This window comes from Polyodon spathula, chromosome 11 (genome assembly GCF_017654505.1).
Source record: "Polyodon spathula isolate WHYD16114869_AA chromosome 11, ASM1765450v1, whole genome shotgun sequence".
NCBI lineage: Eukaryota > Metazoa > Chordata > Actinopteri > Acipenseriformes > Polyodontidae > Polyodon > Polyodon spathula.
Genome location: NC_054544.1, coordinates 3,483,396 through 3,738,778, shown reverse-complemented (window position 1 = coordinate 3,738,778; position 255,383 = coordinate 3,483,396). Strand labels below are relative to the sequence as shown.

The 255,383-nt window shown below is 38.9% G+C and overlaps 6 protein-coding genes and 1 long non-coding RNA gene across 40 annotated transcripts; 3 read left to right on the top strand and 4 right to left on the bottom strand.

Moving 5' to 3' along the window:
- Positions 1-2,644: 2,644 nt before the first annotated feature.
- LOC121322717 (leucine-rich repeat flightless-interacting protein 2-like) lies at positions 2,645-66,505 on the bottom strand. 27 transcript variants are annotated; one of them, XM_041262960.1, is made up of 28 exons: positions 65,505-66,325; positions 33,685-33,771; positions 32,388-32,405; positions 31,754-31,801; positions 31,051-31,095; positions 30,573-30,623; positions 29,560-29,592; positions 28,311-28,355; positions 27,710-27,766; positions 27,437-27,496; positions 25,633-25,719; positions 24,801-24,845; positions 22,972-23,037; positions 21,783-21,860; positions 20,208-20,318; positions 17,579-17,614; positions 17,027-17,152; positions 15,980-16,051; positions 14,308-14,478; positions 13,866-13,958; positions 13,616-13,708; positions 13,310-13,402; positions 12,638-12,785; positions 4,237-4,286; positions 3,770-3,887; positions 3,356-3,435; positions 3,153-3,257; positions 2,645-2,867 (listed from the first exon to the last, which is right to left on the bottom strand). In XM_041262960.1, the coding sequence occupies exons 1-28, from the start codon at positions 65,592-65,594 to the stop codon at positions 2,757-2,759; spliced, it is 2,217 nt and encodes a 738-aa protein (XP_041118894.1). In that variant the 5' UTR covers positions 65,595-66,325; the 3' UTR covers positions 2,645-2,756. The 27 variants fall into 27 exon arrangements, with proteins under 27 accessions (XP_041118894.1, XP_041118865.1, XP_041118870.1 ...); XM_041262931.1 differs by lacking the exons at positions 2,645-2,867; positions 3,153-3,257; positions 3,356-3,435; positions 3,770-3,887; positions 4,237-4,286 and adding an exon at positions 4,979-11,759 and having other exon boundaries at positions 65,505-66,504; XM_041262936.1 differs by lacking the exons at positions 2,645-2,867; positions 3,153-3,257; positions 3,356-3,435; ... (1 more) ...; positions 4,237-4,286; positions 15,980-16,051 and adding an exon at positions 4,979-11,759 and having other exon boundaries at positions 65,505-66,504.
- Positions 66,506-67,820: 1,315 nt separating this feature from the next.
- Positions 67,821-71,519, top strand: LOC121322984 (ras-related protein Rab-17-like). Its single transcript, XM_041263662.1, has 4 exons — positions 67,821-67,914; positions 68,597-69,002; positions 69,630-69,781; positions 71,340-71,519. Exons 2-4 carry the CDS (start codon positions 68,828-68,830, stop codon positions 71,517-71,519), a joined length of 507 nt encoding a protein of 168 aa, XP_041119596.1. The 5' UTR covers positions 67,821-67,914; positions 68,597-68,827.
- A 13,339-nt stretch (positions 71,520-84,858) lies between these two features.
- LOC121322757 (rab effector MyRIP-like) lies at positions 84,859-123,877 on the bottom strand. Of its 3 annotated transcripts, XM_041263033.1 has the most exons (16): positions 123,723-123,877; positions 115,826-115,992; positions 104,410-104,546; positions 103,880-103,903; positions 102,386-102,427; positions 101,390-101,457; positions 98,225-98,414; positions 97,746-97,972; positions 96,717-96,800; positions 94,301-94,480; positions 89,400-89,567; positions 88,817-88,978; positions 88,384-88,473; positions 87,998-88,055; positions 86,786-86,880; positions 84,859-85,124 (listed from the first exon to the last, which is right to left on the bottom strand). In XM_041263033.1, exons 2-16 carry the CDS (start codon positions 115,948-115,950, stop codon positions 85,098-85,100), a joined length of 1,677 nt encoding a protein of 558 aa, XP_041118967.1. In that variant the 5' UTR covers positions 115,951-115,992; positions 123,723-123,877; the 3' UTR covers positions 84,859-85,097. The 3 variants fall into 3 exon arrangements, with proteins under 3 accessions (XP_041118967.1, XP_041118969.1, XP_041118968.1); XM_041263035.1 differs by lacking the exon at positions 96,717-96,800; XM_041263034.1 differs by lacking the exon at positions 103,880-103,903.
- An 11,115-nt stretch (positions 123,878-134,992) lies between these two features.
- LOC121323144 (collagen alpha-3(VI) chain-like) lies at positions 134,993-207,452 on the top strand. 6 transcript variants are annotated; one of them, XM_041263960.1, is made up of 52 exons: positions 134,993-135,222; positions 149,948-150,061; positions 152,832-153,452; positions 156,300-156,902; positions 159,230-159,829; positions 161,958-162,572; positions 162,872-163,456; positions 163,693-164,298; positions 170,835-171,434; positions 172,325-172,924; positions 173,815-174,414; positions 175,358-175,957; positions 176,848-177,447; positions 178,387-178,986; positions 179,877-180,476; positions 181,429-182,028; positions 182,564-183,172; positions 183,340-183,939; positions 184,690-185,298; positions 186,141-186,490; positions 186,880-186,958; positions 187,596-187,741; positions 188,466-188,558; positions 188,895-188,948; positions 189,243-189,314; positions 189,773-189,799; positions 189,914-189,958; positions 190,770-190,823; positions 191,153-191,215; positions 191,456-191,521; positions 191,659-191,712; positions 192,932-192,967; positions 194,637-194,699; positions 195,321-195,383; positions 195,661-195,723; positions 196,197-196,259; positions 196,465-196,515; positions 196,895-196,930; positions 197,064-197,126; positions 197,386-197,448; positions 197,811-197,843; positions 198,326-198,362; positions 199,144-199,155; positions 199,468-199,961; positions 200,464-200,563; positions 200,706-201,401; positions 201,591-201,693; positions 202,093-202,136; positions 202,252-202,515; positions 202,719-202,790; positions 205,498-205,668; positions 206,643-207,452. In XM_041263960.1, the coding sequence occupies exons 2-52, from the start codon at positions 149,977-149,979 to the stop codon at positions 206,681-206,683; spliced, it is 14,004 nt and encodes a 4,667-aa protein (XP_041119894.1). In that variant the 5' UTR covers positions 134,993-135,222; positions 149,948-149,976; the 3' UTR covers positions 206,684-207,452. The 6 variants fall into 6 exon arrangements, with proteins under 6 accessions (XP_041119894.1, XP_041119896.1, XP_041119895.1 ...); XM_041263962.1 differs by lacking the exon at positions 163,693-164,298; XM_041263961.1 differs by lacking the exon at positions 176,848-177,447.
- A 34,750-nt stretch (positions 207,453-242,202) lies between these two features.
- LOC121323139 (COP9 signalosome complex subunit 8-like) lies at positions 242,203-252,784 on the bottom strand. Its single transcript, XM_041263951.1, has 7 exons — positions 252,681-252,784; positions 251,133-251,203; positions 250,133-250,181; positions 249,720-249,852; positions 244,266-244,373; positions 243,907-243,969; positions 242,203-243,279 (listed from the first exon to the last, which is right to left on the bottom strand). Exons 1-7 carry the CDS (start codon positions 252,750-252,752, stop codon positions 243,200-243,202), a joined length of 576 nt encoding a protein of 191 aa, XP_041119885.1. The 5' UTR covers positions 252,753-252,784; the 3' UTR covers positions 242,203-243,199.
- LOC121323138 (E3 ubiquitin-protein ligase TRIM63-like) lies at positions 246,101-247,848 on the bottom strand. Its single transcript, XM_041263950.1, has one exon. The coding sequence runs from the start codon at positions 247,663-247,665 to the stop codon at positions 246,634-246,636; it is 1,032 nt and encodes a 343-aa protein (XP_041119884.1). The 5' UTR covers positions 247,666-247,848; the 3' UTR covers positions 246,101-246,633.
- Positions 248,019-249,620, top strand: LOC121323140. Its single transcript, XR_005951119.1, has 3 exons — positions 248,019-248,174; positions 248,634-248,762; positions 248,972-249,620. It is a non-coding gene; the product is annotated as an uncharacterized LOC121323140 (long non-coding RNA).
- Positions 252,785-255,383: the final 2,599 nt, after the last annotated feature.

Here is a 255,383-nt window from a genome sequence, read left to right as displayed (position 1 = left end):
GTAGCACAGATAAGTAGCCCAGAGTGTGTCGTTTTATGCTCACTTCTTTGTATATCTTATTTGGGAAATGCAGTTTTAACTACTGTATAATGGGCCCTATTCAGAAAGTGTCAACGTCTCTATTATTGTATATAACAGTTTGACATTTATACAGCTGGTATTACATTATGCATTAACACAACATATAAAAATAAACCTACAAATTGTGAATTGGTTTGGGCCTTCCATGCCATGACTTTGGACAGTTCAAGGATGCGACACAAAACAATTGTGTATCATATATTATTATTATGTGTGTGTGTGTGTTTATTGTCCCATGGTGTGCTGTCTTACTAGTCATTTCCGTTTCGGCTCTCATGGATATTAGGCATGTTTAAAACTCACCAGCGTATTTTACCTTTGGGCAAGGTGGAATTTATTGTTGAGTCCACTACCAAACTGGGTTGTGCTCCTATAGTCATGCACCAGTAACAGCGCAATGATTCACAACAGAACATCTCTGAGAAACTTCTAAATTGTCAGTGAAGACCCCTAGTGGTAATTTTTTATACATTCCAGACATGGTTGGGACGTCGGCAGCTCCAACCCAGTGGGTCATTACTCCTTTCCATCTTCGAAAGTATGTTTTCCAGCTTTACACACACACACACCTCGGCTCACTGTACAGTCAGCTTTGCATAGATAGTATTTACCTCCATGTCTGATTCCTGGCAGTGAAGTATGGTGAGTTACTGTTTCAGTGTGCTTCTACGTTGGGGTTCTTTCCCTATTATTTCTTTATCTGTGGATTCGATCACAGTGTAGGAGTGGTTTACGACCATCATCATTTCCAAACTTCTCAACAAGCCCTTGATTACTATATTAAGAAAAATGCATACTGATAGCAGCAATAGAAACTTCAGTATCACGATTCTTTGATGAGCGTGTACAGCCTTTACAGCTGTTTCTGTATGTCTACTTCAAAGAGTTATTACTGATTTTTAATACAATGTTACCCATCTGGGACTGATTTATGATCAATGATTCAAACAAATCACTGTTCTAAACAGGGTCAAGTCTCAATTGAGAACAATCACTGTTATTGAAAAGGGCCCTTGTGCTGCCTGAGTCTCACAGCTTTGGTTAGCAGTCCAGGAAATGAGATGAGTAAATAGCTGGTTCCTGTAACCCAGAGGAGCATGTTGCTTGGTGCTCACACTGGCAGCTGGCTCTGTATCTCGCGGATGAAGGCAGTGCTCCCGTTCATAGCCAGCTCATTAATGTTGTTAACACGCCAATATAAAGTGGGTGGTCAAAACACAATCCTCGGTTGAAAGTTTGAAACCTTTAATAGACACTTTAAATATTGCACAATCAATATACATTTTGAAGATGTTTAAAGCTTTGTAAACACTATTTCAATGCGTCTTCCAGAGCTGAAGATAACATACCCCTGGAGTTGGGAGGAAGTCAGACAGTATTCCTGCATGTCACGCTGTATATATTGAGAATATACATGGTTGTTTATGTATTCCAGGCGTATGAAATATTCAAAATGCTTTACACTCTGTGGCATAAAATGACTTTCGATGTTTGCTGTCCAATATTTCTACAATTATCTAATTATGCTCACTTATGCTTTATTTCTAGTACAAATACAACAAAAAAATAATACATACAAGAGTCATATTATTGCAGTTAACGTGATTTTTTTTTTAAACAAAATTCAAGGAAAAAAGAGAACATGCTTTCTTTACTTTTGTTAAAGAAAGCTGTGACAATAAAAGCTGGTGAATCACACTTATGATATTTTCCATGGTGATGGTTGTCGTTTACAGTATGTTCTGTAAAAAATAAACAATAACAATATTGCTTGTAAATTAGGTCATGCTACGCCAAGGCCATACGCAGGTTCCATGGTTCATCTACATTATGGGACACCATTGGTTACAGGAGCTAGAACCGGCATTAACACAAGCACCAAGGTCTACAAAGTAACTCCAGAGGGGGGGGGGGGGGGGGGGGGGGGGGGAAGTAACGCTGATTTTGGCTTGAAAACACCTTACATTCAAATGGGAGAAAAAAAAAAAAAAACAGGATGCAGGTTAATGCTGCATTTACTGCCCTAGTCTCCAAACACTGGCACAATCGTCTGCTTAAAACAGATGCTCCCTGCACCAAGCTTTATATGTGTGAATGACACATATGTATTAGTTACAGTGGTGTTTCAAACAAGCAGCGTGCAAATGGATCACTCCAGAACCAGTGTGGAAATGCAGACAGGAGGTTCCAGAGAACGGGTTCAAGACTTCTAGAATGTTGCAGAATGTTCCATAAGCGTTGAGACAGTGCTTTTCCTTTCCGAATAATGGATCTTTATATCGTGTGCTGTCCAGTGACAGTTACAACATTGAACAGGGGCTCAAGACGCTTCCAAATCCCCAGTCTCTCAGATTGGGACAGCTGCTGCAAAGGTCAGTCAAGACCCATCTATTATCATAAAGGGATAAATGAAGCTAGGCACAAAGTTTATCTGCCACCCTGGATACCTCGTGGTAGTGTTGGGGGAGTTGCTTGGTAGCCGTGTCCCAGAAGACCAAGATATGAAGTGGCACATTGGGCATGTATCATATCTGTGCAATTGGATTATATATTTATTTTTTTGCCTTTTTTTTTTTTTTTTATAGTGCATGGTACAGTGAAGCAAAAATGAATGTCCTGTATGATATTCAATCAGTCGTCGGCCTGTGATTTTTTTTTGTGTGCATCTTGTATGATTATTGCTGGGACATCAGGGCGCTTCTGTTTGCCTTCATCTTCTCCAGGCGCTTCACGAGGTGGCTGTTTCCTACTTCCAGCTCGTCGATTTTATCCAGTGCAGTACGAAGCTGAGAAGAGAGGAGAACAGTGAATTAGCTGCTCATTTCACACCTACATATGCTACGTATCTGACAGCCTGTTTCAAAGTGAACATTAAGCAATGCGACTAGAGGGGCAATGCAATTACACTAAATGAATTGGGTATGGCAGGATGTCTTCCTCTTATCTAAAATCTGCACAAACTAAAGAAACCATTGCATCCATTCCAACTTATTTGGTTTAAAATTGTGTTACCTGCGGTGAAGCTTTTCTATGGCTAGTAAGTTAGCAGCACATCAAATAGTTCAAGTTACCTCTCTTTGCAGCTTGCGCTTCTCAGCTTTGAGATCATCTTCCACCTTCTCAGCGTTTTCTGAAGCACTTTTGTAGCGAGTAACCTGACCTTCCAATCGTATTACCTGAATTAAACAAGAAAAGACTTAAACACTTTGCAAAGCAAACAAATAAGTCTGCACACTTGCACACTTCCTCTATTCACAAACACTGAGATACTTACGTTTTGTTCCAAAGTTGTTACTTCTTGTTCTGATTTAACTAGTTTAAATTTGAGGTCACTAATTTGCCTGTTAGAATCTCCTGGGGAATAGTAGAAGACAGTTTAATATTAAACACTGTTCTCTCTCATATTCACAGTTCATATACCGTTTGTTGATTTCCATATGTTCTGTGTTTTATTGCATGCTTGACTATTATTTGTAGGTAACTGAAATACAATGCAATAGATTAAAGGTTGCTACAGCTTCCTCGACCTTCAGGACAGGAAGTTATTAAAAGAAGAGTGTTTATAGTGTACTTGAGAAACTTAAGTTACAGTAAAAAAAACACAACTATGAAAACTGATGTTATAGTCCTGCCTAACACTCCTTTAATGAACAGTAATGTCCAGTATCTCAGAATGTGCACGTCTTACTCTGTAGATCCATCACGTGCACGTCAGTGCCGTTCTCCAGCACCTCCTCTTCAGAGACCATGCTTTCCACATTGACATTTTTCCTCTTGTCGTCCAACTGGATTTTCAATTTCCTGATCTGAAAAGCAAGAAATATGACATGCAGAGGATGGCACATAGCCAAGGGGCAAGCATGGTGTGGAGAGGACGGCACATAGCCAAGGAGCAAGCATGGTGTGGAGAGGACGGCACATAGCCAAGGGGCAAACATGGTGTGGAGAGGACGGCACACAGTTAAGGAGCAAGCATGGTGTGGTTTGATTTGTCTTTATTCAGAACCATGCATGTTGTGTATTTACTACAGTGTCTACTGCTCTACAAATGGGGCAAGGGTTCATGAAGACTGTCCCAGGTGATAGGTGTAACATTACACTAAGATCACAAGATATGGTAAAGTAACCAAATGCATGACAAATATCAAAATGTACCTGCTCCAGCAAGCTCTCTTTTTCATCAACCAATTTTCTGAGTCGAATTTCTGAGAGAAAACAAGACAGGTATAATTGTATTAATGGCGATGAAGTATCATAGAGACGTCAAGTAAAAAACTGTTAAGCATTTGTTAGAGGGAGGTATTTCTAGTTGTTAGAGGAGTGTTGGGTGGTATTGTAGCTGTGTAATCCCACACGTAACCCTGCTGAAGACACTTGAACCCTTTCTGTGTGCTCCACACACTTCTTTGTCTCCACAACAATACATATTTGTATTTACATATTTCCTCATAGAAACTGAGTTTCAGTTGCCCCTGGATCGCTGTATCTCTATGTGTAATCTTCTACTCTACATCCTTGGAAAGGAAGCACATGGGCACAATAGGGGCTTGACTGAAGACAAAAAATAATGAAATACATAAATTAACAGCAGTTTTATAACCACAACCCATATCATCGTTTTCAAAAGGCTCGGCTTTGCTACCGTAGATAAGGATACAGCCGACAGTTTCATTGGCCCTTTTGTTGAACTGGTCCTAAAATATGGAAAACAACAAGTAAAAGGATGTGACATCTTGTTGGTTACTTAGGGCCTGTCCCCAGCCCTGCTGCACTCAGGAGAGAAAGTTCAGGTTAGTAAATGAGGTTTAATGGCACATACCATAGGGAGAGAAAGAGGAGGAGGAGGATGCATGGAGGGAATTTAGTTCATCGTCTGCCTGCTGCATGCAAATGACCTTTAATATCTTCTACTTGGTTAGCATGCAAATACACTACGATGGGAGACAAAGCTGGAACACAAAATCTTATTTGCATGTTAATAACACTGTCGCTCAATCATTGCAATTACAAAACACCTTGTGCACAAGTTAACCACACTTATTTATAAAGCATTAGTATGCTAGTTACCTGCATGGAGCTGTGCAGAATTTACCGGAGAGCTAATGCTTTTCACCGTCTAGCACTAAATACCAATTTGCTGTCTTTTTGTGTTTTTACATTGAAGATGCATTCCTTTCACAGCTTTGTGTGTTCTGGATTTACGAAACAACATTTTTTAGTTTCACTGGCTAGCATAATTTTATTGACATACATTTGCAATCCAGCCTGACGTGGTATTGCATACTGCAGGACTGGACACATTTTTTTTATTGATTTACTGTGTTTAAAAGTCTAGCAACAAATCCATTTATTTATTTTCTTCTCTGTTGCTCTTGCTTTTTCTTTTGCTTCCTGGACTTGGGAAATCATGTGAAAATGTGACCCTTAACTCTGTCGACTCCACTTGCTGTATGGTAAAGTAACAGAGCTCTGCAGATCCTTTCAGAATTATTGAGAACTATTTAAATGGCATTTTGACCTATTTGTACTTTAAAAAGTACACATGCTATAATAAAAACAACAATAAAAAACTGTCAATTAAAATAAAATAAAAAGAGAAAAACACTGGGCAATGGAAAGAATGTGTCGGGTGTCAAAGTGAATATGAGAATGGCAGTCACTGGTGAAGCCAATTTGCTTGAAATAATTAAAAGCATAAAGGCAATACTGTGCCATTTCTTTGTGAACGTGCGAAGTGAAAAACGGCAATTCAAAAACCGACAAAATCCCCCAAGGTAGCAATCTGCCAAATTTTGGCTGGTATAAAATTTTCAGTTATACCAAAAGTGTGCCATAATTAAACCTCAAACCCTTGTCAAGAAAGCCTCCCGGTAGCTCATTGTTACGGGAAGTGCTTCTCTGTTAAAACTTTAAAACACTCAATCAAAATTAAAAGGGCAAAAACTTCACCAGCCGAGCAAACTTGCTTGTTACTTTAAATGTTTGTTTTCCTACAGTGATAAAGTGATCTAAAATGTAGAACGAGTAAAAAACCATGATAAAAACAAATTCCTCCCAGCACTACTACGTCTGTGTGTGTGGCAAGAGCAACAGCTGACAGCAGTTCTTATAAAATGTTTGGCTCAGTTATGTGTACAATGAATCATGTAAAATACACACTTATCAAGACACACTGAAAAATGCAAAGCATCTTCATTCATTTTGGGAAACAAAAACTGTCAAATGTTACAAAACAAGCAATATGTAGCACAGAATTAAGTTGCACGAAGCCCACAGAATATACCCTAATGTATCTGCCTGTAAATTCTTGCCAATGACTTCAACGGAGGTGTGATACGGGTACAGAAAGTGACAAATAAAATGCAAATATTTTATTTTAGGATTCTATAAAAAAAATCAAAATCAAAAGTGAACCGTAAATGACACTAGATTTTGCCAATGTCCGACTTAATGTCCGTTTTTATCGATATTTTGTTACCTATAAGCAAGGTTTGTTTTTTTAATCAGCGTCTCACTTTAATACACACCCTAAAAACACCATAAAAACATACATGGAAGTATTTATGCACAACAAAAATACCTCAGTCAAATGTAACTTCAATAACACTGAAGAACAAACAGACCTGTATTGACTGCAAAATAACCTCTTTACAGCACTGCAGTTTACAGTGTCAAAATACCAACATTGCAGTTATTACTTTCAATATCCAATCCAAAACTCACTTAATACATGACAAAGTGCTATTAGAAAACAGTTAAGATACACTGTTAATGTATCTAGTCAATAACCACAAAGAAAAGAAAATTAAATAAATCACAGTCTTCCTTTTTTGGAATTGCAATTTATTTTCTTATGTATAACTATACTCTAAACAGAATACATCTTCTCTGAAAATAAATAGTTGATATACAGTAGAATAAGCACAAATACCAAGGACATTTCTTTTTATACAGGAAGCTTTTACATAGTAACTGGTAATCTCTGAAACAGTCTGAGCAGCCCTTTACTTAAATTAAAAACTCTCTGCATCCTGACTAATGCACTACCCTCTTCATTATAACACTGAATCCCACAGTTTACAGATTCCACAGTAAGGATCTTCACCAAGTACAGCATATTAACAAACCAGATTAGTAATTATGTAATTGGGTGAATGTACAGTAATCAAACTTCTTGCTAAACTGTGAACTTTTTCAAAAGCCGCAAGTTTAGTAAACTATTTCCTCGTGAGAACTCTGAAGAGGGGCAAGTTGGAACCAAGATCACATACTGTAATAAAACAGTGATTAACACAAAGTGTCCTGTTCTCGCACAATCTTGTGTGTACCACTGTATAAGCATCTGTAATTCAAATGTAATGAACTCTGAACTAATACACAGCTTTCTACTTGATAGAGATTTAAGTTCACATTGAAATACAGTAAACATCAAAATAAAAGTAAACCTTAAATTGTATCATCAGCAGGTACTTTTTCTGATTTGTAAGGTTCTTTATAGTAGACCAAATTACATTTTAGTATTGAAATAACTGGATGTTCTCATGCCATAATGAAGTTAAACATTGTCGGTTTTACATCAAACATTAGCCGAGAATTGGGTTATACTGGCACAAGATTATCCAATTAATTTGTCCCACTTGTCCCACTTTGGAGTAGTCTGCATTAAAACACTTTTCATGATATCTGACACTCATCCTTATTTTTCCCCTTTCCTTTCTTACTCCCCTTGGCTGCATCTTGCTTTCCAAGATCCTCAGTACTTCCTGAATTGCTATCCTCCTTACCCTGTGCGCTGTCTGGCTTCTGCCCCACGGATTCCCCTACACTGTCTTCAAACATACTTCGCCTTTTTATACTCTCTCCCAGCTCCTTCTCGAGCCCCCTCCCTATGTTTCCTTGCTCTGTCCCGTCCTCACCCTGCTGCCCTCTCTCTCCCGACTCCTTCACACTTTCCTGACTACCAGAAGAACAAACCTCCTCCAATTCCTTTTGGTTTTGCTCTCCCCCTGTCTTTTCACTTTCTGAATCGTTAGTTTTAAGCTGATCTGCATCTCCCTTCTCACTTCTTTGTTCTTTATCTTGACTACCAGTCTTGGTCACAGGACTACTATCGTTTGTTTCAGCACCCTGTTGCTGTGTCTGTTTCTGCTTAAGTGGATCTTCTAGGCAAACTTTCTGATCCGACTCTTCCAAATCCTGTCCCACTTCATCATCAAAGTCGAATGACTCTCCTTCCTCATCTTCCTCATTGTCCTTTTCTTCCTCCTTCTCTGTCTCACCTTTCTCCTCTTGAACTTCCTTTTGTGTGAGCTGTGTCTCATCCTGCTTTTCCTCTTTAGCAGGTACTTGCTCTTGTTCTTGGATGTCGTCAGGAATGTTCTCTACTTTTTCCACACTCTTTTCTTCTACCGCTTCCTCTTGCTTCACTTCCTGGGCCTCGTCTTGGTGTTCATGTTGAGGCTGCTGGTCTTTACTCTCTCTTTCTTTCTCCAAATGAAATGCATCGACTTTCTTCTCAGCAATATCCATTTCCTCCGATATAGCACATCCGCTTAAATCAGCTGTAGTTTGCTGAATGACTGTTTCAGCTGTCTCTTTGCTAACATCAGTTTTCTCCTGCTCACTGCCATTAGGGAACATGCATTCTGATTTGATATTATCTGCCACTGTGACTGCTGGCTCAAGACCTTGATTGATTTTCTCATCTTTAAGGGTCTCTACTTGTACGGTACTTTGTGAAGCCACTTTGTCTGCTGGTAACAGTTCAGAGTTTTCACTGGGTTTACTATCTTCTGTGACAGTGCCAACTGTTTCAAGGTTCTTAGGGTGTATTTTTTCATCTAAATTGTCTTGGTGGTCAAGTTCAGCACCTACTTTCTCCACACAGATTTCAAACTGAGCTACTGTTTCTCTCTTAGACCCAACAACATCTTTAACAACCGCTAGCCCTACGTTTCGACTCTCTGTTCCCTTCAATTCCTTGTTTACAGTTCTCGTTTCTTCTTCAATCATCTCAATGTAGTCTTCTGAAATTACTTTTTGACCCTCTCCACCAAACAAAGGTTCCTCTTTTACATCATCTCCAGTCCCTTGATCTATGACCCTATCCATGATATTTTCCTGTACAGTTTCAACATTTGCTATTCCTTCAACACTCTGCTCTGCTGCAGTGTGACTTTCTAAATTGGTTTCATTTTCAAGTTTATCTTCTTCGTTTTGGTCTTCAGTTGTTTTCTGACTCTGCACTTTCTTTTCAGAATCTTCCTTCTTCAAGTCGTCTTGTTTAAGTCCTTCTCCTTCATCTTTTTGGCTGCTGTTGCCTATCTCATTCTTGACTTCCTCAATATCTCCACCCTTATCTTCCAGAGGTATTGAGACTTCTCCTTGGTCATCTTCTTGTACAACACATGAAGCTGTCATATCTCCATAGTTTTCTTTACTGTCATTCTCATCAGTCACTCTTTCTACATTGTTGTTGGTTGTGCCACTTTCACAACTAACTTCTGGTTCATCCTCAGATCTGTGTTGTAAGGCTTCCTCACTTACACCTTTGTCCTCTGAATCCGGCTCATGATGGACAACGGTTGGGGTCATTGTATCTCTTGGTAGGACCTCTTCTTCCTGCTTTGTTTCAGGCTCTAAAGAAACTAATTCTTTTTTCTCATTGCCAGCCTGGACATTTGATCCCACAGTCACCTCCTCCATGACTGTGCTGTCATTGCATGAAGTCTCTGGTTCATCAATTGCAATACTTTGTAGGGCCTTTTCACTATCCTCAATCTCCCCGGATTCATGCTCATGTTCTTCTATTTGCTCTGCTTTAGTTTCCATGGTAACCCCTTCCTGTTCCTCGTGCTCCGTCTGAGCCTCACATGAACTCGCATCTTTGCTCTTCACTACATCACTATCCAACTCCTCTTGGCACTCACCTGTAATGCCTGTCTTTTCTAACTGAACCAAACTTTCATCCCCTACTTTTTCTGTTACCTGTCTTACATCACCTTCTGTCACTGTCATTTCCATAATATCTGTGCTGTCTATGTTTTCATCTTGTGCTCCTTTTGTATGGATAGCCTCAGCACTCCTAACTATATCCTCACCAGCATGATTTACTTTTTCTTCAACTTTTTCTGTAGGACCCTGAGCAATTTCATGTTCAACCTTTTCCTCAGATCCTGTACTTGCCCCTGGCTCCTTGTTCTCCATTAATTTATCTATTTCTCCTTGCTCAGGAATCACCTTCTCTTCATCCAAAACTTTGTCCACTGCCAAACCTTCAGCCTCTACTTTTTCTGTTACTTGTTTCACATTTGTGCGGTCTATGGTTTCCTTTTGTGTTTCATTGCCTTCGATATTGGTATCCTCGGCAGTCTGCACTCTTTCCTCACCAGTACAATTAGCCTCAACAACTTTTTCTGTAGGTCCAGGAGCAATTTCATGTTCAGCCTTTTCCTCATTTGCTGTACTTGCACCTGGCTCCTTTTCCTTCACCAATTCATCTATTGCTCCCTGCTCATAAATCGCATCCCTCTCACCCAAAACTTCACCTTTTACCAACCCTTTAACCTCTACTGTTTCTGCTGCTTGTTTTACTTCACCCTCTGTTGCTGTACTTCCCTCAAGATTTGTTCTGCTTCCCTCTTGTGTTTCTTTGCCTTCTATATTGGTATCCTCGGCAGTCTGAACTCCTTCCTCACCAGTACAATTATTCTCATCACTTTTTTCTGGAGGACTCTGAGCAATTTTATGTTCAGCCTTTTGCGCATTCTTGTCACCAAAAACATCATCTTTTACCAAGCCTTTGATTTCTGCTTCTTCTATTACTTGCTTTACATTACCCTCCTCTTGTATTTCTTTGCCTTCAATATGGGTATCGTCGGCTTTCTGAACTCTTTCCTCACCAATACAATTAGCCTCAACAGCCTTTTCTATAGGATCCTGAGCAAGTTCATTCTCTTCATCTGAAACTTTTTCAGTGACAGCACTCCCTGTTGCACACTCTTCCTTGTTACTGTCTAAGCTTTCTTCTTGGGTTTTAGTCTCACCACCCTCTATTCTCATCTCCTCTGCACTCTGAACACTTTGTTGACCATCACTATTACCCTTTTCAGTAGTTTCAGCTTCTTTATCGGAAAGGGCTTGCTCAGTCTCATCTTCCACCTCATCATCGGGTCCTGTTATTACCTGCACCACTTCCTTGCCTCCTTCACCCCCCCTGTTAATCGCTTCCGTTTCCCTCTCTCTCATGATCTCTCCTTCTGCTATCAGACTGTCGGCCTCTAAACTTCCATCGTCTACACTGTATGTCAGCTCAAGAACTGGACTGTGCTCGTCAATGTCATTTTCATTTATGTCATCTCCATCATCAACTGAGCTCCAAGCAAGTGTATTACTGCCTAAGGTACTGTCAGGCTCTACGGTCTGACTGGAAATGTCACTCTGCTCCCGTTGCTGAACATCCCCTGGGTCATTTAGTGTGTCGTCATCAGGCATTGATGCTGACTGTTCATTTTCAGCCAAATTCTCTTGTGCTTTTTCACCGACATGCCCTTCCTGTGTCTCAGCATCGTCATCCCAGCTCTCCTGCTTTTCAGCCTTGTCCCCGGCACTCTGCAAGATCTCTTTATTTCCAACATCCGCCAAAAGCGAAATTTTCATCTCCACCGCCGTGGCTTTGCCTAAAAGACCATTGGAAGACAGTTCAAGGGCCCACGCGAAAGGTGGTCAACCACAAACACTTTTAGCCACGGCTGTGAGCACAGAAAAAATGTTGGAATCACAACAGAACAAAAATCAGCAGATTGAAAGAGACAGAGAGGGAGAGCTGATCCGTAAATGAATCAATTTGTGATAAATAGCGGAAAACACAGCAGTAGCTTCTTGGCACAGGTGCACATTAGAGAAGTGAAATCAAGGCTAACAAGGATAAGAAGTTCAACTTCTGCTGACAATCTAAAGCAGGTAACTTTCTAAACAGCACTGCACAATTAAAGTTAGTGAATACGGGGTATTTCCTATACATAAAGTCCATGTCTGCACATATTTTAACACAGTTTACCGAAAACTACACTTGAGTTTCTATATGAGAGTAATCAGTGAAAAGTTTTTATTACTCAGTAGTAACCTTCTGACACCAATATAATCCATACCAGGTAAAATGCAGTCCAGTTTAGTACAAGAGAAGCCGGGTCGATTACCCCAGTATTTTAATTATGTTTAAACCATATGGATCACAAAGCACTTATCACAAATGCTAAGTTTCTATGGTTTTTATTTTGCATTTGTCACAGAACTATAGAAAAAACGAAGGTGCGAGTCACTCTGTTGTAAACTTAGCGCTTTTGAACATGACCCAGTATTTCTAAAGCTTGGGTTTAAGTAATCAATGACAATACAGAGGCAAAAGAAACCCCAGGAAAGGCAAGTGACTAGTTTCAGATTTAAGCATGCTGCGTGCAAGCACAGGGTTAGTGAATGACAGTTAATTGATTATGAAAATGTATTGGTTGTAAAGCTCAAGGGTTGGATTGTGAATTGTTTCACAAAATGGCCTCACCAATCAGCCCATCCCTAGGAGTCTGCAGAACCGGAGTGGAGTCTGACGCTGATCGTTTCACAGAGTCAGTGTGGACTGTGCTGTCAAGAACTGCGTCGCCCACTTCTCCATTGCTTGTCAGCTCTGCGCCTAGAACTATCCCATGTTTCTAGACAGAATAATGAAAGAGGGGTAGACTCAGAACATATCGGTCATCATAAAGTACAAATATTTGCCTAGGTAGCTGGCTAAACGGCCTTTCTTTGTTACAAACTATTTCAGGCATGGTAACCTCATATGGGGACATTTATTGTGCCCATTTTTTTAAGCTATTTTCAATATTTCTTGCGTGAAAAAGTTAATGTGCTATGGATAGTTTAAAAAACTGTTTTGAACTTTTTTTTTTTTTTTTTTTTTTTTAAGACCCTTTCACTTACTTTCCAAGTTGCAAAAAACTAAAAACATGTGTTCTTTAAAAAAATAAAAGGGATAGAGTAAGTTAAACTGCGAGTCACTCTAGGTTGAAGCTAAATTAATTGAGTCTGAAACACAAGGACTTATTTCCTTCCCTGAAACACAATCAAAATAGAACATAACGCTTAGGGGAGTAGTGAGATGCTACTAAAGCTTTTGAACTGCAGTGGGAGCCCCGTAAAGGGCGTGTAGGATCGAGCTCTCTTGTTGCACATGTACCTTTATTACATCCTTGAGCAGGACAATCTCATCTCTGAGCTCATCACGCTCAGTCCGGATTACATCAAAATATTCCTTCTGCCTCTCTAACGCCTGAGCGACCCCACGAGGCGGGGTGAGAGGAGAGGAGAGGAGAGGAGAGGAGAGAAGAAGAGAGGAGAGGAGCAGCAAAGATTCAGCAATCAAGAACAGCAAGTCGAATACAGTTGTATTGATGAGGAGATATATATCAGTTTAAATAATTAGTCTGTTATTATTATTCATTTATGCAAGTCAAGTTAAACGAGTGTACACAGTGTGATTTACCCCTATCTTTTTATCCTTCCATTCGATGGTTTCCTGCAAGTCTGAAACCTCTCTAACAGAGCTCTCCTGCTTCAGTTTCAGCTGCCGAATTTCCTGACACACAGAAAGATGCCAGGAAGAGAAAGAAGAGAGAGAAGAGGGTAAGGTTATAATGAAAGAGAAATTAATGTAAAAGAAAAGAAAAAAGAGATACCAGGTTCTTATTAGAAGAGTAACGCGTGATAATGCAACGGAATATTCAGTTACTCACAGCTAACAATTCTTCACTTTGTCTAAGGTTTTCTTTCATCTCGTTAAACTGGAATTTCAACACAGAGTGGGCGTGTCGTTCTCTTTCATGTTCCTGTTGAAAAAGGAAAGCGTACTAATTTACTATCACACATAGTTTCCCAGCCACTCCACTTCATATTAGGCTCATGAGTTAGCAGCAGTATGCATACCTTCACCACTGCAATGCTTTGACCTTGCAGTATGTACTGTGTGTGCACTGTGTCTGCAAGCTACCCATGGGCAGGAAGCCACTGTAACCAAGCTGCAGTACAAATTCAATGACAAACGTTTTCACTAAACATTTTCTTTTTTATAGTATTTCTAAATTTAGCATGACAGAAATTTGTATAGTTCTGTGTGAATGGAGCTGCCGATGAGCCTGCTCAGTGCTCACTCGCCCCCTCACCCCCTCACACCCTCACCTTGACCTTCTCGTCTAACTCTCTCCTCGTCTCGGCCAGCTGCTCCTCCAGCTCCATCAGAGAGTCCTTCATGGTGTCCACCTGGAACATGAAGTTGGACTTCTCGTTGTCCAGCTGGGCGTTGGACACCATGGCCTTCCTGTACTTCTCCTCGACCTCGGCCAGGGAGTCCTGAGGGAAACAGAGACTCCCAGTCAGCAGAATCCCTACCCAGTCCACAAAAACTTTCAACCTTGGAAGAGCGCAAAACTTCAGACCGCTCTGTTTCTCTAGAAACAGATGCGTGGCTGGTATTGATCAGAATTATTATACGCTTATTTTTAAGTCGTTAAAGACGTTATCAGAAGTTGGCACTACATGCACTCAAACGATTAGTTCACTCAACAGTATTTACATATTAACCAAAGCACTTTTTATTTTTGTATTTATTTATTTTTTTATTTAGAGTGTCCAATTATGTTTTTCCTCCGCACTGCAGCGAGTCCCCACACAGCACAGCGTCTTCCGATCTCACAAGCCTAAAGCCAAAATCGCATTTACACCGAGCAACAGAGCAGAGGTGGGCGGGCTACCGATCCCGGAGAACAGAGATCAGCCCTGCTGTTTATCCACTCTGAATGTGCTTGGTGTCTGGCCAGAAGGGTTCGCTGTTGCGCGATAAGGAGGAGAGGCAATGCCTGCCAGTTTCCCATCCCCCACCACGGGAGCGTCAGAGCCAATGCGACGCCCCCTGGTGTTGTCCAAGCTGTGTGACTCACCCTGCACTCCCTGCGGCAGCACTTTAACTGGATGAGCTACTCGGGGACCCCGATCCAAAGCACTTTTAATAATTGCACATGAAGGATGACTCTGAAATTGTTTTAAATGGACATGTCCCTACATAGGTAAAGCTTGCTGCACAACAGGTCAGTTTGAGTTGAACGGTTAATACAACCTGTTTAAAATGCTTCAAAATATGACACATGTTTGATTTGCATGTTAATTTGCAGTATGTTACCTGCAGTGCATGCTCCTTTCCTATAGCACACACTGAAAACAGAGATGTAATTAACTGCACTTGGTGAGCTGACAACCTAGGATTCACATTAACCCTTTATATCCTGGATTCACCACCAGGTGAAGCTGGAGGAAGGAGTTTATTTTGTATGGGACACTGCACTGTTAATTGTTACTACAGTACACGCTCGCTATAACGAACTTGTTGGGTCCAAGCCTTTTGTTCGTTATATCGAGGGGTTCGTTATAGCTAAAGGACATTCAAAATGAAGGATAAACTGTTGGAGTAATTTAATGAGATGAGATTGTGAATAAAAGCAGAATTACATGTACCTGTTTGTGTCATGTATTCAGTATTCTGCCTTTGCTTTATCTAAATCGTTAAAGAATTTAATGCCATTTCATTTTTTTATTACAATTGTATGTATGATATAATCTACTGTATGTATTTATTATGTACAAAAAGATAGATAAAAAGCACACACACAAGCTGTTTTTCAAAGCTTCACGGAAAAGAGTTTCTGGTTTCAGTGAAACATGCATGGTTTCATACCTGTAAACAGTTTAAAGCTATTTAAACAAAAAAAACACCCAACACTTCAAATGGAGAGAAAAACATGCATGTTAATTGTGGGAAACAAATGGGTTAGGTTTCCACTTCACACTCGCCAAGTACCTTCATTTCTTTGAGCCCCTGCATGTATCTGCTCTCCACATCCTGAATCTGGTCCTTTAGCTCATGAATATCCTGAGATGAGAAGCAAGGGGGGTTGAGAACGGGTGTGAACGAAAGCACTGGAGTGGGATGAGGAAGCATCGTCACTCAGGCATACTGGTGGACCCCAGCGTCCCACAAGCATCAGACTCCCACTATGTGTGCTAATGTATTTCAAGCCTTTGAATTCACTAAACTGAATCGAGTTTTACCCTATTATTTCCATAGCTGTTTTTCTTATTTGCTGATCAAGTGACAGACAGCACTGACAGCCTAAAATGAAAGAAAATGATCCAAACCAGACTGAATTCCCAACAAAAAGAAAAATCTCTGTTACCCGCACTACCGTTTCCCATGGCAGAGCTAATCCTGTTCTAACTGCCCTGGAACCCCTCAGAATCGAGACAGATGTTTTCAGACTCCACATCTGTGGTCCCCCAGTCTTTCAAAAGACCAGGTTTTCATACTCTCATTACACTCTCTCAGCACAGTTTCCAGATGCATCTGTTGTTTTCATTTATGCTTGTTGCCAAAACAAACCAGTACCCTAGCTTGGACAGGTGCTAGGTACTAGTGCAAGTCAGACATGTCCACAAGGTCATCTGATCCTGGAACAATTTAGTTGCTTGAATCCTCAACTGGAAGACAGTGGCTCAACAGACCATGTTAAAACCTGTAGAGTTTAATACATAACTTTCACTTTGTAGATTTCAGGGGTTAATCAGCTAATCTTCCAACTTTAGTCGGTTTACCGCAAACAAGCAGTTATTTTTATTTACTTTAAATATGATATATTGTATCTATCTATCTATCTTTTTTTTTTTTTTTTTTTTTTTTTTAAGGGTGGTCTCAGGGAGTTGTTAAAAGCATCTACAGTAATATAAATTGATTCCAATGGAATACAAACATCCAAAACAATGTGCGGTGGTGTTTAAATGAGGGACAGATTTCACTGTCCTTTTGTTCTTTTTGAAGGGGGACGAGGGTCCAACATGCAGACTGGCTCACCTTAATCTCTCGGATTGAGGCTTCTGTATCGGCTGAGATCGAGGTGTCTCCACTTCCTCTCCGGGAGGAAGACCCGCCCAAAGAGGCAAGAGTAGCAGCTGACAGGGTGGAAGCGCTGCGGGATCCCTGCAAAGCAACAGTGGGCATCAATTAGACAAGGATTACTGATACAGCATGCCTGCACCGCGGTATAGTGAAGACTTCAATATGAAACAACCACACAAATCTAAAATTCAAAAACCTACAAACACACTTTCAGAAACCTCTTAATTATCTTCTGAACCAACATCCAATCAGACAGAACATAGCTTTGTATGGGCGCGAATATATTTAGAGTTGTTTTAATCAATATCTTTTTCATCTTGTCTATATATTCTCTTCGTCTCATTTTCTGTTTCAGCCATCTCATCAACTTTAAAAAAAAAAAAAAAACCTCAGACACCACTGTAGCTTCAGTATAGCGAATTATTTAATAATGCACTTGACATGATAATTCTGATACTTCAAACCCACATAAACTTATTTTAAATGATGAATAACTGTGAAACCAACCTTTTCAGCAAAGTCCCTCTCCGGTCTTTCTTCAACCTGCGTACAGATACAGAATGGCATCTTGTTAGAATAGTGCACACACACACACACACACACACACACACACACACAAGGAAGAACAGAAATGATAAGCCTCCGTGATATTAGAGACTATTGCATTTCTTATCTTCCCATTTCCATATTTGAAATACAAAAAAAAAAAAAAAAGGATTAAATTAAAATACTAAAATGCAAGTCCCATCCTTCCTCAGCGGCCACTTTTATAAAGACTAGACTGACACCACTGCACCCCTGAGAACACTGCTTCCCACATAAACAGCATGCCCAACACACACGGTGCAATAAGGGTTAGGGGTACAGAGGTTTCTACACGTATCTGCTCTCCTATACGATAGTCCAGTAGACAGCTTTGATCCACATCAAATTCCAAGCAAAAGTAATTCCCTTTACCACTCATCTTTGTAATGCAATCTTTCTTTACCAGTTTATTATTAAATGTGTAGGACTAAAAGCCCTTGCAGATCAGACACATTGCAGGCTTGTGCTATAAGCCTCCTGCAAAAAGACACCAAAGGTCCTTAAAACTGACCTATATCCAGGTCCCAGTTCTTTCTATTGAATTACAACTTTGCTGAATGCTTTGCTTCAACATTAAATAAAATAACACACTCTTCATTGCTTACAGTACAAGAGCAATTAAACCTCAGCAATTGCAATACCAGCTTTGGTCCAGCAGTGTGTGCTGTTTTCCAGGTTTTGGAAATCCGTGCACGGTTTATCATTAGGACTTTGAGACGCAGCAGAATGAACAAATCAATTGGATTAATTACTCAACAACGACAAAAACAAAGTGATGCTATTGTTTAAAAATACTGATCTGAAAAGTGTTCCACTCCGAATCCCCAGAAATTTAAACATCTCATCTCACATAGCAATGTGTTTGTTATCAGATAACAGCGAGTCTGGCATATTTACCATGTCACTTCAGAAATAGCTGTGTGTTTATTGCAAAGTTATCTTACTGTCTAGGAATTGAGGGAATGGTTTAAAATAGTTATTGTGACTTGATAAGAGAGTCTTTATTGAGGGAACAGTTTAAAATAGGCATTGTGACTTCATAAGAGAGTCTTTATCTGTGCTAATGTATTTCAAGCCTTTGAATTCAGTAAACTGAATAGAGTGTTTACTCTATTATTTCCATAGCTGTTGCTGTTCTTATTATTTACTGAGCAAGTGAAGGACAGCACTGACAGCCCAAAAAGGAAAAAAAAAGATCCAAACAGATTGAAATCCCAACATAAAGAAAAATCTCAGGGATCTCAGCAGCATATGTATTCCCTTCTGGTAAATACATGTACAAATGTATAAAATACATAAGGTGTCATGGTGTCAATACAAGACATCAAGTTGCGATTGTGTGCATGCATGTTATGCCTTTCCTTTCAACAAGAAGGTACCCCCTCCGTGCCCCTTTCTGGGGTGGGGCAGCAAAGCAAGAAAGCAGAAGTCTTTCCTCTGTCCACGGAGGTCACGGGAGGACTCGGTCACTTCACAATAACCCCTTTGATCCAGAGGTCAGCACGGCCGAACCCTACAGAAAACTGCAATTCCCACGTGTGTCATTTCCTCTTCACTGAAAGCCCTTTGTTGTTTCTGTGTTTACACTACTGCTGCCACCAGTTTCCCTCCCGACTTTGATGTAAATACAAACTCTTGCTTTCCTGAATGCATTGCATACAACTCAGTTATATTATACTGCTTTCCACCAGCAGGGGGAGGTAACGACAATGCACTGAAAAAAAAGGAAATACTGGTGGGACTCAATCTTATTAGACTTTTTAACGTATAGCAATCCTAACTCAAATGGCAATGCAGTCTACACGTCGCTTGACTCTTCCATTGCAAATAACAGCCAACAGAAACCTTAATCCACTTACTGTATACGGGTTGCATTGTTCAGCGTAAGACTACACTATGAAATAAACAAGCACTGGGTTAAAGAATCAAGGTGCTACTGTAAATTATTTAACAGCTGATGTTTATGTTCTGCAGCCCTCAGGGCTTTCTGGTATTTTTACTATCCCTCCATACTTCAGCTGTGCAAGTTCAACATGTGGTGTTTGACTAAAGTGCTTCAAACTGACTGTTTTCATTCCATATAGTTGGGCTCTACTAACACTATTTCTAAAACTGGCAGATAGTCATAACTGGCAAATAACAAGCAATTCAAGCAGTGCCAAGCATGGCGCCACAGACAAGACAGCAGCACTGTCTTCAACTGCCCTGTTTAGATTTTACTTGTTTATTTACTTTTAAGTCATTTATTTTTAAAACAGCAATTTATTTTTATTTAATTTTAAAAGACTGTTACAAAACAGATTAGAAGCTAAAAGCTTGTTTCAAAATTTAAAAATCAACAAGCAAGCAAACCAAAAATGAAAAAAGTCAGAGAACAGAAGTCTTACTCTTCTGTACGTCTGTAGCTGAGGTGTCAAACGCAGTCAACGAGTCAAGTAGGGTTTAATTCATAACTCACAGCAAACTGCACAGGTTTATTCTGTCAGGTCACCACCACACAGACACACCATGCTGCCCCCTGGACCACACTCCCCAACACCCCACCGCTCACGTCTGGGAAGTCAGGAATGGTGACGTCATCCAGGTCACTCCGCACACTGCTGCTGCTGCTGTGAGCCGAGCTGCGCAGGAATCCTGCTATGGAGCTGGAGTCCTCCAGCAGCTGGGAAGGGGAACGCAGCACAGCTCAACCCGAGGAACGGCTGGCCGCAAGACAAACTTGCTGTGGCCAAACACACTTTCCCTTTAAGTTTAACTTTGCGTACCAATAGACAGTAATTTCCCAAATAATGTGCCCATAATGAGAAATTTTAAAATAAAGTTTATGTAATTAATAACAGTGATTTTTATGTACTATACTGCATGTTTGCTGCATATAAACTTGTGTCTACCAAGTTTCATAAACTGTTTAATTATCAGCAATAGGACCCAACGTGGCTCATTACTTAAATGGCAACAGAATTGCGATCTGCCACCACCTACATCAATTAAATAGATCCACTTGTATAAACCTGTGTTCTGGTGCAAATTTCAAATATAGTTTTATCTTAATAAATATCAAGATTAAAAAGCAAGTAGGTAGTTATATTTACTTCTAGTTTTAAAACATGAACATGCATTTCGAATTTGAGGTATAAATATTCACTCATATCGAACAACTAGAGTATTAAAACTGCCCCATTGATCTCCCATAGACAGATAGATGCACATGTGGAACAGCCTTGGTTTTGCTCTTATGAGCACTCCCATTCCTTCAGCTTCTGTATCCCCTGCCCCTCCAGATTCACAGTACATCTTGGAGTATGGTATTATACAAGTTGATGCCTGATAACTGCACCTCTATTGCCTCCCAGGTCTACCTTTCACAATTAAACACACTACAGTGAGTATCCTTCAATGCACTATGTTCAGAATGCAGCCTTACCTTAAACCCCGGAGAACAAGACGGATTTGCCTCACAAATTAGGTTGCATCCCTGTCTCTGGGCAGCAGGTATTATTATCACTGTACTGGCGATGCAGTAACCCTAGGCAGGGGACCTGTCTCATCACACACAGCTAGTGTTGCACTGTTATCTTCCCATTCAAACTACCACAGGTGATTCTCCCTCCCACACACCAAACAAAACCTTATCCCAAACAGCCATTGTGTAAACAGGCTTTTGTTCCAGTCTGGTCCTAAAAACAGCATGCATTTCAAATGTGCAATTGCAAAAGAAAAAAAAAAACACAAAACATGGTAGCAGTCAGTGTTCAGGCTGTATAGCCCAGTAAAGAAAGCCTGGTGAATGGACCACCAAACAATGCTTACTTTCAAATTGTGTTGAAAAACCTACTGTATAGATTCACAATGCCACAGGGATGTAAATGAGACTCCTATTGCATAGCTGTTTCACCCATTCCAGGTTTTACAACACGCTTGATTAGCGTGTATCAGTATAGGTAACAAGCTCAGTTGTGTCTTACTAAACACAGTAAAACCAGGAATGGATGAAACTGCTGTGCAATCCGATCCCTGTGCTATGTGCTGTACTGTCATTTTCCCTTTTGGACAGGACACAGGGAAGCCAGGCCTACAGTACTGCCTATTGCCCAGGCTCTGGTCTGGACTGCCTGCGAGTGCTCACCACAGGGCTGGCACGGGCCGAGCTTGCCCGGGAGGAAGCACGGGAGCTGGAGCCCGGGAAACCACTGTATTCCGAGGGCTGGATGGAGAGAGAGGGAGCGAGAGAGAGAGAGAGAGAGAGAAGAAGAAATACAGATATTAGCAAGGACAGGCAAGGAGACAGGAGCAAGTAATGTACATAAATGCCTATTAGCTTACAGAGATAGGGAGAAAAAGGGTCCAGTCTCAAATGTTACCTTTACTCTTCTTGTGGGAAACATGTAAATCTCTTTCTTACTATAAGGAGTTAACTTGTTTGTTTTGCTTTGGTCAGGATGGTATTACTGTACCAGCTTTTGGAGACATCAATTGATACAGGTTACCGTGGAGTAAGAACTGAATTTCAGACTGTGAGAACTCTTAAATTAGTGTCTAGTGAATCACCCAGCAGCTCAAAGTGTTAGTCAATCAGCACTTTAAACAACATACTTAAAATCAATGCCAAATGAAGAGCACCAAATGCAAAAACAGAGAAAGTAACAAACACACCAATCACTTGTTACCATGTCAGAATTAAAACTGAGCTCTGACACATGCATGATAGTGTGAAAAGGCATACTGTGGAGAAGTAGTAAACATGAACTCTTAATTTCTTTAAAAACCTGTATTAGAAACCAGGATCTAAACCTCATACACAATAGAACCCTCAAATGTTTCAAAAATTATTAATTTCAATGGCTGTGGTAAATAATAGCTTTAACCTGAATTTTTTTATTATATTATATATATATATATATATATATATATATATATATATATATATATATATATATATATACACACACACACACACACACACATATATATATATATATATATATATATATATATATATATATATATATATATATATATATATATATATATATATATATATATAGACACACACACTGTATATCACTTTCCTGTCACTATATATCTAATATTGTAGCTGTTTAAACTGGTAAAACATCCACTTTTTGTTCATCACATAATTTACAGCAGCCACGACCCCTGCAGGGATCATCACAATGAAGTTCTGCTGTACATGTCACCGAGATGGGTTTACATGCGAGTTCTTCAAAAATCATATTCCACTGGCAAAAGAAAAGGTTCACACAGGACAAGCCAAAGGCAGGCAGCTGGAAACACATGAAAGAAAAAATTCTTACAGCTCGAGAGCTAGAGGCACTAAAGCGGCGCGTCCCGCTGTGCACACTCTCCTCGTACAGGGAGCCCTACAGACAAGAGAAACCAGAGCGCATCAGTGTGAGCAACAGGACCACGTGGAACAGGGGGCAGGCAGGGTCCGCACACAGGACCACGTGGAACAGGGGGCAGGCAGGGTCCGCACACGGGACCACGTGGAACAGGGGGCAGGCAGGGTCCGCACACGGGACCACGTGGAACAGGGGGCAGGCAGGGTCCGCACACAGGACCACGGGGAACAGGGGGCAGGCATGCACCGCACACAGGACCACGTGGAACAGGGGCCAGGCAGGGTCCGCACACGGGACCACGTGGAACAGGGGCCAGGCAGGGTCCGCACACGGGACCACGTGGAACAGGGGGCAGGCAGGGTCCGCACACGGGACCACGTGAAACAGGGGGCAGGCAGGGTCCGCACACGGGACCACGTGAAACAGGGGGCAGGCAGGGTTCACAGTGTAGGGGTCCGGACCAAGGGCAACAGACGTCACCTGTCAGGAAGCATGCAAAAGGAGTAACGGCAAGAGGGAAGAGCGGAGAGGTCTTGCGATTAAAAGGGGTTCCCAATTTAGTTTGGATATGATCCAAGGGGGTTTTACAGTATGTTTCAAAACTGACTGTTAGGTCCGATTTATACATTTATGAATTTAAACATAAATTAATATGTAATGGCCCCAATTGTTGCTAGATCACGTTTTACTTTAATGACGAGCTTATTCACGCAATACTGCAAATAGAAAAACCAGATCCCCAACAGGCTCATTTAGGCTAGCCTGACGGTATTCTTTACATTTAGAACTGGATTCAATGTAGAAGAGCCATACTCTAGTATATTGGACCCATGCCAGTCTTTTCCTTGGTAAACACAGATCTGCAAGGACTAGTAATACCAACATTAGCCTAGTCATTATGCTTATTGTAAAATAGACACCCGTTTTATCCCAAACCTTCTTTCCTCCTATACAAGGTCAAAGAGAGACACAGACACAAAGAGTGAAACATGGAAACTGCAGAACAGCATTGCAAAACCCAGACAGAAAAGAGATGGTAACACATCCATGCAGCAATACCACCATCACACAACATCCACCTGTAGACACGTCATACCAGACAACCCACGAGTACCAATGAAATACAGGTAACAAATTCCACGAATAACATAACATGACCTGCTTTTCTAGTAACCCAACCCACCTGCTCTTCATCATTAACTTTATCCAAACACAAGTGATACATTTTTTTTGATGCTCAAATATAAGTGATATGTTTCTTTTGATGCTCAGTATATATCAATTCCCCCCTGCTGGCCATTTAACATATTACAGCTCATGCTGTGCAATGAATCCCAGGATCTGAACAAATCTCTCTGGAGCAAGGGGAACCACGGATAGCCAGTGTTCTGAACTACCCATTTACTGATGGACCGCGAGTGACTTTAGCATATATGTAGTGTCCTGTGTACACTTTGGGTATATTTCAATGATCTTAATATGGGCAGATCTAAAAAATGTCAGTAAAAAGGATTAACATCACATTACAACATTAACATTACTGATGTTAATAAGGAGGTCCATAAGTCCCCATTGGACAAAAAACAGTTGGAAAAAGTGGGTTAAAGAGAGGCAGCATTTAGACACTCTGCTGTCTAGTTAATTCAAATAGACCCCATTAAGTGAAACCTATAAAAGGGCCAAAGCAAACAGAGGAATCCAGAGAAGGAACAGTGACGTTGGCATTCAGTGTGCTCATGTGAGGCGCTTGTTTGTTATGGCTATTAATCTGAAACACAAACCCTGAGGCTCCGAGGCAGAAGGGCGTCACTACAAAGCATGGAAGGCTATGGAAAAACAACAACAACAAAAACACACAAAAAACAGGAATCAACAAGCCATCAACAGCTGTGAATCTGCAGCTGTAGAACAATATACCTTGGGCTAACTGACCTGCCCTCCACATGCACTGTTCATTTTACACAGTACAGTTAACTCAAACACCATACCAGATGTGTGTCCCCAACTCTAACAGTGGATGCAGCAAGAATGGGTATTGGTTACAAACCATCTTATAACGGGCAACACAAAATAAATACAAAATATAGTAGACAGCATGCATCCGCACACATACACACACACACACGCACTCACACACACGTAGATATTGTATAAAAAGACGGTTTCCTGTTTTAGGATTTTGCAGCTCAAAGAAATCATTCCTAAGGAGCCCTTTAAGCGATATATTTCATCTTTGCAGTTTTGTTTTTGGTGAATACTGCATTTTTACGATTCAGCCTGGCAGCAACAGGCAGGGCTGATTCTGAATTAGTGTGCTTCAGACAATCTGAGTATCCTGAAAAAATCTCAAGTAATTCAGAGCCTGCCCTGGCTATTCTTACACAGTCAGAAGATATGATATCCACAAAAATGCAGTTAAAAAAGATGCAAAAATAGGCAACACAAAAGAAAACAATAAGTTATAAGTATATTACCAAAACAAAAATACAAACAAATATGTTCCATTACAATAAAGCAAAACCCTAATTACTAGCAGGCAAGACAGAGAGAGAGAGACAGTGAGAGAGAAACAGTGAGAAAGAGAGCGAGCGAGCGAAAGAGAGACAGACAGACCCGCGTTCCATTTTGAGCTGAAGACTGGGCCCTGGAGGAGGAGGAGAGGCCGCTGTTACTGTACAGGTCCGAGGAGTAGTGATTCCCCTGCGGAGGTGAGGAAGAGTCAGAAAGAAGAGAAGATGAGACAGAGGAGCTGCACGACTAAGCACCCAGTTCAACAGCACTAGAAAACACTGAGGGAAATTAGAAGTAGAGAATACATACTAATCTGGGTTTATTTATTCATCAAACCAATGACATGACACAGTATCCTAACAATGCCAGATCTCACAGGCGTTTCTGTGGTTATCCCGGTCACCACTTCTGGGAAACATTAAACCAAAGTCAGAAGAAACCAAGTTTAAACAAAATGTCTTTTGAAGTTTACAAAGCATCCAGATGCCTGCGTAATTTTTTTTTTTTTTGTCGCTTCCCAAGCTTCACATAAAAGACTGTCTTCAGAACCATAATTATAACCATATGCAAGGGCCGGGAAACAGGCACCCTGTGCCTGTGAGTTATAAATAGCTGACTCTCCGGCAATGTGCTGTTGAAATACAATACACAGAGCGGGGCCTTCATTACCAGAGGTTTCAGTCCAAGACAAGTTCCTCCTGAAACAAAGCAGCTATTCCCTTTAAATAACCTCTTTTCTCATTATACACTAGAAATGCATGTACTTGGGACTGATAGTGATGCAAGATTCAGGCACCAATTCGAAATCTTCAATCCCTAAACCTACAACTATTTTTCACACATACTGCAATCAGAACCAATTCATAACGTTGCCATCAATCTGAAGTCTTCTACATCTATCATCAAATCTAGTACAGGCTAAGGAAGGTCTGCCTTGGTTAATAGTTGTTTAAAAGATCTGCATAGCACCAGAAGCACTTGGTACAGCATGTCATGCAGGAACACACACTATGTGACGTGTTTATTGTTTTCACAGCACACTGTGTGAAGTCACCTCCAACTAACCCACATACAGAACGCTGTGCATGGTAGTACAGTGTTAGTGCAGATTTGTTTTTTAACAACTTCCTCTGTACAACAGAAGAACCGCTTTACCAGATGTGTTCACCAGATGGCTTCAAAAAACAAAGTTACAAACTTTACTTGATTGTTTGATGTCATTGTTTACAGACACCAATAACTGCCACCTTTCTAAAACAGTTATGATACAGAAACAATTCTAACGCATCTTGCAAAACTCTGCACCAGAGGGGAAACTGTCTATGAAAAAGTTACCCTTTGAAATGCTACTAGAAAAAACTACGTAGCTTCCTGGGTATGGAATAAAATAAGCTACTGTGAAGACAATGCTGTTGGATCTGCTGTAACAGCTTGTAATGCAGCATGCAGACTATATTAAAAACCCCTTGTCAGGAAGGATCCTTTCACTCCACGGCACGGCTCCCATTCAGGAACACATGTAAATACACTACGTGCACGAACTGTACTTTCTACACGTATGCAGTGTGTCTATCTGTACCATGGAACAAGCCTATAAAACACAACCTCATCTCTTTCCAACATCAAACTGAATCTGCCTGCCGCCAATTCTAGCTGCAGTCTATAATCCAACCTGCATCCGGATGTTACAAATAGATTGATTATATTTAAAAATGAGTTCCCGGACTTGAATATTTCCTTGACAGCAGAATCAAGTTTAGTGAATGTCTAAACGTTTAGTACAAGTAAAATGACACTGAAACATCTACTATACATGTTTTAAACATGACAGCCGGCAATGAAGAGTTAGTGGAGGTTAGATGCCAAACTCACACCCCCAGCTCTGAGAAAACAAGAAGAAACAAACCAGCAGGTGCTCCTGTCTGGATGACTGTGATCTCCTACTCTCATCGCTGTGCCTTGAGCTCTAGATATTAGATAAAACAACATATTTAATGAAAAGAGATCCTGAGTTCACCATTGCTCTTTATCAAATGACAGCAAAGGCTGAAAAGTGCACGTCCAGTGTATGAGCAGAGTATCTGCCAGTTTGTTGCAAAGTGGTGTTTTTGTACTGTACTGTACTGGTGGAAGTGCAAAATGCTGTTTTGAGAAAGGGACTGATGAGCTTGGTACTAACCCTACTAGACTTTCTACTCTGAGTAGATCCATGGTACCCTTCATCAAAACCATTGGTCTGTCAGGAAAGAAAATAAACAGCAGCAAATAAGGTGTCAATCAAAAACAGATCTTAACAGCCATGCCAAAACATTGCATGCTTCTGATCTCTGGATTATACACAATTACTAATAATGATGATGAGAATTTTATGTTCAAGGTGCTTAGATCCAAGTTCAGAAACTGCCCTTCGGTTCTAGCTGTCAGCCACAGACGTATGCATCAGAGCTGAAGTGCCGTTATGTTAGTAAGTAGCAGTGCCATCTAGTGGACACCTCCTTTGAACCAGGTTTCCATTTGTATAGTAGCAACAAGAGTGGGTGTTCTGTAGATGGCGCTGGCGCTTACTAACAAACATACTTTGACTGATCTAGCTTATGCTACTTATGTGTATAGCTGGCAACTGTATGGAGCAGTTGGTCCGGAGTTGGACCAAAGAGATCCACTTGTACAACAAACACTGACCATAGCATTCTTTACTTCACAGGAATAAATACTTCATATTGTAAATCCTAGACCCCATTTGAAAATGAAGACCCAATCAATACTGAGCCACTACATACGGCTTTAGAACTCTTCTTCTTGGGCTTGTCCTTGGGTGAGCCAGCCTGTGGTGAAATGGAGTAAGAGGGGCTTGAGGTGGCGAACCATGGCAACAACAACAGCATGCAGAACGGAAGAACACAAGAGGCATGCAGAAGGGGTCGCACAATTCAATTATACGGGAATCCTTTTAGGGTTTGCATAACTGTTCATAAAATAGTCTTGATGATATGCAATGCACACTTTATTTTTGCTCAATTTGTATAATTTTAGGTTGATAAAAGCAGGGTACTGAAGGCAAAGGCAAGTTTTCTTCAAGGAATACAATAATTTCAATGACAAACTTGGGAGGAACTATGATGCAGCTATCACCCCAGGTTCACAGTGGTCTTTAGGAGACAGCTAGAGCAGGCACTACATCTACTGTTTTACTGTGCTTTCTTGACTCCTTATAAAAAGATAAAAAATGCCTGTTATTTTCTATTTAAAAAAATAAAAAGCTTACTGGAAGTTTGACCTAACTCTGTGCAAACTCAGTTACAGACCTTACTGTACCTACACTCTGTGTAAACTCACTCAGTCACAGACCTTACTGCACCTACACTCTGTGTAAACTCACTCAGTCACAGACCTTACTGCATCTACACTCTGTGTAAACTCACTCAGTCACAGACCTTACTGTACCTACACTCTGTGTAAACTCACTCAGTCACAGACCTTACTGCACCTACACTCTGTGTAAACTCACTCAGTCACAGACCTTACTGCATCTACACTCTGTGTAAACTCACTCAGTCACAGACCTTACTGTACCTACACTCTGTGTAAACTCACTCAGTTACAGACCTTACTGCACCTACACTCTGTGTAAACTCACTCAGTCACAGACCTTACTGCACCTACACTCTGTGTAAACTCAGTCACAGACCTTACTGCATCTACACTCTGTGTAAACTCACTCACAGACCTTACTGCATCTACACTATGTATATTTGTTAAAGAAACTGTGCTACAAAGCTTTTTTCATGCATTTAACAATGTATCAATAAGTGTCATAATGTACATTCAACAAGTACCTATGTTCATTTGTCTTGCTTAAAACAAAGCACCCACATGTGCACACCCGTCTGGGATCCCCCTACCATTGTTAGTAAGAGCACCTCCCACCACACACTGTGAAACACACCCCCATGATCCAACACCCTCAATAAGACCTTGGGTTGTGCATTAAAAACAGCACACAGTGCAAGCTACCAGGCTCAGCCTCACCCCTCCATAGACAGCAGTGCTGTCGAAGTCTGACTGTTCAGGGAGCAAACACACAAGAGCAATGTCAAGCAAGCTCTCCAGACCAGAGGAGTCACAGTAGCACTGAAACAAGTTACTGGCAGCATTCAATTGTGTTTGCACTGCAGAGGAAGATCATTTAGCACTGAAGAGAGTCCATGAATTATTAGGAAGATTGGATTGAATTGTGTAGATGAAAAGGTACAAGCAGCAAACATTTGGTGAGGCAATTAAATTACTGCTTAACTGGATCATTTTCATTTAACGGTAAACTGGGATCACGATGGAAATATGTGCCTATATATAAAAAAAAAATTAAAAAAATTAAAATAATAATTCGCAAAAACTGTCCACTAAGAAAGCAACATCCAATACACAGTTTCACTGCAAGCCAAACTTATGCCTCACAGCTAAGTTTTTCTATGTCAACACAATAAACACTGGCAGCGTTCTGTATTGGAGCGGGGCCTTGGCTACTCCTACAGAGCTGCAGGCAGGAGACTGCAAATGTGGAAGGCTCCTTTATCCTTCCTACAACATACTGTACAGTATTAACATCATCAGCAGCCACACAGATCAACATGTCCCCAAACTGACTTTTCCAACTGCCTCAGGATGGGACATCATCTTTGACAACAGCGTAGCAACAGTCACTAAGGAAACCCCTTGCAAAAGACTGGGCTGGATGTGTGTCACAAGATAGGGAGTTCCAGTTAACGGTTTTCATTTTGATTGCTTATTTTAACATTGCACATATTGTACTGGTTAGTGCCCATGCTGCTTCATTTGACGTCAGTGTTGAGAAAACTGTTAAAGGCTTTTTTCTTGCTTTTTTTTCGGGTTCAATTAATGGTGCTGTTTGTCATGAAATACCTTGAGACATTACACTGAAATCTAAATGTATTACTAGTTAAAGCCTGGCACTACAGTTCCCAGCCCACAGTACAGTAACTATAGCAGGACCCCCGACCCCAATCACAAACAGAACTACTGACCCTCAGGCTGCCACGGCTGCCCACGGACATTCGCTCATCATCATCGGACATCTAGGAGGAGAGGAAAGGGGATGCATGAGAGAGAGAGAGAGAGAGAGAGAGAGAGAGAGAGAGAGAGAGAGAGAGTGAATGACTATGTAGGAACTACAAGACATTAAACCTTAAATCAACAAATAGCCCTTTAACTTCCGCACTCCCATGGCTGTTTAATAGAGACAGCTTAGCCTAGCGCTTAAGGAGCAGGAGCTCGGAGATCTGAGATTCCAGTCCTCGCTCAAGAGCTGCATAACTGAGTTACTTGACCAGCTATGGCAGATGAGGCAGAAAGCTGGGTGGTTTCTGGGTGAAGAGGCCAGAGTTCAAGATCAGATAGCTCACTAAATAAATTGATCCTCAGCTTAAGATTTGTGGGTTGGAAAATGACCCAAGTGCAAACAGTCAGAAAAGAAACACAAAGAAAGAAAGAAGAAATACAAACCGAGGTGTTTCTCCGTGCTCGGCGGGAGTACCTCTCACTGTCTTCCTGGAGAATCACAGAGAAAGAGAGAGAGAGAGAACAGGACAGATCAGGGAGAAAGAGACAGTTTGAGCAACTGTCCAAAACAGGCAGTATTTTAAATCCAGCTAAATAAGTTCTAACCTAGTTATACTAAAGTAAATGCGCAGTGAAAAGTAATGAAAGAACAGTAAAGCAAGCCTGGTAAAATGTTCATAAACTGTGCAGTAAACTAAAATATTGCCCACAAACAACGTATTGGAAGCACTGTACATACCTATCATGTGAGGTATAAAAAATAAATAAAACAACAACTCTACTGCAGTTTGCTCCAGAACATATGATGGCTTACTACCACCCAAAACAGAGTACAAAATCCTCAAAATATCTTGCTAGTGTAGTTTAAAGTCCAACCCAATCCTATTGGCTTCACCACTCCTCCAGGAGAGCTGCACAATGATTGTGTGCTCCTGCCCATCACAAACACACTCACACACAGACAACTGCACAATGATTGTGTGTTCCTGCCCATCACAGACACACCCACACATAGAGAGCTGCACAATGATTGTGTGCTCCTGCCCATCACAAACACACTCACACACAGACAACTGCACAATGATTGTGTGTTCCTGCCCATCACAGACACACCCACACATAGAGCACACCACCACTGAACTCCTACCATCCACTGCTCGATATCGCCCCATTTGTTGTCCAGACCGTAATATTTCTGAGGACACAAAGTAATAAAAAGAAAGAGAAAGAGAGAGAGAGAGAGAGACTAGGAATAGGAGGTGCAGCAAGTCAGAAAAACAATAATGTTCAGTCATTAATATACACTCCATGCCTAAGTTAGGGGATCTGCTTAATTAAGTAACTAAAAGCAGCAGTGTCTTTTATGCATAATAAATAGGGCAAACAAAAAGAGTATAGCAAACCCTTAGTAAATCTGACCCTTTTTAACCCATTTATTAAAGTACAGCTGGAGATCCCACGAAGAAATGCACAAAGCAATCAAATATATGATGCTCCTTCAGCTCACCTTAGTGTCCCAGCTCAGATTTCTTATATTCTTTGTCACCATGGAGATGTGGTTTTCTTTCATAGCCACTATGTGATCTTGGTACTAATGGATCTAATGGTAAGACTTCAGCCAAGATGGCCCTATTACAGAACCCTATCACAGTCTAAACAAGTTCTAAAGTATTCATTGGATTGGGCAGAAAGCTTTCCAGAAGGTATTTTGAGAGTGTGAATAATACATTGTAAAGAAGACACTGTGGAGCGTAGAACAGAAAACAAATGACAGAGCCTACCTTCTGAACCTGATAGATCTACAGAGGAGCAGCAGGGGAGGAGAGAAAAAAGAAATAAAGAAAGAGGGAGGGAGAGGGAGAGAGACACAGGAAAAATGTTGATTAGAGCAGCTGCAGAGATAACAACCATTTAAGAAAGACACTGAAATAGATGACCGAAAAAGTGGTTTTCTAGTGAACTCCTTTATGAAATGTAGATGAAGTATGCATTCATTCCTGACATATTGTCCACTTAGTCATATCAATCCTTTACACCAACATGAATCATTTTATTAAATATGAAACTCTTCTTGATAGATTTTGAGTGTGATTCTTTCCAAGCCCACAGCAGTCACTACTTTGAACAGTTCACTGACTCCAGCAGGGGGTACAACCTCCTTGTTCAGGTTAGGGAAGGACCTTTTCCATCTCTCTCTATTCTGTACCAAGCCTACAGGAAATGTTTAATGAAATTCAGACTCCAGCGTGCACGTGTCTGCCCAGGCTGAATCTGCCCCAGTTTACAGATGCTGTCTAGGACTGCTGTTTCTGTGATGTCTCAAATCAAGTTCCCTGTGAACACACACACACACTCACACACTCAGTCCCACTCTCCTTGCATAGAATAAAAGGGACACGATCCCTGTATGGAAAGGGTCACTCTCATTAAGCAGTATCTCATTGGAATTCATTATGAATTTGTTTATATTTTCTCAAAAGAATGAAAACCACACACACACACACACACACACACACACACACAGACACAGACACAGACACTCTTTGGATAGAATAAAAGGGACACAAGCCCTGTATGGAAAGGGGTCATTCTCATTACGCAGTATCTCATTGAGAATTCATTATGAATTTGTTTATATTTTCCCAAAAGAATGAAAACCACACACACACACACACACACACACACACGGGGGAGGGGGTTACACTACACATTTCACATAGAATGATATTTTATTTCATTTAGCCTGTCTTTGTAAATATCCCTTACAAAATAAGCCACAGTGAGAAATACTACATGTTCTCCAGGGTTTGTTGCAGTATTAATGACATTCCCCTAAGCCAGTGTTCAGGAAGATACCAAGTCTACACTCATGGCACGGAGATTGACTAAATTAAGTTAAAAGGTCCATCACCTTTAGGGAGCAGTATTCCCAATGCAATATCATGCCAGGAAGTGCATACTTTACAAGCGTGCTGATGCTTGAGGAGCAAAGGCTTTTTTTCCCCCGCCTTTGAAACGACCCCTTACTGAACCTCTACTGTAAAAGCCTAATGCATCAATAAAAGGAGTACCCCTTACCTCTTTCTGCTGTCTCTCCAGCTCCTTCATTCTGATCTCCCGTGCCTCCGCCCGTGCAGCTCGCTTCGCAGCCAAACGGGACTCCGCCTGAAACACAGAGGAAATCATCGTTAACAAGCATGCAATCACACAGGTCAAACAAAACGTACTGTCCAAAAAAAGAATTGTGTGTACGATACACTGCCGTTACAGATTCTGTCCTGTCCCGTCGGCAAGATGAGAGGAGATGAGGTTAAAAAGCTCTAAAAACACGGCATCTTTTGTACTAGGGTTAAGCTGCTTGCTTGTGGTGCAATGAGGCCTCCACCCGGTTACCTATACAGTACAGTAGTTTGATTCTGTCAATTCAATTTGATTTTATTATATTTCCTGTACAGTAATTAACGCACCACGGATCTTGACTATGCTTTTCTGAACACAGCTTTCCATTTATAATAACTAAACATTACGGGTAAAACACAGAATTACAGATGTAAATCTAGAACTGCAGAAAAAGCCAAATGGCATGAACAGTGTAGCACAGTAGAGCAGAGTAAGCCCAGGACAGTTGGCAGGTGCCCAGGATGAGATTAGGGCACCAGTGAATAGAAGTCACATTCGACACCCAGAAGCTTGTGGAATAAAGCACAATAATCCAAGTGAACAATGGGATTAAACAGCACCTGCGGTTCATATTGTTCCAACAAGTGTACCAAACTGCAAGTTCTGTAATGCTACTGAAGGAAGAGAGCTCCCAGTGAGTACACATGGGGGATAGGGCACGACATTAGACTCTGCTTACAAGAACACATTTTCTCCCAAGGCTAAGCTTTAAAATTAGTACAAGTACCTTTCTTAGTCAGTGCATACTGGATGTCTCCAATGAACAACAGCTGCTGAGGGCATAATAGTCCCATTGTGTAGCAGTTTAATTCATTCCTATTTTTCAGGAGGAGTTTAAAAGGACACATCTGAGCTTGTTGCCTGTTTGCTGTGGCAAGCAAGTAGTACAATCTGGAATGGGGGCAACTGCTACAGTATGGAATAAGAGTATTATTTCCATCCCTGTTTGTTCATGGGTTATTCTCCATGATATAAAATAGGGTAATGTTACGCAACTGCCATAGTACAGCACGTCTGACAAAATGTATAAGCTCTTAGAATAAGATACCATTTAGGCCTATTTAAAGTTAGTGTTACATGGACCGTTTGTATTTTATTTAGTAAGCGTTGCACTGAACACACATGCTTTGTGGATATGGTATACACTGCACAGTAACTCCGGGAAACAAGTCTGAAGTGATGAGCCAATATAGCGCAGGATATACAGCAATGATCCCAATGAGAACCTGGTTCCCATAGAAGAAACCACTCCAGTCACAACAACAGCTGGGGCTCAGCTGAAGATCCCTATAAAATGAATGGCCCATGTTTACAGAACTACATCATGGGACTTAATTAGTGTCTTACCCAGAAGAATTTCAATGCCTCGCTCCCCCATATCAAGGACAGCACAGCTACAAAACTACGCAGTTGAACTCGAGGGCTATTGAAGCCGAGGGGTGTCAAACATTCTCAAGCTGAGAAATTCCTTGACAGCAGCAATGAATTATGAAGTATCACACAAACAGTGGTGTGTCAGTTATGTATTCATTGCATACTGCACATGCTGGATGTAGAGACAAACGGCCTCCATATTATACCACTTTTTTAAACTTCTGTGAAGGAATGCCCTTCAAGTATCATTGAAATGAATCACAGCAAGCGGTTCTCTGTAGGATCTGTATGTAAAACACTAGAGCCATCACTGTGCTATTTGCATCCCTGGTTTGCCCAGTCCAATTCCTTCTTTCTTTGATTCACAGTATATCGTCTACTTCATAGTAAACTACTGCAGGGCATTTCTCTCAAGATTCATTGCTATCCAAGAGGCAGGCAATACTAAAAGGAGAATGGCAATACATCCCATATCGATTTTATGTTTCTCAAATTGCATCTTGCTTTGTTTTTAATGTATTTAATATTTTTTTTCTATCCAGACAGAAGAGTCAAAAGGGTTCTATCTTCAAACCCGCTGCTCTAATGAGTTCCTTCAGGGGTCAGGATCAAATAGTGGAAGATATTCAAATTGACAAGACAATTAGATCCTTGCCACTGAAACCTCTCTGTCTATACTGGGTCAACTTTCCTGAAGCTTCACACCGACATCACTCACTACTTTGAAAAGTACTGTATTTTAAACTTGATTGGCTATCTCAGTCCAACTGTAGGCTTAAAAAAAAAAAAAAAATGAAATCACATAAAGATTTACTACATGTACAGCTTTATGTTTGTAAATCAAATTGTGCTTTATGTTTCTAGCTCTCTTCATCTCATAGTGAAATTCAACGCATTGGCACTGCCTTCCATGATTTCCCCAAGGACACAGAGAGAGCACCTTCATCTGAATAGATTGATCTCCCCAAGGACACAGAGAGAGCACCTTCATCTGAATAGATTGATCTCCCCAAGGACACAGAGAGAGCACCTTCATCTGAATGGATTGATCTCCCCAAGGACACAGATAGAGCACCTTCATCTGAATAGACTGATCTCCCCAAGGACACAGATAGAGCACCTTCATCTGAATAGATTGATCTCCCCAAGGACACAGAGAGAGCACCTTCATCTGAATGGATTGATTTCCCCAAGGACACAGAGAGAGCACCTTCATCTGAATGGATTGATCTCCCCAAGGACACAGAGAGATCACCTTCATCTGAATGGACTGATTTCCCCAAGGACACAGAGAGAGCACCTTCATCTGAATGGACTGATCTCTCCAAGGACACAGAGAGAGAGCACCTTCATCTGAATGGACTGATCTCCCCAAGGACACAGAGAGAGCACCTTCATCTGAATGGACTGATCTCCCCAAGGACACAGAGAGAGCACCTTCATCTGAATGGACTGATCTCCCCAAGGACACAGAGAGAGCACCTTCATCTGAATGGACTGATCTCCCCAAGGACACATAGAGAGCACCTTCATCTGAATGGATTGATCTCCCCAAGGACACAGAGAGAGCACCTTCATCTGAATGGATTGATCTCTCCAAGGACACAGAGAGAGCACCTTCATCTGAATGGATTGATCTCTCCAAGGACACAGAGAAAGCACCTTCATCTGAATGGACTGATCTCCCCAAGGACACAGAGAGAGCACCTTCATCTGAATGGATTGATCTCTCCAAGGACACAGAGAGAGCATCTTCATCTGAATGGATTGATCTCTCCAAGGACACAGAGAGAGCACCTTCATCTGAATGGATTGATCTCCCCAAGGACACAGAGAGCTCACCTTCATCTGAATGGATTGGATTCAGCTCACCTTCATCTGAATGGATTGGTCCCAGTAACATATTCCAGATAAATAAATGTCTCTCTTAGCATAACTATGGTTCAGCACAGTCACGCTGAAGTGAAAATACAGCATGGGACTCAATAACAATTCACTGCCCCCTCCTGGTCAGAAATCATTCCACACCACTGCATGAGGGTGAGATAATAAACGTGTCCTTCCATCACCTCCCGTCTCAAGTTAATCCATGTTCCCAGACTGCCATTTATTTGTGAAGTACAACAATTATAGAAGTCATCCCCATGCACACTTGAACACAAAATGCAGAATAAAAACTGCAACAGCCTTCTCCATTGAAAGTTAGGAAACAGCAGGGATGGAAAGATCCCCATGAGTAGCAATGCAAGCCATTCCAGGTTTTAGTATGAGCATAAAAACCTGATCCTCAGGTGTCACTAGTTAAATTTTACACAACCTGGAATGGCACTGCATTTGACAGTAAAAAATAAGGAAAACACAATAAGATAAAGTGTTCATTATCAAGGTTATGGCAGATATTACATAATATGCGTTTTGCTTTTTTAAAATGTCTTTTGCAGTGCTCTTGCTCTGGCTCCGACTGATGGCACAGCATAGGTCACAAATCTCTATCAGAGTCCTGAATGACTGACTGCAGCATTTTTGGTTAATTTCCAGTTACAGAACAATGCACTCACAAGGTCAAATACAAGAAGAATCGCAGAATACAAACTCGGCTCAATCGAATCCAAGCAGGCAACTGAGATTCTTGCAGTCTCCCAGTGCTGCTACTGCACAGTGTATAGAAACGGTAAAGCAGCACTGTGTTGTAAACAAAATCACTGCACAGCAGACTCTGGCTAAGAGAACACCCCCGGGAAGCAAGCAGTGTTCTTACATTGTTTTCTAAGAGTGAGTCATCAGACACAAAATAAATCAACAAATGAATAAATACTTGTGTCTCACTCAGGTTTTTTTCAAGAGATGAACAATTTCCAACTATGTGTAGCAAGAGAAAAAATGGCACATTTTACTGTTTGTTTACTGTCTGTTTGTTGCCATTTTGTAGCAATGAGGTGCACTTGTGGAAATCAGACTACAAAACAATTACATGATATGACGTCAGTTCTGGAAAGATTTAATAAACCCAATCTGTGTTGCTCAGGACGCTCTCACGATGACAAGTTGTTTTTTTACACAACAGTGCTGTATCAAATCCATATGTGCTCTTTAATAAACGTTACCTGTATACTGTACCATCGACCCTGCTCTAGCTCTACTGTAGGAGAAGCAGAGATGCTAAGAATCTTTCTATAACCCTAAAGACCTGTCCTTGTGATGTGAGAGAATGAATTACTGTAACATTGTTAATTGCATATTCTACTCTCTGTGGGTCTGGGTGTGTCACCTCAGCTGCTTGCTGAGAGAGCTAGATTAGACCCAGCATGGTTTGGTGTGTCTCCAAGGGTTCTCAAAATAACATTTCCCAAGCCTCTGTGTACATACCCGCCCTGCAGTCATGGCACACCAGCACAAGAGAATTCACAGGATACGCAAATGCCAAAGTCTGATTTGGAGGCCAGGAAGAAACTACCCAGTTTAAAGACTGTAATGATGGTGACTGTTGTGGTGGTTGTTGTTGTGGCTGTTGTTGTTTTTGTGGTGGTTGTTCTTGCGGCGGTTGTTGGGGTTGTTGTTGTGGTGGTTGTTGTGGTGGTTGTTGGGGTTGTTGTTGGGGTTGTTGTTGAGGTTGTGGTGGTTGTTGAGGTTGTTATTGTGGTGGTTGTTGGGGTTGTTATTGTGGCGGTTGTTGGGGTTGTTATTGTGGCGGTTGTTGGGGTTGTTGTTGTGGTGGTTGTTGAGGTTGTTGTTGTGGTGGTTGTTGTTGTTGTTGTTGTTGTGGTTGTTGTTGTGGTGGTTGTTGTGGTTGTTGGTTGTGGTTGGGGTTGTTATTGTGGTGGTTGTTGGGGTTGTTATTTGTGGGTTGAGGGTTGTTTGTTGGTTGTTGTTGTGGTGGTTGTTGTGGTTGTTGTTGTGGCGGTTGTTGGGGTTGTTGTTGTGGTGGTTGTTGAGGTTGTTGTTGTGGCGGTTGTTGAGGTTGTTGGTGGTTGTGGGGGTTGTTTGTGGTTGTTGTTGTGGTGGTTGTTGAGGTTGTTATTGTGGCGGTTGTTGGGGTTGTTGTTGTGGCGGTTGTTGGGGTTGTTGTTGTGGTGGTTGTTGGGGTTGTTGTTGGCGGTTGTTGGGGTTGTTGTTGTGGCGGTTGTTGGGGTTGTTGTTGTGGTGGTTGTTGGGGTTGTTGTTGTGGTGGTTGTTGGGGTTGTTGTTGTGGTGGTTGTTGGGGTTGTTGTTGTGGTGGTTGTTGGGGTTGTTGTTGTGGCGGTTGTTGAGGTTGTTGTTGTGGTTGTTGTTGTGGTTGTTGTTGTGGTTGTTGTTTGGTTGTTGTTGGGGTTGTTGTTGGGGTTGTTGTGTGGTTGTTGTTGTGGTTGTTGTTGTGGTGGTTGTTGGGGTTGTTGTTGTGGTGGTTGTTGGGGTTGTTGTTGTGGTGGTTGTTGGGGTTGTTGTTGTGGTTGTTGTTGTGGTTGTTGTTGTGGTGGTTGTTGTTGTTGTTGTGGTGGTTGTTGGTTGTTGTTGTTGTTGGGGTTGTTGTTGTGGTGGTTGTTGGGGTTGTTGTTGGTTGTTGGTTGTTGTTGTTGTTGTTGGGGTTGTTATTGTGGTGGTTGTTGGGGTTGTTGTTTGGCGGTTGTTGGTGGTTGTTGTTGTGGTTGTTGTTGAGGTTGTTGTTGTGGTGGTTGTTGAGGTTGTTATTGGTTGTTGGTTGTTGGTGGTTGTTGTGGGGTTGTTGTTGTGGTGGTTGTTGTGGTTGTGTGGTGGTTGTTGTGGTTGTTGTTGTGGTGGTTGTTGGGGTTGTTGTTGTGGCGGTTGTTGGGGTTGTTGTTGTGGTGGTGGTTGTTGGGGTTGTTGTTGTGGCGGTTGTTGTGGTTGTTGTTGTTGTGGTTGTTGTTGTTGTTGTTGTGTGGTGGTTGTGGGGTTGTTGTGTGGTGGTTGTTGTTGTGGTTGTTGTTGGGGTTGTTGTTGTGGTGGTTGTTGGGGTTGTTGTTGTGGTGGTTGTTGGGGTTGTTGTTGTGGTGGTTGTTGTGGTTGTTGTTGTGGTTGTTGTTGTGGTGGTTGTTGAGGTTGTTATTGTGGCGGTTGTTGAGGTTGTTATTGTGGCGGTTGTTGGGGTTGTTGTTGTGGCGGTTGTTGGGGTTGTTGTTGTGGTGGTTGTTGGGGTTGTTGTTGTGGTGGTTGTTGGGGTTGTTGTTTGTGGTTGAGGGTTGTTGGGGTTGTTATTGGTTTTTGGTTGTTGGTTGTTGTTGTGGTTGTTGTTGGGGTTGTTGTTGTGTTGTGGTTGTTGTTGTGGCGGTTGTTGGGGTTGTTGTTGTGGCGGTTGTTGGGGTTGTTGTTGTGGCGGTTGTTGGGGTTGTTGTTGTGGTGGTTGTTGGGGTTGTTGTTGTGGTTGTTGGGTTGTTGTTGTTGTGGTTGTTGGTTGTTGGGGTGGTTGTTGTTGTGGTGGTTGTTGAGGTTGTTATTGTGGTGGCGGTTGTTGGGGTTGTTGTTGTTGTGGTTGTTGTTGTTGTGGTGGTTGTTGGGGTTGTTGTTGTTGTTTGTTGTTGTTGTTGTTGTTGTTGTTGGTTGTGTTGTTGTTGTTGGTGGTTGTTGGGGTTGTTGTGGCGGTTGTTGAGGTTGTTGTTGTGGCGGTTGTTGAGGTTGTTGTTGTGGCGGTTGTTGGGGTTGTTGTTGTGGTGGTTGTTGGGTTGGTTGGTTGTTGGGGTTGTTGTTGTGGTGGTTGTTGGGGTTGTTGTGGTTGTTGGGGTTGTTGTTGTGGCGGTTGTTGGGGTTGTTATTGTGGTGGTTGTTGAGGTTGTTGTTGTTGAGGTTGTTATTGTGGCGGTTGTTGAGGTTGTTATTGTGGCGGTTGTTGAGGTTGTTGTTGTGGCGGTTGTTAGGTTGTTATTGTGGCGGTTGTTGAGGTTGTTATTGTGGCGGTTGTTGAGGTTGTGTTGTTGTTGTTGTGGTTGTTGTTGTGGTTGTTGTTGAGGTTGTGGTTGTTGTTGTTGTTGTTGTTGTTGTTGTTGTTGTGGTGGTTGTGGTTGTTGTTGTGTGGTTGTTGTTGTTGTTGTTTGTGGTTGTTGTTGTAGGTTGTTGTTGTGGTGGTTGTTGGGGTTGTTGTTGTGGCGGTTGTTGGGGTTGTTGTTGTGGCGGTTGTTGGGGTTGTTGTTGTGGTTGTTGTTGGGGTTGTTGTTGTGGTTGTTGTTGTGGTGGTTGTTGTGGGGGTTTGTTGTTGTGGCGGTTGTTGGGGTTGTTGTTGTGGTGGTTGTTGAGGTTGTTATTGTGGCGGTTGTTGGGGTTGTTGTTGTGGCGGTTGTTGGGGTTGTTATTGTGGCGGTTGTTGGGGTTGTTATTGTGGTTGTTGTTGTGGTGGTTGTTGTGGTGGTTGTTGTGGTGGTTGTTGGGGGTTGGTTGTTGTTGTTGGTTGTTGTTGTGGTGGTTGTTGGGGTTGTTGTTGTGGTGGTTGTTTGTTGTTGTGGTGGTTGTTGGGGTTGTTGTTGTGGTGGTTGTTGGGGTTGTTATTGTGGTTGTTGTTGGGGTTGTTGTTGTGGTGGTTGTTGGGGTTGTTGTTGTGGTGGTTGTTGTGGTTGTTGTTGTGGTGGTTGTTGGGGTTGTTGTTGTGGTGGTTGTTGGGGTTGTTGTTGTGGTGGTTGTTGGGGTTGTTGTTGTGGTTGTTGTGGTTGTTATTGTGGTGGTTGTTGGGGTTGTTGTTGTGGTGGTTGTTGGGGTTGTTGTTGTGGTGGTTGTTGGGGGTTGTTTGGTGTTGGTGGTTGTTGTTGTTGTTGTTGTGGTGGTTGTTGTGGTGGTGGTTGTTGTGGTGGTGGTTATTGTGGTTGTGGTTGTGGTGGTGGTGGTTATTGTTGTGGTGGTTATTGTGGTGTTATTGTGGTGGTTGTTGTTGTTGTTGTTGTGGTGGTTGTTGGGGTTGTTATTGTGGTGGTTGTTGTGTTGGTTGTTGTGGGTTGTTGTGGTTGTTATTGTGGTGGTGGTTGTTGTTGTGGTGGTTGTTGTGGTTGTTGTGGTGGTTGGTTGTGGTGGTTGTTGGGGTTGTGGTGGTTGTTGTTGTTGTTGCAACACCACCCCAACCACACCACCCCCACACACCACCAACACACAACACCACCACAACCAACAATACCAACAACAACACCACCACATAACACCACCCCCACAACAACACAACACCACCCACAATTGTTGTGGTGGTTATTGTGGTGTGGTGGTGGTGGTGGTTAATAACCACCAACAACACCACCACCATTGGTTGTGGTTTGTTTGTGGTGGTTGTTGTGGTGTTGTTGTTTGTTGTTGTTGTGGTTGTTGTGGTGGTGGTTGTTGTTGTTGTGGTTGTGTGGTGGTGGTTGTTGTTGTTGTGTTGTTGTGGTGGTGGTTGTTGTGGTGGTGGTTGTTGTGGTTGGTTATTGTGGTGGTGGTTATTGTGGTGGTGGTTGTTGTTGTTGTGGTTATTGTGGTGGTGGTTATTGTGGTGGTGGTTATATGTTGTTGTTGTTGTGGTGGTTATTATTGTGGTGGTGGTGGTTGTTGTTGTTGTTGTTGTTGTTGTTGTTGTGTTGTTGTACCACCAACAACACACACCACCACCAACACCACCACCACACACCACCACCACACAACCACAAACAACCCACCACCACAACCACCACCACCACAACACCAACAACACCACCACAACACCACCACCAACACCAACACCACCACCAAACACACAACACAACCACCCACCCCACCACCAACAACACCACCACCACCACCACCACCAACAACACAACACTAAACAACACCAAACAAAAACAACCACAACAACACAACCAAGGTTACAACACACAACACCACCACCACCCACAACAAACCCCACAACACCACCCCACCCCAATACACCACCACCAACACCTACACCAACAAAAACCACAGCCCCAATAATAACACACCACACCACCAACAACGGTGGTGGTTGTTGTGGTGGTGGTTTTGTTGGTGGTGGTTGTTGTGGTGGTGGTGGTTCTTGTGGTGGTGGTGGTTGTTGTGGTTGGTGTGGTTGCTATTTTGGTGTTGGTTGTTGTGGTGGTGTGGTGTTTGTGTTGTTTGGTGGTGGTGTTGTTGTTGTGGTGTTGGCACCACCACAACAACACCACACCACTGTTGTTGTTGTTGTTGTGGTTGAGGTTGTGGTGGTGGTGGTTATTGTGGTTGTTATTGTGGTGGTGGTTGTTGTGTTGGTTGGTTGTTGTGGTGTTGGTGGTGGTTATTGTGGTGGTGGTTATTGTGGTGGTGGTTATTGTTGTGGTGGTGGTTATTGTGGTGGTGGTTGTTGTTGTTGTGGTTATTGTGGTGGTGGTTGTTGTTGTTGTGGTTGTTGTGGTGGTGGTTGTTGTTGTTGTTGTTGTTGTGGTGGTTGTTGTTGTGGTGGTGGTTGGTTGTTGTGGTGGTTGTTATTGTTGTGGTGGTGGTTGTTGTTGTGGTGGTTGTTGTTGTGGTTGTTGTGTTGGTGGTTGTTGTGGTTGATATTATTGTGGTGGTGGTTATTGTGGTGGTGGTTATATGTTGTTGTTGTTGTGGTGGTTATTGTTGTGGTGGTGGTTATTGTGGTGGTTGTTGTTGTGGTGGTGGTTATTATTGTGGTGATGGTGGTTGTTGTTGTTGTTGTGGTTGTTGTGGTGGTATTCAAATAGGAAACTATTCAAAATTCCCACCACTAATCCTAATTATAAACACTATTAAAACAATATTCATAATACAAAATAATAGCAATCTTATATAGAGCGTTGTCACTTTTGTAGCCTCAACCAAGTCAGTGCTAATCTTGATGAGTGATACCAGCGAGTCTGTGAAAGTTTGTGAATGGCATTTTTGACCTGAACGCATCAGATCCCAAATTAAAGTTTGTTAATTTGACCGTGTATCTGGGTATTCATTGGGACATCTTACTACGAAACTGGATATGATGTAAACGAAATGTTGCATTCACAACAAATAAAGCTGCTGTTTGATCTGCAAGTCTGGGAAACTAACACCAAACAAGGCAAAACGTTATTTTTTTTTTTTTTTCTCTGTCATAATGAAGCCTAAACTGTAAATGTTCGTCTTCATTTTTTTCATAATTGCATTCTTTATGATTTATTGATTTCAGCACTTTCCTTTGGTTTACTGGTTGCTTAGTTGTACAAAACCCGATTTGTAAAAGATTTGCCGCGGGAACGAGTACCAACACAGCACTTTGGTACGCAGTCTCAGATTCTGACTGTACAAAAAATATGATGAGCGGCGGGAAAGTTAGGATTAGTTCGTAGTTATGTTTTTTAAAAAATGGTTTGTAAATTAATTTTCAGCTTTTTGACACACTGGCCCATTTTCCTGGATTCATAAAATGGAAGCCATATGCACTATATATATATATATATATACTATATATATATATATATATATATATATATATATATATATATATATATATATATATATATATACACACACAGCTCTGGAAAAAATTAAGAGACCACTGCAAAATTATCAGTTTCTCTGGTTTTACTATTTATAGGTATGTGTTTGGGTAAAATGAACATTTTTGTTTTATTCTATAAACCACTGACAACATTTCTCCCAAATTCCAAATAAAAATATTGTCATTTAGAGCATTTATTTGCAAAAAATGACAACTGGTCAAAATAACAAAACAGATGCAGTGTTGTCAGACCTCGAATAATGCAAAGAAAATAAGTTCATATTCATTTTTAAACAACACAATACTAATGTTTTAACTTAGGAAGAGTTCAGAAATCAATATTTGGTGGAATAACCCTGATTTTCAAGCACAGTTTTCATGCATCTTGGCATGCTCGCCACCATTCTTTCACATTGATGTTGGGTGACTTTATGCCACTCCTGGCGCAAAAATTCAAGCAGCTTGGCTTTGTTTGATGGCTTGTGACCATCCATCTTCCTCTTGATCACATTCCAGAGGTTTTCAATGGTTCAGGTCTGGAGATTGGGCTGGCCATGACAGGGTCTTGATCTGGTGGTCCTCCATCCACACCTTGATTGACCTGGCTGTGTGGCATGGAGCATTGTCCTGCTGGAAAAACCAATCCTCAGAGTTGGGGAACATTGTCAGAGCAGAAGGAAGCAAGTTTTCTTCCAGGACAACCTTGTACTTGGCTTGATTCATGCGCCCTTCACAAAGACAAATCTGCCCGATTCCAGCCTTGCTGAAGCACCCCCAGATCATCACCGATCCTCCACCACATTTCACAGTGGGTGCGAGACCAGGTCTCCGTCTAACCATTAGATGACCAGGTGTTGGGAAAAGCTGAAAATTGGACTCATCAGAGAAGATGACCTTACTCCAGTCCTCTATGGTCCAATCCTTATGGTCTTTTGCAAACCTCAGCCTGGCTCTTCTTTGCTTCTCATTGATGAAGGGCTTTTTTCTAGCTTTGCATAACTTCAGCCCTGCCCCTAGGAGCCTGTTTCGAACCGTCCTCGCCGTGCACTTCACCCCAGCTGCTGTTTGCCATTCTTTTTGTAGGTCACTTGATGTCATCCTACAGTTGCTGAGTGACATTCGAATGAGTTGGCGGTCATCCCGGTCAGTGGAGAGTCGTTTTCGCCCTCTGCCGGTCTGTAGCTTTGTTGTCCCCAATGTGTGCTGCTTGACCTTGTTCTTATGAACCGCAGTCTTTGAAATTTTAAGGATGGAAGCAACCCAACGCTCACTGTATCCCTCTGCCAGTAAAGCCAGAATTGAACCCTTCTTTTCCTCACTCAAAACTTTCCTTTTCAACTCTTTGGGCATGGTCAATAGTTATTTTTTGATTCCAGTTACTTTTGAGGTACTACTAGCACTGCCAGCTGGTCCTACTGCAAGAGGATAGTGATGACCACAGGAGTGGTTTTTATACTTTTCCTCGTTAAATAAGATTTGGTTCAGGTGATCCCCTAATCAGTACCTCATTCAGTAGAATGAGGTGTGCCTGTGTTGGAATTCAACAGACACTGGAATGGAATGGCTGCCATACATGTAGAGATGCTGATTTAAGAAAAATTTGCAGTGGTCTCTTAATTTTTTCCAGAGCTGTATATATATATATATATATATATATATATATATATATATATATATATATATATATATATATATATATATATATATATATATATATATATATACATATACACACACACACACACACACACACACACACACACACACACACACACAATATAATACTAGTTAAATGTAACCGGCCCAGTCGGGCCTGTGGTGCTTCATAACTACCGGCCAAACTGCGCTCTCTACCGCCCCGGGCCACTGGTCCATGGTTAATGTCGAACCCTGCTGTGCACTTCACATCAACATCTCTTTCTGTTTTACTTTATCATTGTTACTTTTCATGCTTGTAAGTTGTAGTACTACTGCTGTACTGGTCTGCTTCCAAAAGTGTACTGCTGCAACAAATTTAAAATAAAAGTATTAAAAGCTTTTTTACTACTGATTATTAAAGGAGTGTGACAATGAGTGAATACGCCATGATCTGCAGGCTCTGTGTGAGCTTCCCCACACATTCCTAGATCCTGACCCTGACCCTGACCCATGGGGCCTCTTCCGTGAAGAGAACGCCAATGGGATCTATTCATGATTACCCCATCTTGATCCTATCCTCTCTGAGCAATGGGACAGCAAGGTCACAATGGAAGAATTATGTCACAATGGGATGTTCAATGTCACATGGTAGGAGGGGTGAAGACTGGCGTCAAAAATACAATTCAATCTACCAGGAAGAGTGGGGTTGAGACCAGCAAACTGGTTTCACTTGGGGAGTTAGAACCTAAGCCAGACACAAGCAGGGCCTTCAGCGTGCATTAACCCACTGCACCACCTGCCTTCCGATTCGGCAACATCAACATTTCACAAAACTGTGCTACTTGGCATATGCTGTGCTCAATCCTTCTAAAAATACTACTGCAGTGCCTGCCTTGTTTTAGAATGTTTTAAAAATTCACCAGTTCACTTGAACAAGGGTAAAGAATTGTTGACTACTGGCAGATTTTTATTTCTAAACTTTACTCTATAGAGCCCTAAATGTATAGATGAATATATGTGCTTTCAAGAGGTGGTTACATTTTTCTTAAATTAGATAAGGGTGATATTTTCAAAGCAATTACTCAAGTTTTCAACTAAGGTTTTTTTGTTTTGTTTTGTTTTTTTGCTTTTTCTTTTAAAAGGAGTAACACAACCTGCTGGATATTACAATACAAGAATCAACTTGAAACTTAAAGAACAGCATTCAAGCACTCTCAAGTTGTTTGCTTCTTAGTTGTATATAATAATGTAGGCTACATGGGATTGCCTCCTTTAAAAAATAGGCGTTAACTAAAGACTGAAATAAACACTCCTAAATGTGCTACTTACACAGCGAAGGAAAACAAAGTGTCCAAAATTTGCATCCATTTTACGGTTAAAACAGAAATCTCATGGAGGACGAAAGTAAGAATTTGTACCGATTGAGGTCATGCTAGAGTTCATGTTCTTTAAAGCAAAGCAAAGCAAGTGTCTAATAGTGTCAGTAAAAAGGACAGGTCCTATACAGACACTTGTGTTGCAATGCTTGGTTGGAGATTAATCCAATTACATTTGCTCAATCCACACATTATGCACACAAAACACTTATCTACTTTCTTACCATCTTCTGAGCTCTGTAGGGCAGCAGGTTACCCTCCATGATCGCAGTGCAGTGCAGTGTAGCGTTCAAAGATCACTACCATAGCGGCAACAACATTCTTTTGAAATGAGATGGATCACAGACCAATTCCACTACTTCTTTTCCCTCCAGGCGCACCAGTTTACCACGTTTAAAAAAAACACAGAAAAGGACTACAGTAGCCCATCATCAAGGGAGACTAAGACGCACAATAAGCAAGTGTCACCGAATCAAACACTCGTCTGAATCCAGGTCTTTAGCACATATAGTCCATACTGTCACAGCGAGATAGTGATCGTTAAAATCCTCTTAGTGACAACACTGTACTACTGAATTCTGCAGCTACAGTAGGTGTTAATCAGTAAAGAAGTTGATCATTAGCCAACTGAAATCTGATCAGTGTATGAGGCAGGCTTATTCCTCTTGCTTTTCAAGACTGAACCACTAGTGAGAAGTAGTTTCCAAGGGAAATTTTCCAGATCATTTTGCTTTGAAAGTCACTTGGTAAAAAGGTCTTAACAGAAGTTGACGTCCAGTCCAGTCTCTGGCACATTTTTATACAAGCTAAACTGGAAGAGTGTGAACTCATCAAGAGGGGATACAAAACTGTGTTGATTTACTAACTCCTGCACGGTCACAAGGAACCAAAAACTGGGCCACCATCTAACAGCAGCAAGTGTGCAGCTCTCTCAGCGTTCAGACAGGCTGCTATTTTTAAAGACCTACATTTATATAAAAATTAGAATTTTTAAATGAACATTATCCCTTGTACAAAAAAAAGGCAGGACACAGAAGTTGAAAAGACCTACCCAGCACACTGCTATAAAGTGGACATTGCGGTTGGCTGCGTAGTACCTGCCCTGCGGAGTTCATCACTCAGGCAGATGAGTTTTGATGGTCAGTTCAGTTATTGCTGTAATTGATAAATCATAAAGCCCAGCACTCCCATTGGAACTGGAGGCAAGTCATTTAGGGATACCAAATACTGGAGGGATGACTCTCAGCCCTTACAGTATGAGGATGGGATGGGATGGTAGGGGAGGGGAGGGGAGGCACATCTTGAAATGAAGATTTCCTTGCTCTATGAAGCCATTCACTCGTTAGCATGACTAAAAAGTACAACATATTTTCAAAACATGCTCTCGGAGATATTAGAATGCTACATAATGTAATTTTGAATACCAGATGAGGCCAATCGCGTCCGATTAAATAAATAAATAAATAGAAAACTCATTGAAACTGTAATAAAGCCCAGATCATTGAGCCTTAGCATGGCACTGTAGTGCACACCACTACACAGCCCTGCCTGCTCTTACTGCGATTCTCCTAACGCAGTGGGTCTCCTCAGGTTCATATCATTTTATTTTCAATATCTACTGTAAAAAATGCACAGAGTGGGGGATTAAAAAAAAAAAAAAAAGGACCGAGTTACTCACACAGTATGATGTGAACCTAACTGCTAGCATTCCTACAGTGCGGTTTTCTAAAAGGTGTGGCCTGCTTTCTATATTTTCGGAAGCAGCTCCTGATGACAGCTGACAGTGCAGCAGGCTCCTTATCACTCTGAACAGAGCTCCCCAGCACAATGGCAGCAATGCCCCCAGCTCCCCAATGCTTCTCAATCCAACTGCCGGTCTGCTGGAGAGGGCTGTTTAACCTATTACCTTCCCCCCAAGCCAGTGACATGATGTCATCTGAAAGCACATGCACCTACTCTGTACAGACTTATACCATTGTCATTATTTGTTATACAGTGGGACCAGTTTGCGATGTAGCAAATAGATGGATATCCACCACTATGGGGGCATATTTGTTTATGTGGGTGTGGGCTCAAGTATAAACAACTGATGCATAAGCGGGCCAGCTTCAGGAGTCTCTGTCAACTGGCAAGACTGAGTATAACAGTTTTTTTTTTCCAATAAAACTTTACAAGGCAGATTAATCATTTTGGAAGTATTGTTAAAACGTCGCAAAGGATATATAAATAGCAAAACTCATGATGAGGCAAAAAGATAAAATAAACAAGGGAGTTTGGCATGAGTCCATAGTCACAGTCTGCTTGGAAAGCAAGCAGCAATCACTGTATAGAGTAACTGTTTAATGATCAGTAACAGGGCTCAGCATTGTGCATTAAAGCCACACACAGTGTATATAGCTGGAGAAGGAAGATGAAACACTGGCACACGTCCTGCTTGAGAGAAGAGATTTGTACTGTATTTTTATGTCAGGAACAGGCCCAAGGGGAATGAGGCTCTGACTACAGCATGAAAGTGCCGTTGTGTAACAGTTGAGGGAAATTGCTTTTTCCCTCCCCCCATTGTAAAAGCATCACTGAGCCTCCTACCAAAGACAGCAAGCTTCAATTGGATAATAGAAGATGGAGGGCTGGAGGATACAGGAAGGAAGCTGCTGGTTCAAGATGCTGACTGAGTCACATCTCAACTGCTATACACACACAAAGCAAGGGAGTGGTGAAGGTGAACAGTGCTGCTATACTGCATGCATATAGTTTCAACACTGAAAAAAACACAGTTATCAGCACAGGTTTTTGCTAGATGTTATTATTGATCGTGATGCCATAACTCTATTGTGGTGGACACAAACTTTATAGCGCAGTGCTGAATAGTACGGTAAAGGTAGACTTTGTAGAATCATCTTCTATTCAAATTGAACACAGTAGATTGAGTTACTTGGTTCTTTGCTGTATTAAACCTGAAACATGTTTGTCAGCCTTACGAGTGACACACACAAGTAACAGCTCGTATCTGTAATGATATCCTGACAAACTGTCTTTAAAGTGCGTAGAGATCATAAAAAAAACCCCCAAAAAAACACATTTTTGTGGTTTACACAGTTCTGCTCTTAGTCAAAGTCTATCCCTGCTGGCAGCAACAAATCATTTGAAGGGCTTAAAACATTTAGTGGCAAGCAATTTATTCAAACTATGCGAAAAAAAAAAGTCCCTAAGAGTTTTTACCATCCAGATGTTTTTCATTTCAATGCAGGACTCATAACTGCTCTCTAATCCCCTACTGACTGAGGAGGAACTGGGTTATTTAATTTTTTTGCTTTTACTAAAAAAGGCAGCTATTTCAGCATGCTTTCTTAATTTAAATAAAGTCAAAAGCCCCAACACTGCAGTCAGGATGTTGTGTTTGTTTGTTCGGGAGATTTGGCTGCTGTGCTCTGCCATAGAAGTCAAGGATTAGGAACATGCTGGCTCCTGTAGGGTTACGGACCTGCAGGGCTTGCAGGCGGTACAGCAGAACAGGTCTTACAATAGCAGAGCAGCCTCAGGGGCCCAGCAGCACCACATGCAGTAAAGACAGCCAGGGAATGTGAGATCACCACTCTACCTTTAAAATTTATAATTTTGCAGGTATGACAGCTGAAAAAAAAGCCTTTTAAAAGAGGATTGTTGAAAAAGTGGATACACGATTATTACTCCAACAAAAAGGACCACAGCTCTGTCTTCAGAAGAACAGCATTGACCCCCTCTCTATAGGCTGTTCTGAGCCAAAAGATACTGTGCTGAATTAATATACAAAGCACCCATGTACTGTACTGGCTTGCAAACACCCAGTCAGTTTTCTGCAAGGGGTTAAAATATTGTTGCTCTGGTGGCTTCATCTGCCACTAGAGGGGGGCGCTGGGGTTTAGGTCCAGGACTGGGTTAACAATCTGTGGGAGCTGTTCTTTGTGTGACAGAGAGCATGGCCACAGGCTAGTGCCTCACTCCTTCCTCTTCAGCACTGGACTTTGCTGCACCACAACCCTTCTCAAGTCTGTTCTCATTTGACTTTGATTTCCAGACTTTATTTTCACTGTATATTCTCCCCCTGTGCAGCAGATATGAGGATCCTTCCTGACACCAGCTACAGGCCTACTTGCAGCAGGGTTAGGTGTTTCAGATTCTAAAGTTCTAAACTCTAGTTCTAGATTCTAGTTCTAAAGCTTGTTTCCCACTGCTGTGCAGAGTAAATTGATAAGGGATCTACAATAAAGTCTACTATGTCAATAAGAGGTAAGGAAATGTTCTTTAAGCACTGGTTCTGTAATATCCACCCCTAATTTAATCCAGCTGTAACTAAGTGGGGGCTGGTGTGAGGCTGGAAAAGAACCATGTAATCAAGCCAGACTAACATCATGTCAGCCTCTGAGAAACAGCAGGAACCCTTTACCTGCAGAATCAGGAATGAACACGCTCCAGAGTGGTCAGGGTCCCAGGAGTCGATTGAAAGGGCACTTTCCAAGACTGGAAATGCAACGATGTTTATTCCCTCTGGAAGAGCTTTCATGTCTCAGCACTTTAACTTCACGAGCACTATCCTTACGGTACATCAAGAATATAATGTACTGCAGCATGCTGCTGTTCTGTAACTTGACTTCCCATGCTCCAAGAAAGTAGAATGTAAGGATGTGTTACAGTAAGAGGAGTAAACAGAAGTTACTTGGCTTTCAAAAGCAAGTTCTTTCTAAACAGACATATACAGAAAAATACCAGCTAATAATGCTGTGAAATCCACACCCATATTAGATAATACACTGGCAGTCATTACCTTACAAAGAAGCCTACATCCTGGCACCTGCACTGAGGCCTGTGAGAAGTGGCGGGCATGTCCTTCTGTTCACTGACTTTACTGGAAAATGATTAACTTTTCTGCTTCAACTTTCAGAGAGGCCCAGTTATTTATGCTTTTTGCGATCTTTTTCCGTTTCACGGATTTACTCCAAACCGAGTCTGTATTTTATCTATATTGGATAATTATAAAGTATATAATTCTATGACAAATGTTTGTTTTGGTACTTACATTTAAGTGCTTAACAGTTACAGATAAAACATTTGAATTTTTCACTGACTGAAGGACAATGGCTGGCCACAATCTGTTATGCCCCACTTCATTTTTTTTGAGTTACCGAGTGTGAAGGAAAGCATCATTTTAATATACTGCACCCGCGTTTGCAAATCTGCAGACATTAAACCTTATTTCTTTTTAAATCTGCTAGCGTACAGAAGCACTCATCCATGTTCCTTTTGTATTTATATCCTAAACTTTTCCTTTTAAAAAAATAAATAAATTCAAATTCACATTCAAATGAGCCTGCGTGTTAAGATTTAGAGCAGAGCTCTGGGTTTTTACTTGGCTGGTTGCCCACTGCACCATCTTAAAAAGGGAGGTCAGTTACACGAATCCTGCAATTGTTCAGTCGTTGACAAGCAAGGGGAAACGCAGCATTTATTAAACCCGGACCTTGCAGTATTTTAAATGAACACTTGGACTGGGTGTATGGCACAGTGAAGTTCTATTCTAGTAAACTCACACAATATCCTGCGTTATCCTGTGCAATCGACTGTGACAAGAAAATTCAATTAACCAAAGAATCCTCTGGTCCCAGTTGCACAGGAGTGCAATACCAGCCAGGTGGATATCAGCCTCTCCAGAAGAGACAGTATTAACAGTACCCCCAGGATGTGATTAAGACAAAGTCAGTTCACAGTGCTCAGACAGTACTCTCTGATTAAACAGACGGAAGGATGTTGTCGTACAGTAGTCATTAAAGTTACATCCTAAACAAGGTGACAAGGTGTCATTGGCTGTCATTTATACGAATATGGTAAAACATGATGAACAGAAAGGTAAACATGCTGTATGTTGAATTGTATTGCTTAGCTAAATTCTGAATACCAGAGCTTTAAAAAAAGCACTGGTTAAAGTTCTGTAAATACAGTACGGTCCTGTGCCTGCCTTCATGAAACCCAGTAGAAGTATTTGAGAAGTCCAGCTGTTTGGAAACCTATACAAACACGCCTGTGATTTGGTACTATAAATACTGTTCATAGGGGCTGGTAGTGTACGTTGACGCATGAAATTTCCAGCTGCTTTTCATTTCAGCCACTTTCATAACAAGGGCCTAATTTCATATGAGGTTTTGCATATTATTTTTCCTTTAAAATGTAAGCCAAAGTGGAAACAGGGTAAGCAAGCCTGAAAGATTAGCAACCTGCTTACTGTACAGGTTCATGCCCCTCTTCACCGAGGAAGAAAAAGCACAGGGCCTCTCAACACTTGTGCACACTTCCTCTGGAGGGCAGCCGAGTAAAAAGTGGGTACAAAAGTTCTAAAACTCCAACTGCATTTAATTAACAGGAAATGTCTACGCAGAGCTATAAATGGCAAATCATATCAGCACAAACCGCATCCCTTCCTGTAATTTAACCCACACAATGCAACAACTTTGTGTTTTAACATGCCACTGTAGTGCCCCTCCCTCGCCCTCACTCTGTATCACAGGCCCCTCTGCGATACTCTGACACTCAGTTAACCATGACTCTGCATTATTAAAGACTTGTTAACTGTTCCACCAATCGGCCTGCACTGATGATAAAAGCTGTTTAAACAGGAAGAGCTTGTGATAACAATCTCAACAAGTTCAAAGTCATAAAACCGACTTCGTTTAACCCTTTTAAGAGAAAGCTGTGTTTTCTAAATTCAGCAGCACTCTTTCTTCATCATTTCCAGAACTTCTTACCGGATGGCTGTATCTGAGTGTATTTTTAAGAGATATTCGGGTTTTTTCAATTAACTTCAGTTGATTTGGACCATATCCGTCACTGGTCAGACCCTTACTGTATATTTGGTTAAACAAATACTTAGCAATAAAACACACGAGAGTAACAACACTGTGCATGCAAGGGTGCATACACGCAGAGGTGAGGTATTCCTCAAATACATGAGGACATCCCTTTTTAGTGCTGTTAGAAATCATGGAGGACTACATAGTCAGAGCTAATAAAACAATTCCACTACAGTATACCTTAACAAATATGTACAGTATTCCCATGTTTACCATGAATCATGCACCAATTACACTTAAATGTGTAATCATTTAATGGTATTTTTATGTTGTTGCAATGAGTGAAGAAAAACTGACCAGCTTGGCTCTTGAGTACTGCAAAGCATTACCACACCAGTGGTGAGAATCACTAGAGAATGGACGGGCTTATGAGAACTTCCAAGGTAGCTACAGTATGTTTCTCTTAAGTATCATCACACAATTAAACAGATAGCCATGCTGAAAAACTGTGACCTAGAACCCTATAAAATTAACAAAGATGTGACTAGGTGCTGGATAGGCTCAGATTACTCTGACAGTGCTTCTAAAAGTCAGCTCCTGATTTAATGGCTTAAGCAAATATATAGGAAGTTAGCTATGCTTGTCTCCTAACGATTCAGGTCAGATTAAGAGTGCACAGAGTGTAAACACCGTCTCCTGGTCAGAGCCAGGGAATCCAGACTAATCATCTTTCAGCAATGTGCTTACATTGAGCATATATTACTCCCCCAGCATCTCTCCTCAACCAGATCACAAGTCATTGTCTGGAAGTGTACTGTGCTTGTTTTTAAAACACAGACAGCCAACAGAGTCTCCTGCTAGATGAGACGGGTACTGACACGCACACCCATAGGAAGTCTACAGTAAATGTGGGTCAGTTTAAATCTCCTCTGCACAAACCGGCAGTGTGAGGCATGAAACAGTTCGTGGAGCTCACCCTCTTAGACAGTGATATAGTAGGCCTAGCAATGATGCACAAGTATGTGTTTTTGGCAGGTTTTTTCATGTTTCTATTTATTTTCTCAACATATCATGAGTCACATTCCATTGCTTCTCGGATCCAACAGAAATCCTCATGGATACTGACCCTTACTGAATTTAGAAACAAATCAATGATTTAGAAACAAAGTTTGGACTTTTCTCCCTACATTTCTAATGAAAGTTGGTGCAATAATCAAATAAGCATGAAAACACATGACAAATACCAGTAAGTCATTTATACAAACTGTGACAAACATGGTTAAAGCAGTGTCAAACCGATAACCCCATGCACTTGTAACTTTTGAACCACAAAGAAGATACCGAGTTTCACAGCAAGCTGTACTGTGAGCCCTGCCTGCCAATCCAACCCCCATGCCCAGCACCTGTCTCTGGAGAGTATACCAGTAAAGTCACTGATAAAGGCTGTGTGAAGAAGGGCTGGGAGTGCTTCAGGTTTCTAGAAATGCCAAAGAATTCCCAGAAAGTAGTCGCAGAGCTGCAGAAGGGGTCAACAAGTAAAATGATATGTTACTTATTTTTTTTACATCAATCAAAGCCTCCTACATGCACCACATTTTGAATTATGGCTTGAATTAGTAACAGTACTACTGTGGTATCATTAACAGATGCTAATTGATGCAGGGGAGTGGAAGGAGGGAAACAGAAGAAATATGATGACTCAAAAGCTCAGAGGTTACATTATTTTCTCCTATATGAACTTGACCCCTGTGTTTGGTAATTTTTTATTTTTTGGTTTTGTTTGCGTTTCTCCACACATGCTCAGTGCTCCCCCCTGCTGCTGCAGCGAGTGAGTGAAACAGCTGTCAACTGCCCAGTCTTCTCTCTAAATAGTACAGATATCAGGGGACTGAGCAGCTACTTCCATATTAGTCCACAGGAGAGCAGCCCAAGGGGAGGCAGATTCCAACCTGAAAGAAAACGCACATTTACAAACAGTTTGCATGACAAACTGGATGAGGAAAGTCTGTCCCCATCGCAGAGGCAGGGTGCTGTCGCCCAAGCATCACATCTTCACTATTGATGCATCACCACCACTGCGCAATACCTTTACAGCGGTAGATGGGCGAGATTGTCCCCACCGCTCACCCAATTGTGATAAAACTTGATATGGGCCTTCCCTGGAACAGGTTCTTGAGGGTATCAGGATCTAGATCATTGTGTGACCAATGTTTGCATGCACTTTGGGCTCTCCTTGGAGGGGCTAATGAAGAATACAGTGCGAGTGCAGAAGTGTTTGCCTGACATGAAACTGTGGGTAGAAGATTCCCTTCCTCATGTTGTGGATCACGGTGATGATGACCCAAAGCACTCTTTCTGGATACTGACATTTAATGTAGATTATATATCCCTGACTGGGATTTGTATTGTCATTTTACATCAAAACATAATAGCATCTATTTACATAGGAAGACTGAAAAATCTGTGGATAATTGCCACATACTGTAGCCCATATAAGGACAGGCCAAAGTATTCTGCTCATCACCATGACAAACATGGAGGAGACCGCAGCGTACTTGTATTCACTTTTCTTTTTTTTATTTGTAAGTCACCTAGATTACAGTAAATAAAAGCAGATACTCTTCAACATATAGGCTTTTCACAAAGTAACGTGCGGCATTTTCCACACAGGGTTCCTGATTCTTAAGAGATTAGTACTGCAAGGACAGCGCAGACCCTCCAAGCGTCGTTCTCACTACTGTACCTGACTTGTACCATTACTCAAACCACACAGCCCAGGACACACTGAGCCAAGCAAAAAAGCAGAGTCACAGTCGATGGCAGAACTGGGACGAGAAATCAGGAACTTCTCTAGTAACACAGGACATGACTGCAACACAGGACATGTAATTAGGCAACAATGATTGAGGGCATTGCCAATCAGATAACTGAAGCAGTATTGCTACTCTAAACAACCCTATGACTGAACCCATGTGGATGAGTTACACAACTGTCCGATCACCATTTGGAAGACACAGAGATTTGCTTAACTTTGTTGTAGCAGGGCTGTCAAACAATCTTACCTGTCTAGTGCAAACTGCATCGTCACACCATCGCTGACCTTATTTTGTCAGATGGTGCATACTAAACATACCCAGTGCTCAAACAAACCTTCTCCCACGTAGAATAGTGAAAATGCCATTCAGTCAGCATGGCAGAGTTTACAATATCTCAGAATCAGGGCCCTTGCGATGAACGAGGAAGTAGCTTGAACAACCCTCCCATCCCTTTCCAGAGCTGGGGAGCCTGCACGTGTGCAGTGTTTTTAGACAGGTTGACCATAAGCACGCTGAAAGCTTGCTGACTCCTGGAAACTGAATAGCGGCATTCCATTCCAAATGCTCTGATTTCATCCAAGCCCTTGTTAGTGGTAGTGGGTGGCATGTGTTAGGCACGCTTTAGCTTTGTAGCCCTGTGACAGCACAGCTTGGTGGTGACATCCATAGACCAGGAAGTTGACAGAGACACACAGGTACTATGGGTTGATGCGCGCGCATTTATACCTTCACCAAAACAAGTACCTTGCTGGTCCTTCCAGCATGCATAGCAATTGTTTACTTTCTACTTTCTGTTTCGTTCTCCAGTCTCTCTTGCTCTCTCTCCTGCAACACCCACACTGATGAGCGGCTGATCTGCTCTTTTATACACCTGTGCCTGAGCTCCATTGCTTAACTATTCAAATCAAACAATAATACATGAAATTACCCATACTCTAATCCCAACACAATACAACAATGCCCCACTGACCATTCTTTTAAATACACCCCAAAATAAACCAACATTCTTTTAAATAAATGCAATACATTTATTTACAAGCAAGGCTTTGCCCTGCCCCACTAATTACACGCAGGACTCTCTTCTGCCTCCACAAGCCCCCTGACGCATATAGCAAATTCGGAGAAATGTTGTTAAAGAATTCCCCGTTCCACGCGTCCGTGTTCTTACAAACACTGTGCAAGGAGTCGCTCGCAGTTATAGCTCAGCTTTGCATGTGCCTTACCAAAAGGAATAAAAAAGTTGTATCACTAGTAGCAAAAAACTCAATTTTAAATGCACATAGTCTGTATAATATTATCAAAATAAACAATACTTTACAGAATTCAATTTCTTTGCAACTCAGTACAGTACAAGTCTTTATATTAGACAATAATTTGGATACAAAATGAAACAGGACATTGCTTTAACTCAAAATGTTGCGTCCTAGACGCAAAAAAAATCCAAATCGACAGAAAAATAGTCTGTCTTGTGTTCACGTGACGCACAGAATGGAAAGGGACGCAGACATGCATATTCATGGTAATCTATTACACTGCAGCAATGACCCTAAAATACTTGCTTGTTTAAAAAATAAATAAATAAAAATCGGCAATACAACAGCATTGATTAAAGTACACTCCACTCTTGTAGGTGTAAGCAATATGCCTCATATTTGGCTTTGTCAGCAATATTAAGAATATTTACTTTTAGGCTCATTCCACACTACATAACCGATCTCGAAAACTGTACTCAAAAACATTTTAATTATTCCAGCTCGAACTTTAGCGTCCATACTGAAGCACTGTTTTATGTTTAGTAATGCGTACAACACTAATACTAATAGAAGAGTTCGGTTACAGTTCCTAGCAGCGCAATGAACATTGGAAATTAATACAACAGTGTCCCATCATGCACTGTATTTTATTTTAAAACAATGTGTTATGCCCCATATTAACACAGGTCCATACTGGTAAGAAATAAAACAAGTATTTTGGAAAAAGTAAATGCGAACACACATACACACACAAGTAGGGCTTGAAGGTTTTGGGTTTTATTTTTAATCAAGTGACAAATGTAGCTGATTCTGTTTCATAATTAGAAAAAGCTGTTAATTGCAAAACAATCTTTGCTTTTACCTTCATATCTTGCCTGAGCCGAATTATGGTCCCTTTAATTTTATTTCAAACAGAGCTGACAAACTATGTGAATTGTTCATCCCCCGATCCTTCATTTGGACTGCGTTTTAAATTCGCGGGCGTCTTAAATTCAAGGGAATACAGTAAACTAATCTCCAGACAGATTATATAGTAGCCACTCTGCACTGAAGCTGCATGTGCAGTGCTCTGTAATTAGTGTTAACCATGGATCCCACAAGAACAGGCTTCATCAAAAACAATAACCCTTTGCCAGACTAGATCTGCACCCTGTCAGACAGGCAGTCCAGTGCCATGTGATTACTCAAACTGTTTGAAAGATTGATTTGGTTTAAACTTTAGAATTCCTTTTCAAAAAAAGTGCTTGCATGTCAATTTTCATCACCATATTCAGGGATGGAAATACGACTCCTATTGCATAGCTGTTTCACCCATTCCAGGTTTTACTACGAGCTTGATTAGCCACAGTGTATAGGCAACACGCTCAGGTGTGTGTCATTAAACTCATAGTAAAGCCACGAATGGATTAAACTGCTATGCAATGGGAGTCTTATTGCCATCCCTGAATAATAGTGCATGTCTGTCTTTAAAAAAAAATTGAGAAACTTGCTGCCTCTGTTTGTTCACTTGCCTACGAAACATCACTCAACTGGTAAATCACAAAAACACAAACATGCCTGCAGCAACCACCACCAGACAGTATCACTATCCTTCTGCTTCACAGTTCAAGCACAATAGCCTCAATAGCGCACTCTAACAGTCCCATTAAACTGTGCAGCAGTACACGGTCCTGTGTCTTAAAGGAAAGCAAAACTGGAAACGTGACAAAACAGCACAGGAGGAAGATGTTCCTTTGAATTACTTTTCCAGTCAGTAAAACGTCCTCAAAAGCCATTCATTTCTATGCTCACGTGATCAGCAGTTGTTTTCGTTTCACAACATATGAAATGGAACTTTATCAAAAGGGACAAGTCTTTTGGTCCAGGGACAGACAACTTCAGTCCTTGACTAGCAAACTGTCCAGGTTTTTGTTCTAACCACGGCCTTAAATGCTGGCATTACTGTCGCTAGTGCTAACTCTATTCACTTTTCATTCTCTTGCACATAAAATACTAGGTGTTGTACAGTGCATACAACATAATTTGGACTTCACAGGAAACTGGACAGTTTGTGACTCAGGAGGATTGAAGTACTACGGTACTGTAGTTCAACACATGCAAACACTGCGCCATCCACACAACTGAATATAGGAATCTTTAACCTTGCAACTGCCCATAAAGGTACTGCAGCACATACCCCCTCACAAATAGACAGCCTTTCCATTTGCAAAAACATGAAGCTATAAACTGCAGTCACTGTTTTATTAGATACCCCAGCATGGGTACGCATGTGGCTTCAGTGACCGAGAGGTTAATTATAAACAGAGGCCTCTTATTTATAATCATTAGTGTGGAAACCTCAGTTCATGAGCAGTTTCTGTTTGGAAGGGTTACTATTTATGTTGTTATTGTCGGTGGTACTCACTGGTTTCATTGTTAATTCGAATTCACAGACCTGTGGAAGGCACACTGAAATGAGTGCATCTTGCTTAAGTGTCCTCAAGGATAAAGCCTGCAGCAGTGTAACTAAAAGCTCCACATCTGGATGTGGACCTTCATTTACTGGACACTGCAGGCTGGTGGAAACCATTTAAAAGGTAGCTGGGAAGTTCAGTTTTTGTGTGTAGTTCTAAGATGTCAATCCCAGGGCAGTCCGGAAGCGAGTAACAGCTACAAGGTGTACAACACAATCACCACCACAATCATGACATTACTGCTGTATTTTTGTTGAAAGGAAGAGTTTGGAAAGGACCTTGGAAAACCATGCTTTCCTTCTATTGTTTTCAAGACAGACATTTCATGCAATTAGCCCTATTTTAAACCATAAACTCCAGTTCATTCTGAGGCACTATTGTCTATTCCAAGTGAAGAAAAATATAAATAAATTGGAACATTTACTGTACTGCACTGTCTGTTTTACAGTGGCACTGATGGACACACAAAAAAAAAGGGATCAGCCTGCCACTTGGAAAATCGCTGCAGTAGCCGAGCTGGAATTTGAAGCCGGCAAGTTCGATCTGCTAACTCCCTGACAAACGGCTCTGGCCATTGGGCTAACCTGCTTCTCCAAGCTGCATTCCCCGACACTCCTCTCCTTCTATTAATAACCCTGAAGGCAGGATTAGCACTCCTCAAAGGGAATATCATTACCATGAACAGCACCTAGTTTTTCCACTGTTCACTATAGTCAAGGCTGCTGCACAACTATGTACTCACACAAAGGGGTTCCAGTACGGCTGAGGTGCTCAACCCTGGTTCTCATGTTCCACTAACAGTCCAGATTTTTGTTCCAACATGTTATTTTTATTTTATTTGTATTATAAGTCAGTGATAAACACAGAGCAATAACACCTGCTGAAATGTTTGCGTGTTTTAAACTTCTGAAAGTGTAGCATGGTATCAGCACAGAGCAAAGAGGACTCTGAGCTTCAATGATGATCCAAAATCCCATGTATGAGTTACCTGGGCACCAGCCAACCAATCACTACAAGGCAGCCTTCCTGCCTGCCTGTCCTGGGAGTGCAGGGTCCACTCCCAGGTGGGAAGGTCATACTCTGTGCAGATCTCACAGCAGGCAGCGATAGCAGCTGATCTTTGAAGGAGAGCTATTTTTAAACCTCTTGTTGCAGTATCTCCCAGTTCATCAGGATTGACATTGCATTTAAAGGGACAGCGCTCCCCTTTACAGACCAAGCTCCCTGGGTGTTGAGGGACGAGCAAACAATGCACAATGACCGGAGAGACAGGATGCCAAGCTAAAGCTACCTCTATACAAAATGCAATCATATAAATGTGGCAACATCCGGCTTCACACTGGGTGTGTTTGCTAAAGAATCAGCTTTTGCATCTTAGCCTGCCATGCACTTCTGGTGCTTTCTGAACATCCGTTTCCTCTCTTCACTGCACGCTCAATCTCTTCCGCTCGCAGTAATAATTTTGCATGTGAAGAGAACAAACAAAAAAAAAATACCTTCTATGTCATAATGAGGTAATGCCATCCAGCGTGTGTGTGCCCATGAGGGAATGCTGCATTTTGAAATACTGTTCAATATTTTGAAAAACGGTCTGGATAAAATAAAATAAAATGGGGACAACCGATACCAGAACATTCAAATACAACTCATTTACTAATAGATGAAGGCTTACTGTAGTGAATGAGCACATCTCCAGCACTTCCATCAAGACCAACACTCATTTCATCACCCCGGGCCAGCACTATAATCAAATCTGCACGACTGCACAAAAAGAAAGACCCAAGCCCTTTCCACTCTCTGCAGCCTGTTAGATGCCAGTCGGGTACATGTATAAAATGCATACACAATGACACCCTGGTACTCTTAGTGCAGTTCTGCCATACAATAACTTGACAATAACTAGAAAGTCATGTCATCAAATTTACATCCAACTGCAATGCTAGAGGAAGAACGTGTAATCCATGCTTTTAAAAAGTAACCAATTAAACACTTGTAAGTTTTGATGTTCATGCTGTGTATGAATGTGATGCAGTGGTGCTTCTCAAAACAAGTGCAGCAGCGTTTCTGGCAATCCCATCAAATGCCTGGCATAATCATTAGAATGGTAATGAGCCAAAGCAAGTGATGTAACTGACTTCTTAGCACAAAACAGCACTACCACCCTCGTGTCAGATAGGATCTGCAGTGCAGCACTGACTGTCTGGAGAGGTCGTCTCCATTTTGGAGTTGAAAAAAAATTGTTAGCAAACCCAATTTCCAATTAATCAGTCTAGTTTCACATCCAGTCCTGTTGTAATTGAACATACATTTCATCTTCACAACACAATTACAGCTACTACAGCTAGGTCAAGCAGCATGCCTAGGTATGTTTCGACAGTAGAACTGGCTAGATTTGTTGTACAGAGACTGTGAAGGAACATACATGCCTTATTTATTTATTTATTTATTTTTAAATACAGTACACACACTTTTCGCTTAGGTTAAATTGTTAAGAATGTACTACTTCTGTATATTCCCAAAGTAAATAATGTAACTATTGCTGTACGATGTACCAGAAAAACAAGTATCATAAAAGCAGCCTACCTAATTAATCTAATCTAATGGATAAAAAAAATATAAAAAAAAAAATATATATATATATATATATATATATATATATATACATATACACATATATATATATATATATATATATATATATATATATATATATATATATATATATATATATATATATATATATATATATATATATATATATATATATATATATATATACATATATATATATATATATATATATATATAATATATATATATATATATATATATATATATATATATATATATAACACACACACACACACACACACAGGCACCTCCAAAATTATTGGCACCCTTGATAAAGATGAGCCAAAAAGGCTGTATAAAATAAACAACACAGGTAATGAGCTATATTGTAATTTTCCAGCATGTGGAATATATTGTACTGTATTAATGATTCAAGGGAATCAACCAAAATTACACATTTCTCAAATTTTATAAATTTATTTCCAAACAAATGAAGTGTCACAATTATTGGCACCCTTGTTTTGAGTACTTCGTGCACCCTCCCCTTGCAAGGATAACGGCAATGAGCCTTTTTTGATAATTTTTTATGAGAATGGAGAACACACTGGAAGGGACCATTCCTCCATACAGAATCTTTCCAGATCCTTGATATCCTTCAGTCTGTGCTTATGGCCTGCCCTCTTCAATTCAAACCACAGGTTTTCAATGGGATTCAAGTCCGGAGACTGAGATGGTCATTGCAAAATGTTGATTTTGTGGTCAATTAACTATTTCTTTGTGGATTTTGATGTGTGCTTGGGGTCACTGTCTTGCTGGAAGATCCACTTGCAACCAAGTTTCAGCCTCCTGGCAGAGGCAACCAGTTTTTTGGCTAAAATGTCCTGGTACTTGGTGGAGTTCACAATGCCGTTAACCTTAACAAGGGCCCCAGGACCAGTGGAAGCAAAACAGCCCCATAACAACAAAGATCCGCCACCCTATTTAACAGTAGGTTTGAGGTTCTTTTCTGCATCCGCATCCTTCTTTCGATGCCAAACCCACCAATGGCGTGCGTGGCCAAAGAGCTCTATTGTCATCTCATCTGACCAAAGCATCCAGTTCCAGTCCAAGTGTCGATGCCGTTTAGCAAACTCCAGGCGCTTACGTTTGTTGGTTTCTCTCAATAAAGCCTTTTTTTTTCTGGCAACCGTTCAAAATAGGCTATTGGCACGGAGGTGGCATCTAATTGTAGATTTGGAGACTTGGTGACCCCAAGATGCAACCAAGTTCTGTAATTCTCCAACTGTGGCCCTTTAATTCTTCTTTGCCCTCCGAACCATCTTCCTCACTGTGCGTGGGGGCAAGATGCACTTGTGTACTCAACCGGGCAGATTTACCACTGTTCCACTGGTTCTGAAAATTATTGCCCTAATAGTGGTAAGTGGTATATTTAGGTTTTTAGCTATTTGTTGTACCCATTGCCTGATTTATGAAGGTCAACAACCATTTGTCTCTTTTCATTTGTGAGTTCTTTGCCTTTCCCCATGGTGATGGATGACAAATGGATTTTACATGCATGTTACCTCATTTTTATACCCCAGTGAAACAGGAAGCCATGGAAGGTCACAATACAGTTCCTTAAGACTGAGATGTACTTAAAAAAGTAGAATGTTAATGCAGATTTAATTTGGTTTGATTGTATTTATGAGAATCTTTAGGGGTGGCAATAATTTTGACACCAATCTTTGTGCAAAAAAAAAAAAATATTATTTGTTAAAAATAAACGTTTTCTCTGAGCAATTGTATTAGTATAAAACAATATAGTTTTCCCATATTTTGGAGCATAAAATATAGCTCATTACCTGCGTTGTTTATTTTATACAGACCTTTTTGCTTATCTTTATCAAGGATGTAAATCATTTGGAGGTTCCTGTGTGTGTGTGTGTGTGTGTGTGTGTGTGTGTGTGTGTGTGTGTATATATATATATATATATATATGCAATGTGTTTTTATTTGAATCATGACACTTACCTCTCTTGCAATTAGATTTAAGGCATCGTCCTCGGCCGTCAATCTCTCTCTGTTCGGAATCCTTTTCCGTCCAGAACCCTGGGTTCCCATTTCCAAAATCGTAATGTGTTTAAAACCAAGTAATATTAATCCAGACCAAAAAAAAAAAAAAAAAAAAAAAAAAAAAAAAAAAAAAACACTGCTTGGTTACTACTACTAACCAAGCGAAAGAAACCTCTACAGTACAGGGGAAAATAAACCTTAGATAAAATCAATCACAACCTCCGTCTCTGAAGCGCTATCATCAATGACCACATACAAGCAGCCTACCGCATCTCAGCTCCAAAGGGTCACTTAATAATATGTATATGTTTACACATAACCATGAGAGAACCGGGGTCGTCTTCTCTTACTCGATGCGGTCTGACTGACACAGTTACAATGTTTTTCATAAGCTTAAAATATGCGCGTTTTTAATCATCAGTCTGCTATTACATATCTTTTTTTTTTTTATTTTATTCCCACGCTATTTAGTCACGTATTTCAAGCTGAACGAATTACTGTAGCCAAAATAAAAAATTGCATGCAGTATAATCCCGGATGAAGACTAGATCACCGCGAAGAACACGTTCCGGGGTCGAAGCAGCTTGCAGAGCCCTGCATGAGAACAGCGATCACTCCCAGCTGTTTTTATGTAAGAAGAAAAAAAAAAAAAAAAAAAGCAGCAAACGTCGGCTCCTAGTTAAAGCCGAAGTACACCCATTGCAAATACTTTTTTCATAAAGTAGCTGCACCGTTTTGCTGTGCAAACTTGTTCCGTTATGTTTTTTCTTCTTGTTTTTTTTTTTTTTTGTTTGTTTTGTTTTGTTTTGTTTTACAAAACAACAACAACGATACCACTTATTGCTTGCCTGTGCTCCTTCCGTGTTATTTGAACCAGCAGACAGAAAGCCTGTCAATTCAGAAATTGACAGCTGCAAAACCTAGCTACCGCTGGTCTTGCGAAGTCACGTAGACCTGTCAAGTCACAATGCGCCGCATTCATAAAGCACTGACGGGCCCGTGGATGCATAGCACCCCAATGGCTGGAAAATGATTTATTTTAACACGATCTGTCCAGTGCATTCTCAAAGATAATCATCTATTCAAATCATTAGACCGTATGCTTTCTAATTTTTCACGATTGCATAACTTTAAACATTGAATTATGATTGCATTTTATTTATTTATTTGTTTATTTATTTATTTGTAAATAGTCACATATGTCTGCACACAGCATATATGCAGCAATAGTTATGAATACAAGTCACGTGTTCTTTTCACGGTGTTACTACTCCCCCCGGTGGACACTGGAAGAAATCTAATTACCGTATCTTTTTTTGTTTTGTTTTTTTTTGCTTTTCAGGTATTGCAATGTATCTTGTTTTATAATGAAACAGAGACACCAACCCACTAACTCAAAAAAAAAAAAAAAATGTGTATACAAATAAAATAATTTTGTCACCATCTCAATAACAATCAATAAACGAACACTTACTAAACCACACAAAATATTACTTGTACGAAATAGATTGCTATTTACTACAATGCTGTTATAAATATGCATGACTAATTTTGTTCAAGTTTATGTCATTATAACTAATTTCTCAAAGTACATTTAACTTCATTTTCATGTCCCTAAAACCATGAATTCCACAGATGTATTACGTGTTTACTGGTCTGAATGCCCTATTAACTGTGTGCTTTGTATAAACCCTGTTGCTGTTTCTTAAATCATTATTCACCAGGGTCACCAGATAATACCCTTTCTTAAATCACCCTAGGGATGTGAAGCTGCAGTTTGGCCATTGTGAGGAAATGTTAAACCTCAATACAAAGCGACAGGTTGCAAGGCTCTACAATCTCTGCGATTAACAGTGGTGTAAATCTAGATTGGTTCCCATGAGTTCCGAAGACAGTTCAGCTTTACAGACACAATGTCTTAATTTCTCTAGAAATATCTTGCAGATGGATAAATTGGGATTTCAGTGTTTAACAGTGATTTTCTTCACATTGGACTTTAAGTTCAGGGTAAAGTTGAAGAATTTCCAATGCATGAGCAATGGGAATTTTTCCAAGTGATGTTATCGTTCTTATGGGGGAAGTGAAAGCTTCTTTTTTTTTTAAGGAATTGATTCTGCAAGTGGTTTAATCCAGACACTTACATCCTGTCATGGACAATATGACCAATAGCAAAGATCGAGGCTGATTCAATAAGGGAAGAGTTGCAGTAAAGGTGGGGTTATCTTGATCTATTGCTATGTGTTTTAAATCCCTCTCGAGAACTCTGAACTTTGTTTTTACTTTTATTTTCAGTTTTGTCGTTTGTGAGGAAGCTGGATTTTTACGTGTCTCTCTGTACTATGGATTTTTTTCTTTCTCCCATTTACTAGTAAGTATTAAACATTTTACATATCAAGACATTGAGAAATACCTTTATTTATTTATTTATTTATTTTTTAGTATGTCTAAACATTTTACATAAATAAACTGACATGTAAATTATCTCACAAACACTCTGCAAACGAATTATTTGTTCTATTGTTTACCAAAAAACATTTACAATGGTATAAGAATTGGATGCCTCTTACAGTAAAAATAAATAAATAAATAAATACATACATACATACATAAATAAATAAATGCTTGTTAATGTTGCAAATAGTCTTTTAAGTAACATGTTTAAAATGGTTGCAAATAACATTGATTGCAAGTAGCGGTTTCTTGGTAATCCAAAATATCCATCCATCCATCCATTATCATTCTGCTTCTCCTGGTGAGGGTCGCACATCAAAAATATGAAGATGAAAAACGTATTCAAGTGTTTTATTTATCACAGAATAAATGAATTTCTGAACACAAAGCTGAATTAAAGGTGCTGTACAGCTACTGACTCATTATTCATAGTGTGATTCCTGTAGCTTGGTCTGTTGCTCCTTGAGTGGACATTGACTGCACAAGATGAACTGTAGCAATAAATTAAAAAGCACAAGTCAAAAAACAAGTTGCTTTATTGAAACCAGATATATATTCTGTGTATCTTTATTAAAATTTTGTATACCCTCCTTTTACAGCTTCTAGATGACTTGCCGGGGGAATCTGTTGCAACTCTACTTAAGGGATCAGTCTAAACTTCTCAGTACACAATACTTTCACCAGCCTCTAAACCAGCTTAATCCAGCAGTGCCCATCTGGATTCAGACATGGAGATCCAGAACAGTAGTTGGGAGTAAGAGTCTTGGTGTTCCACCCCTGTGTTACCCACTGGAAGAGCATTGTAACCCTCGTAGCCCTTTTCCTTGGCTATGTCAAGTAAGAGAATTAGCAAACGAGGGAGGGCGGCCTCAGGGAATGTGCAGCTTGAGAGGAAGACCCAGAAGGCCAAGATGGTTCTGTTGGGAAGCAGTGGAGTTGGGAAGTCCAGCCTGGCTCTTCGCTTCACTAGGGATGAGTTCAAGAGCACCGTACCCACCGTGGGATGTAAGTGATGCGCTAGGACTTTATAAGAAAGCTCTAAAAAAGCAAAATAAATGACAGCAATTACAGTCAAATAAACTGCCACCCCAAACTATCCTATTCAGCACACAACGTCATAATATTTAATGACACTGTGATCAAGACACAGTTCCTCTCCGTTCTTATATTTACACAATAGAATTAGCACAGTGCCTGCATTTGTGTTATGTTTTCATAACCCAGCAGCAAGTAGACTGATATGCTTTCCTTTTATCGCTCCCTTATCATCAGTCCTGAGGAGTCTTTTCAGATGCAGTAACTACACTGATATGCTTCCCTTTATCACTCCCCTGTCATCAGTTCTGAGGAGTCTTTTCAGATGCAGTAACTTGCTGGAACAATTAATAAGCATGGTAAACAACCAAGCAGAAGCAATAATAGAAAAGGATATGAAACATAAGTCCCGTGACTTCAGACATGTAAAAAATGTAATGTTATGGAGGTGAAGATGATATAAAGTATTACTTTGAGCCTGTTATAGAAGACCTGTAAGTGAAAAAATATACCAACCGTGCCTTCAGTAAGGGACCTTTGCTGTTGTGTACTAATTAGAGATCATTGTGCTAACACCTGTTCCTGCTTCTCATACAGGTGCCTACCTGACCCAGATGGTGTGTTTACATGAGAGCACCTTGAGGTTTGAGATATGGGACACCGCTGGTCAGGAGAAGTACCACAGTGTCACCCCGCTGTACTACCGGGGGGCAAACACAGCCCTCGTGGTGTACGACATCACCAACAGGGTAAAGGCTCAGGGTACCACTAACAGAGTTGTCATTAGGCAGGCCAAATCATGAAGCAGTTTCTAAAGCACATCAACATGCAATAATTAATTTTTTTGATGACAGCTTCTTTCAAGCGGCTGCTGTATTCTTTTTAGTTCCTAATGATGTTTTCATCCATAGTGTAGTTGTAAAGAACAAAAAAAGATACAGTATATATAAATATATATATACACACACACCAAGCATCAAAAGAAACTTATCTCTATTATAACAATTCGAAAAAAGAATAAGGTATATAAATGATGGACATTGACAAAAAGTTTTTGCTTTCTTTCTAATCACTTGATCATTCATCCTTGACAATGGCACGCTTGAGTGACTATGACTGAAGCACATGCACTTAATCACCTAATTAGTGAGAAAGTTAATTGGACTCTGAATATGGAGTGATTTCAGCTGTTGAATTGCAAGCTTGAATAAAAAAATTAAATAAAATAACAGAAAAAAACAAACAATATGCCACGTCTGTCAAGAGAGCAGAGCCTTCGTGCAATCGACATGTTGGAAGCTAGACTAAGGTAGTATACTGTGGCTTGCCGTCTTATGTGCTCACAGCTAGCAGTTTCAAACCTGGCAAGACGGTATAACCAGACACTGCACCTGCTCTAAAACAGTGTCATTTTTTGATCACATCTAGTGAATTTTATCCAAATATAAGTGATGTGTTTCTTTCGATGTTCAGTATATGTGTGCTTTTACTGACTGTGTATATATATTCTGTGTATATCTTTTTTATTTTTTTATTATTTTTTTATTTTTAATTTTATTATAATAAATTAAGTCAGGTAGATGGAGTAAATATTTTCCACTGATACCTTGGGACTGTTGTCAGTGTCTCAGTGGTTCTTCATAAAACATAGCATTGTCAGAGCTGCACTATAGTTTTGGGGGGTTTTAACCTGTGTAGAGTATGGATACACTTAAAAATACTAGTACTTTAACAGTCTTTAGTTAACTCCTGTTTTCTGAAAGGAAAAATAAAATCATGTAAATGTTACAAAAATTAAAAGCAAACCACACTGTGAGTGATTAAGAGGAATTGAAATATAAGACGTAATTGTTCGGTTCTAGTTTTGTAAAATGAACAGGTGTTTTACCTCTTTGAAAAAATAGGGGTTAATTAAAGACTGGAGTCAACGAAAATATGGCCTCTTGCATTTAGTTACATTATTTGAACATGCACTGTATTTACAGTACAACAATATTGTATAATCAGGAAAATATCTTCTCTTTCAATACATGTTGTGTGGACTTTCATCCTCACAATCAAAGAATTGTGTGGTGAGACTAGCATTAGCAAATAGTAACTGCAGTGTAACTATGTGTCATTAAATGACATGTATTTTGAAGTGTAGCCGATATTTTAAATGCATTGTCATAAATCGTTGAATACTTTCTTAAGAAAGATAAACAGAGAAGAAAAGACACGATGAGTGTACCTGAGTAAATTAAGATACGAATCAGCTACCTGAGTAAATGCATTTGAGAAAGCCTTTTACGCTGTTTTGTGTTGTAGGACACTTTTGTCCGAGCTCAGTGCTGGTTGCAGGAGTTGGAGAGACAGTATATTGCAGGAGAGACAGTGGTTGCCCTGGTGGGGAATAAAGCAGATCTCTCAGATTTACGCCAGGTGGAGCAGCAGGTATGTTTGTGCCAACCTCCAGTACCTGCTGCATGCTTCTTTGAGTACTTCTGAAATTCAACCCCAGTTAGTATTTTTGTTTTTCTTGTATTTTGTATTCAATATGTTAAATCGATATGGATAAATAATACATGAATATAGATGTTATATAATGGAGATAGTTTTAAATCTCACAGATCTCTCTTACTTTGTAATAGGAGGCACAAAAACTTGCAGAAAAGAAAGGCTTGCTGTTCATGGAAACGTCAGCAAAGTCAGGCAAGAAAGTGAGTGAACTCTTTGTGGCTATAGGTGAGTGAATGGTATTTATTGGGGGTAATAGAAGCAATCCACTAATAGAAGGAATTAATACTGCGGTGGGGGAGACATCTCACATACTCAAAAGCACCCTTATAAGTAATCCTGTAACATACCCAAAGAAGCTTCTTGTGTCTTCCGCCTCTGGAGGCCTGGGCTCAAAACTCAATCAGCTCTCTGAAGGATGAGTTGTGTGTTCTCCAGTGGCTTCCAGTGGATATTATTGTAAACAAGCATGGATGGCAGGTCAGGATTGAGGTTCACTTTCAGAGCGCTTAAGACACCTGCCATTGTCCCTCACCTAAATTAATTATAATGGGAAATCACTGTACTTTAAGTCAGACAAATCTACTGATTACTGTAGCACACTGCATGTTAGAAACATTGCACTTAAAGATGAGAACATAACCAATAAAGGCATTTTAATTATGTTAATCAATTAGCACTGTGTTTAACTGAAGCCTCGTTAGAACTCAGCTGTCAGTCTGTGATGATGCTCTTCTCTTAATTGTGCGTATGTCATGTAAGTGGGTGGTAGGTAGTTAGTTTAAATCTATCTCTTCAATTACAGCCCACAGGTTACTGCAGAATGCGAATGACGGCAGAATGTCTTTAATGCACTGGAGTGACTCGCGTGTGGATCTACATGTACAAGAGAGTCAGGAGAGCAGGGAGTCATGCTGTAGACTCTGAAGGAAGGGGCAGTCACAATGAACTCATCCATTCTGAACTGAGGTTCACCTCTCACTCTGTACGATTGACAAAATTTTGGTCTCATCTAAACTACACCAACTCCTAAAGCCTTACTGGAGTATTTGGAGGTGGTCCCCGTTATTGAACCGCAAACCCCACTGCATACACTGCTACACCTGCTATTTACTGGAGATCTCCTGCACAAGTACTGACCAGGGCCAACTGCCTAGCTTCTGACCTGCCAGGATCACACTCCCCGTCATTTGCTTGGTTTTCATATGGAGCGGATCGCTTCAGGTCGTTGTCCTGGAGGAACATAAGGGGCCAACCTTCTGAAAAAAAAAACAATTGTACATATTAGTCTTGCATGCCTAGCCTGTATGATAGATGCCCACACATCTCTTATTTTGAAAGCTGTCTGATTAGCAGCGAGTGTACAGGGTTGCAGTTAACCTGTCACGCTGTTCTTCTGCATGAGTAGAGTACACTGGTAAGCGATATCATCATGAACCACCCTATTAAATACTGCTCTGTGTCCACTTGAAAGACAATTAACATTAGGATCTTTGTTTGCCAAGTCAAAGGCCAACCCAATAATTAGTACTTCACTGTTGAGGGAAATTATTTGGAGCTTCAGTATGCTGAGCATTATCTTAGTGAGTATTACAGTAGAGCTGTAGTTTAGTTGTGGAGGTCGGTGCTAGGTGACGGAGTTGGAAAGACAGTATGGCATAAGAAAACTACATAAGCGTGCACCAAGTGGTTATCGAATGTTGATTACATGTGATTTGTAGTGCACCCATTTAGTACCAAATATATTTTTCTTTGAAAAAAATCAGAATACAAACTGTATTTATGTAGTTTGATATATTATATATAGACTTAACTTTTGTGGTTAACAGATAGTTAAAGAGATAAGTTAAATAGGTAGATGCCAGTTCATAATGCTCCAAAAAATGACAAAGTAGCCTGTTCTCAAATGAGCATAATGGCACTTAATGAGTCAAAGTGCATGCTTCCCGAATGTTATTGTAGTTGAGTGTTTTGATTTTTTTTTGTTTTTTTTAAATGCCCATTGTGGCAAAGTGCCCGCTCCTGTGTGTATTTTGTGTTGTGTGTTAATGTTGGTGTATAGTCATTGGTACACGGGATATAAACGGGTCTGTGCGACACGAGTGTTTAAAATGTATGTTTGTATTTAGGCACGAGGATTGCACAGCACTTCACGTGCAAGTAAAACATAATAATATGTGAGCACGGGGAATTGAACCTTATTAATTCACATGCGGTTGTACTGCGACTCCAATTGAATGATTGATTAGCAACCCACTCTGAGTTGTGTGTTCGGTGAGTGGAGAACGGGATTGGAGACGGAGGTAATAATAATAGTAAATAGTAGTTAAAAAAATAGAATCTGACCGTGTTTGTCTGTGTAGTCCGTTTTGTTTGTCTCTTTTGTTTTGGCGAATGTGATGTGTTCTGTGTTTTTGCTTGTTACAACCTTTTTATTACTATTCTGTTAATTCATTAAATGCTGAGCGAGACCATTCGCTCAGCTCCACCAAACTCCACCTCTTTGTCGTTTATTTCCTGGTTCCTGTTTCTGGTCTGACGTCCCCCCCGCCATCTTTGTGACACCATGTATGGCATGCCGTATTCTTTTGTCACGAGTATATTGCTGCTTGGTGCACCAAGTTTGTTTTGCCCACTGCTGGTGAATGTGCTGTGTGGGATTGGCTACTTATAATTCCTAGGCCTTTAAAGGTCTTACTTTGATAGAAAAGTAATTTACCACCTACAGTACTTTAGGAAGAGAGAAACCATCTGAAAGCAAACAAAGAAACTATAACGTCATCCAAAAGTGCTGATCCCACTTTCTCTTTTAAAGGGCTGTAGAGCAGAACACGATTTAATGAACATGTTCCATACGTCTTTCCAAACACTCTGTCATAAACCTTGAGGTCAAAGAGGCTACCTCAGATGTTTTTAATGTGATTCTCACCTGTACTGTTACACAGCTATAAGTATTGACCAGGTGTGGAAAGAGTTAGGTAACATTTTCTAACTTGTTGTGTGTTCCTCTCTGCCGACGATACAATGCCATGTGCCTACAATCTGTAGTGTGATATCCAGTGAGGAGGAAGGGTTAATCAGAAATGTGTGGTAGAAAAGTGCAAGGGCACAGACATACATACACTTGTTGCAAAGGCTTGTTGCTCGGTGTCAGTGCGAAAGCAGCAAATTACACAGTTTGCATTTAAGACGCCCTCAAATTTAAGACACAGCCCAAATTCCTCACCCTCAATTTGAAGCTCCTCTTCGAATTCCTCAGAAAGTTAGTAATGCTTCTTTGAAAATGTCTGCCTGTATGTTATGGGTAATTTGTTTTGGTTCGTCTTTTCCCAGCAGTCAGTCACGTTGCTGTTTGTGTACTCTGGTAGTCATGTCTTTTGTTTGTGATTTTAATACACACATCATTACTGTGCTGGCATTTAAGATGCAGGCAATGTTTGAGAAGCAGGTCTTAAATTTGAAGGAGTATGGTAATTTAAAACAGTAAAATACAACATAGAATGGAAATATGTTTGAAATAAGTTGGAGATGATGTTACTGCTTAATTTTGTTAAAAGGGTTTACAATCTGGTGTTGCATAACCGAATAGATAGTATTTGAATGTTTTACTTTGTATTAGTGGGATCCATCCTATAGTAAATAAGCATTGGCTGCAGATTAGGAGATGTGGCTGAATTGTGTTTTTTTTTTCTTTTTCTCTTTTTTTTTTTACTACAGTATACTTAATTAAAACGAATGACAGAATTCTAAATCGCACCTATATGACATTATAATTTGTAAATCGGCACAGTTGGGTGAAATTCATGTAAAAAAACGAAAACATATTTTTTCTTGCCCCTCTGTTGTTATTGCAATGTCCCATTCCAGTAAAAGGCTCCCTGGGGCAGCTGAAGTCACCTTCTGCCCATTCCCATTGTCCTGCAACATACACTTCATTCTAATTAACCAGCAATCAGATTGCAAGGTTTTTTTGTAAGTACTTTATAACAATAATGTATTACAGAAGTTGAGAAAAAGATATGTAGTTTACATTTTTTTTTAAAGAAATGTATTTAAGATGGGTAAAAAAGATAATTATTGTTATTAATTTATTTTGCAGAATAGTCCACATTAGCCCATGTACTCATTTCACTGGGTTTACATTAGATGTTCCTATTTGGTGTTTTGTATAAACGATTTTTTAATTACAGAAATAAATACACAATAGAAATGCAATGATAAGTAAGAAGAGAAAAATAATAATAATAATAATAATAATAATAATAATAATAATAATAATAATAATAATAATAATAATCCCTTTATTCATCTAGTATGGGGTCATCGTTGTCCTCTACTGGGATGCACAGCAGGCGAGATCCAGAATAAGAATTGCGACGACTCTCTGTGCCTCGTCTGCCGAATCGACCCACCGGTCTGATTCCACGGCCTGTATACCAAGAGGCATCGATATCGGGATCTGCGGGGAAACAGAATTGGTTACAGAACACTGCTAGTAATGCTGAGCTCTCAAAAAGCCATTACCCCGACACTGCAGTACTAGAGAGGTGAGCATGTTATTATCGTGAACTTTAGCTGGATTCGACACATTAGCGATTCTGATTGAATTGAATTTGCAGCTGCAGCAAAACACCGGTGAAAATATTTATCTAAAGATAATCGATGCAATGATTAGTGGGTCTGTAAAACAAGATTTCTTGAAAGTTGTACAACTGAGTTGCAAGCAACCCGCTGTGCAATCAGAAGTACAACACTGGTGTATGGAAACATTCAAACAAACTTTCCAAAGGCTAAGCGAATAGAGGATTTAAGATGCTGTGTTTATTTTATTTAGAGTGACCTCCCCCCCCACACACAGCACAGACGTTCTGATGGCATAGGACTATACTCCGATCTCACACAAGTCCAAAGAGCAGAATTGCTTTTACGCGAGCAGTCTAAAGCAGAAGTGGGCGGGCTACCGATCCCGAAAGACAGAGATCAGCCTGCTTCTTATCCACTCTGAATATGCTCGGGTTCCCATCCCCTGGGAGCGTCAGAGCCAATGTGGGTACCCAGCAAAGTTCGACATCTTTGCACAGCCTGGACCCAAACTGGTGCTGTCCAAGCTGTGTGACTCATCCTGCACACCCCACGGCAGTACTTTAACTGGATGAGCCACTTGGGGTCCCCTAAATTGAGATGCTTTTGACACTTGCTGCTAAGACAGTGGTGTGTTTGGAACATGTCCTCATGGGCCAGCCTGATTGAATAGCACAATATGGGGAAATAGCAAGTCATTTACTGTAGCAGTGCTTTATTTTTTAATGGAGTCTACACCTGTGCTGTGCTGTTGTCATGCCAGGATACCACAATTTAGCTCTGACGACTACATAAGTTGATACAAAAAAGGTCCATAGTTCTTGATAACCTGCTGAGACCTTGCACCAGACGATAAAAGCTATGTCCCTGCAGATACTAATAAAAAAGAATAAGTTATTTTTAAGGAACTACTTTACAGAAGACCTAAACAGAAATAACCTGATCATTGTATGTAATCACCTCTCACCAGGACTATTATCGCTTAATCAATATCGGTATATTATATATGTAATCTTCACATACTTCTAATCTCCACTGATCGCTCCTGGAACCTGCATTCTGCCTTTGGACAAGCCAAACACAGGAGCAGCAGGAACACACAGCAGATGGCAAACAGTTTCATTGCTGTCAGTTCTGTGCACCCTTTACCAACCAGGCTGTCTTCGGATCTGAAACACAGGACCAAAGAATCACTCAGTCCCTCTCCTCCAATCAGAATTCCTGATTCCTAAATATGCCAGCACTCAAGAGGATCACTCAGTCCCTCTCCTCCAATCAGAATGCTTGATTCTTGAATACTCCAGTACTACCAGGAGCGCTGGAACTAGGGGTGCCGGGGGTATGGCAGCGCCCTCTGGCTTTGCATGGCTTCCATCATATACAGGGGCTATGGTTTTGTTCAATGGTTTTCAGCACCCCCACTTAATAAAAATTGTTCCAGTGCCACTGAGTACTACTGTTTGGCTTGGGCATGGAAGAGGCATAAAACAATAATGTTAACAACATTTCAAAATAAATAAATAAATAAATACATCAAATGAAGGGTGATTTATAAGGACTTCAAATTGTAATTAAGAGCTCCATCAGAAATTGTGTTACATATTAATGTATACAACACGGTTTTATGGTACAGTGTGCATGTAGTTTATATAAGTGCTAATCATTTATAAAAGCTTTACTTTAACACAATAAAACATATTTATTTGCATGCCCATAACCAAATTATCCATATTAGATTTTCTCTTACAAATATACACTAATGTGTTAAATAAGTTAGAAATATACATGTTTTAAACATTTGAGTTTTATGTTGTTTGTTTGTTTGTTTTGTTTGCTTGTTTGTTTTTACTATGTACACTTTTAAAACAATGCTTTTGCAAGTTTTCAAAACTGGCAGGTCTAATGTCTAAAACCTTCTAATGATACGATATTTACATAGTCATGTTAGTTGTGATCTCTGCTGGATCTATGGCTCAGCCTGCATTGGAGTGTTGTTGTTATAGAGACTCATTTACAGGATAGAAATTACCCTTTAAAAAGTGAACATTGTAATGTACCACAAATAAATAAATACATAAATACATCGTAACTGTGCATGGTAAAGCATTATAAATGCATGATAACAGACGTGGTTCATAGCAAATGTACAATTATGCCAGTAGAGAGAAAAGTATTTATTTTTCATAAATAATGTATAGGTTAAAGCACAATAGGCTGCCTGTTTTAAATATGAAGTCCAGACTAGCTGTCTGTAGTGGATCTGTGTGTATAATGCAGATACATTTACGATGCTAAATCACTTGTCTCTAGACTCATTTTAATTGGCCCCTTGAGTTGTCAAGATCGACTAAAATGTACACATCATGCAAACAATGTCATTCAAAGCTCCTACCATTCCCACTAAAACTTCAAATCCCTCCAAAAAAAACCCTTCTAAAGAACTTGTCTTCAGCACAGTTTAGTATATTTCACCTAACTCATACAGATGAAATGTATGCCAAAGATCTTGCAAGATAAAGCTGTTTAAAACATAACTGTATTTAAATCATACTACAATTATGTGTTGATGTTTAAAGTAATAGCTTGAAATACTATATTATTTAATTATAAAGATATAGCAATATTTTATTAGCATGGAAGTTTTGAAGTACTTATGTGCTATGTTCAATCTGTAAGGACATAATAATAATTCCAAACGCACTCTGCACTTACTGTCTGTGTAGATCTGGGTCTCACTTCCTCTGCTCAGCTCCTGCTCAGCTGGGTCTTGAGGGATCACAGCTGAAGATGCTCTAATGCACAGTGCTTTTATTCTGGTCTCCTGTGCTGATGTCACACCAGGATCACACACAAACACACACACACACACACACACACACACACACACACACACACACACACACACACACACACACACACACACACACATAAACAGACACTCATGCACACACATACACAAAAGGTATTCTCTTTTTTCCATCTAGACACTCAATAATATTAATAGGAAAGCATTTCAACAGCAAATGTGCTTCAATGACTCATTGATTATTTACTTGGAAAGGGACTATCTATAACTATAAATACATATACTACATATGATTCATCTTCCCTGCCGGTGTGAGTGGCAGAGTGTGCGGCGATCATGCAAGAACATCGGGAAAGGACACTGGGTTTTCCTGTCTTGTTATATGTTGTGTTATTTTATTAGTTGTGTTTGTCTTTTTCCTTCTTATAAAAAACATTTTAGATGTTTTTATTCAGTATCTTATTTATTATTTTATTATATATTATTATATTACTACTTTATTATTAACTTTCATATTATTTTAATATTATATTCAGATTGTTTTTTAACTTGTATCTTTATGTATTGCATGTGTGGCTTTTTACGCTATCCCTGTCCTTCGCTCTTCTCGTTTATGTACCTTCTCTAACCCTTCCAATCTAATCTCTACCTCAGCCCCCCTTTCTCTGCTCTTTCCAACGGCTCTCTCTCTCTGGAGCCCTCTGGAACTGCCAGTCAGCCTGCAACAAGGCTGATGTCATCTCTGCTTACACCTCTCCTCTCTCTCTCGACTTTCTGGCTCTCTCTATGTCCTCTCTCATTCTCCCTGTTCCTCAGGATAAGGTGGAGGAATGGGATTCCTACTTTCTCCATCCTGGAACCTCTCAATTCCCTCCACTCTTTCCACCCTCTCGGTCACTACTTTTGAATTTCATGCCATTTAATTGCACTCTCCCTGTCATCTGCTTTCCTCTAGTTCTCTATCACCCCCCTAGTCCTCCTACTCAATTCCTTGATGAATATGATTTCTTCCTTTCCTCTTCTCTACCTCTATTCTTGTCATTCTTTTCGGTGACTTTAATGTTCATCCCTCTATCCGATGGCTAAAGAAAAGGGCTTGTAACCAGGAGGTCCCTGTTTCAAATCCTGGCTCACTCACTGACACTATGTGACCTTGAACAAGTCTCTTAACCTCCTTGTGCTCTGCCTTTCGGGTGAGACGTTGTTGTATGTTACTCTGCAGCTGACTCATAGTTCACTATCTCCAATCCCTCGTGTCTCCTTATATTCCTTCTCGTCCTCTCAGCTCATCCTCTACTGACCGACTTGTTATCAATCAATCAATCAAAAAATCTTTATTTTATATAATGCCTTTCTTAGTGGGCCACCGCTTTACAAAATACAGTTATGCCTTCTCTTCACTCTTCTTCCTCCTCTGCTCGCTCCTTCTCCTCTTCTGTGGTGGAACCAGAATCTGCTTTCCACCGTCTTCTCAAACCCCACTCATTCTACCTTGATTTGTAAATTCCTATTTATAGATCTTCTTTGTATTTTCCTTTATTTATATTTATTTTGTATATATTGTATATACAGTATGTGTTTGTTTTGCATTTTTATTGCCTGTAACATAGTTTCATATTTTGTTTAATTTCTGTAAGTTGCTTTGGATAAAAGTCTGCTGAATAATTAAATTACATATACACAATCATCATTCATCTCCAAATGAAAAGGTATTCAAAGGCAAATATAATTATATGCTATAGAGAGAGAGAGCGAGAGTGAGAGAGCATATATCTTTATTCCTCTTTGAATATGTTTTCATTTGGTGGTGAATGATTATTGTAGGTAAACTTCCATTTAGATATGAGAACACACCATCCCTTTTGTGGGAACATTACAACAGTTGAGACAAGCAGCTTCAGTATAGTACTGGTAAGAACCAGTGGTTATCAGGCAGTCACTAAACCAAGCAGGGTACATATTTCAGGCATTCATCTAAATGCGAATAATCTCCCTTAATGAGTTTTTTTTTAAAACATCCACAGAATAAGTATACAAAGAATAAGGTATATGTGTGTACAAATCAAATATGTGCCTCTATCTGTACTGATTGACATGTGTGTAATGGATAATGGCTATATTGGATCTGATTTTTTTTTTTAAATGTGCCAAAGGAATGTTGTATAAAGCTGGTATCAATAAAACAAGACTGGCCCTTCGATAAACTGATGCTTGTTCTGGGATTAGAGCATTACAATAGAAAACTCAATAAAGTATTCAAGAGAAACTAGCACTGCACACAGCGGTCCAGATAAGCTGCATACTGTACCTGTCTGTAATGGCTACCCCCAGTCCCTGGGTGTATTTGATTTATTTTGTATAGTTTGGATTATTAGCACGGGTGAGTTAAAGTGTATATTTGTATTTGGGTGGTATTTGGGCACGGGGAATGCACAAATTAGTTCACGTGCAGACTGTGCCTGGACTCAATTGAATGATTGATTAGCAAATAAGTCCCGGCACAGAGGCACGGATCTCTCACTCGTGGTTTGGTGTTCAGAGGAGAGAACGGGAGAGAGAGACGGGAGAAATAAATAATGAAAGTAAAACAATTCCTACTCGTGCTGGAAGGACCAGCACGATACTTGTTTTGTGGTTTGTTCACTGGTTTTTGTTTGTCTTTTTAGTTTGCGCTTTGTTTGTTCCATGTTTTCTTTGTTAAATCATTTTATTTGAAATAATCAGAAGTGGGACAACAGCGCCTCCATAGACTCAGGTACTGTGAGTACACATTTTTGGATCTTTGTGTGTGAAGAATGGCAGAAATCAAAGTGGGAGAGTATATGGAGCGATGGACCAACAGCGGCAGCTAAAAGCCACAGGGGCTCCGTGGTGCCTTTCATGCCTGGAGCATGGGCACCTCCCAGACGTGTGCCCCTACAAACATCCCCTTTTCGTGCAGGCTTTCGATCGGGGTGAGATGGAGACCACGGAGGTGTGGAATGCAGGTGGTCAGGAGAAAATTGATTATCAATTATCTCATTAGATCCTGATCACCTGCTATTAAAGGTCTTACTCTCCAGAGCATGAGGAAGAGCACAAGAGAGAGCAAGCATGCTGCCGGTGTCTGTGTGGAAAAAGTTACTCGTGTAGAGTTTGTTTGATGATTCGTGTAGAGTTGTTTGATGATTCCTGTAGTTTGTTTGATGATTCGTTTACAGTTTGTTTGATTCGTGTAGAGTTTGTTTGATGATTCGTGTAGAGTTTGTTTGATTCGTGTAGAGTTTGTTTGATGATTCTGTAGTTTGTTTAGAGTTTGTTTGATTCGTGTAGAGTTTGTTTGATTCATGTAGAGTTTGTTTGTCATGTAGAGTTTGTTTGATGATTCGTGTAGAGTTTGTTTGATGATTCGTGTAGAGTTTGTTTGATAATTCGTGTAGAGTTTGTTTGATTCGTGTAGAGTTTGTTTGATGATTCGTGTAGTTTGTTTGATTCATGTAGAGTTTGTTTGATGATTCGTTTACAGTTTATTTAATGATTCGTGTAGAGTTTGTTTGATTCATGTAGAGTTTGTTTGATTCGTGTAGAGTTTGTTTGATTCGTGTAGTTTGTTTGATAATTCGTGTAGAGTTTGTTTGATAATTCATGTAGCGTTTGTTTGATTCGTGTAGAGTTTGTTTGATTCGTGTAGAGTTTGTTTGATTCATGTAGAGTTTGTTTGATTCGTGTAGTTTGTTTGATTCATGTAGAGTTTGTTTGATGATTCGTTTACAGTTTATTTAATGATTCGTGTAGAGTTTGTTTGATTCGTGTAGAGTTTGTTTGATTCGTGTAGTTTGTTTGATAATTCGTGTAGAGTTTGTTTGATAATTCATGTAGAGTTTGTTTGATTCGTGTAGAGTTTGTTTGATTCGTGTAGAGTTTGTTTGATAATTTGTGTAGAGTTTGTTTGATTCGTGTAGAGTTTGTTTGATTTGTGTAGAGTTTGTTTGATAATTCGTGTAGAGTTTGTTTGATGAGTCGTTTACAGTTTGTTTAATGATTCGTGTAGAGTTTGTTTGATAATTCATGTAGAGTTTGTTTGATTCGTGTAGAGTTTGTTTGCTAGTTTGTGTAGAGTTTGTTTGATTCATGTAGAGTTTGTTTGATTCGTGTAGAGTTTGTTTGATGATTCGTGTAGAGTTTGTTTGATTCATGTAGAGTTTGTTTGATGATTCCTGTAGTTTGTTTGATGATTCGTTTACAGTTTGTTTAATGATTCGTGTAGAGTTTGTTTGATTCGTGTAGAGTTTGTTTGATGATTCGTGTAGTTTGTTTGATTCATGTAGAGTTTGTTTGATGATTCGTTTACAGTTTATTTAATGATTCGTGTAGAGTTTGTTTGATTCGTGTAGAGTTTGTTTGATTCGTGTAGAGTTTGTTTGATTCATGTAGTTTGTTTGATAATTCGTGTAGAGTTTGTTTGATAATTCATGTAGCGTTTGTTTGATTCGTGTAGAGTTTGTTTGATTCGTGTAGAGTTTGTTTGATTCATGTAGAGTTTGTTTGATTCGTGTAGTTTGTTTGATTCATGTAGAGTTTGTTTGGTGATTCGTTTACAGTTTATTTAATGATTCGTGTAGAGTTTGTTTGATTCGTGTAGAGTTTGTTTGATTCGTGTAGTTTGTTTGATAATTCGTGTAGAGTTTGTTTGATAATTCATGTAGAGTTTGTTTGATTCGTGTAGAGTTTGTTTGATAATTCGTGTAGAGTTTGTTTGATGAGTCATTTACAGTTTGTTTAATGATTCGTGTAGAGTTTGTTTGATAATTCATGTAGAGTTTGTTTGATTCGTGTAGAGTTTGTTTGCTAGTTTGTGTAGAGTTTGTTTGATTCGTGTAGAGTTTGTTTGATTCGTGTAGAGTTTGTTTGATGATTTGTGTAGAGTTTGTTTGATGAGTCGTTTACAGTTTGTTTAATGATTCGTGTAGAGTTTGTTTGATAATTCATGTAGAGTTTGTTTGATTCGTGTAGAGTTTGTTTGCTAGTTTGTGTAGAGTTTGTTTGATTCGTGTAGAGAGTTTGTTTGATAATTCGTGTAGAGTTTGTTTGGGCCCATGTGCCCCTTTTCTTTGTGTAGTTTTGAAAAGTGATTTGTTTGTTTTACTTTTGTTTTGACCTATTATTTATTAAAATACCACACAGCCACTGTATTTTCACGTATACTACCTTTTTGTGTATTATCCCTTCCTGGTTCTTATGTTACCATCCACACCACACCCCTCACATCCTGACAAACCCGCAATTGTATTAATACTTTATTGAGTATTTATATATCAAATGTACACAGTGAAAGGAACCTAACATGTGGCAGTAACATATATTCTATTGCACATAATGTAAACCACTACAAGATGGTTAAAAATAATCTGGATAGAAGACAATATATTTATTTGACTTGCCACTAAAAAAATGAATGCACTGTGGTGCTTTATTTTTATTACAATACTTTTTTTTTTATTGTATCTAACAATTTGATTTTAATTTGGCTTTATGACCTATCATGACAAATATTTAGCTGGTAACATAGGAAAGTTAGTAATTAGAAGAATCAGCTGTCTTATAAAACAATAGTTGGTATTAGTAGCCCACTGGTACAACCAGCTCAGAATGATTCTTTTACTTATTGCTGACATGCTGCAGCTGGAACAGCAGGGTTAATAGTGTATAGTTTCATAGACTGTAAGTAAGGTAGTACCTCAGGGTAAAGCAGATCAAATACATGCAATAGATTTATTTTTCTTTAGGATTTACAGTTTATTCTGTAAACTTTAGCCACCAAACTGTAACAATATAACATTACACACACACATATTATATATATATATATATATATATATATATATATATATATATATATATATATATATATATATATATATATATATATATATATATATATATATATATATATATGTGTGTGTGTGTGTGTGTGTGTGTGTGTGTATGCAAAGGACACAATAAACTATGTTTGAGCAATACACTTCCTAATATGGCATGAGATACAATGCATTTGTACAATAGAATTGGAGTAGGATGTCTTCACTGCAGTAACATTGAAAGGCACATCACTATACACAAGCTTGTCCTTCTCTTTTTGTTCCTCTATAAATATGTTGCAGTCCGGGGTGGAATTCACTTTTGTTACATCATGCTTTCTTTCTTTAAGGATGCTGAGCCATTATTGGTTTCTGAAAATCAAAAACAGAAACAAATAAGTAACCCTGTCAAGTGTGTGGGGAGTGATGAGTCTGCAAAGTGATAAAGTAGGTGAACATTGTTCAATTATTACCGCGTCTAATTCATTCAGAATAGAGGTCTGTTCTCTGAAATGAGTATGCTGTAGAAAGTATGCTGCTGAAATTCTGAAAATGTGGATTTGATTCTTTATCTTTTGGAAAAAGATGGAAATTAATAAATAAAAGTGACCTTACAATACTCTTCCACGACATGGTGCTATGCAATCAGCATCAACTTGGAATGTACTTTCTCATTACCAGGGATTCTAGGAATCTGTTTGCTGCCTGACGTGAAACTAAGAAAATCGGTTTAACAAAATGGTTCCAAATGAAGTCCCGAAATAAAAAATGGCATTTGGGTTCCCAGCTTCTGTTTGTTGAATTGTGAGCTTTGTTGGTGCTGCCGTTACCATAGTCCTGGCCCCCAGTACTCCATCAATGTGTTCCAAGCGATGGCAGATGGTACCAATACACAAGCATGTGAGTTCAGTACCATCCATCTATAACCTGCTCTAATCAATTCATTGCAGTATTGATCCTCCCTCTTCCTGGAGTTCAGGGAGCAATTTATTCCCCCAAAAGATTTAGGGTTGAGGTAGGGGTTAGGGTTAGGGTTAAGGTTGGGGTTGGGGTTGGGGTTAGGGGTTAGAGTTAGGGTTAGGGTTAGGGGTTAGGGTTAGGGTTAGGGTTAGGGTTGGGGTAGAGGTAGGGGTTAGAGTTAGGTTTGGGGTAGGGGTGGGTGTTAGGGTTTGGGTAGGGTTATGGTTAATATTGGGGTAGATGTCGGGGTTAGGGTTGGGGTTGGGGTAGATGTAGGGGTTAAGTTTAGGGTCGGGGTTGGGGTAGGGGTAATGTTAGGGTTATGGTTGGGGTAGAGGTTAGAGTTAGGGTTATTGTTGTGTTAGGGGTACAGGTTAGGGTTAGGTTTGGGTTTGGAGTCGGGGTAGGGGTTAGGGTTGGGGTAGGGGTAGGGGTAGGGTTAGGGTTGGTGTAGGGGTACATGTAGGGGTTAGGGTTGGAGTAGGGCTAGGGTTTAAGGTTGGGGTTGGGTTATGGCTTTGGATTAGGGTTGGGGTATGGGATAGGTTTAGGTTTGGGGTTGGGGTCGTGGTAGGTTTAGGGTTAGGGTTAGGGTTGGTGTAGGGGATAGGGTAGGGGTAGGGGTAAGGGTAGGAGTTAGGATAGGGGTTAGGGTTAGGGTTATCATTGGGGTAGAGTTAGGGGTATTGGTTAGGGTTAGGGTTAGGGATAGGGGTAGGTTTAGGTTTTATAAATTTCCAAACCACCACCAAAATGGATTTCTTAACTTAATCCATAATTACAATACATTTTCATCAGTTTGTATAGAAAACATATCACCACATTAGGACACAGTTGCATTAACTGTAACAATAGAAAATTAATAACACAAACAAAACCGTGCCATGAAGACCAACATATATCTGCTTTACAATTTAGAGCCTTGAGTTGAGATGTTCTCATGCTGCAATGTAAGCACTCGCTTTTCACCTGACCCAGTAGTGACCTTCCACCTTCTAACACCACCACAGAAACAGAGACACCCAGCTATAGCAAGGACACAACCCACAGCTAGAAACATGCTCAGCTCATACCGCATACGATGCATTTCTCTTGCCCCTAAGTGCAGGAGTCCTTTGAGTCAGCGACCCTCTGTACAATGCATTTCGATCAAACTCATCTGCTTCACCTAGAAAAACATTTCAGAGAGTCACAGGGGATAGTGCAATTCCATATTTGTGTGTGTGTGTGTGTGTGTGTGTGTGTGTGTGTGTGTGTGTGTGTGTATATATATATATATATATATATATATATATATATATATATATATAGAGAGAGAGAGAGAGAGAGAGAGAGAGAGAGAGAGAGAGAGAGAGAGAGAGAGAGAGAGAGAGAGAGAGAGAGAGAGAGAGACACACACACACACACAAACACAGTTTTCCCTTAAATGTCGCAGTTTACAGTGCTTTTCATTTACTGATCTGTACAACAACCATACTTTTCTGTGCTTACAATGATACAGTAGAGTTCCCAAAAGAAAAATGCTTTAGTGAACTTGGATTATAAATAAATAATCATGTAAAATAAAGACTGAACTAAATGGCATGAAAGTATGACCATTAGTAGCCCCTTCTAAGGGGCTACTAATGTAAGAAGAAAAACTATTTAAAAATAAATGTATTGAATTAGTTTTCCCAGCCACTCTACAGTAGCATATGATGCAACTAAAAAATTCTAGAAAAATCCCTGTAATTTGGTTTGAGACCAAACACAAAATAGGAATTGTTATAGCAATAGCAAGGCAATTATGAAGCAGCAATGACAATGCAAACACTTCCACATGGCAGTCATGACCATTAACTGGATTCCCTCTACACTACATCACTTTACTGTACTTTTTGGTAACACTTTACATTGTATCTCTAATGACTGTGTATGTACATAGTAGTTACATAGTAAATACATGTGTGCTTACACATAATTACAATGTTATGCATAGTTACAATGTACTTAGCTTTTTGCACGATATATGTAAGCATGCAGTTGTATCAGAAAAAGGGTTAGGTTTAGGATTAGGATTATCTTATACAAAAAAATTACACATTGAGTACATTGAAACTATGCATAATAACATTGGAATTATGTGCAAGTACACATGTATTTACTCAGTAACTATTATGTAAATACACAGTATTGAGAGACACTTGATATAAAGTGCTACCTACTTTTTTTCCTGTAAACATGGAATTCAAATGGAATCTCATAATGGGAGCACTGCAGTCAGGTAAAAGTAGGGATCGTCTTACTTTGATTTAGATGTGAAGTAGAAAGCTTTCTCCGCACCAACTGCTGTGTGGCCACTGTCTGCATACAAAACACATAAGAAGTAATTGCGTTAAAGTCACCTTTTTTTAAGGACTGCTTTTTCAAATGTATTTATAGATATACAGTACTCTGAAATTTAAATCACAACAAACTTCAAACTCTCTCTAAAAAATATTGAAAAATGGTTTCATTAACTGCAGACTTTATGAACCAAACAGGCTTTCAAAAAACACTCCTTAACAAAGCATTCCTCCAGACAGTCACACACAAACACACACACACACTCACAGAGAAGTGCTCGCACACACGCGCACGCACACACACACACACACACACACACACTGTCAACAAAAACATCTCCACCGACCTGTCCTGAAAATTTCCTTCTGTTTCTTTCCTGAACCACAGTCAGCCCAGCTGCACTGAGGGCAGCGATTCTGTTCTCAATGTCCGAAACCTGGAAAGACCATTCTTCACACAGTTAAATGTGCTCTTATCATTTCAACTTCCAGAGCCTGGATTAAACCAAGTATACTATGCAAAATGAAGCCATGCTATTGTCCATTATATTGGTGCTATAGCTCTGCTTACAGTATACCTGTATTAATATGATATACATTTTGATTCAGGCCCCGGACTCGTCCAATAACATAACTACAAAATGTTGTGACTTCAAATATATTTCCATGATGCCAAATGTGTTCCGTTCAACAGTGCTTCCCCTTGCTTGCTTTGCATGAGAAACCACAGTAGGTGGTGTGCACATATAACCCTTCATACGTGTCAGCTTGTCACTTTACCTCACTCTCGGTGTTCTGGACAGCTGCTGCTGCAGATGCCACCTTGTCTTCCAGCTCACTGAGCTCCGAGTCCGTGGTGCCGCTATACCGGCTCTTAGCAGATTCTTCCAGGTCCTTCAGTTTCTTCTCCAGGGTGTAGGTCTTACTAGCTGCCATGTAGACCTGTGAAGGGAACCACAGGGGAGAATAGGACCACCGATTCCAGAGACACAGCAGTACCACAGATATACTGTACCAAGCTTTCAATCTTTTGCAAAGTTCATGATTGAGAAAACCTTGCAATGGAGTGAGAGCCTAGTTAACCTTCCCACAATCACATGAACAATTCATGAACTAAAAACATCTGTCTTATACTGCTTTTGTTACACTGCTGTAAATTTCGTTAATTTCACATGCCATCGGACCGAGGAAGAAAAAAGAAAAAGGAAAAGCTCTGGAACAACAAGGATGCATTTCCAAACTGCACCCTTGAATTGAAGGAAGGTATCTGTAGATGTCTTTATAGTAGATGTCTTTATATAGAGAGAGGGTAGTACAGTACATGCTCAGGACAGACTCTGAAAGAGATTGCTTTTAAGCTTACATGCTCCTCGAGTTCTCTGTACGCCTCATCTGCCCGCGTTACATCTGTCCCCTGTAACTGGTGTCTTTCTTTGGGCTTTGGTGGTACCAACTCAGTGAGCACTCTTTCAGTGGCGTTAAAGGGTCTTCCTGCCTCTGTTGTGATGTCACAAAGCGCCACATCAGATCTCTGTAAGCCATGCACAATGGATCAGGAGTTAATACATGGAGGGGCAGGCAAGATGAAGGAAGCACTGGTAAGAAAGCAGATAACACTTTATGTTAAGTGTCTCTAATTACTGTAGATTTACATATTTATATTGGTGGTATTTTACAATGTGTGCTTATTCATGATTTATTAATGTTTCTCTAAGGATAACTATTGTATGAGTTAATTTCAGTTGAATAGTAAACCATACACTAGTTCATAAGTAATTACATTTGAAATACATATAAAGTGTTACCAAATAATGCATATATATATTAATATATTAATATATAAAGTATATATATATATATATAATATATATATAATATAGTATATATATATATAATATATATATATATATATATATATATATATATATATATATATATATAATCTAAGTTCAAGAGGGATATCCAAACTAATTGGAACTTTTTTTTTATTGCTTTAAAATAAGCAAAAAGGAAACAAAAAAAAGTAAAGGAGAATTTTAATTGAAGTATGATCTTATTATTATCAAGCTTTCAGGTGGAAATGCAAGCACATTACAGCTGCAGTGCTTCTTTTATCTCTTGTTCTACCTTTTGAAAGAAAACGCAATGTGTGAAAACCATTATTAGTCACAATGCGTTGAAGAGGGGTGTAAATGGGAGCTGTTCTGTACAAAGCGGATGGTTCTTTCTGGTCTCTAAACTTTAATTTGCAGAATACAGCTTTTGTCTGGTTTGTGTCCAAGACCATCCCGTGATGGCTTTGTGAGTGGTCTGGCAGCGCTTGGCTTTATTTTCTGTAGGTCATGCTAAATTATTAAGGTTAAACTTATGCTAGAACAAACAAACAAACAAAAATGTATTTTTTCATTTCCACACTTTGCTACATTATGCTTTTTCTATGATATTCCATGGACACATAAAAACAAGGAAAAACAAATACAAATAGAATTGCAAATGAAACAGAATTGAACAAAACCATAAATATCTGAGCCTTTTTCATGGTATGTAGAAACTGTTATTGTGGCCCATGATCATTCCTTAAAATATCAGTAATAGAGACGTGCAGGTGAACTCATATCTGTGGACAATAACACAAACCTTCTGCTTTTAGTGTACTGGGTGAGCCTGCTGTCTTACTCATTTCAGTGAGCAATCAACGCTCCTTCTCCCATTAGCAGACGCAAACAGCCGACTGCAACAATTGTACTGGGAGGAAGAATGACATACGTCAACTGTGTTTATTGCAGGGATCTTGAATCAAACAAATGCAAGAAGCTTTAACATTTTACTATATAAAAAAGGAAATCACTGGATGACAGGTCTCTCTGTTTGTATATAATCTGATGATGAGGAGGCTATGTACTGAATGACAACAAAGAACCCATTAGCATGAAGAGTTCACACTAATGGACTGCCTCTAATGGCCTCCTTCACCTCCTCATGCAATGCACAAGCAAGAGCTCCGGTCTATTCATTTTATTCAGACACACGCTTTTAAATCAAAAGAACCTGCAATATGTTAATAAGCAAATAAACACATACATTACTGAACAAAACTGTTTCTTTTCTTATGCAGGTATTTAGGAGTCTGAATATTCTTGGTAGAAACTCTATGAAGTCTACCAGTCAGTTATATCTACTGACCAGTTCTATGTGACAGTACTGCTGCTGCTGCTGCTGCAAAAAAGCATTCCAAGGAATCAAGGTTTTGTAATTTTCCACTTCAATACTGAATGGAAGGTGCATTAATCACAACCACTCTGTGCCTTCCACCTGAGTTTAACTTTTGCTGGTTTGTTTAATTAAAAGATCTACTTTACATAAGAACATAAGAACATAAGAAAGTTTACAAACGAGAGGAGGCCATTCGGCCCACCTTGCTCGTTTGGTTGTTAGTAGCTTATTGATCCCAAAATCTCATCAAGCAGCTTCTTGAAGGATCCCAGGGTGTCAGCTTCAACAACATTACTGGGGAGTTGATTCCAGACCCTCACAATTCTTTGTGTAAAAAAGTGCCTCCTATTTTCTGTTCTGAATGCCCCTTTGTCTAATCTCCATTTGTGACCCCTGGTCCTTGTTTCTTTTTTCAGGCTGAAAAAGTCCCTTGAGTCAACACTGTCAATACCTTTTAGAATTTTGAATGCTTGAATTAGGTCGCCATGTAGTCTTCTTTGTTCAAGACTGAACAGATTCAATTCTTTTAGCCTGTCTGCATATGACATGCCTTTTAAGCCCGGAATAATTCTGGTCGCTCTTCTTTGCACTCTTTCTAGAGCAGCAATATCTTTTTTATAGCGAGGTGACCAGAACTGCACATAATATTCAAGATGAGGTCTTACTAGTGCATTGTACAGTTTTAACATTACTTCCCTTGATTTAAATTCAACACTTTTCACAACGTATCCAAGCATCTTGTTAGCCTTTTTTATAGCTTCCCCACATTGTCTAGATGAAGACAGTCAACAAAAACTCCTAGGTCTTTTTCATAGATTCCTTCTCCAATTTCAATATCTCCCATATGATATTTATAATGTACATTTTTATTTCCTGCGTGCAGTACCTTACACTTTTCTCTATTAAATGTCATTTGCCATGTGTCTGCCCAGTTCTGAATCTTGTCTAGATCATTTTGAATGACCTTTGCTGCTGCAACAGTGTTTGCCACTCCTCCTACTTTTGTGTCGTCTGCAAATTTAACAAGTTTGCTTACTATACCAGAATCTAAATCATTAATGTAGATTAGGAATAGCAGAGGACCTAATACTGATCCCTGTGGTACACCACTGGTTACCACACTCCATTCTGAGGTTTTTCCTCTAATCAGTACTTTCTGTTTTCTACATGTTAACCACTCCCTAATCCATGTACATGTGTTTCCTTGAATCCCAACTGCGTTCAGTTTGAGAATTAATCTTTTGTGCGGGACTTTGTCAAAAGCTTTCTGGAAATCTAAATAAACCATGTCATATGCTTTGCAATTATCCATTATCGATGTTGCATCCTCAAAAAAATCAAGCAAGTTAGTTAGACACGATCTCCCTTTCCTAAAACCATGTTGACTGTCTCCCAGGACCCTGTTACCATATAGGTAATTTTCCATTTTGGATCTTATTATAGTTTCCATAAGTTTGCATATAATAGAAGTCAGGCTTACTGGTCTGTAGTTACCTGGTTCAGTTTTGTTTCCCTTTTTGTGGATCGGTATTACGTTTGCAATTTTCCAGTCTGTCGGTACCACCCCTGTGTCAAGAGACTGCTGCATGATCTTGGTTAGCGGTTTGTAAATTACTTCTTTCATTTCTTTGAGTACTACTGGGAGGATCTCATCCGGCCCAGGGAATTTGTTTATTTTAAGAGCTCCTAGTCCCTTTAACACTTCTGCCTCAGTTATGCTAAAGTTATTTAAAACTGGATAGGAACTGGATGACATGTGGGGCATGTTGTCAGTATCTTCCTTTGTAAAAACTTGTGAAAAGTAATCATTTAATATATTTGCTATTTTTTTTTCTTCATCTACGATTTTGCCATTTGTATCTCTTAAACATTTAATCTCCTCTTTGAATGTTCGCTTGCTGTTGTAATATTGGAAAAACATTTTGGAATTGGTTTTAGCTCCCTTAGCTATGTTCATTTCTATTTCTCTCTTGGCCTTTCCAACTTCCTTTTTGACTTGCGTTTGCAGTTCTGTGTACTCTTTCTGCATACTTTCTTTTTGGTCCTTTTTTAATGCTCTGTAAAGTGCCTTTTTTTGCTGAATATTTTTTTTAATTGATCTATTAAACCATTTTGGCAATTTAGTTTTACATTTAGATTTGTCTACTTTAGGGATGTAATTGTTTTGCGCCTCTAGTACTACATTTTTGAAGAACAACCATCCTTCTTCTGTGGGTGTTTTCTCTATTTTACTCCAATCTACTTCTGTTAGTCTTTGTTTCATACCTTCATAGTTTGCTTTTCTAAAATTGTAAACCTTAGCTTTAGTCATTACTTTTGGGGTTTTAAAAAGCACTTCAAATGAGACCATGTTGTGGTCTGAGTTTGCCAGTGGTTCTCTGACCTCTGTTTTAGTTATTCTATCTTCGTTATTTGAAAAGACTAAATCAAGGCGTGCCTCCCCTCTAGTCCGTACCTTGACAAATTGTGTTAGGAAGCAGTCATTTGTCATTTCCACCATTTCTATTTCATCCTTTGTGCTACCCATTAGGTTTTCCCATTTTATTTGGGGGAAGTTGAAATCCCCCATTAGTATGGCTTCTCCTTTGCTAGCATGCTCCTATTATTATGCCCTTTGAATTTTTGTCCGTTATTCTGACCCATATTGATTCGGTTTTATTTTCTTTGTCCAGGTTTAACACCTGGGCTTCAAGACTGTTTCTTATGTATAGCTCCACCCCTCCTCCTCTTCTGTCCTGCCTGTCTTTCCTATACAGTGTATACCCACAAATATTATATTCGTCCCCATCACGCTCAGACAACCACGTTTCAGTAACACCTATCACATCTCTAAGATGAGATTACAGTAGGCATATGTGACGGTCAGGGTTGTGTAATACACTGCCGTTATGGACTGTCCTGTCCAGTTGTTAATATGAGATGAAGTTAAAAGCTATAAAACCACTAATGGAGACGAGCCCGGCGCATTGTTACATATACCAAGATTAGTGCTAATCAAGGTCTGTGAAGCGAGCAGTAGACTGCATATTTGCACCGTGAAGGGATCCTTACCTTCTGTGCTTCATTTGGGAGGTCATCACTGGAGGAGCCCATCACTGCTTCTCTCTGGAGCTTCTTTTTCCTCCCCTCATCTTCCTCTGATGACAGTCCCTTGTCGCTGATGTTTCCAGCCAGCTCACCCAGTTTCTTCTTCAGCTTCTTCTCCTCCAGGTCTGCATCAGACTGCACGCCCTGGACCAGTTAACATCACTTATGAACCACAGAGCTAGAGTTTCCTCTACGATTTACTGATGTTAATAAGGGGTCAACAGATCCCTTTAGAGAGACAGCACTTGCTGGATTTAGATCTAATGTCGTTTGCATCATTAAAAAAAATCTTAATTGATTTTCTAAGAACAAACAAGACGATTAGTATTTTTTATGTTTCTGGTATACATTTATTGTACAGTACAAAAAAAATGGGTTTGACAGTTAAGGTAATTCTAAGAATAATATATTGCCACCTATTTAAATATTATTAATCTCAATAGATGTGCAGCACACTTCAGTAAATTTCTACGTAATTGTCAGGCTGTCAGAGAGATTAAATAAGATTGCATGTGTTTACTCTGACGTAGAGTCACTCACATTGAGTGGTGGGTGCGTTACATGGACTGATTAAGCTGTGCTTTCAACTTGTACAGTTTTATTGGAGCATTAACAAGGGGCAAAGCCTTTACTTTTCTTTATGAATGTACATTTTAATGAAATTGTTAACGCTTCCAAATCACCACCACAACATAGATATCTTAGCAGCTAATTTCCAAAAAAAGGTCTCTTTCCTTGTTATCCAATAGATTTTAATTTTAGGAAAGTGGCCAAACAATTTCAACAGGACTTTACTCAGTGAATTATTTCAGTTGTTAATGCCCTTAAATGGGACAGGGAGCTCAGACGGCTGCTAACAGCACCTGCAAACACCCACTGAGTACCATGTTAATATTTGTAGTAGTAGGTAGTAGGATTGGCCTTTTTGTAAAGAAGCTTTGGAAATATCAAAAGCTACTTTTCTGTGATGCTCTTGCTACAGTATGCTTTACCAGCCCTTTTATTTTTAGATGCTATGTTCTGCTTCACCGCAGTACACTTTTGTAAGGTTCTATCCTGAGGCATCTTGCTCACACTCTGATTAGCCATCCTTCATTTCTGTGCTCCTTACCCGTTACTAGTTCTGTGGGTGCTGTTCTATTCACAGCTGCACGTCAAAGTGATATTTTATTTCATACTGGTATGTTCCTGAGGTTAAACCCTCGACCTCCCAGGACAAAGTATCTGTTTAGACAATGCAAGGTCTGATAAGACCCAGGACTGATGATCACGATCACCTTGGGTTCCATATTGTCATAGACGAGGTGGGATTTGTCTTTTGACCTCATGGCTCTCACAAAACCCTGTTTGTAGATGATTCGGCTGACAGACATCATGTCAGTCATCTCTATTTCTCTATTTTGTATCAGTATTTTCTTTTGTTTTTGTTGGTCTTAAAAATAAAGGCGCAGAACAATTTAATTTGAATTTGTTTAACAGCAACCTGTTAAACCTGCACTCACAATGGATAATTTTGTGGTCAGTTTACCAATTCATTTATTTAACTACAATTTTTCATCTCTGACAGACACTATACTATTCCTCTGTACTCCTCTAAATGAAGGTACTGATCCCTTTGATTTCTTTATTCTTACCTGGCTAATTACAGACTCTCTAATTAAGTTCATTTTCTACAATTAGATGATTCACTAATCCTCTCTGAAGTCATTCTGTGTGAATGATTTCATTCGCACAAGAGAAAAAGCTTAAAACACAGATTGATACTCATGGAGATTTGTAATTTGAAAAAAGCGATTAAAACGAAAAATGTGTAGCCTGGTGAGTCTCTTTAATAAACCATCAGAAACTGAAGGAGTTTGAAATTGGGAGAACCAAGAATCAAAATAACAATGTTCTCACATGCAAATTTACAAGTGCTTCAATCTATCTTGAGTTTTTAAGCAGTAATTGACAGAAAGCCCCTTAGAATCTGTTCCCCGAGCTCTTCCTATAAGCCATTTCAATGCTGAACACAATTCCAAATTCTCAAACCTCTGTTCCAAATTGTCTGCAATGCAACCTGCAAATACAGCTTTGTTACCTTGTGTAACTTTCAACCATAAATCATATAATAAAAGTTTTCCCATTGCAATGGTTTTTATCAGTTGATAGGAACTGCATTTTAAAAAAGCCATAGAAACCTGCATATACAGTATATGGCATCACGTGTATGGTGCATTAACGTCAGCTTCCTAACGTTTCAGTATGTTTAACATACCTTTATCAAGGTAAAGGGTGTTTGAAAACAAACATATATATATATATATATATCCATATATATATATATATATATATATATATATATATATATATATTGTGATATGTTTACTGGAATGTTTACCTCCTCCGAGGGCACCACTATTTTCTGTTCCAAGTGGTTTAGGAGGCGTTCGATAGCAGACATGCGATTGTTCAACTCAGAGATCTGAAGGCAAGGGCAGAGATGGAAAAAAGGGGAGACTGAAAATAGTGGACATCAGACCCAGCGAGAAAAAGAAACAGAGAGTCAGCCAACACCACCAAGCCTGATAGCACCCATGGAAACAAAAGGGGCATAAGAGTCCAGTGACATGAATTACAAACCCAAAATATTGTCTGTGATTAAAAAATATATACACAATGAGAGCCATCAGTAACAAGATCACAATGACTTACTGTACACTGCTGTATACAGTACACTGTATATATGTGTTTCACTTACAGACAGACAGACACATAACATGAAAAGAGGCCCCCAGATTTGGATTCCTTAAATACTTTGAGCTAAAATGTATGTTCAAATATGTATGAAGGTAAGCATAATTGATCGTACCAACTTTGCTTTGCCATAAATTTGCTTGTGGATTTGAGTTCTCCTCACAGTTTTAATGATGTTATAGTAATATAGTTTTTATAGTCTTTTATCAAAGACAAAAACACATCAGTTTACAAAGCATGTGCACAACATCCCTATATTTACTGATGAATCATCCAATACAATGTACATGCATTACCACTGCAAAGAATCAAAGGTTATGTGGGTATGTGAACTAATAAGTATGAGATAATGAATAGAAGAACATAGCAACACATTTTAAATTAATCATTAAGGAGCTTTCTATCCACATCTGTGTATCCCCATGTGCTGTGAAATAAAGATGCATCTCAATAATTCAGTCAGATGAGTAAACGAACAAATCAATAAAATCAATGAAATGGTGGACAAGCTAATATCTGTGAACCATGCAAACAAAACAAATGGATGTGCAACAACATTCACAACAGCTTTACATTGACATGTATCATCATTTAGAAACTCAATAAAGACCACAAAGATACAAAGAGATTGGAAACCACTTAAAACTGAATCTAAATTGATTGGGTGCTGTACCTGGGGCTTGGAGTGGTGCAAGTTTTCCTGGGAGGACGCTCGGCTCCTCCGTTTGGAAAAGTGACTCTGGTACAAAGAGAAGCGTGGCACCCCCTCCTCTTCCTCACCAGAGCCGTCCATGTCAGCGTAGTATTGGGAGCGCTGCAGCCCTTTCAACTGGCCTGTGGGGCTGCCTTTCGGAGAGGAACGTACTCGAATCAGTCTGTGCTCAGAGAAGTGGCTGTCATCTGGTGGGGGGCAGGTGGCAATAGGGCAAGGTGGGGGAACACAAGCGGTGACAGGGAAGAGAAACAACATGAAGAAACCAAGAACAGGAACCATTTGACTGGGTTGTCCACTTGATCTGGACCAGCAGAATTATATATGGAATTATTGAGTTTGGTAACAAAGTAACAGAATATATCTTATTAAGCCATTTCAAAGCGGGGCTGTGTGTTTTTTTTTTTTTTTATTGCTACAGCTGAACAAACTCTTCTTACCGGATTTGTAAGACTTCTCCAGGCTTTTCCTGCAGGAGTTGATGCGAAGGTGCTCTTCGGTGCTGAACTCCTGCTCCTCTTTCCCACCCACCTGCCCCTGCTCCTGCAGGATCTGCTGGTACACGGACGCAATATCTGCCTCAGCGATCATCGACTCCTTCCGGGTGACACCTTCCCCCTCGCCCGAGTGCTGAGGAACAACAGCGGGAGAGCAGCACACATGGCTTTGTTCAGCAATGGCGATTATTAAAGATGAATGTGGGCTCATTCTCTCAGGAGACTCCCATGTGGTGGTCTTTCGTTTCTAATGAATTACGAAAAATACAGTACCAACCATCTAGACAGGTGGAAGGCCCATAGGTTCTCATAGCCTCCCGAGCCAAAGACCTCTTGCAAACAATCCATGTGGGTTCCACTGAACTGTCTGTGTTAGAGAGAGTTTCCTTATCCAAGGAGCATTTACAGCAGTCATTAGTCCCCTGGGCAGCAGCAGTAAACAGCCTTTTTTTAGTATGTTAACCGCATGCTTGTCATACATTTCATCACACAGACCAGCCATCATTAAGAAAATGTAATGTTTGATCTTATATGATTCATAAAAGTTGCATAGAAAACAATGCAGGTCAAAATAGGATATATATATATATATATATATATATATATATATATATATATATATATATATATATATATATATATATAATCTTCTGTTTTTCTGGTTTCATTCATTGTATTTTTCAGTGCTTATTTTTTAGCTATTTTAGAGTTTTATGCAAATCGTTTCTTTCTGGGGCTTTCGTTTTTGATATACTGTATGAAATTTGTGTTTTTGGTTACATTCCAAAATGCTTGAGCGTTTTTGTTTCTGTCAAAACATGTACAGTAGTAACTTGACAGTACTTGCACACTTAAGTTGTACCCTCTTTCCTTTGCTGTCTTCCACAACGAAATCCCCCTATGGTCAGGGCACATTCTTTTGGGGTTTTTGTGTGGAGGCATTTTTTAAAATTTCCCCACAATTCTGTTTTAAATCCTCCATAATGTAACTGTAATACAGCTTTAAATCCTGCTAACAAGCCCCCATTCCTGATTGTAAACCCGTTTTAAATCTCGCAAGCGGAGTCTCCAGTAGAAATGTAGGAATGTGCTGTCACTCAGTAGTTGGGGCGGGTTTAAAGTATTCTGAACGAATCAGTGATAGATACAAGTCAGGAGGGCGGGACATTGCCCAGGAGCACTGGGAAATGTATTTTTTTTTTTTTTTGTAGTAGGTTTCATTTTTTAATGGGAAAAGGGTAAAGTCAACATGAACAGAGTAACTATTTCCACAGTTTTTCTGGTGTTTTCCAGTATTTATTGGCTATCCACCGATTTCATTTTTTTTTTTTTGTATCAGGGGTGTTTTATCGGGTTTTATCGGTTAAAACTGAAAATCAGAAGCCCTATATATATCTTCTTCACTGTAAGGAGAGGGAAAAGGACAAAGCCAAACAACCTAATACCTGCAGAGACTGTCGGAGGGACTGAGTCGAGTACTCAGAGTCCAGATTGAAATCGAGAGGGTGAACAGAGAGGAGACACTTGGTCTTTCGCATCTTTAAAGCAACAAGAACAGAAACACAATCGTTTTGAATCAACTGAGTAATCAACAATCCCCCACCCAATGAATCGCCAGCCTAAAGAGAACAATAAAAGGACTGTCAAATTTTGGTCCTCAAGAACAAAATGGAGGTGAGGGTCACTGGCACCTGCTTTATTCAGTCACAGTGCAACCAATCTCCTGTTCTCTCAGCGAGCAAGAGAGAGCACCTTATTCTTAGCCAATGCCAAGCAGAGAACACACATTGTGATGAATGGTGTGGTGCTCCTGTGATATTGTGGTATGGACAATTGTCCACTAGGCTGAGATCATTTCACTCATTTTCCCTTGTGTCCTGAACTGGATATGAACACAGTCCTCAGACCGTGAAACGCATGAGATACTACTAAGACACTAGGGGCAGGATTTTCAAAAAACAGTGTTATTGTATCGAACTCGAGCTTTTGAAAATCCTGCCCTAGGTCTTTATTTGAATCAAGCATTACAAAAAGATTAATTCTGCAGACTGATATGCATAAAATTATCACAAGGGGCCAATGCAACCTTGTATGAGCCATGGAAACCTAGTTTTAAAATTAATATTTAAGACTAGGTTTATTGTCTGTATTGGACCAGAGCTGAACAACCATGAAATACACTCTAAAACAGCCATCACTATTGAGTTAAATATATGCTTTTAGAGCAGATAATTTCGACAATATAGGGTAAGTGAATCACTATGTAAAAGCAAATGAAGGAAAGTTACTTATTTCCGTTTAGCATTAGATTAACTTTCAGAATTCTGTCAGGCTGACCAGTTGTGAGTAGAAATCAGCAATCTAAAATGAAACATGTGATGGTATGTCATCCAGGAACACATCACTGCATCGTGGGGATGCTAGCATAATTGTCATATAAATTTGCCACTATTATTTTAATATGTGTTACCCTGAAACCTTTTGACCTATAGATGTATAAGAAACATTTTTTTTAATGTTCCAGGAGGATGGGTGAGGCCTAGCCCGAAGCCTGAGCTTCCCCCTCTTGCAGAACCATTGCCTTTAAGATTACCCTTAAGAGAGGAGAATCACCAAACACGTTGGATAAAAGGGAAAACTTATGAGGCTTTGCTTCCCAATGGATCAAACCTAATCATTAAAAGCCATTTGGCAAGTAGGTTTACTTTATCTACCGGTTGGATCAAGCTCAATATCCAAAGCATCTACCTTTGCAGTTACATAAATACAGCACTATGAAGCTAGGCTGAACGAGGCATAACAAAGCAGAAACCATTATCCTGTGTGCAGGGTCATCTCTCAAAAAGTTTCCTTTTATTAATGTGGCGCTGAATCTCTTTATTATAAGACTTCTAATGTGGCTAATGGAGCCTTTACAGAGTGGTAAACTGAAAAGAGACTTTATTTCTTACAGGAGACATCTTGTACTTTGCACTTTACAGGTAAGTGACTCTTCAAAACACACCAGTCATAAAAGAAGAAAAGAAGAAAAATATGACAAGATCCCATTTCTTAGATAATAATCATTAAAAAAAGGTTGCAATGTTTTTAATGAAATGTCATTTTTACCAGTCTGTAGCGCTGGGCCTCTGAGGCATCAATGGTGACCTCATCCTCCTCAGGCATATCGTACATGTCTACAACAGCAGATGAGAGTATCAGCAAAGAGACACTTGACATTACCAGAGAAAAACACATTTCTCCCATAGTCCCTGAGAGCCTGAGACCCCAGACTACTGAAGAGAATAATGTCTGTCCGCTCGTGCAGGTCATGTAAGTCGTGCTGAGAGAGAGCACGCTGCAGATGCACACTATAGCAGACATAAGCACAACCTGGGCAATATCAGAGTTATTTCAATTAGATCTGGTTTCATATTCATTAAACTGTTCTATACCCGTTGCTGGTTTTTTTGACAATGGTGTACAAATGTTTAACGCAAACAAAACATTATTTAAAAATAATCTTTAAACAACCCATGAGTTAAAACTCATGAACAAGACCCACCTTTTCCTTTCTCGTGCCATATATTTTTCTACTCTTCTGCTTTAGCTACTTGGTCTGCTGACTGACATGACGCTTGTGCTGTCAAGAATCCAATTGTCCTCTGTCACATTGCTCTCTCCGAGAAACACTTCTGACCAAGGTGCTTATCTTTGGAGTTTGTTGTCTGAGTGCATCGTTTGATATTCAGAATTCAAAATAACTATTTGTACTCCCCGACAGACAGCGGTGTACTGTAAGTGAAGCTACGTCATTGCGGTTGAGTTAGGATCATATCTCTGCAACAGACAGCAAATGGACCAGAAAATGGATTGGGCATTGCAATTTAGGAATCCAAGTATGAAACTTGGGTCTTTCACTCTTAAATGAGTTTGTAAAGTGAAAAGCTCATGGTGCTGTACATCTGTATGCAGTACAAAGCACACATATATCTTCAGCATCGGCAGGTGAAAACTCATGCATAATGTTTAAACACACAGGTTATCTAATCTCTTAGTTTAGTTGTGCTTATTAAGACTACAATCTGGTTCAATCATCATTCCTAAATCATGTTGTCTACCCACCTCGGACATCAGGCATGCTGTATGTATTGTCATCATGGGAGCCTAAAAGAAGGAACATAAAAGAAAATGTAATCTTTGACAGGGTTTTGATAACTGTTGCACCATCACCGAATAGCAGACAACAATAATGGCTTTTGGCCCTGAGAAATCCACCCACAAGCATGACTGTAAACAACTGCAACTCAATAAGAGCATTGATTAGTTAGGAGAGTGACTTAATTATTTGCCATGTGTCAAGTCAAAAACTGGAAAGCATCACGTCTGGCATGGACCATGCAACTTTTTTGTTCTAATAAATGGCACACTAATTGTATCAGCTCCAATATCTTTTATAAAGACTGGGATTAATGTACAGAATGTGTTGATGAAATGCCACATAATTTGAAAGAATGGAAAGTCCAGAAACCTTGCGAGCTTGCAAACCAATATTCATGCAAAATACCAGAACCGTTTCATCAATATGAAATCATATTAATATCATGATGTTCTTTCTTTCTTGCTTAATTTTGTGAATAGGACCCTGTGGCAGAGCTTTGCTCTGCCCTAAATTGGCAGGGATGGGGTTAACTTCCCCTACCTGCCTGGGTTTATTATGTTCAGGTGGCTGGGGTTGATTAGTTGATTAGGTTGATTAACGATCAATCAGCGCCCAGCCACCTGATATAAAAGGAGGCCTCTGCTTCTCATTTGGAGGGAGGGAGCTGAGGAAGCAGGTTGGTTTTTTTGGTTGTGTAGAAAACTTGAATCCAGTGAAGGCATTGCCCAGCCTGGAAACTGTTATTTTTGTAAGTTTTGCTTTTTATCTTTTTTGTGTTTAAATTGCTTTGTTTTGGCCCTTGTGCCCTTTCATTTTGTGTTTATTTATAATAAAATAGTTATTTTTTTGAACTGCAGTCTGTCTCTGGGCCTCTTTCCACTCGCCAGCCTGCCACAGACCCCTAATATGAAACCAAAACATGAAATTACCTAAAGTATTCATACAGCTCTGCCGTGGCTTCAGATACATTGTGATAGAAATACTAAACGTTTGATCCAGTGCTGAGTTTGCAACACTGCTTTCAAAAATACATTTATAAAACTGGTAAAAATTAATATCCAGAAAAACAGTCAGTTCAACAGTTTTATGTTGAGGCAGCACAGACTTTGTACTTTAACAGAGGGTTAGTAAACCAGACCCCATGATGCTTGTTTAGCCAAGTCACTCATGAGGTATACAGTATGTAGAAGTATTGGTCACCTTTGTTTCTAATGTAAACAAATACAATGGATAGGGAGGAAAGGCACCCTCAAGTGCTTTTGAAAGACTAACAGACAGCCAGTATCAGAGAGGGATTTTCATCAGCTATAATACACAATCTTCTGAACTGTATGAATTCTATTTGATATTTTACAGCTTGTGACACCTTAAAAAAAACGACAGGACAGCAGAACAGTGGCAGCAGGCAAAACAAGCAAAAGAGAAAGTCTACTTAAAACCCCTGAAGAGAGACTTACTGTCATCGGTTTCCCAGTTTGAATCTGAAAGAAATCCCACAGTAGGTTAACAGCGTTGAAAATCAGGTTAACAGCATTGAAAATCAGGTTAACAGCATTGAAAATCAGACTAAATTCACATTCTGACCTAATTTCCACGGTGCTGTAATGAGGCATGATTTGTGTAATTTAGGAAGGACATTAATTGCATATCCCAGTTGTAACACTAACCTTAACACTAACACTAACACTGACACTCACCCTAACACTAATGCTAACAGTAACACTAAGCCTAACCCTAACCCTAACCCTAACACTGACACTAACACTAACACTAACCCTAACACTAACACTAACATTAACACTGACACTAATCCCAACACTAACCCAACCCTAACACTAACACTAACCTTAACCTTAACGCTAACTCTAACGCCAACACCAACACCAACACCAGCACCAACACCAACCCTAACCCTGACACTAGCCCTAGCCCTATTGTATAGCATGTTCTGCAGCACCTCTCTTCACCCCTATGAAGTCATAATTACCCGCTAGTTCAGATTTAAGCCTCTGCTCGCTGTGGAATCTCTTGTACAGCGATCGCATCACCTTGGCGCTTCCGAATCGCTTGAAGCGTGAGCGGACGTGCTCGTGATACCAGTCCAAGGAGCCCATTTTCAAAACCCTGGAGAACAAGACATGACACTGCACACATTTTTATTGATTGATTTATTCATTTTTTTATATTACAAGGGTAATAACCATGTTCTTAATCATTTAATATGGCCATATTCTGCTTTCAGGCAATACTATTTTGTTGTATATTTGAATTACATTTTTAGTTTTTTTTGGAACATGCACTGTAAGTTGAGTCTGTGGAGTCAGTGCTTTGGAAACATTAATAGAAACCAAAGCTGTCCAACTTTTTTAAGCTCAGAGCCATATAAAAAATATCACTAACTAAATAGTAGTAACTACACTAAGAAGCAGCTTCACTGGTTTTCTGCTCATTCGTTGCATGTTTATATAACATCAGTTTTGCTGCATTATGACTGTGCTTGCTTTTAAAAAAAGACTACAGGTGGCTGGTGCAGTCTTTTCAAACTAAAAGCCTTAAATGATGTACTTCAAAATGGTCATCTGTTGGACAGCCCTGCTCTAAACAAATGCTTAAAAGTTTTAAAATAGTGTGTTGCCAGAAAATGGAATTTGTCAATATAATATTGACTGTCACTGAAACCACACACATAAAAGAGATCATCAGAAAAGGGGTTCTGAGTATCAGTTCAATAATGATGTGTAGGTTTTGTTTCCACAAGGTGGCAGCCTTAAGACTTATTTCGAATGTGGACGCAATAAAATACTCAAGGATTACACACAGATCGGGGCAATAAACACTTCACTGTGCAGATTAGCTCACAATCCGTTCAGAGTAACACTCTGCTTTACACAATAAACTGGCTAATAAACCAATCAGCAGTTACATGCATTACAGATTAAAATGTCACAGTCCGTAAAATATACTCAAACCAAATCATTCACAAACATGTGTGCAAGAGAGTTTAATCATAATTTACATATTTACCACACCAGGGTTATTTTAATTAATAGCAGCTAATCTAAAAACTGCCTACATTCAAATCTCAAACCCATGTGTATGGTATGAGTAGTAGCCAGTTCTGTGTGCTATACTGCCACAGGTTATGAGTATTTTCTTAGTTGTTGCTTTCTGCGTGCAGGGTTGAACAATCCATGCCTCGGGGAAATAACATTTAGACTAGACACCACGACCAAGAAATGGGATGAAAAACACACTTCAATGTGCGTCCTCTTTTAAAATATTTACCAGCCTCAAGCTTCAAGAAGTCCAAATCATTGCACAGTCCATGGTCCAATATTATCTTTAATCTCATATCACACTGCCCTTTCTCTCCTGCAGGGGTCATCAGCACCCATTAATAGCATTGCAGTACACAGCACTGCCTGCTAGCTATGCATGCAGCCTCTTTGTTTTAGCTGTACATGGCAGCTCTAGATTATGACATCTTATAACGGTCCTGAGAGGGGATTCAGAAATAGCATTGTCCTTTCCTGTCTATCTAAGGTTTACTTGTATTGACAGCAGGCCATGTGTGGTGTCCCAGAGGAAATGCAAGTTAAATGCTTGATTACTGCTGATCCTGGAGGTAGGGGACCAGAGGGGGGTTTCACAACTCAGCACTGAATCAGATTTCCTTCCTTTCGCCAGTGAAGATTAACTCCTTTTGTGTTTTTTTTTCTTTTTAAAGTAAGGTACATATCTCAAAAAAGGATAATCACAATGTTAATATTTGCACATTTCAGTATCATCAACTCTGTTCTCAAGGCCACTGAAAATGTATTAAGTGGTGTAGGGTTGCGGGATGTTACACTCAGGACAGTGATGTTGACGCGATGACGTAATCAGCATTCATGTTGTGTTCCCTGTAAGGGATTAAAATGTTTGGCACCATCACATATGTTTCTTATGCTGACACACTAATTATGCAATGCATGCTTTAAGGTATAGGTGCCTTTCTAGACCAGTGCTCCTGCAATAATCTAGTTGGTTAGCAGACACTTTCTTGTGAATTCTCTACTTGTCTACAAGGCCTCACCGAGACGTCCTGCAGGGGTCACACACCCAACCGCGCTCCTTCTTGTTGTAACGGCTGCAGGACTTGCAGGTGTAGAGGTGGCAGTCCAGACATTGGTGCTTGCTGTTTACCAGGAACTTGAACGGCTGCAGACACCGGATGCAGTGCGAGTCTGTCAGACTGGTCTGGGTCCCCAGCAGTTCCAGCTTCGTGTCCTCCTTCTCAAGCTTGGTCTTCAGCTCTCTAAATCCAAAGTGGCGGGGGGGCTCGTATTAAAATGGGCTTTGTGGGCTGATACTTTCTTTGTATTCTACCACTTAGATCCATTCTAGCCTGAGAGAGCTCCATGTTAGAGAGAATGGAAGACATCCTTTAGAGAGGTGAGGTGTGTTAGTTTTCATTGGGTGTCATGTGAGAATTATTATTAATAGAGGGGTTGGTTAGCATTCAGGACAAGCCAATAGGACTCCACAGCAGGTGTGGCTCAGATTTGTTTTCCCATCAGAAATTAAGCAGTTAAAGCGACTTTTGAAAAATGTCCATATATTATAATTGGATTAACGTCTGTGCATCTTTTGTGGTGCAGCAGGCTTGCTGGGGAAAACATTATTTTGCTGCTCCTGAGATGTATGTTCCAATGATTAGAGCGAGCGTTAGTGTTAAAGGAAGCTCCTTCAGTGATCTCCGTCTCTTCTTGATATTAGTGTGTTAGCGTTCAAGATTGAGCTGGAACAGTTAGTTAACAGTTATTCCAAATTATTAATGAGCTACTTTAATGATTTCTTGTAACCTCCAGTTCTCATTGCTGTTTGCTGGAAGGTTGATTTTTACAATGGCACATGAGAAAATATTTATCTCATTTAGCTCTGTAAATTCCAGAGATACTGTACAGTACCAATGGTAACAGCAGAACCACATTATAAAAGAACGACAACACACGGCAGTTTTCTTTGTGCTTAGCAAAGGTATTGCCATTTCGATTTACTTTTTTATATTTTTCATAAGAGTTATTGTTCATATTCCCTCGCAGCAGAATTTACCCATCGATTTAAAATCCCGCTAAGCTGTTTTAAACAGCTGTGTCGTGCTATTGCATTATTTATTGACCTTGTAGGAATTAATTTGACTCACACAGCCAAGCACAGACAGACTATGCAGCATGTCAGAGGAAATGCAAAACTTTAATATGAGGCATTGTTTGAAGAAGTCAACAGGATTTTAAAAGACTGTAATATTGTTAATCAATGTATGAACACCAGTAATCACAATTTAAATGTGTTCTTCTCATGCAATGAAAACATTTACAGCACATGCAGAAACCACTCCCTGTTGTATAAGCAATCGGAATCCTTCCAATGCAAATACTGCATTCAGAATCCTGAAGGAGTGCTATAAACAGGACAGAAACACCTATTCAATGAGAATTAATATCACAGAAAGGGGGACTGTCCTTTGTCCCCTTCTGGCATACAGAATGATGTTTACTTTTTTGTCAATATAATGTACACTATATAAGAATGCATATATGCAGCTCATTCTGTTTTACCGTCCTTGAATACAGTATTGACCACAGCATTTTTGAGACAGAAACTTCAGCTGCATATGCTGGTAATAGCTGAGCACTTAATTTGGAACTGCTTGTACACCATCACTTAGAGCAGGGTGACTGAATGACCATCACAACACACTGCACATATTTTCAGGTAAAATAATAATTTATTTTATCATATACCTTTCCTCACACTGCAGGAATCGTTCTTGACTAAAAGTGACCTTTTTTTATGTCCTTTGCAGTATACAACTATGGAAACTCAACAGAGGGAAAATAAAGTCTGCACATCTAGGAGACATCAAGCATTGCATTTCGAAACACGTAGCTCTTCAAATACCCTTACTCATACAAACGTTAAAGCCTGCTATTAATACTATTAGGATTGCAATATATGAACTGATGCAAAATCTGTATCTGACATCCATATCTTAAGACTCAATTTCCTATCCCTTCTTTCAATAACCTTCTATTGTCAGAATATCCGGTGCCAGTAATGTACTTTCCTCTAGGTGCTTTGTAACTGTGCCCGGGGAGCTGGATGCCATGAGGCTGCTGGACTCCATCGGTAGAAGTTTTAGTGAAGATTTTTAGTTGTTTACCCTATGCAATAAAAGGGGTTGGATGTCAGGATTATAAACCACCCAAGATAAACAATGAGAGTCGCTGGCAAATAGCAAAACCAACACATAACCACACTCAGCAGTTTCAAACAAACTCAAGACAGTGAATTGGGAATCACTCTTAAAGTGATGGATGGAACAGGATTTGTATGACTAGCTTTTTGCTGTTATGCAGATATTGCAAGTGCCTGGATATTAAGTCAATTTGATTGCCTTCAGGGCTATCAAAACTTCAAACAGACCTTATTTAAAGGAGAAATCCCTAACAGGGGTGGATGTAAATAAGTCTAAGCAGCAGATTCTTTCAATCATTTGCCTCTTAGCATTTTATTTTTAAATGGAAAGATGATCCTCAGGGAGCATTCCGCAGCTTGGGATTTAATGAAAGAACAGCCACAGTCCCATTCCTCTCCAGCCCATATTAAACAGCTGGATGAGTGAGACCCATTTAAGACAATAACACAGAAAGCAAACAACAGCCTTGAGCAAAGCAAGGACTTCCAATTATTAAACACTTGGCTGGGTCCCTCCAAGACTCCCTCCACTGGAGATCTCTCTGGTTTGGAATGAATGCCTCAGGGACTGGTCTGGTTTTAATAATGCATAACAGACATTTGCAACTGAAAAGTATAAGGCTGTGGGTTTCATATATTTTAAATCAACCTCTTCGATGCTACAATTTAAAGATAATCAAGGTTTTAAAGTCCAATAAAATGATCACAGACCCTATTATTGAAGGTTTCTTGGTTTTACTTTATTGCAGTGATACATTTTGCATACCACAACAGATCCCACGTTGCCTGGGTCAGACTTACTTGAATTGTCTAACTTTAATCATACCAGTGTACCTACAGCACAGGATGTCATTAGTGCCAGGAATTTAGGTCATACAGTATTTGAATATGCAGGTAAGCAAAAACCAAAAGATCAACAGAAAGGAAGGGGCAGTGACGATGTTGCTAATACAATAACAGATAAGAAAATGGATTTATTATGGGTTATCCACTGTGCCGTTACACTAATACACTGAAATAGTAAAGCAAACCGACTGCAACATAATGCAATGTGTGGTTAATCTTTAAAATACTATCAGTATGTAATAAAATTTAAATTGCAGACACTGTAAAAAGTGTAATGAAATGTTTTAAAATAAAAACAGGAAAGCAAACTGGTTGATGAGTTTCGTTGTCGTTTTGTATGTCACACACATTTTTAATGAAGAATTATTGTGGGGTTTTGTGTTTCTTATTAATTACAGCTTGGCATCAAAAGTGTTGCAGGGAATTCAATCTCCAGAATACTAATCAACTGAAGATACAAAATGAGAAATCGTGTTCACTCTTACATAGGATGAAGTCAGATATAACTAACATTAACAGTACATTACCATGCTGTTCCTTTCCCTATTCCTTTATTACACTTTGCTGTGCTTTTAATACAGTGCTGAACATCAGGGGGTTCAAAAATGAACCTCTACAGCCTGCCGATGAATGACTGTTGAAGCCAATGTACGTCTGTGTTAGAAGTTCAGTGGCACATGTCAGGAAAGAGCATGTAAGAATTGTTGGCATTGCACATTATCTTATCAATGATTAGCAGTGGTGACTGGGATGAGAACAAGTAATCCCACAGTCACAGACACTGTCTGTCAGCAAGAGCAAAGTGCTGTGCTCATATCAGTATTCCAAATAATCTCCCTTTGTCATTAGCAATTTTCAGAAGCAGGATTGACACCATCCACTTTGTGCACATCACCATATAAACCCCTCAGACCTTCTTCACTAGAGAAACATGCACTGACATTATGAACACTTCTACTCACTGCTAAAACATGTATTTTGTATTTTGTGATTTTATATTTATGCACTACAATTACAATTTGCTATGCATAGTAAAGTCTATTAACCAACCTTCCATATAAGTGCCCTTGTCTTCAGCTTGTCTGACCGTAGCCTGTGCACTTGTGTACTTGTCCTTTGACTGTTAATGAGCATTTTAACTTATGCAAAATGTACATTACAAAATAAAAAAGATATGCAATACATTTAATATTGGACTGTTTTCTGTTAAAATATCAGGGGTGAAAACAAATGCTATTACAACTCTTGCCCATCTACACAGGAAGATGATGCTTTAGCTAAAACAAAGCATCTTTGCTCTCTGTTTAAATTGTGGGGAAAGGAAACTGGACAAATTCCCTGTGATTGTCATGAGCTGTCTGACAATGGCAGGCTTTGAGATTTTACAACCCAATGTAAGTCTAGCATCATCTGATTAAAGATTTCCAATGACATTCCTATAAAAATCTGTAAAAGCAATCCAGAAGAAATGTATTTATGGCTATTGTATGGTCACATCAAGCAGCTGGTGGTGAAAAAAGTTATCATGAGACACCAGGTCATATTCCCAGCAAGTGAAAGCATGAACTGCAGATTACACAACAAATCTAACTTGTTCAATTTGGCCAGAACTAAAGACAAGCATGTTGGTACATGCTGTATAGAGCCTTATTCACAAAGCTTTAACTTATGAGTTATTTCATGTTTTGTCAGTCATTTTTTTATAAATATGATTAACTTTGTTTTGCATGAAACTGTTCTGCACTGTCGTTAAAGAAGCCTAAATATCTGACTGTATTCATAAAAATAGACATTGAAAATTACTTCTATGTAACTTGTCATTTTTGTGGATAGTCACCACAGTCACTACCGTGGCCCTAGCTAGCTATGAGGACACAGAGGTCAAGTCCTCGGTTGTTTTTTTGCATCATCAGTGCTGATGCTCATGTAAATATTCTGGTAAAGTACAAAAGACTCCTTAATGTTCTCTGTTGGTTTGCCGTGTAACATAGATTTGGACGTTGAATAGTAAATACCAAGCAGTCATATAAATACTGCAGCTATAGCTTGAAACCTCAATTTGACCTCAGGAGAATGCCAGCTCTGGTTACGACGCTGATCTCTACTTTTACAATTTGAATTAACAAATATATCAGATTTCCACAATCTAAGTGCCATATCCATGCTTTTGAATTACATCAGTTTGTCTGAGGCACAGTGTTCTACAAGCTGCAGAATGTCTCTCCTGTGGCTACATTTCAGTTTTTGGACCGCCTATAAAGTGTATGTTCATGATTAATCCAGTATTTTACCACTTGTCTGGCATAACTTCTGGTTAACTCTTTTTACATTTTTTTCTGGTTTTATGTTTTTAGCTTGCATGAAAAGGCTGAAAAACAATGCTACAATGAATTCCATGCACCCAGCTGACCATCAAACCCTTTTTTTGATTAGGAAGTGGTTCTCCTTGAGAAAACTGAATACCATTCTACCAGTCCTTAACAATTTGTTGAGGATCTTGAGATCTATTTTAATAATCCAAATATTTCTGAATCAGATTTGCTGTGGATCTGATTTCACTGTACAGTGTATTTGTATTGTAACAAGTCATGTGATTAAGTGGGACAACAAACCAACCCCTGGGAAAACACCAGCAGGATTAATGCAGAGAATAAAAAGCTGTGGTATGAAATTCTGCCACTTTGTAGATCATGAAAACAGCCCGCCCTTGTCGTTGGACCATACTGGTGTAAGCATGCATGCTGCAGATAGCTCTGCCACTCCAGGTCTTTCTGAAATGATTCTGGGCTGCCTCGTGATTTAGGTGTCAACAACAGAAACCTACAGCACTTCTTTTCAACCTCGTTTTAACATGGCAGTAAATAAAAGTTCACATGTGTAACACGAGGGTTTAAAATGTATATTTGTATTTAGGCACGAGGATTGCACAGCACTTCACGTGCAAGTAAAACATAATAATATATGAGCACGGGGAATTGCACTTTATTAATTCACGTGCAGTTGTACCGCGACTCCAATTGAATGATTGATTATCAATCAAGTCTCGGTACAGCTGCATAAAAGCTGCATGTTTTCACTCACTCGGGGTTGTGTGTTCGGTGAGTGGAGAACGGGTTTGGAGACAGAGGTAATAAAATAATAAAATAATAATGTAAAGTTAAAATATCTGCTCACCGTGTTTTGTGCAGTTTTAGTCAGTTTTGTTTGCCTCTTTTGTTTTGGCGAATGTGTCGTGTCCTGTGTTTTTTGTTTGTTTGTTACAACCTTTTTATTTTCTGTCTCTTTGTTCACTCATTAAATGCTGAGCGAAACCATTCGCTCAGCTCCACCAAAAAAAAACAAAAAAACAAAAAACACATTTTAAACACAAATATACATTTTAACCACTCGTGTTACACAGACCCGTTTATATTCCATGTTCCAATGACTATACACCAACACTAACACACAACACAAAATACACACAGGGGCGGGCACTTTGCCACAGTGGGCCACTGTGCTCAAAGCAACTGAATTTAGCTATTTGATGTTGCTATTCATATTGAAACTAAGTAACAGTGTGGAGTTCAAGAGCTTAATAACCAACTGGGAATGAAATTCATAGAAATTAAAAGAAATAAACACATTTTTGCTTTTATCCAGTAAGGTCAGTCCAAAGTTTGAACATTATTTTTTTTCTTTTTTTCTGCATAAACATTCAAATGATTTTAAAGTTACCAGCCCATAACCACAACAGTTTGTCTTGTGTGAAGGCCCTGCTCCCTTATCAGAGATGGCAAACACAATCCTACATATTAACTAATTATCCAGCGCCCTTATCTGTGAGCAATGTGAGTGCATGGTACTCACATGTTAAAACTCGATTAATTAACATCTCATGTGGTGAAGCTGAAGAACTGTGTGTGCTGTGACTAATTTCAAAAGGCCTGCTCAGGGATTATTAGTGGAGTCCAAAACAAATTCTTCCACGCAACAAAGAAATCTCCAGCTGATTCAGCTTGGATGGAACCGCAGTAGCATTTAACATGAAGTGTCTCCAATTACATTTACATTTACATAGTAACTACTTATACACATAATTACAATGTTATTATGCATAGTTAAAATGTACTTAATGTGTAAATAATTTTGCATGATACATGTAAATACGCAATTGTATCAGAAAAGGGTTAGGTTTAGGTTTAGTTAGGTTTAGAATTACGGTTAGGGTTAGGGTTATATTGAACAAAAAGATTTATGCATTAAGTACATTGTAGCTATGCATATTGACATTGTAATTATGTGTAATTATGGATTTACTAAGTAACTACTATGTAAATACATAGTAATTAGAGACACTTAATGTAAAGTGCTACTGCAATGTTCATATGGAGCTACAACCATTCAAACTTTTTTCATAATGGTCATACAGTAAATTGTGTTGTCTTCCAAGAATGATACTTTCCACTGGCTTTAGCCGAAATTACGAAGAAGAAATGAAGGGTGTTAAATAGTTGTAAGACATAAAGTAAGGGCAACTAAAAAAGGCAGCCCTTCATTTTAACTGTCAGCTTCAGCATGCAAATTATACTATGCACGCAGTTTTCTTTAGGACAATTTCCAGATTTGTCACACTTGATAAATAACTCTTGATTTAAAATTTTGTGAATAGTGCCCATGATCTTGTTTGGTATAAGACCCAAAAGTACAAGCAATAAGCCAGTGCTTTTGCTATGTTAATATTGCAGTGTCGTATTAGCAGGGCTGGTGTCAGCACCCAGGCAACTTGGGCAACCGCATGCGTGCAATGCAGTAAAACTTCAGATCAGGCCTTTTTTATTTGATCTTTTCCTGCTTGCGTCCTATTCCCTTAGTCCTGCCTCTTCTCACTCCTTATTGGCTTCTGTCCTCCCCAGTTCTTCGTAAAGCCGAAAGCTATTGGCTGATCTCGACATTAAAAGATACAAATGTGCCATAAGTGGTACATTTACTTTTCAACAATCAAGACTTTGATTTGACAAGTGTTTTGTTACGCCTAATTGTTATAACATCGATTTTTAAACACCTATTATAATTATAGGCTTTTAAACCATTAACAATTAAACCAGCCAAAACCCTGGAACATCCAAATAAAAAGAAACACAAATCTGGAGGTCAAAAATTGAAGGAAAAAGACAACAACAAAAAAATCTAAAAAACAACTGCAATAAGCACACTGTCACACATTCTATGTACATTTTAAAACGATTATTTATGTAACGTGTGTGTTCAGGCAAGACGCTCAGAGACTGAGAACTCTCCGAGCCGCATCAGCAACCAGTGGGGGCATGGCCTCTGGAATGTGTGCGGGTGAGTCTGTGTCTTGTGTCGTTTATTGTTGTTTTCTGTCTCTGTTTTTGTCATTTATCTTCAGTTCCTTATTTGAATAAATGTATCCAATTGTTTCCACCCAGGTCTGCTTGGGCTGTATTTAGGCAGCACGGTGGCCTGGTTGAGAGCTCTGTCATCGGTTGCAGAGAGATGGAGTGTAATAAAGAGCCTGCTGTGTTAAACTGCATTCCTGACTGGCATCTTCATTATACTATTTCACACTGTACAGTAATGTCTAAAATGCAGCAACATGATTTGTTTTGTGTTACTGACAGGCTAAAGTAAAACGCAAGTGAGCTACAGGTATACATTTGATTTTACTACTGTATTTATCACAAAGTTTAAATTGGACAACTCATGTCTCCATGTTTAGCGAGGGACTACCGATTATGAAAACCTTTCTGATAGAAAAATCTTTTTGATTTAGGGGTGAAGGTTGGGGGGAGCCCATTGGAGGCCCATTGCCCGGGGCCCACAAAAACCTGCCGCTGACCCTGCATACTAGTGCATTGTTTTTAAGACAGCCACTGGATTGTTCTGTATGCATTATGTAAAGTAATGGATGTTAATCTCTACAGAACAACATAGTTTATTGTAGGCCTGGTGTAGGGTCGTTTATGAGACATTTCAACAGCTAAGAACCTTGGCATGCTACGCATTTCTGACTCACATTTGGGAAGTTAGTCAATTGCTTGCAAATGTCTTGAGCTCTCAGACTGCAACAGCTGACTGACTGTGGTGTGCCAGACATTAGCTATAAACAGTGGTAGCCACAATTAATCCTAATGCAGTACCTTCATTTGAGCTGTACAGAAAGATTGCCCAAGCATGCAGCACACTGTTTTTCCAATCATGCATCCCCCTCCATTTACAAAGGTACTCAAACTGTAACCATATTGCTGTATCCATCCTCACCCCGGGGTCCCTGGCTTTAGCAGCTGCAGTGAAATCCGGGATGGGAAGCTTACCCCAGTCTGTCCTCCTCTTTCTTCCGCAGGTCGAAATCCCGCAGAATAACTTCCCAGACATGCTTGGCCTCTTCATCCGTCAGCTTGGATAGATCCAGCTTCTTTCCCATGATCCCAGAAATCATATAAAGAACTGTGTTCAAGTTTCAGCACTGGGAATTGTAATCCTGTAACAGACCAACAGTGGGCAGGTGTTACAGTGTCATCTTGTTTTAGTTATATACACTAGTATACCTACATGCATTTGTATATGTTAAACCATCTTTTTGTCTATCAAATGCATTGGTGGATTACATTAGAAAATATTTTACAACCTGTGTCACTTTTCTGTTGCACATTCAATAATATCAGAACCAAATGGGGGCTACAGCAATGGGAAACAATCATGCTTACTTCCACTAACAGTGTACACACATGCTGTTTTTTTTTTTTTTTTTTTTTTTTTTTTAATGGAAACAAAACGTCTGTAGAAATATCTCAGAGAAATACTGGAAAACGACATCAAGAAACTGACCTAAAAATTGAAAAATCTAATAGTTTCTGAACTTCAATTAAGGTAAGTATCTCAGTAATGTTGGCAATTTCTGGAAAACACTGACTGTACACAAGGTTAACTGATGTGCTGTACAGTGAACAGACTTGATGGTTTAACTAAAGTCATGGGGCAGCTTTGTGTTTTCAAGGTTCTGACTACATAGTGGAATTACTATTAACAAAAATCCAACCCAAGTTAAAATCACCATGATCTCCTTCCATCATATGCATGGACAGAGAGATATCATTACACACCTAGATTCTGAAACTCTATAACTCTCATAGGTGATTCTCTTGAGATGACATACACAGATGTGACATACAGAAGGACATATGGGCATAGAGGGCATCTCTATATACTTTCAGATTGCCATACTTGCAATATCTTGTGCTAAACAATATATGTACTAAGTTCCATCACAACTGAATAACACAGACAGACAGAGTCACCCTTCATTGAACTCCAGATTCAGATACACTCAATTAGTTGTGCACTTAAAAGATAAGTGTAATTTTATATATATATATATATATATATATATATATATATATATATATATATATATATATATATATATATACACACACACAACAGGCTGTACATATAGTATGGTTACTTCCACCTCAACAATATAACTATATCCTCCACAACTACTGAACTCCAAATCAGAATCTTTATAAAACTTATAAGAATCTAGATGAAGTAAAGAAATGTTTCAACACACAGAAGAAGACATTTGCCAGGAATTAATAAATAACATTTTCCCTCCCTAAGTCAAGATGTAATTGGGCTAATGGTAGACGTTTCTGAAGACAGTGTATTCTACATAACCTGACTGCTGAACATTTACATCAGCAAACTTACTACAGAGAGTGTTCTAAATGAACAAGGAATAACTGAACACAAAAACCACAGAAAAGTGGAAGAATTAGAAATGTAACCTCAGACATTTAAAATCTTCATGATTTTAAATGTCACCAATTTCACTGAAAGCTCAGTCACTGTTAAGAACATAAGAACATAAGAAAGTTTACAAACGAGAGGAGGCCATTCGGCCCATCTTGCTCGTTTGGTTGTTAGTAGCTTATTGATCCCAAAATCTCATCAAGCAGCTTCTTGAAGGATCCCAGGGTGTCAGCTTCAACAACATTACTGGGGAGTTGATTCCAGACCCTCACAATTCTCTGTGTAAAAAAGTGCCTCCTATTTTCTGTTCTGAATGCCCCTTTGTCTAATCTCCATTTGTGACCCCTGGTCCTTGTTTCTTTTTTCAGGATGAAAAAGTCCCTTGGGTCGACACTGTCAATACCTTTTAGAATTTTGAATGCTTGAATTAGGTCGCCACGTAGTCTTCTTTGTTCAAGACTGAACAGATTAAATTCTTTTAGCCTGTCTGCATATGACATGCCTTTTAAGCCCGGAATAATTCTGGTCGCTCTTCTTTGCACTCTTTCTAGAGCAGCAATATCTTTTTTATAGCGAGGTGACCAGAACTGCACACAATATTCAAGATGAGGTCTTACTAGTGCATTGTACAGTTTTAACATTACTTCCCTTGATTTAAATTCAACACTTTTCACAATGTATCCGAGCATCTTGTTAGCCTTTTTTATAGCTTCCCCACATTGTCTAGATGAAGACATTTCTGAGTCAACAAAAACTCCTAGGTCTTTTTCATAGATTCCTTCTCCAATTTCAGTATCTTCCATATGATATTTATAATGTACATTTTTATTTCCTGTGTGCAGTACCTTACACTTTTCTCTATTAAATGTCATTTGCCATGTGTCTGCCCAGTTCTGAATCTTGTCTAGATCATTTTGAATGACCTTTGCTGCTGCAACAGTGTTTGCCATTCCTCCTATTTTTGTGTCGTCTGCAAATTTAACAAGTTTGCTTACTATACCAGAATCTAAATCATTAATGTAGATTAGGAATAGCAGAGGACCTAATACTGATCCCTGTGGTACACCACTGGTTACCACACTCCATTCTGAGGTTTTTCCTCTAATCAGTACTTTCTGTTTTCTACATGTTAACCACTCCCTAATCCATGTACATGTGTTTCCTTGAATCCCAACTGCGTTCAGTTTGAGAATTAATCTTTTGTGCGGGACTTTGTCAAAAGCTTTCTGGAAATCTAAATAAACCATGTCATATGCTTTGCAATTATCCATGATCGATGTTGCATCCTCAAAAAAATCAAGCAAGTTAGTTAGACACGATCTCCCTTTCCTAAAACCATGTTGACTGTCTCCCAGGACACTGTTACCATATAGGTAATTTTCCATTTTGGATCTTATTATAGTTTCCATAAGTTTGCATATAATAGAAGTCAGGCTTACTGGTCTGTAGTTACCTGGTTCAGTTTTGTTTCCCTTTTTGTGGATCGGTATTACGTTTGCAATTTTCCAGTCTGTCGGTACCACCCCTGTGTCAAGAGACTGCTGCATGATCTTGGTTAGCGGTTTGTAAATTACTTCTTTCATTTCTTTGAGTACTACTGGGAGGATCTCATCCGGCCCAGGGGATTTGTTTATTTTAAGAGCTCCTAGTCCCTTTAACACTTCTGCCTCAGTTATGCTAAAGTTATTTAAAACTGGATAGGAACTGGATGACATGTGGGGCATGTTGTCAGTATCTTCCTTTGTAAAAACTTGTGAAAAGTAATCATTTAATATATTTGCTATTTTTTTTTCTTCATCTACGATTTTGCCATTTGTATCTCTTAAACATTTAATGTCCTCTTTGAATGTTCGCTTGCTGTTGTAATATTGGAAAAACATTTTGGAATTGGTTTTAGCTCCCTTAGCAATGTTCATTTCTATTTCTCTCTTGGCCTTTCTAACTTCCTTTTTGACTTGCGTTTGCAGTTCTGTGTACTCTTTCTGCATACTTTCTTTTTGGTCCTTTTTTAATGCTCTGTAAAGTGCCTTTTTTCGCTGAATATTTTTTTTAATTGATCTATTAAACCATTTTGGCAATTTAGTTTTACACTTAGATTTGTCTACTTCAGGGATGTAATTGTTTTGCACCTCCAGTACTACATTTTTGAAGAACAACCATCCTTCTTCTGTGGGTGTTTTCTCTATTTTACTCCAATCTACTTCTGTTAGTCTCTGATTGAGAATTCTTTAACAGTGGTGCAGCGCACTCTGTTAAAGAATTCTCTATTTTTTATTCTTTCATTTTGCTTTTCTTTTAGTAAAATACCATGATGTAATCGTGGATGTTTCATGAAAAGACTGGGAGTCTGAGAGGCAATTGTTCCCAATATCTGAACCAAAAAAAAAAAAAAAAACTCAATTGGAAATCAATATTCTGGTCATGCCAAGATCACTGAGTTTAGCTATCATATATTTCAAGGGACTTATAATGTACAGAATGGAAGGTGTAGAGGATTCTGGATAACTCCGCTGGTACTATAATACTATAAACAGGATGCCTTAGGAGGATATGATTCATTCTGACTAAACCTTTCAGTGTGGCGCTATGTATTTTCATAAATAAGCACCTCAACTTTACATTACAGTTCAGGGATGTGATCACGTGACTCATTTACTCCACCCATAAAGCACACTAGAGCAAAAGGAAACTGATAACATCTGTGAGTCATTTAATTGTTGAGTCTGACTTACAGAGAAAAACTTTACTGAAATAATCTTTTGGAAAATGGTCTTAATGCGTGTTTTAAAATGACTGGGTACACTTCGAAATACAGGTGCATTAAGTGTTGTACTGGACATGAAGTTTCACTGTAGATATCATTCACTAATATATATTGCATGCACTAAGCACATAATGTGGCTGAGTGGGTGGAACGTTATACATTAAAACCAATATTTAACAAAGTTATTTTCCCAATCTTATAGTTTGTGGGTGCAGTTAATGTGAAATGAATCACATTTTGTTGAGGAAATAGATGCATTTTGTAGCTGCTTATATCTGATTGTATGTACTTATTTATATGGGGAAATAGAATTAGCATACTTTTGCAATCAAGGGTTTTATTAAACACTTATTAAGCACTTGCCACAAATGCTGTGCCAAACCCCATGGTCGACTTTACTTAAGACATTGAAAGTAGCAGGTGTTACTGCTACTGTATTCCAGAGAAAGTCCACAGAAATACACACACAGAGGTGCAGGGGATAATTACTAATAAAACGATCAAACAAAACAATTAAACAAATCAACAAATGTGCATTTTCACATTACAAAAGAGCATTCATCTTGGACAGCATAAATCTACAAACAAAACTACCAATAGGCCAGATGATTACACCCTCGTAAATTAACATTTAACAATCAGGTTGAGGTTCCAGGTCACCAGATGCAGAATAATCCCTTGCAGACCACAGCATAACCAGCACTGACAACTCAATGGATTAGGAACAATAAGCTGAAAGACTGAAGCACAGTGCAGCAATCGATTACCACTTTATATTGGATTGAAAATGTCACCTGCAATGGTACAATTTTTCCAATGGTCTATCACTGTAGCTATCTATTTTCCCAGATACGGAACCATTGCATTTGCCATCGTAGTGCCAGGGCATTAAGATCGAGAACATTTGGTGAGTGCATCGATTACATTTTAGCAGGGTTCATACATTGTGGCATGCGTTTATTAACACCTTTGGACGTAATTCACTCTATGCTGTGATGACAAACATGTATAAGTCTAAAAGTGAACAGGCAAAAACAGCCTCATTTGGACTGTAGATCGTTGTAATGTCAGCTGTATGTTTCTAAGGGAGGGTTAAAGGGTTGCATGTTTTTTCTTTTTAGTGCAGCTGTTAGGATAATTGATAAGGATGAAGCAGGCATACTGCCTGCCTGGTTTATTTAATGAAGCAGCACAGGCACCTGGCTGGGCCGTCGCTCTTTTACTAGACCCTGCCTGAAATGCAAGGGCAGATTACCCCACTGGCTGCTTTTTCCAGTTTGTGAGCATCACTGAGCCTTGTTTCCAGCCATCAGCTTGTATTAGTTTATCCATGTCAGCCTTCAGTGCAGCTGCAGTGGAGGCTGCACAAATTCCCCAGTCTGTTTTTTTAAATAGCTAATAATAGTAATAATGACATAATAACATGAGAAAAGCTTAGCACAACATTTTCCCCTTACTGGGGGGGAACTAATTTAAAAGCACAGAATCTAGTCTTTTTTTTTTAATGTTCACAGTATTTTAGATCCTACTACTTCACTTGGTTGGCTGTTTTATGCATTTATAACTCTGGGTAAAAAAAGTGCTTCTTAACTTCTATTCTAAACTTACTTGTATGTAGCTTCCATTAATAATAATAATAATAATAATAATAATAATAATAATAATAATAATAATAATACATCTACTTAAGGTTTTGTAATGCCAAACCAGGAAATCTAGAGAAAAAAAGCAGCTGCAGCTATGTGTGCATTATGATAACAATGTGTACTCTGTAATACTAATGAGTGTTCATGCAATGACAGAGAGAACACAGCCTTTTCTGAATCACCTCTTAGGAAACCAGCAGACCTGTTATGCTAAATCTCAATTTGCACAAAACCTGTTTGTTTAGAATATAAATAGCATAGCCTACACTTTAAAAAATAATGGATGTTTAGAGTTGAAATAATAACTAGAACAGGCCGTTTTATGGTTTCCAAGCCCCAGTACCAGTACCAAACACTTAAGCAATTACTGGAAGACGCAGGTTTAGTTCTTGATATTTCACAAATTTGAAATCAATAACTTCACCAGTTCTCCAGAAGATGATTTAGAAAGTTTTTTTCCAAAAGACGTGTTAGGCGGCCATCTTGGTTCACACATAAACACCATTTTTGAAAAAGTAAATTGTACTGACATACGCATGATGGTTTTCAGGTTTGGTTAATCAAGTAAACTGCTTTTAAACTGAAGCAATTTTAAATGTAATGTAGGGCCGGCAGCCATCTTGTTTAACAAAACAACACCATTTTGTGAATGATGCTGATGCCTAGGAGGCTGTGTGGTCCAATAGTTAAAGAAAAACGCTTGTAATCAGGAAGTCCCCAGTTCAAATCCCAGCTCAGCCATTAACTCATTGTGTGACCCTAAGCAAGTCACTTAACCTCTTTGTGCTCCACCTTTCGGGTGAGACATTGTGGTAAGTGACTCTGCAGCTGATGCACAGTTCACACATCCTAGTCTTGTATCTTCTAAAGGGATTCGTGATGGTGGTTTACTATCAAAGGTGCTATATAAAGATTATAATTATTATTACCAAGTTAGGAGTAAGTTGGTTAAGTAGTTTTCGAGCAGAAGCACTTGTTGTTTGGCGTGCAGCTCATCAAATCTGGTGGTAGTATTTTGATATTAAATTTTATCACAGCAACTTCTGCTTTCCAAAACTTGAAGCAGATTTGATTGCTGATGATATATGCAAACTGTCAGATCAATCACTACACCGGTTCCTAAGAAGATTATTTCAAAAGATTTCTAAAATAAAAAATGCATCAGAAGGCCATTCTGTTCGGGTCAACATCATTTTTTCAGTCAGTTGTATAGTTAGTCAAGTTAGGAGTTTGTCAATTAAACCGTTTGTCAACTGAAGCAGTTTTAAATGTAAGATGTAAATGTTTATCTGGTGGCCATATTGTTTTACAAAACATCACTATTTTGATATATTATAATAATTCATGACAAGGAGCTCAAAGCATATGCACATTGTTTTCATTGGAATTTCCCAAAGCACTACTTTACTTCCAGCAGTAAGACAAGCTTTGTTTTACTGATTGAAAAATGTTGTTTAAAGTTAATTCTCAATCTGCAAATTAAAACTCAGCATTATTTCCAATAACAGTTATTAAAAAAATGTTGCTCATGATATACTTCTTGTCCATTAAAGGACAAATGACTATCGATGTGCATTTTACATGAGTAAATAATGTCAACACAAGTAGATTATAACAACCTGTGATAAAAGAATAACTATTGGTGGCTAGTTGAAAAGTATTTTACAGACAAACCATAGGTAACCGGTAACCTAAAATACTTCGTCTGACTTTGATAATGTAATTCATCAAATTGGAACTTGGAATGACTGATCATCCGTAATCCTTAGCACCATTTTCTATTAACAAAGGAAAACAAAAAACGTTAAATTAAATGAAAAGCAAACTTAGTTTAGTAACATGCGTATATATCAATAAAAAATACTATATATATATAAAAAAAGAACAAAAAATATATATATATATATATATATATATATATATATATATATATATATATATATATATCTTGATATATATTGTATTCATTTGATTCTACATTTTCTTTTCGGTAGATAATGGAAGTGGACACAACTTGTAAGATGTAAAGAAAAGCCATCTATTTACCTTCACCTGTGTTGTGGGTGTGTTGATCTGAGGTCTAATCTTGTATGACTTTGACCGAGCAGTAACTAGGCTGAAACATCCTAATCACATGCTTGGTGTTAACTGGAGAACAACAAAGAAAAGTTGCTTCTCCGCCCATTTGCCCTCAGAGAGTAGATCACACAGTATTACACACACACACACACACACACACACACACACACACACACACACACACACACACACACACACACACACACACACACACACACACACACACACACACACACACACAAACACACACACACACACACACACACACACACACACACACACACACACACACACACACACACACACACACACACACACACACACACACACACACACACACACACACACACACATACACACACACACACACACACACACACACACACACACACACACACACACACACACACACACACACACACACACACACACACACACACACACACACACACACACACACACACACACACACACACTCACACACACACACACACACCACACACACACACACACACACACACACACACACACACTCACACACACACACACACACACACACACACACACACACACACACACACACACACACACACACACACACACACACCACACACACACACACACACACACACACACACACACACACACACACACACACACACACACACACACACACACACACACACACACACACACACACACACACACATACACACACACACACACACACACACACACACACACACACACACACACACACACACACACACACACACACACACACACACACACACACATCACACACACACACACACACTCACACACACACACACACACACACACACACACACACACACACACACACACACACACACACACACACACACACACACACTCACACACACACACACACACACGCACACACACACACACTCACACACACACACACAGCTCTCACACACATACAGCTCTCACACACTCACACTCACACTCACGCACACACTCACACAGTGAGGACTGACTGGGGCTATCAGCGCCTATTCTTTGCTCTGTGAAAACACACATCTTATTGTTTCTGCTGAAGGCAGCACTTGACTAGACAATAACAACACGTGACCTGCTGTAAAACCATGCTGATCAATTTTACAAAAGCAAGATGCCAAGTATTCAAAATATATCATTTGAAATGGGACCTCTGGTTTGAAATTTGTACACTTCCCCTATTTACAAACTCCCCATTTAAACCGACCAAAAACAAAAGCTCTGCCCTTCCATGCCGACAAGGACCCTACAAGGAGTTTGCATAAAGTATTTCGGAGGGGAGGGGGGTATGCCATTCTTCACTCTACAGTGCTGGTGGAATACTACAAAGCAGTGCCCTTGCTTATGATTGAATGGCCCGCGATATTTCCCTGTTTTACAGCATTATTACCTTGTGTTATTGCATACAACTTCCAGCCATAGCAGGACACCCCCCTGAACACACCATTGCATCAGCCTTTCATTTCAGAAAAAAAACTCAGTTTATGCATATTATTGACGTGCTTTGAAGAAATGTTGAGGTTTGTATCATGTGCTCTGTGCATGAAATTGGGAAATTGTCAAGCTCCAATCTTCCCTTCCCTTTAGCACTTGCTATAATATAATAATAAAGAATCTAGAAAATATAAGAGGCTGAAGAGGGTCATTCTTTGAGAATCTTGTAGCATAAAAGTGACATTCAGACGTGTTCCTGTTTTTATTGTTTTCTTAATTTTATTGACTTAAAAGATAGATAGGTGAGATTTGAGTTTCAATACCCCAATGTGACTATATGCAATGAAGTATATATAAAAACAAATACTTGATTTGGGGTATGATACAACAAATTTGCCTCGGACTAGGTCTCGGGGAATGCTGGAACCAGGTTTCAAGCCACTGTCCCAGAAAAAGTGGTTCCATGTTCCTCAGTTTCCAGCAATTCGTTACATTTTATGCAAACACACAATTACTTTTGAATTAACTGAGTTGTCTTTTTTTCACCCTCCCCCCTTTGTTGTACTGGAAAAACAACAACCAGGCCCCTCAATGATGCATATAATTTGCAGCCAGCATCATTTGCAAAGCAGAGCCAGTTTTGCTCAGCTTGGATGTTTCATGCAATTTTAACCCTCTATTTAAAATGATAAAATGATATTATTGTGAATTAGTTCGATTAGCCCAACCACTAAAAAAAACAAAAAACACTGTTGACACAGATTTACCGTTTGTATTGACACAGGCATTTTTACAGCTCAAAAATAATTGTAGTCTGTATTCTGAGCTAGTTTAGTACTCCACCTGGTGGTTAAATGATCATCCTGCAATGGTCGAGCAGGAAAGTTAATGGAGTCAGGGGCTGTATATTAGTCATGTGACCTGCCATGTTGCTATTAGAACGTCTTCTCAACTTTCATATAGTATGCTGTGTTTGAAGAGGGATTGTATGGAGACAGGTTTGTGCTGAGAGAGCAATTGTAGTTTTTAGATGTTATTTCCTGTGTGCTTTGATTCAATCAGCTAACACTTATATTCCCATTGATGTGGGCAATTCTGGGCTTCAGTGCAAATGTACTGGAAAGACTGGAAACCTGATACAGCGAGCATGCCCTCTGGGACCCTGCTTTAATAAGTCCTGGTGCAGAGAGCAAGACATCACACAGCTGCACTGGTATGTATTGTTTGTAGGTGGCTGATGTAACAGTAGGGAGGCTGAGCGTGAACCAGTGACCCTAAACCACAATGCAGAAGAGCCAGGCTCATTTGCAGCTCTAGTTTTAGAGCTTTTATCCTCATTTCATCTCACCCACAGGGGACTGGACAGACTCTATAATGGCAGCGTATCACTCTCTTCCCTCCGCCTCCCCCAGCTCCACCCTTGCAGCTGCCCCTTGGTACTGTCTGTTATGGGGGTGTACTGCCTTGCCCAGCAGGCAGGGTGGTGGCTAAGCGGGTTTGAGGCAATTGTTCATTTCTGTAAGTTGCATAATCACCAATAAAAATGAATAAGGTCACTGAAGCTTTTCCCATTTGGCCCATCTAATGAAGAATTACAGCAAAATTATGATATATTGTAGCACAGGGAAGCACTTTACATTAAGTGTATGTAATTACAGTGTATTTACATAGCAATTACTTAGCAAATACTTGTGTACTAACACATAATTACAATGCTATTATGTATCTGATATGTTCATTTAAGTAGGCAAATGATAGCAATCACACTTTGGACTCAGTACAAAAAAGTTCATTAACCCCTATTCTCACTACTTATTTCATGCATGATTGTCACGTGTGGAAAATTTGACTTCATTTTACAGTAAAGGGCAATTGAGATTTTCAATGTAGATGTCATTTTTTAATGTTAACATATACTTTGCCATTGCACCTCTACCACTAGTTTTCACCATGTACTGTATGTACTGTTTCATCTTGAAAGTGATTGCTTTCACAGAATCTACATGCCCAGATGGTTTTAACTTTTTAACGTAACTTTTTTCTAACGTTTTGTGCTGGGGTCAACATTTTAATATTCAACAGCAGTCAACAACATCAATTAGACAGGAGCACATATTACAATGACACGCTTCATTACGCAGCAAACAAAGCAGATACCTGAGCTAGTCATCCAAGGAGAAGGAGAAATGCATGAAACTGGACTCCGAACTGATTACTGGGCATTAGAGAACACCTCCAGTATGCAAATACAAAAGTTACAGCTCAGGACATGCTTCCTGTTTAACCAAGACTTACACGACAAGCTTGCAGAGGTTGAATCACCATAGGCTCTTGGTCCTTTGGAGAATGAAGCGGTGGGATCACAGCCCGGCTCAGACAGTATGCATTCCATTCACACACATGGCAGGAGGTGGGATGGGGGGAGGGCTAGTGATGCTCATAAATGACACATGAAACGATTCCAGCCTTCTACCACTGACCAAGACCTCCTGTACCAAAGCTTTATCAGCAATAGACCAGTTACAGCACATTCAGGGTCAGCAATACAGTGCCTGTTTACTTCACCCCAGTTTGTTTTGTTAAAGAGGCAGCTACATTCTTGATTGAAAGTTTAAAGATTTCCACAGCTCTGTACAGTGCTCCTTCCAACATTCCTTGGTGTATTTCAATAAAAACAAGAGCAAAGAAAAACAGCAGAACTTTCTTGAGCATTGGCTAATGTTTTTCTCATTAATTTCAATCTTGCATTACAACACAAATCATTCTCCCACGCAATCATATCCCAGACTTCAAAGCGCGTTATAAAATGCATCCAAGGTGGGGGAAGGTGTAGTTAGCATTGTGCTCTTTATTAATTGCAAACATCTCATCCGCATGTCCCCCAGGCACATTCTTTAAAAGACAGCAAAGGATAAATGCAAACAAGATGGTCCACTCTGTGAACCCTCCCCAAAAAAATAAAACACTTACCAAAGAGGATTAAACTAGAAATATGGTATACATATGGAAGCTGCAGCTGCAGCACATCTCAGTGAATCCATTTCCTTGATTCAGATAATTCTTTAAAAGATTAGACAAGGGCTTTAATATTCTGGAAAGAAGCATTTCTCCAGATGAGTAAGTGCTGTGGAGTAGTGATGTGGCTAGAAAATGGATCTGAGTCCTGTTCATATGGATTTTTTAAAAAAAGCATTTGTTCGAATAAACTCAGGAAGAACTGAAACTTGCTGTCATGATAACTTTAAAGGAGTTTAAAGATAAAAATGACTACAGTATGTAGCTGAGACAGATTTAATTTTTTGTTCCTGTAATTTAATACATTTGTTTGTATTGGTTGTGCTCATTTGAATTTGAAAAAAATAAATACCATATTCCTTTGAATTTAAGACACTTTTTTAAAGCAGTTTTCCCTTCTCAATAATAGCTTGCTTCTTATATTCAAGTACAGTATAGTGATGCATATGTTAATATAGCCAACAAAAGACCTGACTGCCTGAGTACACAACTACCGAGAAATGATGAACCAAAATGTTACTGCATAATCTCGAATCATCCATGACATACAGGCAGATATTTTCAAAGACGTGTCATTAGCTTCCTGAGGAATTCAAAGAGAAGCTTTTACAATTACAGCATTTCGTTATTAGGCTCCGTTCTAATAGTACAGGCTTGGACAGAACTGCTGATCAGACCCCTGTATTTTTTGACAAGCCAAACAATATTACAGTTCACAAATTGGGAGAAAAACAAGTAATCTCCATATGTGTGCATTATGTTCTGTTGGTATTGTGCATATCGGTCTGACTGCTGTGTGTGCATCGTTGCTGTTGTGGCTGCTAGGTTACATGTTGCCTGATGTAGTAGAGTGTTGTGTTGTGCTTGCTGTAGCGTGATTGAGGATGTATCTTTGTAAATGCACTATTTTGTGCATTAAAAAAATCTCATAATGCATTCAAAATAGTTCTTAAAACATCACTGTGAAACCAATAACTTAACAAATAAGCATTTACGCGAATGAAGACAGAATCATAACTCATAAGTAATATAATTTTACAAATGTCCTATGATTGTATATGAATGCATTTTCTGTACAGCTGGGTTTTAAAAACAGCTGGAAAGATAATTAATTATCCTAATCCTGTCAAGATTTTGACCATATTGTTCTCTGTGGACCAGATAAATGAAGTTTCTGCTCCATGATCTCCAATGCTTTAACCCATTTATAAAATGATCATGAAATGTAACCATCAGCAAGAGATAAGTACTTTTTTGGCGGTTGTTTGAGTAAACCAATGAAAATATAAGCTAGTGATTTATTCCCTCAGTAGCACAAAAGGAATAGATCCCCAAACAGCCCTCTAATTCAAAACTTTTTCAACAGCCACGTGTTTGGAGAAAGCATAGATTTGTGCAATGTAAATAAGTGGTGTGTTGTTTTTAAAGAAAAGAGGCATAGGAAATGAAAGCTTTCTCATCTTTATTACCTGCTTCCCCTGCACAGTTTATGCAACCTGATAACTAATTCTGCTTAGAAAGAGAGTTTAGCTAAAAATGTTAAAGTTCTGGTCCAGTAAAGAATACAAATCAACCAATCATCTGTCATGCTGTGTGTCTGTATCTTAAATGCTTTTTTTTCAGTAATTTCTGAATGGTTCTGAGTTATTCCATTATTCGTTTTTGAGTAAGTTTACATTGTCTTTAATTATTGTCTATTTATTTATTAGTTACATAGTTAATACATGTGTACTTACACATAATTACAAAGTTATAATGCCTAGTTTCAATGCAATTAATGTGTACATATTTTTGCACGATATATGTAAGTACATAATTGTATCAGAAAAAGGTTAGGGTTAGGATAAGGGTTATAGCATGCAAAAAGATTTAACTATGCTTAACAATGTGTACACAGTAATTAGGGAAACAACGTAAAGTGTTACCTAGTTCTGCAGATCTGGTGGAGACTGCTTGCAAGGTCACAGTCACACATGGCCTTCTGGAATGAACACATTAAAGACAACAGCTTCAGTGAATTTAGCTGAAATGCAATTAGTGTTCTGTATGTTGCTCAGAACAACAGCAAAATGGGGAAAATGACCAATTATTAAAGCTGATACTTAAGATTTCTATGCCTGATCCCTACCTGTAATTCAAATCACTGCTTTACCAGCACATGTACTGACACATGCCAACTATTAAAAAAATCATGATAAGGCAGTGTTACTGTTACTATATTGATAGTTCACTTTCCAAGCACTATTATTGGCGGAAACAGTCAGATTTACCATCCTATCTTATAGGGCCATCAATATTGAAATAGACAATCATTTCTATAGTACAGTACACCCTCGCTATAACGAACCTGTTGGGGTCCAAACCTTTTGTTCGATATATAGAGGGGTTCGTTATAGCGATACACTGTTGGAGTAAGTTAATGAGATTGTGAATAAAAGTAGAATCACATTCACCTGGTCTCATGTATGTAGTATTCTGCCTTTGCTTTATGCTATTTGTTAAAGAATTAAAACACAGTACAAAAATCAAAAATCCCGAATTGAAGCTGAACTTTTATTCAAAATCAATCTGCCATGAATTATTTCAAAGAGCATTAAATCTTAATCCAACAAGAAAGAATCCCAAACTGAGCACTTATTCCAAATCAACCCAACATGAGAAGTTTGACATGCAAAGTTCATCAGATCCTCAAGTTGTTGTTGTTTTTTTTTTCTTTAATCAGTTTTGCTTTGCCACACCTGGTTGCTGAACAAGCCAAAAAACTGCTTTTTGTGTTCATGACAGAGGCATGCCTTTTTTCAAACGATCAGTATAGATCAATATAGTTTCCAGCTGATTTTGATTTCAGAGGAGTAGTTACACAGCCCATATTTATTAAGACAAAAGAGTTGACTTCACTGTGGAGGTGGCATCCCATGCGTAGACATGTCAGGATGTTGACAATGTCAGGTTTATTACAGTTGAAGGTTCCTTGTAATGTAGGCGTTATAGTGAGGGTGTACTGGAAGGACACTGAACATAAATGAATGAAGTTGCTTGAATAAGTTAATCTCTTCAAAGACTGAAGTTATCTTAGGTGGCACCATTAGTATATGTTGACAGGGACTGGCTGGGGTCAATCAGAGTAGCTTGGACATGGTTCATACCTCAGATAAAATAATAGAGAAAACCTGATCAATCATGCTTTCCTTCATCTCCTCCATTTACACATTCTGTCGTGATTTCCTTGAATGTAGAAAATAAATTTGTAATAAATTAAAAGCAAAAATGCTTTAAATGTTTCCTTGTGGAAGGTGTTCTTGATACATCTACAATTTCCCTACTCATAGGTTGAGTACAGCAAAGATTACTTCTCTAATCTAATAATTCCATACTCATACAAGCTTCTCAATTGCTTCTCAACTATATTGCACTGCCTTTTTGTTGACCTTAGGTAATACATGCTATACAAGTGAAATCCCATCTGTTTCTGCTTTCCCAATGTTTCTCAGACTAGAGGTCATTCAACCTAATATCAGATAACCTATGATTAATCTCCATCCAGCTCTGTTAACTTTGAACCTGCTGAACAAATTATAGTCTGAGAGGGTCCATGTGGAAGCTCACAATCACGCTTCATGGAAATGTAGACATTTATGTATTTAGGACCATATTTGGTAAGTAAAGCATTGTACACTATAATACAGTACTGTATTAATGTTATATACATATATATATATATATATATATATATATATATATATATATATATATATATATATATTACCATGATACTTTTATTTGGATTCTGGGCTGGATCCAAAAATGATTGGCTTCAATGGAAACACCTGATCAACACCACCATGATCACAGCTGGATCCTGCATCCTGTTACAGACAAAGTTACTCACACAATTCTGTGGAACTGATAGCTGGATTAGCATACTGCATCTTTGCTTCTGACCTCTGAACTGTTCTGTCACTTCTGATGTGTTACAGATGGAGGAAAGAATTCCTAAGCCCATGGCCGCTGCTCCTCTTGGCTGCACGGGAAGTGTAACTCTTAAAAGGAACACCTCAAGCTAACAGACTGCGATTACTGAGCTGACTGTAAGAAAAAGCTGCATTGTTATACACTCTGTAGATTTGTATTTATTTCTATATTTTTTCATTTTTACCAGAATAGTAAACCAAAATGATACCCTGCAAGTTTCCCTGGCTGGAAGAACTCAAACACATAAAAGAGTGCCTTGAAAGTATTTGCGAGTATATGAGAGGGTTTAAAAATGTTTCAGTCATTCCCCCAGTAAGGCTGTTCAAGTATAATTCGGTTCTCATGGAATTAGAACAACAAACACAATGTTAGTCACTTTTTTAGATTTACTTGTGATCAGTACTAGCAGAATTAACCCATAATTAAAAAATTACAAGGGATCTTGCCCAGATGATGAAAGACGGAATTTTGAACATGGTAGACCACTCTCTATGCCCAGAGGTCCAAGCTAATACCACTAATCACATGTTCTTATGATTATAATCGCTGGTCTGGGATCACACTGTGGGCCCTATTCACAAAACTTTCTTCATTCCCAAGATCTGTTTTAAGAAATTTTTTTAAAAGAGCTGCGTTTTTTTAACACATGCCCTAATTTCAGTCCAATATTCTCTCCACTCTAATACAAAATTTACACTCAGTCTTAAGTTAGTGGTTTGGTGAGGCAGTTGGCTTTGTATGCTGTCCTGGATTTCAGCCAAAGTGATTTTAATAATGAGAACTTTCAGCAGGCTGGTATTTCCTATTGGTGGTAACTGTGCTGAACACTTCAGACATCGTTGTTACAAACTCTATATGAATTGTTCATATATATATATATATATATATATATATATATATATATATATATATATATATATATATATATATATATATATATAATGCTAAGTTTGACCCATGGCGATACGCGATATCTAGATATTTACAGAACTTACGAGTAACTAATTAAAGAATTGATTAATCTCATGGAGATGTATTCCCTCACTATGGAAGGGTTCATTTCTAAGGTTAGGGAATGACCAGATTCCCCTTCGTCTGACTCTCTTCTATCTAATTACTGGACGTTTAGCATGCTCAGAGGTTTGTTGTGAACGATTCTAAGTGTACGATCATATCTAAACAATATATCTATATAATATATATATATATATATATATATATATATATATATATATATATATATATGTTGGGTTGGAAAATTGGCTGTTCTGAGCAAAGAAAAAAATCTGTATGTATATACAGTATGTTTGGGTACAGATAGATCATTTTGCTTGATAGTCAGTACTGTGGCACTGCACATTACAATAGCTTTAATTAGTAGTCTGTCTCTCAATAACACACAATCCTTAAAGTGCCACGTGATTATAAAGTTATCTAAGTTAATAGATATAAAAATCTTACATCTGTTTCCAATGGTGATTTTTCTATTGCTGATGAGGGGGCTATATAATTGTTGTATTCTATATCACATTAATTACTGTCAGCTTGCTGTATACGGGGTTAGGGTTAGGTACTACTCTTGAGTACAGACTGGTACAGGCTTAAGCAGAACATAAAGATAGGCTGAAAGAACTGAATCTATTTTGCCAGGAGTTTACAGAGTTAACCAGTAACAATACTTTCAGCGCAGTACAGAATTCATGATCAGAGGAGACTTTTGGAAATTAGGTGGAGATACACTTAGGACAGAGTGAAGTAGACACTTCTTCACACAGAGTGGTGAGGCTATGGAATGGGCTTCTTAAGGCAGAATAAATTGGCTCCTTTAATACAGGAGTTCAATCATCGAACCAGACAAGCTCAGATGGGCAGAATGGCCTCCTCTCATTCATAACATTTCTTATGTTCACATGTTTCAAAAATATTTTATTGCAACCCATAGCAAATACAGTACAGTACAATGCAATGCAATATAATACATACTTTACTTTGCTTGCCTAACCCACACATTAATGAACCCTGATTTTGCATTCTCTTATTTGATTAAGCAGGTGTTCATGACTGGCAATGTCATAAGATGCAACTTTTAAAAGCTTGCCCAGTCAGCATTCTTTACAGGTCGTTATTGCAGATAGCCAACTCAAGGTAACAAAGTTATTTGGCTGATGGATCAACAGGGAATATCAAGGCATACTCCTCTTCAAAACCTATTTAAATTGAAAGGAACACCCCCCATTTTAGAAGCAGTCCCTCCTCATGCATTGACTGCTAACCCTTTGCATCAAGTACAGTAGAAGTAAAGGGTAAAGTGGATGTGTGTTTTGGTAAAATTTCAAAGCAATTTTAACACACCTTCCCCATGCCTAAATCATGCATTTTCTGCATTAGTAAAGTAAATCACCTAGAAAAAAAGTAGGCTATAGAGAAATAATAAAAGCTTATCGCTATATATTTAAAAATAAATCATGTGTTTAAAGCATAATGTATATGGATTCATGTTTTGCTTTAAAGCACAGCCTATTAATTTTAAAGGGGTGATAAATAAAAAGTTCCAAACTAACAGAAGCTTAGAAGAGTCTGTTTAAGAGAAGGGTACCGTTCTATTCCAAATGTTGACATCATCTTCAAAGAGCTTCTAGACCAAACAAATCTGTGCGCGCGGCTGGTTTTCATTTTGTCCTTTTTCGTTCTTTCTACCAAAAGTGGGAGGAGAATGTAGTGGGCGAGCCCCAGAGCTCGCAGAGTTGATCCAGTCTCTACCCCTTGCTGCTGTCACAGCTCCTTGCAAGGGCTAGCAGGAAGGGTTATCATCCATATATCCCTTTCTTCTTGCGCTTGTTTTTATTTCAACCACTTCAGTTGGGCTATTGGTTATCAAACCGGGGAGCTGCTCTAAAGAAAAGGAAATCATTGGGAGAACAATGACCCAAAGGCATTCATAAAATTAAAATAAAAAATAAAAAAAATTGCAATTTATTACTGGATTGCTGCAATTTAGCTCAAGGTAAGTGCATTTATTTATTGAAATTATATATGGACGCCCTTGTAAACGAGCTAATTAAAGATCATTGAAATAATTGTCCACATTCAACTGACTGATTATTTAACAGCAAATAATTTATTAACCAATTATCAATCTGGTTTTAAAAAAGCTCTGAAGAAGTAAAATTGAAATGTGTATTCCCAGTTTTTATGTGATTGTAATTTGCTGTTGGACGCCGTTGTAAACGAGCTAATTATAGCTCATACCGCGTTTTTCCAATAAAATTAAGAAACAAATTAAGAAATATGCTGAGGAGCAGTACGTTTTTTTTAGTTTTATTTTAAAGTTTCGAATGCATGCAACTTGAATGCATTGCACCGACAAGGTATTTGTTCATCGGATAAATGTAATTCTGGAATAATATTGTTTTCGGTATTGGATTTTTTTCTTGCCCACATGCAGATGTTGCAGGGGTTAGTCACGGAAATAACTTTGGAGCCTGGTGGTTTAGGTGCCTCCTTGAGCGCGCGCTCTTGTGCTGCTCAAACGCAGACGCGAAACAGGTGTGTGAGAAACACAGGCAGTGTCTGGTCTTCTGGCCGCAGTTTCAAGCTGCAAGCACAGCAATGTACTGCTTTGTACAGTACGGTAAATAGCTGAATAGTGTTCAAATTGTTGCGCAAATGTGTAAGTAGTCTACCTACCAAGTCTGTTGAGTCTAAAGGACGGACCGGGGAGGGGACAGGTTTACCAAGCTTTTGTTGACGTAAAGGAATCTTTGAGAATAAAACATACAGAAATAAACAAATAGGTACGTGTTGCATCACAGTTTATTGCTAACTTAAAAACAAGAAGCTTTGTGCTGGAAGAAAAAAAAAAGATAATTGAATCTGGCTCCTTTTCCATTGCTCCCACGTGTCTTGTGATCTGGCAGAAAATTAGAACCTTCAATGTGTTAAAATGGTGTTTCTGGTTGCAATCCATTACAGACGGGGTATGTTTTTGACGAGTAGAAGTTACACAGCGCTATTACCATACGTTTTGCCTTTCTTTGCTAGGTCAGACCCACTGGAATCCCCTGTGAATTAAATATAATTTAAAATGTAATACATACAAGCTGAATCTCACGGTCTGCTTCAGTCTCAATGGGTAGGTGTTCAGTTGGCAGGTGCTTCTTGTGTATCAAAGATTGCAGATGACAATGTAGACCATTCTGTTATGTTTATCCAGGCCCTATACACAGTATCTGAAGCGTGTTCAGTAGATACTGTAGAGACTGCCGTATATCTTGACAAGCTGGATCATTTCAACCACCTCAGTAAAAGGCAATGTAACAATTTATAACTAGTGGTCCAGTCTTTCTATGTAATATTTAAAAACATATATTTTGCACATGCTGTATCTATGGTATAATGATAACATTAAGTACATGATTCATTTTATGAGAAAAAAAAAGACAAAGACAATGGCCAAGAGAAGATAAGATAATCTTTTAAAGCTTTGTTGTGCTCCTACAGTACTTTATTATGCTGTATTTATTTCCCTTAAATGTAATCTTTTACCGGTTTGCACAACAGTTTGCAGAATTCTGCATGTTTGCAGAATGTATATTATGTTTGCTGAATGTGTTTTTCAATATTATGATAAGATTTTATTTGGTGCTTTATTGGTAATACACCATATCACAACAGCATATGAAACTCTGTAGCATGTATATAATTTGCACAACATGTACATCAACCGCATATAGTGATGCACTTGGTAAGATGACTCATTTTGTTTTCAAGAAAGGGAAAAGACAACACTGATTACTGCATGGTTTTATGTAGCTCTTTCTTTCAAAATCCCGCAATGTGGAAATCTTGCGTACATATTCTGTAGCTCCTATAGATGTACTGTATATAACATAACTACTAAAAAACACATTGTTTTGCAAGTGTATGCACATGCCAGACGGGAATGTTGTCCCTGGTTGATTTTCTTTACAGCTAAGAGGGGTGGGGGGTCTGACTTAACGGCTTGTCCCTTGCCCAAACATTTGTGTGAGCCGCCCTGCATGCCACTACCCTAGGCTTACTGGAACTTACCTTACTGGGCATTCCAGCAACAGTGTTAACAAACCCAGGACCTTTAAAAAGCGGGGCTTCATGAAACTCTTTACTTGGCTGCTTAGCATTATCTTTGTTCAGCAGTAACATCAACACCAGGAGCCACTCCCAGCCTTTGATTAAAAATTCTTTGGTGGCATCTGGCTAATGTCAGGCAGAGTCTTTGAATAAACTTCCCTCTTTTGTTTATCATTTATCAGTGTTAGGCTATATACAGTACTCTCTTTTTTGCTATTTGTCTTCCCTCGTACAATATGAACAAAAGATGGGAGCTGCACCATAAAAAGGGCAATACTGTTTGGGAGAAAGGTCCTCAAAAATGTTAAATATAGCAATTCATTTCTGCATTGCTGCAGTTCAGGGTAAGCATGCTCCATTGTTCCAAGGCATATGCAGGAAAAAGTGCACAGTGTGGGATAGTTTCCTGCAGTTAGATAGTCAATGCTAGAAAGGAACAGGAGAGTTTTGGTTTTGTGCATACTGCATGTTTATTCAAATTATTTTTGGCAGTACAATTTCTTTTACAACAAAGCCCTGCTGTATTTTTTAAATATTTATATTTTGGCAGGTAGATTGACGTGGTTTATCCTTTCACAGACCCTGGGTAACAGTAATCTTGGAGTACTCCATGTTAATTTAGGCAAGGTAGTGCAAGATCAAAGCTAATCAAGGGCTGTGAAACCTGCTGATAATCTTGATTTTACAGGTGATGTGCTGTAAGTCTTTTTAAATATTGATTTGTGTGTGTGTGTGTGTGTTTATTTATTTATTGCTGCTGAGAAAAAAATGCACCAGAACAAAGACCACCATGTGGGCTGAGGTGTGTTGAGCGTTAGTCTGGAACTGTTCTGACATTTTCAGATTGATCCCAGGCATGGAAAACCTCCCTATGAGAGAAAGAGGCAAGGGCAGCCATATTGGGCAGGGCCATCTTCTTTGACTTTTGCTTAAAGAATGTCTTTACAGCGTCTGAGAAGCGCTCTACTGTTGCCTCTTATAACAGCAGTGTGATGAAAACCAGACTGTATTTTATTCATAAAAAATGACTGAAAAAAAAGTCAAAGCTTTTAAGAATAAAACGTAAGATGCCATGCATTGGCAGAGACTCCCCAGACATGCAGCTCCTGCCAGTGGGGCGCAGATTACTCTACTTCCCTGATCAAGGTGCATACAATAAGTTGGACTGTGCTTGTATAGTCAGCGGGCAAGATTTTCTAAAGTTTGTAAATGACATCGCCAGTGTTAATCAGCAAATCGTTATGTAGCATTGATTTTGGCATTCTCAAGAGGTCATTATGCCTATCTCGTTATTAAATAATCATGCTAACGTGATTTCTGAAATTACGTTGATTTAAGAAATAATGTTAATATCTTAACGAGCAGGGATTCTTGCGACTATTTCTTTTGTTTGCATGGGAATTTAAAAGCAAATTCGTGTTAATTGTCATACTTTGTCAGGAGTTAATTTGCACTTGGAAAAGGAGGGTTTTAATTAGCAAAAGACTATCACCTTGAAACAGAAATTTAACAGAGCGTGGCTGTGACACCGACGATATGGAGACTACCTAGATAATTCAATGTTTGTAGTTATGAAAATATTTTAGACTTTTAAACAGGGTTGGTTGATTTAAGTCAAGTCGATTTAAATCACTAGATTAAAAAAAAGAATCATTGATTTAAATCATTTTTTCATTTACTACCTATTTTATATAGTTTCTCAAGGAAAAGACATGAAAAGTATGTTTTAAAAACCTTTTATTAACACAAGCATCTTAAACGCTTACTGTCTATAGACTAAAACTCTTAGGGCTGTATTCTGCTCACCGCGCAAATGGGAGTGCAAAAGAGTCTGTGGCGCATAAATGGAGAGAAGATGTAAAAAAAACAATACTGCACTGAAATGGTATTCTGAAGATATATTCACCGCAGCGATTCTGAGGACTGTGCAATAGGGTCCCAAATAAACAATTGAGCACTGTGTTAAGACCTGCTGAAACCAGGTTTATTTAGTGGCGCAATCAGGACCTTTAACAACTGAACACACTATAAAAAGCAAAGTAGTCCGAAGTAGCAACTGCGTGTGTTTGGACTGACACAGAAAGAGGAAATCAAAGAGAGAAAAATAAAAGCAAAGAATGACTGGGATGAGTGAGGGGGATTTTTCTGTGGCGCACCCCATCGCTAATTCTTGTAGTTTACATTTACAGGATGCCACAATGATAAATAATTTGCTTTATTTATTCATTTAAAATTGAGTAATTTAGTTTGGTATGTAACTGTTCATAAACAACCAATTCCAACATCCTTAAATTTACAGTTTGGGGGTGCTGTAGAGCTACAACTACGGTACTACAAAAAAAAAAATTCCATAATTAAAAAAAAAAAAAAAATAAAAATAATAATAATAATAATAATAATCATAATAAGGAAATAATAATAATAATAATTAAAATTTAATCAAAAAAATCGAGTCTTTTTTAGCTAAGATTATATTTTTTTTAGACAAAACAAAAAAATGATTTAAATAAAAAAAAATCTGATTTAAATTAAATAAATCAATTTAAAAAAAAAAAAATAAATATTGAGCTTTAAAAAATTATATGAAAGTGCTGCTTGTTAATGTGTTATAAATGTTTTATAAATATATAACGTATGCTTAATAACTATGTTATAGAATGTTAGTAAAACATTAGCAATGCAATAGCCATAGACAGAATTACGTTTAAACATCACAAAAAATGTAGCTTGAAAAAAGTAATGCACTGGTTTATAGAAAAAGCTATTCAGGAGAACATGGTTTAAACTGCATAGATGGTTTGTTTTGTTATTTTTCTTTGAAGAAAAAACATAGTCGAGTCAGTTGTGTTGCGAGTGGTTTGTTGCTTTGTAGTTGTTGAGAGTATGGTTCCTATTCTAATATTACCTTCTGCAGTCTATCTAATTAGACCTTCGCAACTGGAGGGCGTTGCGGCCTGCCAGCTGCCATTCTGAAATATCATGTTGATAGGAGACATTGTTGCTGACAGACTACAACAATACAATTCGTGACAGCTGAATGCAGTAAGCAAGGGATACAAGATTGCAGGGCACGTGCAGAATCAGGGAGAAATGCAGTCTTCGGTGTCAAGCACTTTATTTAGTGTTCTTTTAATTATAGTAGTGTGTGGTTATTTTTATTGACTAACTTGATATTTACAGGCTTATTCCTATCTCCAGGACCATTCTGATCACATACTTTCACCAAGTGACCTATGGGGTCTTAATTACCATGTAAGAGGAGTCCTGAGGATTTTCTTCAGTTAGAGTTTGTTTGTTTTTTCCTGATGTAGCAGCGTGTGTGTGTGTTTTTGTCTGCTATGGACAAGCATAATTTGTTATATTATATTAACCAAAAAATAACAATACTAAAAATAACAGGTAGTTAGATTACATTTGTGTTAACTTTAAAAAGGAATTTGTGAAACTGCAACTTAAAATTTTACTGCTACTGTGTTTTATTTTTTAACAGCAATGTGATTTCAATCTAGTTTGGAAAGCACCATTTGCCTGTGCCTGGGAAAGCAATTAAAATTACGGCATCTTTTCCAAAAACATTTTCATGAATCAACTAAAATTCTGAGGTTTTTTTGTCCACTTGAGAGAAATCTCTGGTGTCTATCGTTGTTTTTTGATCCAGCCATTGGCTACCTGCTGTATGTACGGTACCTGCCCAACTCTGCTTATTTTTCATACACTTCCTTTTTCTGAATGTCAGTCTTGCTGGAATCCTTCTTCTGCAGATGTGCCTTGGCTCAAGGCAGCATACTGTTGAAACTTAACAAAAAAGGATTGCAATTTAAGGCTCTGTGAATTATCCTTTTGACAGTGTCATACCCTAGATCCAGGGCTGATCTGACAGCTGTCTGAGAGAAGCAATCAGGTAGTCCTCAATGTCACTAGCTCTGTTTAACATCCTCTGTCTACTGGACTTATAAAGTTTCTATTTTTGTAGGTATAGTTTTTGCTTGTGGGCAACTCAGATTCGTTTTGTGACATTCTGTAACTTTCACACACTCACTAAAATAAAATTAACATAATATTTTCTGCATACATTGTAGTGGAGTATAACTGTTCGGCTCTGTTGTGAATTTCTTAGAAAAATTAGTTTTGTAGCTGTTATTATATTATTTTGTGAATCAATCAATTGCATCAAAGTATTTTTGTTGTTGAAAATGCAAACTTCTAAAAGACCACTAGGTGGCGCTACATCGCATTTAAAAAAATAAAAATAAAAAAAAGACTGGGTAGGTTAGAAATGGATGATTCTCAAACCACAACTGCACACAAGACATTACTGTATGTAGAAGACTTGGAAGTTTATTTAAACTTGACATTTCAGATACCCTTATATGGCAGACCAGAGCAGTCTGTTGGTATTTTGCATCCCAGCTATAATTCACATTGTTTTGTATTGCTGCAACACAGTACATTGGTGGGTAGTGGTATCCTAATCAGACCGGATGGAAAGATCAGATGGAAAGGACAGCACAGGCTATGGTTTGCAAACTTCCCATACAACCCACAAACTTCCAACACCAGTGCTCTCTGTACATTTAACACAAATTGATGAAGGCCATGTTGACCGTAAATGGTACAGCACATATGCTATACTGCACTGTGGAAGGGCTGTTCACTAATTCCCAGTCTTTCATATTCATGATTTTGTGATGTGTAAGTCAGACACTAAATAAAGTGGGCACTGTACCAGTTAGTGCATTTTGTTATCTGTGGTAGACTTCCTCATGGAACACCTACTGTATTTTTATAAAATTCTGCTCTAATTGAGAAAGGAGGCATTTCACAAATCAAAGATTGTCAATAAAAAAGGTAAAGGTGGTGATGCATTACATACAAACACAAGTTGTATCCGTGTGTGCGTGCGTGTGCGTGTGTGTGTGCGTTTGTGTGTCTGTGTCTGTCTGTGTGTGTGTGTGTGCTAGCTTGTTTCATTGAGGTTTATTTCAGGTCACCCTGAAACTGCCTCTCATCTATTAACAGGGCTCCATGGAATCAGTGAAGCCTAGTGGGGTAAGAGTTCATGGACAGCATAAGGATGCCAGAACAGTGTGCCAGGGCTGCTCTGAATTTCCCAAATGTCATAATTATTTGTGCATGTTAGTGTCATTGTTTTATGGATTCCTTCCCAATCTGCAGCTTTCAGCAACTGGAATTGTGGTTACATTATCAGGTGAAAGGGCATTAGAGGATTGGGGTAGTTATTGTGAAGTAACAGAAACACAGTGGAATCATGTTCTTATTTAATACATGTCACACAGAGTCATTGGTACAGTAGCTGTGTTGGAAGATGCTTTTTCCCTGCCTGTGGTATTGTACTAGAGTGTGGTGTTTGTATATTTCAAGAGCTTTATGGTTTTGGCCTACTATTTCTGTAATACAGTAGATGGTCAGATTAAATTACTACAGTACAGTAAAAAAATAATCTCTTCACTGCATATTTTCTGAATTTTATGCATTATTACAGTAGTCTCCGCATATAGGAACACCTCCTAAGAGCACACTTCACCTAAGAGAACACCCTTGTGGTGAAACAGATTTTTCCCATTGTAAATACTCCGCTTAAAGGAACAGGAACTTTGCTTAAAAGAACACCTTTTTGGCACAGATAGCAATTCGTTCACAGCTGATACAGTACTGTTCTGTAATCTGATAGCTCATCATCATCAAACTTAAATTCAAATGGTTTATTCAATCTTTTCAAATGTTATTTGTCATTGCGAGAGTGTGTTGAAGCACAGTGATTGGTTTATTAAATCTTTCCAGAACTGCCGTCATATCTTCCACTGTCATAGCTTTGTTTTATTATATTTTATTATTGTTTATTTACATACACTTGCCTATTGCTTTTCTCTTACTTATTCTGTTCATTTCACATGTTGATGCATGTGCGACATGACAAGTAATGGATATTTATTTCTCATAGCCGCAGACTGCTGTATTATCTATCTATTCTTTTACATTTGCAGTGCAAGCACAAGAAACAGCAGTGGGTTCTATACAGTTGACATTAACGGTGGGCCCAAATACTGCTGCTGTTTACAATCACAGTGGGGGGGGGGGGGGGGGGCAACACCAAAGTTATGAACATTAGCAGGTGTGCAGGAGTACTTAGTGGTTTTTGAGAGCTTTAAGAATTTGAGAACCTGCAGTAGCTGGGTCCATCGCTATATAGATGGATTGAATAATCACCAAGCTCTGAGATTACCAGTGCTGCTCCATTCTGTTGAATTCCCAGCACAGCATTTTTGCTAGAGGATGCCAGGATCGCATTAGTCTTAGTCACCCCATCCAATAATAAAGAACAGTGTGTTATGGGCAGTCTGACGTATTAAACAGATGTCTGTGCAGCAGGTAAGGAACCCTTGAATCTGGAGTTAAAGTTGGCAGCTCAGCAGAGTCTGTGACTCATATGTAGTGGCTAGGGGCAATTTCTTCTTTGATGGTTCATTATGTTGTTGTTTACTTGCAGACTGTAATGCAAACATGCCTGTAATCAATGTAATGCTGAGACAAGCCTAAGCTCAGTGGTTTCTTGACATACTCACTCTTTCAGGGTGGAAGAAATTACTCTGCACATCCCAAGTTCACCCGCAGTTGGTCATTTTTATGCAGAAATTCCACCTTTCTCAGTTGGTCAAAAAGAACAAAATAATATGTAGAGTATTGTTTGAAAAGACTTAGATAATAGGTAGAGCATGCAAAGTAATAAACCTTTTTAGAGAAATATATTCCAAAAGGTAAAATGGCCTTTAGTAATCAGCTTTGCTGTATTGAGTCTTCCCAGCGACAGCAAGTGGAAGCGGCAGCAAGTGGGAGAAGTACAGGCGTGGAAAAGTACAGAGCAGTTTAGAAGCAGTAAGGAGAAATTGCATCTTGAATTGCTTTAATCAGAAAACAGAGGACATTGGGGAAACACAGCAGCAGCTCAAAGTCAAACAGACGCGTGTGTTTTTCTGATAACAAACAAGCTGAAACTCGGAGCAGTTGATTCAAACACGGGCGAGGGGAGGAGCCAACAGCACAGCAGAACAACGCAGTTAAACGAGGCAGTCTTCCCAGCGACAGCGAGTGGAAGCGGCAGCGAGTGGGAGAAGTACAGGCGTGGAAAAGTACAGAGCAGTTTAGAAGCAGTTTGAAAGCAGGTTGACGGCTGCAGAAGAAACTAAACTTCAAAAAAAAAAACCTCAACATGGTCTTCAAACCAGTAATCTGTGACACCTGCTTGATGTGGGAAATCCGAGAAAACCCAGCGGAGCTAAACCAAGTGTGCGTAAAGTGCCGCGCGATCCAGGATTTACATAAACTAGTAAGCATGCTAGAAATGGAGCTGGAAGAAGTGAGACAGCAACAGGATCTTGAGGAACTGGCACACCCACAATTCATGGAAGTCTGCATCACCCCTAACAGACTGAAAGCCACCAGGGAGATAGAAGGTCAGAACAGCTAGGTTCAGGTAGGCAGAAGCAGGGAAAAAAAGAAACTTCGTCAAACACAACCACCAGAAATCAAAACAACCAACAAATTTGAGTCACTTCAGAATTTTGATGAGCAGAACCAACAACAAGAGAATGAAAGGAACAACATCCAGGACCCCATTGACAGTGGTGACCAGACAGCAAAAAGAAGGGAGGTCATGATTGCTGGGGACTCCATATTGAGAAACACAGCAAGTTCAATTCGCAGTTTGGACCCCCTTACTACAAAAGTGTGCTGCCTTCCGGGAGCCTCGGTCAAGCACATCACTGAGAACGTGGACAGGCTCCTAGAACGAATAGGAGACGATCCGGTAGTAGTCGTCCACATCGGTACAAACAACATTGGAAGAGACAGACCAAAATCCCTGCAAAACAAATTCAGAGAGCTAGGAAGGAAATTAAAAGAGAAAACCAAAACTGTGGTATTTTCTGGTATACTACCGGCACCTTGCAAAGGACCATATGGACAGCTGGAAATAATTAATCAAAACGCATGGCTGAAGATGTGGTGCACACAGGAAGGCTTCACCTATCTTGATCATTGGACCACATTCTACAATGAGGACTATCTGTATAGACGGGATGGACTGCACTTCAATAACAAGGGAACCAGTCTACTTGGAGAAAAAATCCTCGAGCAGGTTCAGAAGCATTTAAACTAGAAAGGAAGGGGGGAGAAATCAACAAAAAAACAGAAGGGAGACCACATCAAAACAAGAACAACAACTCAGGTAAGACAACCATTAAATGTATTTATCTAAATGCTAGAAGTATCAGAAACAAAATTCTAGAACTTGAAGCTACTGCACTAACAAGTAACTATGATGTGATAGGTGTTACAGAAACTTGGTTGTCTGAGAGTGATGGGGACGAATATAATATTTGTGGGTATACACTGTATAGGAAAGACAGGCAGGACAGAAGAGGAGGAGGGGTAGCGCTATACATAAGAAACAGTCTTGAAGCCCAGGTGTTAATCCTGGACAAAGAAAATAAAACCGAATCAATATGGGTCAGAATAACAGACAAAAATTCAAAGGGCATAATAATAGGAGCATGCTATAGACCGCCAGATTCAGATGGTGAGCACAATAATCTGTTATACAATGACATTAGAAATGCGTGTAGCAAAGGAGAAGCCATACTAATGGGGGATTTCAACTTCCCCCAAATAAAATGGGAAACCCGGTGGGTAGCACGAAGGATGAAATAGAAATGGTGGAAATGACAAATGACTGCTTCCTAACACAATTTGTCAAGGCACCGACTAGAGGGGAGGCAGGCCTTGATTTAGTCTTTTCAAATAACGAAGATAGAATAGCTAAAACAGAGGTCAGAGAACCACTGGCAAACTCAGACCACAACATGGTCTCATTTGAAGTGCTTTTTAAACCCCAAAAGTAATGACTAAAGATAAGGTTTACAATTTTAGAAAAGCAAACTATGAAGGTATGAAACAGAGACTAACAGAAGTAGATTGGAGTAAAATAGAGAAAACACCCACAGAAGAAGGATGGTTGTTCTTCAAAAATGTAGTACTAGAGGCGCAAAACAATTACATCCCTAAAGTAGACAAATCTAAATGTAAAACTAAATTGCCAAAATGGTTTAATAGATCAATTAAAAAAAATATTCAGCGAAAAAAGGCACTTTACAGAGCATTAAAAAAGGACCAAAAAGAAAGTACGCAGAAAGAGTACGCAGAACTGCAAACGCAAGTCAAAAAGGAAGTTAGAAAGGCCAAGAGAGAAATAGAAATGAACATTGCTAAGGGAGCTAAAACCAATTCCAAAAATGTTTTTCCAATACTACAACAGCAAGCGAACATTCAAAGAGGATATTAAATGTTTAAGAGATACAAATGGCAAAATCGTAGATGAAGGAAAAAAAAATAGCAAATATATTAAATGATTACTTTTCACAAGTTTTTACAAAGGAAGATACTGACAACATGCCCCACATGTCATCCAGTTCCTATCCAGTTTTAAATAACTTTAGCATAACTGAGGCAGAAGTGTTAAAGGGACTAAACAAATCCCCTGGGCCGGATGAGATCCTCCCAGTAGTACTCAAAGAAATGAAAGAAGTAATTTACAAACCGCTAACCAAGATCATGCAGCAGTCTCTTGACACAGGGGTGGTACCGACAGACTGGAAAATTGCAAACGTAATACCGATCCACAAAAAGGGAAACAAAACTGAACCAGGTAACTACAGACCAGTAAGCCTGACTTCTATTATATGCAAACTTATGGAAACTATAATAAGATCCAAAATGGAAAATTACCTATATGGTAACAGGGTCCTGGGAGACAGTCAACATGGTTTTAGGAAAGGGAGATCGTGTCTAACTAACTTGATTGATTTTTTTGAGGATGCAACATCGATAATGGATAATTGCAAAGCATATGACATTGTTTATTTAGATTTCCAGAAAGCTTTTGACAAAGTCCTGCACAAAAGATTAATTCTCAAACTGAACGCAGTTGGGATTCAAGGAAACACATGTACATGGATTAGGGAGTGGTTAACATGTAGAAAACAGAAAGTACTGATTAGAGGAAAAACCTCAGAATGGAGTGTGGTAACCAGTGGTGTACCACAGGGATCAGTATTAGGTCCTCTGCTATTCCTAATCTACATTAATGATTTAGATTCTGGTATAGTAAGCAAACTTGTTAAATTTGCAGACGACACAAAAGTAGGAGGAGTGGCAAACACTGTTGCAGCAGCAAAGGTCATTCAAAATGATCTAGACAAGATTCAGAACTGGGCAGACACATGGCAAATGACATTTAATAGAGAAAAGTGTAAGGTACTGCACGCAGGAAATAAAAATGTACATTATAAATATCATATGGGAGATACTGAAATTGGAGAAGGAATCTATGAAAAAGACCTAGGAGTTTATGTTGACTCAGAAATGTCTTCATCTAGACAATGTGGGGAAGCTATAAAAAAAGGCTAACAAGATGCTCGGATACATTGTGAAAAGTGTTGAATTTAAATCAAGGGAAGTAATGTTAAAACTGTACAGGTGTGGGGAGGAAGGATGCATTAGTAAGACCTCATCTTGAATATTGTGTTCAGTTCTGGTCACCTCGCTACAAAAAAGATATTGCTGCTCTAGAAAGAGTGCAAAGAAGAGCGACCAGAATTATTCCGGGCTTAAAAGGCATGTCATATGCAGACAGGCTAAAAGAATTGAATCTGTTCAGTCTTGAACAAAGAAGACTACGTGGCGACCTAATTCAAGCATTCAAAATTCTAAAAGGTATTGACAGTGTTGACCCAAGGGACTTTTCGTAACTTATGACACACGGTCAAGACCAGTGGAGCATAGTTTTTTCTATAACGGACGAGATCGTTCTCACGTTGCTTCTAGCGCTGGGCTTAATAAGGCCCCATTTTCCGTACAGTATACGTCTCTGTCCGATTTTCTTAACTTAACAAGTCAAAACATGTTCTCTATGTACCGCTTTTGATTAAGTTCGGCTCAGCCTGAAAAAAGAAACAAGGACCAGGGGTCACAAATGGAGATTAGACAAAGGGGCATTCAGAACAGAAAATAGGAGACACTTTTTTACACAGAGAATTGTGAGGGTCTGGAATCAACTCCCCAGTAATGTTGTTGAAGTTGACACCCTGGGATCCTTCAAGAAGCTGCTTGATGAGATTTTGGGATCAATAAGCTACCAACAACCAAACGAGCAAGATGGGCCGAATGGCCTCCTCTCTTTTGTAAACTTTCTTATGTTCTTAAGTAACGCAGCTAATGTTCCCACATTATAATTAAGCCTTCTAGTTTTCAGATTTTATTTTTGATCCTGTGATGTCCCTTAAGCATATTTTGAGCCAATTTGCTTTCTTAGTCAAACACTAATTACCAAAGGAAGCTGTTTCTTTTTACCCTCATATCTTGATTGAGTTAACAAACCACATACATTGACCTTACCTGATTCTATTTGAACCTGCATTTCGTTCTGACTCTAACCACCGAATTCAGCTTATAACTTTCCACTACATTAGTTTCTAGTAGTGTGTTGCTAATTTAAGCAATCTGGTAATCAGTTAAGGCTTAACAACTATTAATTAAGGTTTCAAAGGATGGAGAGAATGGAAAATAAAAACCGAAAACTAGAAGACCTAATTATAGGATTGTTTATATAATATATCCTAGAAATACTTCTGTATGTATATTTTTAATATTAACATCAGATTTTAAAACAAAACTCTTTACAAAATATTCATTGACTGAGCAGAAATAAATAAGCAACAGCTTGTGATGTGGTTGTTCCTCCCAGTTTGAGAACCCCTGTATTGAATCATTTGTATTCATAGTGTCTATGTAAACATGTTTATTGATTAGTTTCCAAGTACTGTTTTGGATTTTATGAGACCAGTCTACAGTAGTTGGAGGTGCAGTGTACACGAATAGCTGGGTTTAGTGCACATGTGGAGTGGTTGTTTTCCCAGGTGGGGTTGCCAGCATGGATGGTGGCAATCACAGGCAAATACTGTATACTAAATATATTTAATTTAATAATAAAAATAAGAATAACCTGGCCCTGAACCACACTGAAAAGGGATTGAGATGCTGCCATGGAATGACTGTGGTCCAATGTATTTACAGGACAGCTCCCATGTCGAAGCTGCCATTGGTACGGGTGTGGTACAGAGAATGAAGAAGCAATGGCATTAGAATGACATCCACTTTGACACTGCGTGCATGCTAGGATAGCACAGCGGTTATAAATAAATCTGCTTAGGAATCACACACTGGTCCTATAATGTATTTTTTCTTATTTAATGACTTATGCATTGGGATATATTGCATTTAAATAGACTATAACCATTCATTATAAAGGCTTTTGTCACGCCCTTTCCTAATCTTGGGGTTTCAAGTTCAGCACCATGCAGCACTATAATGAACACCACTTGCAAACTCGTGGGAACTGGTTTAAAATAGTAGTAAAGTAGCTCTGGGGTGGTACCACGCTGGTCATTTTAACAGAGTGTTTTCTGCACTTTCTGAATGCGGTATTTGTTTTATGGTGGAAGTGAACGTACATTTAAATGAACCCTTTTTTCATTTCTTATTCGTAGGTCACTAATACCTGGTGATTTGATACAAAATGCGGAAGCATCGATACTTGCCATTGTGTGCCCTCTTGGGGCTAATACTCTCCGGCTTTCACTCTACCACCGAAGCTCAGACCGGTAAGAGCATTTCATTCTGTTTTTGGAGATTTTAATCATGGGATTCAGTTTTCATGAATGTTTTTTTCCTCAGGCACCTTGCGTTAACGTAATTTTTTTTTTAGGGCAAACAGACAACTATCCAGGACAGTGGATGTAATCTGTTGTTGTTAGTTCTTAAATGACATAAAACATACCTTTATTCCCCAATTTCAAATATGTACAGGAAAAAGACGCCATGACGCTTATATATATATATATATATATATATATATATATATATATATATATATATATATATACATATACACACACACACACACACACACACACACACAGTACCAGTCAGAAGTTTGAGTGCACTTGCTGGAAACTAGGTTTTTTTCATAATTGACAATATTTTACGTCGTATACGTTTCTATAAATATTTGAAAATGAAAACACATGTTACAATATACAAAACAAAACATAAGGAGTTTCAAAGCAATGTTCAAGAAAATTGAAAATTGTCTGTAAATCTTGGATTCCAAATCCCCTGGATTCAAAATAGCCACCCTTTGCCTTAATAACAGCCTCACAAACATGAGGCATTCGGTTAACAAGTTTCAGCAGGAAATCACCTGACATGTCTTCCCAGCTCTTTGTAGCAATTCCCAGAGACGTAGGTTTTGCTTTGACTCTTCTGTCCAGTTCGTCCCATACGAGTTCTGTGGGATTGAGGTCTGGAGACTGGGCAGGCCAGGTCATTAGATTAAGTTGTCCTTCACTTTCTTTCTTCGCCAGTTCTTGCACAACTTTGAGGTGTGTTTCGGGTCATTATCTTGCTGAAGAATGAAGGACTGCCCAACTAGCTGTAATCCTGATGGAATGACATGCCTCTGAAGTATGCTATGATAGCAATGCTGGTTGAGCTTGCCATGAACTTGGTAAAGATCACCAACTCTGTCAGCCGCAAAGCAACCCCAGACCATGACACTGGCTCCTCCATGCTTGACAGTGGGAATCACACATGCAGAACTCATGCGCTCACCCTCTCTGCGTCTTACAAATACTCGGCAGTTGGACCCAAATATTTCAAATTTTGACTCATCGGTCCATAAGACCGACTTCCACTCCTCAAACGTCCAGTTTCTGTGTTTTTTGGCCCAAGCAAATCTCTTCCTCTTGTTTTGCACTCTTAACAGTAGTTTCTTTGCAGCAATTCTTCCAGTTAGGCCAGCTTCACGCAATCTCCTCTGAACAGTTGATGTTGAAGCATCTGTACTTGTAGTAGCATTTAGCAGAGCTTGTATTTCAGGGGCAGTTAATCGCTGGTTTCGCAGACTTGTTCTCTGATTCTGAGGTCAGCCTTGGCCTGCCCGACCTTGTTTGGTCCTCATGAGTGCCAGTTTCTTCAAATTGTCTGATGGTCTTGGCCACAGCAGTTACAGACACTTGCAAAGTTCTTGCGATTTGTCTTAAAGATTGACCTTCATTTCTTAAAGTAATTACAGAATGTCTTTTTTATTTGCTTAACTGAGAGTATTTTGCCGTTTCTGCTCCCTTACACTCAAGAATGACAAACTTGTGCCTACGCTACCTACATTTATAGTAATCATGGACCCTCACTTGTTAACAATAATTGGTGACAAAAGGTTAATTAGATAACATGCTAGTTAACTCAGAGAACATCTAACAAAGACACTTTTATACTTAGGCCAGTGTTCTAACACCATGTTATACACATTTCAGACTTTTAACTGACTTGGGTTTCAGACTGAAATCCCCTTGCTTTGGGTGAGCATTTCATTGAAATTGACAAGATTTACATTTTCATTTAAAAATAAAATTTTTGAATGCAATTCACTTATGATTATCAGCTTATATAAGTACATGTATCATATAATGAAATATTAAGTGTCTATAGACAAGTTTATACAGTTAAAAGCATAGATAATCATAAAAAACCTGGTTTCAAGCAGGTGTACTCAAACTTTTGACTGTGTACTGTGTATATATATATATATATATATATATATATATATATATATATATATATATATAAAACACACGTAAAAGCAAACATTCATCTAAACCTGTACATCTTAATTTTATTTGGTTAAGCTAAGATCTCAAATGTAATGAAGTAGCCTGGCTCTGAAACATTTGATCTGCTGAAAAATAGAATGGCTGAGGCTTACCTCTATTTACAGTATCCTTAGGATAAGTCTTTACTGTATTCTAGGTCTATCATAGCTATTTAATAAAACATATAAATAGAGCTGTTAACCGGGGTGACGTGTCAAAAGAACAATATTTTGTGTGTGTCCGGGTTGGAGGGGAGGAGGGCCAGAGATTCAGGGCAGCTTTTAAAGTGACCATTACAAAGGAAGTGGGCTGAGGCAGACAGGAAGTAGAGCCAGGTCAGCAATGGAGCCTGATACACAGCAGAGGTGGGAGGATCTCTTTATTCTAATTAGCTTCTGATCTAAATAACGCTCCCAGTCTGTTCTACGCCGGACCTGTTTTTATTGTATTTAGTGATGTTCTTAAGGTAGTGGCATTGACTATAAAGTTAAAAAGTTTTTAGATACGACAACGCTCTTTAGAATATTAAAGTAGACCCCAAGGTCTTTGGTGGTAAATTATGGAGGGACAGAGCTCAGGATCAGCAGTGGAACAGAAGGTCTGTAATGGTTCCTTTAAAATCCCAAACTGGATTTTTGAGCTCCCTCTAATTCCGAATCTGGAATTGCATTTTTTTTTTTCGCTTCCTTTGGGGAAAGTCCTCAACTGGTTTTCTCTCTTAAAGATGGTCGACAGGGCGTGGCAGCAGATATAATCTTTCTAGTGGACTCGTCGTGGAGCATTGGAAAGGAAAATTTCCAATACGTGAGGGAATTTCTGTACAATGTGGTAAAAGCTTTAAACAAGGGGCACGATGAATTTAATTTCGCTATCGTCCAGTACAGTGGCTCGCCCAAAACAGAGTTCCAATTAAACACATACACCGATAAGCAGGACATACTTTTCCACATATGGAGTATGCCATATCGGGGGGGCGGCACAAGAACGGGACTGGGGCTGGAGTACCTGATTAAGAATCACCTGACTGAGGCGGCTGGCAGCCGGGCCAGCGAAGGTGTCCCGCAGATCATTGTAGTTTTGACGGACGGTCGTTCCCAAGATGATGTTATACCACCGTCGTCAATCCTAAAAATGGCAGACGTTGACATGTTCGCTGTGGGAGTGCAGCATGCCGTGGAATGGGAGCTGAAGGAGATAGCCAGCAAGCCTCTAGAGACTCACATGTACAATGTAGACAATTTTACTGCCCTACACAGTATAGTAGGAGATATAGTCACCAATCTACATGCAGCCGCAGCGTCCCCTGCACTGGCTGAAGCACAAGGAGTAATAAAAGATGTTACAGGTAAAGGCTAGCTGTGCTGTGGCGTTACCATACTAATTTAAGTCAATTAACTCCAAAACACAGTAACTGGAGCAGTAATCATCCATTGCCATGCCATCTGTGCTATCATTAACCTCACTGTGTTTTTTGTAGTGTGTCATTTGTTTTATTCATCTGAGCATTTCATCAACCTCTTTGCCTTTAAAGGAATTTAGAAAAACTGAACATCTTCTCAAGTAAATTAAATCACATGCAATTACGCAAAATAACAGCCCAAAATTGTATAGCCTTTGTAATTGGGAGATTATTTAATAAAATAATGCAATTGTAATTGGGAGATTAATAAAATAATGTAATTGTGAGATTATTTCATAAATTAAAAAATAAGCTATATACAGTATATGCCGAGAGAGAGAGAGAGAGAGAGAGAGAGAGAGAGAGAGAGAGAGAGAGAGAGAGAGAGAGAGAGAGAGAGAGAGAGAGAGAGAGAGAGAGAGAGAGAGAGAGAGAGAGAGAGAGAGAGAGAGAGAGAGAGATTATTACTATGCCCACCTTCTTATTTACCTAGGCTGTCGTTTGCCATCTAAATACTCCGGAGTTAGCTCAGCAGTTGTGCGGTTGTCTGATCACACTAATGAACACTGATCACAAGCAGTTTTATCAGGTTCTTTAATATTCTGGGTGGAGTCACATTTTTCGTTTAAACTGCCCTCACATCACACTAGGTCCAGGGTAATATGGCAGTACTGAAAAAGTGCAAGTCACATTCTCGGTCTCCTTAGTCTGAGGAATAACAAGGGAAAACAATCCCACCTAATAACTCTTTCTTCTTCTCATAATATCAAAGCTATTAACAGTCTACTTTTAACCACCGACTGCAGCTCATTTGTGTAAATGTTTTGCTTCTTGTGTTTGACCACCAGCTTATTTCATACTGTGTTTGTGTATATACCTTGTGCATATTGAATTTGATACAGTGATGAACAATTCAGTCCAACCTTGGTCTATATCAAACCCAGAGTAGACTTAAAATGCTCTAGGTCTGAATTGTAACTGTGGAGATTACCCCAAACCCCACTGTCTTATTATTATTGTTATCATACTCATTCATGTTCTGGGTATGTCTTCCTTGAGAATCATATCCAGCATCTTTCTTTATAGCTCAGTCATGCCTCACTTACAGTAGGTTATCACAGTGGCATTGTAGCTCTCAGTTTTAGCATACCGTAAAACTTCAATTAAATGCCTCCACCATTTATTTACAATATTTGCCAGCAGACCCGTTGTATATTGGAGCCCGGTGATTATTTGAGACTGGCGTTTATATTAGACCACTAGCTTCACATGCTTCATGCGGTCATTGAGAAGCCGCTATCACACAGCCTTATACAACAGCGTAACTCCATTTAAACATTCCAGCAACTTTGTTAAAAGGTTGTGTGTCAGTAGGAACTAAGTAACAGTTTTGTTTTATAACAAACTTACATTGTATTGCACACCCTCAAGCATAAAGCGAAAGTATTATTACATCTTTATATACATTGGTTAACAAGTATACGGTATACAAAACATTGGAAAATGAACAAGCAGAAGTATGAATTTGTATTTAAAAACAGAATTAGATCTGTCATTGTTAATTAATAATAATAATAATAATAATAATAATAATAATAATAATAATAATAATACAAACTTCTAAAATGTTTTTAAAAATGAACACTAAAAGCAAGAAGTATTATCAAAAATAATTTATTGTTTAATCTCAAACTTTGTTAATACACAAAACAAATAAAATAAATAAAAGAGGTTTGTATCTGGCATACTTTCAGCACACTTAAAATTATCAAAACTTTTAATAATGTAATAACTGCATTAAACAAATATGCATTACATGTAGGGCTACCTTAACTTACGTTTTCTATTATTATTATTATTATTATTTATTAGTCTTGAGAGTCACTTTCATCGCTGTCATTACGTTCTTCATCTTCCTCAGCTTCAATGGCAATGACAGACCCAGCATTTAATAGAGTTTATTTACAGTATTTGCCAGCAGACCTGGCGTGTATTAGAGACAGGTGATTATTTGAGACCAGGCATTTATTTGAAGTTTTACTGTACTTGCCCATGTTCATGTTTTCTTTCATTCACAAATACAAACAAAGCATTTTATCCTGTGGTGAGCAGCACAGTTATACATTTCTTTGACTAACAAGGTTGGACAGTTGAGTCATGGCTGGTAATTTGATCACAATAGTTAATTTTTTAACATGAGTCTGCATTATGTTGAATTTCAGAGGTTGGAAAAAGTTAGTAATATTGGTCCTAACAATACCAACTCCTTAACCTTGGTCAAGTTCATACACAACACACACACACACACACACACACACACATTGTGTAAACTCCAAAAATGATGGCCACCTAGTTGATACTTCTGTGTTTAGAAGCTGAGCTTGTCAAAACTAAGGCACTAAAATAGGACATTGTATAAATGTGACTGCACCGTAGAGTCAGTAACATTGAAGGCATTATTCATATCTCTCTCTCTCTCTCTCTCTCTCTCTCTCTCTCTCTCTCTCTCTCTCTCTCTCTCTCTCTCTCTCTCTCTCTATATATATATATATATATATATATATATATATATAACTTTAAATCTCTTTTTTTATCACTGGCTTGACCAAAGGATAATGAAGTTGCTGTAATTTTCCACACCTCGAGTCAAACAAAATGCAGAACAAAGAGCTTCTTTTAAACATGTTTTATGATTCACTGTGTTTCTTGGTGATTACTTGGCTGCATGAGGGTCTTCATTTTTAATGCTTTCACATTTCGCATTTGTTTTTCTGTTTTTTTTTCCCCCTAAAGCGCAAGAGTCGGCTGACCTTGTATTCTTAATTGACGGATCAGATAACGTTGGAGCTGCCAACTTCCCAATCATCCGTGATTTTGTTCTGAATTTCATTGATAACCTCAGTGTGGGAGATGATGCAATGAGAGTTGCTGTTGTTCAGTATAGTGATGATCCCAACATTGAGTTCTATTTAAGTAGCTACAGCACCAAAACTGAGGTTATGGATGCCGTGAAGGGACTTAGCTTCAAAGGCGGTGCGGAGGCTAATATGGGGGCTGCTCTGGAGGCAGTGGCTCAAAACCTCTTCACAGCAGGCGCAGGCAGCAGAGCAGAGGATGGGGTACCCCAAACTTTAGTGGTTATCAGCGCTGGGCAGTCCAGCGACGATATCAGAGAGGGGCAGTTTGCTCTAAGTCAAGCTAGCATTTATACTTTTGGCATTGGGGCTGGGATTACAGACACCTCGGAGCTTGAGCAGATCGCCACGAACCCCAGCTTTGTGTTTGCATCTCCAAATTTCAATGACATTGATGACCTGCAAGATCAGGTACTGCCATTAATTAATGGGCTGGCCCAACGAACCACTGCCATTCAGCCCTCAACCGTATTCACAGAAGGTATGTAACTAACAGACTGCGGACTGGTAAAAAAGACCATTCGTGAAACTTAACCAAACATGGTTTCAAATCCAAGCAATCTTTCCTGAATGTTTATTTGTTTTCTTCTTGTTTCACTTAACACTCCAATTTTAGGGTTTGGGGGGGTGGGGGGGAGTCTTAATGCTTTAGTGTAAATAGTGTTTGTTAACACTAGAAGGACCGGAGATATACTCAACCTAGAAGCCCCGCAGCAGTTTTTTGTTTTTTTTTGAGTATGTTACATAAACATCTGAACAACAGAAGCATATTATATAAATATATATACACATATGAACATTTATTGTACAAATCAAAACAAGAAAATGTCAAGAAATAAACATCTGATCAGACATCTTTTTACAACATACATATAAAACTGAAACGACTGCAAAACATTTTATTATCAGATGAGCATAAACAACTGAACAACGTAGATAAATAAAACACTTTACAAGAAATTATAAAAAAAAGTCTAATTTATTTTTCTTTTTTCTTTTTTTTCAACAAAATGGTATGCCTTTACCTTGAGTCTAAGGCTGTTCACAATCAATACAGATAATGTGCTTCTCCACGTCATTTCCGGCACAGGGCACAGCTGCCAGAAGTTTTATTTTTATTGCACTTGCCAACCTGGCATTAGCGTCTCTTGCGGCTCTCAGCAGGGTTGCCAGCGTCAGCTGTGGGTACACGCTTGGCAGTCTCCCTCTGTTCTAAATGCTTCTTGCGAAGTTCCTGTGCTAACTGTAAAATATATTCCCTCCTTGGTAAATTCTTCTCCGTGCATTCTTTGTAAAGTACCCAGGAGTTGATGCCTGAACAGACCACCGTCGGGAGCCAGCTTTCACTGAATACTTCCGTGCCATCTGATCCAAAACATCAACTCCATATTTTGTTGCATAGTAAAAGTCCATGGTTTCTGGAATTTATTTTCACTAGTCCCGATGCTAAATTACTGACCAAAACAGCACAGCTCGCAAGCTTAGAAATAAAAGGCTGATAGAAAAACAATAGACTGTCAGTCATTCACTCAGACAGAGAGCAGAGACTAATCTAATTACAGCTAAACACACTGCGGACTGGTAAATAAAAACAATAAAGTAGAATACCGTTCTGTATAATCACAATACAATTGTTTTCTGTGTGGCTGACAATATAACTGCTCCCGGGGCTTTTAGGTATAATGTAATATATCTCCTTTATTTCTGCACTCCCTCGTTTCATGCTTTGTGAGAATATTTAATACACACGGACAGAAAGGTACATGAACGCACAGACCCATATGTGTTACATGACTGGAGAAAATTACTGACTGTGGGCTTTATCCTTGGGATTATACACTGAAATTGAACACTGTAAATGTAAATGTCTGCAATACAACAAACAATTCTGCACTATACCATAGCCTGAATCAGAACCCAAAATGTCAGTTTTCAGAAGCAATTACTTAAATCCAATACAAGTGTAATCCAAGAATCATAGAGGCTTCATGATGGTTAAAAGAGAGCATATTTTGCAGCATATTCATGCAATATCAAAGTGTTTTTACAGGAGCAAACTGCTGATACAACTAGTCCTTAAACAGGCCCCCGGAAGTCAAACTCCAAATGCTTCTAGGGATCGGATCCAGAAAGAGCTCTTGCTGAAATGTTTTGATAATTGTGGTGCTTAGGCTTCACTATTAATAATCCAATTAAGTAGTAAGTTATTATATAGAAATTATAAATTCCTTTCCACTGGAAAGTCATGAATGTGAATGTGAACAGGAAAGCAGTAATATACAGTAGGGTGTTCCAACATGGTCCAATATCCACACCCCTGTGGGAGTTGTACCACACGAGGCAAAGCCAAGTGCCATTAAGAAGTGCAGATTTTGGACTATAACTAAAAACCCTGGCATCTGATATTGCCCTTTCTAAAATGAAACACCCTCTGTACCCCACCCCTACCAAAGTGAATCAGGTAGAGTGGTTCTAAAAGTTCCAGGCTATTCTGATATTAAAATCCACTGAGAATCCTCCCTCTATTCTTAGTCATTTTATGATGGATATTATCCTGCCCATTACTCATTTTTACATCCTTATAGGTGTCACTGTGCCCGTCAGAGATTATTAGATTCTTAAAAAGCATATAAAAAAAAATTGGCAGCTATGTATATATGAACATTTTAAAAAGCAACCAGATGCCAGTGCATTTAACTAGGAGATTAGAAGTTATTTAAGTGCTTCTTCACATTAGTGAGCGTATTTAAAACCTGTTACCATACCTGCTCTGTATTCACATATGCATATTTATATTTTCCTTTTCAGTTTCGCAAGTCAGCAGGAGGGACATTGTCTTCCTTATAGATGGGTCCCAGGTTATGGGTAATACCCTTTTTACTGCCATTCGTAACTTTATAGTGGACTTCATCAACAAACTTCCAATTGGACCTGACCAGGTTCAGGTCGCTGTGGCCCAGTACACCAGTGACGCTAGAATTGAGTTAGATCTGAACAGCCATGCAACAAAAGAACTGGCAGCGGCTGCTGTAAAAAAGCTGAAAATAAAAGGAGGCTCACAAGTAGCAAATACAGGAGCGGCCCTGGACTTTGTCAGAACCAACATGTTCATCCCATCTAAAGGGAGCAGAATACAGCAGAATGTGCCCCAACTTATGATCCTGTTCACTGCCAGAAAGTCCAGCGATTCTATCGTCCAGCCAGCTGAAGAGATGAAACGCAGTGGGGTCTTAACTTTGGCTGCTGGGGCCAAAAACGCTGACATTAAAGAGCTTTCACAGATAGCGTTTGACGAGAAGTTGGCCTTCTTGGTAAAGGATTTCCGTGGGCTGTTCAAGAATCCACAAACTATTATTGCCCCACTGACTACTCTGTCTGGAGCGATTATCACGGAGGAGCCAACAGAAGGTACAGTGCAGTTATTATGTACATATTTTTTACCTTTGGACTCTGTTCTATTCACTTTTTTTTATTTTGGGGGGGGGGGGGGTGCATTTTAAGAATAGAACACAGCTTTTTTCATTGGGTGTTCTGATTTAAGGGTAAAACATGATAAAGCTAGATTTCTAAATGGGGTTTCTTTTTCAAATTTTTTTTTTTGACATTTATTTAAATATACTGCATTTGCCAAAACACAAGATCAATCTAAATGGGCTCTTTTCACTATCAAATTCAAGTTGGACAATAAATAAGTCTACATGCATAAATACCCACAATTAATACTCCCATGCACATTATATATATATATATAGTGACAACTCTGGAAAGGTTTGGTGTGTTTGTCACTTCTCTGGACCTCTTACACTGTCCTCTAGCATAAAAGAAAGTCAAACTTCTCAGAATGCAAGTTAAACAGGATGGTACCTGTGTGTTTATTATTTACAGTACTTCAACAAAACATCCAAAATAAACAAACAAAAGCCTAACTCCTTAACAGAGTACTAACTATAACAGCAAGTTTCCCTAATTAACAGTCTGGGCAGCTAAGCAACTTACCGGCTCCAAATACGAGGACTCTTAAGTCCTACCTTGCGCGCAAAAAAAAAAAAAAAACTCTTTTCCTTCACCTAGCTCACTCTCCAACTCTCTTCAACCAACAGGTGGACCCTGCCCTTTTTAAAAGGCTCCCAATTGTTTAATTGATGGCAGCTATTCAATCAATTACACAATCACCTTGTCCAATTATGCTGTCTAACATGGCCTCCTGGGAATTGAAGTCCTGCTGGGCCAGACCGGCAGGACTATATTTCCTTAAAACGGGTACAGACTGTGCATAATCTCTGGCCCAAAATATCGGCCCTTAACCACAATGCCCCACACTTTATTACGGTGTGTGTGTGTGTGTGTGTGTGTGTGTGTGTGTGTGTGTGTGTGTGTGTGTGTGTGTGTATATATATATATATATATATATATATATATATATATATATATATATATATATATATATATATATATATACATATGCACACATATACACACACACACACACACACACACACACACACACACACACACACACACACACACACACACACACACACACCCTTAATATATACAAAATAATGAAATTGGCATATCTATCCACCAGGTGGCAATATTATCAAAGTTCAAGCAAACAACCAATCAGTAAATTAAACCATTTTGAGAAGATCCAAGCTTCTCTTGCATTCAAACACTGTTACCTTTATTTATTGTTTTAAAGAATCTTATAAAAGAGTACTATTTTATTTATTGAAAGCTTTTGCTCACCTATATACAAGGTTTGAGATGCACCGTCTCATTTGCAAGGGTGTCCTGAGGGACAGCAGCCACACACACAAGCTTTCATACTATACATGAAAAAAACTGTTGCAATCACAATATAAAAGCAAACTGAAAATCAGCATTTATAAAAGCATGTCATTTTTAAGAAGTGCTAATAATTTAAATATACATATAGTTAGTTAGTAGAGGTCGGCATGGGTAGAAAATCCAGAACCTGGGTAATGGTTAAAAATAAATAAATGAATAAATCACATATAAATGTTTTAAGTGCATGATACATATTTAAATACTATATATTACACATATATTTAGTCCCTATAATAAATAATAATAATAATAATAATAATAAAAATAATAATAATAATAATGTTAAATGCGCTTCATGCTGCGGGATCCTTTGCGATATCTGTTGGCCATATGTCGCTGTTGTTGTTGTTGCTGTTAACATGGCCTCCAAGCAAAGGAGTGTTGTGTGGAATTTCTTTACCAAAGCAGGAGAATTGGCAAACTCTGCCAAGGAAATATTTCATTCAAATGAGGAAGCACTAGCGCACTTACTTAATGTGCTCCCACAAATAACCGTGCCGACCTCAATCAGTTCGTGACTGCCTTAGAGTAAGCTTCATAAATGTATGTATAATAGAAAACAATTTCAAAAGCACAGATTGAGTAGAAAGTCAACATTTCATATATGTTTGAAGAGCATTCCAGGTAACAGAGCATGCTATGAATATGGTTTTACTGATTCCTGCTGTGTAATTTGCCTTCACAGTTATAATAACAACAACGCAGACTATTCCAAGAGTTGTGCGGGACATTGTTTTCCTAGTTGACGGATCAAGCAATGTTGGAAACGCCAATTTCCCTTATGTGCGTGACTTCATCACAAATGTCGTGAATAACCTCAATGTTCAACCGGATAAAGTTAGAATTGGCCTGTTGCAGTACAGCGGTGATCAGCGCACAGAGTTTTATTTAAGGACCCACACCACAAAGGATCAAGTGTTAGCCAACATAGCTCAGCTCAGGCTTAAAGGTGGAGCGGCTTTAAACACTGGTGCTGCTCTGGAGTACGCCCTTGCCAACCACTTCACGAGAGAAGCTGGGTCCCGGAGTGCTGATGGTGTAGCACAAGCCTTAGTGCTTATAACAGCAGGCATGTCTCAGGACGAAGTCAGAAGAGTCGCTGATAAAGTAGCCAATGCAGGTGTTGTGACATTTGCTGTGGGAGTGGGCCGTGCAGACCAAGAGTTTCTGCAGCCAATTGCCTTTGCCCCTCCTCTTGCTTACTACACAAGAGCTTTTACTGGTCTGACAGGCATTGTGGAAGAGTTGATTAATCCTTTGCAGACAGTGGTGGGTGAAGTTGAGACAACTGTTGTAGAAGGTGAGGTTTTTCTTTTTTTTTTGTTTCCCTTTGTGAAAAGGAAACTATTATTTATCATGATAATGCTGTGTGCTTAAGAGGGCACTTTTAAGTGGATTTACAGCATTTATTATCGTGAACCCTCTGAATCTTGCTAATGCCAATATGTAAAATGACTTCCAAAGCTTTCTTTGTGACTGTATATCCGACTTGTGAACAATCTTTATTTAGTTGAAATGTTCGAAATCTCAAAACTAACCTGTTTAGTTTAATAAAGAAGAAAAGCACACAATGTATTAACTGTCTTTTCTCTTTTGAAGGTGTCAAAAAAGATGTTGTATTCCTGATTGATGGCTCTGACGATGTAGGAGGGGATTTTTCCTATATCCGTGACTTCATTTCACAAGTAATCCAAACTCTTAACGTTGGAATCGACAAGGTGCGCATTTCTGTAGTCCAGTACAGTGACAGTGCATCTCCCAGTTTCTACCTAAACTCCTTCACGACCAAAGAAGAGATCCTAAACGCTGTCAGTGGCCTCTCACTTATAGGTGGAACATCCTTAAACACTGGTGCAGCACTTAGTTTCCTCAAAGACACTATCTTTACACCCACTTACGGAAGCAGAATTTCAGAAAACGTCCCACAGTTCCTCATTGCAGTGTCTGCAGGAAGGTCGGAAGACAGTATCCAAGAGCCAGCCAGAGCACTAAAGACAGCTGGGGTTGTTCCTTTCACCATTGGAGTCAAGAACGCTGACATCAGAGAGATAAGAGAGATTGCATACACTCCTTCTTTTGCATTCACCATCAGTGACTTCAGCCAGTTTACCTCAGTCCAGCAGCAACTTGAAAACTATGTGAGCACTCTGACTAAGACATCCATTGAAAAGATAATCCCAACAGGTAAGCTTGATTTTATTTTACTGGTTGCACACACATTTTCTTCTATTCAGAAAATGGACAGCTGTTTCTTGTTAAACCTTTCATCCAAAGGTAGTTGTGATCTTCGAAATTATGATTGTTTTCAACAGTAGTAACAAATAGAAACTTAGTAATTTAACTACTATGTATCTTTATGATTTTTTTTTATGTTGTAAATGATGTTGCCCTGACCTACTTTTATTTATTACACATCATAGTTGTTACTGAAGCCATCAAAAGAGATGTTGTGTTTCTGCTTGATGGTTCTGATGACACTAGAAATGGATTCACAGCAATCCGCGAGTTTGTTCAAAGTGTAGTGGAGAACTTTGATGTGGAGGAAAACAAAGATCGAGTTGCTGTGGTCCAATACAGTAACAAGCCTACAGCTAATTTCTATCTAAATACATACTCAACCAAGGAGGATGTCCTTAATACAATCAGAGGCCTGAGACATAAAGCTGGAAGACCCCTCAACACTGGAGCAGCTCTCCAGTTTGTTATGGACAATGTCTTTACTGCTTCTTCTGGTAGCAGACGTCTTGAGGGTGTGCCCCAGATCTTAATTCTGCTGACTGGTGGAAGGTCCAGAGATGATGTTGGGGCTTCAGCAACTGCTCTAAAAGGGCTTGGGGTTGTGCCTTTTAGTATTGGAACAAGAACTGCAGATACCAGGGAGTTGCAAACAATTTCTTTCGCCCCTGATTTTATTTACCCAATCCCTGGATTTAGTGATCTGCAAACTATCCAGCAACAGCTGCTGTCCTCAGTTAAAAGCATATCTAAAAGTGAAAGTATACAGCCTGAAACTCCAACGGTTATAGGTAAGAAATCTTTTACAGAAGTGAAGTGTGTGACACAACAATTTTAAACCTAGATTAAACTCACTGCATAGCTTGGTTTGCTGAGGCTTGATCTTGTAACTATTGTTGATTTGTGCAATTTTGCTTTTATCCTGAAATCATGCTGCAATGAACAAAAACAGAAATGGATTATTGATTGTGCTTATTACACCTGGTTTTAAGCTTGCATTATTTTGGCTGCACAGTTTGTCTTTTCCCTTGTATCTTCTGTTCTCCATTACTGATACTATCCATGCAATGTGTTCCCATGAAATCTGGGTCAACATATGACTTCCAATCTCTTCTGCTCTTCCTTGAGCCAATGATATCAAATCATTGTTTACTTATGTTGATCACGAATCTTGAAACCGTGTCGACTTTTATATTATGTTCTTTTATACATTTGCTTTTTTTTGTCTTCACTTAAAATTAAATGTCTGCAGTAAAGTAGAGTATATTAAGAGATACAATTATGGCTATGCTTCCTGATCCCTCTCTAATAGATACTGACCAGTAGAGAGAGGGTCTCTGGATCGTCTCTAATAGAAGTTGTTTCTTAGGAGTGCTTTGGCATTTTTCACTTGAGACGGTATACAAACTTGACGCTTTGCCATAAAACTTACATTAAATGTTCCATGTCTACAGAATTATCTTACTTAGTTAATAATAATGCATCTGACTTAACTTATTATTCCCTGTGAGATGAGATGTACAGTGATCCTGTTGCAGCTCTTTTGGGAATAGGGTCTGCTACATTCCTTACTGAAGCCTATTATGTTTCTTATGATTGGATTAAAAAAAAAAAAAAAAAAAAAAACACATTATGATTTAGCACCTGATAACTTTATTAGTTGAAATCTAATAAATCATTGAAATATGTTGCATATTTCGGCCTCACTTTTGTCTATTATCCTAGTTGAAGGCATCAAAAAGGATGTTGTATTTCTGCTTGATGGTTCGAATGAAGCTAGGAATGGATTGCCAGCAATCCGCGAATTTATTCGAAGAACGGTGGAAAACCTTGATGTTGAAGAGGACAAAGTGCGCGTCGCTGTTATTCAGTACAGTAATGACTCAACTGTGCATTTCTTTCTTAATACATACAAAACCAAGAAAGATGTTGTTAATGCAGTAAGAGGCCTGAGACATAAAGGCGGAAGACCCCTCAGAACTGGTGCAGCACTCCAGTTCGTTAAGGACAATGTCTATATTGCTTCTTCTGGTAGCAGACGTCTTGATGGTGTTCCCCAGATTTTAATTGTTCTCACATGTGGAAGGTCCAGAGATGATGTTAGCAGTCCATCAACTGCAGTAAAGGGACTTGGGGTTATTGCTTTTGGTATTGGAATGAAAAATGCAGAAGAAAATGAACTGCAGACTATTGCTCATTCACCTACTTTGGTTTTTAATCTCCCTGTCTATGGTGAACTTTTATCCGTCCAGCCACAGATTTTGTCCTTTCTTAAGTCAAAAATGGAAATCGAACCGCCACCTGTTGTGGGTAAGGAAACCTGCATGGCTTTTAAGGCACACACTGACACACCAGCTGTGTCACACTGACACACACTGTGCAACCTTGCTGAGATCCACACAACTCTACTAACATGAACAAAAAAATAAATCACATTTATTATTTTGTTCTTCTAAAGAGCTCTTGAGTGTGGATTTGTCTTGCTATTTAGTTTAGACTTTCTTACTTAGTTGGTTCTTCCAGTTATTCACAACTAGTGGTTCACAAGTCCTCAGGGGAATGCTTGTGACGACCGTTGTTGCTCTTTCTTGAGCCAATGATTTCATATCATTGTACTTCATGTTTTGTTCATCTCAACAACTTCTACACTTCTGTCGGCTTTGTAGTTCTTGTCAGCAGTTCTAACGGCTGGTTCTGTTGTTGAGATCTTGTGCTTCTTTCTGGAGCAAGTGTGACTACCAAACTCTTTGTCATTGCTTCTTAAGCCTGTGATTTTAGATTATTGTACTTTACGGTCCTCTAATGCTTCATACTTCTGTATTCTTTGCTGACCTTTTTTGGATGTTATTATGGTGTCCGATATACCAGAGCTAGAAGTGAGGATGTTCCTAGAACTATAGGTGAAGGCTTATATAACACCATGACAGTAGTAGATTTAAATTAGAGATTTGAATTAATTCAGTTCATATCATCACAAAAATGTTTGTGTGATATTCAAATTGAAATGCTTTGCCTTCCTGCTTTTCTTTTGTAGAAAGTGAGAGCGCTTTCTTTCAGAAATACGCTATCCAGTTTCTAATTGTTTGGGTATTTCTTAAATAGGCATGACATATACACTATCAATTAACCAGATAAGAAATAGGTCCAATACAGCGCTTTGTTTCTGCTGCTATTTATAGTTGTGCTGATCATTCTGCCAAGGTGAATTCCTGTTAACTGGTTGGCAGCTAATTTACATTTGCCCTGACTTGACTCACACTTACTTTGGCGAATTACTGTATTCACCGACAGTGTATCTATTGGCTAACAGTCTATTATTATTTATGACAAAAATCATGGTTAAATGCACAGACTATTGCCTTTTGCTGTTTTTCAATGCATTATAGTGTAAGTAGACCTATGATCTTGTATTTTAAGTCTTTACATTGTCTAGTATATAAATATGATTTTGGTTTTCTTACAGTTTGTGCTTGTATTAATGATAGTCTTAAAAACAGGACTTGTATTATTGATAAGGTCAAAAACAGATACACAGTATATTAAAAAATGTGCACGACAACGTGCAACTTCTCAACAATTTCTGTAGTGGTATCACCCTTGTCATACTATGTCCGGTGTTGTTGAAGTGTATATTTTTAGGGTGAACCATAGAGTACATTTCTTTAATGTATTATATAGCAAGTGTTTCATTGTTACTCAGCACAATTGCTAAATATGATATCCCCATCAATATTATTCAGTTGTATTAACCGGTTTATTTAATATCTATCCTAGTTGAAACTGATGCTGTGAGAAGGGATGTTGTGTTTCTGCTTGATGGTTCTGATGACACTAGAAATGGATTCCCAGCAATCCGATTATTTGTTCAGAGAGTAGTGGAGAACCTTGATGTGGAGGAAAACAAAGATCAAGTTGCTGTAGTGCAGTACAGTAATGATCCAGAAGCACATTTCTATCTAAATACATATTCAACCAAGGATGATGCTCTTAATACCATCAGAGGCCTGAGACATAAAGGTGGAAGACCCCTCAACACTGGAGCAGCTCTCCAGTTTGTTATTGACAATGTCTTTACTGCTTCCTCTGGTAGCAGACATCTTGAAGGTGTTCCACAGGTTTTAATTCTGCTGACTGGTGGACGTTCCAGAGATGATGTTGGGGCTTCAGCAGCTGCTCTAAAAGGGCTTGGGGTTGTGCCTTTTGGTATTGGAGCAAGAAATGCAGATATTCTTGAGCTACAAACAATTTCATATAATCCTAGTTATGCTTTGTCTGTTCCTGACTTTGACGATCTCGATACCATCCAACAGCAACTTGTATCCTCTGTTGCAAGAGTTGCTCGACAGGGAAGGCCAGACTCCCCAACAGTCATAGGTAAGGCAATGTGAAAATATTGAGATTTTTTCAAAACAGAGTCAACTAGTTATATTTATGTTGTGAAATATGATATATTATAATATTCTCAGATTTATAATATTTTTTTTAAAGGTATCAACGAATCTTGAAGCTCTTTTCTCTCTGATGCACACTTTGAAGTGGACATGTGATTTTTTGTATATAGTTAATGGACATGTGATTTATTGTATATACTTAATGGGCATGTGATTTATTGTATATATTTAGTAGACATGATTTATTGGATACATTTCCAAAATAGAACTGATTAACCTTTGTTTTAATGTGATTCATACTTCAAACAGAAGCTGCCAAAAGGGATGTTGTGTTTCTGCTTGATGGTTCTGATGACACTAGAAATGGATTCCCAGCAATCCGTGCTTTTGTTCAAAGTGTAGTGGAGAACTTTGATGTGGAGGAAAACAAAGATCGAGTTGCTGTGGTCCAGTACAGTAACGATGCAGCAGTAAATTTTTACCTGAACACATATTCAGTCAAGGATGATGTCCTGAATACCATCAGAGGCTTGAGACATAAAGGTGGAAGACCCCTCAACACTGGAGCAGCTCTCCAGTTTGTTATGGACAATGTCTTTACTGCTGCTTCTGGTAGCAGACGTCTTGAGGGTGTGCCCCAGTTTTTAATTCTGCTTACTAGTGGAAGATCCAGAGATGATGTAAGGGGTCCAGCATCTGCTGTAAAAGGGCTTGGGGTTGTTCCTTTTGGTATTGGAGCAAGAAACGCAGATACTCTTGAATTACAAGCAATCTCTTACGACCCTAGTTACGCTTTGTCTGTCACTGGTTTTGGTGACCTTTTAAGCATCCAGCAGCAACTTTTATTATCTGTGAAAAGAATTACTCAACCAAGAGCACCAACAGTCTTAGGTAAGGATGTGTGGTTTAATGAACCGGTAGATATTTAAGGTCTACAACTACTTCAAAGTTATAAAGCAACAATTAAAAAATTACGAAGAGAATTGGATCCTTTATTTTTAGTAGAAGTTGTATTTTTTTTGTATTCAGTACAGCTGTACCAGCATCAAGTTTAATTTCTAGGAAAATTATAGTTTAGCTTTTGAAAGCAAAATTCTACAGTTGGTTGGTGCTTTTGAAAGCAAAATTCTACAGTTGGTTGGCGCTATTGTGTTTCATTGTAATATACAGTCAATCATTGACTGCAATCTCTTACTAACACTTGACATTTACTACTTTTGATAAAAAATATTGTATTTTATCATAGCTTTAAACTTTCATATAAACTTAAAATAGTTAAAAGTAAGATTATTATTATTATTATTATTATTATTATTATTATTATTATTATTATTAAACTAGTTATACTTATCTATCTGCTTCTAAAAACACCTGTTTTAATATACTTAATAGTTGAATCGGGAGCTGCCCAAAGAGATGTTGTGTTTCTGCTTGATGGCTCTGATGATACTAGGAATGGATTCCCAGCAATCCGTGATTTTGTTCGAAGAGTAGTGGAGAATATGGATGTGGAGCAAAATAAAGATCGAGTTGCTGTGGTGCAGTACAGTAATGATGCAGCAGCAACATTCTACCTGAATACATATTCAACCAAGGAGGATGTCCTTAATACCATCAGAGGCCTGAGACATAAAGGTGGAAGACCCCTCAACACTGGAGCAGCTCTCCAGTTTGTTATGGACAACGTCTTTACTGCTTCTTCTGGTAGCAGACGTCTTGAGGGTGTTCCACAGGTCTTAATTCTGCTGACTGGTGGACGTTCCAGAGATGACGTTGGGGCTTCAGCAGCTGCTCTAAAAGGGCTTGGGGTTGTGCCTTTTGGTATCGGAACAAGAACTGCAGATATCAGGGAGCTGCAAAGAATTTCATACGACCCAGCTTTTGCTCTTTCTGTTTCTGACTTCTCTGATCTTCCAAACATCCAGCAGCAACTTCTGTCCTCTATTACAAGAGTTATTAGAGAGAGAACAACAGAGCTACCAACAGTCGTAGGTAAGGAGAAGGTTCTTTAAAGTAAAAACAGGGACTTAAAAATGTAGTGCCATTATATTTCTGCAAGTACCTGTTTGATAAGGGTTTCTAGTATCTGAAGCATTCTTACATAAAAGTACAGCATGAATGACAAATTATTCACATTGCAGTGCTATGTCAAAACATCGCCAAATGTTTTTTCAACATGGAAACATTTCTGTTCTCATTGGGACTTGATTATTTAGAACAAGCTTTTCTCCTGCACTTTGTTTCTTTGCATTGTCTTCCAGTCAGGAAACAGTGTGGAATGTTAGAGCTTACATTCCGCTATCATAGCTGCACTCCCAGAGCCATCTTTTCAGATTGTGTTCTACTTTCCTTTGTGACTAGTGTGGCATTTTATATTCAGTTCCCAATGAACAGACAAGACCCACCTCAGTTGATCTTGTCTTCTTTTCCAGATTATAGTGAATCTGCTGTCTTTGCATCTTCTCTTTTGGCAGTTTAAATATGGCCTCTTATTATCAGTATTTTATGCTCGGGCATAGGCTGGTGAAGTATTTTTTAAATGCATAGCTGTTGGCTTACAAATCAAAATTTTAAAGGTAGTTTTTTTTATTTTTTTTCTTGAGTATGATATGCACTGTGCCGGTGCATATATAAGAAAGATGTAACTTTTAATTATTAATACAAACATGAGCTAAAGAATTTGTGTAAAATAAGTATAAATTAAGTGAATATTTTACATCATCCTTTTATTTACCATTTTGGTATAGTACTGCCTATCTTGTTCATGAATTAAAAGTACTCATTTTTATTTTCAGAAAAACCTTTAAACAATATGTATTTGCATTTCATTGTTGTCAGGTTAATTGCAGTAGCTAACGTCACATATAGCATTTATCCTAACTATGCGTTAACTTTTTTCTTCTTATGTTAACACCTGTGTTTATTATACTTCATAGTTGACAAAGAAGGTGCTCAGAGGGATGTTGTGTTTCTACTTGATGGTTCTGATGATACTAGGAATGGATTCCCAGCAATCCGTGATTTTGTTCGAAGAGTAGTGGAGAATATGGATGTGGAGCAAAATAAAGATCGAGTTGCTGTGGTGCAGTACAGTAATGATGCAGCAGCAACATTCTACCTGAATACATATTCAACCAAGGAGGATGTCCTTAATACCATCAGAGGCCTGAGACATAAAGGTGGAAGACCCCTCAACACTGGAGCAGCTCTCCAGTTTGTTATGGACAACGTCTTTACTGCTTCTTCTGGTAGCAGACGTCTCGAAGGTGTTCCACAGGTCTTAATTCTGCTGACTGGTGGACGTTCCAGAGATGACGTTGGGGCTTCAGCAACTGCTCTAAAAGGTCTTGGGGTTGTGCCTTTTGGTATCGGAACAAGAAATGCAGATACCAGGGAGTTGCAAAGAATTTCATACGACCCTGCTTTTGCTCTTTCTGTTTCTGACTTCTCTGATCTTCCAAACATCCAGCAGCAACTTCTGTCCTCTATTACAAGAGTTACTAGAGAGAGAACAACAGAGACACCAACAGTCATAGGTAAGGAAATGGCGATCGAAATTGAAAACAGGAATTTCAATGCTTTGTTCCATTAGCATTTATGCAAGTACCTGTTTGATAAGGGTTTCTGGTATCTGGTGCATATTTACATTAAAGTGAAGCGTGAATGACACATAATTCACACTGTGGTGATATGACAAAGCAACTTCCAATATTTTTTCAACATGAAAACATTTCTGCTCTCATTGGGACTTGATTATTTAGAACAAGCTTTTCTCCTGCACTTTGTTTCTTTGCATTGTCTTCCAGTCAGGAAACAATGTGGAATGTTAGAGCTTACATTCCGCTATCATAGCTGCACTCCCAGAGCCATCTTTTCAGATTGTTTTCTACTTTCCTTTGTGACTAGTGTGGCATTTTATATTCAGTTCCCAATGAACAGACAAGATCCACCTCAGTTGATCTTGTCTTCTTTTCCAGACTGTTCTAAATCTGCTGTCTTGGTATCTTCTCTTTTGTCAGTTTAAATAGGGCTTCTTATTATCAGTAGTTTATGCATGGGTGTAGACTGGTGAAGTATTTCTTAAATACAGGGCTGTTGGCTTACAAATGTAAATATTAAATGCATTTTTTTTGTATTTGTTTTTTTTCTTCTTCAGTATGAGATATAGTGTGCCAGTACGTATATAAGAAATATTTAATTTTAGTTATTAATACAAATATGTGGTAAAGATTTATCCGACAAAGTACAAGGCAAGTGAATATTTTACTTTATCTCTTTTTTTACCATTCTGGTATAGTACTGTCTCTCTTGCTTCTGAATTAAAAGAACACATTTGTAGTAGCTAACTTCACATATAGTATTTATCCTAACTCCACATGGACTTTTTTCTTCTTATGTTAACACCTGTGTTTATTATACTTCATAGTTGACAAAGAAGGTGCTCAAAGGGATGTTGTGTTTCTACTTGATGGTTCTGATGATACTAGGAATGGATTCCCAGCAATCCGTGATTTTGTTCGAGTAGTAGTGGAGAATATGGATGTGGAGCAAAATAAAGATCGAGTTGCTGTGGTGCAGTACAGTAATGATGCAGCAGCAACATTCTACCTGAATACATATTCAACCAAGGAGGATGTCCTTAATACCATCAGAGGCCTGAGACATAAAGGTGGAAGACCCCTCAACACTGGAGCAGCTCTCCAGTTTGTTATGGACAACGTCTTTACTGCTTCTTCTGGTAGCAGACGTCTTGAGGGTGTTCCACAGGTTTTAATTCTGCTGACTGGTGGACGTTCCAGAGATGACGTTGGGGCTTCAGCAACTGCTCTAAAAGGTCTTGGGGTTGTGCCTTTTGGTATCGGAACAAGAAATGCAGATACCAGGGAGTTGCAAAGAATTTCATACGACCCTGCTTTTGCTCTTTCTGTTTCTGACTTCTCTGATCTTCCAAACATCCAGCAGCAACTTCTGTCCTCTATTACAAGAGTTACTAGAGAGAGAACAACAGAGACACCAACAGTCATAGGTAAGGAAATGCCGATCGAAATTGAAAACAGGAATTTCAATGCTTTGTTCCATTAGCATTTATGCAAGTACCTGTTTGATAAGGGTTTCTGGTATCTGGTGCATATTTACATTAAAGTGAAGCGTGAATGACACATAATTCACACTGTGGTGATATGACAAAGCAACTTCCAATATTTTTTCAACATGAAAACATTTCTGCTCTCATTGGGACTTGATTATTTAGAACAAGCTTTTCTCCTGCACTTTGTTTCTTTGCATTGTCTTCCAGTCAGGAAACAATGTGGAATGTTAGAGCTTACATTCCGCTATCATAGCTGCACTCCCAGAGCCATCTTTTCAGATTGTTTTCTACTTTCCTTTGTGACTAGTGTGGCATTTTATATTCAGTTCCCAATGAACAGACAAGATCCACCTCAGTTGATCTTGTCTTCTTTTCCAGACTGTTCTAAATCTGCTGTCTTGGTATCTTCTCTTTTGTCAGTTTAAATAGGGCTTCTTATTATCAGTAGTTTATGCATGGGTGTAGACTGGTGAAGTATTTCTTAAATACAGGGCTGTTGGCTTACAAATGTAAATATTAAATGCATTTTTTTTGTATTTGTTTTTTTTCTTCTTCAGTATGAGATATAGTGTGCCAGTACGTATATAAGAAATATTTAATTTTAGTTATTAATACAAATATGTGGTAAAGATTTATCCGACAAAGTACAAGGCAAGTGAATATTTTACTTTATCTCTTTTTTTACCATTCTGGTATAGTACTGTCTCTCTTGCTTCTGAATTAAAAGAACACATCTGTAGTAGCTAACTTCACATATAGTATTTATCCTAACTCCACATGGACTTTTTTCTTCTTATGTTAACACCTGTGTTTATTATACTTCATAGTTGACAAAGAAGGTGCTCAAAAGGATGTTGTGTTTCTACTCGACGGTTCTGATGATACTAGGAATGGATTCCCAGCAATCCGTGATTTTGTTCGAAGAGTAGTGGAGAATATGGATGTGGAGCAAAATAAAGATCGAGTTGCTGTGGTGCAGTACAGTAATGATGCAGCAGCAACATTCTACCTGAATACATATTCAACCAAGGAGGATGTCCTTAATACCATCAGAGGCCTGAGACATAAAGGTGGAAGACCCCTCAACACTGGAGCAGCTCTCCAGTTTGTTATGGACAACGTCTTTACTGCTTCTTCTGGTAGCAGACGTCTCGAAGGTGTTCCACAGGTCTTAATTCTGCTGACTGGTGGACGTTCCAGAGATGACGTTGGGGCTTCAGCAACTGCTCTAAAAGGTCTTGGGGTTGTGCCTTTTGGTATCGGAACAAGAAATGCAGATACCAGGGAGTTGCAAAGAATTTCATACGACCCTGCTTTTGCTCTTTCTGTTTCTGACTTCTCTGATCTTCCAAACATCCAGCAGCAACTTCTGTCCTCTATTACAAGAGTTACTAGAGAGAGAACAACAGAGACACCAACAGTCATAGGTAAGGAAATGCCGATCGAAATTGAAAACAGGAATTTCAATGCTTTGTTCCATTAGCATTTATGCAAGTACCTGTTTGATAAGGGTTTCTGGTATCTGGTGCATATTTACATTAAAGTGAAGCGTGAATGACACATAATTCACACTGTGGTGATATGACAAAGCAACTTCCAATATTTTTTCAACATGAAAACATTTCTGCTCTCATTGGGACTTGATTATTTAGAACAAGCTTTTCTCCTGCACTTTGTTTCTTTGCATTGTCTTCCAGTCAGGAAACAATGTGGAATGTTAGAGCTTACATTCCGCTATCATAGCTGCACTCCCAGAGCCATCTTTTCAGATTGTTTTCTACTTTCCTTTGTGACTAGTGTGGCATTTTATATTCAGTTCCCAATGAACAGACAAGACCCACCTCAGTTGATCTTGTCTTCTTTTCCAGATTATAGTGAATCTGCTGTCTTTGCATCTTTCTTTTGGCAGTTTAAATATGGCCTCTTATTATCAGTATTTTATGCTTGGGCATAGGCTGGTGAAGTATTTTTTAAATGCATAGCTGTTGGCTTACAAATCAAAATTTTAAAGGTAGTTTTTTTTATTTTTTTTCTTGAGTATGATATGCACTGTGCCGGTGCATATATAAGAAAGATGTAACTTTTAATTATTAATACAAACATGAGCTAAAGAATTTGTGTAAAATAAGTATAAATTAAGTGAATATTTTACATCATCCTTTTATTTACCATTTTGGTATAGTACTGCCTATCTTGTTCATGAATTAAAAGTACTCATTTTTATTTTCAGAAAAACCTTTAAACAATATGTATTTGCATTTCATTGTTGTCAGGTTAATTGCAGTAGCTAACGTCACATATGCATTTATCCTAACTATGCGTTAACTTTTTTCTTCTTATGTTAACACCTGTGTTTATTATACTTCATAGCTGACAAAGAAGGTGCTCAGAGGGATGTTGTGTTTCTACTTGATGGTTCTGATGATACTAGGAATGGATTCCCAGCAATCCGTGATTTTGTTCGAAGAGTAGTGGAGAATATGGATGTGGAGGAAAATAAAGATCGAGTTGCTGTGGTGCAGTACAGTAATGATGCAGCAGCAACATTCTACCTGAATACATATTCAACCAAGGAGGATGTCCTTAATACCATCAGAGGCCTGAGACATAAAGGTGGAAGACCCCTCAACACTGGAGCAGCTCTCCAGTTTGTTATGGACAACGTCTTTACTGCTTCTTCTGGTAGCAGACGTCTTGAGGGTGTTCCACAGGTTTTAATTCTGCTGACTGGTGGACGTTCCAGAGATGATGTTGGGGCTTCAGCAACTGCTCTAAAAGGTCTTGGGGTTGTGCCTTTTGGTATCGGAACAAGAAATGCAGATACCAGGGAGTTGCAAACAATTTCATACGACCCTGCTTTTGCTCTTTCTGTTTCTGACTTCTCTGATCTTCCAAACATCCAGCAGCAACTTCTGTCCTCTATTACAAGAGTTACTAGAGAGAGAACAACAGAGACACCAACAGTCATAGGTAAGGAAATGGCGATCGAAATTGAAAACAGGAATTTCAATGCTTTGTGCCATTAGCATTTATGCAAGTACCTGTTTGATAAGGGTTTCTGGTATCTGGTGCATATTTACATTAAAGTGAAGCGTGAATGACACATAATTCACACTGTGGTGATATGACAAAGCAACTTCCAATATTTTTTCAACATGAAAACATTTCTGCTCTCATTGGGACTTGATTATTTAGAACAAGCTTTTCTCCTGCACTTTGTTTCTTTGCATTGTCTTCCAGTCAGGAAACAATGTGGAATGTTAGAGCTTACATTCCGCTATCATAGTTGCACTCCCAGAGCCATCTTTTCAGATTGTTTTCTACTTTCCTTTGTGACTAGTGTGGCATTTTATATTCAGTTCCCAATGAACAGACAAGATCCACCTCAGTTGATCTTGTCTTCTTTTCCAGACTGTTCTAAATCTGCTGTCTTGGTATCTTCTCTTTTGTCAGTTTAAATAGGGCTTCTTATTATCAGTAGTTTATGCATGGGTGTAGACTGGTGAAGTATTTCTTAAATACAGGGCTGTTGGCTTACAAATGTAAATATTAAATGCATTTTTTTTGTATTTGTTTTTTTTCTTCTTCAGTATGAGATATAGTGTGCCAGTACGTATATAAGAAATATTTAATTTTAGTTATTAATACAAATATGTGGTAAAGATTTATCCGACAAAGTACAAGGCAAGTGAATATTTTACTTTATCTCTTTTTTTACCATTCTGGTATAGTACTGTCTCTCTTGCTTCTGAATTAAAAGAACACATCTGTAGTAGCTAACTTCACATATAGTATTTATCCTAACTCCACATGGACTTTTTTCTTCTTATGTTAACACATGTGTTTATTATACTTCATAGTTGACAAAGAAGGTGCTCAAAGGGATGTTGTGTTTCTACTCGACGGTTCTGATGATACTAGGAATGGATTCCCAGCAATCCGTGATTTTGTTCGAAGAGTAGTGGAGAATATGGATGTGGAGCAAAATAAAGATCGAGTTGCTGTGGTGCAGTACAGTAATGATGCAGCAGCAACATTCTACCTGAATACATATTCAACCAAGGAGGATGTCCTTAATACCATCAGAGGCCTGAGACATAAAGGTGGAAGACCCCTCAACACTGGAGCAGCTCTCCAGTTTGTTATGGACAACGTCTTTACTGCTTCTTCTGGTAGCAGACGTCTTGAGGGTGTTCCACAGGTCTTAATTCTGCTGACTGGTGGACGTTCCAGAGATGACGTTGGGGCTTCAGCAGCTGCTCTAAAAGGGCTTGGGGTTGTGCCTTTTGGTATCGGAACAAGAACTGCAGATATCAGGGAGCTGCAAAGAATTTCATACGACCCAGCTTTTGCTCTTTCTGTTTCTGACTTCTCTGATCTTCCAAACATCCAGCAGCAACTTCTGTCCTCTATTACAAGAGTTATTAGAGAGAGAACAACAGAGCTACCAACAGTCGTAGGTAAGGAGAAGGTTCTTTAAAGTAAAAACAGGGACTTAAAAATGTAGTGCCATTATATTTCTGCAAGTACCTGTTTGATAAGGGTTTCTAGTATCTGAAGCATTCTTACATAAAAGTACAGCATGAATGACAAATTATTCACATTGCAGTGCTATGTCAAAACATCGCCAAATGTTTTTTCAACATGGAAACATTTCTGTTCTCATTGGGACTTGATTATTTAGAACAAGCTTTTCTCCTGCACTTTGTTTCTTTGCATTGTCTTCCAGTCAGGAAACAGTGTGGAATGTTAGAGCTTACATTCCGCTATCATAGCTGCACTCCCAGAGCCATCTTTTCAGATTGTGTTCTACTTTCCTTTGTGACTAGTGTGGCATTTTATATTCAGTTCCCAATGAACAGACAAGACCCACCTCAGTTGATCTTGTCTTCTTTTCCAGATTATAGTGAATCTGCTGTCTTTGCATCTTCTCTTTTGGCAGTTTAAATATGGCCTCTTATTATCAGTATTTTATGCTTGGGCATAGGCTGGTGAAGTATTTTTTAAATGCATAGCTGTTGGCTTACAAATCAAAATTTTAAAGGTAGTTTTTTTTTTTTCTTGAGTGTGATATGCACTGTGCCGGTGCATATATAAGAAAGATGTAACTTTTAATTATTAATACAAACATGAGCTAAAGAATTTGTGTAAAATAAGTATAAATTAAGTGAATATTTTACATCATCCTTTTATTTACCATTTTGGTATAGTACTGCCTATCTTGTTCATGAATTAAAAGTACTCATTTTTATTTTCAGAAAAACCTTTAAACAATATGTATTTGCATTTCATTGTTGTCAGGTTAATTGCAGTAGCTAACGTCACATATAGCATTTATCCTAACTATGCGTTAACTTTTTTCTTCTTATGTTAACACCTGTGTTTATTATACTTCATAGTTGACAAAGAAGGTGCTCAGAGGGATGTTGTGTTTCTACTTGATGGTTCTGATGATACTAGGAATGGATTCCCAGCAATCCGTGATTTTGTTCGAAGAGTAGTGGAGAATATGGATGTGGAGCAAAATAAAGATCGAGTTGCTGTGGTGCAGTACAGTAATGATGCAGCAGCAACATTCTACCTGAATACATATTCAACCAAGGAGGATGTCCTTAATACCATCAGAGGCCTGAGACATAAAGGTGGAAGACCCCTCAACACTGGAGCAGCTCTCCAGTTTGTTATGGACAACGTCTTTACTGCTTCTTCTGGTAGCAGACGTCTTGAAGGTGTTCCACAGGTTTTAATTCTGCTGACTGGTGGACGTTCCAGAGATGATGTTGGGGCTTCAGCAACTGCTCTAAAAGGTCTTGGGGTTGTGCCTTTTGGTATCGGAACAAGAAATGCAGATACCAGGGAGTTGCAAAGAATTTCATACGACCCTGCTTTTGCTCTTTCTGTTTCTGACTTCTCTGATCTTCCAAACATCCAGCAGCAACTTCTGTCCTCTATTACAAGAGTTACTAGAGAGAGAACAACAGAGACACCAACAGTCATAGGTAAGGAAATGGCGATCGAAATTGAAAACAGGAATTTCAATGCTTTGTGCCATTAGCATTTATGCAAGTACCTGTTTGATAAGGGTTTCTGGTATCTGGTGCATATTTACATTAAAGTGAAGCGTGAATGACACATAATTCACACTGTGGTGATATGACAAAGCAACTTCCAATATTTTTTCAACATGAAAACATTTCTGCTCTCATTGGGACTTGATTATTTAGAACAAGCTTTTCTCCTGCACTTTGTTTCTTTGCATTGTCTTCCAGTCAGGAAACAATGTGGAATGTTAGAGCTTACATTCCGCTATCATAGTTGCACTCCCAGAGCCATCTTTTCAGATTGTTTTCTACTTTCCTTTGTGACTAGTGTGGCATTTTATATTCAGTTCCCAATGAACAGACAAGATCCACCTCAGTTGATCTTGTCTTCTTTTCCAGACTGTTCTAAATCTGCTGTCTTGGTATCTTCTCTTTTGTCAGTTTAAATAGGGCTTCTTATTATCAGTAGTTTATGCATGGGTGTAGACTGGTGAAGTATTTCTTAAATACAGGGCTGTTGGCTTACAAATGTAAATATTAAATGCATTTTTTTTGTATTTGTTTTTTTTCTTCTTCAGTATGAGATATAGTGTGCCAGTACGTATATAAGAAATATTTAATTTTAGTTATTAATACAAATATGTGGTAAAGATTTATCCGACAAAGTACAAGGCAAGTGAATATTTTACTTTATCTCTTTTTTTACCATTCTGGTATAGTACTGTCTCTCTTGCTTCTGAATTAAAAGAACACATTTGTAGTAGCTAACTTCACATATAGTATTTATCCTAACTCCACATGGACTTTTTTCTTCTTATGTTAACACCTGTGTTTATTATACTTCATAGTTGACAAAGAAGGTGCTCAAAGGGATGTTGTGTTTCTACTTGATGGTTCTGATGATACTAGGAATGGATTCCCAGCAATCCGTGATTTTGTTCGAGTAGTAGTGGAGAATATGGATGTGGAGCAAAATAAAGATCGAGTTGCTGTGGTGCAGTACAGTAATGATGCAGCAGCAACATTCTACCTGAATACATATTCAACCAAGGAGGATGTCCTTAATACCATCAGAGGCCTGAGACATAAAGGTGGAAGACCCCTCAACACTGGAGCAGCTCTCCAGTTTGTTATGGACAACGTCTTTACTGCTTCTTCTGGTAGCAGACATCTTGAAGATGTTCCACAGGTCTTAATTCTGCTGACTGGTGGACGTTCCAGAGATGACGTTGGGGCTTCAGCAACTGCTCTAAAAGGGCTTGGGGTTGTGCCTTTTGGTATCGGAACAAGAACTGCAGATATCAGGGAGCTGCAAAGAATTTCATACGACCCTGCTTTTGCTCTTTCTGTTTCTGACTTCTCTGATCTTCCAAACATCCAGCAGGAAGTTCTCTCCTCTCTTACAAGAGTTACTAGAGAGAGAACAACAGAGACACCAACAGTCATAGGTAAGGAAATGGCTATCGAAATTGAAAACAGGAATTTCAATGCTTTGTGCCATTAGCATTTATGCAAGTACCTGTTTGATAAGGGTTTCTGGTATCTGGTGCATATTTACATTAAAGTGAAGCGTGAATGACACATAATTCACACTGTGGTGATATGACAAAGCAACTTCCAATATTTTTTCAACATGAAAACATTTCTGCTCTCATTGGGACTTGATTATTTAGAACAAGCTTTTCTCCTGCACTTTGTTTCTTTGCATTGTCTTCCAGTCAGGAAACAATGTGGAATGTTAGAGCTTACATTCCGCTATCATAGCTGCACTCCCAGAGCCATCTTTTCAGATTGTTTTCTACTTTCCTTTGTGACTAGTGTGGCATTTTATATTCAGTTCCCAATGAACAGACAAGATCCACCTCAGTTGATCTTGTCTTCTTTTCCAGATTATAGTGAATCTGCTGTCTTTGCATCTTTCTTTTGGCAGTTTAAATATGGCCTCTTATTATCAGTATTTTATGCTTGGGCATAGGCTGGTGAAGTATTTTTTAAATGCATAGCTGTTGGCTTACAAATCAAAATTTTAAAGGTAGTTTTTTTAATTTTTTTTCTTGAGTATGATATGCACTGTGCCAGTGCGTATATAAGTATGATGTAACTTTTAGTTATTAATACAAACACATGAGGTAAAGAATTTGTGTAAAATATGTATAAGTCAAGTGAATATTTTGCTTCATCCTTTTATTTACCATTCTGGTATAATACTGCCTCTCTTGTTTGAGAATTAAAAGAACTTATTTGTATTATGACTGAAAAAAAAACCTTTAAACAATATGTATTTGCATTTCATTGTTGTCAGCTTAACTGCATTAGCTAACGTCACATATAGCATTTATCCTAACTCTGCGTTAACTTTTTTCTTCTTATGTTAACACCTGTGTTTATTATACTTCATAGTTGACAAAGTTGGCGCTCAAAGGGATGTTGTCTTTCTACTTGATGGTTCTGATGATACTAGGAATGGATTCCCAGCAATCCGTGATTTTGTTCGAAGAGTAGTGGAGAATATGGATGTGGAGGAAAATAAAGATCGAGTTGCTGTGGTGCAGTACAGTAATGATGCAGCTGCAACTTTCTACCTGAATACATATTCAACCAAGGATGATGTCCTAAATACCATCAGAGGCCTGAGACATAAAGGTGGAAGACCGCTTAACACTGGAGCAGCTCTCCAGTTTGTTATGGACAACGTCTTTACTGCTCCTTCTGGTAGCAGAATTCTTGAGGGTGCTCACCAGTTTTTAATTCTGCTGACTGGTGGACGTTCCAGAGATGATGTTTCGGCTTCAGCAACTGCTCTAAAAGGGCTTGGGGTTGTGCCTTTTGGTATCGGAACAAGAAATGCAGACACCATAGAGTTGCAAACAATTGCATATGATCCTAGTTATGCTTTCTCTGCCCGTGACTTCCGTGACCTTCAAAGTATTGAGCAAGAATTTATGTCCTCTGTTACAAGAGCTTCACGGCAGAGACAAGCAGAACCACCTACATTCATAGGTAAGGAAGAATGAATTTGGGATCCAGGCAGAAAGTAAACTTCAAAAATGTAGTTTATTTGGAAATCGTGTACTGTTGTTTATCTTTTATTGTGTTCTTAACTCTGCCAGGTATCACAGTTATACTTAGCTATCCTATATTTGCTTTCTGAGTAGAATTTGATCCTGCATCACAGTCAGCTGTCATGATAGAACCCATAACAATAGCATGCCCTGGGTTAATTTAAATATAGGAATATAGTATACAATATTATACAATGAGAGTGATGTGACTGACCAAGCAGAAGTAAATCTTCTGGAAACTTTGAAGCGTAAAGGAGAATATTTTGCATATGATATATATTGTCTGACATGGAAGTATTTTGCCTGAGTGGATATATAGATGAAGTTTAACAAAATACAAATACTTTATACAGGATGTTATGTCACTCTATGGTCAGTCATTTTTTATGTGTGTATGTGTGTGTGTGTGTAGATAATAATTAGTTATCCTATTTTATTTACAACCTCACATAATGATTGTTATTGCATTACAGCTTTCCAAGACAGTGACAAGAGGGACGTTGTGTTTTTAATTGATGGCACATACGCAGTGAGAAATGATTTAGGTAGCATCGTCGACCTGATTACCAGAGTGGTAAATCAGTTGGATGTTGGTTTGGACAAAGTGAGAATCTCTGTGGTGCAATACAGTGATGATGCCAAGGTGGAGTTCCTACTCAACGAACACTCCACCAAAGAAGAGGTTCTCAGTGCAGTCCAGAGAATCAGAAACAAAGGTGGGAACAAGTTGAACACCGGCGAGGCGCTAGAGTTTGTTTCCAGAAACATCTTCCAGAGGTTTGCAGGCAGTAGGATAGAAGAAGGCGTCCCTCAGTTCCTGATTCTCCTCACCGGGGGAAAGTCTGCAGATGATGTTTTCTATCCTGCAGAAAAGTTAAAGAAGAACAATGTGGCACCTTTTACTATCGGAGCGAAGAATGCTGATGAAGAGGAGTTAAAGCTGATATCTCTCTCTCCTGAATACTCTTACACTATAAAAGAGTTCCGTGATCTGACTGACATTGATCAGCAGCTGCTGACACCTGTAAAGACGTTAAGTGCCACTGATATCAGACAGAAGATCCCTTCGGTTACAACTGATGGTAAGTGAAATGAAGTTGTAAATGTACTGTGTATTTTTATTGAGTCTCATCTGCTCTAGAGGTAATTCCTAAACATGCAGTTGTGGGTGGTTAAGCAGCATGTGTCGATGAAAATATGGAATTACTCCTTGAAAGGAAAATCTCCCTCTCTCTTTTCATTTGAACAGTTATTTCTAATCTTGGAAAAAAGGACATAATTTTCCTTATCGATGGATCTGATAGTGTTGGCGGGGATGGCATAGCGCATATTCGAGACTTCATGATCCAGGTCCTCCAGCAGCTTGATATTGGTCCTGATCAGGTAAAAGTTGCTGTGGTGCAGTATAGCCGTACCCAGAAAACAGAATTTTCTCTGAACACCCACTCTAACAAGAGAGCTGTGATAAATGCAGTGAGAAGACTTCGCCATATGGGTGGCTCCGTTGTCAATCTGGCTGAGGCAATAGACTATGTTGTGAGAAAGGAACTGACTTCAGCAAACGGAGCCAGACTGGATGCCTCACAGCACTTAGTGGTACTCACTGGAGGGAGATCCCAAACTGACGTGAGCAAGTATGGCAATCTGTTAAGAAGAACAAATGTCAACTGTATAGGAATTGGTGCCAAGAATGCAGATGGAAGACAACTGGCTGAAATTGCCACATCCAGTGAAGATGTTTTTCAAATAAGCGACTTCCCAAACCTTCCTGGAATTCAGGACAAGTTCATTGCAAGACTGAGTGGAACAACGCTACCAACACCTACTGAGCCTACTGTTGCTGAATATGGTAAGAAGTTATGGCAAAGGAAATAATTTAAGACAATCTGGGTGCTTGCATGCCTTGACATGGCGTATTTAATACAGGAAACATACAGTATAAGGTGTATTGTTCCTTTCAGCTATACAGGTGTAGTAATTAACTTACAAATTTGTACCCTGAAGTGCTTCAATGAACTTTTTAAGACCTCTTTATAAAATAATTAGTCGTGTGTGTGTATATATATATATATATATATGTATGTATACACACACACACACACACACACACACACACACACACATATATATTGTCCAAATATGTTTTCTTTACTTTGAAATCTCATTGAAAGTACATAATGAGCAGTCCTTTCCTCCATGTTGGCATGCATATATTTCCCAATGCTGGAAATTAACTTTCCCTGTCCAGCAAAGAGAGCGGAGCAGACCAACAGGGACAGGGGGGCTACATGCTTTTATAGCGTTGTGCTTTCAGAGGTGATAATGCATTACGAATTGAAAGTTCAACTGAACAATAATAAGGAAGTGAGGGAAAAAAATTAGGTTAAAACCTACGTGGAAGGTGTTCCACCTTTGACGATGTTGAGAAGCGACCAATGGAAGTGTTCATTATAGTGAGTCCACCATCTGCTGTGGGGCTGCTTGGTTGCTCTTGGATAAAGCTTTATACTAAAACAACTTGCAGTATAGATTTTCTTTCTTTCTAAATTCTCTGAAATGTCATACTAAAACAATTTTACTCTTTTTCCCACCCCTGTAGGTGATCTGAAGCCAAAAGTTGCAGATATTGTGTTTTTAGTGGACGGCTCCAATAATTTCAACAAGGCCGACTTTGATCATATAATGCAATTCATTGTTGGCTTGGTTGACATCTTTGACGTAAAGGACTCCATACAGGTTGCCTTGGCACAGTACACCAAGGACGTAACCGATGAGTTTTTCTTTAACACTTACACATCCAAAGATGATATCATAGCAGCAATAGAGAGAACGAACTACAGAGGGGGCGGGCGGGGGATCAACACAGGGGCTGCCATCAAGCACATTCAGGACAGGCATTTCGTGAAGGCTGCAGGGAGCAGGGCGCATGAGGGCATCCCGCAAATTGCTTTGATTGTGACAGGGGGGAAATCCCAAGATGATGGGGGTGCGGCAGCACTGGCCCTTAGAGGAACTGGTGTGCGGATATACGCAGTGGGAGTTGGAGATACCCTCAGTGAAATTAACAAGCTGGCAAGTGAAAAAACAACAGTCTTTAGGGCCTCAACAGCCCAGGGGATCTCAGAGCTGAATGAACAGCTCATGGTGATACTTTCTGATGAAATGAAGGGGATACAAATCTGCACTGGAGCTCCAGAGATTACAAAAGGTAAAATCTGGATATTTGTAATACAGACATACAAAAACAAACTTAAATTGTGTTTTGTAGTGTGACATTATTCCCCCTGTACATGGCATCACAAAAGAGATAATTTAATCACCTCTTATGCCTCATCTCCACTGCCTTTTCCCAGGTATCGTTGAGCTGGATGGTCTGTGCAAGGTATAGTTAAATTTTATCAGGTATAGCGACTGAGAAAGTTGTGTGGCAGTAAAAGGTCATTTTTGGATTGTGGGATTGATTGAATATGTGCAAACAAATGAAGATGGATGAAGTTGGCTGTTTTTATTTTTGGCCTTTACACAGCTGTCAGTGGTCTTATTAGTGAGGTTTCCTCACCTAGTAAGAGGAAGGTGTTTGTAATGTTAAGGTTTCTCATTAGCACATGCCTTTTGAAGATGTATTTCCATGGTCCTGCTGGGTATGAGATACAAAACTGTATGAGGTGTATCTAAGATATAGCTGAGCATCAATGAAAACACCCTCCAGCTACACCTCGTCTAGACGATTAAACTCAGCCATACCTGGGTAAAGGCGGAGGAAGCAATGCCTCATTGTACTGACTGGGACAATACCATTCTCAGGCTTCATTTTTTACATACAGTATATGCCCTAAATAGCAAATGGAGCTGCATAAGAGGTAGCTATAAACCCATAAGGTTACTGCAGGTATTACTGTCAATTGCCTGATTTTTAGTAATATTCAGCTTTTTACCATGTAGTGGAAGGGCAAGGGTTTCTGCCTTATGATCATTGACAGTAGGTATTGATTTTAGCAACCACAAATCCATTCCTCCATCTAAATATTCAAATGATTTTGTTTTTAACAGATTGTAAACTTGAGGTCTTGGTGGGATTTGATGTCTCCAATGTGGGTGCCGGGCAGAATGTTTTTACAGTCCAGAGAGGACTTGAGTCCAAGATGGAGGCAATCTTCCAGAGAATTTCACAGATGAGGGTGACCAGCTGCTCCGGCTCCCAGGTCCCCTCTGTGAGGGTTGGTCTTCTGGCACTAACTTCAGATGGGCAGCAGGTTGGTTTCGACTTCTCCAAATACAAGCAAGAGCTGTACGAGCAGTTCAGAGCACTGCGCACTCGAGGACCGTACATTCTGTCTACAAAGACAGTGGATGCATACAGGGACAAGTTCGTAGCCAGCGGCACACCGGGAGCTGTCAAGGTAAGCTGTCCTTGCTTGAAAAACTTGATGTATAAAATGCATTATCCTTTCCATATTAGATATTACTAATGCAGGATGTTTTGACAATAAAGAACTGTATAAGAATCATTTTAAACATATAACACTCTAACTGTGCACTCTAAACCTATTGAGGCAAAATCACCTGGATCGTTTAAGACCCAACTTAACAAAGTTCTGAGATCAATCACCTACTGTACTAGGAACAGGACAAGCTTACTAAATGGGCCTCATTCAATTATAGTGGTGCTCCCCAGTTTGGCTCATTCATCAACGAGTCTGGAAGGAAGCATATCCTTTAGCCAGAATTTAGTAATTAAATATTGGCCAGTTTCAAACAAAGGCTTAATTATTTTCACCTTTTTTGTTAGGTGGTAATCCACTTCACTGATGGTCTGGAGGATGGGTTTGCTGCAGTGAAAGCACGTGTGGAAGCGCTTCGTTCAGCAGGTGACTGGCCTTCTCATTTTGCTCTTTGTTTAGCCAAGTATGTAAACTGATAAGCAAGCAGTAAACATGAGTGTAAAGGATGCACACAAAAAAGGAAACAATGTTGATGTTTACTGGCCTGTTGCAGAGGTGCCAAAATGTGAAGTTGATTTAGCAGTTTTACATATTTTAAATCATTTTATTGCTTGGGCCCAGTGTATTCCTTGCAGATACACACAGGCCTTTTGTTCGGTTTCTTATGGCTTGTTTCTACCCGCTACTGGGATTGATCCGAAGGTGGTTTGGAACCATTCCCTGCAGCAGAATAATATTCATACGGTTAGAACTGGAACTCTGAAAAACTTTTGCCATGTGGACTGAGAGAATTCTGTCTGGCCCAGTCGCTCTGATGGAGGAAGTAATATATGAAAGCTCTATAGTCAAATGACTCCCAGTGACATATGGCATTCTGAGTTGATATAAAGGAGAGCACTGCACTGGGCCTTAGAGGAACTATTATCAAGACAGTGCATATCCATATGGCAGATGGAAATGCAGATGGAATTAGTTGTAAGAGACTAATAAAGAGACAAGAGGGAGTCATTGTGGGCCATTGCACGTCAAATCACAGGTTGTGTGTCTGTGCTTATTTTAAAAGATGTGAGTGCCTTCATCCTGGTCGGCCTGGAGCGGGCGTCTGATTTTGAAAACGCAGTACTGCTGGAGTTTGGTCGTGGATTCAGATACTCCAAACCTCTCCGGATAAACCTGCTGGATTTAGACTATGAACTGTCAGAGGAACTGGTGAGTTACCGCTGTCTGTTTCCAGAACTGATTGCGTTTGAAGTTCACTAAAGTTTATAAACATGTTAGATTATTCTTAAGGATTTTATTTCCTTTTGTTAGCAAAAGCATCTGTGGGAAAGTTATTTTCGTTGTTTGCTTTTTTGTTAGTTGTTTGTTTTTACTTTAATTAAGGTCAGTTTGGTGGCTTCATAGCTTCATGGTCTGAATCACTTCTGAAAGGAGCTCGCCCGTTAGACTGCCGTACTGCACAGGAAGTGATTACATACAATAAAGAGCAATGCTGCATTAATGTAAAAAACATCAAAAAATAAAAAAAAGATTGTTGCTTCGATATCACTCCTTTAGCCACATAGCTTGTATATTGTATTACAGTGTCCTCATTTAACTGAGGTTCCCATAGCTTTTTTCTTGCTTTTATTTCCCTCACATCCTAGAGATTTTACCCCCCCCCCCCCCCCACATGGTTTTAGGGTTCCTCTTTGAGATGTCCTGTCAGGTCCAAGCCTACCTCGTTTGAAATTATACATGATATTTGATGTTGGAATATAACTATAAACTCCTCTGCACTTATGATGATCCACAGTTGGGTAATTCAAGTACACCCTTATGAAAGCCTAGCGCTGCACACCTTGTTAAAAGCATAGCAGACACACAATAAGGCACAGTGAAGCACAGTTAATCCACATTGACTTTATTATTTATTTACCCCTATTCCGGAAAGGATAACGTTGCTGAACGTGAATGCTGCGGAGTGCCATGTAAGTGCACCGGTCAAAGAGGGGACAGAGGCCCACCAGGAATCCCTGGAATAAAGGTAGCAAATAAAATATAACGCTCGCCATTTGTTCTATTTTAACTTTTTTTTGTTTAAATTTCATGCCCATAATATTACACTAGATGTGCTCTGGTTGTTCAATGTCAATACACTTGTTAGACTGATCTTTAGAAGCCGAGAGCCTTTAAAAAGCGTTTTATTGCATTAGTAGAAACAATGTTAATGAGCCTGGTAGTGTTTTAATGCCTTTTACAGTAATTTACTTGGTAGTTGTTTTTGTTGAGTATCATTAGACATGTTTTGCTGAGTTTTGCTTTACCAATACACATATGATGAAACCTAACTTCTTCCTCTGTTTTTGTTTTTGGATCACAGGGTTTGCCAGGAGGAATAGGATATGCAGGTCACCCAGGTGATGAAGGAGGACCAGTAAGTAGGACCAAGAAGCAATGCAACAATGGAACCAGCTGCTTGTTTTGTCAGCTTAGATCCAGTGAAGCTTATTTCCCACAGAATGTGGCATTTTAGCACTCTGGATGTGTTGTGTCAGCGTTTTATTTCATGATAATGGACTTGTTTTAGTTTCTTTTTTAGTAAATTATATAATTTTTAAAATATATAATTATACTTTTTGATAAAGAACAAAGTCAATTAATTGATTACTGGTAAACATGATGAGCAGATTGAGATATTTATTTCAATGTACTTCCTCTTGTGTGACAGGGCGAGAGGGGTCCTCCAGGTGTGAATGGAACCCAAGGGTTCCAAGGGTGCCCAGGACAGAGAGGCGTTAAGGTAAGATGACCATGACCTCATTTCTCTGTATAACCTTCATGTGTATTCATATAAATACACTGAACGGACTGAACAGTTACACATAACAGTATTGATGCTGCCTTCAGTATGACTTTTTTTTCTTTTTGATTTGTCTCAATAAGTCTGAGTATCACCAGAACGGCATATAAACCAACACCTAATGACTTCATAGCTGGTTTGCCGTAGCAATTTGCAGTCCAACTGATTTGATATGACCTGATTTATAATCTGAGCTTTATATATTATAGAACTAAACAATATAATATATTATATATATATATATATACCTGGAGTATATTTCATATATGCAATGTATTACATGAAGTAGACAATTACGTAAGCAGTTTTATGCCAATTGGAATAAATAAATAAAAAACAAGGTATCTGTTCTGAACTGACTTTATCTGTATTAACGTGTTTTTTTATCCGGATTGTAGGGTTCTCGAGGATACTCAGGAGAGAAGGTCAGTGCAAATTCCCATCATAATAACTAGTTTATTTTTTTTTTAAAGTATTATTTTCTTTTCATTTGAATACGCATGTCTGTATATGTTTGTAATTGTTTTGTTTTATTTCAGGGTGAAATTGGAGAAATTGGGTTAGATGGAATAGATGGAGAAGAGGTAATGTTTCACTCTGTTGTTATGAGTCGTCTACCATTTTACATATCCACCTGATTACTGTTTCATATTACTGTCATCATTAATCCTATCCTAACACACACACACACACACACACACATACATGTGTAATGTGGTGTGTGTATTATAGTCAAAAATATATATTGTAGCTTTTTTTTTTTTTTAATTTCAAAAAAAGGGACTCTTCCTCAACTCCATTTGCCTCTAAAATAAAACTTAGTTGTGATTTTGTTATTTTATTTTTTATTTTTTTGGGAGGTGGTGACAGTTTCTTGTAATAATATAGAAAAAAAAGGTGGAATTGCTTCAGAACTCCACTAAGCACATTTAATCTACTCTACTCTTTTATTTTTCCTTGTTGAAACTGATGGGTATATATTTACATGTGCCATTCATATTCTATTACTGTGCTCTGGAATGTGTCTACAGTCATTTTTCTCTGTACTTCTGAGCTGCTTCTGTCAACCTGTCACGCCTGTAAACAAGATGTTACAGCGGTAGCCTAGAAAGCCGTTGCATGTAATTATTTACACTGACGTAGCATAAGGCACAAGGAGGCTAAATGACCCAAATCACACAGCATTCAAAGGCAGTAAGGTCTGTATAGGTTTAAAAATGAGAAAGATGAATACAGTGACAGACTTCTTCATTCCAAAATACATCAGTGTCACAGACATAAGCCCAGATAGTTCAACTGGGGCACAATTCTGCATGTTTGAGTATAACCCAAGGAAAGTAGTTTTGTGACTAATTACAAATTCTCTCAGTGATGAGTAATTCCCTTTTGTTTCAGGGGACCCGAGGGGTGGTAGGTCCTCCGGGAGATAGAGGAAGCCCTGGAAGACAGGTGAGCAATATATTTCTAATGATTAGCCTCACTACCTAACCACGTCTTCGTTTGCTGTAAATATTGGAAATGTACACTTGATAAATCCTTTTTTTTTGGCACTGCATTATAGAACAGCGTATCCTTAATTCATGGACTTTAGCAAACTTTTCTTTATTCAATAAAGCGATACACCTTTATAGGGACCACCAACCATTTTACAGCCTGGTGTATTTAAAAGGTGCAGCAAAAGAGAACCAGGTGGCTTTGGCTCCAATAAAAGTTGTGCTGCACCATTTTGACCTTTCAGATAGGGACTTAAAAAGTGAAATGTGTTTGTTGTTTTATAGGGTCCAAAGGGCATCAAGGGAGAAAGAGGAGACAGAGGGGACACAGGTCTGCGAGGTGACCCTGTAAGTGCATTCAATAAAAACTGTTAAAACCATTTGTCATCTTGTTAAAACCAGCAAAACCATTTCTAAAGGGGTTGTATACAGTGTGTGTGTGTGGAATGTTCAAAGAGGCCTGAAACAGCATGTTCAGGAAGTACGTACTGTAGCACTCACCATACCAGAACCAGACATTGAATTGCTTGGAAAAAAATAGTGTGCCCAGGCTTACAGGCATAATCATCTATTGGCTTTGTTTTTTAGGGTTATTCTGGAATAGACAACACTCAGAGAGGACCGAGGGGAGAGAAAGGAGATATGGGACCAATGGTAATGTCTAACTATCTTGATATCCTACTCGGACACTTAAGCACCATGTAATCACACATGCATCTTTGATTCATTTAAAATGTTTATAAAAGAATAAAGTATAAACGAGAATAAACTACGACTTTACTGTTTTTTAGGGAGATCCTGGTGAGGATGGTGGTAAGGGAACACCTGGAGTAGCAGGAAAGAAGGTAAGTTTACCTGTTCACCTGTACCACACAGCTCTGTGTGTTTTGTATATTATGTTCTGAGTCTGACTATGCACTGCTTTACAAAAGTCTTAGACATTTTGCACATTTTGGGGGGGTTATACTACCACAGAATAAACCTGCTTTAATACTACCATAGAAAATCTACAGCACTTCATATGTATAGATTACTTTGAGTTGTGGTGATCACAAGTTTTTGAAGATTCTGATCAATATGAATTAAAGATTGGTAATTGACAAGCTTGGTTTCTTCTCACCAAACGAAGCGGTATTAATAAAAGTCAAAGTTGTTATAATAGTGGAAAACACTAGTGGAGGAAATTGTTGATGCTCATAAACTCTATATCTATATATATATATATATATATATATATATATATATATATATATATATATATATATATATATAGTAACTCCTGAATGTGTCTAAGACTTTTGCACAGCAGTGTATGCTAAACCCCATTCAGCCTATTGTTATATACATGTGGCTTCCAAGAATATTGGAAGCATGCCATTTCTACTATTCGTTCCATTGTAGAGTATGATTTTTAAAAGGCAAGGCTCACAATAGTATGTTGGTGCTAGCATGCTGAAAGCTTGGGTAGATACCAGCAGCTCTGTACTATATCCTGGACCTGGACCAATTTCCACTGGGCTGCAGGTCATAATGACCTGCAATTATAAAGAGAATTAGGAAACCAAAATACGCACATTCAGGTTGATCAAGTTTGAAAACCCATCTCATTTATTATTCCCAATGGCATCTAATCAAACATTCCCTTGAAGTACTGGAAGGTCGCGCTCATGACTATAAAAAGTTTTCAGTCTTCGCTAATCTCAAGCATCTGTTTTAGTTTTTTTTGTTTTCTATAGTACAGTAGTACAGACAATAGGAGAAAAAAAACAACATGTAAAGTATTTGAGGTGCTTCCAGTAGTTTTAATAATTTGAGATGGCTTCATTGGGTTATTAGAACCCTCATAGAACTTGAAAAGATATTTTAAGTTTACTATAAATTCAATAAAAAAAAAAGTTTTCAGAATAAGCAGTACAAATTGACCAAGATGACCTGAGCAGTGTAACCTGCTTGATGGCTCTGAGGTGTTTAAAACCAGTTTAATACACAGGTAAGTGAAATAGAGTTAAATACAAAGATGAAATGTGAGTGCATTGCTAAATGCTGTTGTTTTGTGTTATGCAGGGATCCTTCGGAAGAAGAGGACCTCCTGGACCACAAGTAAGCACTGAAGTAGCAAGAGAAAGATTACATGGGTTATAGAGTCCTGTATGTGTATGTACTTGCAAGGTAAGAGATACATTACATGGGTTATAGAGTCCTGTATGTGTATGTACTTGCAAGGTAAGAGATACATTACATGGGTTATAGAGTCCTGCATGTGTATGTACTTGCAAGGTAAGAGATACATTACATGGGTTATAGAGTCCTGTATGTGTATGTAATTGCAAGGTAAGAGATACATTACATGGGTTATAGAGTCCTGCATGTGTATGTACTTGCAAGGTAAGAGATACATTACATGGGTTATAGAGTCCTGTATGTGTATGTACTTGCAAGGTAAGAGATACATTACATGGGTTATAGAGTCCTGTATGTGTATGTACTTGCAAGGTAAGAGATACATTACATGGGTTATAGAGTCCTGTATGTGTATGTACTTGCAAGGTAAGAGATACATTACATGGGTTATAGAGTCCTGTATGTGTATGTACTTGCAAGGTAAGAGATACATTACATGGGTTATAGAGTCCTGTATGTGTATGTACTTGCAAGGTAAGAGATACATTACATGGGTTATAGAGTCCTGTATGTGTATGTACTTGCAAGGTAAGAGATACATTACATGGGTTATAGAGTCCTGTATGTGTATGTACTTGCAAGGTAAGAGATACATTACATGGGTTATAGAGTCCTGTATGTGTATGTACTTGCAAGGTAAGAGATACATTACATGGGTTATAGAGTCCTGTATGTGTATGTACTTGCAAGGTAAGAGATACATTACATGGGTTATAGAGTCCTGTATGTGTATGTAATTGCAAGGTAAGAGATACATTACATGGGTTATAGAGTCCTGCATGTGTATGTACTTGCAAGGTAAGAGATACATTACATGGGTTATAGAGTCCTGTATGTGTATGTACTTGCAAGGTAAGAGATACATTACATGGGTTATAGAGTCCTGTATGTGTATGTACTTGCAAGGTAAGAGATACATTACATGGGTTATAGAGTCCTGTATGTGTATGTACTTGCAAGGTAAGAGATACATTACATGGGTTATAGAGTCCTGTATGTGTATGTACTTGCAAGGTAAGAGATACATTACATGGGTTATAGAGTCCTGTATGTGTATGTACTTGCAAGGTAAGAGATACATTACATGGGTTATAGAGTCCTGTATGTGTATGTACTTGCAAGGTAAGAGATACATTACATGGGTTATAGAGTCCTGTATGTGTATGTACTTGCAAGGTAAGAGATACATTACATGGGTTATAGAGTCCTGTATGTGTATGTACTTGCAAGGTAAGAGATACATTACATGGGTTATAGAGTCCTGTATGTGTATGTACTTGCAAGGTGCCCAACAATTTTATGTTGAATTTGTGGAAAATAATAATATAGTTGCCCTGATCCTGAACTGGGGGAAACATACACTACACTATAAGGCAGCTAAAGTTCAGAGGTATCTGTCCAGTGCTATTCTCTCTGTTTATCTTTAAAGCCGTCCGTTTAAGAGATCCTTACTGCTGCTAAAATATTGATAAATGCCAAGGGAAGCAAAATTGCTTCCTCCTCTGTCCATTGGTTTTCAATGGACTCAAAGGCCCAACAAATGCACACACAGAACTGCACGAGGTCTCACTCGTCTCTTGATTTTTAGGGCACCAAAGGTACCCCAGGACCCCGGGGTTCCGCAGGAGACCAAGGAACAAGAGGTTCACAGGTACGTCTGTCTAAACAATTCCAATTTCCCCCGTGATATGGATATGCAATGAGCGTAAAGAAGGATGTTGTTATGGGTTAATTATCTTTTCTTTTTTTTTTTATAAATTTAGTAGTCGCCAATTGTTCTTATAATTTTCTCCCCAATTTGGAATAGCCAGTTATTTTTAGGCTCAGCTCACCACTACCACCCCCGCGCTGACTCGGGAGCGGCGAAGATGAGCACACGCTGTCCTCTAGCCGACCGCTTCTTTTACAAACTGCAGGCCCACCATGCAGCCACCTCAGAGCTACAGCGTCAGAAGGCAGCGCAGCTCTGGGCAGCTTACAGGCAAGCCCACAGGCACCCGGCTAGACCACAGTGGTCGCTGGAATGCTGTGAGCCGAGGACACCCTGGCCGACCTAAGCCCCCAGGTGGCACTCAGCCAATAGTGCACTGCACCCTGGGAGCTCCTGTCCACGGTCAGCAGTGGAATAGCCTGGACTCGAACCAGCGACATCCAGGCTATAGGGCGCATCCTGCACTCCACTAAAACAATTCTTCACTTTGTAAACAGCATCAAATACAATTTTCAGGGTATTGCATTGTATTTTAGTGATATATTTTATTTTCCTATTTAGGGCCCAATAGGGTCTACTGGAGTCCCTGGAATCAGAGGAGAGAGTGGCAACCCAGGACCAAGGGTAAGGAGTTACTATCCAGTGTATTTCTCATGTGCTGTGCATGTATTGTATCAGATCATAAGAACATTTACGAACGAGGGGAGGTCATGCAGTCCATCACTTATTAGGTGAGCCACTATTGCTTAGTGTTGTGTATTTTATCTTTCTGTACATATTATACAGATAATCAGTGGAATTCAGGCTTATTGTGGCAAACTGTTGCTGATGGCTTTATTGCGCACTAGAAGTCACTGTTTTAACTTCTTCTAACTTGTTTTGTTTCTGTTTTGTTTCTCAGGGACCAGGAGGACCTTTGGGGCCGTCTGGAGACCGTGGCAGGCCTGGCCCTGCTGGAAGAAAGGTAGAATACAGACTTCCCAAAACAGAGCAATAGAGCGGTGGCATGAACAGCATTCACACTGACTACCTGACTCCATTCGAGGAGCCTTTGCAAGCCATTTCCCACATTTGTAAACATTGTTTCACACAGTGGCATACATCACTGTCAGTGTTGTAAATCTGCTGACAAGCAGCTGTTTTATGACCTCCTCCAAGTGGTGTTTGTTTTGCTGTCTATTATAGAACAACCAGATACAGTGAAACGTTCTCAGTGGAGATGTTGGGATTGAGCCCATGGTTCTGGAAATGTAATGAAATTGTTATGCATCTCTGTGCTAACAGATCTGTTTTGTGCAACAGAGTCAGGAGAACATTAGTGTCAGTCACAACAGTTTCACCCTGAGCCACTCCCTCTTTGTTAAAATGAATACCATCTTTTACATGGAGTGATTCTAAGGTGGTTTGGTTGGATTCTAATCTTGTTGTCTGCTGCAGGGTGAACCAGGTGATCCAGGGGACAAGGGAGCCAGCGGGCCTGTGGGTCCTCGTGGAGAATCAGTGAGTATTAGTTTCTGCACTCCAGTCTGGTGCAGCTCATAATTTCACTGTTTTTTTTGTTTTGTTTTGTTTTTTTCATTTGTTTTGCAGCATAGTCAAACTTAATTTGCAAAGACCTGGTATTTTCACATGCTGCTGACGTGAGTCTAAAGGAAGAACCTTCTTGTGTGTTCATATAAATGAATAAAGAATTTGTATCTAACAGGGTGAAGATGGTCGAGATGGTTTTGGAAGGCCCGGTCTCGTAGGAAAAAAAGTAAAAAAATAAAAAATAAACATTCATTATATATTTTTTAATTGCCTGCTATTTGCAAGAACACTTTTTTATTCACCCCTATCACACACAGTACTAGTTTTGCGTTATTATTTCTCAAGTGGTTGTTACAGTGTAATAATACCATGGCTAACAATTTACCTCGCAACCATTGCTATATGACTTATACTAAGGGAGGAAGAACTTAGAAAGGTAGAACAAACTTGTTTAGGATCTCAGTTTTTAGGAACTACATTCTGAATGGTGTTTATATTCATGTACAAAATATACAATCTCCATATATAAATAGAGTGTCATCTAGAAGCACAATAAAAGTTCCTCTTTATATCATTTGATGATTTTTTAATTGATTTCATTCCAGGGTGACCCAGGATTCCCTGGATATCCAGGTCCAAAGGTAGAAATAACACTTTTAATATGTTATATCTATGTGCTGTTCACACAATACAATATTGAATTGCAGCATTACATTGCATTTGCAGTGCAAAACGATAAGCTGCAAGTGTTTAACTTGAAGCTGTCTTCAACAGGGAGAGGCTGGCGATTCTGGATCCAGAGGGGGACCTGGTCTGAAAGGCAACCGGGGCCAAAGAGTGAGTGCTGTGTTTGATCGATAACCCTGCCACTGCCCCCAGGCAGCTGTCGGATTGTATATTTGATACAGAAGTTTAAGTAAGCACTGACCTGATATTAATGCAGATCAGGTGTCAGCTCTTACTTCACATGGTTCTGATAATAACCAGAAGCTGTGAGGCCCTCAGCAAGGTATGGTTTGTAATAGCAAACATAAACCTGTACTGCACTGGGCATGCATAAACCTAACTCGCAATCAGCTGTCTTGTTGCATTGCAGGGAAATGCAGGGAACCCTGGCGATCCTGGACAAAAAGGAGAGGGTGGATTCCCAGGACCATATGTAAGGATTTAGGTTACGCTGTTTAACTATGTATCTGCCGACTGTCATTTGCTGTTTCTAAAAAAAAATAAAAGTAATGTTTTGTAAAAGCAAAAAGCAATTTTTCCAAGTGATGAAATCAGCACATTGGTAAAAATGTAAAAAGCAAGAACACAAGTAATGTTTTAGATTAAGGATGTGTTACAGATCATTCAAAATGCATCTAGAAATGAGTTCTAAAGCATAACGTATAGAAATTAGCAGGCAGTAGCAATGAAGAGTCATGCAGCATGAAATTAAGGCATTGTAATTATTGTTATAATTACTTTTAAATGGCAAGAATTGTTCCACTGTAATGTGCCTGTAAATCTCTGTGGTTACAGGGCCAGAAAGGACCAAGAGGACCAGGTGTTGTGGTATGGAATTGATCTTTATTTTCTGTTAGTATTCATCCCATCTTCTGCAGTATTTAAACAAAAAAAAAGTACTGAAAACTGCACAGAGGTGGAATACATGTAGGTGTATGCTGTAAACAAAAATAACATATGAATAATAGTCCATGTTGTTTACCTGTTTCTGTAGGATGAAAATAGACAAAGAGAAGGAGATGTGATACCTTTTATTGGACTAACTAAACAATAATTGTTCACAAGCTTTCAAGACCTCAAATGTCTCTTCTTCAGGTGAAAGTAGGAAAGAGAGATGATACAAGTGTACAATATGTCTTTAGTATACATACATTATAATACAATATGTTGTAAACACCATTGAAACTGTGTTATGCACTACTGTACATTAACAATAAGTCACCAGAAAGAGTCACTAATAACTTCCTTTTTTATTTTTGGATACCTGTACACATTTAAAGGTTTATTTTGTAATTGTCATTCTGTTTCAGCAATGTGACCTTGTCAGGAACATTAAAGAAAATTGCCGTAAGTATATTTTAATTATAATTAATTTCTAACCAATGCTTGTAAACAACCACAAGACTACCATTGTCTTAAAGTTGCTTGATATATCATTCCAGTTGGGCAATACTCATGTCCATGAGCATTTGCTTCAGACTAACAAAAACTATGATTTCGGTTTCCAAGTTCATTGGCCTGCCATCTCTCTGTGAATATTTTCACAGCTCTAATTCATGGCTCCCAGAGAGGTATCAGATTTGTTTATTTTCTTTAACATCATTAGCGAGTATCAAAAAGTATTAAAGTGTAAAGTAATATAATTAATCACACAAACAAAAGGAGACTGTTTAAAAGAGCAATACTATACCACTTCTGATCTTTCACAAGGCACAGTTTTAAGCATTCAAATTAAAAAAAGAAAAAAAGGTTATAACCCATTCAAAAATTGATATAAATGTTGATTGTGCTGCCAATATTCTTTTTTTTTTCAGTTTCAAATGGCATATTTTGGAATTATTAAAAGCATATTCAATTGGCCGCTGCTAGAAATATGGATTTAATTCTTGTGCCAGATAACATTGTCTGTCACATTCTGGAGCAAGCAAAGAGATTGCTTATGATGATTATCTGGTACTGCTGAGTTCCATGCTTACTTCAAGAGCTCTTAGAGGTTCATGCTGGTTGATATCTCTGCAGTTTAGAAGTGGTCTTATCTTTTGTCATCCATACATGCATTCTCTAGTACATGTTTTAGCATGTTTCAAGTGACTAAAACTGTTCTTTCCCCTTGTTTTCCTCTTCCCAGCTTGCTGCTATGGTAAGTTGTTCCAAATTATGTTTGAACAGATATATTGTGCATTGAGCAGTAAACCCATATAAGCGTGCTACCCTAAGTCGAACTGTACTAAAACATTCAGTATTAGTGGTTCCTCCTATGAACCTTGCAACATTTTAGAAAAGGACTCGCCATTTTATTATAACAGGCCACACTACAATAAATGTCCAAACTGGGTAGCCGATTGCCTCCCAGCTAATTATACAGCATTCTGAAGAAAACTTGTTAGTGGTAATGTTTTATATTACTTTCTTTAAAGTGTATATTGTGTTAAAAATGCGTGTGTATTTTCAGGTGCGCAGGAGTGCCCTTTGTACCCAACCGAACTGGCATTCGCCATCGATAATTCCCAAGGTGTTACCAGGGAGGTGTTCAACCGTATGAAGCGCAGCATTCTGAACATTGTGCGCAACCTCACCATCGCTGAGAGCAACTGCCCGCGAGGGGTGCGGGTCGCCGTGGTGACCTACAACAACGAGGTGGTGACGGAGATTCGCTTCTCTGACAATCACAAGAAGAAGACCCTGATCCAGCAGATCGAGGGCCTGCAGCACTTGCAGACCAGCAAGGAGCGCAGCCTGGAGAGCGCCATGAACTTTGTGGCCAGGAACACCTTTAAGCGGGTGCGCAGCGGCTTCCTCATGAGGAAAGTGGCCATCTTCTTCAGCAACGGGCCCACCAAGAGCTCGCCCACTCTCAGCGCTGCCACCATGAAGCTCTACGAAGCAGGGATCTCCTCTGTCTTCCTCACCAGCCGGGATGATGGGGTGCTGAACCGAGCTGTGCAGGTGGGTGGGGCTCCCCATTCATTCCTCAAACAGCACTAAAGGGCTGGATTCTCACAACTACTTTCACTGAAACGTAAATGGCAGGCTTTTTCAGATATTAATGACACACCCAATACCAGCTATTTCATTCGGGGGCCTGTGAGGAGCTTGATTCTATTTCATTTTAAAATGTGTTGGGCTTTTTTTGTATTCACTTTCAGACAAAACTAACACAAAAAAGTAAGAAAAAAATGTCCTTGTACTCTACGTTTAAACAACATGTCTGCGATGGGAATATATAACAAGTTAACAAATCTTTAAACATCTATCTTTTTTTCATTCCACGGGTAAATGACGTCAAATTCCTGCCAAAAGAATACTGAAGTTGCCAACAGCAAAAGTATGAATATGTTTATTGGCCTAAATCACAGTTTCTGATTGAATGTTATGCTAAACTACTTATTGGAAGTGCGCCCAGGCTTTTTAAATGCTTTTAATGATGTTATTCATTTCTCTCTCACAGATCAACGGCACAGAACTGGCACAAGTTCTTGTGCTTCCTTATGGACCAGCACAATTTAACCAAACCATCAAGAAAGTTATTAACTGTCATGTCTGTTTAGGTAAGTCTTTTCTATTTGCTTACATAACATTATGTGTTTCTGAAGTACTGACAATTATGTGATCCTTGAATGGGGTTAGTGCCAAACATTGATATATGTATTTTGGCAATGCTTTACGATTTAAAAAAACATTCCCTTCCAGATTTCTGCAGCCCAGATTCCACCTGTGACTTCATACTCCCTCAAACTACGAGAGATAGGAGGTCACCCACTACGGACGTTGACATTGATATCGCCTTCCTTATGGACAGCTCCGAGAGCACCAGTCCGAGACAGTTTGTGGAGATGAAACGGTATGTCTCCCACATCGTAGACCAGCTAGAAATAGCATCGGACCCTAAAACATCTGAGCACCACGCCCGAGTATCTGTCATCCAGCACGCCCCCTACGAATATAAACAGAACAGAATCCTGCCGCCAGCCAAGGTGGACATCGGACTGATGGAATACGGATCAAAAGAGGACATCAGGAACTTCCTTCAGAACAAAATGCCCCAGCTGGAAGGGGTGCGGGCCATGGGCAGTGCCATAAAATACACCATTGAGCATGTCTTCGAGACGGTGCCGCATCCCCGCAACCTGAAGGTGATTGTGCTGATGGTAACGGGAGAAGTCAGGGAGGATGAGGCTGAAACACTGCAGAAGATCGTGGTCGATGCCAAGTGCAAAGGCTTCTTCATTGTGGTGCTGGGCATTGGCAGCAAAGTTAGCATTCAGGACCTTTCAGTCCTGGCCAGCGAACCCACCGATGTCTTCTTTAAGAGAATCGAGAGGTCATCTGACTTTTACGAAGAACGTATGCAGCGATTTGGCCGTCTGCTCCCTAAACTTGTTAGTGGTAAGTATGACGGTACATAGAGTGAGTCCATACAGCCCTTTGATATATATATATATATATATATATATATATATATATATATATATATATATATATATATATATATATATATATATATAAGATATCTCCTAGAAATCAAGTCTCCTAAAAAAGTATTTTATTGTTTGTATTCATTGTTTTTTTATACAGCTGAAAACGCGTTCTACCTGCCTCCAGAGATCAGCAAGAACTGTGACTGGTTCCAGAGTGACCAGCCCTGGAAGGGACCTTTCAGACACTCACACAAACACGCGTAAGTGTAACCATGCAACTCATTTACAGACGCTAACCAGGGGAAACTACCAGCACAGCATGTGCTCTGTGACAGCCTTCTACTATTCTGATAACAAAGAATGACCGAGGCAAATAAGCCAGACAGTGATAATTAAAAAAAAAAAAAAAAGAAAAACTATAACTTTTATTTGATGTCATAGCATTTTTGGTCTGACATAGGGTCATTTTTTTCAATTGGCGGAATTTAAAATATTTTAGGATTTGCAAGTTCATACTTTATTTATCAGTGTTTTGATCATTATCTCATTTTTTTTTTTATTTAACCTTTTCCTGGCAGGTTATGTTAACAGGTTAATTCATCACAGTCAAAACATTTCAGATTTTTTTTTGGTTGTTTTATTTGTTTTGTTTTTTGTAGAAAGGGCAAGGAAAACCAATCAGTTCCAGTGAATAAACACAAAGGTATGTTAGTATTCAAACTAAATTAGAATAATCTACCACCAGCCATTACTTTAAAGTGAAGTATGTCAATAGATTTATATTCATCGTAACATGTACTGCTTTTTGCTTCATCTAGAACTGGAGGCTGCTGAAATACAAGCTGTTAACATCAGTGCAACCAGCATGGTGTTCCAGTGGGTCAGCCCAGATAGTAAGCAGGATTACCATTACGAAGTGATCGTAAAGAAACTGGGGGACCACTCCCCCGTGCTGAGAAAGAATGTGACGGGCACCGAGCTGTTCATCGAAGGACTGGACAGCGCCCAGCGGTATCACATAGTCATCACTGGATACCTCGGGACCGACGTCAAAGTCACATACAAGGGGATCATCACCACCAGTGAGTTACAATGCCTTGCTTTCTATCTGGAAATTCTGGGATGCCACCCTTTGGATTGCATGGATAACTTTCATTAGGTTTAGGTCTCTCCTGTTTAGGGGCTGTTTGACACTGGATAATTAGGGAAACCATGGACGACCTCGGCCTGTTCACATAAAATGTCAGATGTCCAACCGTTTTATACTGTATTTTGTATCTTTCAGAAAAAGCTGAGAAGAAAGCTGCTGAGGCCACTTTAATTGTGAACGACGACCCGCTGGAGAAGCCAGAGACAGGTCATTGCCTACAATGCAGCCTATGAGTCACAGGCTGAGGCACACTTAGAACCACTTCTTTTTACCTATATATATAATGGCTAAATTCACATCCCCTTAAAAGTTACTTCATTCTAATGAGGTTGATGTTGTGCAAATATTTTAATTATAAATATTTATCAGGAATGTATATGTTTCTCTAAAATGGAAACCATATTGGATATCCAATATATCGATCAATCAATCAATCAATCTTTATTTTATATAACGGCTTTCATAGTAGACCACAAAGTGCTTTACAAGATACAGTAATAATAAAAAACAATGCATAATACATAAATACAGTGAAGAATGCATAATACATTAAACGCAGTGAAAGACCATGCATGATACATTAAATACAAGGATAGGTTGTAAAAAGAATTCTAAAACATTGTGGATGCGAGAGAAAGAAAAAGAACAACACATCAGCTAATAACAGATATCAGGCTTAAAGAGCATGGAAAGCAAGCGAGAACAAGTGGGTCTTGAGAGTTGATTTAAAGCGAGCAACGGTGGGAGCATCACTCACCAAAACGGGGAGACAGTTCCAAAGAGTCGGAGCCATGAAGCTAAACGAACGTTCTCCAAGTGTGGTGCACTTTTGCTTAGGGATAACAAGCAGTCCAGAGTCGGAGGACCTCAGATTGCAGGCAGGGACACAGCGGGTCAGCAGGTTGAGGAGGTACTCTGGACCTGCGTGATGAAGGGCATTGTACGTGAGCAGGAGAGTTTTGAATGTAATCCTGAACTTTACAGGTAGCCAGTGCACCTGGGTAAGGGGGGGGGGGGGGGGGGGGGGGGGGGGGGGGGGGGAGGTGGGGGGAGGGGGGGGTAATGTGTTCACATTTTTTACATCTGGTAAGGGTCCTAGCAGCGGCATTCTGAACTAGCTGCAGTCGATTTATAGTGCGTGCCAGGAGACCACCATATAGAGAGCTGCAGTAATCGAGTCGAGAGGAGACAAATGCATGACAGAGTATCTCTGTATCCAGAAGGAAAAGGTAGGGACGGACTTTGGAGATGTTTCAAAGATGGTAGATGGAAGATTTTACCATGGAGGAAATGTGGGCCTCAAAGAAGAAGTTGCTGTCTAGAAATGCACCAAGGCTTCATACAGTGGGGGAAGGCAGCAGCAGACAGTTTCTGAGGTTCAGGGTAGCCATATTGAGACTCTTAAGTTGAGGTTTAGATCCTACTAGGAGTTCAGGTTTGCTATTGTTGAGCAGAAGAAAATTGTCAGACATCCAGGCCTCGATGCAAGTCGAGAGCCGGAACATTGGCACGAGCTTTACGGTTTGTAGACTTTAATTGTTTGCAATGAAGGTTTTGGCTAAAGCCAGAACAAACCCAAGTAGGACAGACGGGAGTGGAACCAGATCATTTTCCAGATACACAAACCTGAACTTTAAATTACATGGCTTTGCACACTCAATATAGTTACTGATCACAAAAGGTTATCGTCACAGGAACAAAATCTTGCAATTTTTCAACGCTACCTTTGAAGAGGAGAGACATCCTGCTCTGAAAGCTGTTTCTGAAATACCACCATGCTTTGTGGACTTTGTTTTGTTAAAAAAAAATAAAGTAGACAAAAAAAGAGTGGTAAACCAGGTAAAGCAATCCGTGTGGTTACAGTGCATAATAATCTGTGTGGTTACAGTGCATGACAGTCCGTGTGGTTACAGTGCATAATAATCCGTGTGGTTACAGTGCATGACAATCCGTGTGGTTATAGTGTATGACAATCCGTGTGGTTACAGTGCATGACAATCCGTGTGGTTACAGTGCATGATAATCCGTGTGGTTACAGTGCATGATAATCTGTGTGGTTACAGTGCATGATAGTCCGTGTAGTTACAGTGCATGATAAAAAGTGTGGTTACAGTGCATGATAATTCGTGTGGTTACAGTGCATGACAGTCCGTGTGGTTACAGTGCATAATAATCCGTGTGGTTACAGTGCATGACAATCCGTGTGGTTATAGTGTATGACAATCCGTGTGGTTACAGTGCATGATAATCCGTGTGGTTACAGTGCATGATAATCTGTGTGGTTACAGTGCATGATAGTCCGTGTAGTTACAGTGCATGATAAAAAGTGTGGTTACAGTGCATGATAATTCGTGTGGTTACAGTGCATGACAGTCCGTGTGGTTACAGTGCATGATAATCTGTGTGGTTACAGTGCTTGAAAAAGTAAAAAACAATGTCAAGACCCTGTCAATAGATTTACTTTGACTCTGAGGTCCAAATGAAGTTGCTTTTAAGTTAATATTTGATCCAGGGAGCCCATGATCATTAATGTCATTAATTTCTGCTGATTCACTTTATTGAAAGGTGGCTCAAATAACATTCATCTAAAAAAAAGGTCATTTATTTGGGTATTAAAATGTAATTCTTTTTAATTCACCTATTTACTTCCTCTGCAAAAAGAATGAATTGGGAAAAGATAAATGCATATTGGGGGTGAGCTGTACTTTATTTTCAATGCAATAATATTGATGCTGCTTTTTTTTGTTGTTGCTGTTGTTGTTTTTTTTTTGTGCATCAGCATTGAAAATGATGTAATTGTGTGCTTAAAGGTATTGATATCCCCAGCGAGAGTGAGTGGGATGAGCAGCGTGGGATGTTACTCCAGAATGCTTCTCTGTGTATTGTAATATGTTTACACTGTGTTATTTTATAGTGGAGTATGTATGCCAGCTGCAGAAGGAGGAAGGCTCATGTACGAAATTCGTCCTGAAGTGGTACTTTGATGCCCAGACATCGAGCTGCACGCGGTTCTGGTACGGAGGATGCGGAGGAAATGAAAACAGGTTCGAAACCCAGGCAGAGTGTGAGAAGGCCTGCGCTTCCGGTAAGACATCCCTGCATTGTTCAAAGATAAAAGCTGCATGTCACTAATCGATGGTGGCTGAAGCTTAAGCAAACAAACCCTAAAAAAACAGATCAAGAAACCGTATAGAATCCAGATGATGTTTCGAAAGTTGTAAAGCATGTTACTGCAGTACAATGTTCAGATCAATCTAAGTGAGATATCATAAACTACAATACAATACTATTCACATTTGTATAGCACCTTTCATCACAAGGATCCCAAATCATGAACAATTAAACCATTAAATTAAAAACAGAAATTGAAAAAGAGACAAAACATGTGGGTTTAATTAGAAAAACTAAGTTAAAAAAAAACTAGAATTTTAAAAAAGGGAAAAAAGAAAAAGCTGTTGCCTACAATATTGTGCCCAAACTTTAGAACTACAGGGCTTTCCTCACACAACTTTAGGAATGTTTTGTTAAAGCTTATCTTGATTAATTAAATCAGTACATAAAACCCCTTTCAGCTGTTTTAAAGAGGGTTCAGTCTCATTTTAAAAAGCAGAGGTTGTTAATAAACATTATCTATAACTTTCTTGAAAGGAACTTAAATGGAACCTATATAATAATAATACTGTCCTGAAGGTCACCCATAAGTCTTTACAAGTTCACAGCTCTAATTGTAGAAAAATCATGTTTTTAAAATGCTGGCCAGCTGGGAACTCTGAATACAGTCGGCACCACTTTATCGGGACACCTCGGGACAAGTAAAGATATTATCCTGAATAAGCAGCTGCATCCCATTTAAGCCACAATCCCGATTATCAGGATCCCAATTAGACGGCCCCGACTGTATTGCCAAGCTGTCAAAAAGCTGAAATGTCAGAACAGAGTTCCAGAGAATCTGCAGATGTGGGGAGGGTGTGTGGAAGAGGGAAGTTCTTTTACAGATTGTGATTGAGTGCGGAAAAAGGATGGCAGGGTGGGCCAGTTACAAGCTCCTCTTTTTTTCAGTGATGGTCAATCCTGGAGTCATGGCGGCGATCGGAACCTAAGTGAAAAGTAATGAAAACCAACGTTTAGCTCTGAAGAGAACCCAGAGATAACCACAGCCATCTAGAAGCTAAGGGAATACTGAACCTTGCACTGTACCTGCAGATGCTTTTGATGCAAAGACAATCGTGAAGCAGTTTTTTTTTTTTTTAACGAAAAAAATTGCTTCTTGATTTGGCGTACTGGTGCTAATGTGTTTGATGATCAGGTGCTGACTTTGTCTGGAATGTAATGAAAACATTGTGGAACACTTACACTTCTCTTACATCTTTATTTTCCATTCATGGATGATTTTTTTATGCTTTGAAATTAATTTTTTTTTTTTTTTTTTTAATGAATATCTTGGTCAAATGGGAATCAAAAAGCAAAGTTTATTCAATAGGGCAAAGATTCTCTTTATTACTGCACACATACTCAGTCCAATTATTTTTAATGCATAGGATGGTATATGTTAGACACATTTTGGGCCAATACTGGCCCGAAGACATCACAATTAAGATTTTCTTTCTAGCTGTTCATTATATTACACTGTGTTTGTGTTTACAATATTCTGTGTTAACTGAAAAGATGTATATGATGACAATAATGACAATCACCCTCAACTCAGTATTGAGAAATAGAAAAATATATATAGATAATGCACTTCCGGGACACAAAACCTCAAACACAAAAGTTCCAGCTCTTAAATATGGAATGTAATTGTCAACATTGTGTACAGGTTTTTTTTGTATCATTTTTGACAGAAAATAAAAAGTAGACTTTCTTATAAAATTCGGAGTACTGATGTAATTGTTTTATTATATATATATATTATAAATTATATATATATATATATATATATATATATATATATATATATATATATATATATATATATATATTATATTACTGTATTCCTTATGTTTAATGAATGGAGTTTGGGTTTAACTATTTGAGAAGCTGCTACTGTATATTGATCCCAAGCCTGCATTGTTATTGATATACCTGTATATAGAGATATATCTTTCTCTTTCAGTTTGCTATTCCAGCAGAATGATCAGAGCTCTCATAGTACATTACACAGGATGTGTGAATCAAGTATCCTCATGTGGTGGATTATTTATTAAAGCTTAGACTAGACGACAGGACTACATTAACCATATTTTTACACTGCATTCATTTGGCCTCTGGCTTCACCTTTCAAGGTGCACCTGCCCACAAATTAGCTTGCAGGGTAGCTGCCCCCAACCCCCGTTAGATGAAGCCAAAAAGCAGGTGAAGGCTGGGCAGGGGGAGGTGGATTGGCGCACAGCAGAGACGTAGTGGACTGAGGTAAGATATAAATCCTTTCCTTGCCGATCGTTGGACATATTGTCGAGCAATGATTTCATCTATTTAATTGATCTTGATTATTGCATGTCATATGTCTGTAGTGACTAAGAACAAGGATTCAAATATAAACCAATTACTGGACATCTGGGATTGAATTCAGCTCCAACCACTAAAATGCAGGCTTCTGTTTATATAATGGAATGCATATAAAACAAAGGTTTTAAAAACCATTGGCATGCCTTTTTTATTAACTACCTGTAAATTGTTTATAATTGGGGCTTTTGTTAACAAATAAAACACCCCCAATACAAAAAAATGAAATCGATGGATAGCCAATAAACATCGGAAAACACCAGAAAAACTGTGGAAATGGTTACTCTATTCACGTTGACTTTACCCTTTTAACCATTAAAAAAAAAAAAAAAAAACTACTAAAAATATAATAAATACATTTCTCAATGTCCCGGCTTCCTGACTTATATCTATCATTGATTCGTTGTGAATACTTTAAACCCGCCCCAACTACTGAGTGACAGCGCATTTCTACGAGATTTAAAACGGGATTATAATCAGGATGGAGGCTTGTTAGCAGGATTTTAAGCTGTATTACAGTTAAGATACAGAGGACTTAAAACAGAATTGTGGCGAAATGTACAAAAATGCCTGCACACAAAAACCCCAGAAGAATGTGCCCGTGACCATAGGGATTTCGTTGTGAAAGAAGGAAAGAAGGTACAAGTGAAGTGTGCTAGTACTGTCAAGTAACTATACATATTTTGACAGACAAAAAAAAAACGCTCAACCGTTTTGGAAAGTAACCAAAAACACTAATTTCATCAATATATCAAAAACGAAAGCCCCGAAAAAAACAATTTACATAAAACTCAAAAATAGCTAAAAATAAGCACTGAAAAATACAACTAATAAAACCCAAAAAACAGAAGCCCTATTTATAATGCACCAGTAAATCCTCATAATCCCAGCAGTAATCTGCTATTTAAGAAAAAAAAAAAGATTGTTCATTCTTGGATGTGAACTGTGTTGAGGAAGAGATAAATGTTTTTTTAGATGTATGATTCATCCAGTAGAGAAAGTTTCAAGTCCTTTTAAGGTAGTGTTGTTCTTATCCTGGAAAATGTCAGCAATGGCTTTTCCAGGAGCAGGAACACATGGAGCCCATCTCAGTTCAACTGCGTGAAATTGCTGCTGGAGCTGGATCACAGTTTTTTGTTTTTTTTTAAACTGTTGCATGAGTGATTAGTCTATGATTTCCAACAGCAGCCTGCAGTAATTAATATGAACCGGTTTTAAGGAGGAGCCTTGCCCCACTGGCTCAGAGTGGCCCCCACTGCCCCTGCACAGTCCTATAGGGCAGCGCTGTTGCTTTATTTATCAGTGCCTGTTCAAACTCTATTATCAGGTCTAGGGAGATGCTGTAGAGATAAGTCTGGTTTTATCCAACATGTGACCTTTACCCGAGAGCAACCCCATCAGTACTGCCAGTAGCCCAGTTTCCACTAGGGCTACAGATGAAGGCTGATTTATGAGCTGAGGGGAGGGAATGTCGGCCCCATTCTGTCAAAGACAGTACTGGCCGATCCAGTGCAGATGTTAATTCGCTATCTCCTGTTTAAGAGAATCTCTAGTCCTCCAACTCAATGGAAAATACCAAGGACTTAAAAAAAATAAAAAATAATGTTGGGATCTGGCATCCAAGGGCGCCGAAGTCAGGACTTTTGTTACATTAGCTACCATGGCAACGAGGCCAAAACACAAAAATAAATCCTCTTTCAAGTGTGACCCCTTCCACATGTTTAACAAAAATGAATGAGACTTTTCATGTGTCACTGAACATTAGAATTTGTTTGAACAGATTAATAATATCAAAAGACTACATGCTGGTGTTCTGTAAAAGCAGAGGATTTTGGTAGAGCATTATTCATATACTTGCCTGTATATGTCTAGTTGTTTTCCTCCACATACAGCAGGGCATTCCAAACACAGCAGTGGTCCTTCATCTGACTTACAATAAGACATATTGCCTGACCAGCTCCTCCTCCTCATAGCTATCCTTAGTTTAACTGCCACATGCTTAATTACAAAATGAAAAATGTAGGTAATTGCTAGAATCTTGCAATTATACAATGTTTTTATACATTGGCAGCATATTAACAATGTAATTACTATGTAACCGCACATGCAATCACAGTGTGGTTAGAGACACTTATGTTACCAACATGTTTTTTGATGTGTTGCTTTAGTAAGGATCTGAACTGGCACTAGATGTTTCATTGCTTACCAATCAGGTTCTGCGTACTGGTACTTGCATCTGATCATCCTTGAGATGTCTTGGCATGATCAGGCGCTATATAAACATAAGATGTCATGATGTACACAAGTTTTTTTTTCTTTTTTGTTTGACTTTGCAAGCTTACATGCTAGTTTTAAATAGTTTCTACAAGCTTGCCTGCACCCCTCCTTTTTCTCTGCAAGAACTGCACAGTATTTTAAAGGGGGATAGCATGAACCTCCCAATAGTAAGCATCAGTGGGCCCCAGACACAGCAGAGGCGCTTGTAAAAGCATTGTCTTGGGTTGCCATCACATCTGCAAGAGTGCATTACCTCATGGAGTAAATTAAACCTGCCAGGTATCCCAGCAGATTTATGAGTAGAACCGTTGAGAGACTGAAAATAAATCACCCCCACCGATTATAAACCTTCACTTTTGTAGTGTTAGCAGTAAGCCAGAACTGTTGCATTTCAGCCATGAAGCTTTATTAAACCATGATTATTATGTTTTTTCCCTGTTTTAAATAATTATTATTATTTTCTTTTTTCTCGACTTCATAGAAGAATTTGACATCTATAGGGCGTGGCCAGATTACAAAATATAGTTAACACTTGAATCCAAGAAGCTGGACTGCCTTACATGCCATGTGGTTGAGTAAATAAGGCTTGTTCATTGCCCAGTTTGGAAATTAATATTATAGACAGCAGCAGCACCTAGAAATTTTTTTCTGCCTCCTCCTCTTCTACTGTCTTTTCTGTTTGATAGTATCGTCTGCTTCAAGACGTACAGCGCAGGGTCTAGACTAACACAGAATTTAGTCTGCCACCAGGTTGTGTGCATATGCTGTCCATTTACTGTGGAGTGCAGTACTGTACCACTTGAACTATGGCTGGTTTCAGGCTTGAAGTCATAACAGAAGCTTGCTCAACCATTGCACTGCACAGCTCTGCTCTTTTGTCAACTGCAATTACTTTTAAACTTACAACTCTTTTCCGTGTGTGTCTGAAATAATTAATAATTAAGGAGGTTCTGCAGATCATTGCACTCAGTGAATATTAGTGATATATCTTTCATCCCACATCATTTTTCTTTGGTTAAAAAAAAAATCTTTGGTAAAATAAACATATCATTAGCTTTGCGAGCTCTGAGTGAAACTAACACAGACTAGATGTTGGAACTGGTCTAGTCCTGCTGATAAAGCCTGACAGGCTTGTAGTCAGATTAGCTGTGTTTCATCCACAGGGTCCCATCTGAAGGGTACTGCTTTTTCAGCACGCTAACAACTACACCTTTAACTTTGATAACCTGTATTAACTTTCTTTTTATGGGTTTCAAAATAAACAACAGCAAAAATAATAACACAGGAACCACGTCACTCAATCACAGAGGTCTTGAAATAGATTAATTTGTAATCATTCAAACCTTGTGCACATGCTGAAAAACTGCTACTGAATATAATCCTAAACCACTGGGGATGAAAACACCCAGCTACGATTCCTATGGAGACTGATTTCACAACAAGCTGGCTCGGCAGCAGCAGCAACAGCAGCATTCAGGTCCTGTCAGCAGAACATACACAGCGCATTCGTGTGATCTATATTGGCATTCACACCCAACAATGAAGAATGAGTGTTAGTCTAAAATGTGTTCTGTTTTACAGACACCAGGGTGTTTGGAACAAGCCTGTGATGGAATACGCTGCTCCGTGTAATTAAGTGTGACCTACATGTCATTATGAGCTGCTGTTACTGCTGGGAAGACATTTGTTTAGCCAGGACTTTCCAGTAGAGGTTACAGCAGTGTAATATTTATATGAATGAACACACTTACAAACCAGGATGGACAGGCCATTTATATAACAATTTTACTGGGCTCCATTGCAAGAAAGGATGGCAGGTATTAGTTCAAAAGCTCTTTCTTTCTTTCTTTCTTTTTGTGCTCACTATTATCTTGGTGTGAGTTTCAAACATACACTGACAGGGAGAATTTGACTCATATTAATCAAACGTTTCACATCTGCACCTGACCACCAAAGAAATGATGTATATCAGTGAATATTCATGGAATATTAAATTGATGGAAATAATGAAACAATTACAAACTTGTATTTCCCAAAGGGGAATATAATGAAAATATTATAAAATTCACCGGACGGGAACCAGGGCTGCAAGAGGAAGGGATTGTTTTGCAATTTAAGATTTGAGCCTTTACAGCAGGGGAGAGAGAGAGAAAAGGACGGGCTGGACTCCAATCAAGAGAGCCTGCCCTATGGAGTTGAGGCTGGTCCTATCAGCCTCGGGGCCCCAGAAAACAGAGACCTCTGACTTCTCTGAGAGTCGTTATAATCTCGGCCTCTCAACTGGGACCCAGTTAGCAACCGGGTTCGACCCTCAGAGGATGGAACTGCTCATATGAAGCATTGATGTAAGGAAGACAAGAGAATCTGAAAGAACACAGATAACCATTAGTTACGGGACTCGGGCACTAAGAGAATGAGGGCCACGTCCCAAGAGGGTAAAGGAGGAAGTAAGACAGAGCCTTCTTTCATGAAGCAAGCGAAATTCCATGAGCTTTGAAAGAACAGTGTGGCCGGTGGTCTCTTCTGACTGCACGAAGAACCTGTGGAGACTTTGTTTGAGACTCACTATCTCCCCCCAAAAAATGGACTATCAGCTCCCTGCTGAACCCACACCTGTGAAGAGAAAGGCAGCATTCCAATGTATAATATAAATGCAAGAGACAAACAATGACAAACAAAATAACTAAGATAGGTGGTTAGTGGAACTAACTATATGTTGGCCATCTGCTCTGCAGAGAGGAAGAAAACCCTTCTATTAGGGGAAAACCTATGGTGGTCATGGTAGAGAAGGTACACCCACTCTGGGTTTGTGGATGTAGTTGATTGCTGAAGAGGACCAGCATCCCATGGTCTTGATCAGGTGATGGCTGATGCAGGCTCTGGCTGCTGAAAAGGCTGCACCAATCCTGAAGGAGTGTGTGGTGTGGAATTGAGAATTGTGAGGTGAGAAGAGAACCAGTGTCTGGTAATTATGCTTTTGGAGCAATCATACAAAGTCTGGATGGAGATGCAGGGGGGTTCTTGGTGATTCTTCGGGGAGTCAGACCTGCTGCTCGGAGACTACATTATTGAAGATGCTTGGAAGATGGCGAGCTTGAATGATGAAATTGTGGGAAACTGATATCCAAACACTTGAAGATGAACTGCTGGAACTTCATTCGTTGATTGTTTCAGTGTTGCAGCAAGGTATACTTTAGAAGTAGGTGTACTTTATGTAACAGACCTCAGACTGTGCCCGTTTGTATTACACCTGATAGGAGTGCAATGCATCAACAAGTATCTAATAAACCTACAGTATATTATATTAGGTTGCATGGGGCATTTGTCCCATCCTTGTGGTTATATTGTAAACAATTGATGTAAGGTTTCAGTGAACACAGTGCTTCCTAGAAATTGTATTTTGGTAACACTTTATATTGTGTCTCTAATTACTGTGTATTTACATAGTAGTTACATAATAAATACATGTAGACTTACACATAATTACAATGTTATTGTGCATAATAAGTACATAGTTGTATCAGAAAAGGGTTACAGTTAGGTTTAGAGTTAGGGTTAGAGTTAAGATTAGGTTTATAGCATGCAAAAAAAAGGCACTACACATTAGGTATAGTAGAAGTATGCATAATAACACTGTACATAGGTGTAAGTACATGTAAATACATAGTAATTAGAGATACTTAATGTAAAGTATTACCAATCTCTTTTTAAACATACCTGAATCATATGAATGAAGTAAAACTTTTTGGTGTCATTTTTCTCTTTCACATGGTTTTCATACTCAACTGACATCATCTTACACTAGGACAAGCTGATGTTCTAAAGGTTAGGGGTCTTAATAACATAAGAAAGTTTACAAATGAGAGGAGGCCATTTGGCCCATTTTGTTCGTTTGGTTGTTAGTAGCTTATCTCAGAATCTCATGCAGCTTCTTGAAGGATCCCAGGGTGTCAGCTTTAACAACACTACTGGGGAGTTGATTCCAGACCCTCAATTATCTGTAAAAAAGTGCCTCCTATTTTCTGTTCTGAATGCCCCATTGTCTAATCTGCATTTGTGACCCCTGGTCCTTGTTTCTTTTTTCAGGTCGAAAAAGTCCCTTGGGTCGACACTGTCAAAACCTTTTAGATTTTTAAATGCTTGAATTAGGTCGCTGCGTAGTCTTCTTTGTTCAAGACTGAATAGATTAAATTATTTTAGCCTGTCTGCATACGACATGCCTTTTAAACCCGGAATAATTCTGGTCGCTGTTCTTTGTACTCTTTCTAGAACAGCAATATCCTTTTTGTGTTCCTGGGTAGTTTAAACAGCATTGGGAGATCAATTTCACCTGAAAAATAATACAAATGTAATTAGTTATAATGTATGCTATTTAATAGAGTCACACAGTCATATATATCTTGTTAATAAAACATTCAATGTGAGGTGTCCAACATTCAATGGGTTGTGTGGTTTATTGCCCCTTATACCTGAGAATTTATTTTTTCTAACACAAATATATATATATATAGAGAGAGAGAGAGAGAGAGAGAGAGAGAGAGAGAGAGAGAGAGAGAGAGAGAGAGAGAGAGAGAGAGATCAACAATCAACACAGGAAAAAAACAGTTAGCCATCTGATAAAATACATTAAAAACACATCTGATACATTTCCTCAAAAAAACTATTACCACAGTATGTCCTGCAGAAACAGCTCATGGGAAACAATCAACCAGTATTGAACTCACTTCTACAGTATAACAACTGTGCATTGTTTTGAAAATGGAATGGTTCTTTTGTAGTAAGTGTAGCAAGAGCACATACATGTACTATATTGGACTGAAAAGCAATCAAACATCAAACTGTATTGACATATTACATCAACAGCTAAACCATGTTTGAAGTGAGCAAAATACAGGAGAACAGAAATACTGTCAGATAAATATAGGTTCATGGTTTTCAAAATGGCTAATAGTTCAAATCTATTACTAATATTCCACAAAAGATAAGGTTTACATCTTATTGCGTTGGCCAATAATCGAGAAAATAATAGAATTTGGAACAGAACTTTTAAAGGACAGTAGTACTAAAGTTGTGATCTGAACTTTGAGGTGGCAAGTCTTCCTGCTATACAACTGTGGCAAATGAGTTAATGAGTCACACTTTTCTATCCAAAACCACAAAACTTTGAGAAGGGAGAGAAAGTAGGTTGGAAGTGAATTTTCCTCTCATCCGTGGGCCTGACATTTGTACTGCTGTAACTTACTGAATGTTTACAGCCTTGTGGCAGGCTGACAAGTGGATAGAGGCCCAGTCTGCAGTTCAAAAAATCCTAATTTTATTATAAATAACACAAAATAAACATGCACAAGGGCAAAATAAAGGGATTTAAAAACAAATAAAGCAATACAAAAAAAAAAAAAAAAACTTACAAAAACAAGGTTTCCAGGCTGGGCAATGCCTTCACTGGAGTCAAACTTTCAAAAAAAAAAAAAGACATGCACACACCAAACCACCAACCTGCTTCCCCAACTCCCTCCTACTAAATGAGAAGCAGAGGCCTCCTTTTATGTCAGGTGGCTGGGTGCTGATGGATCGTTAATTAACCTAATCAACTAATCAACCCCAGCCACCTGAACATAATAAACCCAGGCAGGTAGGGGAAATTAACCCCATCCCTGCCAATTTAAAAAGGGCAGAGAGCTTTGCTCTGCCACGGGCCTCATTTCAGAACTGTAGTGAAAATGCTCCAGCCAGCTGTGTTGTGTTTAATACTGTGGGGTCAAACAGCTCCACCCACATCCCCCACATTTCCCACAACACTGCTCCATTTCTCCTTTCAGTCTTCAAAGCATGTTGTCTTTAGACAGACAGAGTGGAAAACTTTTCAAAAACTGAAAAAAGCCAAACAAATGTTTGGACATTTAAGCCCTCCGTCTAACTGAAAAATGTTAATGTTTACAAATTGTGATCCCCCGGCAGAGTGCCCTTGTCCTCTGTGATAAAACAAATGATGATCTTGCTCTTATTTCCTCCAATGTGGATGAAGGATCGTTGCAAACAAATTGACCGAGCGTGCAATGAAAAAAATGTTTTACTGTACGAAGAGACTCAGATTTGAACACAGACGTGGAATAGGGCTGTGTGGCAGAGCACAGCTCTGCTCTTTAGAAATTGGCAGGGATGGGGTTAAATTCCCCTACCTGCCTTGGTTCATTGTGTTCAGATGGCTGGGGTTGATTAGATGATTAGTTTAATTAACGATCAATCAGCACCCAGCCACCTGACATAAAAGGAGGCCTCTGCTTCTCATTTGGAAGGAGGGAGCTGAGGAAGCAGGTTGTTTTTTTGATTGTTTGGAAAGTTTGAATCCAGTGAAGGCATTGCCCAGCCTGGAAATTGTTATTTTTGTAAGTTTTGCTTTTTGTCTTTCTTTTTGTGTTTAAATCACTTTGTTCTGGCCCTTGTGCCCTTTCATTTTTGTGTTTATTTATAATAAAATAGTTATTTTTTTTTAACTACAGACTGTCTCTGGGCCTCTATCCACTCGCCAGCCTGCCACAGGCTGCTATTGCAATTGTAAAGGGGCTCTATTTTTATGTGTGTCTGGGCCACATTTCTACAGTTCATTATCTGATATTTCAATGGAATTTCTGTTTGAACTGCATAGTAACCCTTCCTGTTTCTTGGAAAGAGAAGACGCAGCCAAAATTAAATAGAAATGCATTGTCTCCGGTTCATCAATTACCTGAGAGTTTCTCCATTCTTTTCTAAATAGTCTTTGAAGGACCAGAAAATGGGGCTGCTGTTTTCTGTTATGGTAGAAAATGCCAAACAATGGATGATAGAGTGGAATGACAGACAGTTCTCCATCACTATTACTGTACAGTAAACCATGTTTCTGTTATTAATTCATCTGATCCAATGAATCCATCAGGAGGCCGAATCTCAGGAGAAACACTCTCATTTTAAAAAGCTGTTTAAAAAAAACATGATTTCCTTCCTTTATTCACTAAGGGAATTTAGATGTAATTCACACTGCACACAAAAGAGGTAAAATGTAGCAATAAAAAAAAAAACACACATTTTATTCAACTTGGTGAAACAACTCATTACCATCTTATCCAGTATAAAAACTGTTTACATTTCTGGAGGATCACTTTTCAAAATGTTGGCACAGCAGATTGCTATCCAGAACTGTTTTTTTTTGTTTTTGTTTTTGTTTTCTGTGTTCTTTAGACTTTGTATTTTCTTTATTTAATACTCAGCAGGTATGGACGATTTTAAAATAAAATTAAAAACTACTTGTGTCACAGTGCATATTGACATAATTCCTTATGCATCCATTGCTCAGTTTTCAAAAATAAAACAGAATTAAAATGTTCTTGCATTACCAACAAAATTGAACACACAAATGTTGTTTTTGTTTTAATGAACAATAGAGTACACATAAAATACACAATGAAACAAACTTTACAACAAAACATCAATAGTTTACACAGCCTAAAGTACAGGCTATTGCCATTTGAAATGTTATGAATTTTGTATATATAAAAGCAATACTACCCAGGCACATTATTTGTAGTTCATGTTCACAAGTACAGTACATATAAACAATAGATTCTTTCTAAAAATGAAACATACCGGATGTGTTTTTCTGGCTTCATTTCCAAGGCTATCTTTATTGTCAGTCATCATATTATGTTCATAAACACATTAAGAAAATAGGCTCTTTCTACAAAATGAAACAAACTTTTATTTTTTCTGGCTATATTTTGCTTTGCGGCTGTAATGAATGCTAATTTTGGCGTCGGTGCAGCATTTGTTTTATGATTATGAAAGTTAGAGTGTATGAAGGTTAATGAACAGTGACAATGATAACAGCCAAAATGTATGAAAAATAAGGGGCCAAGTTTCAGCAGATGCCATTTTGGATTAACTGCCAGCCTGCAAATCTAACACTTACGCACACGTTCACATTCAACCCTTTCCCGTGGTACAAAAATCACTGTGAACAAATTTACTAATGTATGTTCAGGGTTAAATCGTCTTACCCTTTTTTATTCTATAAACCTTAACTACAGTGAGGCACTGTGTTTCTGTATGATATGTGACCATTCTCAGAAAGGTTCGCCAATGCACATTAACCCTAAGACTATCGATTCTCCCTTCCATTTAGTCCTAGGCTCCCCTGAGCAGAGACCGAATTTACTGAATTAGGGCTTAATCTACAAGTAGAGGTATTGCTTAGCGAAAATACCTCTAAACAGTAGGCTGGATCTCAGTTGTCTGTTCATCCATCTGTTCAGGTTAGCACGGCATCAAGACAGAATGCAATGCTTCCAGAAAACTGTCACGGGTGGCAATCTACAACCAAACATATTAACTGTACTTTTCACCTCCTTAATTGAGTAAAATTATATATGCAAAATACCACAAAATAGTGGAAGTAAAGCAAGAATAATTTTAGCTTTACAAACAGTGCAAGATACCTTAGATTACTCGACAGCATTGGCAAAACGAAAAGAAATACTCTTGAATTACAGTAAGCACACTTATAATAAAATAATATATAACCTGAGTTTTATTCCACAAAATCAGGAATTTAGCACCCTTGGACAAAAAATTCTTCATGAATTTCCTTTACCTGTGAAGTCCAATGAAATTTGATTCTGCACACATGTTTTCATTTATTTATGGTCTGTCGGAGAAGCATCCCTAAAGCTATGACACATTTATTTGTTTTAAATTAAAAACACTCCATTAGAAAAAGCAAGAAGTCCCATTAAAGCAGATCAGTAAAAATGATCAGGGCAATTCGAATCGAGTGTTCTTCATAACTGTTAGGGAAAAAAACAACACATGCATAACCTTTAAATGGAACGGCTGCTTTGGCTTTACAAGAGATGGATCAGTTTAGACCCGGGGAAAAGGTTTGGTAGTAGTTAAGCTGTAATGCCCTTTACAAATACAAATACATGGCTTCTCACATTTTCTGCCAATTTTATACATCTTATCTGTGGCATCTAATTTGTCTTCACTTTTTTTAGCATGTCTCTGGCTTTTAGCCACCCCAAGATGGAAAAGACAACATGTAGGACTGTGATACAGAACAAAGACCTACTGTACTACACAACCTTTCCTAATTCTTGTATCACTTCTGTCTGAATAACGCATGCAGCTGTATGTAAATGATTCATCCAGCATGTTTCCGTTATGTTTCCACAGAAACCATGAAGTTCCATCCTAATGGGGTTTACATTGAAGCGGACTGTTGTAAATAAGAGTTAGTTTATTTAGCGAGTCTAAATGGAAAATGTGTCCAGATTTATCTTTTAATGATTTACAAATTCCCTGGAAGTGATCCAGTGGAGTAAACCCACTGCCCAATCAAAAAGGAGGAGGAGAATCTATCCCAGAATGTTCTGAGGTTTTGAAGGGAAACTAGGAACAACACGCAGCATAGTCAAACAGTGTCCTCCAGAGATTTCCTGTGGGAAAATCCTTCCTATATAGTCCTTTGATTATAGATTTCATGAAAGCATTTGACTTACAGTTACACACAACATACACATAAAGACATTGATACAGTTTGTCTATCTACTACTGTTCACAGGTTACCAAATAAAAGGTGTTAACTCACTTTTTTGCTAGGAGAGTTCCCCAGGGATTCACTGAACAATTTATTATGCAATTAAAAAAATGATAGTAGGCAACCCAGAAAAGTAATTTAAAGAGTCAAAAAGTGTGCCTGAGTTGTGTGTTACTGGATTTATAAAAATGAACTATTTCATTTTCCTTTCACCAAATTGTACAAATGGCACTCTTGCCATATTTTGTTTCTTAATATTGATTCCAGAGTTTGATAGCATTCCTGTCATGATGAGGACTGTCTCAAATGCAAAGTTAAAATAAAGCCAGGGGGTAAACATGCAGAACATCCTTGGCTGTAAGATCAATTACCTGTTGACCTCAAAAGGGAACAGAACGTCCATTCTAATTCAGAGCAGCCCATCAGGGTTTGATAGCATTGGCTAACCAGAGGATAAGGGCATGAGGTTCAGTCTGGGGGCTGGTCTAAGATGAGTAATTAGAGGCTGCCTCAGAGAAGATACATTCTTTGGCAAAGGAAAACTCATGTCAGATGAGGAGGTGTTGGTTTGGCGAGATCCCAGCATCACTAGCTGAATGCTGGCCATGTTAACTGCAACCCCCAATTCTTCTTTCACCTACATCTCACCTACATCAAATTAGGTCCAGTCGATATATTGTTGCTTTATAACACTGTGTATCTGTACAGTATAACCAAACAGGGGATTCAAGTTAATAAACGGGTAAAAGCCACTTCTCACTGCGTTATGTAAAAAATATTGTATTCTTCATAGATTAACAATTGAAACCAGGTGGGTTTATTGGTAACCCAAGAAACCCACCATTTAAGCTAAATCTTTAGTATACCAAAGTGATGACTTCCAGCTGGCACAGAGAAACCTCTTTATAAATAGGATTTAAACTTTGCTTCCAGTTGTGTGGAGTATCTAATGTCTAAATAACATCAGCCACGGTTCATTTTATTGGCTTTGTTTCCCCCTTTCCTCCCCCATGCATCACCAGTATTGCCATTAACAGTGATTCTTCTGCAGGGAAAGGATTGCTGTTTCTTTGCCATTTAGGATATACAGATGCTTCAAGTACAGAACTGTAGGTAATAAAAAATGACATTGTTTTAACAGGTATCTTATCACATCCTGTGCAGTATGCCACTAAGCCATACTGCAGCCAGAACAGTTTTTAAATCTAGGGAGGAAAAAATGATTTTAACAAACTCAAGTGTATGAATCTGGCACATCGTCATATTACTAAATTAAAAAAGCAGACTGATACCCTGGGTGTTTTTAATTTTTTAGGTTATTGTCCTTTTTGTTGTTTTTTTTTTCAGGAATTCTTCCAGCATGACGCCACCTCATTCAAGTCACTCTTTCCTCAGCTCAGCTGTGGTCACTAATAGGAAACGTACCATATTGGATGGATTTTATGTCCATGCTCATGATCAGAAGCACAGCGAGACATGCAGTACACGGTGTCGCCACAGTCGTGAGTGTGTAGCTTCAGTTAAGAGCTCCGCTAGACATTAAAGTGTTCATGTTGCGTTTTGATTTGCATTGCTGGCACATATTCTGAAGCTGGAACTTCTGATTCAGAAATCTGATTAAAACCAGGCCATACAAGCACGAAGCTTCCAAATTGTCTAGGGTTCTTCAAGAGTATCATTCTGTCTACTGCATATGTTTCCTCCGTGTTGGTCTTCAGCATTCTGGGTAGGAATTATGGTATTATGGTTTTCATACTGTACATAAAATGGGCCACAGCTCACAAGGGACAAATCATAGGCCACCAGATTAATTTTACAGTTTAAGAATTTAGATCTTTGAATGCAATGGAAATATCCCACTCCCACTCCTTTTCAACCCACATTTGGCTACAACTTTTTATCCCTCGGCCGCTCTTTAACGGACATGGAGGCTTCATTAAAACTACAGTATGTGCAGTGTGTGTGATCACACAGTGGTATTCTGCGTCAGTGGGACACCTGCAAACGGAACAAAGCTAGCTTTATATCCCATTGAAAAATCTGGGTTGTACATTGTTGCTTTTGTTGTGCAAGTTGCAAAAGTTGTTAGTATTTTCCTAAGCATAAACACTTGCTTGTGTGTTTGTTTGTTAGTGCCACCATTAAATAATGAATTCTAAGAGTCTTCCAGTCTCACTGGTTGTCTCGTTTGACCTCTACTCATTCCAGCTGTTGCCAACATATTCTTCAGTTATAAGCAAAGGGCCACCTTTTGTTGTACTGTGGTTTTTAACTAGGTTATTACTACAGTATGTTCCACTTATCATTTCTTGTGTCTTCTTGAAAAACATTTTAGAGTTCCAGCACTTTGAGCTGTTAAATAATGTTGATTCAGACATCTTTTTAAGTTCATTGTGCCTTGTGCCTTGTCCCCCAGCTGTCAGCTTCCATTGCTTAATTTCAGAGCTCCACTCATCTTTGTGATATTTCTGAATTCCAAGAACCCGTTGCATTATTCCCTAAGGTTTCAATGCCGTTTGTTACACTCGATAACAAAGTCTGTAGCATGCTTTTCAACTCAACTCTATACCCAGTAAAAAAGAAAATAGAAAAATAGTAACAAGAAATCATTTGAGAAAAAAATGCTGTCATAATAACACTGGTCTAATAATACATAACCATTCCAAATTCCTTTGGGACCTGTTAATGGATTTTCCTTGGATCTGTTTTACATTCCCATTGGATTAGGAGAAGTTATGATACTGGTATGTCTCCCTCCAGTTAAAAAAAATAAAAAAATACATCTGTGAAAACTGATAAATCATAAAGATAACCCCCAGAACAGGTCAAAAGGACGTGAGAGGTCCCTAGATATGCAATGCACCCTGAGTGAACCAGCTTGGGAGACAACTGGTGAAACAGACAAGCACAATGCATAGCAAACATGCGTTCCATTACATAATGTTTACAGGGCCATAAAGCCGACTCAGCTTGAAGATTCAGTATCCATGGTTTAAAAAGTAAACCTGGAGAGTAAAGATCTAAGCAAATGCAGATAGTCTAACCCTCAGCACTGCCATACTTCTTATTCGTTTTTGTCAGATTTAAAGGTCTGCATCTTCAAAACAATGATGGATTCTTAAATTGTTCGTGTTGGAGAAAAAAAGGACACTATAATTAAGACTCGATGTTCTTTTTCTTTGACCACATGGATGCCTAAATTCAATACATTTTCTTTTATTGCTAAGAGCTTGGGAGGCAAAACAGACTCAAACAGTTTTTCTCATGCAAAATCACGTCATGTCCTGAAGGCTTTTCCAACACATGGAGACAGGCTTACACAGGCCACAGGCTTCACAAACCTTTGAAGTTCTAAATTGCCCTGACTTTTTTCAACTACATTTTCACCATTTTCAGCATTATTGTCCATTCTTGCATAGTGACATAAGCATCAAGTGCTTCCTGTCACATGGATTTAATAAGCGAGGCAGGGGAAGAGGCTTTTATGACAGATGTTTGACGTTCATTGCGGACAACAAACCTTTGAAGACACCTGTTTGAAACTTCAGAGTCACTTCTCCTGTACATTACAATACCTGGAGGTCCTGAGAGACCAATATGTTCACTAGTTAATGGAAGTTTATCTGACATTAATTTCAGATACTTCAGCCATTCTTTGGTTTTTAACAGTTCAAAGAAGACATGAAAAAAACAGCTTCATGTAAACCGTTTCATGTCTGCATTCCAGATGAGAACTGCTGGATTTGATTTAATGAAATTAGAAACAGCTCTACCACAATATAAATTATATCATCCTACTTCCAGTCGAGAGAACACAGTGTTGTTTAATAGCAGCTCAGTTCTGTCCCCAAAGTGGGCCTAAAACATCACTGGAGGGGGCGACAGAAGGGTTGAGTATTAACCAGGCATTAATGATGTTATGTGGTAGGAAATAATACTACAGAAAATCACTTAAAAACATATGCTGACAATTCAGAATTAACAGGTTACTCCCTGGACACTTGTAGGTTTTCACCTGAAGTATTGCATTACACCAAGGTCTAAAATCAGTTAATTTACCACATGTGGAGATGGGACATGAGTAATTTATGAAAAGGTCACCTAAGCTACATTGAGCTAACAAAATAATGACAGTAAGTCTTACCTCATATGTATTACCATTAAGTTGTAAGTATTTCTTCCTATTTAAAAAGACAAACACAGGGCTCCCGAGTGGCACATCTGGTAAAAGGTGTTCCGTGTGGAGTGCAGGATGCATCCTATTGCCTGGACGTCGCTGGTTCGAGTCCAAGTTATTCCATTGCCCACTGTGGATGGGAGCTCCCAGGGAATGGCATACAATTGGTCAAGTGCCACTGCACACCAATGACCCCTGTAGACTGGCCGGGCACCTGAGGTCTTGCATGTAAGCTTCCCAGAGCTGCGTTGTCCTCTGATGCTATAGTTCTGGGTTGGCTGCATGGCGGGCCTGTAGAGTGAAAAGAAGCACTCAGCTGACATCATACATTTCGGAGGACAACATGTGCTCGTCTTTGCCGCTCCCAAGTCAGTGCAGGAGTGATAGCGTTGAGCTGAGCCTAAATATAATTGAAAATTCCAAACTGGGAGAAAAATGGGGTAAAATGAATTGGCGATTAATAAATAAATAAATAAGCTACTAATTAACTTAATCTAATTAGCAATCTTTTAATGAAGCATTCAACTTACAGAGGTCATAACACAGAGTCTGAAAATAATTGAGTATTTGGAAAAGCAACAATTGCAACACATTGATTGTGAGGCTTCTGGGAGTCTGAGTTCTTCATGAGGCACTCATGTTTTTAATGTCTCTATGTACCTTAAGAACTTAAGAACATAAGAAAGTTTACAAACGAGAGGAGGCCATTCGGCCCATCTTGCTCTTTTGGTTGTTAGTAGCTTATTGATCCCAAAATCTCATCAAGCAGCTTCTTGAAGGATCCCAGGGTGTCAGCTTCAACAACATTACTGGGGAGTTGATTCCAGACCCTCACAATTCCCTATGTAAAAAAGTGTCTCCTATTTTCTGTTCTGAATGGTCCTTGTTTCTTTTTTCAGGATGAAAAAGTCCCTTGGGTTGACACTGTCAATACCTTTTAGAATTTTGAATGCTTGAATTAGGTCGCCACGTAGTCTTCTTTGTTCAAGACTGAACAGATTCAATTCTTTTGGCCTGTCTGCATATGACATGCCTTTTAAGCCCGGAATAATTCTGGTCGCTCTTCTTTGCACTCTTTCTAGAGCAGCAATATCTTTTTTATAGCGAGGTGACCAGAACTGCACACAATATTCAAGATGAGGTCTTACTAGTGCATTGTACAGTTTTAGCATTACTTCCCTTGATTTAAATTCAACACTTTTCATAATGTATCCAAGCATCTTGTTAGCCATTTTTATAGCTTCCCCACATTGTCTAGATCAAGACATTTCTGAGTCAACAAAAACTCCTAGGTCTTTTTCATAGATTCCTTCTCCAATTTCAGTATCTCCCATATGATATTTATAATGTACAGTTTTATTTCCTGCGTGCAGTACCTTACACTTTTCTCTATTAAATGTCATTTGCCATGTGTCTGCCCAGTTCTGAATCTTGTCTAGATCATTTTGAATGACCTTTGCTGCTGCAACAGTGTTTGCCACTCCTCCTTTTGTGTCGTCTGCAAATTTAACAAGTTTGCTTACTATACCAGAATCTAAATCATTAATGTAGATTAGGAATAGCAGAGGACCTAATACTGATCCCCGTGGTACACCACTGGTTACCACACTCCATTCTGAGGTTTTTCCTCTAATAAGTACTTTCTGTTTTCTACATGTTAACCACTCCCTAATCCATGTACATGTGTTTCCTTGAATCCCAACTGCATTCAGTTTGAGAATTAATCTTTTGTGCGGGACTTTGTCAAAAGCTTTCTGGAAATCTAAATAAACCATGTCATATGCTTTGCAATTATCCATTATCGATGTTGCATCCTCAAAAAAATCAAGCAAGTTAGTTAGACACGATCTCCCTTTCCTAAAACCATGTTGACTGTCTCCCAGGACCCTGTTACCATATAGGTAATTTTCCATTTTGGATCTTATTACAGTTTCCATAAGTTTGCATATAATAGAAGTTAGGCTTACTGGTCTGTAGTTACCTGGTTCAGTTTTGTTTCCCTTTTTGTGGATCGGTATTACGTTTGCAATTTTCCAGTCTGTCGGTACCACCCCTGTGTCAAGAGACTGCTGCATGATCTTGGTTAGCGGTTTGTAAATTACTTCTTTCATTTCTTTGAGTACTACTGGGAGGATCTCATCCGGCCCAGGGGATTTGTTTATTTTAAGAGCTCCTAGTCCCTTTAACACTTCTGCCTCGGTTATGCTAAAGTTATTTAAAACTGGATAGGAACTGGATGACATGTGGGGCATGTTGTCAGTATCTTCCTTTGTAAAAACTTGTGAAAAGTAATCATTTAATATATTTGCTATTTTTTTTTCTTCATCTACGATTTTGCCATTTGTATCTCTTAAACATTTAATCTCCTCTTTGAATGTTCTCTTGCTGTTGTAATATTGGAAAAACATTTTGGAATTGGTTTTAGCTCCCTTAGCAATGTTCATTTCTATTTCTCTCTTGGCCTTTCTAACTTCCTTTTTGACTTGCGTTTGCAGTTCTGTGTACTCTTTCTGCATACTTTCTTTTTGGTCCTTTTTTAATGCTCTGTAAAGTGCCTTTTTTCGCTGAATATTTTTTTTAATTGATCTATTAAACCATTTTGGCAATTTAGTTTTACATTTAGATTTGTCTACTTTAGGGATGTAATTGTTTTGCGCCTCTAGTACTACATTTTTGAAGAACAACCATCCTTCCTCTGTGGGTGTTTTCTCTATTTTACTCCAATCTACTTCTGTTAGTCTTTGTTTCATACCTTCATAGTTTGCTTTTCTAAAATTGTAAACCTTAGCTTTAGTCATTACTTTTGGGGTTTTAAAAAGCACTTCAAATGAGACCATGTTGTGGTCTGAGTTTGCCAGTGGTTCTCTGACCTCTGTTTTAGTTATTCTATCTTCGTTATTTGAAAAGACTAAATCAAGGCATGCCTCCCCTCTAGTCGGTGCCTTGACAAATTGTGTTAGGAAGCAGTCATTTGTCATTTCCACCATTTCTATTTCATCCTTTGTGCTACCCACCGGGTTTTCCCATTTTATTTGGGGGAAGTTGAAATCCCCCATTAGTATGGCTTCTCCTTTGCTACACGCATTTCTAATGTCATTGTATAACAGATTATTTTGCTCACCGTCTGAATCTGGTGGTCTATAGCATGCTCCTATTATTATGCCCTTTGAATTTTTGTCTGTTATTCTGACCCATATTGATTCAGTTTTATTTTCTTTGTCCAGGTTTAACACCTGGGCTTCAAGACTGTTTCTTATGTATAGCGCTACCCCTCCTCCTCTTCTGTCCTGCCTGTCTTTCCTATACAGTGTATACCCACAAATATTATATTCGTCCCCATCACTCTCAGACAACCACGTTTCTGTAACACCTATCACATCATAGTTACCTGTTAGTGCAGTAGCTTCAAGTTCTAGAATTTTGTTTCTGATACTTCTAGCATTTAGATAAATACATTTAATGGTTGTCTTACCTGAGTTGTTGTTCTTGTTTTGATGCGGTCTCCCTTCTGTTTTTTTGTTGATTTCTCCCCCCTTCCTTTCTAGTTTAAATGCTTCTGAACCTGCTCGAGGATCTTTTCTCCAAGTAGACTGGTTCCCTTGTTATTTAAGTGCAGTCCATCCCGTCTATACAGATAGTCCTCGTTGTAGAATGTGGTCCAATGATCAAGATAGGTGAAGCCTTCCTGTGTGCACCACATCTTCAGCCATGCGTTTTTGATTAATTATTTCCAGGTGTCCATATGGTCCTTTGCAAGGTGCCGGTAGTATACCAGAAAATACCACAGTTTTGGTTTTCTCTTTTAATTTCCTTCCTAGCTCTCTGAATTTGTTTTGCAGGGATTTTGGTCTGTCTCTTCCAATGTTGTTTGTACCGATGTGGACGACTACTACCGGGTCGTCTCCTGTTTGTTCTAGGAGCCTGTCCACGTTCTCAGTGATGTGCTTGACCGAGGCTCCCGGAAGGCAGCACACTGTTGTAGTAAGGGGGTCCAAACTGCGAATTGAACTTGCTGTGTTTCTCAATATGGAGTCCCCAGCAATCATGACCTCCCTTCTTTATGCTGTCTGGTCACCACTGTCAGTGTGGTCCTGGATGTTGTTCCTTTCATTCTCTTGTTGTTGGTTCTGCTCATCAAAATTCTGAAGTGACTCAAATTTGTTGGTTGTTTTGATTTCTGGTGGTTGTGTTTGACGACGTTTCTTTTTTTCCCTGCTTCTGCCTACCTGAACCCAGCTGTTCTGACCTTCTATCTCCCTGGTGGCTTTCAGTCTGTTAGGGGTGATGCAGACTTCCATGAATTGTTGTGCCAGTTCCTCAAGATCCTGTTGCTGTCTCACTTCTTCCAGCTCCATTTCTAGCATACTTACTAGTTTATGCAAATCCTGGATCGCGCGGCACTTTACGCACACTTGGTTTAGCTCCGCTGGGTTTTCTCGGATTTCCCACATCAAGCAGGTGTCACAGATTACTGGCTTGAAGACCATGTTGAGGGTTTTTTTTTTTTGAAGTTTAGTTTCTTCTGCAGCCGTCAACCTGCTTTCAAACTGCTTCTAAACTGCTCTGTACTTTTCCACGCCTGTACTTCTCCCACTCGCTGCCGCTTCCACTCGCTGTCGCTGGGAAGACTGCCTCGTTTAACTGCATTGTTCTGCTGTGCTGTTGGCTCCTCCTCTCGCCCGTGTCTCAGAACGGCGCTGAATTTGAATCAACTGCTCTGAGTTTCAGCTTGTTTGTTGTCAGAAAAACACACGCGTCTGTTTGACTTTGAGCTGCTGCTGTGTTTCCCCAATGTCCTCTGTTTTCTGATTAAAGCAATTCAAGATGCAATTTCTCCTTACTGCTTCTAAACTGCTCTGTACTTTTCCACGCCTGTACTTCTCCCACTCGCTGCCGCTTCCACTCGCTGTCGCTGGGAAGACTGCCTCTATCATAAGCAGCTTTAAAAAAAAATTGAATTGACCATACTGTGCATCTTTTAAATAGGAAACAGTGAAACAAGTGACATTATAATAATTCACATTAGGAAGTATTTACTGGAATGATTCTGTTAGCCTGATGTATTTTTTCTATACAGCATAAATGGACAGAACAAGCTGTCCATGTAATTTTTCTTTATCATCTGTGTTACTGTCATGACACAAAGTTCCACATACTAGCTTATCAATGAACAATATTTGTCCAGGAAGCAAGGGGTGGTCTAAGTAAAAAACTGGATGTGTATGAACCAGAAACCTGACTCCTGAACTTTAAGCTTGAGAACTTCTAAACCTTTTTCTGCTTGTTCTGTTATTATTAATCTCTTCAATGGATTAACATAGGAATACAGCCCCTTCCAGCATTGTGACCTAGAAGCTCTTGATTGTGTAGTCAGTTATAACGTTTGAAAAACCATATTCTCTATTAAAACTGAAAGGTGTGAATATGCATGGTGAACTTGCAGGACGACACAATGGATATAAAATTATTGATTCTGGGAGGCACCATTATTGCAGTAAACAAGGCATATATTTCAACTGTGCTGCTTGTACTGTATGAACAAAGTAAGTATGATACAACTGCTGCAGGTGCTTGACTTCTGGCTCCAGCTGTAATGTTTTATTTGTCCAGCAGGGGGTCTATAAAAAAGCAGAAAACAGCTTGACAGCAACTAAAAGTTTAAAGTAGGTTTTAACTAATGCCTCCAGGTTTGGAAACAGGAAAGAGAACATCTAATAGAGAACAAGAGTAATAATGTTGAAAAATCTCTTGAGTGTGTGTCTCTGGAGCAGGGCAAAAAACCCACTTAAACTGCTTCTGCATATTTATCACAAGCTCCTCGGGGCAATCTGTAGTTTAATGAGTAGAAAAGTGCACCAAATTTTTATCTTCCTGATGTTAATGCACATTGGGAATTCCCTTTAACTGAAAGAAACCTGAGTCCTGTTCAATAATTTCCATAGAGGGCTCCAATAGACTCTCCAGCCCAGGATAATCAGCAGGTGTGCTTTTTAAACGAGCCGGTAGCCCCTGGATATGTATTGTAGTGATTAGTCAGTCATTGTGTAGATTTTTTGCATGCATTATCTTGCTGTCTCACTTGCCATTCCCTCAGGAGGCCAGGGTTTGGATCTGCTTCGGGCTGCAATGCGTTTGTTGGCCTCAGCCTCAGATCCAGTGGAAATTTGCCCACTCAACAAAACCATCAGACACACACCGTTGCTAGACTCTGCCAGACTTCTTGAGGAAAAAAGGATTGAAGAAGTTTCAATTCTGAGTGGAACTGTTCAGCTCTTGACTAGGAGTTCTACATAACCGAGTAAATAATGCTCTGTTTTGTGACATTAAACAACACTGTCACTTGAGACCGATAAAGTTCCCATATCATGGCTACAGTAAGAATGATTATGATTATATCTGTTTAGACAGTTCCATTAGCATTTCTGAGCTCACCACAGAACTCAACTGGACCTACTAAGAGTGCTTGTTTGGAGCACGTCCTGGAATGCATTTATAGTTGAGGAATGCTTCTTTGTAAACACAATGCAAGAGGGTGGAGAAAACTGGGACTATGCCAACTGCCATGCTTTCTGTCTTAGAATGTCTGCCCTCTTCAGCGCTGGCAGTGTCTTACCTATGTCTTTGTCTTGTTTACCAACAATACTGTGGTGACTTTGCATCTTTTTCTTAGTTTTTGTTTGTATAAGAAATAAAAATAAAAAATAAGAAGAAGAAATGTCTCAAGGGGGGGTGAATGAATGTTAAATCTGTTAAATTGACCTAAAAACTGCAAGCTGACATCAAGGCACTCACTACTAAACACAAGTGCAGTTCCTGTCTCTTTTCCACTGTCCCTTGTATTATATAAGAGGGAAGATATCAGATTGAAGAATTCTAGTGTTGTCCTTATAAAGACTGAGCCCGCTTTTCATAAAATGTTCTCTAGTAACACTATGTAACACATTTTTTGTTCCTGGGTAGTAAGTGTTATTTCCTAATTGCTTATGCCTCAAAAGTATAGCAAATGGCTATTATTCCCCACAAACTTTGCTTTTGTGACCAGGACAGGTAAATTTCAAAATATCACTATTTCCAATGAGAAAACAGGCGCATTTGTTTCTTTTCGTTCACATAAAGTCAGAAAAAAACAACATATGAATCCAAATTAACATGTATTTATACTAAAGTAATACAAAAATGACTACAAAAGATTTAGAAGTGAGTAGTTTTTCGAGATTTATGATTACACTGTAAATTTAGGTGTGCTTAATGTCAGCTGGTTTTTTATAAAAGGTTTTTGAATGACTTTTAGCTGTTTTTTTTTAAAGATGATTGTGTGCACAGTACCAGGTGTACCTAATGTGTGCTTAATGTCAGCTGGTTTTCTCCAAGTAGCTTTCCAAAAAATATTTCTTAAAACATCCATAAAATCACCATGGTGATTTCTGAAAAGGAGACCTATTTCTGTCAATTTCCTTGGGATTCTTTATTATTTTGGCTCAGTGCAGTAGACAGTAAAAAAGAATTATTTCATTAATGATTTTTTAAATATATTTTAAACTGTGATCTAACATCAAAGCCTAATTTTTCCTTTCATCTCAGATTTTATTTTCATAATGAGTCATGTGTTTCTGTTAATTAGTTAATGTATTTACTTTAGTTTGTTATGTTTTTATAACCACATTATGGTAATAGATAACAGATATTATATCATATGTTTAACACATTTAGTTAGAAGCATTGGGCTATATTTTCAAAGCGTTTACTCCAGGCTTTAGTTAACTCCTATGTTTTAAAAGAGAATATTCTATGTATTCCATGACTGAGATGCAAACAGCTACAATGTGTATAAAAGGCCAGCATTAGTAATACTTAACTTGTTTGGTTCAGCAGTTTTTTTGGGGGGGTTTTCTCCAAAAAAATAAAAGTTGGACTGGAGTAAACACTCTGAAAATATAGCGCAATGCATTTTCTTATAAAGCGGGATGGTGTAATAGACACTAGAAATTGCACAAATCAACCTGACATGGTTAAAACCATTTAAATCTGACAATGACATATACAGGTTTTATACACTACAACTGGAACAGCACTAGGAGCCTGTGTTTTTATATAGATATATATATATATATATATATATATATATATATATATATATATATATATATATATATATATATATAAACATTATTTTGATATTTTATTTAACATCATGTAATCAAAAGTGCTACAAAATTATGTTGCAGAAGTCTACCAGAAGCCATAATAGTAGTAAAGTATGTCATGTTAGATTTCGAAATATCAAATCTTTGTCAGTTTATTGTTTAGTATATGGAAACTACAAAGCGGTATGTAATTCAATATGGTAATGTAACATTATTCAGTAGGCTTCATTCAACTTTATGAATTAATAATATAGCTAATTCTATAGGGTGATGCAAAACTTTTGGCTATAGCTGTACAACCGGGGCCACGCCGAGCCAGACTGGTTGTGTTTCCACTGCAGAGCCCGAACCGTGCAGCTGACGTCACACGCAATGAACGTGTCGAGTCACATGTAGGTGATGCGGTGTGGAGAGACGCTGTATTTGAATTGAGAAGGTTATGGTTGTGTTTTTCTTCATTTCTGTTCTTCATATATTACTGAATACAACTAAAATGCAATTGGCTGATTACGCAATGAGAAGACTGCTTCACGCTGCACACCATGTTGTTCATCTTCCTTGAGTGTACTGACTAACGCAAAGTAATGACAAAATTAATTAACTCCGCCCCTGACCTTGCTCGGCTCCGAGCCACATTCAGATGTGTTGTGAGACCAGTTTTAGGGTTTGGTTCTCACTAGGCTGGACAAATAGCCAGTGGAAAACTACCTGTACTGTGGTATGCCATTGATTTGTCTGCTGGTAAATTATGGTAAATTCACATGTATTAAATTAAAGTTAACATTTATTCATTAAAATGCACTCAGCACTCTTTAATTTTAGCGACATTGTCTTTGTCCATGATAACACTGTGGCAAAGATGACGTGTGTGGTGACGTCAGGCTAGGAAGTAGACAGGACACAGATAGGACTGGTGAGTGAATTGCACTGCTTGCACAGTTTAATAAATGAACAAAGTAAAAAGGATAAACAAAACAAAACAGAGTGTGGCCAAAACAGACAGACAAACACAGAGGAAGAACAATAAAAAAGTATTGTGCAAGTCCTCCCGCATTAGCAGCATTTGTTATTTTACTTTTTAATTATTTTCTTCTTCTATCTCCTGTTTTCAACTCTCAAACACATATCCCCGAGTGAGTGACTTGTGCATTTATATATACAGTTGTGCTGGAAATCAATTACTAATTAATTATTCACTTGAATCCCAGCACGTGAACTAATTTGTGCAAACACCGTGCTCATATACTATTACATACTTTATCTGCACGTGAAGTGATTGTGCAATCCCTGTGCCTAAATACAACTATATATCTTAAATCACTCGTGCTACACAGACCCATTTATATCCCATGCACCACTATTCAGTAGGCTTCATTCAACTTTATGAATTAATGATATAGCTAATTCTATAGGGTGATGCAAAACTTTTTGCTATAGCTATAGTTTCATGTTGTCTGTTATATCCACATAACAGACAACATGAAACACAAAGATACGCACAATTATTGTTGATCCAAAAATAAACCAGTGATATAAACAGCTGAGGAGCTGTGCTATGGCATCTGTTATTAAAAACAATCAGAATGTGTGCACTAAACAACCTATTCTAGACAGGGAGGGAATTTCCTTCCATCCACTCCACCCCCAGTCAGTGTTTTAGATTGTTTTCTTTTCAGGAGTTCCACATAAACAAATCCGAAATTACGTTTCCGTTGTGACTATTAAATCTCATTTCACTGTTATTTTCCACTGGTAGATTCAGTTTTTAAAATGATGGTCCCTGGAGTTGATAGCTAGAGTCCGCCAGTACAGCTGCTTCATACACACACTGCTTTCAGGGCTGGCCCTGCACTCTGTAGTAGAGACCACTCCATGCAAAGTCAGCACCAGAATGCCTTTACTGATCCCAGCCCAGGAACTCCTTAAACTGGTTCTGGACTAGGGGATTCAGAGAAAATACAAAAGGGTTCAAAGTGAATCAAAATAACATAGGATCGGTCATCAGTTAACTAGGCACAGTTTCAATCTTTCCAGCTTGAAAATCACTACCCATATTTTCAAAGCCGTAGAGTTCTTCTTAAAGGCAACTGGATTGAATATATCTTATCTGGTTAACTATTCACATATCTTCTATTATGGAGTTATGAAATGATATGTATTATAACATGTTAATAACAATAAAAATGTTACACAAATTATTTAAAATGAGTCTTGCCATAAAGTGTTATATTATTTCTAATAACAATATATAACTGTCAATAGCATAATTAACAACATGTTTATAGCTTGTATATAACAGATCCATATGTTGGCCAATGTCCAATTGAAAAGCACTAGATCCCCACATAGTGGCTGAGTTGAAAGATTTTCTTCTCACATACACACACACTATGGTAAGAAACCTGGTATGGCTGATAAATGCGTACGTGTGTGCTTGTGTTTAAACTTGCTCAGTTCCTTTAACCAGCTGTCCTCTAAAACAGACCATTACATTTTACCATCTCAAATAAAAAAATAAAAAATAAAACTAGCCTTTTCATCAGCCTCCTCCAGCTCCACTGTATTTACAGCTGTGGGAGGAAATCTCATCAACCAAGACCTTTCCCAAACAGATGAGTTCATACAGGACCTCCATACTGGAATCTCAGGGGCTCAGACAATGTGGTGAGGACGGGAATATACTGTAGAACAGGCATGATGTACTTTGAATAAACTTATCAAGGGCTTTCCGGTGGGGTAGTGTATATTACATATTAATAGTGTTTGGAGATTGTTGAGCACTTTCAGTGTAACCAGACTGTCTTTAAAGGCTTTGCATAGGATCTATGCTTGAATTCTCTATCACTATGTCATTCTTAAAAACAAATCCACCTTCGTCGACCGCAGACACTAGGAATATCGAACAGGTGACAGCGGTCGCCACCATAGAACCGCACTTCAATATCGACTGGCATTAACATTTACTCTATGACCAGCACTGTTTCAGTACAACATACGTGAAGGTGTTCCACATTGAAGTGGCATCGGAGGTGTGCTGCTAACTCCAAAAACAAGCAGCAGCTACAATAGGAATGCTGTGGTTTTCCATCCCAAGCAAACGATTTCAAAAGGAGTTTTAAAACTCCAAAGGGCACAGTTCCCTGTTAGAATAGACAGGCAGATACCAGCACAATGTTTTTTTTGTTTGTTTGTTTGTTTGTTTTTAACTAAATACTGTCAAAAACAACAACAATATGTTTCTCTCCTGGCCATTTGGCAACTTTATTAGAACATAGAGTAGCCAAAAGGAACATTTTGGCTGCCATGTCAGCAGTTACATTGAAATAAATGTTTAGAAATCATCACATCAGCTGTTTGTATATATGTGTTAATATATGTGTGTCAGCAATCATTCCAACAAACAAATTGCTACAGGGTGTGTTTGTTTTAACTTCCATTTCCACCCCACTTTCATTAAGGTTTGGCTTTGTGGAGTCTATGACAGGGTAGTTTGCAAAGCTTTGTTAATTTAACCATGGAAATCTAATTTCGGCCAAGTGCAAGCCTACTCCATAGACTGGGGAGATTTCTGTTGAGTCAGAGTCTGAGCCACGCTGAGGCAAGGCCTCAAAAAAGGTTTGTCTTTTTTGATCTCTATGGAAACTAGGACAATCTTCACTTTGTTACGGAAAAGGCAGATTCTTTATAAAAAACAACAAAAATAATGTCATTGTTTAATTATATAAATATTTTAAAAAGGGTCTATATAAATCACAAGTATATAAATGTGTTCTGTGTTCTATATTGTTGTGCCAGCTGGACCAGGAGCAGTCTGGTATCCAGTCTCCTATCTCCTTATCCAGATAGATTTTTTGGCCAAACCGTAACTTTTTCAAACACATTACTGTTAATCATTATTGCCCTCCAGTGTTTGATAAAGGAATTTGATCAGTGAAACATGAAATGGGAGACTGGAGCATTCCATATTCATGAAGATCCTCCATGAACAATCACAGCAAGTAAAGAGTCAGGTTATTTTCACAATAATTCCCAGTAAATCTGTCCTTTTGGAGATGTAGTGTGGTAGAAAACACATCATACTGTCTGGACTGAGAAAAGAGTAACTCCACTGTTATGCCATTGCCAAGCGTCGCACTCTGGGCTGGACTACACTGTACTGCTAGCTCATAGTGATGTCTTTTCCAGTGCAGGGGAGGTGGTCACCATGCCAAGAAGGATCAATAGCCAAGGCCATCAGGAATGTACAGACACAAGAACACTAATGGAAACGGTTTGGTCTAGTGGTAAGGAAAGAAGCTCAAGGGTGTGGGATTTAATTTCCAGTTTAGCCATTGACTCACTTGGTGACTTTGGGAAATTCTTCCCAACTGTGAAACTGGCCAAAAAGAGAAGGCCAAAGAGATACTGGTATTGCCTTTCTTGTGGTTTTAAATGTATGTATATGAACTGTTCCCATGCTGTTCAGCTTTCCTGATTGGAGTCATTATTTCTTGGTATTAGATGAAATCTCAAAGTTGGCAACCCTACAGTCATTTGGAGGAGAACGTACATTATTTAAGATGCTTAAAAACACAGAAGAAACCCTAAGAACATAAAAATAAAAAGGAGCATGAGAAAATGACTTTCATTTCTCTTGTTTTCCCAAATAAAAAGTACAAAACAGTTTTTGCAGGCATTGTAGAAACGTAGATACCTTTCTTACCTCTGCCATATACCTCAGACCCAATGTTGCTCTTATAAAAGATTACCACAGTAAAAGCACAGTAAAGTGTAATAAAGCACAGTACACGCATGGCAAAAAAAAGAACTTTAGATTTTGAAAAGCTCAACTTCAGGTGAAGATAATTTTGACAGTGTTTTTGGGTCAGACTATGTCCTAACATACTTCTAGGATGGTTATGTCATTGGCTATGTGTTAAAATAAAACAATACATAGGCCACTGTTCAAGTTACTTACCAGAAGTTATTATTTTAAAAAAGGTTATGGGTGGTGGTAAGACAAATGACAATAACTGGAGCTGTACACATTGGATTAACATAAAAGTGATATCAGTGCAATGAACAGGATCTGTGTTTTTACTGAATATGTCACAATGTGGCAATGTTACATGTATTTTTAGTTCTGTGTTTACCCCATGGTCAATGTACCCACCAGAGAAGGATGTACTGTATTAGGACCTGGTCTGTCCACCGTACAGACTACAGTAAATCAAGAGAGCTTCACCCTGCACTGCTGTTTCTTTTTTTTTTTTTTTACATTTATTGGAAACTATTCTGAATCTCAGTTTTATGAGGCGATGCTCCCTGGCTCTGAGAATATGAAAACAAAGGCATAATTAAAACAGCAATTGTGAACAGCAGTAGATCTGACCCAGTCCGCAGATATACATTATGCTGTATTATGCAGTATTGCCATACTTAGCCATTAACAACCACGTAGAGTAACAATGGCAGTATTATACAGTACAAGCTATACAATAAAACCCAGCCGGGAATGAGTCGTACCTTTAGCAAGACAAAGCCGGTTTTTACCAGTGACATAGTACCACACTGGCAGCAGCATTTTAAGGGTCTGGATCACACCCTGGTCCATCATCCTTCAGTTCCTGCAGATTGGGGGGGTATGAGGCTGTGATGGGATGAAAACCCCTTACATGTAAATACTGTTTATTTGTGTAAATACATGTAAACATGTGTTGCAATATACATGTATATCATTTGTTTCGCTTTATTTTTGTTAAATAAAAGTATTCAACAGCATCACTATTTTAACGGCTGCTTTATTTCCTGCCTTTTTCCCTGATTGCTTTCGCTAGCCCTTACATCTATGGGGTTTATGTCTAGAGTGTAAACTGTCGTATTAGGGGCTTAAATTAAATTCACAATATATAATACAACCCAGTTTGGTAATGCTTTATTTGAAGAGGCCTTAACTGTTAGCTGATGTTGCTTACGTTGTGTTAATAGTAATTAAAATGTGATCTCATTAGCTAAACATTATTACAGTACCATCTGAAAAGTGCCTTTAAACAAATGTTTAACCCTGTTTGAATAATCCCGATTTGGAGCTGATAATACTGAAGTAGGGATCTGATGTTTTAGCTTGTTTTTTTTTTGTTTTTGTTTTTTTTTTAATAACTTTATAAATAGGTTTGTCTATACTACATACCAGTTCAATAAACAATCACATCAAAGCTAGCCCTGACTCATAATCCATGCTATGCAGCAATGAGATCAAAGGTTCTACTTCAACACGGAACTTAAATCAGACTGAGACAGCCAAAAGAAGCATATTCTCTAGTCCCAGAGTAACCTAAAGTAACAGGCTCTAGCAAAAGGGAAACTACATGTGAAACCCCACCCGACCCAAACAAAATAATTTATAGTACAGTTCATTAGATCTACAGCCCAGTAAAACCAACTGGACCATGGGTGTTTGGCCACAGTGAAGTCTTTAAAATAATTCTTATTTAAGAGCCATGTTAACTGTTTAAACCTGGTCCATGGCACAACACCTGTCATTTGACAATAAAGATATCAAATGACATTATTCACAGCAAGTCTAATTTGGAAAATATTATTAAACACTAACACACAACACCCATTGTGTGTTTCAGACATTGGGATCCAGTTGTTAAGGCTTGTTACTATCAGTTTGTAACAATCATCATGTAGCACAGGGGTGGGTTGGACCGCAGGAATGATATCTAATCAAAACGCATCTCATGGGAATTCAACACATATAAACAGACAGGAATTAACTCCCTACAGACATAGACCACTGATGCACTGAACTTGTGCTGGATGTTACTGTTCAGCAAGAAACAATGAGGTTCTGAAAGTTTTTTTGTATCTGAAAAAAACAGATACAAAAAAACCAGTTGATCAACAGACACAAGTCAAACTTTCTAATCATTCAGTAATCTAATTAGTAAAGCAAACGTAATACCCTAATATACGTAATACATACAAACAAACTGTGTAAGTCTAACTGAACTCCTTCTAGTAGGATCTAAAAGTCAACTTAAGAATCACAATATAGCTGCCCTGCACCTCAAAAACTGTCTGCTACTGCCTTCCCCCACAGTACCAAGCCTTGGTGTACTTCTTGACAGCAACATCTCCTTTGATGCCCACATCTCCTCCGTGGTAAAATCTTCCTTCTACCATCTTCGAAACATCTCCAAAGTCTGTCCCTACCTTTCCCTCCCAGACGCATTTGTCTCCTCTTGACTCGACTTCTGCAATTCTCTATATGGCAGTCTCCTGGCACGCACCACTTCCAGGATTCTTACCAGATTTTAAAAAAGTGAACACATATATATAGTGATTAGAAAGTAATCAGTGATATGTTGCATTGATGTAGTTAACTTAATTTCTAATCACACTGTATTTTTAATTATGTCGCAATCCTTAACTGTAGCTGATACAACATTTTGGCCATAGTTTTATGTTAAGGAAGGTGCCATACCTTCCAAGCTGTTCCTCACAACTGATAATGGAATTAGCCTAAACTTGATGCAGTTTCGTATATATACCAGGGTCTGGCACAATGGATCACCTCAACTGGGAGTGAGCATTCCAGAAGGGTTCTAAAATTAGCCATCTAAGACCAGCAAGCTGGCAGTCTGTCCAAGGGAAAGGCTAACTCTATTTGATTAAACAAGAATTTGCTGTAGGAACCAGCTAGTCATTCAGTCCCATGGCTGTTTCTAAAAAAGATTGGCACTTCCAACAGAATGCAGTAACCCACAAGAAATACAGCAAGCAATGCCCCAGAGCCTTATGACACTGACCAAAAATGGCAAAGTTCATTATTCAAAGTGCTACTCCATATCACTGTTTTAGAAAGAAATTTGGATGAGAAAATCTGTTTCTTAACAACATAGCAGGATGAACCATTGTACTTGCACACACACAAAAAATGAAAGCAAGCATCGGAATTGAACTCTGAACAGCTTATTCATTCTCGATCTGAATGCACTATTTGTTGTTTCCCAATATACCTACTTATTATATAAAAGAGAAAAGGAACCAGGTTTACTTCACCCATGCCCATTTTGCTAGAAGAACTCAAAAAATTGAATAAAGGCATAGTGCCATAAAGCTGTACAATACTTAAGGCAGCAGATGCTTTCTGGAAACTGTAGATTTTTTCCACAAAAAGCTATAAAACTAAATTGCAATGCAACGCCTACACAGAAAGTTGCAAAATAAATCAATAAATAAACCCACAGAAATACGCTTCCTCTGTTCCTTCCTAATAAGCCAGATACAGTTTCCTAGAATAGGCTGCTACACTTTGGGTGCTGAAAAATGAAGGATCTTAATAATGTGTCTCACAGCAGTGCAGGCTCCAGAGTGCTGTCATAACAGAGCTCCCACCTATAGTGATTAGGCATTAAAGGAAGTCTTCATTCAATGCAGTTCAAAGCATGCTTTTAATACAGCTGGCTAGAATGTATTTTTGTATTTCTGCACAATTTGCAATGTGAATGCATGGGTTCTTGTACCACACTATAACATCATTTCAATCCACTACGTTAGCTTGCCTGGCAAAATAACAGTACTTTAGACTTCTAGACACTTATTTTGTCTTCTTTGCACTAATGGACATGAATATGCTTAACTTGTGTTCATATTATATGGCAACAATTTTTGCACCCAGTCATCAGTCCTAAACCTATTTACTGATTACATCTGCAGCTGTTTTTTTTGTTTCTATTCATTATATTTAATCTAGACACCTGTACTAGCTTTCAACTAGCTGTCCTGTGTCAACACAGTATACGTTGTACCCACATATGGGACTGTATTAATAGGTTGTTTCACATGTTTCACTTCAGTATTGGGAGGTCTGGTCAATGGCAGTTAATAAGTCCAGTCCTGTTTACTTGGCATAGGTTACTGTAGACATATGATCCTTGGTACCTCGTAATAGATATAGAGTGTAAATATATCTGATTGACACTAGCAAGTTGAGCTTGTGATACAGCATGCAAGTACATGTGCCTGATAGGTGGCCTTTATTAAAGCTACAGTTATATAAAAAGAAAAAAAAAAGTACATACTAGGCAAGAATCTCACTTAATTTGATTTTTATAACACACCGTTATTAGCACTTAATATAACTACATTAAAAAAAAAAAAAAAACTGCCCACAAAGGAAAGCTGCAGATTCCACGCCATTACTTTAGGAAACAGCTGTCACCCCAAGAGCAGCAAGACCATTGCTTTAAACCAGCTGCCCTTGAAACAAGCTGACCCAGGGTACTGGCTCAATCCAATTCTGAAAGAACATATATATCATGCCCACATGGAACAAAGTAAACAGTGTTATCCTGTTACCTTGCATCCCAGTCCTCACAGCCTTCACCCAGTTTTTGATTTGACTCTGTTGAGAACTCAGTCCCACTGCAATCCTACCCTAAACAAACACCCTGGGCTCTGCGGGCTCGGGCTTCTCCCAAGAGGCAATCCTGTAGATGATGTTGAATCATGTGGTGGTTTTGTGATAAGGTACTACTGTCGGTCTACTCCAGCCCAGGTGAAATGCCAGTCTGATTCCCTGTCATTTCTAAAGGTTCTAAAGGGCAGGGGGATGCTGAGAGCGAAAGTGATATGTTATTAAATCAAAGTACATATTACTAACACACTGCCACGAGCCCTATCTATTGCCCATTAGCAGTATGCCATTATGATTCCTGGCTTGTCTTTTTCAGCACAATGCGGTTAATAAAAAACAAAGTGCTTTCTCCTCTTCAACCTATGTGCAAATCAAAGCAGAGATACAGTAACTGAGTTGACAGCACTCTGCAATGTGCTCTGGTCAACATCACTTGACAGTGTTGTATTTACCCAATTAGTGTGTGTGTGTGTGTGTGTGTGTGTGTGTGTGTGTCCATTATATATACATACATACATACTAATAAGACAATAACACAAAATGTATAGGTATTTTAAAACCAGAAGATAATTCTATTTGCTTTTGATTTTACTTTCAGCAGTGCATTTTCTCTACTCACAAAAACAAACAATAAATGTAAAACATTTACATTAATACAGGTAACACAGGGCTAGTTGGTGCATCTCCAGTGATATTATTATTTAAGGGAGTCAGTGTGAACGCAGTGGAATTCTGAACCAGCAAGGTGTGAACCTGCTAGTTAAACCACAAGATTACAAAAAGTGTACTGCATACGTAAAGCAAGTGCTTTAGAAAGCCTTACTGAAAACGCACCCTTTGACTTTTCAAACTGTTTAACTTATTTGCATTGAAAATTAGCCTTTACTTTTTTAAATGTGATACCTGACCTTAAAGGCACAGTATCCTCTTTTGGAACACAATTAACTGGACTTGAAAAAAATCACCTGGGATGATGGCAATAAAGAAACCTGTGAAAACCTGCCGGTAAACTGAAATAATTCTGCTCAGCTGTTCTACCATATAACATGTTTTCTAAGTAGAGGGGAAGAAATGCACAATCTGTTGGAAGCATCAGTCAACTGGAATCCGATTAGAACGAAGCTCTTTACTGTAAGTGCTGCATTATTCTGTTGCAGTAAAGCTTAGATTGCTACTTTGCTACAGAACAATATGGCATACTAAATAGGGTGAAGAATGACCCGTCAGACAAGGGGCAGACAGCAATCAAAAGTATTTCATGTAAAATGGGTTCAAAGGACACAATGTATACTGAAAACAGCATGTCTGGCATATCTCACATTCCAAGTTTGTTTGTTTGTTTTTGTCTTGCAATCCATCCCGTAGACAATCCTGCTAACAGAGCCTGGATGAACAATGCACGGTACAAAAACCTATAAACACCATTCCAGCTGATTTGCTGTCAAAGACATTGGATCACAACCAAGACAAGGGGATTCCGTGGCTTTAAGGCCCAGAACAAAGGGCTCTTGCTAACCGGGACGTCTCCAGGCTGGGATTCTATCAGTTCTCAAGGAAAGCCACATAGTCAGTGAGTCTGGCCAACTGCTGCTCGTTAGGAACCATGGAAACTGGGGGAGGATCTGAGGAGCAAAAGAACAAAACCTTCATTACATAAATGTAACCAATTTACTAATTGTCATCTCTTTGTTCATTAAAACAGTACAAAGAAAACTTGAATGAAGATGGATATGGACAACCAAGTTCTTTGAAACACAGAAATCTCATCCATTAACATCATTTACATTTAGAGTGTAATAGTAATGATTTCTAATACATGTCAGCCAATGCTGGACTGAAACCTGTGTTTAACAATATGTATTCAACCTCCATTATTATACTAAAGCCATACTGAGAGATGCAAGCCAGAGGTAGGAGTATGTGTGAACATGAAAGATTTATATTCAGTTTTAGATGTGTGTGTGTGTGTGTGTGTGTGTGTGTGTATTTATGTTGCACAAGAGGAATGAAAGATTTAATTTACCTAATGTGGTCCAATGCTAAAAATACAATGAAAGTAAATATAAATATATCTAGCTCAAACATAACAAAAACAACCCCACTTCCAAACTAATGGACCAAAACTGACATTAACAACACAAAAACAAGTCACTAATGTCAACTTTAAAACAGCTAACCGCTAACAGCAAACGTGTTAATCGTATGCGACAAACAGAAGCTGTGTACCAAAGTGCAACAGTGCCACCTACCTGGCTTTCTGGGCATTACCATTCTTGTGTTTGGGTCTGCCTGCCAGCCTTGACTTACAACCCCTGGGAAAACGAAAAGGTAAGAGAAGAATTGGCATTGTTTATATTTAAAATAAATACATAAATAAATCATATAAAATGTATATGTTCTCCCATAAAAAAGCTGCTCAAAATTGTAGCTTCTCCCAAGGCACCTCTCACCATATACATTCAAGTCAAGAGAAAGAAAGTGACCCTTTCCATACATCTTATAACTGTACTAGCTTCAGCAGGCTGTCACATTATGGGTGTGCTGTATAAAGACATTTCTTAATGCAATGTCACACATTTGTCACACATGTCTTCTTTTTTTTTGTTACCTTTTACAGCTTCCTCTACCGAATATCCAACAAAAGCAGCAAAATCGTCAGCCGTGATAGAGGTGTATGCCTGAGCTACGAGTCCAAAGGCTCTCCTCCGTGTCGCTTCTGCACAGACAGAAGAAAAAAAGAATACAATTGGAGTCCCCCCTTCCCCAACGTACTGGAGCTGAAACAGTCTATTTAGGGTGGAAGTAATAACAAAAAATAAAAGAAAGTTGATTGCATAAAATGGTCATAACGTAATGGTTTCTTTCATGTCTTGTTTATTTTTCTCAGTTTAATGAATGAAACATGTGTTTGCAATTAAGCTCATTTGTCTGCAACTGTTATTAGTGATTCTAATAAAGTGATATAATGACTTCAACCAGAGCTGGAAACATAAGCCTTTAAAACAGCTTATTGAATCCTGATGCTGCTTGGTATGGTTTGTATTAAAACAGGTTACATCCATTTCATTCCTACTGCAGTACCTGGTCACCCTCATGTGGTTAAACAACGGTACAAACCACCACACTCCTTTTGGTAACAGACATGCAGGTTCCTGCTGATAGTTTCCTATGTGAAGGACACAATCAGAACACAGTTAAGACTCAGATGGGTCCTTTTACTGCATTATTACATAGGGTTTGAAATTTGTGGTTTTAAACAAAAATAACTGAAAAAACACCCCCGAAGACACATTTAGAAGATTCTGTTTTAATTTTGTTTAAACTGATAAAAGTGGGTTTTGGCAACATTTTTTAAATAATGTCAATCATTCACTACTCTCTTTTTACATAAATAAAATGGCTTTCACAAGGCGGGCACTGTGCAAAGACATTGCAACTGAGCAATCATCAGTTTTGTGCATTACGCAATATGCGTCATTTACTTTGCAACGGGCTTAACGACCACAAACCTAAACAAACCAGCAACATGGCATCACCAGTCATTTCTTATGGCGTTAGGGTTTTATTCAGCGGTGAACTGAAAAAGTCATTGCAAATATAATACTGCTGTACATTTATGCTTCTACTAATGCATATTCAAGTTTTTCTTGTGTATAACGACTGCCTAATTATTATTATTATAGCTAGAAAAATGTCAAACCATAAATCAGAGTACCATGATGAATGTTTAATCCTAGAAAACAATAAATAAAACCCCAAAAATTCAAGCATGCAGTAAATCATGAAGCCACTCAATCAAAACAACAGATTTCAACATTCCAGCACATCTTATAGGTAATGGCATTAACTATGCATTGTGTTATAAAACATGATTAATTATAAGTTAATATATACAGTTCACCCTGTCTCCTATGGTACAAGAGTGTCTTCTCATTTCACACTTTGGGTAACAACTTTTTGTTTTTTTTAAAGCCTTGGCTACTGTACTTTAAGTGTCGAGCAGATGTGCGCGTAGGCATATCACTAACTGCACCACAGCATGCAGAGCAGTCACTTTTAAATAAGGCTTGAATGTCAGAGGTAGAAATGGAACACACATTCCAGCACAGCTGAGTTCTATTCTTAGGTGTTGTACATTCTTTAGTTGCGGGTGACCTCTACTTAAAATGATTCAATTGATCTTAACAAATGCCATTTTACTTCATTGAAATAGGTCCCGTTAAATGCAAAGATTGAAGTGTCAACCTCTGTTTTATTTCTGCAATTGAAAATGTTCCAAGCATTTATATTGTGATCACATGAAACAGATAATCAATGGTACTCTAATTTCAATCCTTGAATTTACGACAGGAGCAATTTAATTAAATACAATTCTGTAAGGCAAGTCCCTGCCTTGCACCTTAAAGGAGATTTATCTCAGTGAAGGAAAACAAATCATTGAAATCATTTTAAACACATTTTATTTCATAGTACATGTTAAAATGAACAACCAAAATTATTCAAGTATTTCAAATGTTCAAATAATTTCAACTAACTGAAGAGCTAAAACAAACATCATACTATTTAAACGGTAATTTAAACTATCCTGATGCAATGCAAAAAAAAATAAACATGTAAACTAATACAAGTGTTCCGTGTTAGAATACAAACTTATAGTATGACAATGTTTAGATTTTTAAAAAGTCCCATTGAATCAAATACAAAAATATAAAAAAGGTACAAAACGGTTAATTTTGTAGCAGCATAAAGTTTTACATCCTTCAGAGAAAATAAATCATGGTTTTACTTTGAGTTCACAGCCCCCACCCCCTCTTAGTTTAAATGCTTTACATTGTTCTTTGCAGACAGTAAAATCCTGAGTTGTTTGTTGACCCCAACACCTTCTCCTTGTCGCTGTGTTTCGGTCATCCTCAGAGTCAAGCACTCTTTTTAACCGCACTGTAGGCATTCCCCTACTGCTAACTGTCCATGCATTATTATTCTTCCTCCTCCTCCTTCTCCTCCTCCTCTTCCTCTTCAAACTCATCAGCATCCTCTGTTCCAAAATTCATATTGGTGAGAATGGCCTCAACATGCTCTGTGATGAGGGTGAAGTGATCCATATTCTCAAAACCCGGCTCGGTCTTCTGAACCACGGACAGTTTTGCTGCATCTCTTGTCTTTGTAATGAGATCTTTGCTGTTCATCAGGAATTCGGCCACACCGGGCTGGTCCATGGTTTGGATAGCTGTCTCCACCAGCTGGGAGCTGCCCTGCAGCTGGTCCTTGTACTGCTGGACCAGGGTGTGCACATAGGCTGTTTTCTCCTCCTGCTCTTGGCTGATCTTGTTCAGCAGCTCTGCTTTTTTCTCTTCTAGGATGGCATAGAGCATGTCAAATTTCTCCCCCAGGGACTGCTTCTGCGACTGGCTGTTCTCTGTGATGGTCTTGCATACATCTTCAAGCTGACTCAGAACAGCCTGGACATAGCTGTTTCCGGCGACCAGCATGTCAATGCAATTGCTGAGCTCTGTCTTCTTAGTCTGGTAGATGTTCTGCAGAGGGGACACCTCGCAGTCCTTGTGTACCCCAAACACTTTGCACATGGAACAAGTGGGGACCTGACAGGTAATGCAGTAGATGTTGATCTTCTCATCCTCATGCTCTTCGCACGTGGGCTCATCATTCTCTTTGCTCTTCAAGTGTGGGCTGGTGTTGCTCACCAGCTGCTGCTTGTAGATGTCAATGATGTTCTCCACCAGCAGGTTCCTCTGCAGCCCGTGAACCCCATGGCGGTCCAGGACCACCTCAAATCGGCAGGTGGGGCAGCGGAATATCCCACCAGAGTAATGATAAGGGTTGTGAGCTTCGTAGAGGTCGTTGGCACAGCTCCTGCACAAGTTGTGCTGGCATGGTAAGATAACCACTGGCTTGCTGAACATTTCCAAGCAAATGGGGCAGCTCAGCTGCTTCTCCAAGTTCTCCATGGGACTTGAAGGTCTGATAATATTACTGGTTTTGAAATCCATCTTAAGGCTTGCTGACCAAGATTTGCTGCTCACCTAAATACTAAAATGCTGTGCCCAACTCCTTTTTTTTTCTTTTCAACAGCAGTTTGTTTTCCCCTTCTCAAACAGGTTCCGAATCAGCTTCTGTTCTGTTGTGAGTTAGTTGTGTCTGTGTTGAGGGTTATTTTGATCTGCCTGACATATAGCTGTAAGCCTCTATTTATACTGTTCCTACTGCTCACTGTCATACAATCCTCTGCCATTCCTCTGGGCCTGTTTGTGATACCGGATTCTCAGAAATCATGCCTGGCTGTCACATGCAAGTATGAGCAAGAGCCCCCCCCCCCCCCCCCACACACACAAAAGCAGGGCTATTGAGTAAGGGCTAGCTCTTCTTAATTCAACAAATATACACTGCCCTGTGACAGGGACAGCCTGTTCAACTGGCGGGTTTCATCATAACATGTGAGACAGCCACAACAACAAGATATACAATCAGCTGCTCTGTAAACATCATTCTGGGATCTGAGGTATTTATTTTCAGTACTTTCAATGGTGGGAGGGAACTGATGATTGGCATATGTTCTCTCTCTCTAATTTGTATTAATTTTTCTTTTAATATATTGTTTTATTTATTTCAAAAACTAAACAAAAATGATTCCAATAAATAAATGAAACTGATATTTGTTTTGATAATACATCACTGGCACTGTCTATGATCTATGTTAGAATAAACTCAATTTAAATTCAGTACAACTTAAGCGATCACAAAACTAAAATGCACACTGTAAATACACATTTTACCTGAAAGCAATTGTGCTTTCAGTATATAATTCAGTTGCTATAGTTTTATAAATGTTCTCAGTACAGCACACCCCCTACCATCCCAAAGATCTTGTTACAAACAGTGCTTGTGCAATACGATTATGTGGATACAGTTGTATATTTGTTGTTATGCAAGACTGTTCAAAATAACTTCTTGTACACAGACAGGACTATCAACAAGCTACCGAGTATTTTATACAACCCTGGATGAGGTTAGCACTGGAGATAAAGCCATCGATGCTCTGTGCTTCTGAATAAGTAAAGGTAGAATTGAATGCTTTCTCAGTCCAGAGGTAAGTCATCCTAAAGATACATTTTTCACCCTTTTTCAGGAAAGATTGCAAACAACTGTATGAAGTGCATCTGTAAGTGTAAGACTGTACATGTAAAAATGTATAAAGAAGGAATTAAAGGATATATAAGTATACAATGTATGTGACTTTGTTACTATTATTACTAGAAATTGGTACTGTATCGTATCTTTTTGTACTCATTCTTGCAGGCACTAAGACCTAACTTGAACCTACCTTCAACTAGTGTGGAAATTGAGAAAAAAAAAGTTATATTTATCAAAACAATCATGGAATATTGCCTTATGTTGCATGCAAGGCCACTACAAGTGCAATATTTCACAGCACACAATTGTGTATGCAAGATGGAATCATGAAGCATAATATGTAAGAGTTGCTGTCACTTATCTACTGAAACACTGGTTATTTCTGCTTAAAAAGGGATTCTAAATTACAACAAAGAAATTATTCATGCATATGACTGAAAGAATACTTATCACTCGTTGAGGAAAATGCACATTTGCTGTTGGAAATGTAAAAGAATGCATGAACGTATTTAACCTGTAGCATTCCCACAGAAAACTGCATTGATTTCTGAGGATGGTGTGACTTCTCTCACCAGTTCCCAGCACAAGCAAGTTCTGCATGAGTACTTATTTCCAGACTAAAAAATACCAGAACGAGACTGACAGGTTTGTCCTAGTATACGACTATGACATCAAATGAAAATCCCTCCAATTGCATAGAAGCTTTTAACCAATATTACATGTATAATTATTAACCTTGACAAAAAACACATTTACTGTGGCTAAAAAAAGTGAAATGTACAGGTATACATTTTGGAGAGAAGAATTTGAAAGGCTTTCGTAGATTATATCCTATGATAAAACGGGGACAAGACCATACCTGCTAAATAAACAACTAATAACAACGGCTGACAGTGAACTGAACTGTTCGTACCTTGGAGAGCCTCCATGACGGGCTGAATGCACTCAGACCACTGGTGAGCTGCAATGGCTGTGTATATTCCCGGGACGTCTCGCTGCCAGATCCGCTGCCCTACTGCCCAGATTGCTGCCAGCTCCATGTTCGACTACAGAGAAAGAAAATAACTTTTACGTTAAACAATCACTGCACTTATATGTTGGATTTCTATTTGAAAAATGTCTGTCAGTGTATGGAACACTCAACAATAGTGGCTGCTTGGTTAAAATGCTCCACTGTGCTCAGGGGTCTTCTTAAGAGCCACTGATTTTTTACTTGATTAGTTTTATTATTCTTTTTTTCTTTGTTCTTTAAATGGTGAAACAAAGAGCTTCACATCAGAGGGCAATACAAATATGATCAGTGTTTAACATCCAGTAAATACTTACAATTTTAATAGCTTGAGGAATTCTTTTCCAAAGGTACCGACCATTATTCCTTAAACAAACGATAATAACAATAATTATAATTTAAATAACTGAATGAACAAAAGAATGGCTGGCATATTAGAATGAAATAACCTTTAGCTGATTCATGTTACAGTAACTACTGTAAATAAATACACTTATTTTACAGTACTGTAAATCAACGATGTGATAAAATGTGTGGCCACGCAGTCAGACTTGTGGTAGCCTGCAAAGCCTATACACAATTAAAATTGTATTCCTTTGTTTTTTTTCTGTTTGTCACAGACATTTTATGTAGACAGGTATGTTTACATAAACTTAAAGCAAAGTTTCCTGTGTTTATATGTTTATATGGTGCGTGTATTAATTTGGTTATTATCAAAAAAAATAAATAAATAAATAAAAATAAAGCCTTGCTTGTTTTTTGTACCTCCCCAAATGTAAGACAAAGAATCTCAGGACAACATAGAAAATGTTTGTTATTTGTTATTCTGCTGCAAACTGATTCCTGTGATCCTTGCTATCGAGCTACGTAATCAAATTAGTAATGTGATATGAAAACACGGCCCTAAGTCTGCTTTGCGGTCATATATGTGTAAAGGCCGGCCCTGGTCCCGGATTAGAGGCCCTGGGCCACATCGAAACGGTGACCTAAGTCTCGGCCGGCCCTGGACCGCCTTAAATCGCAAGTGTGAATGAGGTCTTAGTCAGAGGAAAATGCAACAAACTTTAGGTATACAGGTCAAGTAAAAACAGCTCCACTTAAAGACTGTACAGCTAGACTGCTCTGGCAGCGGAAGAAAGACACACTCCACTCAGAACAGCAGCTGAAAATATGCACGCCTCTGTATTTGTCAGTATAAGGCACAGACTCTAATCACATGGTTATCAAGGGTACTGTATTCGTTCTCACCCTGTGGCCCTCTAATAATGAGTAGTAATTAACTCTGTCACCAGTTAGAATGAACTTGTTAAAACTTACATGTCATTGTGCAGGAGATACAAAGCGAGCAGCTGGCCATACACCTGAGGGGTTGCTATTCCACCAGGAGCCTAAAGAAAACAAACACATTTTGTATTTATTACACAAGACCATTTTATCTAAAGCTAAGCACTTGTTTTGTGTTCATTTCTTTAGGCGACTAGAGCCTTATCAGTTCAAATTCTATTGTCACTAAGAAATAAAAAAAGGCTGCTGCCAGTAGGTTAATACATGTTTTGAGAAAAATAACGGAATATATACTGAGCATCAAAAGAAACTTGTCACTTATATTTGGATAAAATTCACTAGATGTGATCGAAAAATGACAAACTCTGTTTTAGAGTAGGTTAAGTGACTTTTTATTGTGCTGACTAACAACTGACATCACAAAGATGCTGCAAAATGATCTGTCGATCTTGGGCAGGTGTTGTGACTTTTGGTCTCCCAGTTCGTGGCCTGTCATTGACTGTGTCTGGTTATACTGTCTCACCAGGTTTTAAATTGCTGACTATGAGCACCCAAGACGGCGAGCCACAGTACACTGCCCTAGTCCAGCCTCCAACATGCCGATTGCACGAAGGCGCTGCTCTCTTGACAGACGTGGCATATTGTTTTTTTCTGTGATTTTTTATTGCTTTTATTTGATTAAAAAGAAACCAAAAACATTTCGTCAATGTCCATCGTTTATATACCTTTTCTTTTTCGAAAATAAGTGTTATAATAGTGCTAAGTTTCTTTTGAGGCTCAGTATATTTAAAACTTGCAGATACTGGCAGTGGGTAATGTGTTAGTAAAAACCCTACTGGCACTAACCTCAGATTCTTTAGTACCTTCACTAGGAATAAACCCTTTGACTCATGCAAAAGTATTTTTACACGTTAATTTTCAGCAATTGTTTCCCCAGTGCTTACCAGCAGTGTGTGTTGTAGCAATCATTGCAAACCTCTTTTGCATCAGTATAGACTATAGTGGATAGGGGACAAAAGAACTAAAGGGGGCGGTCCGTTCTGACTGCTGCTAACCCATCTTCTTTATTAAAGAGTGAATACATGAAACAGGATTGCATTGTACTGCCTGTGGGGGCTTGGGATTGGCCAGTGCGTTTACAGGTAACCAAAATGAAGTTAATGTGTAATAAACATTACAAAAGCAAACATGGGTTAATAAGCCAAATCGCACATACAATAATACACACTCGACTAGATCTCGTTGCCAGGCAATTCTAGAGGTTTAGTAATGCTGCTAGAATAAATGCTTAGTTGCAGTTTGAAAGCTGTTTCAGTTTCAATTTGGTATAAATTAAATCGCTTTAATAATACAGTACTATGCACCTCTAAGTGATTTTAGGTTAAACTTCATTATCATGGGTAATTGTAACCTAAAAATAATATTTAGTTGTCATGACTACAGCAGTAATGTTATTGCTGTCATTATCACAGCTCGCACAGGTTAAAATGGTCATGCATTACTTACTACTTGTCCTAAATAGATATTTGTTTCTTCTTTTTTTAATGACTGTAAACTCTGGCTTGTTATGTGTATAATTACCTCCAACTCCTGTGCCTCGCATTGCTCCAGGAGTTTGTTGTAATTCTCGTCCATTAAGACTACCTCTGACATGTTGTCGGTCTGCAGAATGAAAACAGACAGTCTCTTCCTTTTCCGGGCAAAGCAGGAGCACGCAGCTCCGACCGTTTTATCCTGCCCTCTGCTGGCGTGGAGGCTTATTATTATACTGTATTATTGAACAAGCACGAACAAATACAACTCTTCCCGTTCATCTAGGTATGTAAAATTTACAACATTACACCGAAAATAATAATGTATTGCTAGAATACGTTCTCACACATTACACAATACACAATAATCCATCATCATTTTGTATATCTAAATTGGCATTTTAATACATATTTGCTTGAGTGAGGCAATCATTCACAGTGTTTTGTTTAATAAGTATTCAGTGTATGCCTTCACAGACACATCAAGTCTGTGTTTAAGTGTTCACAGTATCACTATACTGAGTAATATTCAGAATTCTAAGCTGGGTTAACGTAACTATAACCATTAACTGTTTGATCCATTGTAAGAATTGAATTTGGTCGATCTTTCGCAATTTCAGACTCCTGCGATGTCCATATCACCACTTATTTAATATATCCAGAAAATGAACACTAGATGGCGCTATAAGCAAAATATTCTGGTGGAAGTCATCAACCGATTTGAAATTTGAAACGTGAAAGATCTCACACACACACACACACATACTATATATACTAGATATATATATATATATTATATATATATAAATATATTATATGATATATATATATATTATATCTATATATATATATATATATATATATATATATTTTGCTTTGTATGATGGCCTAGCTATGTATTGCTTTTTAAAATGGAATTAATGTTCAGTAAACAATTGTATTACATTTAAAATGCTTCTCTTTAAAACAGTAGCTATTTTGCTTAATTATCAAAAGAAAAGCAGCAATACGTGAGTAATTTATATGGGCTCATGGTGAAAACTAAGAAAGATCAGCCACCTGTGAGCTACCCTTTTATATGACATCACAATGGACCTGCACTCGACCCCCGGGGGCTGTGTGCAACAACGCCTGTTTATCAGAACAGTCAGGATGGGCCAGATCCTGCCCCACCAAACGTCATCAGAGTCTGTTCCTGAAGGAAACACGGGACAGCCCATCGCAAAACACGGGGCAGCGCAGGGTCCAGGTCAGGATCTACGCGGGCTGCGGGAAAGCGCTTCTCTGAGACATCCACAGCAGAATCATGCTCTTGCTACAGAAGCTGCTGCATTTCCACATTTGCAGTGGATTACAGAAGAGGTTATCTGGGAGGCTATGTTGTTGTTAGCACACCAGTTTTATATATTATGGGAACCACCCTAATAAAAGTGTATATAGTTAAAGCACAGTTTAATACAGTTCAGTGAAAGCATGGTAAAGCTTAGCCAAGCATTAAAACTAACAAGGAATGGTAAAGCATATTTTAAAAAGGGCGACCCATGGTAAACTGTGGTAAATGCATGGCATAACCCTTTGAATGTACGTCGTGGCACGCTGAATAGCCATTGAGTTGGTTATGAAGCTGGAATGGTATGAACTGAAACAGCATCTCGCTCCTGGTTATCAAGGTGGTTCTGACCCTGTGTACCTGAGTGGACATCAGCTTTATTTCATAGGCAAACATCAGTCTTCATCATTTCCTGTAGACTTTGTTCCTGTTTAGAACTGTGCTTTAATAACACAGGAAATGAAAAGTCAGTGTCTGTGAGGTCATGTTGTATTTCTGTGATGTCATGTTGTGACGGGTTACTCCCCGCCACCTGTGCATATTATGATTTATATTTTGTATTTGTTTATTATTGTGATTTATATTTTATATATGCCTGCGAAAAGCCGGTGTTATTATGTATTATTATTTGGCAGTGTAATGAGTGACCCCTACTGGCCGAATTGGCACATTGTATGTGTGAGTAAAGGCTTAGGGTTAGGGCTTATCACCTAATTGCAAAAATTGCCGTTTGTCCACCAGAGGTCAGTAGCTTGCTGACTTCCGCTCTTGAGTTCCTGCGTAAAAAAACAAGCTGGCTTGGTCGTGGGATCTGAGGACGGATCTGAGGGTCTCCTGAGCCATGTATTAAAATGTATATTTGTATTGAGGCACGAGGATTGCACAGCACTTCACGTGCAAGTAAAATGTAATATGTGAACACGGGGAATTGCACTTTATTAATTCACGTGCAGTTGTACCGCGACTCCAATTGAATGATTGATTAGCAATCGAGTCTTGGTACAGCTGCATAAAAACAGCATGTTTTCACCCACTCTGGGTTGTGTGTTCGGTGAGTGGAGAACGGGATGGGAGACTGAGGTAATAGTGAATAATTGTAAGAATAATAGTTAAAATATCTGCTCACCCAGTTTTGTGTAGTGTTAGTCCATTTTTGTTTGTCTATTTATTTTGGCGAATGTGCCGTGTCCTGTTTGTGTTTGTTACAACCATTTATTTTCTGTTCTGTTTATTTATTAAATGCTGAGCGAAAGCATTCGCTCAGCTCCACCAAACTCCACCTACCTTTTGTTTTATTTCCTGGCTCTGTTGTTTTATTTCCTGGCTCTGGTCTGACGCCACCCACTCCGGCCATCTTTGTGACACCGACTAACACAAACTAAAACAGCCTGCAGCGCTGGCTTGTCTGGGAGGGCTTCCCAT

Coding starts and splice junctions, on each gene's coding strand:
- LOC121322717 (XM_041262931.1), bottom strand. CDS start 65,594: ATGGGAACCCAGGGTTCTGGACGGAAAAGGATTCCGAACAGAGAGAGA. Junction 28,356..29,559: donor GCACTGCTGTCTATGGAGGG/GTGAGGCTGAGC, acceptor ATTTCACCACAG/GCTGGCTCACCCAAGGACAA. Junction 13,709..13,865: donor AAAGTGAAGAATTGTTAGCT/GTGAGTAACTGA, acceptor TCTGTGTGTCAG/GAAATTCGGCAGCTGAAACT.
- LOC121322984 (XM_041263662.1), top strand. CDS start 68,828: ATGTCAAGTAAGAGAATTAGCAAACGAGGGAGGGCGGCCTCAGGGAAT. Junction 69,003..69,629: donor CACCGTACCCACCGTGGGAT/GTAAGTGATGCG, acceptor CTTCTCATACAG/GTGCCTACCTGACCCAGATG. Junction 69,782..71,339: donor TGTACGACATCACCAACAGG/GTAAAGGCTCAG, acceptor TTTGTGTTGTAG/GACACTTTTGTCCGAGCTCA.
- LOC121322757 (XM_041263033.1), bottom strand. CDS start 115,950: ATGATTTCTGGGATCATGGGAAAGAAGCTGGATCTATCCAAGCTGACG. Junction 103,904..104,409: donor GCTTAAATCTGAACTAGCGG/GTAATTATGACT, acceptor GATTTCTTTCAG/ATTCAAACTGGGAAACCGAT. Junction 98,415..101,389: donor AGGCCCAGCGCTACAGACTG/GTAAAAATGACA, acceptor GTTGTTCCTCAG/CACTCGGGCGAGGGGGAAGG.
- LOC121323144 (XM_041263960.1), top strand. CDS start 149,977: ATGCGGAAGCATCGATACTTGCCATTGTGTGCCCTCTTGGGGCTAATA. Junction 159,830..161,957: donor CACGGAGGAGCCAACAGAAG/GTACAGTGCAGT, acceptor TTGCCTTCACAG/TTATAATAACAACAACGCAG. Junction 189,959..190,769: donor ATGGAATAGATGGAGAAGAG/GTAATGTTTCAC, acceptor CTTTTGTTTCAG/GGGACCCGAGGGGTGGTAGG.
- LOC121323138 (XM_041263950.1), bottom strand. CDS start 247,665: ATGGATTTCAAAACCAGTAATATTATCAGACCTTCAAGTCCCATGGAG.
- LOC121323139 (XM_041263951.1), bottom strand. CDS start 252,752: ATGTCAGAGGTAGTCTTAATGGACGAGAATTACAACAAACTCCTGGAG. Junction 250,182..251,132: donor TATCTCCTGCACAATGACAT/GTAAGTTTTAAC, acceptor CGTTTGTTTAAG/GAATAATGGTCGGTACCTTT. Junction 243,280..243,906: donor GGTAATGCCCAGAAAGCCAG/GTAGGTGGCACT, acceptor TTTGCTCCTCAG/ATCCTCCCCCAGTTTCCATG.